Here is a 288,358-nt window from a genome sequence, read left to right as displayed (position 1 = left end):
CTCCAGAGAAACCCCAAGAACACTGTTTCAAGGCTAGAGGGATCCTGAGGTCACTGTAGCAACACGAAAGAGCTCCGTGGACCAAGAATCAACACGAGATGAGAGGTTAGTCCCTGGCTTCGACTCCTGAGGAATACCACCTTACCACAAGCACCTCAAGAGGAGGCTTCTCTCAGCTCTAGGTATGTGAGAGGGATCCTGAGTTTGCGGCCTCAAGTGGAATGGACACCGCGATGCCCTGACTCGAAATAAGGCCGGATATCCCTGCAGTGACTGGAATGCAGGCTCGTCTTGCATCTCCCAAGACGAAAGGGTGTCTGAATCCCCTGTGGAGACCACAGAGAAAGACCTAGTTCCCCATCTCATCGCGACAGGAGGCCTCAAATCCTTTGAAAACTCCAGAGGTATGCGGAGATCAGTGCCTCCAAAGGAGACGATGCCTGACTCCTCGTGAAACTTGATAGGAGACCCAGGATTCCTGTGGCACGTGGAAAGGGACACTTGGTCTCCCGCCTCAGCTGGAGAGGCGTCCCAATTGCCCTGCAAAACCTCGAGGAGAATCCCGAGTTGTCCCTCGCAACTAGGCAGGAGTCCTGACATGGCTGAACACACACGTGTGTGGAAGGGCCATCCCCGTCGTAACTCGAGAATATACCCCAGGTTCCCGCCGCAACTCGAGAAAAACCATGAGGCTTCCCCCTCGCCGCGAGATGAGGCCCGATTACCCTGCACTGCGTGCAGAGCAATTCCTTGTTGCACATCACACATGAAAGGAGCCTTGATTTCCTTGATGGCACTCCAGAGAAACCCCAAGAACACTGTTTCAAGGCTAGAGGGATCCTGAGGTCACTGTAGCAACACGAAAGAGCTCCGTGGACCAAGAATCAACACGAGATGAGAGGTTAGTCCCTGGCTTCGACTCCTGAGGAATACCACCTTACCACAAGCACCTCAAGAGGAGGCTTCTCTCAGCTCTAGGTATGTGAGAGGGATCCTGAGTTTGCAGCCTCAAGTGGAATGGACACCGCGATGCCCTGACTCGAAATAAGGCCGGATATCCCTGCAGTGACTTGAATGCAGGCTCGTCTTGCATCTCCCAAGATGAAAGGGTGTCTGAATCCCCTGTGGAGACCACAGAGAAAGACCTAGTTCCCCACCTCATCGCGACCAGAGGCCTCACATCCTTTGAAAACTCCAGAGGTACGCGGAGATCAGTGCCTCCAAAGGAGACGATGCCTGACTCCTCGTGAAACTTGATAGGAGTCCCAGGATTCTTGTGGCACGTGGAAAGGGACCCTTGGTCTCCCGCCTCAGCTGGAGAGGCGTCCCAATTGCCCTGCCAAGCCTCGAGGAGAATCCAGAGTTGTCCCTCGCAACTAGGCAGGAGTCCTGACGTGGCTGAACAAACACGTGGGTGGAAGGGCCATCCCCGTCGTAACTCGAGAATATACCCCAGGTTCCCGCCGCAACTGGAGAAAAACCATGAGACTTCCCCCTCGATGCGAGATGAGGCCCGATTCCCCTGTACTGCGTGCAGAGCAATTCCGTCTTGCACATCACACATGAAAGGAGCCTTGATTTCCTTGATGGCACTCCAGAGAAACCCCAAGAACACTGTTTCAAGGATAGAGGGATCCTGAGGTCACTGTAGCAACACGAAAGAACTCTGTGGACCAAAAATCAACTCGAAAAGAGAGGTTAGTCCCTGGATTCGTCTCCAGAGGAATACCACCTTACCACAAGCACCTCAAGAGGAGGCTTCTCTCAGCTCTAGGTATGTGAGAGGGACCCTGAGTTTGCGGCCTCAAGTGGAATGGACACCGCGATGCCCTGACTCGAAATAAGGCCGGATATCCCTGCAGTGACTTCAATGCAGGCTCGTCTTGCATGTCCCAGGACGAAAGGATGTCTGAATCCCCTGTGGAAAGCACAGAGAAAGACTTAGTTCCCCACCTCATCGCGACCGATAGCCTCACATCCTTTGAAAACTCCAGAGGTACGCGGAGATCAGTGCCTCCAAAGGAGACGATGCCTGACTCCTCGTGAAACTTGATAGGAGTCCCAGGATTCCTGTGGCACGTGGAAAGGGACCCTTGGTCTCCCGCCTCAGCTGGAGAGGCGTCCCAATTGCCCTGCCAAGCCTCGAGGAGAATCCCGAGTTGTCCCTCGCAACTAGGCAGGAGTCCTGACGTGGCTGAACAAACACGTGGGTGGAAGGGCCATCCCCGTCGTAACTCGAGAATATACCCCAGGTTCCCGCCGCAACTCGAGAAAAACCATGAGACTTCCCCCTCGCTGCGAGATGAGGCCCGATTCCCCTGCACTGTGTGCAGAGCAATTCCGTGTTGCACATCACACATGAAAGGAGCCTTGATTTCCTTCATGGCACTCCAGAGAAACCCCAAGAACACTGTTTCAAGGCTAGAGGGATCCTGAGGTCACTGCAGCAACACGAAAGAGCTCCGTGGACCAAAAATCAACTCGAGATGAGAGGTTAGTCCCTGGCTTCGACTCCAGAGGAATACCACCTTACCACAAGCACCTCAAGAGGAGGCTTCTCTCAGCTCTAGGTATGTGAGAGGGACCCTGAGTTTGCGGCCTCAAGTGGAATGGACACCGCGATGCCCTGACGCGAAATAAGGCTGGATATCCCTGCAGTGACTTGAATGCAGGCTAGTCTTGCATCTCCCAAGATGAAAGGATGTCTGAATCCCCTGTGGAGACCACAGAGAAAGACCTAGTTCCCCACCTCATCGCGACCGGAGGCCTCACATCCTTTGAAAACTCCAGAGGTACGCGGAGATCAGTGCCTCCAAAGGAGACGATGCCTGACTCCTCGTGAAACTTGATAGGAGTCCCAGGATTCCTGTGGCACGTGGAAATGGACGCTTGGTCTCCCGCCTCAGCTGGAGAGGCGTCCCAATTGCCTTGCCAAGCCTCGAGGAGAATCCCGAGTTGTCCCTCGGAACTAGGCAAGAGTCCTGACGTGGCTGAACAAACACGTGTGTGGAAGGGCCATCCCCGTCGTAACTCGAGAATATACCCCAGGTTCCCGCCGCAACTCGAGAAAAACCATGAGACTTCCCCCTCGCCGCGAGATGAGGCCCGATTCCCCTGCACTGCGTGCAGAGCAATTCCTTGTTGCACATCACACATGAAAGGAGCCTTGATTTCCTTCATGGCACTCCAGAGAAACCCCAAAAACACTGCTTCAAGGCTAGAGGGATCCTGAGGTCACTGTAGCAACACGAAAGAGCTCCGTGGACCAAAAATCAACTCGAGATGAGAGGTTAGTCCCTGGCTTCGACTCCAGAGGAATACCACCTTACCACAAGCACCACAAGAGAAGGCTTCTCTCAGCTCTAGGTATGTGAGAGGGACCCTGAGTTTGCGGCCTCAAGTGGAATGGACACCGCGATGCCCTGACTCGAAATAAGGCCGGATATCCCTGCAGTGACTGGAATGCAGGCTCGTCTTACATCTCCCAAGACGAAAGGGTGTCTGAATCCCCTGTGGAGACCACAGAGAAAGACCTAGTTCCCCACCTCATCGCGACAGGATGCCTCAAATCCTTTGAAAACTTCAGAGGTATGCGGAGATCAGTGCCTCCAAAGGAGACGATGCCTGACTCCTCGTGAAACTTGATAGGAGACCCAGGATTCCTGTGGCACGTGGAAAGGGACCCTTGGTCTCCCGCCTCAGCTGGAGAGGCGTTCCAATTGCCCTGCCAAGCCTCGAGGAGAATCCCGAGTTGTCCCTCGCAACTAGGCAGGAGTCCTGACGTGGCTGAACAAACACGTGGGTGGAAGGGCCATCCCCGTCGTAACTCGAGAATATACCCCAGGTTCCCGCCGCAACTCGAGAAAAACCATGAGACTACCCCCTCGATGCGAGATGAGGCCCGATTCCCCTGTACTGCGTGCAGAGCAATTCCGTCTTGCACATCACACATGAAAGGAGCCTTGATTTCCTTGATGGCACTCCAGAGAAACCCCAAGAACACTGTTTCAAGGATAGAGGGATCCTGAGGTCACTGTAGCAACACGAAAGAACTCTGTGGACCAAAAATCAACTCGAAAAGAGAGGTTTGTCGCTGGATTCGTCTCCAGAGGAATACCACCTTACCACAAGCACCTCAAGAGGAGGCTTCTCTCAGCTCTAGGTATGTGAGAGGGACCCTGAGTTTGCGGCCTCAAGTGGAATGGACACCGCGATGCCCTGACTCGAAATAAGGCCGGATATCCCTGCAGTGACTTCAATGCAGGCTCGTCCTGCATCTCCCAGGACGAAAGGATGTCTGAATCCCCTGTGGAAAGCACAGAGAAAGACTTAGTTCCCCACCTCATCGCGACCGATAGCCTCACATCCTTTGAAAACTCCAGAGGTACGCGGAGATCAGTGCCTCCAAAGGAGACGATGCCTGACTCCTCGTGAAACTTGATAGGAGTCCCAGGATTCCTGTGGCACGTGGAAAGGGACCCTTGGTCTCCCGCCTCAGCTGGAGAGGCGTCCCAATTGCCCTGCAAAGCCTCGAGGAGAATCCCGAGTTGTGTCTCGCTACTAGGCAGGAGTCCTGAGGTGGCTGAACAAACACGTGGGTGGAAATGCCATCCCCGTCATAACTCGAGAATATACCCCAGGTTCCCGCCGCAACTCGAGAAAAACCATGAGACTTCCCCCTCGCTGCGAGATGAGGCCCGATTCCCCTGCACTGCGTGCAGAGCAATTCCGTGTTGCCCATCACACATGAAAGGAGCCTTGATTTCCTTGATGGCACTCCAGAGAAACCCCAAGAACACTGTTTCAAGGCTAGAGGGATCCTGAGGTCACTGTAGCAACATGAAAGAGCTCCGTGGACCAAGAATCAACACGAGATGAGAGGTTAGTCCCTGGCTTCGACTCCTGAGGAATACCACCTTACCACAAGCACCTCAAGAGGAGGCTTCTCTCAGCTCTAGGTATGTGAGAGGGATCCTGAGTTTGCGGCCTCAAGTGGAATGGACACCGCGATGCCCTGACTCGAAATAAGGCCGGATATCCCTGCAGTGACTTGAATGCAGGCTCGTCTTGCATCTCCCAAGAAGAAAGGATGTCTGAATCCCCTGTGGAGACCACAGAGAAACACCTAGTTCCCCACCTCATCGCGACCGGAGGCCTCACATCCTTTGAAAACTCCAGAGGTACGCGGAGATCAGTGCCTCCAAAGGAGACGATGCCTGACTCCTCGTGAAACTTGATAGGAGTCCCAGGATTCTTGTGGCACGTGGAAAGGGACCCTTGGTCTCCCGCCTCAGCTGGAGAGGCGTCCCAATTGCCCTGCCAAGCCTCGAGGAGAATCCCGAGTTGTCCCTCGCAAGTAGGCAGGAGTCCTGACGTGGCTGAACAAACACGTGGGTGGAAGGGCCATCCCCGTCGTAACTCGAGAATATACCCCAGGTTCCCGCCGCAACTCGAGAAAAACCATGAGACTTGCCCCTCGATGCGAGATGAGGCCCGATTCCCCTGTACTGCGTGCAGAGCAATTCCGTGTTGCACATCACACATGAAAGGAGCCTTGATTTCCTTGATGGCACTCCAGAGAAACCCCAAGAACACTGTTTCAAGGCTAGAGGGATCCTGAGGTCACTGTAGCAACACGAAAGAGCTCCGTGGACCAAAAATCAACTCGAGATGAGAGGTTAGTCCCTGGCTTCGACTCCAGAGGAATACCACCTTACCACAAGCACCTCAAGAGGAGGCTTCTCTCAGCTCTAGGTATGTGAGAGGGACCCTGAGTTTGCGGCCTCAAGTGGAATGGACACCGCGATGCCCTGACGCGAAATAAGGCTGGATATCCCTGCAGTGACTTGAATGCAGGCTAGTCTTGCATCTCCCAAGATGAAAGGATGTCTGAATCCCCTGTGGAGACCACAGAGAAAGACCTAGTTCCCCACCTCATCGCGACCGGAGGCCTCACATCCTTTGAAAAATCCAGAGGTACGCGGAGATCAGTGCCTCCAAAGGAGACGATGCCTGACTCCTCGTGAAACTTGATAGGAGTCCCAGGATTCCTGTGGCACGTGGAAAGGGACCCTTGGTCTCCCGCCTCAGCTGGAGAGGCGTCCCAATTGCCTTGCCAAGCCTCGAGGAGAATCCCGAGTTGTCCCTCGGAACTAGGCAAGAGTCCTGACGTGGCTGAACAAACACGTGTGTGGAAGGGCCATCCCCGTCGTAACTCGAGAATATACCCCAGGTTCCCGCCGCAACTCGAGAAAAACCATGAGACTTCCCCCTCGCCGCAAGATGAGGCCCGATTCCCCTGCACTGAGTGCAGAGCAATTCTGTGTTGCACATCACACATGAAAGGAGCCTTGATTTCCTTCATGGCACTCCAGAGAAACCCCAAGAACACTGCTTCAAGGCTAGAGGGATCCTGAGGTCACTGTAGCAACACGAAAGAGCTCCGTGGACCAAAAATCAACTCGAGATGAGAGGTTAGTCCCTGGCTTCGACTCCAGAGGAATACCACCTTACCACAAGCACCTCAAGAGAAGGCTTCTCTCAGCTCTAGGTATGTGAGAGGGACCCTGAGTTTGCGGCCTCAAGTGGAATGGACACCGCGATGCCCTGACTCGAAATAAGGCCTGATATCCCTGCAGTGACTTCAATGCAGGCTCGTCTTGCATCTCCTAGGACGAAAGGATGTCTGAATCCCCTGTGGAAAGCACAGAGAAAGACTTAGTTCCCCACCTCATCGCGACCGGAGGCCTCACATCCTTTGAAAACTCCAGAGGTACGCGGAGATCAGTGCCTCCAAAGGAGACGACGCCTGACTCCTCGTGAAACTTGAAAGGAGTCCCAGGATTCCTGTGGCACTTGGAAAGGGACACTTGGTCTCCCGCCTCAGCTGGAGAGGCGTCCCAATTGCCCTGCCAAGCCTCGAGGAGAATCCAGAGTTGTCCCTCGCAACTAGGCAGGAGTCCTGACGTCGCTGAAGAAACACGTGGGTGGAAGGGCCATCCCCGTCGTAACTCGAGAATATACCCCAGGTTCCCGCCGCAACTCGAGAAAAACCATGAGACTTCCCCGTCGCCGCGAGATGAGGCCCGATTCCCCTGCACTGCGTGCAGAGCAATTCCGTGTTGCACATCACACATGAAAGGAGCCTTGATTTCCTTGATGGCACTCCAGAGAAACCCCAAGAACACTGTTTCAAGGCTAGAGGGATCCTGAGGTCACTGTAGCAACACGAAAGAGCTCCGTGGGCCAAAAATCAACTCGAGATGAGACGTTAGTCCCTGGCTTCGACTCCAGAGGAATACCACCTTACCACAAGCACCTCAAGAGGAGGCTTCTCTCAGCTCTAGGTATGTGAGAGGGATCCTGAGTTTGCGGCCTCAAGTGGAATGGACACCGCGATGCCCTGACTCGAAATAAGGCCGGATATCCCTGCAGTGACTTGAATGCAGGCTCGTCTTGCATCTCCCAAGAAGAAAGGATGTCTGAATCCCCTGTGGAGACCACAGAGAAAGACCTAGTTCCCCACCTCATCGCGACCGGAGGCCTCACATCCTTTGAAAACTCCAGAGGTACGCGGAGATCAGTGCCTCCAAAGGAGACGATGCCTGACTCCTCGTGAAACTTGATAGGAGTCCCAGGATTCTTGTGGCACGTGGAAAGGGACCCTTGGTCTCCCGCCTCAGCTGGAGAGGCGTTCCAATTGCCCTGCCAAGCCTCGAGGAGAATCCCGAGTTGTCCCTCGCAACTAGGCAGGAGTCCTGACGTGGCTGAACAAACACGTGGGTGGAAGGGCCATCCCCGTCGTAACTCGAGAATATACCCCAGGTTCCCGCCGCAACTCGAGAAAAACCATGAGACTTCCCCCTCGATGCGAGATGAGGCCCGATTCCCCTGTACTGCGTGCAGAGCAATTCCGTGTTGCACATCACACATGAAAGGAGCCCTGATTTCCTTGATTGCACTCCAGAGAAACCCCAATAACACTGTTTCAAGGATAGAGGGATCCTGAGGTCACTGTAGCAACACGAAAGAACTCTGTGGACCAAAAATCAACTCGAGATGAGAGGTTAGTCCCTGGATTCGTCTCCAGAGGAATACCACCTTACCACAAGCACCTCAAGAGGAGGCTTCTCTCAGCTCTAGGTATGTGAGAGGGACCCTGAGTTTGCGGCCTCAAGTGGAATGGACACCGCGATGCCCTGACTCGAAATAAGGCCGGATATCCCTGCAGTGACTTCAATGCAGGCTCGTCTTGCATCTCCCAGGACGAAAGGATGTCTGAATCCGCTGTGGAAAGCACAGAGAAAGACTTAGTTCCCCACCTCATCGCGACCGGAGGCCTCACATCCCTTGAAAACTCCAGAGGTACGCGCAGATCAGTGCCTCCAAAGGAGACGACGCCTGACTCCTCGTGAAACTTGATAGGAGTCCCAGGATTCCTGTGGCACTTGGAAAGGGACACTTGGTCTCCCGCCTCAGCTGGAGAGGCGTCCCAATTGCCCTGCCAAGCCTCGAGGAGAATCCAGAGTTGTCCCTCGCAACTAGGCAGGAGTCCTGACGTCGCTGAAGAAACACGTGGGTGGAAGGGCCATCCCCGTCGTAACTCGAGAATATACCCCAGGTTCCCGCCGCAACTCGAGAAAAACCATGAGACTTCCCCCTCGCCGCGAGATGAGGCCCGATTCCCCTGCACTGCGTGCAGAGCAATTCCGTATTGCACATCACACATGAAAGGAGCCTTGATTTCCTTGATGGCACTCCAGAGAAACCCCAAGAACACTGTTTCAAGGCTAGAGGGATCCTGAGGTCACTGTAGCAACACGAAAGAGCTCCGTGGGCCAAAAATCAACTCGAGATGAGAGGTTAGTCCCTGGCTTCGACTCCAGAGGAATACCACCTTACCACAAGCACCTCAAGAGGAGGCTTCTCTCAGCTCTAGGTATGTGAGAGGGACCCTGAGTTTGCGGCCTCAAGTGGAATGGACACCGCGATGCCCTGACGCGAAATAAGGCTGGATATCCCTGCAGTGACTTGAATGCAGGCTCGTCTTGCATCTCCCAAGATGAAAGGATGTCTGAATCCCCTGTGGAGACCACAGAGAAAGACCTAGTTCCCCACCTCATCGCGACCGGAGGCCTCACATCCTTTGAAAACTCCAGAGGTACGCAGAGATCAGTGCCTCCAAAGGAGACGATGCCTGACACCTCGTGAAACTTGATAGGAGTCCCAGGATTCCTGTGGCACGTGGAAAGGGACCCTTGGTCTCCCGCCTCAGCTGGAGAGGCGTCCCAATTGCCTTGCCAAGCCTCGAGGAGAATCCCGAGTTGTGTCTCGCAACTAGGCAAGAGTCCTGACGTCGCTGAAGAAACACGTGTGTGGAAGGGCCATCCCCGTCGTAACTCGAGAATATACCCCAGGTTCCCGCCGTAACTCGAGAAAAACCATGAGACTTCCCCCTCGCAGCGAGATGAGGCCCGATTCCCCTGCACTGCGTGCAGAGCAATTCTGTGTTGCACATCACACATGAAAGGAGCCTTGATTTCCTTCATGGCACTCCAGAGAAACCCCAAGAACACTGTTTCAAGGCTAGAGGGATCCTGAGGTCACTGTAGCAACACGAAAGAGCTCCGTGGACCAAAAATCAACTCGAGATGAGAGGTTAGTCCCTGGATTCGTCTCCAGAGGAATACCACCTTACCACAAGCACCTCAAGAGGAGGCTTCTCTCAGCTCTAGGTATGTGAGAGGGACCCTGAGTTTGCGGCCTCAAGTGGAATGGACACCGCGATGCCCTGACTCGAAATAAGGCCGGATATCCCTGCAGTGACTTCAATGCAGGCTCGTCTTGCATCTCCCAGGACGAAAGGATGTCTGAATCCCCTGTGGAAAGCACAGAGAAAGACTTAGTTCCCCACCTCATCGCGACCGATAGCCTCACATCCTTTGAAAACTCCAGAGGTACGCGGAGATCAGTGCCTCCAAAGGAGACGATGCCTGACTCCTCGTGAAACTTGATAGGAGTCCCAGGATTCCTGTGGCACTTGGAAAGGGACACTTGGTCTCCCGCCTCAGCTGGAGAGGCGTCCCAATTGCCCTGCCAAGCCTCGAGGAGAATCCAGAGTTGTCCCTCGCAACTAGGCAGGAGTCCTGACGTCGCTGAAGAAACACGTGGGTGGAAGGACCATCACCGTCGTAACTCGAGAATATACCCCAGGTTCCCGCCGCAACTCGAGAAAAACCATGAGACTTCCCCCTCGCCACAAGATGAGGCCCGATTCCCCTCCACTGCGTGCAGAGCAATTCCGTGTTGCACATCACACATGAAAGGAGCCTTGATTTCCTTGATGGCACTCCAGAGAAACCCCAAGAACACTGTTTCAAGGCTAGAGGGATCCTGAGGTCACTGTAGCAACACGAAAGAGCTCCGTGGGCCAAAAATCAACTCGAGATGAGAGGTTAGTCCCTGGCTTCGACTCCAGAGGAATACCACCTTACCACAAGCACCTCAAGAGGAGGCTTCTCTCAGCTCTAGGTATGTGAGAGGGACCCTGAGTTTGCGGCCTCAAGTGGAATGGACACCACGATGCCCTGACGCGAAATAAGGCTGGATATCCCTGCAGTGACTTGAATGCAGGCTCGTCTTGCATCTCCCAAGATGAAAGGATGTCTGAATCCCCTGTGGAGACCACAAAGAAAGACCTAGTTCCCCACCTCATCGCGACCGGAGGCCTCACATCCTTTGAAAACTCCAGAGGTACGCGGAGATCAGTGCCTCCAAAGGAGACGATGCCTGACTCCTCGTGAAACTTGATAGGAGTCCCAGGATTCCTGTGGCACGTGCAAAGGGACCCTTGGTCTCCCGCCTCAGCTGGAGAGGCGTCCCAATTGCCTTGCCAAGCCTCGAGGAGAATCCCGAGTTGTGTCTCGCAACTAGGCAAGAGTCCTGACGTGGCTGAACAAACACGTGTGTGGAAGGGCCATCCCCGTCGTAACTCGACAATATACCCCAGGTTCCCGCCGCAACTCGAGAAAAACCATGAGACTTCCCCCTCGCCGCGAGATGAGGCCCGATTCCCCTGCACTGCGTGCAGAGCAATTCTGTGTTGCACATCACACATGAAAGAAGCCTTCATTTCCTTCATGGCACTCCAGAGAAATCCCAAGAACACTGTTTCAAGGCTAGAGGGATCCTGAGGTCACTGTAGCAACACGAAAGAGCTCTGTGGACCAAAAATCAACTCGAGATGAGAGGTTAGTCCCTGGCTTCGACTCCAGAGGAATACCACCTTACCACAAGCACCTCAAGAGGAGGCTTCTCTCAGCTCTAGGTATGTGAGAGGGACCCTGAGTTTGCGGCCTCAAGTGGAATGGACACCGCGATGCCCTGACTCGAAATAAGGCCGTATACCACTGCAGTGACTGGAATGCAGGCTCGTCTTGCATCTCCCAAGACGAAAGGGTGTCTGAATCCCCTGTGGAGACCACAGAGAAAGACCTAGTTCCCCACCTTATCGCGACAGGAGGCCTCAAATCCTTTGAAAACTCCAGAGGTTTGCGGAGATTAGTGCCTCCAAAGGAAACGATGCCTGACTCCTCGTGAAACTTGATAGGAGACCCAGGATTCCTGTGGCACGTGGAAAGGGACCCTTGGTCTCCCACCTCAGCTGGAGAGGCGTCCCAATTGCCCTGCAAAGCCTCGAGGAGAATCCCGAGTTGTCCCTCGCAACTAGGCAGGAGTCCTGACGTCGCTGAAGAAACACGTGGGTGGAAGGGCCATCCCCGTCGTAACTCGAGAATATACCCCAGGTTCCCGCCGCAACTCGAGAAAAACCATGAGACTTCCCCCTCGCCGCGAGATGAGGCCCGATTACCCTGCACTGCGTGCAGAGCAATTCCGTCTTGCACATCACACATGAAAGGAGCCTTGATTTCCTTGATGGCACTCCAGAGAAACCTCAAGAAAACTGTTTCAAGGATAGAGGGATCCTGAGGTCACTGTAGCAACACGAAAGAGCTCGGTGGACCAAGAATCAACACGAGATGAGAGGTTAGTCCCTGGCTTCGACTCCTGAGGAATACCACCTTACCACAAGCACCTCAAGAGGAGGCTTCTCTCAGCTCTAGGTATGTGAGAGGGATCCTGAGTTTGCGGCCTCAAGTGGAATGGACACCGCGATGCCCTGACTCGAAATAAGGCCGGATATCCCTGCAGTGACTTGAATGCAGGCTCGTCTTGCATCTCCCAAGAAGAAAGGATGTCTGAATCCCCTCTGGAGACCACAGAGAAAGACCTAGTTCCCCACCTCATCACGACCGGAGGCCTCACATCCTTTGAAAACTCCAGAGGTACGCGGAAATCAGTGCCTTCAAAGGAGACGATGCCTGACTCCTCGTGAAACTTGATAGGAGTCCCAGGATTCTTGTGGCATGTGGAAAGGGACCCTTGGTCTCCCGCCTCAGCTGGAGAGGCGTTCCAATTGCCCTGCCAAGCCTCGAGGAGAATCCAGAGTTGTCCCTCGCAACTAGGCAGGAGTCCTGACGTGGCTGAACAAACACGTGGGTGGAAGGGCCATCCCCGTCGTAACTCGAGAATATACCCCAGGTTCCCGCCGCAACTCGAGAAAAACCATGAGACTTCCCCCTCGATGCGAGATGAGGCCCAATTCCCCTGTACTGCGTGCAGAGCAATTCCCTCTTGCACATCACACATGAAAGGAGCTTTGATTTCCTTGATGGCACTCCAGAGAAACCCCAAGAACACTGTTTCAAGGCTAGAGGGATCCTGAGGTCACTGTAGCAACACGAAAGAACTCTGTGGACCAAAAATCAACTCGAAAAGAGAGGTTAGTCCCTGGATTCGTCTCCAGAGGAATACCACCTTACCACAAGCACCTCAAGAGGAGGCTTCTCTCAGCTCTAGGTATGTGAGAGGGACCCTGAGTTTGCGGCCTCAAGTGGAATGGACACCGCGATGCCCTGACTCGAAATAAGGCCGGATATCCCTGCAGTGACTTCATGCAGGCTCGTCTTGCATCTCCCAGGACGAAAGGATGTCTGAATCCCCTGTGGAAAGCACAGAGAAAGACTTAGTTCCCCACCTCATCGCGACCGGAGGCCTCACATCCTTTGAAAACTCCAGAGGTACGCGGAGATCAGTGCCTCCAAAGGAGACGATGCCTGACTCCTCGTGAAACTTGATAGGAGTCCCATGATTCCTGTGGCACTTGGAAAGGGACACTTGGTCTCCCGCCTCAGCTGGAGAGGCGTCCCAATTGCCCTTCCAAGCCTCGAGGAGAATACCGAGTTGTCCCTCGCAACTAGGCAGGAGTCCTGAGATGGCTGAACACACACGTGTGTGGAAGGGCCATCCCCGTCGTAACTCGAGAATATACCCCAGGTTCCCGCCGCAACTCGAGAAAAACCATGAGACTTCCCCCTCGCCGCGAGATGAGGCCCGATTCCCCTGCACTGCGTGCAGAGCAATTCCGTGTTGCACATCACACATGAAAGGAGCCTTGATTTCCTTGATGGCACTCCAGAGAAACCCCAAGAACACTGTTTCAAGGCTAGAGGGATCCTGAGGTCACTGTAGCAACACGAAAGAGCTCCGTGGACCAAGAATCAACACGAGATGAGAGGTTAGTCCCTGGCTTCGACTCCTGAGGAATACCACCTTACCACAAGCACCTCAAGAGGAGGCTTCTCTCAGCTCTAGGTATGTGAGAGGGATCCTGAGTTTGCGGCCTCAAGTGGAATGGACACCGCGATGCCCTGACTCGAAATAAGGCCGGATATCCCTGCAGTGACTGGAATGCAGGCTCGTCTTGCATCTCCCAAGACGAAAGGGTGTCTGAATCCCCTGTGGAGACCACAGAGAAAGACCTAGTTCCCCATCTCATCGCGACAGGAGGCCTCAAATCCTTTGAAAACTCCAGAGGTATGCGGAGATCAGTGCCTCCAAAGGAGACGATGCCTGACTCCTCGTGAAACTTGATAGGAGACCCAGGATTCCTGTGGCACGTGGAAAGGGACACTTGGTCTCCCGCCTCAGCTGGAGAGGCGTCCCAATTGCCCTGCAAAACCTCGAGGAGAATCCCGAGTTATCCCTCGCAACTAGGCAGGAGTCCTGACATGGCTGAACACACACGTGTGTGGAAGGGCCATCCCCGTCGTAACTCGAGAATATACCCCAGGTTCCCGCCGCAACTCGAGAAAAACCATGAGGCTTCCCCCTCGCCGCGAGATGAGGCCCGATTACCCTGCACTGCGTGCAGAGCAATTCCTTGTTGCACATCACACATGAAAGGAGCCTTGATTTCCTTGATGGCACTCCAGAGAAACCCCAAGAACACTGTTTCAAGGCTAGAGGGATCCTGAGGTCACTGTAGCAACACGAAAGAGCTCCGTGGACCAAGAATCAACACGAGATGAGAGGTTAGTCCCTGGCTTCGACTCCTGAGGAATACCACCTTACCACAAGCACCTCAAGAGGAGGCTTCTCTCAGCTCTAGGTATGTGAGAGGGATCCTGAGTTTGCAGCCTCAAGTGGAATGGACACCGCGATGCCCTGACTCGAAATAAGGCCGGATATCCCTGCAGTGACTTGAATGCAGGCTCGTCTTGCATCTCCCAAGATGAAAGGATGTCTGAATCCCCTGTGGAGACCACAGAGAAAGACCTAGTTCCCCACCTCATCGCGACCAGAGGCCTCACATCCTTTGAAAACTCCAGAGGTACGCGGAGATCAGTGCCTCCAAAGGAGACGATGCCTGACTCCTCGTGAAACTTGATAGGAGTCCCAGGATTCTTGTGGCACGTGGAAAGGGACCCTTGGTCTCCCGCCTCAGCTGGAGAGGCGTCCCAATTGCCCTGCCAAGCCTCGAGGAGAATCCAGAGTTGTCCCTCGCAACTAGGCAGGAGTCCTGACGTGGCTGAACAAACACGTGGGTGGAAGGGCCATCCCCGTCGTAACTCGAGAATATACCCCAGGTTCCCGCCGCAACTGGAGAAAAACCATGAGACTTCCCCCTCGATGCGAGATGAGGCCCGATTCCCCTGTACTGCGTGCAGAGCAATTCCGTCTTGCACATCACACATGAAAGGAGCCTTGATTTCCTTGATGGCACTCCAGAGAAACCCCAAGAACACTGTTTCAAGGATAGAGGGATCCTGAGGTCACTGTAGCAACACGAAAGAACTCTGTGGACCAAAAATCAACTCGAAAAGAGAGGTTAGTCCCTGGATTCGTCTCCAGAGGAATACCACCTTACCACAAGCACCTCAAGAGGAGGCTTCTCTCAGCTCTAGGTATGTGAGAGGGACCCTGAGTTTGCGGCCTCAAGTGGAATGGACACCGCGATGCCCTGACTCGAAATAAGGCCGGATATCCCTGCAGTGACTTCAATGCAGGCTCGTCTTGCATGTCCCAGGACGAAAGGATGTCTGAATCCCCTGTGGAAAGCACAGAGAAAGACTTAGTTCCCCACCTCATCGCGACCGATAGCCTCACATCCTTTGAAAACTCCAGAGGTACGCGGAGATCAGTGCCTCCAAAGGAGACGATGCCTGACTCCTCGTGAAACTTGATAGGAGTCCCAGGATTCCTGTGGCACGTGGAAAGGGACCCTTGGTCTCCCGCCTCAGCTGGAGAGGCGTCCCAATTGCCCTGCAAAGCCTCGAGGAGAATCCCGAGTTGTCCCTCGCAACTAGGCAGGAGTCCTGACGTGGCTGAACAAACACGTGGGTGGAAGGGCCATCCCCGTCGTAACTCGAGAATATACCCCAGGTTCCCGCCGCAACTCGAGAAAAACCATGAGACTTCCCCCTCGCTGCGAGATGAGGCCCGATTCCCCTGCACTGTGTGCAGAGCAATTCCGTGTTGCACATCACACATGAAAGGAGCCTTGATTTCCTTCATGGCACTCCAGAGAAACCCCAAGAACACTGTTTCAAGGCTAGAGGGATCCTGAGGTCACTGCAGCAACACGAAAGAGCTCCGTGGACCAAAAATCAACTCGAGATGAGAGGTTAGTCCCTGGCTTCGACTCCAGAGGAATACCACCTTACCACAAGCACCTCAAGAGGAGGCTTCTCTCAGCTCTAGGTATGTGAGAGGGACCCTGAGTTTGCGGCCTCAAGTGGAATGGACACCGCGATGCCCTGACGCGAAATAAGGCTGGATATCCCTGCAGTGACTTGAATGCAGGCTAGTCTTGCATCTCCCAAGATGAAAGGATGTCTGAATCCCCTGTGGAGACCACAGAGAAAGACCTAGTTCCCCACCTCATCGCGACCGGAGGCCTCACATCCTTTGAAAACTCCAGAGGTACGCGGAGATCAGTGCCTCCAAAGGAGACGATGCCTGACTCCTCGTGAAACTTGATAGGAGTCCCAGGATTCCTGTGGCACGTGGAAATGGACGCTTGGTCTCCCGCCTCAGCTGGAGAGGCGTCCCAATTGCCTTGCCAAGCCTCGAGGAGAATCCCGAGTTGTCCCTCGGAACTAGGCAAGAGTCCTGACGTGGCTGAACAAACACGTGTGTGGAAGGGCCATCCCCGTCGTAACTCGAGAATATACCCCAGGTTCCCGCCGCAACTCGAGAAAAACCATGAGACTTCCCCCTCGCCGCGAGATGAGGCCCGATTCCCCTGCACTGCGTGCAGAGCAATTCCTTGTTGCACATCACACATGAAAGGAGCCTTGATTTCCTTCATGGCACTCCAGAGAAACCCCAAAAACACTGCTTCAAGGCTAGAGGGATCCTGAGGTCACTGTAGCAACACGAAAGAGCTCCGTGGACCAAAAATCAACTCGAGATGAGAGGTTAGTCCCTGGCTTCGACTCCAGAGGAATACCACCTTACCACAAGCACCTCAAGAGAAGGCTTCTCTCAGCTCTAGGTATGTGAGAGGGACCCTGAGTTTGCGGCCTCAAGTGGAATGGACACCGCGATGCCCTGACTCGAAATAAGGCCGGATATCCCTGCAGTGACTGGAATGCAGGCTCGTCTTACATCTCCCAAGACGAAAGGGTGTCTGAATCCCCTGTGGAGACCACAGAGAAAGACCTAGTTCCCCACCTCATCGCGACAGGATGCCTCAAATCCTTTGAAAACTTCAGAGGTATGCGGAGATCAGTGCCTCCAAAGGAGACGATGCCTGACTCCTCGTGAAACTTGATAGGAGACCCAGGATTCCTGTGGCACGTGGAAAGGGACCCTTGGTCTCCCGCCTCAGCTGGAGAGGCGTCCCAATTGCCCTGCCAAGCCTCGAGGAGAATCCCGAGTTGTCCCTCGCAACTAGGCAGGAGTCCTGACGTGGCTGAACAAACACGTGGGTGGAAGGGCCATCCCCGTCGTAACTCGAGAATATACCCCAGGTTCCCGCCGCAACTCGAGAAAAACCATGAGACTACCCCCTCGATGCGAGATGAGGCCCGATTCCCCTGTACTGCGTGCAGAGCAATTCCGTCTTGCACATCACACATGAAAGGAGCCTTGATTTCCTTGATGGCACTCCAGAGAAACCCCAAGAACACTGTTTCAAGGATAGAGGGATCCTGAGGTCACTGTAGCAACACGAAAGAACTCTGTGGACCAAAAATCAACTCGAAAAGAGAGGTTTGTCGCTGGATTCGTCTCCAGAGGAATACCACCTTACCACAAGCACCTCAAGAGGAGGCTTCTCTCAGCTCTAGGTATGTGAGAGGGACCCTGAGTTTGCGGCCTCAAGTGGAATGGACACCGCGATGCCCTGACTCGAAATAAGGCCGGATATCCCTGCAGTGACTTCAATGCAGGCTCGTCCTGCATCTCCCAGGACGAAAGGATGTCTGAATCCCCTGTGGAAAGCACAGAGAAAGACTTAGTTCCCCACCTCATCGCGACCGATAGCCTCACATCCTTTGAAAACTCCAGAGGTACGCGGAGATCAGTGCCTCCAAAGGAGACGATGCCTGACTCCTCGTGAAACTTGATAGGAGTCCCAGGATTCCTGTGGCACGTGGAAAGGGACCCTTGGTCTCCCGCCTCAGCTGGAGAGGCGTCCCAATTGCCCTGCAAAGCCTCGAGGAGAATCCCGAGTTGTGTCTCGCTACTAGGCAGGAGTCCTGAGGTGGCTGAACAAACACGTGGGTGGAAATGCCATCCCCGTCATAACTCGAGAATATACCCCAGGTTCCCGCCGCAACTCGAGAAAAACCATGAGACTTCCCCCTCGCTGCGAGATGAGGCCCGATTCCCCTGCACTGCGTGCAGAGCAATTCCGTGTTGCCCATCACACATGAAAGGAGCCTTGATTTCCTTGATGGCACTCCAGAGAAACCCCAAGAACACTGTTTCAAGGCTAGAGGGATCCTGAGGTCACTGTAGCAACATGAAAGAGCTCCGTGGACCAAGAATCAACACGAGATGAGAGGTTAGTCCCTGGCTTCGACTCCTGAGGAATACCACCTTACCACAAGCACCTCAAGAGGAGGCTTCTCTCAGCTCTAGGTATGTGAGAGGGATCCTGAGTTTGCGGCCTCAAGTGGAATGGACACCGCGATGCCCTGACTCGAAATAAGGCCGGATATCCCTGCAGTGACTTGAATGCAGGCTCGTCTTGCATCTCCCAAGAAGAAAGGATGTCTGAATCCCCTGTGGAGACCACAGAGAAACACCTAGTTCCCCACCTCATCGCGACCGGAGGCCTCACATCCTTTGAAAACTCCAGAGGTACGCGGAGATCAGTGCCTCCAAAGGAGACGATGCCTGACTCCTCGTGAAACTTGATAGGAGTCCCAGGATTCCTGTGGCACGTGGAAAGGGACCCTTGGTCTCCCGCCTCAGCTGGAGAGGCGTCCCAATTGCCCTGCCAAGCCTCGAGGAGAATCCCGAGTTGTCCCTCGCAAGTAGGCAGGAGTCCTGACGTGGCTGAACAAACACGTGGGTGGAAGGGCCATCCCCGTCGTAACTCGAGAATATACCCCAGGTTCCCGCCGCAACTCGAGAAAAACCATGAGACTTGCCCCTCGATGCGAGATGAGGCCCGATTCCCCTGTACTGCGTGCAGAGCAATTCCGTCTTGCACATCACACATGAAAGGAGCCTTGATTTCCTTGATGGCACTCCAGAGAAACCCCAAGAACACTGTTTCAAGGCTAGAGGGATCCTGAGGTCACTGTAGCAACACGAAAGAAATCTGTGGACCAAAAATCAACTCGAAAAGAGAGGTTAGTCCCTGGATTCGTCTCCAGAGGAATACCACCTTACCACAAGCACCTCAAGAGGAGGCTTCTCTCAGCTCTAGGTATGTGAGAGGGACCCTGAGTTTGCGGCCTCAAGTGGAATGGACACCGCGATGCCCTGACTCGAAATAAGGCCGGATATCCCTGCAGTGACTTCAATGCAGGCTCGTCTTGCATCTCCCAGGACGAAAGGATGTCTGAATCCCCTGTGGAAAGCACAGAGAAAGACTTAGTTCCCCACCTCATCGCGACCGATAGCCTCACATCCTTTGAAAACTCCAGAGGTACGCGGAGATCAGTGCCTCCAAAGGAGACGATGCCTGACTCCTCGTGAAACTTGATAGGAGTCCCAGGATTCCTGTGGCACTTGGAAAGGGACCCTTGGTCTCCCGTCTCAGATGGAGAGGCGTCCCAATTGCCTTGCCAAGCCTCGAGGAGAATCCAGAGTTGTGTCTCGCAACTAGGCAAGAGTCCTGACGTGGCTGAACAAACACGTGTGTGGAAGGGCCATCCCCGTCGTAACTCGAGAATATACCCCAGGTTCCCGCCGCAACTCGAGAAAAACCATGAGAATTCCCCCTCACCGCGAGATGAGGCCCGATTTCCCTGCACTGTGTGCAGAGCAATTCCGTGTTGCACATCACACATGAAAGGAGCCTTGATTTCCTTGATGGCACTCCAGAGAAACCCCAAGAACACTGTTTCAAGGCTAGAGGGATCCTGAGGTCACTGTAGCAACACGAAAGAGCTCCGTGGACCAAAAATCAACTCGAGATGAGATGTTAGTCCCTGGCTTCGACTCCAGAGGAATACCACCTTACCACAAGCACCTCAAGAGGAGGCTTCTCTCAGCTCTAGGTATGTGAGAGGGACCCTGAGTTTGCGGCCTCAAGTGGAATGGACACCGCGATGCCCTGAAGCGAAATAAGGCTGGATATCCCTGCAGTGACTTGAATGCAGGCTAGTCTTGCATCTCCCAAGATGAAAGGATGTCTGAATCCCCTGTGGAGACCACAGAGAAAGACCTAGTTCCCCACCTCATCGCGACCGGAGGCCTCACATCCTTTGAAAAATCCAGAGGTACGCGGAGATCAGTGCCTCCAAAGGAGACGATGCCTGACTCCTCGTGAAACTTGATAGGAGTCCCAGGATTCCTGTGGCACGTGGAAAGGGACCCTTGGTCTCCCGCCTCAGCTGGAGAGGCGTCCCAATTGCCTTGCCAAGCCTCGAGGAGAATCCCGAGTTGTCCCTCGGAACTAGGCAAGAGTCCTGACGTGGCTGAACAAACACGTGTGTGGAAGGGCCATCCCCGTCGTAACTCGAGAATATACCCCAGGTTCCCGCCGCAACTCGAGAAAAACCATGAGACTTCCCCCTCGCCGCGAGATGAGGCCCGATTCCCCTGCACTGCGTGCAGAGCAATTCTGTGTTGCACATCACACATGAAAGGAGCCTTGATTTCCTTCATGGCACTCCAGAGAAACCCCAAGAACACTGCTTCAAGGCTAGAGGGATCCTGAGGTCACTGTAGCAGCACGAAAGAGCTCCGTGGACCAAAAATCAACTCGAGATGAGAGGTTAGTCCCTGGCTTCGACTCCAGAGGAATACCACCTTACCACAAGCACCTCAAGAGAAGGCTTCTCTCAGCTCTAGGTATGTGAGAGGGACCCTGAGTTTGCGGCCTCAAGTGGAATGGACACCGCGATGCCCTGACTCGAAATAAGGCCTGATATCCCTGCAGTGACTTCAATGCAGGCTCGTCTTGCATCTCCCAGGACGAAAGGATGTCTGAATCCCCTGTGGAAAGCACAGAGAAAGACTTAGTTCCCCACCTCATCGCGACCGGAGGCCTCACATCCTTTGAAAACTCCAGAGGTACGCGCAGATCAGTGCCTCCAAAGGAGACGACGCCTGACTCCTCGTGAAACTTGATAGGAGTCCCAGGATTCCTGTGGCACTTGGAAAGGGACCCTTGGTCTCCCGCCTCAGCTGGAGAGGCGTCCCAATTGCCCTGCCAAGCCTCGAGGAGAATCCAGAGTTGTCCCTCGCAACTAGGCAGGAGTCCTGACGTCGCTGAAGAAACACGTGGGTGGAAGGGCCATCCCCGTCGTAACTCGAGAATATACCCCAGGTTCCCGCCGCAACTCGAGAAAAACCATGAGACTTCCCCCTCGCCGCGAGATGAGGCCCGATTCCCCTGCACTGCGTGCAGAGCAATTCCTTGTTGCACATCACACATGAAAGGAGCCTTGATTTCCTTGATGGCACTCCAGAGAAACCCCAAGAACACTGTTTCAAGGCTAGAGGGATCCTGAGGTCACTGTAGCAACACGAAAGAGCTCCGTGGGCCAAAAATCAACTCGAGATGAGAGGTTAGTCCCTGGCTTCGACTCCAGAGGAATACCACCTTACCACAAGCACCTCAAGAGGAGGCTTCTCTCAGCTCTAGGTATGTGAGAGGGATCCTGAGTTTGCGGCCTCAAGTGGAATGGACACCGCGATGCCCTGACTCGAAATAAGGCCGGATATCCCTCCAGTGACTTGAATGCAGGCTCGTCTTGCATCTCCCAAGAAGAAAGGATGTCTGAATCCCCTGTGGAGACCACAGAGAAAGACCTAGTTCCCCACCTCATCGCGACCGGAGGCCTCACATCCTTTGAAAACTCCAGAGGTACGCGGAGATCAGTGCCTCCAAAGGAGACGATGCCTGACTCCTCGTGAAACTTGATAGGAGTCCCAGGATTCTTGTGGCACGTGGAAAGGGACCCTTGGTCTCCCGCCTCAGCTGGAGAGGCGTTCCAATTGCCCTGCCAAGCCTCGAGGAGAATCCCGAGTTGTCCCTTGCAACTAGGCAGTAGTCCTGACGTGGCTGAACAAACACGTGGGTGGAAGGGCCATCCCCGTCGTAACTCGAGAATATACCCCAGGTTCCCGCCGCAACTCGAGAAAAACCATGAGACTTCCCCCTCGATGCGAGATGAGGCCCGATTCCCCTGTACTGCGTGCAGAGCAATTCCGTGTTGCACATCACACATGAAAGGAGCCCTGATTTCCTTGATTGCACTCCAGAGAAACCCCAATAACACTGTTTCAAGGATAGAGGGATCCTGAGGTCACTGTAGCAACACGAAAGAACTCTGTGGACCAAAAATCAACTCGAGATGAGAGGTTAGTCCCTGGATTCGTCTCCAGAGGAATACCACCTTACCACAAGCACCTCAAGAGGAGGCTTCTCTCAGCTCTAGGTATGTGAGAGGGACCCTGAGTTTGCGGCCTCAAGTGGAATGGACACCGCGATGCCCTGACTCGAAATAAGGCCGGATATCCCTGCAGTGACTTCAATGCAGGCTCGTCTTGCATCTCCCAGGACGAAAGGATGTCTGAATCCGCTGTGGAAAGCACAGAGAAAGACTTAGTTCCCCACCTCATCGCGACCGGAGGCCTCACATCCTTTGAAAACTCCAGAGGTACGCGCAGATCAGTGCCTCCAAAGAGACGACGCCTGACTCCTCGTGAAACTTGATAGGAGTCCCAGGATTCCTGTGGCACTTGGAAAGGGACACTTGGTCTCCCGCCTCAGCTGGAGAGGCGTCCCAATTGCCCTGCCAAGCCTCGAGGAGAATCCAGAGTTGTCCCTCGCAACTAGGCAGGAGTCCTGACGTCGCTGAAGAAACACGTGGGTGGAAGGGCCATCCCCGTCGTAACTCGAGTATATACCCCAGGTTCCCGCCGCACTCGAGAAAAACCATGAGACTTCCCCCTCGCCGCGAGATGAGGCCCGATTCCCCTGCACTGCGTGCAGAGCAATTCCTTGTTGCACATCACACATGAAAGGAGCCTTGATTTCCTTGATGGCACTCCAGAGAAACCCCAAGAACACTGTTTCAAGGCTAGAGGGATCCTGAGGTCACTGTAGCAACACGAAAGAGCTCCGTGGGCCAAAAATCAACTCGAGATGAGAGGTTAGTCCCTGGCTTCGACTCCAGAGGAATACCACCTTACCACAAGCACCTCAAGAGGAGGCTTCTCTCAGCTCTAGGTATGTGAGAGGGACCCTGAGTTTGCGGCCTCAAGTGGAATGGACACCGCGATGCCCTGACGCGAAATAAGGCCGGATATCCCTGCAGTGACTTGAATGCACGCTCGTCTTGCATCTCCCAAGATGAAAGGATGTCTGAATCCCCTGTGGAGACCACAGAGAAAGACCTAGTTCCCCACCTCATCGCGACCGGAGGCCTCACATCCTTTGAAAACTCCAGAGGTACGCAGAGATCAGTGCCTCCAAAGGAGACGATGCCTGACACCTCGTGAAACTTGATAGGAGTCCCAGGATTCCTGTGGCACGTGGAAAGGGACCCTTGGTCTCCCGCCTCAGCTGGAGAGGCGTCCCAATTGCCTTTCCAAGCCTCGAGGAGAATCCCGAGTTGTGTCTCGCAACTAGGCAAGAGTCCTGACGTCGCTGAAGAAACACGTGTGTGGAAGGGCCATCCCCGTCGTAACTCGAGAATATACCCCAGGTTCCCGCCGCAACTCGAGAAAAACCATGAGACTTCCCCCTCGCCGCGAGATGAGGCCCGATTCCCCTGCACTGCGTGCAGAGCAATTCTGTGTTGCACATCACACATGAAAGGAGCCTTGATTTCCTTCATGGCACTCCAGAGAAACCCCAAGAACACTGTTTCAAGGCTAGAGGGATCCTGAGGTCACTGTAGCAACACGAAAGAGCTCCGTGGACCAAAAATCAACTCGAGATGAGAGGTTAGTCCCTGGATTCGTCTCCAGAGGAATACCACCTTACCACAAGCACCTCAAGAGGAGGCTTCTCTCAGCTCTAGGTATGTGAGAGGGACCCTGAGTTTGCGGCCTCAAGTGGAATGGACACCGCGATGCCCTGACTCGAAATAAGGCCGGATATCCCTGCAGTGACTTCAATGCCGGCTCGTCTTGCATCTCCCAGGACGAAAGGATGTCTGAATCCCCTGTGGAAAGCACAGAGAAAGACTTAGTTCCCCACCTCATCGCGACCGATAGCCTCACATCCTTTGAAAACTCCAGAGGTACGCGGAGATCAGTGCCTCCAAAGGAGACGATGCCTGACTCCTCGTGAAACTTGATAGGAGTCCCAGGATTCCTGTGGCACTTGGAAAGGGACACTTGGTCTCCCGCCTCAGCTGGAGAGGCGTCCCAATTGCCCTGCCAAGCCTCGAGGAGAATCCAGAGTTGTCCCTCGCAACTAGGCAGGAGTCCTGACGTCGCTGAAGAAACACGTGGGTGGAAGGGCCATCCCCGTCGTAACTCGAGAATATACCCCAGGTTCTCGCCGCAACTCGAGAAAAACCATGAGACTTCCCCCTCGCCACAAGATGAGGCCCGATTCCCCTCCACTGCGTGCAGAGCAATTCCGTGTTGCACATCACACATGAAAGGAGCCTTGATTTCCTTGATGGCACTCCAGAGAAACCCCAAGAACACTGTTTCAAGGCTAGAGGGATCCTGAGGTCACTGTAGCAACACGAAAGAGCTCCGTGGGCCAAAAATCAGCTCGAGATGAGAGGTTAGTCCCTGGCTTCGACTCCAGAGGAATACCACCTTACCACAAGCACCTCAAGAGGAGGCTTCTCTCAGCTCTAGGTATGTGAGAGGGACCCTGAGTTTGCGGCCTCAAGTGGAATGGACACCGCGATGCCCTGACGCGAAATAAGGCTGGATATCCCTGCAGTGACTTGAATGCAGGCTCGTCTTGCATCTCCCAAGATGAAAGGATGTCTGAATCCCCTGTGGAGACCACAAAGAAAGACCTAGTTCCCCACCTCATCGCGACCGGAGGCCTCACATCCTTTGAAAACTCCAGAGGTACGCGGAGATCAGTGCCTCCAAAGGAGACGATGCCTGACTCCTCGTGAAACTTGATAGGAGTCCCAGGATTCCTGTGGCACGTGGAAAGGGACCCTTGGTCTCCCGCCTCAGCTGGAGAGGCGTCCCAATTGCCCTGCCAAGCCTCGAAGAGAATCCCGAGTTGTGTCTCGCAACTAGGCAAGAGTCCTGACGTGGCTGAACAAACACGTGTGTGGAAGGGCCATCCCCGTCGTAACTCGACAATATACCCCAGGTTCCCGCCGCAACTCGAGAAAAACCATGAGACTTCCCCCTCGCCGCGAGATGAGGCCCGATTCCCCTGCACTGCGTGCAGAGCAATTCTGTGTTGCACATCACACATGAAAGGAGCCTTGATTTCCTTCATGGCACTCCAGAGAAATCCCAAGAACACTGTTTCAAGGCTAGAGGGATCCTGAGGTCACTGTAGCAACACGAAAGAGCTCCGTGGACCAAAAATCAACTCGAGATGAGAGGTTAGTCCCTGGCTTCGACTCCAGAGGAATACCACCTTACCACAAGCACCTCAAGAGGAGGCTTCTCTCAGCTCTAGGTATGTGAGAGGGACCCTGAGTTTGCGGCCTCAAGTGGAATGGACACCGCGATGCCCTGACTCGAAATAAGGCCGTATACCACTGCAGTGACTGGAATGCAGGCTCGTCTTGCATCTCCCAAGACGAAAGGGTGTCTGAATCCCCTGTGGAGACCACAGAGAAAGACCTAGTTCCCCATCTCATCGCGACAGGAGGCCTCAAATCCTTTGAAAACTCCAGAGGTATGCGGAGATCAGTGCCTCCAAAGGAGACGATGCCTGACTCCTCGTGAAACTTGATAGGAGACCCAGGATTCCTGTGGCACGTGGAAAGGGACACTTGGTCTCCCGCCTCAGCTGGAGAGGCGTCCCAATTGCCCTGCAAAACCTCGAGGAGAATCCCGAGTTGTCCCTCGCAACTAGGCAGGAGTCCTGACATGGCTGAACACACACGTGTGTGGAAGGGCCATCCCCGTCGTAACTCGAGAATATACCCCAGGTTCCCGCCGCAACTCGAGAAAAACCATGAGGCTTCCCCCTCGCCGCGAGATGAGGCCCGATTACCCTGTACTGCGTGCAGAGCAATTCCGTGTTGCACATCACACATGAAAGGAGCCTTGATTTCCTTGATGGCACTCCAGAGAAACCCCAAGAACACTGTTTCAAGGCTAGAGGGATCCTGAGGTCACTGTAGCAACACGAAAGAGCTCCGTGGACCAAGAATCAACACGAGATGAGAGGTTAGTCCCTGGCTTCGACTCCTGAGGAATACCACCTTACCACAAGCACCTCAAGAGGAGGCTTCTCTCAGCTCTAGGTATGTGAGAGGGATCCTGAGTTTGCAGCCTCAAGTGGAATGGACACCGCGATGCCCTGACTCGAAATAAGGCCGGATATCCCTGCAGTGACTTAAATGCAGGCTCGTCTTGCATCTCCCAAGAAGAAAGGATGTCTGAATCCCCTGTGGAGACCACAGAGAAAGACCTAGTTCCCCACCTCATCGCGACCAGAGGCCTCACATCCTTTGAAAACTCCAGAGGTACGCGGAGATCAGTGCCTCCAAAGGAGACGATGCCTGACTCCTCGTGAAACTTGATAGGAGTCCCAGGATTCTTGTGGCACGTGGAAAGGGACCCTTGGTCTCCCGCCTCAGCTGGAGAGGCGTCCCAATTGCCCTGCAAAACCTCGAGGAGAATCCCGAGTTGTCCCTCGCAACTAGGCAGGAGTCCTGACATGGCTGAACACACACGTGTGTGGAAGGGCCATCCCCGTCGTAACTCGAGAATATACCCCAGGTTCCCGCCGCAACTGGAGAAAAACCATGAGACTTCCCCCTCGATGCGAGATGAGGCCCGATTCCCCTGTACTGCGTGCAGAGCAATTCCGTCTTGCACATCACACATGAAAGGAGCCTTGATTTCCTTGATGGCACTCCAGAGAAACCCCAAGAACACTGTTTCAAGGATAGAGGGATCCTGAGGTCACTGTAGCAACACGAAAGAACTCTGTGGACCAAAAATCAACTCGAAAAGAGAGGTTAGTCCCTGGATTCGTCTCCAGAGGAATACCACCTTACCACAAGCACCTCAAGAGGAGGCTTCTCTCAGCTCTAGGTATGTGAGAGGGACCCTGAGTTTGCGGCCTCAAGTGGAATGGACACCGCGATGCCCTGACTCGAAATAAGGCCGGATATCCCTGCAGTGACTTCAATGCAGGCTCGTCTTGCATCTCCCAGGACGAAAGGATGTCTGAATCCCCTGTGGAAAGCACAGAGAAAGACTTAGTTCCCCACCTCATCGCGACCGATAGCCTCACATCCTTTGAAAACTCCAGAGGTACGCGGAGATCAGTGCCTCCAAAGGAGACGATGCCTGACTCCTCGTGAAACTTGATAGGAGTCCCAGGATTCCTGTGGCACTTGGAAAGGGACACTTGGTCTCACGCCTCAGCTGGAGAGGTGTCCCAATTGCCCTGCCAAGCCTCGAGGAGAATCCAGAGTTGTCCCTCGCACCTAGGCAGGAGTCCTGACGTCGCTGAAGAAACACGTGGGTGGAAGGGCCATCCCCGTCGTAACTCGAGAATATACCCCAGGTTCCCGCCGCAACTCGAGAAAAACCATGAGACTTCCCCCTCGCCGCGAGATGAGGCCCGATTCCCCTGCACTGCGTGCAGAGCAATTCCGTGTTGCACATCACACATGAAAGGAGCCTTGATTTCCTTGATGGCACTCCAGAGAAACCCCAAGAACACTGTTTCAAGGCTAGAGGGATCCTGAGGTCACTGTAGCAACACGAAAGAGCTCCGTGGACCAATAATCAACACGAGATGAGAGGTTAGTCCCTGGCTTCGACTCCTGAGGAATACCACCTTACCACAAGCACCTCAAGAGGAGGCTTCTCTCAGCTCTAGGTATGTGAGAGGGATCCTGAGTTTGCGGCCTCAAGTGGAATGGACACCGCGATGCCCTGACTCGAAATAAGGCCGGATATCCCTCCAGTGACTTGAATGCAGGCTCGTCTTGCATCTCCCAAGAAGAAAGGATGTCTGAATCCCCTGTGGAGACCACAGAGAAACACCTAGTTCCCCACCTCATCGCGACCGGAGGCCTCACATCCTTTGAAAACTCCAGAGGTACGCGGAGATCAGTGCCTCCAAAGGAGACGATGCCTGACTCCTCGTGAAACTTGATAGGAGTCCCAGGATTCTTGTGGCACGTGGAAAGGGACCCTTGGTCTCCCGCCTCAGCTGGAGAGGCGTCCCAATTGCCCTGCCAAGCCTCGAGGAGAATCCAGAGTTGTCCCTCGCAACTAGGCAGGAGTCCTGACGTGGCTGAACAAACACGTGGGTGGAAGGGCCATCCCCGTCGTAACTCGAGAATATACCCCAGGTTCCCGCCGCAACTCCAGAAAAACCATGAGACTTCCCCCTCGATGCGAGATGAGGCCCGATTCCCCTGTACTCCGTGCAGAGCAATTCCGTCTTGCACATCACACATGAAAGGAGCCTTGATTTCCTTGATGGCACTCCAGAGAAACCCCAAGAACACTGTTTCAAGGATAGAGGGATCCTGAGGTCACTGTAGCAACACGAAAGAACTCTGTGGACCAAAAATCAACTCGAAAAGAGAGGTTAGTCCCTGGATTCGTCTCCAGAGGAATACCACCTTACCACAAGCACCTCAAGAGGAGGCTTCTCTCAGCTCTAGGTATGTGAGAGGGACCCTGAGTTTGCGGCCTCAAGTGGAATGGACACCGCGATGCCCTGACTCGAAATAAGGCCGGATATCCCTGCAGTGACTTCAATGCAGGCTCGTCTTGCATGTCCCAGGACGAAAGGATGTCTGAATCCCCTGTGGAAAGCACAGAGAAAGACTTAGTTCCCCACCTCATCGCGACCGATAGCCTCACATCCTTTGAAAACTCCAGAGGTACGCGGAGATCAGTGCCTCCAAAGGAGACGATGCCTGACTCCTCGTGAAACTTGATAGGAGTCCCAGGATTCCTGTGGCACTTGGAAAGGGACACTTGGTCTCCCGCCTCAGCTGGAGAGGTGTCCCAATTGCCCTGCCAAGCCTCGAGGAGAATCCAGAGTTGTCCCTCGCACCTAGGCAGGAGTCCTGACGTCGCTGAAGAAACACGTGGGTGGAAGGGCCATCCACGTCGTAACTCGAGAATATACCCCAGGTTCCCGCCGCAACTCGAGAAAAACCATGAGACTTCCCCCTCGCCGCGAGATGAGGCCCGATTCCCCTGCACTGCGTGCAGAGCAATTCCGTGTTGCACATCACACATGAAAGGAGCCTTGATTTCCTTGATGGCACTCCAGAGAAACCCCAAGAACACTGTTTCAAGGCTAGAGGGATCCTGAGGTCACTGTAGCAACACGAAAGAGCTCCGTGGACCAAGAATCAACACGAGACGAGAGGTTAGTCCCTGGCTTCGACTCCTGAGGAATACCACCTTACCACAAGCACCTCAAGAGGAGGCTTCTCTCAGCTCTAGGTATGTGAGAGGGATCCTGAGTTTGCGGCCTCAAGTGGAATGGACACCGCGATGCCCTGACTCGAAATAAGGCCGGATATCCCTGCAGTGACTTGAATGCAGGCTCGTCTTGCATCTCCCAAGAAGAAAGGATGTCTGAATCCCCTGTGGAGACCACAGAGAAACACCTAGTTCCCCACCTCATCGCGACCGGAGGCCTCACATCCTTTGAAAACTCCAGAGGTACGCAGAGATCAGTGCCTCCAAAGGAGACGATGCCTGACTCCTCGTGAAACTTGATAGGAGTCCCAGGATTCTTGTGGCACGTGGAAAGGGACCCTTGGTCTCCCGCCTCAGCTGGAGAGGCGTCCCAATTGCCCTGCCAAGCCTCGAGGAGAATCCCGAGTTGTCCCTCGCAACTAGGCAGGAGTCCTGACGTGGCTGAACAAACACGTGGGTGGAAGGGCCATCATCGTCGTAACTCGAGAATATACCCCAGGTTCCCGCCGCAACTCAAGAAAAACCATGAGACTTCCCCCTCGATGCGAGATGAGGCCCGATTCCCCTGTACTGCGTGCAGAGCAATTCCGTCTTGCACATCACACATGAAAGGAGCCTTGATTTCCTTGATGGCACTCCAGAGAAACCCCAAGAACACTGTTTCAAGGATAGAGGGATCCTGAGGTCACTGTAGCAACATGAAAGAACTCTGTGGTCCAAAAATCAACTCGAAAAGAGAGGTTAGTCCCTGGATTCGTCTCCAGAGGAATACCACCTTACCACAAGCACCTCAAGAGGAGGCTTCTCTCAGCTCTAGGTATGTGAGAGGGACCCTGAGTTTGCGGCCTCAAGTGGAATGGACACCGCGATGCCCTGACTCGAAATAAGGCCGGATATCCCTGCAGTGACTTCAATGCAGGCTCGTCTTGCATCTCCCAGGACGAAAGGATGTCTGAATCCCCTGTGGAAAGCACAGAGAAAGACTTAGTTCCCCACCTCATCGCGACCGATAGCCTCACATCCTTTGAAAACTCCAGAGGTACGCGGAGATCAGTGCCTCCAAAGGAGACGATGCCTGACTCCTCGTGAAACTTGATAGGAGTCCCAGGATTCCTGTGGCACTTGGAAAGGGACCCTTGGTCTCCCGCCTCAGCTGGAGAGGCGTCCCAATTGCCTTGCCAAGCCTCGAGGAGAATCCAGAGTTGTGTCTCGCAACTAGGCAAGAGTCCTGACGTGGCTGAACAAACACGTGTGTGGAAGGGCCATCCCCGTCGTAACTCGAGAATATACCCCAGGTTCCCGCCGCAACTCGAGAAAAACCATGAGACTTCCCCCTCACCGCGAGATGAGGCCCGATTCCCCTGCACTGTGTGCAGAGCAATTCCGTGTTGCACATCACACATGAAAGGAGCCTTGATTTCCTTCATGGCACTCCAGAGAAACCCCAAGAACACTGTTTCAAGGCTAGAGGGATCCTGAGGTAACTGTAGCAATACGAAAGAGCTCCGTGGAGCAAAAATCAACACGAGATGAGAGGTTAGTCCCTGGCTTCGACTCCAGAGGAATACCACCTTACCACAAGCACCTCAAGAGGAGGCTTCTCTCAGCTCTAGGTATGTGAGAGGGACCCTGAGTTTGCGGCCTCAAGTGGAATGGACACCGCGATGCCCTGACGCAAAATAAGGCTGGATATCCCTGCAGTGACTTGAATGCAGGCTAGTCTTGCATCTCCAAAGATGAAAGGATGTCTGAATCCCCTGTGGAGACCACAGAGAAAGACATAGTTCCCCACCTCATCGCGACCGGAGGCCTCACATCCTTTGAAAACTCCAGAGGTACGCGGAGATCAGTGCCTCCAAAGGAGACGATGCCTGACTCCTCGTGAAACTTGATAGGAGTCCCAGGATTCCTGTGGCACGTGGAAAGGGACCCTTGGTCTCCCGCCTCAGCTGGAGAGGCGTCCCAATTGCCTTGCCAAGCCTCGAGGAGAATCCCGAGTTGTCCCTCGGAACTAGGCAAGAGTCCTGACGTGGCTGAACAAACACGTGTGTGGAAGGGCCATCCCCGTCGTAACTCGACAATATACCCCAGGTTCCCGCCGCAACTCGAGAAAAACCATGAGACTTCCCCCTCGCCGCGAGATGAGGCCCGATTCCCCTGCACTGCGTGCAGAGCAATTCTGTGTTGCACATCACACATGAAAGGAGCCTTGATTTCCTTCATGGCACTCCAGAGAAACCCCAAGAACACTGCTTCAAGGCTAGAGGGATCCTGAGGTCACTGTAGCAACACGAAAGAGCTCCGTGGACCAAAAATCAACTCGAGATGAGAGGTTAGTCCCTGGCTTCGACTCCAGAGGAATACCACCTTACCACAAGCACCTCAAGAGGAGGCTTCTCTCAGCTCTAGGTATGTGAGAGGGACCCTGAGTTTGCGGCCTCAAGTGGAATGGACACCGCGATGCCCTGACTCGAAATAAGGCCGGATATCCCTGCAGTGACTGGAATGCAGGCTCGTCTTGCATCTCCCAAGACGAAAGGGTGTCTGAATCCCCTGTGGAGACCACAGAGAAAGACCTAGTTCCCCACCTCATCGCGACAGGAGGCCTCAAATCCTTTGAAAACTCCAGAGGTATGCGGAGATCAGTGCCTCCATAGGAGACGATGCCTGACTCCTCGTGAAACTTGATAGGAGACCCAGGATTCCTGTGGCACGTGGAAAGGGACACTTGGTCTCCCGCCTCAGCTGGAGAGGCGTCCCAATTGCCCTGCAAAACCTCGAGGAAAATCCCGAGTTGTCCCTCGCAACTAGGCAGGAGTCCTGACATGGCTGAACACACACGTGTGTGGAAGGGCCATCCCCGTCGTAACTCGAGAATATACCCCAGGTTCCCGCCGCAACTCGAGAAAAACCATGAGGCTTCCCCCTCGCCGCGAGATGAGGCCCGATTCCCCTGCACTGCGTGCAGAGCAATTCCGTGTTGCACATCACACATGAAAGGAGCCTTGATTTCCTTGATGGCACTCCAGAGAAACCCCAAGAACACTGTTTCAAGGATAGAGGGATCCTGAGGTCACTGTAGCAACACGAAAGAGCTCCGTGGACCAAGAATCAACACGAGATGAGAGGTTAGTCCCTGGCTTCGACTCCTGAGGAATACCACCTTACCACAAGCACCTCAAGAGGAGGCTTCTCTCAGCTTTAGGTATGTGAGAGGGATCCTGAGTTTGCGGCCTCAAGTGGAATGGACACCGCGATGCCCTGACTCGAAATAAGGCCGGATATCCCTGCAGTGACTTGAATGCAGGCTCGTCTTGCATCTCCCAAGAAGAAAGGATGTTTGAATCCCCTGTGGAGACCACAGAGAAAGACCTAGTTCCCCACCTCATCGCGACCGGAGGCCTCACCTCCTTTGAAAATTCCAGAGGTACGCGGAGATCAGTGCCTCCAAAGGAGACGATGCCTGACTCCTCGTGAAACTTGATAGGAGTCCCAGGATTCTTGTGGCACGTGGAAAGGGACCCTTGGTCTCCCGCCTCAGCTGGAGAGGCGTTCCAATTGCCCTGCCAAGCCTCGAGGAGAATCCAGAGTTGTCCCTCGCAACTAGGCAGGAGTCCTGACGTGGCTGAACAAACACGTGGGTGGAAGGGCCATCCCCGTCGTAACTCGAGAATATACCCCAGGTTCCCGCCGCAACTCGAGAAAAACCATGAGACTTCCCCCTCGCCGCGAGATGAGGCCCGATTCCCCTGTACTGCGTGCAGAGCAATTACGTCTTGCACATCACACATGAAAGGAGCCCTGATTTCCTTGATGGCACTCCAGAGAAACCCCAAGAACACTGTTTCAAGGATAGAGGGATCCTGAGGTCACTGTAGCAACACGAAAGAACTCTGTGGACCAAAAATCAACTCGAAAAGAGAGGTTAGTCCCTGGATTCGTCTCCAGAGGAATACCACCTTACCACAAGCACCTCAAGAGGAGGCTTCTCTCAGCTCTAGGTATGTGAGAGGGACCCTGAGTTTGCGGCCTCAAGTGGAATGGACACCGCGATGCCCTGACTCGAAATAAGGCCGGATATCCCTGCAGTGACTTCAATGCAGGCTCGTCTTGCATCTCCCAGGACGAAAGGATGTCTGAATCCCCTGTGGAAAGCACAGAGAAAGACTTAGTTCCCCACCTCATCGCGACCGATAACCTCACATCCTTTGAAAACTCCAGAGGTACGCGGAGATCAGTGCCTCCAAAGGAGACGATGCCTGACTCCTCGTGAAACTTGATAGGAGTCCCAGGATTCCTGTGGCACGTGGAAAGGGACCCTTGGTCTCCCGCCTCAGCTGGAGAGGCGTCCCAATTGCCTTGCCAAGCCTCGAGGAGAATCCCGAGTTGTGTCTCGCAACTAGGCAAGAGTCCTGACGTGGCTGAACAAACACGTGTGTGGAAGGGCCATCCCCGTCGTAACTCGACAATATACCCCAGGTTCCCGCCGCAACTCGAGAAAAACCATGAGACTTCCCCCTCGCCGCGAGATGAGGCCCGATTCCCCTGCACTGCGTGCAGAGCAATTCTGTGTTGCACATCACACATGAAAGGAGCCTTGATTTCCTTCATGGCACTCCAGAGAAACCCCAAGAACACTGTTTCAAGGCTAGAGGGATCCTGAGGTCACTGTAGCAACACGAAAGAGCTCCGTGGACCAAAAATCAACTCGAGATGAGAGGTTAGTCCCTGGCTTCGACTCCAGAGGAATACCACCTTACCACAAGCACCTCAAGAGGAGGCTTCTCTCAGCTCTAGGTATGTGAGAGGGACCCTGAGTTTGCGGCCTCAAGTGGAATGGACACCGCGATGCCCTGACGCGAAATAAGGCTGGATATCCCTGCAGTGACTTGAATGCAGGCTCGTCTTGCATCTCCCAAGATGAAAGGATGTCTGAATCCCCTGTGGAGACCACAATGAAAGACCTAGTTCCCCACCTCATCGCGACCGGAGGCCTCACATCCTTTGAAAACTCCAGAGGTACGCGGAGATCAGTGCCTCCAAAGGAGACGATGCCTGACTCCTCGTGAAACTTGATAGGAGTCCCAGGATTCCTGTGGCACGTGGAAAGGGACCCTTGGTCTCCCGCCTCAGCTGGAGAGGCGTCCCAATTGCCCTGCCAAGCCTCGAAGAGAATCCCGAGTTGTGTCTCGCAACTAGGCAAGAGTCCTGACGTGGCTGAACAAACACGTGTGTGGAAGGGCCATCCCCGTCGTAACTCGACAATATACCCCAGGTTCCCGCCGCAACTCGAGAAAAACCATGAGACTTCCCCCTCGCCGCGAGATGAGGCCCGATTCCCCTGCACTGCGTGCAGAGCAATTCTGTGTTGCACATCACACATGAAAGGAGCCTTGATTTCCTTCATGGCACTCCAGAGAAACCCCAAGAACACTGTTTCAAGGCTAGAGGGATCCTGAGGTCACTGTAGCAACACGAAAGAGCTCCGTGGACCAAAAATCAACTCGAGATGAGAGGTTAGTCCCTGGCTTCGACTCCAGAGGAATACCACCTTACCACAAGCACCTCAAGAGGAGGCTTCTCTCAGCTCTAGGTATGTGAGAGGGACCCTGAGTTTGCGGCCTCAAGTGGAATGGACACCGCGATGCCCTGACTCGAAATAAGGCCGTATACCACTGCAGTGACTGGAATGCAGGCTCGTCTTGCATCTCCCAAGACGAAAGGGTGTCTGAATCCCCTGTGGAGACCACAGAGAAAGACCTAGTTCCCCATCTCATCGCGACAGGAGGCCTCAAATCCTTTGAAAACTCCAGAGGTATGCGGAGATCAGTGCCTCCAAAGGAGACGATGCCTGACTCCTCGTGAAACTTGATAGGAGACCCAGGATTCCTGTGGCACGTGGAAAGGGACACTTGGTCTCCCGCCTCAGCTGGAGAGGCGTCCCAATTGCCCTGCAAAACCTCGAGGAGAATCCCGAGTTGTCCCTCGCAACTAGGCAGGAGTCCTGACATGGCTGAACACACACGTGTGTGAAAGGGCCATCCCCGTCGTAACTCGAGAATATACCCCAGGTTCCCGCCGCAACTCGAGAAAAACCATGAGGCTTCCCCCTCGCCGCGAGATGAGGCCCGATTACCCTGTACTGCGTGCAGAGCAATTCCGTGTTGCACATCACACATGAAAGGAGCCTTGATTTCCTTGATGGCACTCCAGAGAAACCCCAAGAACACTGTTTCAAGGCTAGAGGGATCCTGAGGTCACTGTAGCAACACGAAAGAGCTCCGTGGACCAAGAATCAACACGAGATGAGAGGTTAGTCCCTGGCTTCGACTCCTGAGGAATACCACCTTACCACAAGCACCTCAAGAGGAGGCTTCTCTCAGCTCTAGGTATGTGAGAGGGATCCTGAGTTTGCAGCCTCAAGTGGAATGGACACCGCGATGCCCTGACTCGAAATAAGGCCGGATATCCCTGCAGTGACTTAAATGCAGGCTCGTCTTGCATCTCCCAAGAAGAAAGGATGTCTGAATCCCCTGTGGAGACCACAGAGAAAGACCTAGTTCCCCACCTCATCGCGACCAGAGGCCTCACATCCTTTGAAAACTCCAGAGGTACGCGGAGATCAGTGCCTCCAAAGGAGACGATGCCTGACTCCTCGTGAAACTTGATAGGAGTCCCATGATTCTTGTGGCACGTGGAAAGGGACCCTTGGTCTCCCGCCTCAGCTGGAGAGGCGTCCCAATTGCCCTGCCAAGCCTCGAGGAGAATCCAGAGTTGTCCCTCGCAACTAGGCAGGAGTCCTGACGTGGCTGAACAAACACGTGGGTGGAAGGGCCATCCCCGTCGTAACTCGAGAATATACCCCAGGTTCCCGCTGCAACTGGAGAAAAACCATGAGACTTCCCCCTCGATGCGAGATGAGGCCCGATTCCCCTGTACTGCGTGCAGAGCAATTCCGTCTTGCACATCACACATGAAAGGAGCCTTGATTTCCTTGATGGCACTCCAGAGAAACCCCAAGAACACTGTTTCAAGGATAGAGGGATCCTGAGGTCACTGTAGCAACACGAAAGAACTCTGTGGACCAAAAATCAACTCGAAAAGAGAGGTTAGTCCCTGGATTCGTCTCCAGGGGAATACCACCTTACCACAAGCACCTCAAGAGGAGGCTTCTCTCAGCTCTAGGTATGTGAGAGGGACCCTGAGTTTGCGGCCTCAAGTGGAATGGACACCGCGATGCCCTGACTCGAAATAAGGCCGGATATCCCTGCAGTGACTTCAATGCAGGCTCGTCTTGCATGTCCCAGGACGAAAGGATGTCTGAATCCCCTGTGGAAAGCACAGAGAAAGACTTAGTTCCCCACCTCATCGCGACCGATAGCCTCACATCCTTTGAAAACTCCAGAGGTACGCGGAGATCAGTGCCTCCAAAGGAGACGATGCCTGACTCCTCGTGAAACTTGATAGGAGTCCCAGGATTCCTGTGGCACTTGGAAAGGGACACTTGGTCTCCCGCCTCAGCTGGAGAGGTGTCCCAATTGCCCTGCCAAGCCTCGAGGAGAATCCAGAGTTGTCCCTCGCACCTAGGCAGGAGTCCTGACGTCGCTGAAGAAACACGTGGGTGGAAGGGCCATCCCCGTCGTAACTCGAGAATATACCCCAGGTTCCCGCCGCAACTCGAGAAAAACCATGAGACTTCCCCCTCGCCACGAGATGAGGCCCGATTCCCCTGCACTGCGTGCAGAGCAATTCCGTGTTGCACATCACACATGAAAGGAGCCTTGATTTCCTTGATGGCACTCCAGAGAAACCCCAAGAACACTGTTTCAAGGCTAGAGGGATCCTGAGGTCACTGTAGCAACACGAAAGAGCTCCGTGGACCAATAATCAACACGAGACGAGAGGTTAGTCCCTGGCTTCGACTCCTGAGGAATACCACCTTACCACAAGCACCTCAAGAGGAGGCTTCTCTCAGCTCTAGGTATGTGAGAGGGATCCTGAGTTTGCGGCCTCAAGTGGAATGGACACCGCGATGCCCTGACTCGAAATAAGGCCGGATATCCCTCCAGTGACTTGAATGCAGGCTCGTCTTGCATCTCCCAAGAAGAAAGGATGTCTGAATCCCCTGTGGAGACCACAGAGAAACACCTAGTTCCCCACCTCATCGCGACCGGAGGCCTCACATCCTTTGAAAACTCCAGAGGTACGCGGAGATCAGTGCCTCCAAAGGAGACGATGCCTGACTCCTCGTGAAACTTGATAGGAGTCCCAGGATTCTTGTGGCACGTGGAAAGGGACCCTTGGTCTCCCGCCTCAGCTGGAGAGGCGTCCCAATTGCCCTGCCAAGCCTCGAGGAGAATCCAGAGTTGTCCCTCGCAACTAGGCAGGAGTCCTGACGTGGCTGAACAAACACGTGGGTGGAAGGGCCATCCCCGTCGTAACTCGAGAATATACCCCAGGTTCCCGCCGCAACTGGAGAAAAACCATGAGACTTCCCCCTCGATGCGAGATGAGGCCCGATTCCCCTGTACTGCGTGCAGAGCAATTCCGTCTTGCACATCACACATGAAAGGAGCCTTGATTTCCTTGATGGCACTCCAGAGAAACCCCAAGAACACTGTTTCAAGGATAGAGGGATCCTGAGGTCACTGTAGCAACACGAAAGAACTCTGTGGACCAAAAATCAACTCGAAAAGAGAGGTTAGTCCCTGGATTCGTCTCCAGAGGAATACCACCTTACCACAAGCACCTCAAGAGGAGGCTTCTCTCAGCTCTAGGTATGTGAGAGGGACCCTGAGTTTGCGGCCTCAAGTGGAATGGACACCGCGATGCCCTGACTCGAAATAAGGCCGGATATCCCTGCAGTGACTTCAATGCAGGCTCGTCTTGCATGTCCCAGGACGAAAGGATGTCTGAATCCCCTGTGGAAAGCACAGAGAAAGACTTAGTTCCCCACCTCATCGCGACCGATAGCCTCACATCCTTTGAAAACTCCAGAGGTACGCGGAGATCAGTGCCTCCAAAGGAGACGATGCCTGACTCCTCGTGAAACTTGATAGGAGTCCCAGGATTCCTGTGGCACTTGGAAAGGGACACTTGGTCTCCCGCCTCAGCTGGAGAGGTGTCCCAATTGCCCTGCCAAGCCTCGAGGAGAATCCAGAGTTGTCCCTCGCACCTAGGCAGGAGTCCTGACGTCGCTGAAGAAACACGTTGGTGGAAGGGCCATCCACGTCGTAACTCGAGAATATACCCCAGGTTCCCGCCGCAACTCGAGAAAAACCATGAGACTTCCCCCTCGCCGCGAGATGAGGCCCGATTCCCCTGCACTGCGTGCAGAGCAATTCTGTGTTGCACATCACACATGAAAGGAGCCTTGATTTCCTTGATGGCACTCCAGAGAAACCCCAAGAACACTGTTTCAAGGCTAGAGGGATCCTGAGGTCACTGTAGCAACACGAAAGAGCTCCGTGGACCAAGAATCAACACGAGACGAGAGGTTAGTCCCTGGCTTCGACTCCTGAGGAATACCACCTTACCACAAGCACCTCAAGAGGAGGCTTCTCTCAGCTCTAGGTATGTGAGAGGGATCCTGAGTTTGCGGCCTCAAGTGGAATGGACACCGCGATGCCCTGACTCGAAATAAGGCCGGATATCCCTGCAGTGACTTGAATGCAGGCTCGTCTTGCATCTCCCAAGAAGAAAGGATGTCTGAATCCCCTGTGGAGACCACAGAGAAACACCTAGTTCCCCACCTCATCGCGACCGGAGGCCTCACATCCTTTGAAAACTCCAGAGGTACGCAGAGATCAGTGCCTCCAAAGGAGACGATGCCTGACTCCTCGTGAAACTTGATAGGAGTCCCAGGATTCTTGTGGCACGTGGAAAGGGACCCTTGGTCTCCCGCCTCAGCTGGAGAGGCGTCCCAATTGCCCTGCCAAGCCTCGAGGAGAATCCCGAGTTGTCCCTCGCAACTAGGCAGGAGTCCTGACGTGGCTGAACAAACACGTGGGTGGAAGGGCCATCATCGTCGTAACTCGAGAATATACCCCAGGTTCCCGCCGCAACTCAAGAAAAACCATGAGACTTCCCCCTCGATGCGAGATGAGGCCCGATTCCCCTGTACTGCGTGCAGAGCAATTCCGTCTTGCACATCACACATGAAAGGAGCCTTGATTTCCTTGATGGCACTCCAGAGAAACCCCAAGAACACTGTTTCAAGGATAGAGGGATCCTGAGGTCACTGTAGCAACATGAAAGAACTCTGTGGTCCAAAAATCAACTCGAAAAGAGAGGTTAGTCCCTGGATTCGTCTCCAGAGGAATACCACCTTACCACAAGCACCTCAAGAGGAGGCTTCTCTCAGCTCTAGGTATGTGAGAGGGACCCTGAGTTTGCGGCCTCAAGTGGAATGGACACCGCGATGCCCTGACTCGAAATAAGGCCGGATATCCCTGCAGTGACTTCAATGCAGGCTCGTCTTGCATGTCCCAGGACGAAAGGATGTCTGAATCCCCTGTGGAAAGCACAGAGAAAGACATAGTTCCCCACCTCATCGCGACCGGAGGCCTCACATCCTTTGAAAACTCCAGAGGTACGCGGAGATCAGTGCCTCCAAAGGAGACGATGCCTGACTCCTCGTGAAACTTGATAGGAGTCCCAGGATTCCTGTGGCACGTGGAAAGGGACCCTTGGTCTCCCGCCTCAGCTGGAGAGGCGTCCCAATTGCCTTGCCAAGCCTCGAGGAGAATCCCGAGTTGTCCCTCGGAACTAGGCAAGAGTCCTGACGTGGCTGAACAAACACGTGTGTGGAAGGGCCATCCCCGTCGTAACTCGAGAATATACCCCAGGTTCCCGCCGCAACTCGAGAAAAACCATGAGACTTCCCCCTCGCCGCGAGATGAGGCCCGATTCCCCTGCACTGCGTGCAGAGCAATTCTGTGTTGCACATCACACATGAAAGGAGCCTTGATTTCCTTCATGGCACTCCAGAGAAACCCCAAGAACACTGCTTCAAGGCTAGAGGGATCCTGAGGTCACTGTAGCAACACGAAAGAGCTCCGTGGACCAAAAATCAACTCGAGATGAGAGGTTAGTCCCTGGCTTCGACTCCAGAGGAATACCACCTTACCACAAGCACCTCAAGAGAAGGCTTCTCTCAGCTCTAGGTATGTGAGAGGGACCCTGAGTTTGCGGCCTCAAGTGGAATGGACACCGCGATGCCCTGACTCGAAATAAGGCCGGATATCCCTGCAGTGACTGGAATGCAGGCTCGTCTTGCATCTCCCAAGACGAAAGGGTGTCTGAATCCCCTGTGGAGACCACAGAGAAAGACCTAGTTCCCCACCTCATCGCGACAGGAGGCCTCAAATCCTTTGAAAACTCCAGAGGTATGCGGAGATCAGTGCCTCCATAGGAGACGATGCCTGACTCCTCGTGAAACTTGATAGGAGACCCAGGATTCCTGTGGCACGTGGAAAGGGACACTTGGTCTCCCGCCTCAGCTGGAGAGGCGTCCCAATTGCCCTGTAAAACCTCGAGGAAAATCCCGAGTTGTCCCTCGCAACTAGGCAGGAGTCCTGACATGGCTGAACACACACGTGTGTGGAAGGGCCATCCCCGTCGTAACTCGAGAATATACCCCAGGTTCCCGCCGCAACTCGAGAAAAACCATGAGGCTTCCCCCTCGCCGCGAGATGAGGCCCGATTCCCCTGCACTGCGTGCAGAGCAATTCCGTGTTGCACATCACACATGAAAGGAGCCTTGATTTCCTTGATGGCACTCCAGAGAAACCCGAAGAACACTGTTTCAAGGATAGAGGGATCCTGAGGTCACTGTAGCAACACGAAAGAGCTCCGTGGACCAAGAATCAACACGAGATGAGAGGTTAGTCCCTGGCTTCGACTCCTGAGGAATACCACCTTACCACAAGCACCTCAAGAGGAGGCTTCTCTCAGCTTTAGGTATGTGAGAGGGATCCTGAGTTTGCGGCCTCAAGTGGAATGGACACCACGATGCCCTGACTCGAAATAAGGCCGGATATCCCTGCAGTGACTTCAATGCAGGCTCGTCTTGCATCTCCCAGGACGAAAGGATGTCTGAATCCCCTGTGGAAAGCACAGAGAAAGACTTAGTTCCCCACCTCATCGCGACCGATAACCTCACATCCTTTGAAAACTCCAGAGGTACGCGGAGATCAGTGCCTCCAAAGGAGACGATGCCTGACTCCTCGTGAAACTTGATAGGAGTCCCAGGATTCCTGTGGCACGTGGAAAGGGACCCTTGGTCTCCCGCCTCAGCTGGAGAGGCGTCCCAATTGCCTTGCCAAGCCTCGAGGAGAATCCCGAGTTGTGTCTCGCAACTAGGCAAGAGTCCTGACGTGGCTGAACAAACACGTGTGTGGAAGGGCCATCCCCGTCGTAACTCAACAATATACCCCAGGTTCCCGCCGCAACTCGAGAAAAACCATGAGACTTCCCCCTCGCCGCGAGATGAGGCCCGATTCCCCTGCACTGCGTGCAGAGCAATTCTGTGTTGCACATCACACATGAAAGGAGCCTTGATTTCCTTGATGGCACTCCAGAGAAACCCCAAGAACACTGTTTCAAGGCTAGAGGGATCCTGAGGTCACTGTAGCAACACGAAAGAGCTCCGTGGACCAAAAATCAACTCGAGATGAGAGGTTAGTCCCTGGCTTCGACTCCAGAGGAATACCACCTTACCACAAGCACCTCAAGAGGAGGCTTCTCTCAGCTCTAGGTATGTGAGAGGGACCCTGAGTTTGCGGCCTCAAGTGGAATGGACACCGCGATGCCCTGACTCGAAATAAGGCCGGATATCACTGCAGTGACTGGAATGCAGGCTCGTCTTGCATCTCCCAAGACGAAAGGGTGTCTGAATCCCCTGTGGAGACCACAGAGAAAGACCTAGTTCCCCACCTTATCGCGACAGGAGGCCTCAAATCCTTTGAAAACTCCAGAGGTTTGCGGAGATCAGTGCCTCCAAAGGAAACGATGCCTGACTCCTCATGAAACTTGATAGGAGACCCAGGATTCCTGTGGCACGTGGAAAGGGACCCTTGGTCTCCCGCCTCAGCTGGAGAGGCGTCCCAATTGCCCTGCAAAGCCTCGAGGAGAATCCCGAGTTGTCCCTCGCAACTAGGCAGGAGTCCTGACGTCGCTGAAGAAACACGTGTGTGGAAGGGCCATCCCCGTCGTAACTCGAGAATATACCCCAGGTTCCCGCCGCAACTCGAGAAAAACGATGAGACTTCCCCCTCGCCGCGAGATGAGGCCCGATTCCCCTGTACTGCGTGCAGAGCAATTCCGTGTTGCACATCACACATGAAAGGAGCCTTGATTTCCTTGATGGCACTCCAGAGAAACCCCAAGAACACTGTTTCAAGGCTAGAGGGATCCTGAGGTCACTGTAGCAACACGAAAGAGCTCCGTGGGCCAAAAATCAACTCGAGATGAGAGGTTAGTCCCTGGCTTCGACTCCAGAGGAATACCACCTTACCACAAGCACCTCAAGAGGAGGCTTCTCTCAGCTCTAGGTATGTGAGAGGGACCCTGAGTTTGCGGCCTCAAGTGGAATGGACACCGCGATGCCCTGACGCGAAATAAGGCTGGATATCCCTGCAGTGACTTGAATGCAGGCTCGTCTTGCATCTCCCAAGATGAAAGGATGTCTGAATCCCCTGTGGAGACCACAGAGAAAGACCTAGTTCCCCACCTCATCGCGACCGGAAGCCTCACATCCTTTGAAAACTCCAGAGGTACGCGGAGATCAGTGCCTCCAAAGGAGACGATGCCTGACTCCTCGTGAAACTTGATAGGAGTCCCAGGATTCCTGTGGCACGTGGAAAGGGACCCTTGGTCTCCCGCCTCAGCTGGAGAGGCGTCCCAATTGCCTTGCCAAGCCTCGAGGAGAATCCCGAGTTGTGTCTCGCAACTAGGCAAGAGTCCTGACGTGGCTGAACAAACACGTGTGTGGAAGGGCCATCCCCGTCGTAACTCGAGAATATACCCCAGGTTCCCGCCGCAACTCGAGAAAAACCATGAGACTTCCCCCTCGCCGCGAGATGAGGCCCGATTCCCCTGCACTGCGTGCAGAGCAATTCTGTATTGCACATCACACATGAAAGGAACCTTGATTTCCTTCATGGCACTCCAGAGAAACCCCAAGAACACTGTTTCAAGGCTAGAGGGATCCTGAGGTCACTGTAGCAACACGAAAGAGCTCCGTGGACCAAAAATCAACTCGAGATGAGAGGTTAGTCCCTGGCTTCGACTCCAGAGGAATACCACCTTACCACAAGCACCTCAAGAGGAGGCTTCTCTCAGCTCTAGGTATGTGAGAGGGATCCTGAGTTTGCGGCCTCAAGTGGAACGGACACCGCGATGCTCTGACTCGAAATAAGGCCGGATATCCCTGCAGTGACTTGAATGCAGGCTCGTCTTGCATCTCCCAAGAAGAAAGGATGTCTGAATCCCCTGTGGAGACCACAGAGAAACACCTAGTTCCCCACCTCATCGCGACCGGAGGCCTCACATCCTTTGAAAACTCCAGAGGTACGCGGAGATCAGTGCCTCCAAAGGAGACGATGCCTGACTTCTCGTGAAACTTGATAGGAGTCCCAGGATTCTTGTGGCACGTGGAAAGGGACCCTTGGTCTCCCGCCTCAGCTGGAGAGACGTTCCAATTGCCCTGCCAAGCCTCGAGGAGAATCCCGAGTTGTCCCTCGCAACTAGGCAGGAGTCCTGACGTGGCTGAAGAAACACGTGGGTGGAAGGGCCATCCCCGTCGTAACTCGAGAATATACCCCAGGTTCCCGCCGCAACTCGAGAAAAACCATGAGACTTCCCCCTCGATGCGAGATGAGGCCCGATTCCCCTGTACTGCGTGCAGAGCAATTCCGTCTTGCACATCACACATGAAAGGAGCCTTGATTTCCTTGATGGCACTCCAGAGAAACCCCAAGAACACTGTTTCAAGGATAGAGGGATCCTGAGGTCACTGTAGCAACACGAAAGAACTCTGTGGACCAAAAATCAACTCGAAAAGAGAGGTTAGTCCCTGGATTCGTCTCCAGAGGAATACCACCTTACCACAAGCACCTCAAGAGGAGGCTTCTCTCAGCTCTAGGTATGTGAGAGGGATCCTGAGTTTGCGGCCTCAAGTGGAATGGACACCGCGATGCCCTGACTCGAAATAAGGCCGGATATCCCTGCAGTGACTTCATGCAGGCTCGTCTTGCATCTCCCAGGACGAAAGGATGTCTGAATCCCCTGTGGAAAGCACAGAGAAAGACTTAGTTCCCCACCTCATCGCGACCGGAGGCCTCACATCCTTTGAAAACTCCAGGGGTACGCGGAGATCAGTGCCTCCAAAGGAGACGATGCCTGACTCCTCGTGAAACTTGATAGGAGTCCCAGGATTCCTGTGGCACTTGGAAAGGGACACTTGGTCTCCCGCCTCAGCTGTCGAGGCGTCCCAATTGCCCTGCCAAGCCTCGAGGAGAATCCAGAGTTGTCCCTCGCAACTAGGCAGGAATCCTGACGTGGCTGAACACACACGTGTGTGGAAGGGCCATCCCCGTCGTAACTCGAGAATATACCCCAGGTTCCCGCCGCAACTCGAGAAAAACCATGAGACTTCACCCTCGTCGCGAGATGAGGCCCGATTCCCCTGCACTGCGTGCAGAGCAATTCCGTGTTGCACATCACACATGAAAGGAGCCTTGATTTCCTTGATGGCACTCCAGAGAAACCCCAAGAACACTGTTTCAAGGCTAGAGGGATCCTGAGGTCACTGTAGCAACACGAAAGAGCTCCGTGGGCCAAAAATCAACTCGAGATGAGAGGTTAGTCCCTGGCTTCGACTGCAGAGGAATACCACCTTACCACAAGCACCTCAAGAGGAGGCTTCTCTCAGCTCTAGGTATGTGAGAGGGACCCTGAGTTTGCGGCCTCAAGTGGAATGGACACCGCGATGCCCTGACGCGAAATAAGGCTGGATATCCCTGCAGTGACTTGAATGCAGGCTCGTCTTGCATCTCCCAAGATGAAAGGATGTCTGAATCCCCTGTGGAGACCACAGAGAAAGACCTAGTTCCCCACCTCATCGCGACCGGAGGCCTCACATCCTTTGAAAACTCCAGAGGTACGCGGAGATCAGTGCCTCCAAAGGAGACGATGCCTGACTCCTCGTGAAACTTGATAGGAGTCCCAGGATTCCTGTGGCACGTGGAAAGGGACCCTTGGTCTCCCGCCTCAGCTGGAGAGGCGTCCCAATTGCCTTGCCAAGCCTCGAGGAGAATCCCGAGTTGTGTCTCGCAACTAGGCAAGAGTCCTGACGTGGCTGAACAAACACGTGGGTGGAAGGGCCATCCCCGTCGTAACTCGAGAATATACCCCAGGTTCCCGCCGCAACTCGAGAAAAACCATGAGACTTCCCCCTCGCCGCGAGATGAGGCCCGATTCCCCTGCACTGCGTGCAGAGCAATTCTATGTTGCACATCACACATGAAAGGAGCCTTGATTTCCTTCATGGCACTCCAGAGAAACCCCAAGAACACTGTTTCAAGGCTAGAGGGATCCTGAGGTCACTGTAGCAACACGAAAGAGCTCCGTGGACCAAAAATCAACTCGAGATGAGAGGTTAGTCCCTGGCTTCGACTCCAGAGGAATACCACCTTACCACAAGCACCTCAAGAGGAGGCTTCTCTCAGCTCTAGGTATGTGAGAGGGACCCTGAGTTTGCGGCCTCAAGTGGAATGGACACCGCGATGCCCTGACTCGAAATAAGGCCGGATATCCCTGCAGTGACTTGAATGCAGGCTCGTCTTGCATCTCCCAAAACGAAAGGGTGTCTGAATCCCCTGTGGAGACCACAGAGAAAGACCTAGTTCCCCACCTTATCGCGACAGGAGGCCTCAAATCCTTTGAAAACTCCAGAGGTTTGCGGAGATCAGTGCCTCCAAAGGAAACGATGCCTGACTCCTCGCGAAACTTGATAGGAGACCCAGGATTCCTGTGGCACTTGGAAAGGGACACTTGGTCTCCCGTCTCAGCTGGAGAGGCGTCCCAATTGCCCTGCAAAGCCTCGAGGAGAATCCCGAGTTGTCCCTCGCAACTATGCAGGAGTCCTGACGTCGCTGAAGAAACACGTGTGTGGAAGGGCCATCCCCGTCGTAACTCGAGAATATACCCCAGGTTCCCGCCGCAACTCGAGAAAAACCATGAGACTTCCCCCTCGCCGCGAGATGAGGCCCGATTCCCCTGCACTGCGTGCAGAGCAATTCCGTGTTGCACATCACACATGAAAGGAGCCTTGATTTCCTTGATGGCACTCCAGAGAAACCCCAAGGACACTGTTTCAAGGCTAGAGGGATCCTGAGGTCACTGTAGCAACACGAAAGAGCTCGGTGGACCAAGAATCAACACGAGATGAGAGGTTAGTCCCTGGCTTCGACTCCTGAGGAATACCACCTTACCACAAGCACCTCAAGAGGAGGCTTCTCTCAGCTCTAGGTATGTGAGAGGGATCCTGAGTTTGCGGCCTCAAGTGGAATGGACACCGGGATGCCCTGACTCGAAATAAGGCCGGATATCCCTGCAGTGACTTCAATGCAGGCTCGTCTTGCATCTCCCAAGAAGAAAGGATGTCTGAATCCCCTGTGGAGACCACAGAGAAACACCTAGTTCCCCACCTCATCGCGACCGGAGGCCTCACATCCTTTGAAAACTCCAGAGGTATGCGGAGATCAGTGCCTCCAAAGGAGACGATGCCTGACTCCTCGTGAAACTTGATAGGAGTCCCAGGATTCTTGTGGCACGTGGAAAGGGACCCTTGGTCTCCCGCCTCAGCTGGAGAGGCGTCCCAATTGCCCTGCCAAGCCTCGAGGAGAATCCCGAGTTGTCCCTCGCAACTAGGCAGGAGTCCTGACGTGGCTGAACAAACACGTGGGTGGAAGGGCCATCCCCGTCGTAACTCGAGAATATACCCCAGGTTCCCGCCGCAACTCGAGAAAAACCATGAGACTTCCCCCTCGCCGCGAGATGAGGCCCGATTCCCCTGCACTGCGTGCAGAGCAATTCCGTGTTGCACATCACACATGAAAGGAGCCTTGATTTCCTTGATGGCACTCCAGAGAAACCCCAAGAACACTGTTTCAAGGCTAGAGGGATCCTGAGGTCACTGTAGCAACACGAAAGAGCTCCGTGGGCCAAAAATCAACTCGAGATGAGAGGTTAGTCCCTGGCTTCGACTCCAGAGGAAAACCACCTTACCACAAGCACCTCAAGAGGAGGCTTCTCTCAGCTCTAGGTATGTGAGAGGGACCCTGAGTTTGCGGCCTCAAGTGGAATGGACACCGCGATGCCCTGACGCGAAATAAGGCTGGATATCCCTGCAGTGACTTGAATGCAGGCTCGTCTTGCATCTCCCAAGATGAAAGGATGTCTGAATCCCCTGTGGAGACCACAGAGAAAGACCTAGTTCCCCACCTCATCGCGACCGGAGGCCTCACATCCTTTGAAAACTCCAGAGGTACGCGGAGATCAGTGCCTCCAAAGGAGACGATGCCTGACTCCTCGTGAAACTTGATAGGAGTCCCAGGATTCCTGTGGCACGTGGAAAGGGACCCTTGGTCTCCCGCCTCAGCTGGAGAGGCGTCCCAATTGCCTTGCCAAGCCTCGAGGAGAATCCCGAGTTGTGTCTCGCAACTAGGCAAGAGTCCTGACGTGGCTGAACAAACACGTGGGTGGAAGGGCCATCCCCGTCTTAACTCGAGAATATACCCCAGGTTCCCGCCGCAACTCGAGAAAGACCATGAGACTTCCCCCTCGCCGCGAGATGAGGCCCGATTCCCCTGCACTGCGTGCAGAGCAATTCTGTGTTGCACATCACACATGAAAGGAGCCTTGATTTCCTTCATGGCACTCCAGAGAAACCCCAAGAACACTGTTTCAAGGCTAGAGGGATTCTGAGGTCACTGCAGCAACACGAAAGAGCTCCGTGGACCCAAAATCAACTCGAGATGAGAGGTTAGTCCCTGGCTTCGACTCCAGAGGAATACCACCTTACCACAAGCACCTCAAGAGGAGGCTTCTCTCAGCTCTAGGTATGTGAGAGGGACCCTGAGTTTGGGGCCTCAAGTGGAATGGACACCGCGATGCCCTGACTCGAAATAAGGCCGGATATCCCTGCAGTGACTGGAATGCAGGCTCGTCTTGCATCTCCCAAGACGAAAGGGTGTCTGAATCCCCTGTGGAGACCACAGAGAAAGACCTAGTTCCCCACCTCATCGCGACAGGAGGCCTCAAATCCTTTGAAAACTCCAGAGGTATGCGGAGATCAGTGCCTCCAAAGGAGACGATGCCTGACTCCTCGTGAAACTTGATAGGAGACCCAGGATTCCTGTGGCACGTGGAAAGGGACCCTTGGTCTCCCGCCTCAGCTGTAGAGGCGTCCCAATTGCCCTGCAAAGCCTCGAGGAGAATCCCGAGTTGTCCCTCGCAACTAGGCAGGAGCCCTGACATGGCTGAACACACACGTGTGTGGAAGGGCCATCCCCGTCGTAACTCGAGAATATACCCCAGGTTCCCGCCGCAACTCGAGAAAAACCATGAGACTTCCCCCTCGCTGCGAGATGAGGCCCGATTCCCCTGCACTGCGTGCAGAGCAATTCCGTGTTGCACATCACACATGAAAGGAGCCTTGATTTCCTTGATGGCACTCCAGAGAAACCCGAAGAACACTGTTTCAAGGCTAGAGGGATCCTGAGGTCACTGTAGCAACACGAAAGAGCTCCGTGGACCAAAAATCAACACGAGATGAGAGGTTAGTCCCTGGCTTCGACTCCTGAGGAATACCACCTTACCACAAGCACCTCAAGAGGAGGCTTCTCTCAGCTCTAGGTATGTGAGAGGGATCCTGAGTTTGCGGCCTCAAGTGGGATGGACACCGCGATGCCCTGACTCGAAATAAGGCCGGATATCCCTGCAGTGACTTGAATGCAGGCTCGTCTTGCATCTCCCAAGAAGAAAGGATGTCTGAATTCCCTGTGGAGACCACAGAGAAACACCTAGTTCCCCACCTCATCGCGACCGGAGGCCTCACATACTTTAAAACTCCAGAGGTACGCGGAGATCAGTGCCTCCAAAGGAGACGATGCCTGACTCCTCGTGAAACTTGATAGGAGTCCCAGGATTCTTGTGGCACGTGGAAAGGGACCCTTGGACCTCCGCCTCAGCTGGAGAGGCGTTCCAATTGCCCTGCCAAGCCTCGAGGAGAATCCAGAGTTGTCCCTCGCAACTAGGCAGGAGTCCTGACGTGGCTGAACAAACACGTGGGTGGAAGGGCCATCCCCGTCGTAACTCGAGAATATACCCCAGGTTCCCGCCGCAACTCGAGAAAAACCATGAGACTTCCCCCTCGATGCGAAATGAGGCCCGATTCCCCTGTACTGCGTGCAGAGCAATTCCGTCTTGCACATCACACATGAAAGGAGCCTTGATTTCCTTGATGGCACTCCAGAGAAACCCCAAGAACACTGTTTCAAGGATAGAGGGATCCTGAGGTCACTGTAGCAACACGAAAGAACTCAGTGGACCAAAAATCAACTCGAAAAGAGAGGTTAGTCCCTGGATTCGTCTCCAGAGGAATACCACCTTACCACAAGCACCTCAAGAGGAGGCTTCTCTCAGCTCTAGGTATGTGAGAGGGACCCTGAGTTTGCGGCCTCAAGTGGAATGGACACCGCGATGCCCTGACTCGAAATAAGGCCGGATATCCCTGCAGTGACTTCAATGCAGGCTCGTCTTGCATCTCCCAGGACGAAAGGATGTCTGAATCCCCTGTGGAAAGCACAGAGAAAGACTTAGTTCCCCACCTCATCGCGACCGATAGCCTCACATCCTTTGAAAACTCCAGAGGTACGCGGAGATCAGTGCCTCCAAAGGAGACGACGCCTGACTCCTCGTGAAACTTGATAGGAGTCCCAGGATTCCTGTGGCACTTAGAAAGGGACACTTGGTCTCCCACCTCAGCTGGAGAGGCGTCCCAATTGCCCTGCCAGGCCTCGAGGAGAATCCAGAGCTGTCCCTCGCAACTAGGCAGGAGTCCTGACGTCGCTGAAGAAACACGTGGGTGCAAGGGCCATCCCCGTCGTAACTCGAGAATATACCCCAGGTTCCCGCCGCAACTCGAGAAAAACCATGAGACTTCCCCCTCGCCGCGAGATGAGGCCCGATTCCCCTGCACTGCGTGCAGAGCAATTCCTTGTTGCACATCACACATGAAAGGAGCCTTGATTTCCTTGATGGCACTCCAGAGAAACCCCAAGAACACTGTTTCAAGGCTAGAGGGATCCTGAGGTCACTGTAGCAACACGAAAGAGCTCCGTGGGCCAAAAATCAACTCGAGATGAGAGGTTAGTCCCTGGCTTCGACTCCAGAGGAATACCACCTTACCACAAGCACCTCAAGAGGAGGCTTCTCTCAGCTCTAGGTATGTGAGAGGGATCCTGAGTTTGCGGCCTCAAGTGGAATGGACACCGCGATGCCCTGACTCGAAATAAGGCCGGATATCCCTGCAGTGACTTGAATGCAGGCTCGTCTTGCATCTCCCAAGAAGAAAGGATGTCTGAATCCACTGTGGAGACCACAGAGAAACACCTAGTTCCCCACCTCATCGCGACCGGAGGCCTCACATCCTTTGAAAACTCCAGAGGTACGCGGAGATCAGTGCCTCCAAAGGAGACGATGCCTGACTCCTCGTGAAACTTGATAGGAGTCCCAGGATTCCTGTGGCACGTGGAAAGGGACCCTTGGTCTCCCGCCTCAGCTGGAGAGGCGTTCCAATTGCCCTGCCAAGCCTCGAGGAGAATCCCGAGTTGTCCCTCGCAACTAGGCAGGAGTCCTGACGTGGCTGAACAAACACGTGGGTGGAAGGGCCATCCCCGTCGTAACTCGAGAATATACCCCAGGTTCCCGCCGCAACTCCAGAAAAACCATGAGACTTCCCCCTCGATGCGAGATGAGGCCCGATTCCCCTGTACTCCGTGCAGAGCAATTCCGTCTTGCACATCACACATGAAAGGAGCCTTGATTTCCTTGATGGCACTCCAGAGAAACCCCAAGAACACTGTTTCAAGGATAGAGGGATCCTGAGGTCACTGTAGCAACAAGAAAGAACTCTGTGGACCAAAAATCAACTCGAAAAGAGAGGTTAGTCCCTGGATTCGTCTCCAGAGGAATACCACCTTACCACAAGCACCTCAAGAGGAGGCTTCTCTCAGCTCTAGGTATGTTAGAGGGACCCTGAGTTTGCGGCCTCAAGTGGAATGGACACCGCGATGCCCTGACTCGAAATAAGGCCGGATATCCCTGCAGTGACTTCAATGCAGGCTCGTCTTGCATCTCCGAGGACGAAAGGATGTCTGAATCCCCTGTGGAAAGCACAGAGAAAGACTTAGTTCCCCACCTCATCGCGACCGATAGCCTCACATCCTTTGAAAACTCCAGAGGTACGCGGAGATCAGTGCCTCCAAAGGAGACGATGCCTGACTCCTCGTGAAACTTGATAGGAGTCCCAGGATTCCTGTGGCACTTGGAAAGGGACACTTGGTCTCCCGCCTCAGCTGGAGAGGCGTCCCAATTGCCCTGCCAAGCCTCGAGGAGAATCCAGAGTTGTCCCTCGCAACTAGGCAGGAGTCCTGACGTCGCTGAAGAAACACGTGGGTGGAAGGGCCATCCCCGTCGTAACTCGAGAATATACCCCAGGTTCCCGCCGCAACTCGAGAAAAACCATGAGACTTCCCCCTCGCCGCGAGATGAGGCCCGATTCCCTTGCACTGCCTGCAGAGCAATTCCGTGTTGCACATCACACATGAAAGGAGCCTTGATTTCCTTGATGGCACTCCAGAGAAACCCCAAGAACACTGTTTCAAGGCTAGAGGGATCCTGAGGTCACTGTAGCAACACGAAAGAGCTCCGTGGGCCAAAAATCAACTCGAGATGAGAGGTTAGTCCCTGGCTTCGACTCCAGAGGAATACCACCTTACCACAAGCACCTCAAGAGGAGGCTTCTCTCAGCTCTAGGTATGTGAGAGGGACCCTGAGTTTGCGGCCTCAAGTGGAATGGACACCGCGATGCCCTGACGCGAAATAAGGCTGGATATCCCTGCAGTGACTTGAATGCAGGCTCGTCTTGCATCTCCCAAGATGAAAGGATGTCTGAATCCCCTGTGGAGACCACAGAGAAAGACCTAGTTCCCCACCTCATCGCGACCGGAGGCCTCACATCCTTTGAAAACTCCAGAGGTACGCGGAGATCAGTGCCTCCAAAGGAGACGATGCCTGACTCCTCGTGAAACTTGATAGGAGTCCCAGGATTCCTGTGGCACGTGGAAAGGGACACTTGGTCTCCCGCCTCAGCTGGAGAGGCGTCCCAATTGCCTTGCCAAGCCTCGAGGAGAATCCCGAGTTGTGTCTCGCAACTAGGCAAGAGTCCTGACGTGGCTGAACAAACACGTGTGTGGAAGGGCCATCGCCGTCGTAACTCGAGAATATACCCCAGGTTCCCGCCGCAACTCGAGAAAAACCATGAGACTTCCCCCTCGCCACGAGATGAGGCCCGATTCCCCTGCACTACGTGCAGAGCAATTCTGTGTTGCACATCACACATGAAAGGAGCCTTGATTTCCTTCATGGCACTCCAGAGAAACCCCAAGAACACTGTTTCAAGGCTAGAGGGATCCTGAGGTCACTGTAGCAACACGAAAGAGCTCTGTGGACCAAAAATCAACTCGAGATGAGAGGTTAGTCCCTGGCTTCGACTCCAGAGGAATACCACCTTACCACAAGCACCTCAAGAGGAGGCTTCTCTCAGCTCTAGGTATGTGAGAGGAACCCTGAGTTTGCGGCCTCAAGTGCAATGGACACCGCGATGCCCTGACTCGAAATAAGGCCGGATATCCCTGCAGTGACTGGAATGCAGGCTCGTCTTGCATCTCCCAAGACGAAAGGGTGTCTGAATCCCCTGTGGAGACCACAGAGAAAGACCTAGTTCCCCACCTTATCGCGACAGGAGGCCTCAAATCCTTTGAAAACTCCAGAGGTTTGCGGAGATCAGTGCCTCCAAAGGAAACGATGCCTGACTCCTCGTGAAACTTGATAGGAGACCCAGGATTCCTGTGGCACGTGGAAAGGGACCCTTGGTCTCCCGTCTCAGCTGGAGAGGCATCCCAATTGCCCTGCAAAGCCTCGAGGAGAATCCCGAGTTGTCCCTCGCAACTAAGCAGGAGTCCTGACGTCGCTGAAGAAACACGTGTGTGGAAGGGCCATCCCCGTCGTAACTCGAGAATATACCCCAGGTTCCCGCCGCAACTCGAGAAAAACCATGAGACTTCCCCCTCGCCGCGAGATGAGGCCCGATTCCCCTGCACTGCGTGCAGAGCAATTCCGTGTTGCACATCACACATGAAAGGAGCCTTGATTTCCTTGATGGCACTCCAGAGAAACCCCAAGAACACTGTTTCAAGGCTAGAGGGATCCTGAGGTCACTGTAGCAACACGAAAGAGCTCGGTGGACCAAGAATCAACACAAGATGAGAGGTTAGTCCCTGGCTTCGACTCCTGAGGAATACCACCTTACCACAAGCACCTCAAGAGGAGGCTTCTCTCAGCTCTACGTATGTGAGAGGGATCCTGAGTTTGCGGCCTCAAGTGGAATGGACACCGCGATGCCCTGACTCGAAATAAGGCTGGATATCCCTGCAGTGACTTGAATGCAGGCTCGTCTTACATCTCCCAAGAAGAAAGGATGTCTGAATCCCCTGTGGAGACCACAGAGAAAGACCTAGTTCCCCACCTCATCGCGACCGGAGGCCTCACATCCTTTGAAAACTCCAGAGGTACGCGGAGATCAGTGCCTTCAAAGGAGACGATGCCTGACACCTCGTGAAACTTGATAGGAGTCCCAGGATTCTTGTGGCACGTGGAAAGGGACCCTTGGTCTCCCGCCTCAGCTGGAGAGGCGTTCCAATTGCCCTGCCAAGCCTCGAGGAGAATCCCGAGTTGTCCCTCGCAACTAGGCAGGAGTCCTGACGTGGCTGAACAAACACGTGGGTGGAAGGGCCATCCCCGTCGTAACTCGAGAATATACCCCAGGTTCCCGCCGCAACTCGAGAAAAACCATGAGACTTCCCCCTCGATGCGAGATGAGGCCCAATTCCCTGTACTGCGTGCAGAGCAATTCCGTCTTGCACATCACACATGAAAGGAGCCTTGATTTCCTTGATGGCACTCCAGAGAAACCCCAAGAACACTGTTTCAAGGATAGAGGGATCCTGAGGTCACTGTAGCAACACGAAAGAACTCTGTGGACCAAAAATCAACTTGAAAAGAGAGGTTAGTCCCTGGATTCGTCTCCAGATGAATACCACCTTACCACAAGCACCTCAAGAGGAGGCTTCTCTCAGCTCTAGGTATGTGAGAGGGACCCTGAGTTTGCGGCCTCAAGTGGAATGGACACCGCGATGCCCTGACTCGAAATAAGGCTGGATATCCCTGCAGTGACGTCAATGCAGGCTCGTCTTTTATCTCCCAGGATGAAAGGATGTCTGAATCCCCTGTGGAAAGCACAGAGAAAGACTTAGTTCCCCACCTCATCGCGACCGGAGGCCTCACATCCTTTGAAAACTCCAGAGGTACGCGGAGATCAGTGCCTCCAAAGGAGACGATGCCTGACTCCTCGTGAAACTTGATAGGAGTCCCAGGATTCCTGTGGCACTTGGAAAGGGACACTTGGTCTCCCGCCTCAGCTGGAGAGGCGTCCCAATTGCCCTGCCAGGCCTCGAGGAGAATCCAGAGTTGTCCCTCGCAACGAGGCAGGAGTCCTGACGTGGCTGAACAAACACGTGGGTGGAAGGGCCATCCCCGTCGTAACTCGAGAATATACCCCAGGTTCCCGCCGCAACTCGAGAAAAACCATGAGACTTCCCCCTCGCCGTGAGATGAGACCCGATTCCCCTGCACTGCGTGCAGAGCAATTCCGTGTTGCACATCACACATGAAAGGAGCCTTGATTTCCTTGATGGCACTCCAGAGAAACCCCAAGAACACTGTTTCAAGGCTAGAGGGATCCTGAGGTCACTGTAGCAACAAGAAAGAGCTTCGTGGGCCAAAAATCAACTCGAGATGAGAGGTTAGTCCCTGGCTTCGAATCCAGAGGAATACCACCTTACCACAAGCACCTCAAGAGGAGGCTTCTCTCAGCTCCAGGTATGTGAGAGGGACCCTGAGTTTGCGGCCTCAAGTGGAATGGACACCGCGATGCCCTGAAGCGAAATAAGGCTGGATATCCCTGCAGTGACTTGAATGCAGGCTCGTCTTGCATCTCCCAAGATGAAAGGATGTCTGAATCCCCTGTGGAGACCACAGAGAAAGACCTAGTTCCCCACCTCATCGCGACCGGAGGCCTCACATCCTTTGAAAACTCCAGAGGTACGCGGAGATCAGTGCCTCCAAAGGAGACGATGCCTGAGTCCTCGTGAAACTTGATAGGAGTCCCAGGATTCCTGTGGCACGTGGAAAGGGACTCTTGGTCTCCCGCCTCAGCTGGAGAGGCGTCCCAATTGCCTTGCCAAGCCTCGAGGAGAATCCCGAGTTGTGTCTCGCAACTAGGCAAGAGTCCTGACGTGGCTGAACAAACACGTGTGTGGAAGGGCCATCCCCGTCGTAACTCGAGAATATACCCCAGGTTCCCGCCGCAACTCGAGAAAAACCATGAGACTTCCCCCTCGCCGTGAGATGAGGCCCGATTCCCCTGCACTGCGTGCAGAGCAATTCTGTGTTGCACATCACACATGAAAGGAGCCTTGATTTCCTTGATGGCACTCCAGAGAAACCCCAAGAACACTGTTTCAAGGCTAGAGGGATCCTGAGGTCACTGTAGCAACACGAAAGAGCTCTGTGGACCAAAAATCAACTAGAGATGAGAGGTTAGTCCCTGGCTTCGACTCCAGAGGAATACCACCTTACCACAAGCACCTCAAGAGGAGGCTTCTCTCAGCTCTAGGTATGTGAGAGGGACCCTGAGTTTGCGGCCTCAAGTGGAATGGACACCACGATGCCCTGACTCGAAATAAGGCCGTATATCCCTGCAGTGACTGGAATGCAGGCTCGTCTTGCATCTCCCAAGACGAAAGGGTGTCTGAATCCCCTGTGGAGACCACAGAGAAAGACCTAGTTCCCCACCTTATCGCGACAGGAGGCCTCAAATCCTTTGAAAACTCCAGAGGTTTGCGGAGATCAGTGCCTCCAAAGGAAACGATGCCTGACTCCTCGTGAAACTTGATAGGAGACCCAGGATTCTTGTGGCACGTGGAAAGGGACCCTTGGTCTCCCGTCTCAGCTAGAGAGGCGTCCCAATTGCCCTGCAAAGCCTCGAGGAGAATCCCGAGTTGTCCCTCGCAACTAGGCAGGAGTCCTGACGTCGCTGAAGAAACACGTGTGTGGAAGGGCCATCCCCGTCGTAACTCGAGAATATACCCCAGGTTCCCGCTGCAACTCGAGAAAAACCATGAGACTTCCCCCTCGCCGCGAGATGAGGCCCGATTCCCCTGCACTGCGTGCAGAGCAATTCCGTGTTGCACATCACACATGAAAGGAGCCTTGATTTCCTTGATGGCACTCCAGAGAAACCCCAAGAACACTGTTTCAAGGCTAGAGGGATCCTGAGGTCACTGTAGCAACACGAAAGAGCTCCGTGGACCAAGAATCAACACGAGATGAGAGGTTAGTCCCTGGCTTCGACTCCTGAGGAATACCACCTTACCACAAGCACCTCAAGAGGAGGCTTCTCTCAGCACTAGGTATGTGAGAGGGATCCTGAGTTTGCGGCCTCAAGTGGAATGGACACCGCGATGCCCTGACTCGAAATAAGGCCGGATATCCCTGCAGTGACTTGAATGCAGGCTCGTCTTGCATCTCCCAAGAAGAAAGGATGTCTGAATCCCCTGTGGAGACCACAGAGAAAGACCTAGTTCCCCACCTCATCGCGACAGGAGGCCTCACATCCTTTGAAAACTCCAGAGGTACGCGGAGATCAGTGCCTTCAAAGGAGACGATGCCTGACTCCTCGTGAAACTTGATAGGAGACCCAGGATTCCTGTGGCACTTGGAAAGGGACCCTTGGTCTCCCGCCTCAGCTGGAGAGGCGTTCCAATTGCCCTGCCAAGCCTCGAGGAGAATCCCGAGTTGTCCCTCGCAACTAGGCAGGAGTCCTGACGTGGCTGAACAAACACGTGGGTGGAAGGGCCATCCCCGTCGTAACTCGAGAATATACCCCAGGTTCCCGCCGCAACGCGAGAAAAACCATGAGACTTCCCACTCGATGCGAGATGAGGCCCAATTCCCCTGTACTGCGTGCAGAGCAATTCCGTCTTGCACATCACACATGAAAGGAGCCTTGATTTCCTTGATGGCACTCCAGAGAAACCCCAAGAACACTGTTTCAAGGATAGAGGGATCCTGAGGTCACTGTAGCAACACGAAAGAACTCTGTGGACCAAAAATCAACTTGAAAAGAGAGGTTAGTCCCTGGATTCGTCTCCAGAGGAATACCACCTTACCACAAGCACCTCAAGAGGAGGCTTCTCTCAGCTCTAGGTATGTGAGAGGGACCCTGAGTTTGCGGCCTCAAGTGGAATGGACACCGCGATGCCCTGACTCGAAATAAGGCCGGATATCCCTGCAGTGACTTCAATGCAGGCTCGTCTTGCATCTCCCAGGAAGAAAGGATGTCTGAATCCCCTGGGGAAAGCACAGAGAAAGACTTAGTTCCCCACCTCATCGCGACCGATAGCCTCACATCCTTTGAAAACTCCAGAGGTACGCGGAGATCAGTGCCTCCAAAGGAGACGATGCCTGACTCCTCGTGAAACTTGATAGGAGTCCCAGGATTCCTGTGGCACTTGGAAAGGGACACTTGGTCTCCCGCCTCAGCTGGAGAGGCGTCCCAATTGCCCTGCCAAGCCTCGAGGAGAATCCAGAGTTGTCCCTCGCAACTAGGCAGGAGTCCTGACGTCGCTGAAGAAACACGTGGGTGGAAGGGCCATCCCCGTCGTAACTCGAGAATATACCCCAGGTTCCCGCCGCAACTCGAGAAAAACCATGAGACTTCCCCCTCGCCGCGAGATGAGGCCCGATTCCCCTGCACTGCGTGCAGAGCAATTCCGTGTTGCACATCACACATGAAAGGAGCCTTGATTTCCTTGATGGCACTCCAGAGAAACCCCAAGAACACTGTTTCAAGGCTAGAGGGATCCTGAGGTCACTGTAGCAACACGAAAGAGCTCCGTGGGCCAAAAATCAACTCGAGATGAGAGGTTAGTCCCTGGCTTCGACTCCAGAGGAATACCACCTTACCACAAGCACCTCAAGAGGAGGCTTCTCTCAGCTCTAGGTATGTGAGAGGGACCCTGAGTTTGCGGCCTCAAGTGGAATGGACACCGCGATGCCCTGACGCGAAATAAGGCTGGATATCCCTGCAGTGACTTGAATGCAGGCTCGTCTTGCATCTCCCAAGATGAAAGGATGTCTGAATCCCCTGTGGAGACCACAGAGAAAGACCTAGTTCCCCACCTCATCGCGACCGGAGGCCTCACATCCTTTGAAAACTCCAGAGGTACGCGGAGATCAGTGCCTCCAAAGGAGACGATGCCTGACTCCTCGTGAAACTTGATAGGAGTCCCAGGATTCCTGTGGCACGTGGAAAGGGACCCTTGGTCTCCCGCCTCAGCTGGAGAGGCGTCCCAATTGCCTTGCCAAGCCTCGAGGAGAATCCCGAGTTGTGTCTCGCAACTAGGCAAGAGTCCTGACGTGGCTGAACAAACACGTGTGTGGAAGGGCCATCGCCGTCGTAACTCGAGAATATACCCCAGGTTCCCGCCGCAACTCGAGAAAAACCATGAGACTTCCCCCTCGCCACGAGATGAGGCCCGATTCCCCTGCACTGCGTGCAGAGCAATTCTGTGTTGCACATCACACATGAAAGGAGCCTTGATTTCCTTCATGGCACTCCAGAGAAACCCCAAGAACACTGTTTCAAGGCTAGAGGGATCCTGAGGTCACTGTAGCAACACGAAAGAGCTCTGTGGACCAAAAATCAACTCGAGATGAGAGGTTAGTCCCTGGCTTCGACTCCAGAGGAATACCACCTTACCACAAGCACCTCAAGAGGAGGCTTCTCTCAGCTCTAGGTATGTGAGAGGAACCCTGAGTTTGCGGCCTCAAGTGCAATGGACACCGCGATGCCCTGACTCGAAATAAGGCCGGATATCCCTGCAGTGACTGGAATGCAGGCTCGTCTTGCATCTCCCAAGACGAAAGGGTGTCTGAATCCCCTGTGGAGACCACAGAGAAAGACCTAGTTCCCCACCTTATCGCGACAGGAGGCCTCAAATCCTTTGAAAACTCCAGAGGTTTGCGGAGATCAGTGCCTCCAAAGGAAACGATGCCTGACTCCTCGTGAAACTTGATAGGAGACCCAGGATTCCTGTGGCACGTGGAAAGGGACCCTTGGTCTCCCGTCTCAGCTGGAGAGGCATCCCAATTGCCCTGCAAAGCCTCGAGGAGAATCCCGAGTTGTCCCTCGCAACTAAGCAGGAGTCCTGACGTCGCTGAAGAAACACGTGTGTGGAAGGGCCATCCCCGTCGTAACTCGAGAATATACCCCAGGTTCCCGCCGCAACTCGAGAAAAACCATGAGACTTCCCCCTCGCCGCGAGATGAGGCCCGATTCCCCTGCACTGCGTGCAGAGCAATTCCGTGTTGCACATCACACATGAAAGGAGCCTTGATTTCCTTGATGGCACTCCAGAGAAACCCCAAGAACACTGTTTCAAGGCTAGAGGGATCCTGAGGTCACTGTAACAACACGAAAGAGCTCGGTGGACCAAGAATCAACACGAGATGAGAGGTTAGTCCCTGGCTTCGACTCCTGAGGAATACCACCTTACCACAAGCACCTCAAGAGGAGGCTTCTCTCAGCTCTAGGTATGTGAGAGGGATCCTGAGTTTGCGGCCTCAAGTGGAATGGACACCGCGATGCCCTGACTCGAAATAAGGCTGGATATCCCTGCAGTGACTTGAATGCAGGCTCGTCTTACATCTCCCAAGAAGAAAGGATGTCTGAATCCCCTGTGGAGACCACAGAGAAAGACCTAGTTCCCCACCTCATCGCGACCGGAGGCCTCACATCCTTTGAAAACTCCAGAGGTACGCGGAGATCAGTGCCTTCAAAGGAGACGATGCCTGACACCTCGTGAAACTTGATAGGAGTCCCAGGATTCTTGTGGCACGTGGAAAGGGACCCTTGGTCTCCCGCCTCAGCTGGAGAGGCGTTCCAATTGCCCTGCCAAGCCTCGAGGAGAATCCCGAGTTGTCCCTCGCAACTAGGCAGGAGTCCTGACGTGGCTGAACAAACACGTGGGTGGAAGGGCCATCCCCGTCGTAACTCGAGAATATACCCCAGGTTCCCGCCGCAACTCGAGAAAAACCATGAGACTTCCCCCTCGATGCGAGATGAGGCCCAATTCCCTGTACTGCGTGCAGAGCAATTCCGTCTTGCACATCACACATGAAAGGAGCCTTGATTTCCTTGATGGCACTCCAGAGAAACCCCAAGAACACTGTTTCAAGGATAGAGGGATCCTGAGGTCACTGTAGCAACACGAAAGAACTCTGTGGACCAAAAATCAACTTGAAAAGAGAGGTTAGTCCCTGGATTCGTCTCCAGATGAATACCACCTTACCACAAGCACCTCAAGAGGAGGCTTCTCTCAGCTCTAGGTATGTGAGAGGGACCCTGAGTTTGCGGCCTCAAGTGGAATGGACACCGCGATGCCCTGACTCGAAATAAGGCTGGATATCCCTGCAGTGACGTCAATGCAGGCTCGTCTTGCATCTCCCAGGATGAAAGGATGTCTGAATCCCCTGTGGAAAGCACAGAGAAAGACTTAGTTCCCCACCTCATCGCGACCGGAGGCCTCACATCCTTTGAAAACTCCAGAGGTACGCGGAGATCAGTGCCTCCAAAGGAGACGATGCCTGACTCCTCGTGAAACTTGATAGGAGTCCCAGGATTCCTGTGGCACTTGGAAAGGGACACTTGGTCTCCCGCCTCAGCTGGAGAGGCGTCCCAATTGCCCTGCCAGGCCTCGAGGAGAATCCAGAGTTGTCCCTCGCAACGAGGCAGGAGTCCTGACGTGGCTGAACAAACACGTGGGTGGAAGGGCCATCCCCGTCGTAACTCGAGAATATACCCCAGGTTCCCGCCGCAACTCGAGAAAAACCATGAGACTTCCCCCTCGCCGTGAGATGAGGCCCGATTCCCCTGCACTGCGTGCAGAGCAATTCCGTGTTGCACATCACACATGAAAGGAGCCTTGATTTCCTTGATGGCACTCCAGAGAAACCCCAAGAACACTGTTTCAAGGCTAGAGGGATCCTGAGGTCACTGTAGCAACAAGAAAGAGCTTCGTGGGCCAAAAATCAACTCGAGATGAGAGGTTAGTCCCTGGCTTCGACTCCAGAGGAATACCAACTTACCACAAGCACCTCAAGAGGAGGCTTCTCTCAGCTCCAGGTATGTGAGAGGGACCCTGAGTTTGCGGCCTCAAGTGGAATGGACACCGCGATGCCCTGAAGCGAAATAAGGCTGGATATCCCTGCAGTGACTTGAATGCAGGCTCGTCTTGCATCTCCCAAGATGAAAGGATGTCTGAATCCCCTGTGGAGACCACAGAGAAAGACCTAGTTCCCCACCTCATCGCGACCGGAGGCCTCACATCCTTTGAAAACTCCAGAGGTACGCGGAGATCAGTGCCTCCAAAGGAGACGATGCCTGAGTCCTCGTGAAACTTGATAGGAGTCCCAGGATTCCTGTGGCACGTGGAAAGGGACTCTTGGTCTCCCGCCTCAGCTGGAGAGGCGTCCCAATTGCCTTGCCAAGCCTCGAGGAGAATCCCGAGTTGTGTCTCGCAACTAGGCAAGAGTCCTGACGTGGCTGAACAAACACGTGTGTGGAAGGGCCATCCCCGTCGTAACTCGAGAATATACCCCAGGTTCCCGCCGCAACTCGAGAAAAACCATGAGACTTCCCCCTCGCCGTGAGATGAGGCCCGATTCCCCTGCACTGCGTGCAGAGCAATTCTGTGTTGCACATCACACATGAAAGGAGCCTTGATTTCCTTGATGGCACTCCAGAGAAACCCCAAGAACACTGTTTCAAGGCTAGAGGGATCCTGAGGTCACTGTAGCAACACGAAAGAGCTCTGTGGACCAAAAATCAACTCGAGATGAGAGGTTAGTCCCTGGCTTCGACTCCAGAGGAATACCACCTTACCACAAGCACCTCAAGAGGAGGCTTCTCTCAGCTCTAGGTATGTGAGAGGGACCCTGAGTTTGCGGCCTCAAGTGGAATGGACACCACGATGCCCTGACTCGAAATAAGGCCGTATATCCCTGCAGTGACTGGAATGCAGGCTCGTCTTGCATCTCCCAAGACGAAAGGGTGTCTGAATCCCCTGTGGAGACCACAGAGAAAGACCTAGTTCCCCACCTTATCGCGACAGGAGGCCTCAAATCCTTTGAAAACTCCAGAGGTTTGCGGAGATCAGTGCCTCCAAGGGAAACGATGCCTGACTCCTCGTGAAACTTGATAGGAGACCCAGGATTCTTGTGGCACGTGGAAAGGGACCCTTGGTCTCCCGTCTCAGCTAGAGAGGCGTCCCAATTGCCCTGCAAAGCCTCGAGGAGAATCCCGAGTTGTCCCTCGCAACTAGGCAGGAGTCCTGACGTCGCTGAAGAAACACGTGTGTGGAAGGGCCATCCCCGTCGTAACTCGAGAATATACCCCAGGTTCCCGCTGCAACTCGAGAAAAACCATGAGACTTCCCCCTCGCCGCGAGATGAGGCCCGATTCCCCTGCACTGCGTGCAGAGCAATTCCGTGTTGCACATCACACATGAAAGGAGCCTTGATTTCCTTGATGGCACTCCAGAGAAACCCCAAGAACACTGTTTCAAGGCTAGAGGGATCCTGAGGTCACTGTAGCAACACGAAAGAGCTCCGTGGACCAAGAATCAACACGAGATGAGAGGTTAGTCCCTGGCTTCGACTCCTGAGGAATACCACCTTACCACAAGCACCTCAAGAGGAGGCTTCTCTCAGCTCTAGGTATGTGAGAGGGATCCTGAGTTTGCGGCCTCAAGTGGAATGGACACCGCGATGCCCTGACTCGAAATAAGGCCGGATATCCCTGCAGTGACTTGAATGCAGGCTCGTCTTGCATCTCCCAAGAAGAAAGGATGTCTGAATCCCCTGTGGAGACCACAGAGAAAGACCTAGTTCCCCACCTCATCGCGACAGGAGGCCTCACATCCTTTGAAAACTCCAGAGGTACGCGGAGATCAGTGCCTTCAAAGGAGACGATGCCTGACTCCTCGTGAAACTTGATAGGAGACCCAGGATTCCTGTGGCACTTGGAAAGGGACACTTGGTCTCCCGCCTCAGCTGGAAAGGCGTTCCAATTGCCCTGCCAAGCCTCGAGGAGAATCCCGAGTTGTCCCTCGCAACTAGGCAGGAGTCCTGACGTGGCTGAACAAACACGTGGGTGGAAGGGCCATCCCCGTCGTAACTCGAGAATATACCCCAGGTTCCCGCCGCAACTCGAGAAAAACCATGAGACTTCCCACTCGATGCGAGATGAGGCCCAATTCCCCTGTACTGCGTGCAGAGCAATTCCGTCTTGCACATCACACATGAAAGGAGCCTTGATTTCCTTGATGGCACTCCAGAGAAACCCCAAGAACACTGTTTCAAGGATAGAGGGATCCTGAGGTCACTGTAGCAACACGAAAGATCTCTGTGGACCAAAAATCAACTTGAAAAGAGAGGTTAGTCCCTGGATTCGTCTCCAGAGGAATACCACCTTACCACAAGCACCTCAAGAGGAGGCTTCTCTCAGCTCTAGGTATGTGAGAGGGACCCTGAGTTTGCGGCCTCAAGTGGAATGGACACCGCGATGCCCTGACTCGAAATAAGGCCGGATATCCCTGCAGTGACTTCAATGCAGGCTCGTCTTGCATCTCCCAGGAAGAAAGGATGTCTGAATCCCCTGTGGAAAGCACAGAGAAAGACTTAGTTCCCCACCTCATCGCGACCGGAGGCCTCACATCCTTTGAAAACTCCAGAGGTACACGGAGATCAGTGCCTCCAAAGGAGACGATGCCTGACTCCTCGTGAAACTTGATAGGAGTCCCAGGATTCCTTTGGCACTTGGAAAGGGACACTTGGTCTCCCGCCTCAGCTGGAGAGGCGTCCCAATTGCCCTGCCAAACCTCGAGGAGAATCCAGAGTTGTCCCTCGCAACTAGGCAGGAGTCCTGACGTCGCTGAAGAAACACGTGTGTGGAAGGGCCATCCCCGTCGTAACTCGAGAATATACCCCAGGTTCCCGCCGCAACTCGAGAAAAACCATGAGACTTCCCCCTCGCCGCGAGATGAGGCCCGATTCCCCTGCACTGCGTGCAGAGCAATTCCGAGTTGCACATCACACATGAAAGGAGCCTTGATTTCCTTGATGGCACTCCAGAGAAACCCCAAGAACACTGTTTCAAGGCTAGAGGGATCCTGAGGTCACTGTAGCAACACGAAAGAGCTCGGTGGACCAAGAATCAACACGAGATGAGAGGTTAGTCCCTGGCTTCGACTCCTGAGGAATACCACCTTACCACAAGCACCTCAAGAGGAGGCTTCTCTCAGCTCTAGGTATGTGAGAGGGATCCTGAGTTTGCGGCCTCAAGTGGAATGGACACCGCGATGCCCTGACTCGAAATAAGGCCGGTTATCCCTGCAGTGACTTGAATGCAGGATCGTCTTGCATCTCCCAAGAAGAAAGGATGTCTGAATCCCCTCTGGAGACCACAGAGAAAGACCTAGTTCCCCACCTCATCGCGACCGGAGGCCTCACATCCTTTGAAAACTCCAGAGGTACGCGGAGATCAGTGCCTTCAAAGGAGACGATGCCTGACTCCTCGTGAAACTTGATAGGAGTCCCAGGATTCTTGTGGCACGTGGAAAGGGACCCTTGGTCTCCCGCCTCAGCTGGAGAGGCGTTCCAATTGCCCTGCCAAGCCTCGAGGAGAATCCCGAGTTGTCCCTCGCAACTAGGCAGGAGTCCTGACGTGGCTGAAGAAACACGTGTGTGGAAGGGCCATCCCCGTCGTAACTCGAGAATATACCCCAGGTTCCCGCCGCAACTCGAGAAAAACCATGAGACTTCCCCCTCGATGCGAGATGAGGCCCGATTCCCCTGTACTGCGTGCAGAGCATTTCCGTCTTGCACATCACACATGAAAGGAGCCTTGATTTCCTTGATGGCACTCCAGAGAAACCCCAAGAACACTGTTTCAAGGATAGAGGGATCCTGAGGTCACTGTAGCAACACGAAAGAACTCTGTGGACCAAAAATCAACTTGAAAAGAGAGGTTAGTCCCTGGATTCGTCTCCAGAGGAATGCCACCTTACCACAAGCACCTCAAGAGGAGGCTTCTCTCAGCTCTAGGTATGTGAGAGGGACCCTGGGTTTGCGGCCTCAAGTGGAATGGACACCGCGATGCCCTGACTCGAAATAAGGCCGGATATCCCTGCAGTGACTTCATGCAGGCTCGTCTTGCATCTCCCAGGACGAAAGGATGTCTGAATCCCCTGTGGAAAGCACAGAGAAAGACTTAGTTCCCAACCTCATCGCGACCGGAGGCCTCACATCCTTTGAAAACTCCAGAGGTACGCGGAGATCAGTGCCTCCAAAGGAGACGATGCCTGACTCCTCGTGAAACTTGATAGGAGTCCCAGGATTCCTGTGGCACGTGGAAAGGGACACTTTGTCTCCCGTCTCAGCTGGAGAGGCGTCCCAATTTCCCTGCCAAGCCTCGAGGAGAATCCAGAGTTGTCCCTCGCAACTAGGCAGGAGTCCTGACGTGGTTGAACAAACACGTGGGTGGAAGGGCCATCCCCGTCGTAACTCGAGAATATACCCCAGGTTCCCGCCGCAACTCGAGAAAAACCATGAGACTTCCCCCTCGCCGTGAGATGAGGCCCGATTCCCCTGCACTGCGTGCAGAGCAATTCTGTGTTGCACATCACACATGAAACGAGCCTTGATTTCCTTGATGGCACTCCAGAGAAACCCCAAGAACACTGTTTCAAGGCTAGAGGGATCCTGAGGTCACTGTAGCAACACGAAAGAGCTCTGTGGACCAAAAATCAACTCGAGATGAGAGGTTAGTCCCTGGCTTCGACTCCTGAGGAATACCACCTTACCACAAGCACCTCAAGAGGAGGCTTCTCTCAGCTCTAGGTATGTGAGAGGGACCCTGAGTTTGCGGCCTCAAGTGGAATGGACACCGCGATGCCCTGACTCGAAATAAGGCCGTATATCCCTGCAGTGACTGGAATGCAGGCTCGTCTTGCATCTCCCAAGACGAAAGGGTGTCTGAATCCCCTGTGGAGACCACAGAGAAAGACCTAGTTCCCCACCTTATCGCGACAGGAGGCCTCAAATCCTTTGAAAACTCCAGAGGTTTGCGGAGATCAGTGCCTCCAAAGGAAACGATGCCTGACTCCTCGTGAAACTTGATAGGAGACCCAGGATTCTTGTGGCACGTGGAAAGGGACCCTTGGTCTCCCGTCTCAGCTAGAGAGGCGTCCCAATTGCCCTGCAAAGCCTCGAGGAGAATCCCGAGTTGTCCCTCGCAACTAGGCAGGAGTCCTGACGTGGCTGAAGAAACACGTGTGTGGAAGGGCCATCCCCGTCGTAACTCGAGAATATACCCCAGGTTCCCGCCGCAACTCGAGAAAAACCATGAGACTTCCCCCTCGATGCGAGATGAGGCCCAATTCCCCTGTACTGCGTGCAGAGCATTTCCGTCTTGCACATCACACATGAAAGGAGCCTTGATTTCCTTGATGGCACTCCAGAGAAACCCCAAGAACACTGTTTCAAGGATAGAGGGATCCTGAGGTCACTGTAGCAACACGAAAGAACTCTGTGGACCAAAAATCAACTTGAAAAGAGAGGTTAGTCCCTGGATTCGTCTCCAGAGGAATGCCACCTTACCACAAGCACCTCAAGAGGAGGCTTCTCTCAGCTCTAGGTATGTGAGAGGGACCCTGAGTTTGCGGCCTCAAGTGGAATGGACACCGCGATGCCCTGACTCGAAATAAGGCCGGATATCCCTGCAGTGACTTCATGCAGGCTCGTCTTGCATCTCCCAGGACGAAAGGATGTCTGAATCCCCTGTGGAAAGCACAGAGAAAGACTTAGTTCCCAACCTCATCGCGACCGGAGGCCTCACATCCTTTGAAAACTCCAGAGGTACGCGGAGATCAGTGCCTCCAAAGGAGACGATGCCTGACTCCTCGTGAAACTTGATAGGAGTCCCAGGATTCCTGTGGCACGTGGAAAGGGACACTTTGTCTCCCGTCTCAGCTGGAGAGGCGTCCCAATTGCCCTGCCAAGCCTCGAGGAGAATCCAGAGTTGTCCCTCGCAACTAGGCAGGAGTCCTGACGTGGTTGAACAAACACGTGGGTGGAAGGGCCATCCCTGTCGTAACTCGAGAATATACCCCAGGTTCCCGCCGCAACTCGAGAAAAACCATGAGACTTCCCCCTCGCCGCGAGATGAGGCACGATTCCCCTGCACTGCGTGCAGAGCAATTCCATGTTGCACATCACACATGAAAGGAGCCTTGATTTCCTTGATGGCACTCCAGAGAAACCCCAAGAACACTGTTTCAAGGCTAGAGGGATCCTGAGGTCACTGTAGCAACACGAAAGAGCTCCGTGGGCCAAAAATCAACTCGAGATGAGAGGTTAGTCCCTGGCTTCGACTCCAGAGGAATACCACCTTACCACAAGCACCTCAAGAGGAGGCTTCTCTCAGCTCTAGGTATGTGAGAGGGACCCTGAGTTTGCGGCCTCAAGTGGAATGGACACCGCGATGCCCTGACTCGAAATAAGGCTGGATATCCCTGCAGTGAGTTGAATGCAGGCTCGTCTTGCATCTCCCAAGATGAAAGGATGTCTGAATCCCCTGTGGAGACCACAGAGAAAGACCTAGTTCCCCACCTCATTGCGACCGGAGGCCTCACATCCTTTGAAAACTGCAGAGGTACGCGGAGATCAGTGCCTCCAAAGGAGACGATGCCTGACTCCTCGTGAAACTTGATAGGAGTCCCAGGATTCCTGTGGCACGTGGAAAGGGACCCTTGGTCTCCCGCCTCAGCTGGAGAGGCGTCCCAATTGCCTTGCCAAGCCTCGAGGAGAATCCAGAGTTGTGTCTCGCAACTAGGCAAGAGTCCTGACGTGGCTGAACAAACACGTGTGTGGAAGGGCCATCCCCGTCGTAACTGGAGAATATACCCAAGGTTCCCACCGCAACACGAGAAAAACCATGAGACTTCCCCCTCGCCGCGAGATGAGGCCCGATTCCCCTGCACTGCGTGCAGAGCAATTCTGTGTTGCACATCACACATGAAAGGAGCCTTGATTTCCTTCATGGCACTCAAGAGAAACCCCAAGATCACTGTTTCAAGGCTAGAGGGATCCTGAGGTCACTGTAGCAACACGAAAGAACTCTGTGGACCAAAAATCAACTCGAGATGAGAGGTTAGTCCCTGGCTTCGACTCCAGAGGAATACCACCTTACCACAAGCACCTCAAGAGGAGGCTTCTCTCAGCTCTAGGTATGTGAGAGGGACCCTGAGTTTGGGGCCTCAAGTGGAATGGACACTGCGATGCCCTGACTCGAAATAAGGCCGGATATCCCTGCAGTGACTGGAATGCAGGCTCGTCTTGCATCTCCCAAGACGAAAGGGTGTCTGAATCCCCTGTGGAGACCACAGAGAAAGGCCTAGTTCCCCACCTCATCGCGACAGGAGGCCTCAAATCCTTTGAAAACTCCAGAGGTATGCGGAGATCAGTGCCTCCAAAGGAGACGATGCCTGACTCCTCGTGAAACTTGATAGGAGTCCCAGGATTCCTGTGGCACGTGGAAAGGGACCCTTGGTCTCCCGTCTCAGCTGGAGAGGCGTCCCAATTGCCCTGCAAAGCCTCGAGGAGAATCCCGAGTTGTCCCTCGCAACTAGGCAGGAGTACTGACATGGCTGAACACACACGTGTGTGGAAGGGCCATCCCCGTCGTAACTCGAGAATATACCCCAGGTTCCCGCCGCAACTCGAGAGAAACCATGAGACTTCCCACTCGATGCGAGATGAGGCCCAATTCCCCTGTACTGCGTGCGGAGCAATTCCGTCTTGCACATCACACATGAAAGGAGCCTTGATTTCCTTGATGGCACTCCAGAGAAACCCCAAGAACACTGTTTCAAGGATAGAGGGATCCTGAGGTCACTGTAGCAACACGAAAGAACTCTGTGGACCAAAAATCAACTTGAAAAGAGAGGTTAGTCCCTGGATTCGTCTCCAGAGGAATACCACCTTACCACAAGCACCTCAAGAGGAGGCTTCTCTCAGCTCTAGGTATGTGAGAGGGACCCTGAGTTTGCGGCCTCAAGTGGAATGGACACCGCGATGCCCTGACTCGAAATAAGGCAGGATATTCCTGCAGTGACTTCAATGCAGGCTCGTCTTGCATCTCCCAGGAAGAAAGGATGTCTGAATCCCCTGTGGAAAGCACAGAGAAAGACTTAGTTCCCCACCTCATCGCGACCGGAGGCCTCACATCCTTTGAAAACTCCAGAGGTACACGGAGATCAGTGCCTCCAAAGGAGACGATGCCTGACTCCTCGTGAAACTTGATAGGAGTCCCAGGATTCCTTTGGCACTTGGAAAGGGACACTTGGTCTCCCGCCTCAGCTGGAGAGGCGTCCCAATTGCCCTGCCAAACCTCGAGGAGAATCCAGAGTTGTCCCTCGCAACTAGGCAGGAGTCCTGACGTCGCTGAAGAAACACGTGTGTGGAAGGGCCATCCCCGTCGTAACTCGAGAATATACCCCAGGTTCCCGCCGCAACTCGAGAAAAACCATGAGACTTCCCCCTCGCCGCGAGATGAGGCCCGATTCCCCTGCACTGCGTGCAGAGCAATTCCGTGTTGCACATCACACATGAAAGGAGCCTTGATTTCCTTGATGGCACTCCAGAGAAACCCCAAGAACACTGTTTCAAGGCTAGAGGGATCCTGAGGTCACTGTAGCAACACGAAAGAGCTCGGTGGACCAAGAATCAACACGAGATGAGAGGTTAGTCCCTGGCTTCGACTCCTGAGGAATACCACCTTACCACAAGCACCTCAAGAGGAGGCTTCTCTCAGCTCTAGGTATGTGAGAGGGATCCTGAGTTTGCGGCCTCAAATGGAATGGACACCGCGATGCCCTGACTCGAAATAAGGCCGGTTATCCCTGCAGTGACTTGAATGCAGGATCGTCTTGCATCTCCCAAGAAGAAAGGATGTCTGAATCCCCTCTGGAGACCACAGAGAAAGACCTAGTTCCCCACCTCATCGCGACCGGAGGCCTCACATCCTTTGAAAACTCCAGAGGTACGCGGAGATCAGTGCCTTCAAAGGAGACGATGCCTGACTCCTCGTGAAACTTGATAGGAGTCCCAGGATTCTTGTGGCACGTGGAAAGGGACCCTTGGTCTCCCGCCTCAGCTGGAGAGGCGTTCCAATTGCCCTGCCAAGCCTCGAGGAGAATCCCGAGTTGTCCCTCGCAACTAGGCAGGAGTCCTGACGTGGCTGAAGAAACACGTGTGTGGAAGGGCCATCCCCGTCGTAACTCGAGAATATACCCCAGGTTCCCGCCGCAACTCGAGAAAAACCATGAGACTTCCCCCTCGATGCGAGATGAGGCCCGATTCCCCTGTACTGCGTGCAGAGCATTTCCGTCTTGCACATCACACATGAAAGGAGCCTTGATTTCCTTGATGGCACACCAGAGAAACCCCAAGAACACTGTTTCAAGGATAGAGGGATCCTGAGGTCACTGTAGCAACACGAAAGAACTCTGTGGACCAAAAATCAACTTGAAAAGAGAGGTTAGTCCCTGGATTCGTCTCCAGAGGAATGCCACCTTACCACAAGCACCTCAAGAGGAGGCTTCTCTCAGCTCTAGGTATGTGAGAGGGACCCTGAGTTTGCGGCCTCAAGTGGAATGGACACCGCGATGCCCTGACTCGAAATAAGGCCGGGTATCCCTGCAATGACTTCATGCAGGCTCGTCTTGCATCTCCCAGGACGAAAGGATGTCTGAATCCCCTGTGGAAAGCACAGAGAAAGACTTAGTTCCCAACCTCATCGCGACCGGAGGCCTCACATCCTTTGAAAACTCCAGAGGTACGCGGAGATCAGTGCCTCCAAAGGAGACGATGCCTGACTCCTCGTGAAACTTGATAGGAGTCCCAGGATTCCTGTGGCACGTGGAAAGGGACACTTTGTCTCCCGTCTCAGCTGGAGAGGCGTCCCAATTGCCCTGCCAAGCCTCGAGGAGAATCCAGAGTTGTCCCTCGCAACTAGGCAGGAGTCCTGACGTGGTTGAACAAACACGTGGGTGGAAGGGCCATCCCCGTCGTAACTCGAGAATATACCCCAGGTTCCCGCCGCAACTCGAGAAAAACCATGAGACTTCCCCCTCGCCGTGAGATGAGGCCCAATTCCCCTGCACTGCGTGCAGAGCAATTCTGTGTTGCACATCACACATGAAAGGAGCCTTGATTTCCTTGATGGCACTCCAGAGAAACCCCAAGAACACTGTTTCAAGGCTAGAGGGATCCTGAGGTCACTGTAGCAACACGAAAGAGCTCTGTGGACCAAAAATCAACTCGAGATGAGAGGTTAGTCCCTGGCTTCGACTCCAGAGGAATACCACCTTACCACAAGCACCTCAAGAGGAGGCTTCTCTCAGCTCTAGGTATGTGAGAGGGACCCTGAGTTTGCGGCCTCAAGTGGAATGGACACCGCGATGCCCTGACTCGAAATAAGGCCGTATATCCCTGCAGTGACTGGAATGCAGGCTCGTCTTGCATCTCCCAAGACGAAAGGGTGTCTGAATCCCCTGTGGAGACCACAGAGAAAGACCTAGTTCCCCACCTTATCGCGACAGGAGGCCTCAAATCCTTTGAAAACTCCAGAGGTTTGCGGAGATCAGTGCCTCCAAAGGAAACGATGCCTGACTCCTCGTGAAACTTGATAGGAGACCCAGGATTCTTGTGGCACGTGGAAAGGGAACCTTGGTCTCCCGTCTCAGCTAGAGAGGCGTCCCAATTGCCCTGCAAAGCCTCGAGGAGAATCCCGAGTTGTCCCTCGCAACTAGGCAGGAGTCCTGACGTGGCTGAAGAAACACGTGTGTGGAAGGGCCATCCCCGTCGTAACTCGAGAATATACCCCAGGTTCCCGCCGCAACTCGAGAAAAACCATGAGACTTCCCCCTCGATGCGAGATGAGGCCCAATTCCCCTGTACTGCGTTCAGAGCATTTCCGTCTTGCACATCACACATGAAAGGAGCCTTGATTTCCTTGATGGCACTCCAGAGAAACCCCAAGAACACTGTTTCAAGGATAGAGGGATCCTGAGGTCACTGTAGCAACACGAAAGAACTCTGTGGACCAAAAATCAACTTGAAAAGAGAGGTTAGTCCCTGGATTCGTCTCCAGAGGAATGCCACCTTACCACAAGCACCTCAAGAGGAGGCTTCTCTCAGCTCTAGGTATGTGAGAGGGACCCTGAGTTTGCGGCCTCAAGTGGAATGGACACCGCGATGCCCTGACTCGAAATAAGGCCGGATATCCCTGCAGTGACTTCATGCAGGCTCGTCTTGCATCTCCCAGGACGAAAGGATGTCTGAATCCCCTGTGGAAAGCACAGAGAAAGACTTAGTTCCCAACCTCATCGCGACCGGAGGCCTCACATCCTTTGAAAACTCCAGAGGTACGCGGAGATCAGTGCCTCCAAAGGAGACGATGCCTGACTCCTCGTGAAACTTGATAGGAGTCCCAGGATTCCTGTGGCACGTGGAAAGGGACACTTTGTCTCCCGTCTCAGCTGGAGAGGCGTCCCAATTGCCCTGCCAAGCCTCGAGGAGAATCCAGAGTTGTCCCTCGCAACTAGGCAGGAGTCCTGACGTGGTTGAACAAACACGTGGGTGGAAGGGCCATCCCCGTCGTAACTCGAGAATATACCCCAGGTTCCCGCCGCAACTCGAGAAAAACCATGAGACTTCCCCCTCGCCGCGAGATGAGGCACGATTCCCCTGCACTGCGTGCAGAGCAATTCCATGTTGCACATCACACATGAAAGGAGCCTTGATTTCCTTGATGGCACTCCAGAGAAACCCCAAGAACACTGTTTCAAGGCTAGAGGGATCCTGAGGTCACTGTAGCAACACGAACGAGCTCCGTGGGCCAAAAATCAACTCGAGATGAGAGGTTAGTCCCTGGCTTCGACTCCATAGGAATACCACCTTACCACAAGCACCTCAAGAGGAGGCTTCTCTCAGCTCTAGGTATGTGAGAGGGACCCTGAGTTTGCGGCCTCAAGTGGAATGGACACCGCGATGCCCTGACTCGAAATAAGGCTGGATATCCCTGCAGTGAGTTGAATGCAGGCTCGTCTTGCATCTCCCAAGATGAAAGGATGTCTGAATCCCCTGTGGAGACCACAGAGAAAGACCTAGTTCCCCACCTCATTGCGACCGGAGGCCTCACATCCTTTGAAAACTGCAGAGGTACGCGGAGATCAGTGCCTCCAAAGGAGACGATGCCTGACTCCTCGTGAAACTTGATAGGAGTCCCAGGATTCCTGTGGCACGTGGAAAGGGACCCTTGGTCTCCCGCCTCAGCTGGAGAGGCGTCCCAATTGCCTTGCCAAGCCTCGAGGAGAATCCCGAGTTGTGTCTCGCAACTAGGCAAGAGTCCTGACGTGGCTGAACAAACACGTGTGTGGAAGGGCCATCCCCGTCGTAACTGGAGAATATACCCAAGGTTCCCACCGCAACACGAGAAAAACCATGAGACTTCCCCCTCGCCGCGAGATGAGGCCCGATTCCCCTGCACTGCGTGCAGAGCAATTCTGTGTTGCACATCACACATGAAAGGAGCCTTGATTTCCTTCATGGCACTCAAGAGAAACCCCAAGATCACTGTTTCAAGGCTAGAGGGATCCTGAGGTCACTGTAGCAACACGAAAGAACTCTGTGGACCAAAAATCAACTCGAGATGAGAGGTTAGTCCCTGGCTTCGACTCCAGAGGAATACCACCTTACCACAAGCACCTCAAGAGGAGGCTTCTCTCAGCTCTAGGTATGTGAGAGGGACCCTGAGTTTGGGGCCTCAAGTGGAATGGACACTGCGATGCCCTGACTCGAAATAAGGCCGGATATCCCTGCAGTGACTGGAATGCAGGCTCGTCTTGCATCTCCCAAGAAGAAAGGATGTCTGAATCCCCTGTGGAGACCACAGAGAAAGACCTAGTTCCCCACCTCATCGCGACAGGAGGCCTCAAATCCTTTGAAAACTCCAGAGGTATGCGGAGATCAGTGCCTCCAAAGGAGACGATGCCTGACTCCTCGTGAAACTTGATAGGAGACCCAGGATTCCTGTGGCACGTGGAAAGGGACCCTTGGTCTCCCGTCTCAGCTGGAGAGGCGTCCCAATTGCCCTGCAAAGCCTCGAGGAGAATCCCGAGTTGTCCCTCGCAACTAGGCAGGAGTACTGACATGGCTGAACACACACGTGTGTGGAAGGGCCATCCCCGTCGTAACTCGAGAATATACCCCAGGTTCCCGCCGCAACTCGAGAAAAACCATGAGACTTCCCCCTCGCCGCGAGATGAGGCCCGATTCCCCTGCACTGCGTGCAGAGCAATTCCGTCTTGCACATCACACATGAAAGGGGCCTTGATTTCCTTGATGGCACTCCAGAGAAACCCCAAGAACACTGTTTCAAGGATAGAGTGATCCTGAGGTCACTGTAGCAACACGAAAGAACTCTGTGGACCAAAAATCAACTCGAAAAGAGAGGTTAGTCCCTGGATTCGTCTCCAGAGGAATACCACCTTACCACAAGCACCTCAAGAGGAGGCTTCTCTCAGCTCTAGGTATGTGAGAGGGACCCTGAGTTTGCGGCCTCAAGTGGAATGGACACCGCGATGCCCTGACTCGAAATAAGGCCGGATATCCCTGCAGTGACTTCAATGCAGGCTCGTCTTGCATCTCCCAGGACGAAAGGATGTCTGAATCCCCTGTGGAAAGCACAGAGAAAGACTTAGTTCCCCACCTCATCGCGACCGATAGCCTCACATCCTTTGAAATCTCCAGAGGTACGCGGAGATCAGTGCCTCCAAAGGAGACGATGCCTGACTCCTCGTGAAACTTGATAGGAGTCCCAGGATTCCTGTGGCACTTGGAAAGGGACACTTGGTCTCCCGCCTCAGCTGCAGAGGCGTCCCAATTGCCCTGCAAAGCCTCGAGGAGAATCCAGAGTTGTCCCTCGCAACTAGGCAGGAGTCCTGACGTGGCTTAACACACACGTGTGTGGAAGGGCCATCCCCGTCGTAACTCGAGAATATACCCCAGGTTCCCGCCGCAACTCGAGAAAAATCATGAGACTTCCCCCTCGCCGCGAGATGAGGCCCGATTCCCCTGCACTGCGTGCAGAGCAATTCCGTGTTGCACATCACACATGAAAGGAGCCTTGATTTCCTTGACGGCACTCCAGAGAAACCCCAAGAACACTGTTTCAAGGCTAGAGGGATCCTGAGGTCACTGTAGCAACACGAAAGAGCTCCGTGGACCAAGAATCAACACGAGATGAGAGGTTAGTCCCTGGCTTCGACTCCTGAGGAATACCACCTTACCACAAGCACCTCAAGAGGAGGCTTCTCTCAGCTCTAGGTATGTGAGAGGGACCCTGAGTTTGCGGCCTCAAGTGGAATGGACACCGCGATGCCCTGACTCGAAATAAGGCCGGATATCCCTGCAGTGACTTGAATGCAGGCTTGTCTTGCATCTCCCAAGAAGAAAGGATGTCTGAATCCCCTGTGGAGACCACAGAGAAAGACCTAGTTCCCCACCTCATTGCGCTCGGAGGCCTCACATCCTTTGAAAACTCCAGAGGTACGCGGAGATCAGTGCCTCCAAAGGAGACGATGCCTGACTCCTCGTGAAACTTGATAGGAGTCCCAGGATTCTTGTGGCACGTGGAAAGGGACCCTTGGTCTCCCGCCTCAGCTGGAGAGGCGTTCCAATTGCCCTGCCAAGCCTCGAGGAGAATCCCGAGTTGTCCCTCGCAACTAGGCAGGAGTCCTGATGGGGCTGAACAAACACGTGGGTGGAAGGGCCATCCCCGTCGTAACTCGAGAATATACCCCAGGTTCCCGCCGCAACTCGAGAAAAACCATGAGAATTCCCCTCGCCGCGAGATGAGGCCCGCTTCCCCTGCACTGCGTGCAGAGCAATTCCGTGTTGCACATCACACATGAAAGGAGCCTTGATTTCCTTGATGGCACTCCAGAGAAACCCCAAGAAAAATGTTTCAAGGATAGAGGGATCCTGAGGTCACTGTAGCAACACGAAAGAGCTCCGTGGGCCAAAAATCAACTCGAAAAGAGAGGTTAGTCCCTGGATTCGTCTCCAGAGGAATACCACCTTACCACAAGCACCTCAAGAGGAGGCTTCTCTCAGCTCTAGGTATGTGAGAGGGATCCTGAGTTTGCGGCCTCAAGTGGAATGGACACCGCGATGCCCTGACTCGAAATAAGGCCGGATATCCCTGCAGTGACCTGAATGCAGGCTCGTCTTGCATCTCCCAAGACGAAAGGATGTCTGAATCCCCTGTGGAGACCACAGAGAAACACCTAGTTCCCCACCTCATCGCGACCGCAGGCCTCACATCCTTTGAAAACTCCAGATGTACGCGGAGATCAGTGCCTCCAAAGGAGACGATGCCTGACACCTCGTGAAACTTGATAGGAGTCCCAGGATTCTTGTGGCACGTGGAAAGGGACCCTTGGTCTCCAGCCTCAGCTGGAGAGGCGTTCCAATTGCCCTGCCAAGCCTCGAGGAGAATCCCGAGTTGTCCCTCGCAACTAGGCAGGAGTCCTGACGTGGCTGAACAAACACGTGGGTGGAAGGGCCATCCCCGTCCTAACTCGAGAATATACCCCAGGTTCCCACCGCAACTCGAGAAAAACTATGAGACTTCCCCCTCGATGCGAGATGAGGCCCGATTCCCCTGTACTGCGTGCAGAGCAATTCCGTGTTGCACATCACACATGAAAGGAGCCTTGATTTCCTTGATGGCACTCCAGAGAAACCCCAAGAACACTGTTTCAAGGCTAGAGGGATCCTGAGGTCACTGTAGCAACACGAAAGAGCTCCGTAGACCAAGAATCAACACGAGATGAGAGGTTAGTCCCTGGCTTTGACTCCTGAGGAATACCACCTTACCACAAGCACCTCAAGAGGAGGCTTCTCTCAGCTCTAGGTATGTGAGAGGGATCCTGAGTTTGCGGCCTCAAGTGGAATGGACACCGCGATGCCCTGACTCGAAATAAGGCCGAATATCCCTGCAGTGACTTGAATGCAGGCTCGTCTTGCATCTCCCAAGAAGAAAGGATGTCTGAATCCCCTGTGGAGACCATAGAGAAACACCTAGTTCCCCACCTCATGGCGACCGGAGGCCTCACATCCTTTGAAAACTCCAGAGGTACGCGGAGATCAGTGCCTCCAAAGGAGACGATGCCTGAATCCTCGTGAAACTTGATAGGAGTCCCAGGATTCTTGTGGCACGTGGAAAGGGACCCTTGGTCTCCCGCCTCAGCTGGAGAGGCGTTCCAATTGCCCTGCAAAGCCTCGAGGAGAATCCCGAGTTGTCCCTCGCAACTAGGCAGGAGTCCTGACGTCGCTGAAGAAACACGTGGGTGGAAGGGCCATCCCAGTCGTAACTCGAGAATATACCCCAGGTTCCCGCCGCAACTCGAGAAAAACCATGAGACTTCCCCCTCGCCGCGAGATGAGGCCCGATTCCCCTGCACTGCATGCAGAGCAATTCCGTGTTGCACATCACACATGAAAGGAGCCTTGATTTCCTTGATGGCACTCCAGAGAAACCCCAAGAACACTGTTTCAAGGCTAGAGGAATACTGAGGTCACTGTAGCAAAACGAAAGAGCTCCGTGGGCCAAAAATCAACTCGAGATGAGAGGTTAGTCCCTGGCTTCGACTCCAGAGGAATACCACCTTACCACAAGCACCTCAAGAGGAGGCTTCTCTCAGCTCTAGGTATGTGAGAGGGACCCTGAGTTTGCGGCCTCAAGTGGAATGGACACCGCGATGCCCTGACTCGAAATGAGGCCGGATATCCCTGCAGTGACTGGAATGCAGGCTCGTCTTGCATCTCCCAAGACGAAAGGGTGTCTGAATCCCCTGTGGAGACCACAGAGAAACACCTAGTTCCCCACCTCATCGCGACAGGAGGCCTCACATCCTTTGAAAACTCCAGAGGTATGCGGAGATCAGTGCCTCCAAAGGAGACGATGCCTGACTCCTCGTGAAACTTGATAGGAGACCCAGGATTCCTGTGGCACGTGGAAAGGGACCCTTGGTCTCCAGTCTCAGCTGGAGAGGCGTCCCAATTGCCCTGCAAAGCCTCGAGGAGAATCCCGAGTTGTGTCTCGTAACTAGGCAGGAGTCCTGACATGGCTGAACACACACGTGTGTGGAAGGGCCATCCCCGTCGGAACTCGAGAATATACCCCAGGTTCCCGCTGCAACTCGAGAAAAACCATGAGACTTCCCCCTCGCCGCGAGATGAGGCCCGATTCCCCTGCACTGCGTGCAGAGCAATTCCGTGTTGCACATCACACATTAAAGGAGCCTTGATTTCCTTGATGGCACTCCAGAGAAACCCCAAGAACACTGTTTCAAGGCTAGAGGGATCCTGAGGTCACTGTAGCAACACGAAAGAGCTCCGTGGACCAAGAATCAACACGAGATGAGAGTTTAGTCCCTGGCTTCGACTCCTGAGGAATACCACCTTACCACATGCACCTTAAGAGGAGGCTTCTCTCAGCTCTAGGTATGTGAGAGGGATCCTGAGTTTGCGGCCTCAAGTGGAATGAACACCGCGATGCCCTGACTCGAAATAAGGCCGGATATCCCTGCAGTGACTTGAATGCAGGCTCGTCTTGCACCTCCCAAGAAGAAAGGATGTCTGAATCCCCTGTGGAGACCACAAAGAATGACCCAGTTCCCCACTTCATCGCGACCGGAGGCCTCACATCCTTTGAAAACTCCAGAGGTACGCGGAGATCAGTGCCTCCAAAGGAGACGATGCCTGACTCCTCGTGAAACTTGATAGGAGTCCCAGGATTCTTGTGGCACGTGGAAAGGGACCCTTGGTCTCCCGCCACAGCTGGAGAGGCGTTCCAATTGCCCTGCCAAGCCTCGAGGAGAATCCCGAGTTGTCCCTCGCAACTAGGCAGGAGTCCTGACGTGGCTGGAGAAACACATGGGTGGAAGGGCCATCCCCGTCGTAACTCGAGAATATACCCCAGGTTCCCGCCGCAACTCGAGAAAAACCATGAGACTTCCCCCTCGATGCGAGATGAGGCCCGATTCCCCTGTACTGCGTGCAGAGCAATTCCGTCTTGCACATCACACATGAAAGGAGCCTTGATTTCCTTGATGGCACTCCAGAGAAACCCCAAGAACACTGTTTCAAGGCTAGAGGGATCCTGAGGTCACTGTAGCAACACGAAAGAGCTCCGTGGGCCAAAAATCAACTCGAGATGAGAGGTTAGTCCCTGGCTTCGACTCCAGAGGAATACCACCTTACCACAAGCACCTCAAGAGGAGGCTTCTCTCAGCTCTAGGTATGTGAGAGGGATCCTGAGTTTGCGGCCTCAAGTGGAATGGACACCGCGATGCCCTGACTCGAAATAAGGCCGGATATCCCTGCAGTGACTTGAATGCAGGCTCGTCTTGCATCTCCCAAGAAGAAAGGATGTCTGAATCCCCTGTGGAGACCACAGAGAAAGACCTAGTTCCCCACCTCATCGCGACCGGAGGCCTCACATCCTTTGAAAACTCCAGAGGTACGCGGAGATCAGTGCCTCCAAAGGAGACGATGCCTGACTCCTCGTGAAACTTGATAGGAGTCCCAGGCTTCTTGTGGCACGTGGAAAGGGACCCTTGGTCTCCCGCCTCAGCTGGAGAGGCGTTCCAATTGCCCTGCCAAGCCTCGAGGAGGATCCCGAGTTGTCCCTCGCAACTAGGCAGGAGTCCTGACGTGGCTGAACAAACACGTGGGTGGAAGGGCCATCCCCGTCGTAACTCGAGAATATACCCCAGGTTCCCGCCGCAACTCGAGAAAAACCATGAGACTTGTACTCGATGCGAGATGAGGCCCGATTCCCCTGTACTGCGTGCAGAGCAATTCCGTCTTGCACATCACACATGAAAGGAGCCTTGATTTCCTTGATGGCACTCCAGAGAAACCCCAAGAACACTGTTTCAAGGCTAGAGGGATCCTGAAGTCACTGTAGCAACACGAAAGAACTCTGTGGACCAAAAATCAACTCGAAAAGAGAGGTTAGTCCCTGGCTTCGTCTCCAGAGGAATACCACCTTACCACAAGCACCTCAAGAGGAGGCTTCTCTCAGCTCTAGGTATGTGAGAGGGACCCTGAGTTTGCGGCCTCAAGTGGAATGGACACCGCGATGCCCTGACTCGAAATAGGGCCGTATATCCCTGCAGTGACTTCAATGCAGGCTCGTCTTGCATCTCCCAGGACGAAAGGATGTCTGAATCCCCTGTGGAAAGCACAGAGAAAGACTTAGTTCCCCACCTCATCGCGACCGATAGCCTCACATCCTTTAAAAACTCCAGAGGTACGCCGAGATCAGTGCCTCCAAAGGAGACGACGCCTGACTCCTCGTGAAACTTGATAGGAGTCCCAGGATTCCTGTGGCACTTGGAAAGGGACACTTGGCCTCCCGCCTCAGCTGGAGAGGCGTCCCAATTGCACTGCCAAGCCTCGAGGAGAATCCAGAGTTGTCCCTCGCAAGTAGGCAGGAGTCCTGACGTCGCTGAAGAAACACGTGGGTGGAAAGGCCATCCCCGTCGTAACTCGAGAATATACCCCAGGTTCCCGCCGCAACTCGAGAAAAACCATGAGACTTCCCCCTCGCCGCGAGATGAGGCCCGATTCCCCTGCACTGCGTGCACAGCAATTCCGTGTTGCACATCACACATGAAAGGAGCCTTGATTTCCTTGATGGCACTCCAGAGAAACCCCAAGAACACTGTTTCAAGGCTAGAGGGATCCTGAGGTCACTGTAGCAACACGAAAGAGCTCCGTGGGCCAAAAATCAACTCGAGATGAGAGGTTAGTCCCTGGCTTCGACTCCAGAGGAATACCACCTTACCACAAGCACCTCAAGAGGAGGCTTCTCTCAGCTCTAGGTATGTGAGAGGGACCCTGAGTTTGCGGCCTCAAGTGGAATGGACACCGTGATGCCCTGACGCGAAATAAGGCTGGATATCCCTGCAGTGACTTGAATGCAGGCTCGTCTTGCATCTCCCAAGATGAAAGGATGTCTGAATCCCCTGTGGAGACCACAGAGAAAGACCTAGTTCCCCACCTCATCGCGACCGGAGGCCTCACATCCTTTGAAAACTCCAGAGGTACGCGGAGATCAGTGCCTCCAAAGGAGACGATGCCTGACTCCTCGTGAAACTTGATAGGAGTCCCAGGATTCCTGTGGCACGTGGAAAGGGACCCTTGGTCTCCCGCCTCAGCTGGAGAGGCGTCCCAATTGCCTTGCCAAGCCTCGAGGAGAATCCCGAGTAGTGTCTCGCAACTAGGCAAGAGTCCTGACGTGGCTGAAAAAACACGTGTGTGGAAGGGCCATCCCCGTCGTAACTCGAGAATATACCCCAGGTTCCCGCCGCAACTCGAGAAAAATCATGAGACTTCCCCCTCGCCGCGAGATGAGGCCCGATTCCCCTGCACTGCGTGCAGAGCAATTCTGTGTTGCACATCACACATGAAAGGAGCCTTGATTTCCTTCACGGCACTCCAGAGAAACCCCAAGAACACTGTTTCAAGGCTAGAGGGATCCTGAGGTCACTGTAGCAACACGAAAGAGCTCCGTGGACCAAAAATCAACTCGAGATGAGAGGTTAGTCCCTGGCTTCGACTCCAGAGGAATACCACCTTACCACAAGCACCTCAAGAGGAGGCTTCTCTCAGCTCTAGGTATGTGAGAGGGACCCTGAGTTTGCGGCCTCAAGTGGAATGGACACCGCGATGCCCTGACTCGAAATAAGGCCGGATATCCCTGCAGTGACTGGAATGCAGGCTCATCTTGCATCTCCCAAGACAAAAGGGTGTCTGAATCCCCTGTGGAGACCAGAGAGAAAGACCTAGTTCCCCACCTCATCGCGACAGGAGGCCTCAAATCCTTTGAAAACTCCAGAGGTATGCGGAGATCAGTGCCTCCAAAGGAGACGATGCCTGACTCCTCGTGAAACTTGATAGGAGACCCAGGATTCCTGTGGCACGTGGAAAGGGACCCTTGGTCTCCCGTCTCAGCTGGAGAGGCGTCCCAATTGCCCTGCAAAGCCTCGAGGAGAATCCAGAGTTGTCCCTCGCAAATAGGCAGGAGTCCTGACATGGCTGAACACACACGTGTGTGGAAGGGCCATCCCCGTCGTAACTCGAGAATATACCCCAGGTTCCCGCCGCAACTCGAGAAAAACCATGAGACTTCCCCCTCGCCGCGAGATGAGGCCCGATTCCCCTGCACTGCGTGCAGAGCAATTCCGTGTTGCACATCACACATGAAAGGAGCCTTGATTTCCTTCATGGCACTCCAGAGAAACCCCAAGAACACTGTTTCAAGGCTAGAGGGATCCTGAGGTCACTGTAGCAACACGAAAGAGCTCCGTGGACCAAGAATCAACACGAGATGAGAGGTTAGTCCCTGGCTTCGACTCCAGAGGAATACCACCTTACCACAAGCACCTCAAGAGGAGGCTTCTCTCAGCTCTAGGTATGTGAGAGGGACCCTGAGTTTGCGGCCTCAAGTGGAATGGACACCGCGATGCCCTGACTCGAAATGAGGCCGGATATCCCTGCAGTGACTGGAATGCAGGCTCGTCTTGCATCTCCCAAGACGAAAGGGTGTCTGAATCCCCTGTGGAGACCACAGAGAAAGACCTAGTTCCCCACCTCATCGCGACAGGAGGCCTCAAATCCTTTGAAAACTCCAGAGGTATGCGGAGATCAGTGCCTCCAAAGGAGACGATGCCTGACTCCTCGTGAAACTTGATAGGAGACCCAGGATTCCTGTGGCACGTGGAAAGGGACCCTTGGTCTCCAGTCTCAGCTGGAGAGGCGTCCCAATTGCCCTGCAAAGCCTCGAGGAGAATCCCGAGTTGTGTCTCGTAACTAGGCAGGAATCCTGACATGGCTGAACACACACGTGTGTGGAAGGGCCATCCCCGTCGGAACTCGAGAATATACCCCAGGTTCCCGCTGCAACTCGAGAAAAACCATGAGACTTCCCCCTCGCCGCGAGATGAGGCCCGATTCCCCTGCACTGCGTGCAGAGCAATTCCGTGTTGCACATCACACATGAAAGGAGCCTTGATTTCCTTGATGGCACTCCAGAGAAACCCCAAGAACACTGTTTCAAGGCTAGAGGGATCCTGAGGTCACTGTAGCAACACGAAAGAGCTCCGTGGACCAAGAATCAACACGAGATGAGAGTTTAGTCCCTGGCTTCGACTCCTGAGGAATACCACCTTACCACAAGCACCTTAAGAGGAGGCTTCTCTCAGCTCTAGGTATGTGAGAGGGATCCTGAGTTTGCGGCCTCAAGTGGAATGAACACCGCGATGCCCTGACTCGAAATAAGGCCGGATATCCCTGCAGTGACTTGAATGCAGGCTCGTCTTGCACCTCCCAAGAAGAAAGGATGTCTGAATCCCCTGTGGAGACCACAAAGAATGACCCAGTTCCCCACTTCATCGCGACCGGAGGCCTCACATCCTTTGAAAACTCCAGAGGTACGCGGAGATCAGTGCCTCCAAAGGAGACGATGCCTGACTCCTCGTGAAACTTGATAGGAGTCCCAGGATTCTTGTGGCACGTGGAAAGGGACCCTTGGTCTCCCGCCACAGCTGGAGAGGCGTTCCAATTGCCCTGCCAAGCCTCGAGGAGAATCCCGAGTTGTCCCTCGCAACTAGGCAGGAGTCCTGACGTGGCTGGAGAAACACATGGGTGGAAGGGCCATCCCCGTCGTAACTCGAGAATATACCCCAGGTTCCCGCCGCAACTCGAGAAAAACCATGAGACTTCCCCCTCGATGCGAGATGAGGCCCGATTCCCCTGTATGCGTGCAGAGCAATTCCGTCTTGCACATCACACATGAAAGGAGCCTTGATTTCCTTGATGGCACTCCAGAGAAACCCCAAGAACACTGTTTCAAGGCTAGAGGGATCCTGAGGTCACTGTAGCAACACGAAAGAGCTCCGTGGGCCAAAAATCAACTCGAGATGAGACGTTAGTCCCTGGCTTCGACTCCAGAGGAATACCACCTTACCACAAGCACCTCAAGAGGAGGCTTCTCTCAGCTCTAGGTATGTGAGAGGGATCCTGAGTTTGCGGCCTCAAGTGGAATGGACACCGCGATGCCCTGACTCGAAATAAGGCCGGATATCCCTGCAGTGACTTGAATGCAGGCTCGTCTTGCATCTCCCAAGAAGAAAGGATGTCTGAATCCCCTGTGGAGACCACAGAGAAAGACCTAGTTCCCCACCTCATCGCGACCGGAGGCCTCACATCCTTTGAAAACTCCAGAGGTACGCGGAGATCAGTGCCTCCAAAGGAGACGATGCCTGACTCCTCGTGAAACTTGATAGGAGTCCCAGGATTCTTGTGGCACGTGGAAAGGGACCCTTGGTCTCCCGCCTCAGCTGGAGAGGCGTTCCAATAGCCCTGCCAAGCCTCGAGGAGGATCCCGAGTTGTCCCTCGCAACTAGGCAGGAGTCCTGACGTGGCTGAACAAACACGTGGGTGGAAGGGCCATCCCCGTCGTAACTCGAGAATATACCCCAGGTTCCCGCCGCAACTCGAGAAAAACCATGAGACTTGTACTCGATGCGAGATGAGGCCCGATTCCCCTGTACTGCGTGCAGAGCAATTCCGTCTTGCACATCACACATGAAAGGAGCCTTGATTTCCTTGATGGCACTCCAGAGAAACCCCAAGAACACTGTTTCAAGGCTAGAGGGATCCTGAGGTCACTGTAGCAACACGAAAGAACTCTGTGGACCAAAAATCAACTCGAAAAGAGAGGTTAGTCCCTGGCTTCGTCTCCAGAGGAATACCACCTTACCACAAGCACCTCAAGAGGAGGCTTCTCTCAGCTCTAGGTATGTGAGAGGGACCCTGAGTTTGCGGCCTCAAGTGGAATGGACACCGCGATGCCCTGACTCGAAATAGGGCCGGATATCCCTGCAGTGACTTCAATGCAGGCTCGTCTTGCATCTCCCAGGACGAAAGGATGTCTGAATCCCCTGTGGAAAGCACAGAGAAAGACTTAGTTCCCCACCTCATCGCGACCGATAGCCTCACATCCTTTGAAAACTCCAGAGGTACGCCGAGATCAGTGCCTCCAAAGGAGACGACGCCTGACTCCTCGTGAAACTTGATAGGAGTCCCAGGATTCCTGTGGCACTTGGAAAGGGACACTTGGTCTCCCGCCTCAGCTGGAGAGGCGTCCCAATTGCCCTGCCAAGCCTCGAGGAGAATCCCGAGTTGTCCCTCGCAACTAGGCAGGAGTCCTGACGTGGCTGGAGAAACACATGGGTGGAAGGGCCATCCCCGTCGTAACTCGAGAATATACCCCAGGTTCCCGCCGCAACTCGAGAAAAACCATGAGACTTCCCCCTCGATGCGAGATGAGGCCCGATTCCCCTGTACTGCGTGCAGAGCAATTCCGTCTTGCACATCACACATGAAAGGAGCCTTGATTTCCTTGATGGCACTCCAGAGAAACCCCAAGAACACTGTTTCAAGGCTAGAGGGATCCTGAGGTCACTGTAGCAACACGAAAGAGCTCCGTGGGCCAAAAATCAACTCGAGATGAGAGGTTAGTCCCTGGCTTCGACTCCAGAGGAATACCACCTTACCACAAGCACCTCAAGAGGAGGCTTCTCTCAGCTCTAGGTATGTGAGAGGGATCCTGAGTTTGCGGCCTCAAGTGGAATGGACACCGCGATGCCCTGACTCGAAATAAGGCCGGATATCCCTGCAGTGACTTGAATGCAGGCTCGTCTTGCATCTCCCAAGAAGAAAGGATGTCTGAATCCCCTGTGGAGACCACAGAGAAAGACCTAGTTCCCCACCTCATCGCGACCGGAGGCCTCACATCCTTTGAAAACTCCAGAGGTACGCGGAGATCAGTGCCTCCAAAGGAGACGATGCCTGACTCCTCGTGAAACTTGATAGGAGTCCCAGGATTCTTGTGGCACGTGGAAAGGGACCCTTGGTCTCCCGCCTCAGCTGGAGAGGCGTTCCAATAGCCCTGCCAAGCCTCGAGGAGGATCCCGAGTTGTCCCTCGCAACTAGGCAGGAGTCCTGACGTGGCTGAACAAACACGTGGGTGGAAGGGCCATCCCCGTCGTAACTCGAGAATATACCCCAGGTTCCCGCCGCAACTCGAGAAAAACCATGAGACTTGTACTCGATGCGAGATGAGGCCCGATTCCCCTGTACTGCGTGCAGAGCAATTCCGTCTTGCACATCACACATGAAAGGAGCCTTGATTTCCTTGATGGCACTCCAGAGAAACCCCAAGAACACTGTTTCAAGGCTAGAGGGATCCTGAGGTCACTGTAGCAACACGAAAGAACTCTGTGGACCAAAAATCAACTCGAAAAGAGAGGTTAGTCCCTGGCTTCGTCTCCAGAGGAATACCACCTTACCACAAGCACCTCAAGAGGAGGCTTCTCTCAGCTCTAGGTATGTGAGAGGGACCCTGAGTTTGCGGCCTCAAGTGGAATGGACACCGCGATGCCCTGACTCGAAATAGGGCCGGATATCCCTGCAGTGACTTCAATGCAGGCTCGTCTTGCATCTCCCAGGACGAAAGGATGTCTGAATCCCCTGTGGAAAGCACAGAGAAAGACTTAGTTCCCCACCTCATCGCGACCGATAGCCTCACATCCTTTGAAAACTCCAGAGGTACGCCGAGATCAGTGCCTCCAAAGGAGACGACGCCTGACTCCTCGTGAAACTTGATAGGAGTCCCAGGATTCCTGTGGCACTTGGAAAGGGACACTTGGTCTCCCGCCTCAGCTGGAGAGGCGTCCCAATTGCCCTGCCAAGCCTCGAGGAGAATCCAGAGTTGTCCCTCGCAAGTAGGCAGGAGTCCTGACGTCGCTGAAGAAACACGTGGGTGGAAGGGCCATCCCCGTCGTAACTCGAGAATATACCCCAGGTTCCCGCCGCAACTCGAGAAAAACCATGAGACTTCCCCCTCGCCGCGAGATGAGGCCCGATTCCCCTGCACTGCGTGCACAGCAATTCCGTGTTGCACATCACACATGAAAGGAGCCTTGATTTCCTTCATGGCACTCCAGAGAAACCCCAAGAACACTGTTTCAAGGCTAGAGGGATCCTGAGGTCACTGTAGCAACACGAAAGAGCTCCGTGGGCCAAAAATCAACTCGAGATGAGAGGTTAGTCCCTGGCTTCGACTCCAGAGGAATACCACCTTACCACAAGCACCTCAAGAGGAGGCTTCTCTCAGCTCTAGGTATGTGAGAGGGACCCTGAGTTTGCGGCCTCAAGTGGAATGGACACCGCGATGCCCTGACTCGAAATAAGGCCGGATATCCCTGCAGTGACTGGAATGCAGGCTCATCTTGCATCTCCCAAGACAAAAGGGTGTCTGAATCCCCTGTGGAGACCAGAGAGAAAGACCTAGTTCCCCACCTCATCGCGACAGGAGGCCTCAAATCCTTTGAAAACTCCAGAGGTATGCGGAGATCAGTGCCTCCAAAGGAGACGATGCCTGACTCCTCGTGAAACTTGATAGGAGACCCAGGATTCCTGTGGCACGTGGAAAGGGACCCTTGGTCTCCCGTCTCAGCTGGAGAGGCGTCCCAATTGCCCTGCAAAGCCTCGAGGAGAATCCAGAGTTGTCCCTCGCAAATAGGCAGGAGTCCTGACATGGCTGAACACACACGTGTGTGGAAGGGCCATCCCCGTCGTAACTCGAGAATATACCCCAGGTTCCCGCCGCAACTCGAGAAAAACCATGAGACTTCCCCCTCGCCGCGAGATGAGGCCCGATTCCCCTGCACTGCGTGCAGAGCAATTCCGTGTTGCACATCACACATGAAAGGAGCCTTGATTTCCTTCATGGCACTCCAGAGAAACCCCAAGAACACTGTTTCAAGGCTAGAGGGATCCTGAGGTCACTGTAGCAACACGAAAGAGCTCCGTGGACCAAGAATCAACACGAGATGAGAGGTTAGTCCCTGGCTTCGACTCCTGAGGAATACCACCTTACCACAAGCACCTCAAGAGGAGGCTTCTCTCAGCTCTAGGTATGTGAGAGGGATCCTGAGTTTGCGGCCTCAAGTGGAATGGACACCGCGATGCCCTGACTCGAAATAAGGCCGGATATCCCTGCAGTGACTTGAATGCAGGCTCGTCTTGCATCTCCCAAGAAGAAAGGATGTCTGAATCCCCTGTGGAGACCACAGAGAAACACCTAGTTCCCCACCTCATCGCGACCGGAGGCCTCACATCCTTTGAAAACTCCAGAGGTACGCGGAGATCAGTGCCTCCAAAGGAGACGATGCCTGACTCCTCGTGAAACTTGATAGGAGTCCCAGGATTCTTGCGGCACGTGGAAAGGGACCCTTGGTGTCCCGCCTCAGCTGGAGAGGCGTTCCAATTGCCCTGCCAAGCCTCGAGGAGAATCCCGAGTTGTCCCTCGCAACTAGGCAGGAGTCCTGACATGGCTGAACAAACACGTGGGTGGAAGGGCCATCCCCGTCGTAACTCGAGAATATACCCCAGGTTCCCGCCGCAACTCGAGAAAAACCATGAGACTTCCCCCTCGATGCGAGATGAGGCCCGATTCCCCTGTACTGCGTGCAGAGCAATTCCGTCTTGCACATCACACATGAAAGGAGCCTTGATTTCCTTGATGGCACTCCAGAGAAACCCCAAGAACACTGTTTCAAGGCTAGAGGGATCCTGAGGTCACTGTAGCAACACGAAAGAACTCTGTGGACCAAAAATCAACTCGAAAAGAGAGGTTAGTCCCTGGATTCGTCTCCAGAGGAATACCACCTTACCACAAGCACCTCAAGAGGAGGCTTCTCTCAGCTTTAGGTATGTGAGAGGGACCCTGAGTTTGCGGCCTCAAGTGGAATGGACACCGCGATGCCCTGACTCGAAATAAGGCCGGATATCCCTGCAGTGACTTCAATGCAGGCTCGTCTTGCATCTCCCAGGACGAAAGGATGTCTGAATCCCCTGTGGAAAGCACAGAGAAAGACTTAGTTCCCCACCTCATCGCGACCGATAGCCTCACATCCTTTGAAAACTCCAGAGGTACGCGGAGATCAGTGCCTCCAAAGGAGACGATGCCTGACTCCTCGTGAAACTTGATAGGAGTCCCAGGATTCCTGTGGCACTTGGAAAGGGACACTTCGTCTCCCGCCTCAGCTGGAGAGGCGTCCCAATTGCCCTGCCAAGCCTCGAGGAGAATCCAGAGTTGTCCCTCGCAACTAGGCAGGAGTCCTGACTTCGCTGAAGAAACACGTGGGTGGAAGGGCCATCCCCGTCGTAACTCGAGAATATACCCCAGGTTCCCGCCGCAACTCGAGAAAAACCATGAGACTTCCCCCTCGCCGCGAGATGAGGCCCGATTCCCCTGCACTGTGTGCAGAGCAATTCCGTGTTGAACATCAAACATGAAAGGAGCCTTGATTTCCTTCATGGCACTCCAGAGAAACCCCAAGAACACTGTTTCAAGGCTAGAGGGATCCTGAGGTCACTGTAGCAACACGAAAGAGCTCCGTGGGCCAAAAATCAACTCGAGATGAGAGGTTAGTCCCTGGCTTCGACTCCAGAGGAATACCACCTTACCACAAGCACCTCAAGAGGAGGCTTCTCTCAGCTCTAGGTATGTGAGAGGGACCCTGAGTTTGCGGCCTCAAGTGGAATGGACACCGCGATGCCCTGACTCGAAATAAGGCCGGATATCCCTGCAGTGACTGGAATGCAGGCTCGTCTTGCATCTCCCAAGACGAAAGGGTGTCTGAATCCCCTGTGGAGACCACAGAGAAAGACCTAGTTCCCCACCTCATCGCGACAGGAGGCCTCAAATCCTTTGAAAACTCCAGAGGTATGCGGAGATCAGTGCCTCCAAAGGAGACGATGCCTGACTCCTCGTGAAACTTGATAGGAGACCCAGGATTCCTGTGGCACGTGGAAAGGGACCCTTGGTCTCCCGCCTCAGCTGGAGAGGCGTTCCAATTGCCCTGCCAAGCCTCGAGGAGAATCCCGAGTTGTCCCTCGCAACTAGGCAGGAGTCCTGACGTGGCTGAAGAAACACGTGGGTGGAGGGCCATCCCCATCGTAACTCGAGAATATACCCCAGGTTCCCGCCGCAACTCGAGAAAAACCATGAGACTTCCACCTCGATGCGAGATGAGGCCCGATTCCCCTGTACTGCGTGCAGAGCAATTCCGTCTTGCACATCACACATGAAAGGAGCCTTGATTTCCTTGATGGCACTCCAGAGAAACCCCAAGAACACTGTTTCAAGGCTAGAGGGATCCTGAGGTCACTGTAGCAACACGAAAGAACTCTGTGGACCAAAAATCAACTCGAAAAGAGAGGTTAGTCCCTGGATTCGTCTCCAGAGGAATACCACCTTACCACAAGCACCTCAAGAGGAGGCTTCTCTCAGCTCTAGGTATGTGAGAGGGACCCTGAGTTTGCGGCCTCAAGTGGAATGAACACCGCGATGCCCTGACGCGAAATAAGGCTGGATATCCCTACAGTGACTTGAATGCAGGCTCGTCTTGCATCTCCCAAGATGAAAGGATGTCTGAATCCCCTGTGGAGACCACAGAGAAAGACCTAGTTCCCCACCTCATCGCGACCGGAGGCCTCACATCCTTTGAAAACTCCAGAGGTACGGGGAGATCAGTGCCTCCAAAGAGACGATGCCTGACTCCTCGTGAAACTTGATAGGAGTCCCAGGATTCCTGTGGCACGTGGAAAGGGACACTTGGTCTCCCGTCTCAGCTGGAGAGGCGTCCCAATTGCCCTGCCAAGCCTCGAGGAGAATCCAGAGTTGTGTCTCGCAACTAGGCAAGAGTCCTGACGTGGCTGAACAAACACGTGTGTGGAAGGGCCATCCCCGTCGTAACTCGAGAATATACCCCAGGTTCCCGCCGCAACTCGAGAAAAACCATGAGACTTCCCCCTCGCCGCGAGATGAGGCCCGATTCCCCTGCACTGCGTGCACAGCAATTCCGTGTTGCACATCACACATGAAAGGAGCCTTGATTTCCTTCATGGCACTCCAGAGAAACCCCAAGAACACTGTTTCAAGGCTAGAGGGATCCTGAGGTCACTGTAGCAACACGAAAGAGCTCCGTGGGCCAAAAATCAACTCGAGATGAGAGGTTAGTCCCTGGCTTCGACTCCAGAGGAATACCACCTTACCACAAGCACCTCAAGAGGAGGCTTCTCTCAGCTCTAGGTATGTGAGAGGGACCCTGAGTTTGCGGCCTCAAGTGGAATGGACACCGCGATGCCCTGACGCGAAATAAGGCTGGATATCCCTGCAGTGACGTCAATGCAGGCTCGTCTTGCATCTCCCAAGATGAAAGGATGTCTGAATCCCCTGTGGAGACCACAGAGAAAGACCTAGTTCCCCACCTCATCGCGACCGGAGGCCTCACATCCTTTGAAAACTCCAGAGGTACGCGGAGATCAGTGCCTCCAAAGGAGACGATGCCTGACTCCTCGTGAAACTTGATAGGAGTCCCAGGATTCCTGTGGCACGTGGAAAGGGACCCTTGGTCTCCCGCCTCAGCTGGAGAGGCGTCCCAATTGCCTTGCCAAGCCTCGAGGAGAATCCCGAGTAGTGTCTCGCAACTAGGCAAGAGTCCTGACGTGGCTGAAAAAACACGTGTGTGGAAGGGCCATCCCCGTCGTAACTCGAGAATATACCCCAGGTTCCCGCCGCAACTCGAGAAAAATCATGAGACTTCCCCCTCGCCGTGAGATGAGGCCCGATTCCCCTGCACTGCGTGCAGAGCAATTCTGTGTTGCACATCACACATGAAAGGAGCCTTGATTTCCTTCACGGCACTCCAGAGAAACCCCAAGAACACTGTTTCAAGGCTAGAGGGATCCTGAGGTCACTGTAGCAACACGAAAGAGCTCCGTGGACCAAAAATCAACTCAAGATGAGAGGTTAGTCCCTGGCTTCGACTCCAGAGGAATACCACCTTACCACAAGCACCTCAAGAGGAGGCTTCTCTCAGCTCTAGGTATGTGAGAGGGACCCTGAGTTTGCGGCCTCAAGTGGAATGGACACCGCGATGGCCTGACTCGAAATAAGGCCGGATATCCCTGCAGTGACTTGAATGCAGGCTCATCTTGCATCTCCCAAGACAAAAGGGTGTCTGAATCCCCTGTGGAGACCAGAGAGAAAGACCTAGTTCCCCACCTCATCGCGACAGGAGGCCTCAAATCCTTTGAAAACTCTAGAGGTATGCGGAGATCAGTGCCTCCAAAGGAGACGATGCCTGACTCCTCGTGAAACTTGATAGGAGACCCAGGATTCCTGTGGCACGTGGAAAGGGACCCTTGGTCTCCCGTCTCAGCTGGAGAGGCGTCCCAATTGCCCTGCAAAGCCTCGAGGAGAATCCAGAGTTGTCCCTCGCAAATAGGCAGGAGTCCTGACATGGCTGAACACACACGTGTGTGGAAGGGCCATCCCCGTCGTAACTCGAGAATATACCCCAGGTTCCCGCCGCAACTCGAGAAAAACCATGAGACTTCCCCCTCGCCGCGAGATGAGGCCCGATTCCCCTGCACTGCGTGCAGAGCAATTCCGTGTTGCACATCACACATGAAAGGAGCCTTGATTTCCTTCATGGCACTCCAGAGAAACCCCAAGAACACTGTTTCAAGGCTAGAGGGATCCTGAGGTCACTGTAGCAACACGAAAGAGCTCCGTGGACCAAGAATCAACACGAGATGAGAGGTTAGTCCCTGGCTTCGACTCCTGAGGAATACCACCTTACCACAAGCACCTCAAGAGGAGGCTTCTCTCAGCTCTAGGTATGTGAGAGGGATCCTGAGTTTGCGGCCTCAAGTGGAATGGACACCGCGATGCCCTGACTCGAAATAAGGCCGGATATCCCTGCAGTGACTTGAATGCAGGCTCGTCTTGCATCTCCCAAGAAGAAAGGATGTCTGAATCCCCTGTGGAGACCACAGAGAAAGACCTAGTTCCCCACCTCATCGCGACCGGAGGCCTCACATCCTTTGAAAACTCCAGAGGTACGCGGAGATCAGTGCCTCCAAAGGAGACGATGCCTGACTCCTCGTGAAACTTGATAGGAGTCCCAGGATTCTTGCGGCACGTGGAAAGGGACCCTTGGTCTCCCGCCTCAGCTGGAGAGGCGTTCCAATTGCCCTGCCAAGCCTCGAGGAGAATCCCGAGTTGTCCCTCGCAACTAGGCAGGAGTCCTGACATGGCTGAACAAACACGTGGGTGGAAGGGCCATCCCCGTCGTAACTCGAGAATATACCCCAGGTTCCCGCCGCAACTCGAGAAAAACCATGAGACTTCCACCTCGATGCGAGATGAGGCCCGATTCCCCTGTACTGCGTGCAGAGCAATTCCGTCTTGCACATCACACATGAAAGGAGCCTTGATTTCCTTGATGGCACTCCAGAGAAACCCCAAGAACACTGTTTCAAGGCTAGAGGGATCCTGAGGTCACTGTAGCAACACGAAAGAACTCTGTGGACCAAAAATCAACTCGAAAAGAGAGGTTAGTCCCTGGATTCTTCTCCAGAGGAATACCACCTTACCACAAGCACCTCAAGAGGAGGCTTCTCTCAGCTTTAGGTATGTGAGAGGGACCCTGAGTTTGCGGCCTCAAGTGGAATGGACACCGCGATGCCCTGACTCGAAATAAGGCCGGATATCCCTGCAGTGACTTCAATGCAGGCTCGTCTTGCATCTCCCAGGACGAAAGGATGTCTGAATCCCCTGTGGAAAGCACAGAGAAAGACTTAGTTCCCCACCTCATCGCGACCGATAGCCTCACATCCTTTGAAAACTCCAGAGGTACGCGGAGATCAGTGCCTCCAAAGGAGACGATGCCTGACTCCTCGTGAAACTTGATAGGAGTCCCAGGATTCCTGTGGCACTTGGAAAGGGACACTTCGTCTCCCGCCTCAGCTGGAGAGGCGTCCCAATTGCCCTGCCAAGACTCGAGGAGAATCCAGAGTTGTCCCTCGCAACTAGGCAGGAGTCCTGACTTCGCTGAAGAAACACGTGGGTGGAAGGGCCATCCCCGTCGTAACTCGAGAATATACCCCAGGTTCCCGCCGCAACTCGAGAAAAACCATGAGACTTCCCCCTCGCCGCGAGATGAGGCCCGATTCCCCTGCACTGTGTGCAGAGCAATTCCGTGTTGAACATCAAACATGAAAGGAGCCTTGATTTCCTTCATGGCACTCCAGAGAAACCCCAAGAACACTGTTTCAAGGCTAGAGGGATCCTGAGGTCACTGTAGCAACACGAAAGAGCTCCGTGGGCCAAAAATCAACTCGAGATGAGAGGTTAGTCCCTGGCTTCGACTCCAGAGGAATACCACCTTACCACAAGCACCTCAAGAGGAGGCTTCTCTCAGCTCTAGGTATGTGAGAGGGACCCTGAGTTTGCGGCCTCAAGTGGAATGGACACCGCGATGCCCTGACTCGAAATAAGGCCGGATATCCCTGCAGTGACTGGAATGCAGGCTCGTCTTGCATCTCCCAAGACGAAAGGGTGTCTGAATCCCCTGTGGAGACCACAGAGAAAGACCTAGTTCCCCACCTCATCGCGACAGGAGGCCTCAAATCCTTTGAAAACTCCAGAGGTATGCGGAGATCAGTGCCTCCAAAGGAGACGATGCCTGACTCCTCGTGAAACTTGATAGGAGACCCAGGATTCCTGTGGCACGTGGAAAGGGACCCTTGGTCTCCCGCCTCAGCTGGAGAGGCGTTCCAATTGCCCTGCCAAGCCTCGAGGAGAATCCCGAGTTGTCCCTCGCAACTAGGCAGGAGTCCTGACGTGGCTGAAGAAACACGTGGGTGGAAGGGCCATCCCCATCGTAACTCGAGAATATACCCCAGGTTCCCGCCGCAACTCGAGAAAAACCATGAGACTTCCACCTCGATGCGAGATGAGGCCCGATTCCCCTGTACTGCGTGCAGAGCAATTCCGTCTTGCACATCACACATGAAAGGAGCCTTGATTTCCTTGATGGCACTCCAGAGAAACCCCAAGAACACTGTTTCAAGGCTAGAGGGATCCTGAGGTCACTGTAGCAACACGAAAGAACTCTGTGGACCAAAAATCAACTCGAAAAGAGAGGTTAGTCCCTGGCTTCGTCTCCAGAGGAATACCACCTTACCACAAGCACCTCAAGAGGAGGCTTCTCTCAGCTCTAGGTATGTGAGAGGGACCCTGAGTTTGCGGCCTCAAGTGGAATGGACACCGCGATGCCCTGACGCGAAATAAGGCTGGATATCCCTACAGTGACTTGAATGCAGGCTCGTCTTGCATCTCCCAAGATGAAAGGATGTCTGAATCCCCTGTGGAGACCACAGAGAAAGACCTAGTTCCCCACCTCATCGCGACCGGAGGCCTCACATCCTTTGAAAACTCCAGAGGTACGGGGAGATCAGTGCCTCCAAAGTGACGATGCCTGACTCCTCGTGAAACTTGATAGGAGTCCCAGGATTCCTGTGGCACGTGGAAAGGGACACTTGGTCTCCCGTCTCAGCTGGAGAGGCGTCCCAATTGCCCTGCCAAGCCTCGAGGAGAATCCAGAGTTGTGTCTCGCAACTAGGCAAGAGTCCTGACGTGGCTGAAGAAACACGTGTGTGGAAGGGCCATCCCCGTCGTAACTCGAGAATATACCCCAGGTTCCCACCGCAACTCGAGAAAAACCATGAGACTTCCCCCTCGCCGCGAGATGAGGCCCGATTCCCCTGCACTGCGTGCAGAGCAATTCTGTGTTGCACATCACACATGAAAGGAGCCTTGATTTCCTTCATGGCACTCCAGAGAAACCCCAAGAACACTGTTTCAAGGATAGAGGGATCCTGAGGTCACTGTAGCAACACGAAAGAGCTCCGTGGACCAAAAATCAACTCGAGATGAGAGGTTAGTCCCTGGCTTCGACTCCAGAGGAATACCACCTTACCACAAGCACCTCAAGAGGAGGCTTCTCTCAGCTCTAGGTATGTGAGAGGGACCCTGAGTTTGCGGCCTCAAGTGGAATGGACACCGCGATGCCCTGACTCGAAATAAGGCCGGATATCCCTGCAGTGACTTCAATGCAGGCTCGTCTTGCATCTCCCAAGACGAAAGGATGTCTGAATCCCCTGTGGAAAGCACAGAGAAAGACCTAGTTCCCCACCTCATCGCGACCGGAGGCCTCACATCCTTTGAAAACTCCAGAGGTATGCGGAGATCAGTGCCTCCAAAGGAGACGATGCCTGACTCCTCCTGAGACTTGATAGGAGACCCAGGATTCCTGTGGCACGTGGAAAGGGACCCTTGGTCTCCCGTCTCAGTTGGAGAGGCGTCCCAATTGCCCTGCAAAGCCTCGAGGAGAATCCCGAGTTGTGTCTCGCAACTAGGCAGGAGTCCTGACATGGCTGAACACACACGTGTGTGGAAGGGCCATCCCCGTCGGAACTCGAGAATATACCCCAGGTTCCCGCCGCAACGCGAGAAAAACCATGAGACTTCCCCCTCGCCGCGAGATGAGGCCCGATTCCCCTGCACTGCGTGCACAGCAATTCCGTGTTGCACATCACACATGAAAGGAGCCTTGATTTCCTTGATGGCACTCCAGAGAAACCCCAAGAACACTGTTTCAAGGCTAGAGGGATCCTGAGGTCACTGTAGCAACACGAAAGAGCTCCGTGGACCAAGAATCAACACGAGATGAGAGGTTAGTCCCTGGCTTCGCCTCCTGAGGAATACCACCTTACCACAAGCACCTCAAGAGGAGGCTTCTCTCAGCTCTAGGTATGTGAGAGGGATCCTGAGTTTGCGGCCTCAAGTGGAATGGACACCGCGATGCCCTGACTCGAAATAAGGCCGGATATCCCTGCAGTGACTTGAATGCAGGCTCGTCTTGCATCTCCCAAGAAGAAAGGATGTCTGAATCCCCTGTGGAGACCACAGAGAAAGACCTAGTTTCCCACCTCATCGCGACCGGAGGCCTCACATCCTTTGAAAACTCCAGAGGTACGCGGAGATCAGTGCCTCCAAAGGAGACGATGCCTGACTCCTCGTGAAACTTGATAGGAGTCCCAGGATTCCTGTGGCACGTGGAAAGGGACCCTTGGTCTCCCGCCTCAGCTGGAGAGGCGTCCCAATTGCCTTGCCAAGCCTCGAGGAGAATCCAGAGTTGTCCCTCGCAACTAGGCAGGAGTCCTGACGTCGCTGAAGAAACACGTGGGTGGAAGGGCCATCCCCGTCGTAACTCGAGAATATACCCCAGGTTCCCGCCGCAACTCGAGAAAAACCATGAGACTTCCCCCTCGCCGCGAGATGAGGCCCGATTCCCCTGCACTGCGTGCAGAGCAATTCCGTGTTGCACATCACCCATGAAAGGAGCCTTGATTTCCTTGATGGCACTCCAGAGAAACCCCAAGAACACTGTTTCAAGGCTAGAGGGATCCTGAGGTCACTGTAGCAAGACGAAAGAGCTCCGTGGGCCAAAAATCAACTCGAGATGAGAGGTTAGTCCCTGGCTTCGACTCCAGAGGAATACCACCTTACCACAAGCACCTCAAGAGGAGGCTTCTCTCAGCTCTAGGTATGTGAGAGGGACCCTGAGTTTGCGGCCTCAAGTGGAATGGACACCGCGATGCCCTGACTCGAAATAAGGCTGGATATCCCTGCAGTGAGTTGAATGCAGGCTCGTCTTGCATCTCCCAAGATGAAAGGATGTCTGAATCCCCTGTGGAGACCACAGAGAAAGACCTAGTTCCCCACCTCATTGCGACCGGAGGCCTCACATCCTTTGAAAACTGCAGAGGTACGCGGAGATCAGTGCCTCCAAAGGAGACGATGCCTGACTCCTCGTGAAACTTGATAGGAGTCCCAGGATTCCTGTGGCACGTGGAAAGGGACCCTTGGTCTCCCGCCTCAGCTGGAGAGGCGTCCCAATTGCCTTGCCAAGCCTCGAGGAGAATCCCGAGTTGTGTCTCGCAACTAGGCAAGAGTCCTGACGTGGCTGAACAAACACGTGTGTGGAAGGGCCATCCCCGTCGTAACTGGAGAATATACCCAAGGTTCCCACCGCAACACGAGAAAAACCATGAGACTTCCCCCTCGCCGCGAGATGAGGCCCGATTCCCCTGCACTGCGTGCAGAGCAATTCTGTGTTGCACATCACACATGAAAGGAGCCTTGATTTCCTTCATGGCACTCAAGAGAAACCCCAAGATCACTGTTTCAAGGCTAGAGGGATCCTGAGGTCACTGTAGCAACACGAAAGAACTCTGTGGACCAAAAATCAACTCGAGATGAGAGGTTAGTCCCTGGCTTCGACTCCAGAGGAATACCACCTTACCACAAGCACCTCAAGAGGAGGCTTCTCTCAGCTCTAGGTATGTGAGAGGGACCCTGAGTTTGGGGCCTCAAGTGGAATGGACACTGCGATGCCCTGACTCGAAATAAGGCCGGATATCCCTGCAGTGACTGGAATGCAGGCTCGTCTTGCATCTCCCAAGACGAAAGGGTGTCTGAATCCCCTGTGGAGACCACAGAGAAAGGCCTAGTTCCCCACCTCATCGCGACAGGAGGCCTCAAATCCTTTGAAAACTCCAGAGGTATGCGGAGATCAGTGCCTCCAAAGGAGACGATGCCTGACTCCTCGTGAAACTTGATAGGAGTCCCAGGATTCCTGTGGCACGTGGAAAGGGACCCTTGGTCTCCCGTCTCAGCTGGAGAGGCGTCCCAATTGCCCTGCAAAGCCTCGAGGAGAATCCCGAGTTGTCCCTCGCAACTAGGCAGGAGTACTGACATGGCTGAACACACACGTGTGTGGAAGGGCCATCCCCGTCGTAACTCGAGAATATACCCCAGGTTCCCGCCGCAACTCGAGAGAAACCATGAGACTTCCCACTCGATGCGAGATGAGGCCCAATTCCCCTGTACTGCGTGCGGAGCAATTCCGTCTTGCACATCACACATGAAAGGAGCCTTGATTTCCTTGATGGCACTCCAGAGAAACCCCAAGAACACTGTTTCAAGGATAGAGGGATCCTGAGGTCACTGTAGCAACACGAAAGAACTCTGTGGACCAAAAATCAACTTGAAAAGAGAGGTTAGTCCCTGGATTCGTCTCCAGAGGAATACCACCTTACCACAAGCACCTCAAGAGGAGGCTTCTCTCAGCTCTAGGTATGTGAGAGGGACCCTGAGTTTGCGGCCTCAAGTGGAATGGACACCGCGATGCCCTGACTCGAAATAAGGCAGGATATCCCTGCAGTGACTTCAATGCAGGCTCGTCTTTCATCTCCCAGGAAGAAAGGATGTCTGAATCCCCTGTGGAAAGCACAGAGAAAGACTTAGTTCCCCACCTCATCGCGACCGGAGGCCTCACATCCTTTGAAAACTCCAGAGGTACACGGAGATCAGTGCCTCCAAAGGAGACGATGCCTGACTCCTCGTGAAACTTGATAGGAGTCCCAGGATTCCTTTGGCACTTGGAAAGGGACACTTGGTCTCCCGCCTCAGCTGGAGAGGCGTCCCAATTGCCCTGCCAAACCTCGAGGAGAATCCAGAGTTGTCCCTCGCAACTAGGCAGGAGTCCTGACGTCGCTGAAGAAACACGTGTGTGGAAGGGCCATCCCCGTCGTAACTCGAGAATATACCCCAGGTTCCCGCCGCAACTCGAGAAAAACCATGAGACTTCCCCGTCGCCGCGAGATGAGGCCCGATTCCCCTGCACTGCGTGCAGAGCAATTCCGTGTTGCACATCACACATGAAAGGAGCCTTGATTTCCTTGATGGCACTCCAGAGAAACCCCAAGAACACTGTTTCAAGGCTAGAGGGATCCTGAGGTCACTGTAGCAACACGAAAGAGCTCGGTGGACCAAGAATCAACACGAGATGAGAGGTTAGTCCCTGGCTTCGACTCCTGAGGAATACCACCTTACCACAAGCACCTCAAGAGGAGGCTTCTCTCAGCTCTAGGTATGTGAGAGGGATCCTGAGTTTGCGGCCTCAAGTGGAATGGACACCGCGATGCCCTGACTCGAAATAAGGCCGGTTATCCCTGCAGTGACTTGAATGCAGGATCGTCTTGCATCTCCCAAGAAGAAAGGATGTCTGAATCCCCTCTGGAGACCACAGAGAAAGACCTAGTTCCCCACCTCATCGCGACCGGAGGCCTCACATCCTTTGAAAACTCCAGAGGTACGCGGAGATCAGTGCCTTCAAAGGAGACGATGCCTGACTCCTCGTGAAACTTGATAGGAGTCCCAGGATTCTTGTGGCACGTGGAAAGGGACCCTTGGTCTCCCGCCTCAGCTGGAGAGGCGTTCCAATTGCCCTGCCAAGCCTCGAGGAGAATCCCGAGTTGTCCCTCGCAACTAGGCAGGAGTCCTGACGTGGCTGAAGAAACACGTGTGTGGAAGGGCCATCCCCGTCGTAACTCGAGAATATACCCCAGGTTCCCGCCGCAACTCGAGAAAAACCATGAGACTTCCCCCTCGATGCGAGATGAGGCCCGATTCCCCTGTACTGCGTGCAGAGCATTTCCGTCTTGCACATCACACATGAAAGGAGCCTTGATTTCCTTGATGGCACACCAGAGAAACCCCAAGAACACTGTTTCAAGGATAGAGGGATCCTGAGGTCACTGTAGCAACACGAAAGAACTCTGTGGACCAAAAATCAACTTGAAAAGAGAGGTTAGTCCCTGGATTCGTCTCCAGAGGAATGCCACCTTACCACAAGCACCTCAAGAGGAGGCTTCTCTCAGCTCTAGGTATGTGAGAGGGACCCTGAGTTTGCGGCCTCAAGTGGAATGGACACCGCGATGCCCTGACTCGAAATAAGGCCGGATATCCCTGCAATGACTTCATGCAGGCTCGTCTTGCATCTCCCAGGACGAAAGGATGTCTGAATCCCCTGTGGAAAGCACAGAGAAAGACTTAGTTCCCAACCTCATCGCGACCGGAGGCCTCACATCCTTTGAAAACTCCAGAGGTACGCGGAGATCAGTGCCTCCAAAGGAGACGATGCCTGACTCCTCGTGAAACTTGATAGGAGTCCCAGGATTCCTGTGGCACGTGGAAAGGGACACTTTGTCTCCCGTCTCAGCTGGAGAGGCGTCCCAATTGCCCTGCCAAGCCTCGAGGAGAATCCAGAGTTGTCCCTCGCAACTAGGCAGGAGTCCTGACGTGGTTGAACAAACACGTGGGTGGAAGGGCCATCCCCGTCGTAACTCGAGAATATACCCCAGGTTCCCGCCGCAACTCGAGAAAAACCATGAGACTTCCCCCTCGCCGTGAGATGAGGCCCAATTCCCCTGCACTGCGTGCAGGGCAATTCTGTGTTGCACATCACACATGAAAGGAGCCTTGATTTCCTTGATGGCACTCCAGAGAAACCCCAAGAACACTGTTTCAAGGCTAGAGGGATCCTGAGGTCACTGTAGCAACACGAAAGAGCTCTGTTGACCAAAAATCAACTCGAGATGAGAGGTTAGTCCCTGGCTTCGACTCCAGAGGAATACCACCTTACCACAAGCACCTCAAGAGGAGGCTTCTCTCAGCTCTAGGTATGTGAGAGGGACCCTGAGTTTGCGGCCTCAAGTGGAATGGACACCGCGATGCCCTGACTCGAAATAAGGCCGTATATCCCTGCAGTGACTGGAATGCAGGCTCGTCTTGCATCTCCCAAGACGAAAGGGTGTCTGAATCCCCTGTGGAGACCACAGAGAAAGACCTAGTTCCCCACCTTATCGCGACAGGAGGCCTCAAATCCTTTGAAAACTCCAGAGGTTTGCGGAGATCAGTGCCTCCAAAGGAAACGATGCCTGACTCCTCGTGAAACTTGATAGGAGACCCAGGATTCTTGTGGCACGTGGAAAGGGAACCTTGGTCTCCCGTCTCAGCTAGAGAGGGGTCCCAATTGCCCTGCAAAGCCTCGAGGAGAATCCCGAGTTGTCCCTCGCAACTAGGCAGGAGTCCTGACGTGGCTGAAGAAACACGTGTGTGGAAGGGCCATCCCCGTCATAACTCGAGAATATACCCCAGGTTCCCGCCGCAACTCGAGAAAAACCATGAGACTTCCCCCTCGATGCGAGATGAGGCCCAATTCCCCTGTACTGCGTGCAGAGCATTTCCGTCTTGCACATCACACATGAAAGGAGCCTTGATTTCCTTGATGGCACTCCAGAGAAACCCCAAGAACACTGTTTCAAGGATAGAGGGATCCTGAGGTCACTGTAGCAACACGAAAGAACTCTGTGGACCAAAAATCAACTTGAAAAGAGAGGTTAGTCCCTGGATTCGTCTCCAGAGGAATGCCACCTTACCACAAGCACCTCAAGAGGAGGCTTCTCTCAGCTCTAGGTATGTGAGAGGGACCCTGAGTTTGCGGCCTCAAGTGGAATGGACACCGCGATGCCCTGACTCGAAATAAGGCCGGATATCCCTGCAGTGACTTCATGCAGGCTCGTCTTGCATCTCCCAGGACGAAAGGATGTCTGAATCCCCTGTGGAGACCACAGAGAAAGACCTAGTTCCCCACCTCATTGCGACCGGAGGCCTCACATCCTTTGAAAACTGCAGAGGTACGCGGAGATCAGTGCCTCCAAAGGAGACGATGCCTGACTCCTCGTGAAACTTGATAGGAGTCCCAGGATTCCTGTGGCACGTGGAAAGGGACCCTTGGTCTCCCGCCTCAGCTGGAGAGGCGTCCCAATTGCCTTGCCAAGCCTCGAGGAGAATCCCGAGTTGTGTCTCGCAACTAGGCAAGAGTCCTGACGTGGCTGAACAAACACGTGTGTGGAAGGGCCATCCCCGTCGTAACTGGAGAATATACCCAAGGTTCCCACCGCAACACGAGAAAAACCATGAGACTTCCCCCTCGCCGCGAGATGAGGCCCGATTCCCCTGCACTGCGTGCAGAGCAATTCTGTGTTGCACATCACACATGAAAGGAGCCTTGATTTCCTTCATGGCACTCAAGAGAAACCCCAAGATCACTGTTTCAAGGCTAGAGGGATCCTGAGGTCACTGTAGCAACACGAAAGAACTCTGTGGACCAAAAATCAACTCGAGATGAGAGGTTAGTCCCTGGCTTCGACTCCAGAGGAATACCACCTTACCACAAGCACCTCAAGAGGAGGCTTCTCTCAGCTCTAGGTATGTGAGAGGGACCCTGAGTTTGGGGCCTCAAGTGGAATGGACACTGCGATGCCCTGACTCGAAATAAGGCCGGATATCCCTGCAGTGACTGGAATGCAGGCTCGTCTTGCATCTCCCAAGACGAAAGGGTGTCTGAATCCCCTGTGGAGACCACAGAGAAAGGCCTAGTTCCCCACCTCATCGCGACAGGAGGCCTCAAATCCTTTGAAAACTCCAGAGGTATGCGGAGATCAGTGCCTCCAAAGGAGACGATGCCTGACTCCTCGTGAAACTTGATAGGAGTCCCAGGATTCCTGTGGCACGTGGAAAGGGACCCTTGGTCTCCCGTCTCAGCTGGAGAGGCGTCCCAATTGCCCTGCAAAGCCTCGAGGAGAATCCCGAGTTGTCCCTCGCAACTAGGCAGGAGTACTGACATGGCTGAACACACACGTGTGTGGAAGGGCCATCCCCGTCGTAACTCGAGAATATACCCCAGGTTCCCGCCGCAACTCGAGAGAAACCATGAGACTTCCCACTCGATGCGAGATGAGGCCCAATTCCCCTGTACTGCGTGCGGAGCAATTCCGTCTTGCACATCACACATGAAAGGAGCCTTGATTTCCTTGATGGCACTCCAGAGAAACCCCAAGAACACTGTTTCAAGGATAGAGGGATCCTGAGGTCACTGTAGCAACACGAAAGAACTCTGTGGACCAAAAATCAACTTGAAAAGAGAGGTTAGTCCCTGGATTCGTCTCCAGAGGAATACCACCTTACCACAAGCACCTCAAGAGGAGGCTTCTCTCAGCTCTAGGTATGTGAGAGGGACCCTGAGTTTGCGGCCTCAAGTGGAATGGACACCGCGATGCCCTGACTCGAAATAAGGCAGGATATCCCTGCAGTGACTTCAATGCAGGCTCGTCTTTCATCTCCCAGGAAGAAAGGATGTCTGAATCCCCTGTGGAAAGCACAGAGAAAGACTTAGTTCCCCACCTCATCGCGACCGGAGGCCTCACATCCTTTGAAAACTCCAGAGGTACACGGAGATCAGTGCCTCCAAAGGAGACGATGCCTGACTCCTCGTGAAACTTGATAGGAGTCCCAGGATTCCTTTGGCACTTGGAAAGGGACACTTGGTCTCCCGCCTCAGCTGGAGAGGCGTCCCAATTGCCCTGCCAAACCTCGAGGAGAATCCAGAGTTGTCCCTCGCAACTAGGCAGGAGTCCTGACGTCGCTGAAGAAACACGTGTGTGGAAGGGCCATCCCCGTCGTAACTCGAGAATATACCCCAGGTTCCCGCCGCAACTCGAGAAAAACCATGAGACTTCCCCGTCGCCGCGAGATGAGGCCCGATTCCCCTGCACTGCGTGCAGAGCAATTCCGTGTTGCACATCACACATGAAAGGAGCCTTGATTTCCTTGATGGCACTCCAGAGAAACCCCAAGAACACTGTTTCAAGGCTAGAGGGATCCTGAGGTCACTGTAGCAACACGAAAGAGCTCGGTGGACCAAGAATCAACACGAGATGAGAGGTTAGTCCCTGGCTTCGACTCCTGAGGAATACCACCTTACCACAAGCACCTCAAGAGGAGGCTTCTCTCAGCTCTAGGTATGTGAGAGGGATCCTGAGTTTGCGGCCTCAAGTGGAATGGACACCGCGATGCCCTGACTCGAAATAAGGCCGGTTATCCCTGCAGTGACTTGAATGCAGGATCGTCTTGCATCTCCCAAGAAGAAAGGATGTCTGAATCCCCTCTGGAGACCACAGAGAAAGACCTAGTTCCCCACCTCATCGCGACCGGAGGCCTCACATCCTTTGAAAACTCCAGAGGTACGCGGAGATCAGTGCCTTCAAAGGAGACGATGCCTGACTCCTCGTGAAACTTGATAGGAGTCCCAGGATTCTTGTGGCACGTGGAAAGGGACCCTTGGTCTCCCGCCTCAGCTGGAGAGGCGTTCCAATTGCCCTGCCAAGCCTCGAGGAGAATCCCGAGTTGTCCCTCGCAACTAGGCAGGAGTCCTGACGTGGCTGAAGAAACACGTGTGTGGAAGGGCCATCCCCGTCGTAACTCGAGAATATACCCCAGGTTCCCGCCGCAACTCGAGAAAAACCATGAGACTTCCCCCTCGATGCGAGATGAGGCCCGATTCCCCTGTACTGCGTGCAGAGCATTTCCGTCTTGCACATCACACATGAAAGGAGCCTTGATTTCCTTGATGGCACACCAGAGAAACCCCAAGAACACTGTTTCAAGGATAGAGGGATCCTGAGGTCACTGTAGCAACACGAAAGAACTCTGTGGACCAAAAATCAACTTGAAAAGAGAGGTTAGTCCCTGGATTCGTCTCCAGAGGAATGCCACCTTACCACAAGCACCTCAAGAGGAGGCTTCTCTCAGCTCTAGGTATGTGAGAGGGACCCTGAGTTTGCGGCCTCAAGTGGAATGGACACCGCGATGCCCTGACTCGAAATAAGGCCGGATATCCCTGCAATGACTTCATGCAGGCTCGTCTTGCATCTCCCAGGACGAAAGGATGTCTGAATCCCCTGTGGAAAGCACAGAGAAAGACTTAGTTCCCAACCTCATCGCGACCGGAGGCCTCACATCCTTTGAAAACTCCAGAGGTACGCGGAGATCAGTGCCTCCAAAGGAGACGATGCCTGACTCCTCGTGAAACTTGATAGGAGTCCCAGGATTCCTGTGGCACGTGGAAAGGGACACTTTGTCTCCCGTCTCAGCTGGAGAGGCGTCCCAATTGCCCTGCCAAGCCTCGAGGAGAATCCAGAGTTGTCCCTCGCAACTAGGCAGGAGTCCTGACGTGGTTGAACAAACACGTGGGTGGAAGGGCCATCCCCGTCGTAACTCGAGAATATACCCCAGGTTCCCGCCGCAACTCGAGAAAAACCATGAGACTTCCCCCTCGCCGTGAGATGAGGCCCAATTCCCCTGCACTGCGTGCAGAGCAATTCTGTGTTGCACATCACACATGAAAGGAGCCTTGATTTCCTTGATGGCACTCCAGAGAAACCCCAAGAACACTGTTTCAAGGCTAGAGGGATCCTGAGGTCACTGTAGCAACACGAAAGAGCTCTGTTGACCAAAAATCAACTCGAGATGAGAGGTTAGTCCCTGGCTTCGACTCCAGAGGAATACCACCTTACCACAAGCACCTCAAGAGGAGGCTTCTCTCAGCTCTAGGTATGTGAGAGGGACCCTGAGTTTGCGGCCTCAAGTGGAATGGACACCGCGATGCCCTGACTCGAAATAAGGCCGTATATCCCTGCAGTGACTGGAATGCAGGCTCGTCTTGCATCTCCCAAGACGAAAGGGTGTCTGAATCCCCTGTGGAGACCACAGAGAAAGACCTAGTTCCCCACCTTATCGCGACAGGAGGCCTCAAATCCTTTGAAAACTCCAGAGGTTTGCGGAGATCAGTGCCTCCAAAGGAAACGATGCCTGACTCCTCGTGAAACTTGATAGGAGACCCAGGATTCTTGTGGCACGTGGAAAGGGAACCTTGGTCTCCCGTCTCAGCTAGAGAGGGGTCCCAATTGCCCTGCAAAGCCTCGAGGAGAATCCCGAGTTGTCCCTCGCAACTAGGCAGGAGTCCTGACGTGGCTGAAGAAACACGTGTGTGGAAGGGCCATCCCCGTCATAACTCGAGAATATACCCCAGGTTCCCGCCGCAACTCGAGAAAAACCATGAGACTTCCCCCTCGATGCGAGATGAGGCCCAATTCCCCTGTACTGCGTGCAGAGCATTTCCGTCTTGCACATCACACATGAAAGGAGCCTTGATTTCCTTGATGGCACTCCAGAGAAACCCCAAGAACACTGTTTCAAGGATAGAGGGATCCTGAGGTCACTGTAGCAACACGAAAGAACTCTGTGGACCAAAAATCAACTTGAAAAGAGAGGTTAGTCCCTGGATTCGTCTCCAGAGGAATGCCACCTTACCACAAGCACCTCAAGAGGAGGCTTCTCTCAGCTCTAGGTATGTGAGAGGGACCCTGAGTTTGCGGCCTCAAGTGGAATGGACACCGCGATGCCCTGACTCGAAATAAGGCCGGATATCCCTGCAGTGACTTCATGCAGGCTCGTCTTGCATCTCCCAGGACGAAAGGATGTCTGAATCCCCTGTGGAAAGCACAGAGAAAGACTTAGTTCCCAACCTCATCGCGACCGGAGGCCTCACATCCTTTGAAAACTCCAGAGGTACGCGGAGATCAGTGCCTCCAAAGGAGACGATGCCTGACTCCTCGTGAAACTTGATAGGAGTCCCAGGATTCCTGTGGCACGTGGAAAGGGACACTTTGTCTCCCGTCTCAGCTGGAGAGGCGTCCCAATTGCCCTGCCAAGCCTCGAGGAGAATCCAGAGTTGTCCCTCGCAACTAGGCAGGAGTCCTGACGTGGTTGAACAAACACGTGGGTGGAAGGGCCATCCCCGTCGTAACTCGAGAATATACCCCAGGTTCCCGCTGCAACTCGAGAAAAACCATGAGACTTCCCCCTCGCCGCGAGATGAGGCACGATTCCCCTGCACTGCGTGCAGAGCAATTCCATGTTGCACATCACACATGAAAGGAGCCTTGATTTCCTTGATGGCACTCCAGAGAAACCCCAAGAACACTGTTTCAAGGCTAGAGGGATCCTGAGGTCACTGTAGCAACACGAAAGAGCTCCGTGGGCCAAAAATCAACTCGAGATGAGAGGTTAGTCCCTGGCTTCGACTCCAGAGGAATACCACCTTACCACAAGCACCTCAAGAGGAGGCTTCTCTCAGCTCTAGGTATGTGAGAGGGACCCTGAGTTTGCGGCCTCAAGTGGAATGGACACCGCGATGCCCTGACTCGAAATAAGGCTGGATATCCCTGCAGTGAGTTGAATGCAGGCTCGTCTTGCATCTCCCAAGATGAAAGGATGTCTGAATCCCCTGTGGAGACCACAGAGAAAGACCTAGTTCCCCACCTCATTGCGACCGGAGGCCTCACATCCTTTGAAAACTGCAGAGGTACGCGGAGATCAGTGCCTCCAAAGGAGACGATGCCTGACTCCTCGTGAAACTTGATAGGAGTCCCAGGATTCCTGTGGCACGTGGAAAGGGACCCTTGGTCTCCCGCCTCAGCTGGAGAGGCGTCCCAATTGCCTTGCCAAGCCTCGAGGAGAATCCCGAGTTGTGTCTCGCAACTAGGCAAGAGTCCTGACGTGGCTGAACAAACACGTGTGTGGAAGGGCCATCCCCGTCGTAACTGGAGAATATACCCAAGGTTCCCACCGCAACACGAGAAAAACCATGAGACTTCCCCCTCGCCGCGAGATGAGGCCCGATTCCCCTGCACTGCGTGCAGAGCAATTCTGTGTTGCACATCACACATGAAAGGAGCCTTGATTTCCTTCATGGCACTCAAGAGAAACCCCAAGATCACTGTTTCAAGGCTAGAGGGATCCTGAGGTCACTGTAGCAACACGAAAGAACTCTGTGGACCAAAAATCAACTCGAGATGAGAGGTTAGTCCCTGGCTTCGACTCCAGAGGAATACAACCTTACCACAAGCACCTCAAGAGGAGGCTTCTCTCAGCTCTAGGTATGTGAGAGGGACCCTGAGTTTGGGGCCTCAAGTGGAATGGACACTGCGATGCCCTGACTCGAAATAAGGCCGGATATCCCTGCAGTGACTGGAATGCAGGCTCGTCTTGCATCTCCCAAGACGAAAGGGTGTCTGAATCCCCTGTGGAGACCACAGAGAAAGACCTAGTTCCCCACCTCATCGCGACAGGAGGCCTCAAATCCTTTGAAAACTCCAGAGGTATGCGGAGATCAGTGCCTCCAAAGGAGACGATGCCTGACTCCTCGTGAAACTTGATAGGAGACCCAGGATTCCTGTGGCACGTGGAAAGGGACCCTTGGTCTCCCGTCTCAGCTGGAGAGGCGTCCCAATTGCCCTGCAAAGCCTCGAGGAGAATCCCGAGTTGTCCCTCGCAACTAGGCAGGAATACTGACATGGCTGAACACACACGTGTGTGGAAGGGCCATCCCCGTCGTAACTCGAGAATATACCCCAGGTTCCCGCCGCAACTCGAGAAAAACCATGAGACTTCCCCCTCGCCGCGAGATGAGGCCCGATTCCCCTGCACTGCGTGCAGAGCAATTCCGTCTTGCACATCACACATGAAAGGGGCCTTGATTTCCTTGATGGCACTCCAGAGAAACCCCAAGAACACTGTTTCAAGGATAGAGTGATCCTGAGGTCACTGTAGCAACACGAAAGAACTCTGTGGACCAAAAATCAACTCGAAAAGAGAGGTTAGTCCCTGGATTCGTCTCCAGAGGAATACCACCTTACCACAAGCACCTCAAGAGGAGGCTTCTCTCAGCTCTAGGTATGTGAGAGGGACCCTGAGTTTGCGGCCTCAAGTGGAATGGACACCGCGATGCCCTGACTCGAAATAAGGCCGGATATCCCTGCAGTGACTTCAATGCAGGCTCGTCTTGCATCTCCCAGGACGAAAGGATGTCTGAATCCCCTGTGGAAAGCACAGAGAAAGACTTAGTTCCCCACCTCATCGCGACCGATAGCCTCACATCCTTTGAAATCTCCAGAGGTACGCGGAGATCAGTGCCTCCAAAGGAGACGATGCCTGACTCCTCGTGAAACTTGATAGGAGTCCCAGGATTCCTGTGGCACTTGGAAAGGGACACTTGGTCTCCCGCCTCAGCTGCAGAGGCGTCCCAATTGCCCTGCAAAGCCTCGAGGAGAATCCAGAGTTGTCCCTCGCAACTAGGCAGGAGTCCTGACGTGGCTTAACACACACGTGTGTGGAAGGGCCATCCCCGTCGTAACTCGAGAATATACCCCAGGTTCCCGCCGCAACTCGAGAAAAATCATGAGACTTCCCCCTCGCCGCGAGATGAGGCCCGATTCCCCTGCACTGCGTGCAGAGCAATTCCGTGTTGCACATCACACATGAAAGGAGCCTTGATTTCCTTGACGGCACTCCAGAGAAACCCCAAGAACACTGTTTCAAGGCTAGAGGGATCCTGAGGTCACTGTAGCAACATGAAAGAGCTCCGTGGACCAAGAATCAACACGAGATGAGAGGTTAGTCCCTGGCTTCGACTCCTGAGGAATACCACCTTACCACAAGCACCTCAAGAGGAGGCTTCTCTCAGCTCTAGGTATGTGAGAGGGACCCTGAGTTTGCGGCCTCAAGTGGAATGGACACCGCGATGCCCTGACTCGAAATAAGGCCGGATATCCCTGCAGTGACTTGAATGCAGGCTTGTCTTGCATCTCCCAAGAAGAAAGGATGTCTGAATCCCCTGTGGAGACCACAGAGAAAGACCTAGTTCCCCACCTCATCGCGCTCGGAGGCCTCACATCCTTTGAAAACTCCAGAGGTACGCGGAGATCAGTGCCTCCAAAGGAGACGATGCCTGACTCCTCGTGAAACTTGATAGGAGTCCCAGGATTCTTGTGGCACGTGGAAAGGGACCCTTGGTCTCCCGCCTCAGCTGGAGAGGCGTTCCAATTGCCCTGCCAAGCCTCGAGGAGAATCCCGAGTTGTCCCTCGCAACTAGGCAGGAGTCCTGACGTGGCTGAACAAACACGTGGGTGGAAGGGCCATCCCCGTCGTAACTCGAGAATATACCCCAGGTTCCCACCGCAACTCGAGAAAAACTATGAGACTTCCCCCTCGATGCGAGATGAGGCCCGATTCCCCTGTACTGCGTGCAGAGCAATTCCGTGTTGCACATCACACATGAAAGGAGCCTTGATTTCCTTGATGGCACTCCAGAGAAACCCCAAGAACACTGTTTCAAGGCTAGAGGGATCCTGAGGTCACTGTAGCAACACGAAAGAGCTCCGTAGACCAAGAATCAACACGAGATGAGAGGTTAGTCCCTGGCTTTGACTCCTGAGGAATACCACCTTACCACAAGCACCTCAAGAGGAGGCTTCTCTCAGCTCTAGGTATGTGAGAGGGATCCTGAGTTTGCGGCCTCAAGTGGAATGGACACCGCGATGCCCTGACTCGAAATAAGGCCGAATATCCCTGCAGTGACTTGAATGCAGGCTCGTCTTGCATCTCCCAAGAAGAAAGGATGTCTGAATCCCCTGTGGAGACCATAGAGAAACACCTAGTTCCCCACCTCATGGCGACCGGAGGCCTCACATCCTTTGAAAACTCCAGAGGTACGCGGAGATCAGTGCCTCCAAAGGAGACGATGCCTGAATCCTCGTGAAACTTGATAGGAGTCCCAGGATTCTTGTGGCACGTGGAAAGGGACCCTTGGTCTCCCGCCTCAGCTGGAGAGGCGTTCCAATTGCCCTGCAAAGCCTCGAGGAGAATCCCGAGTTGTCCCTCGCAACTAGGCAGGAGTCCTGACGTCGCTGAAGAAACACGTGGGTGGAAGGGCCATCCCAGTCGTAACTCGAGAATATACCCCAGGTTCCCGCCGCAACTCGAGAAAAACCATGAGACTTCCCCCTCGCCGCGAGATGAGGCCCGATTCCCCTGCACTGCATGCAGAGCAATTCCGTGTTGCACATCACACATGAAAGGAGCCTTGATTTCCTTGATGGCACTCCAGAGAAACCCCAAGAACACTGTTTCAAGGCTAGAGGAATACTGAGGTCACTGTAGCAAAACGAAAGAGCTCCGTGGGCCAAAAATCAACTCGAGATGAGAGGTTAGTCCCTGGCTTCGACTCCAGAGGAATACCACCTTACCACAAGCACCTCAAGAGGAGGCTTCTCTCAGCTCTAGGTATGTGAGAGGGACCCTGAGTTTGCGGCCTCAAGTGGAATGGACACCGCGATGCCCTGACTCGAAATGAGGCCGGATATCCCTGCAGTGACTGGAATGCAGGCTCGTCTTGCATCTCCCAAGACGAAAGGGTGTCTGAATCCCCTGTGGAGACCACAGAGAAACACCTAGTTCCCCACCTCATCGCGACAGGAGGCCTCAAATCCTTTGAAAACTCCAGAGGTATGCGGAGATCAGTGCCTCCAAAGGAGACGATGCCTGACTCCTCGTGAAACTTGATAGGAGACCCAGGATTCCTGTGGCACGTGGAAAGGGACCCTTGGTCTCCAGTCTCAGCTGGAGAGGCGTCCCAATTGCCCTGCAAAGCCTCGAGGAGAATCCCGAGTTGTGTCTCGTAACTAGGCAGGAGTCCTGACATGGCTGAACACACACGTGTGTGGAAGGGCCATCCCCGTCGGAACTCGAGAATATACCCCAGGTTCCCGCTGCAACTCGAGAAAAACCATGAGACTTCCCCCTCGCCGCGAGATGAGGCCCGATTCCCCTGCACTGCGTGCAGAGCAATTCCGTGTTGCACATCACACATGAAAGGAGCCTTGATTTCCTTGATGGCACTCCAGAGAAACCCCAAGAACACTGTTTCAAGGCTAGAGGGATCCTGAGGTCACTGTAGCAACACGAAAGAGCTCCGTGGACCAAGAATCAACACGAGATGAGAGTTTAGTCCCTGGCTTCGACTCCTGAGGAATACCACCTTACCACATGCACCTTAAGAGGAGGCTTCTCTCAGCTCTAGGTATGTGAGAGGGATCCTGAGTTTGCGGCCTCAAGTGGAATGAACACCGCGATGCCCTGACTCGAAATAAGGCCGGATATCCCTGCAGTGACTTGAATGCAGGCTCGTCTTGCACCTCCCAAGAAGAAAGGATGTCTGAATCCCCTTTGGAGACCACAAAGAATGACCCAGTTCCCCACTTCATCGCGACCGGAGGTCTCACATCCTTTGAAAACTCCAGAGGTACGCGGAGATCAGTGCCTCCAAAGGAGACGATGCCTGACTCCTCGTGAACCTTGATAGGAGTCCCAGGATTCTTGTGGCACGTAGAAAGGGACCCTTGGTCTCCCGCCACAGCTGGAGAGGCGTTCCAATTGCCCTGCCAAGCCTCGAGGAGAATCCCGAGTTGTCCCTCGCAACTAGGCAGGAGTCCTGACGTGGCTGGAGAAACACATGGGTGGAAGGGCCATCCCCGTCGTAACTCGAGAATATACCCCAGGTTCCCGCCGCAACTCGAGAAAAACCATGAGACTTCCCCCTCGATGCGAGATGAGGCCCGATTCCCCTGTACTGCGTGCAGAGCAATTCCGTCTTGCACATCACACATGAAAGGAGCCTTGATTTCCTTGATGGCACTCCAGAGAAACCCCAAGAACACTGTTTCAAGGCTAGAGGGATCCTGAGGTCACTGTAGCAACACGAAAGAGCTCCGTGGGCCAAAAATCAACTCGAGATGAGACGTTAGTCCCTGGCTTCGACTCCAGAGGAATACCACCTTACCACAAGCACCTCAAGAGGAGGCTTCTCTCAGCTCTAGGTATGTGAGAGGGATCCTGAGTTTGCGGCCTCAAGTGGAATGGACACCGCGATGCCCTGACTCGAAATAAGGCCGGATATCCCTGCAGTGACTTGAATGCAGGCTCGTCTTGCATCTCCCAAGAAGAAAGGATGTCTGAATCCCCTGTGGAGACCACAGAGAAAGACCTAGTTCCCCACCTCATCGCGACCGGAGGCCTCACATCCTTTGAAAACTCCAGAGGTACGCGGAGATCAGTGCCTCCAAAGGAGACGATGCCTGACTCCTCGTGAAACTTGATAGGAGTCCCAGGATTCTTGTGGCACGTGGAAAGGGACCCTTGGTCTCCCGCCTCAGCTGGAGAGGCGTTCCAATTGCCCTGCCAAGCCTCGAGGAGAATCCCGAGTTGTCCCTCGCAACTAGGCAGGAGTCCTGACGTGGCTGAACAAACACGTGGGTGGAAGGGCCATCCCCGTCGTAACTCGAGAATATACCCCAGGTTCCCGCCGCAACTCGAGAAAAACCATGAGACTTGTACTCGATGCGAGATGAGGCCCGATTCCCCTGTACTGCGTGCAGAGCAATTCCGTCTTGCACATCACACATGAAAGGAGCCTTGATTTCCTTGATGGCACTCCAGAGAAACCCCAAGAACACTGTTTCAAGGCTAGAGGGATCCTGAGGTCACTGTAGCAACACGAAAGAACTCTGTGGACCAAAAATCAACTCGAAAAGAGAGGTTAGTCCCTGGCTTCGTCTCCAGAGGAATACCACCTTACCACAAGCACCTCAAGAGGAGGCTTCTCTCAGCTCTAGGTATGTGAGAGGGACCCTGAGTTTGCGGCCTCAAGTGGAATGGACACCGCGATGCCCTGACTCGAAATAGGGGCGGATATCCCTGCAGTGACTTCAATGCAGGCTCGTCTTGCATCTCCCAGGACGAAAGGATGTCTGAATCCCCTGTGGAAAGCACAGAGAAAGACTTAGTTCCCCACCTCATCGCGACCGATAGCCTCACATCCTTTGAAAACTCCAGAGGTACGCCGAGATCAGTGCCTCCAAAGGAGACGACGCCTGACTCCTCGTGAAACTTGATAGGAGTCCCAGGATTCCTGTGGCACTTGGAAAGGGACACTTGGCCTCCCGCCTCAGCTGGAGAGGCGTCCCAATTGCACTGCCAAGCCTCGAGGAGAATCCAGAGTTGTCCCTCGCAAGTAGGCAGGAGTCCTGACGTCGCTGAAGAAACACGTGGGTGGAAAGGCCATCCCCGTCGTAACTCGAGAATATACCCCAGGTTCCCGCCGCAACTCGAGAAAAACCATGAGACTTCCCCCTCGCCGCGAGATGAGGCCCGATTCCCCTGCACTGCGTGCACAGCAATTCCGTGTTGCACATCACACATGAAAGGAGCCTTGATTTCCTTGATGGCACTCCAGAGAAACCCCAAGAACACTGTTTCAAGGCTAGAGGGATCCTGAGGTCACTGTAGCAACACGAAAGAGCTCCGTGGGCCAAAAATCAACTCGAGATGAGAGGTTAGTCCCTGGCTTCGACTCCAGAGGAATACCACCTTACCACAAGCACCTCAAGAGGAGGCTTCTCTCAGCTCTAGGTATGTGAGAGGGACCCTGAGTTTGCGGCCTCAAGTGGAATGGACACCGCGATGCCCTGACGCGAAATAAGGCTGGATATCCCTGCAGTGACTTGAATGCAGGCTCGTCTTGCATCTCCCAAGATGAAAGGATGTCTGAATCCCCTGTGGAGACCACAGAGAAAGACCTAGTTCCCCACCTCATCGCTACCGGAGGCCTCACATCCTTTGAAAACTCCAGAGGTACGCGGAGATCAGTGCCTCCAAAGGAGACGATGCCTGACTCCTCGTGAAACTTGATAGGAGTCCCAGGATTCCTGTGGCACGTGGAAAGGGACCCTTGGTCTCCCGCCTCAGCTGGAGAGGCGTCCCAATTGCCTTGCCAAGCCTCGAGGAGAATCCCGAGTAGTGTCTCGCAACTAGGCAAGAGTCCTGACGTGGCTGAAAAAACACGTGTGTGGAAGGGCCATCCCCGTCGTAACTCGAGAATATACCCCAGGTTCCCGCCGCAACTCGAGAAAAATCATGAGACTTCCCCCTCGCCGCGAGATGAGGCCCGATTCCCCTGCACTGCGTGCAGAGCAATTCTGTGTTGCACATCACACATGAAAGGAGCCTTGATTTCCTTCACGGCACTCCAGAGAAACCCCAAGAACACTGTTTCAAGGCTAGAGGGATCCTGAGGTCACTGTAGCAACACGAAAGAGCTCCGTGGGCCAAAAATCAACTCGAGATGAGAGGTTAGTCCCTGGCTTCGACTCCAGAGGAATACCACCTTACCACAAGCACCTCAAGAGGAGGCTTCTCTCAGCTCTAGGTATGTGAGAGGGACCCTGAGTTTGCGGCCTCAAGTGGAATGGACACCGCGATGCCCTGACTCGAAATAAGGCCGGATATCCCTGCAGTGACTGGAATGCAGGCTCATCTTGCATCTCCCAAGACAAAAGGGTGTCTGAATCCCCTGTGGAGACCAGAGAGAAAGACCTAGTTCCCCACCTCATCGCGACAGGAGGCCTCAAATCCTTTGAAAACTCCAGAGGTATGCGGAGATCAGTGCCTCCAAAGGAGACGATGCCTGACTCCTCGTGAAACTTGATAGGAGACCCAGGATTCCTGTGGCACGTGGAAAGGGACCCTTGGTCTCCCGTCTCAGCTGGAGAGGCGTCCCAATTGCCCTGCAAAGCCTTGAGGAGAATCCAGAGTTGTCCCTCGCAAATAGGCAGGAGTCCTGACATGGCTGAACACACACGTGTGTGGAAGGGCCATCCCCGTCGTAACTCGAGAATATACCCCAGGTTCCCGCCGCAACTCGAGAAAAACCATGAGACTTCCCCCTCGCCGCGAGATGAGGCCCGATTCCCCTGCACTGCGTGCAGAGCAATTCCGTGTTGCACATCACACATGAAAGGAGCCTTGATTTCCTTCATGGCACTCCAGAGAAACCCCAAGAACACTGTTTCAAGGCTAGAGGGATCCTGAGGTCACTGTAGCAACACGAAAGAGCTCCGTGGACCAAGAATCAACACGAGATGAGAGGTTAGTCCCTGGCTTCGACTCCAGAGGAATACCACCTTACCACAAGCACCTCAAGAGGAGGCTTCTCTCAGCTCTAGGTATGTGAGAGGGACCCTGAGTTTGCGGCCTCAAGTGGAATGGACACCGCGATGCCCTGACTCGAAATGAGGCCGGATATCCCTGCAGTGACTGGAATGCAGGCTCGTCTTGCATCTCCCAAGACGAAAGGGTGTCTGAATCCCCTGTGGAGACCACAGAGAAAGACCTAGTTCCCCACCTCATCGCGACAGGAGGCCTCAAATCCTTTGAAAACTCCAGAGGTATGCGGAGATCAGTGCCTCCAAAGGAGACGATGCCTGACTCCTCGTGAAACTTGATAGGAGACCCAGGATTCCTGTGGCACGTGGAAAGGGACCCTTGGTCTCCAGTCTCAGCTGGAGCGGCGTCCCAATTGCCCTGCAAAGCCTCGAGGAGAATCCCGAGTTGTGTCTCGTAACTAGGCAGGAATCCTGACATGGCTGAACACACACGTGTGTGGAAGGGCCATCCCCGTCGGAACTCGAGAATATACCCCAGGTTCCCGCTGCAACTCGAGAAAAACCATGAGACTTCCCCCTCGCCGCGAGATGAGGCCCGATTCCCCTGCACTGCGTGCAGAGCAATTCCGTGTTGCACATCACACATGAAAGGAGCCTTGATTTCCTTGATGGCACTCCAGAGAAACCCCAAGAACACTGTTTCAAGGCTAGAGGGATCCTGAGGTCACTGTAGCAACACGAAAGAGCTCCGTGGACCAAGAATCAACACGAGATGAGAGTTTAGTCCCTGGCTTCGACTCCTGAGGAATACCACCTTACCACAAGCACCTTAAGAGGAGGCTTCTCTCAGCTCTAGGTATGTGAGAGGGATCCTGAGTTTGCGGCCTCAAGTGGAATGAACACCGCGATGCCCTGACTCGAAATAAGGCCGGATATCCCTGCAGTGACTTGAATGCAGGCTCGTCTTGCACCTCCCAAGAAGAAAGGATGTCTGAATCCCCTGTGGAGACCACAAAGAATGACCCAGTTCCCCACTTCATCGCGACCGGAGGCCTCACATCCTTTGAAAACTCCAGAGGTACGCGGAGATCAGTGCCTCCAAAGGAGACGATGCCTGACTCCTCGTGAAACTTGATAGGAGTCCCAGGATTCTTGTGGCACGTGGAAAGGGACCCTTGGTCTCCCGCCACAGCTGGAGAGGCGTTCCAATTGCCCTGCCAAGCCTCGAGGAGAATCCCGAGTTGTCCCTCGCAACTAGGCAGGAGTCCTGACGTGGCTGGAGAAACACATGGGTGGAAGGGCCATCCCCGTCGTAACTCGAGAATATACCCCAGGTTCCCGCCGCAACTCGAGAAAAACCATGAGACTTCCCCCTCGATGCGAGATGAGGCCCGATTCCCCTGTACTGCATGCAGAGCAATTCCGTCTTGCACATCACACATGAAAGGAGCCTTGATTTCCTTGATGGCACTCCAGAGAAACCCCAAGAACACTGTTTCAAGGCTAGAGGGATCCTGAGGTCACTGTAGCAACACGAAAGAGCTCCGTGGGCCAAAAATCAACTCGAGATGAGACGTTAGTCCCTGGCTTCGACTCCAGAGGAATACCACCTTACCACAAGCACCTCAAGAGGAGGCTTCTCTCAGCTCTAGGTATGTGAGAGGGATCCTGAGTTTGCGGCCTCAAGTGGAATGGACACCGCGATGCCCTGACTCGAAATAAGGCCGGATATCCCTGCAGTGACTTGAATGCAGGCTCGTCTTGCATCTCCCAAGAAGAAAGGATGTCTGAATCCCCTGTGGAGACCACAGAGAAAGACCTAGTTCCCCACCTCATCGCGACCGGAGGCCTCACATCCTTTGAAAACTCCAGAGGTACGCGGAGATCAGTGCCTCCAAAGGAGACGATGCCTGACTCCTCGTGAAACTTGATAGGAGTCCCAGGATTCTTGTGGCACGTGGAAAGGGACCCTTGGTCTCCCGCCTCAGCTGGAGAGGCGTTCCAATTGCCCTGCCAAGCCACGAGGAGGATCCCGAGTTGTCCCTCGCAACTAGGCAGGGGTCCTGACGTGGCTGAACAAACACGTGGGTGGAAGGGCCATCCCCGTCGTAACTCGAGAATATACCCCAGGTTCCCGCCGCAACTCGAGAAAAACCATGAGACTTGTACTCGATGCGAGATGAGGCCCGATTCCCCTGTACTGCGTGCAGAGCAATTCCGTCTTGCACATCACACATGAAAGGAGCCTTGATTTCCTTGATGGCACTCCAGAGAAACCCCAAGAACACTGTTTCAAGGCTAGAGGGATCCTGAGGTCACTGTAGCAACACGAAAGAACTCTGTGGACCAAAAATCAACTCGAAAAGAGAGGTTAGTCCCTGGCTTCGTCTCCAGAGGAATACCACCTTACCACAAGCACCTCAAGAGGAGGCTTCTCTCAGCTCTAGGTATGTGAGAGGGACCCTGAGTTTGCGGCCTCAAGTGGAATGGACACCGCGATGCCCTGACTCGAAATAGGGCCGGATATCCCTGCAGTGACTTCAATGCAGGCTCGTCTTGCATCTCCCAGGACGAAAGGATGTCTGAATCCCCTGTGGAAAGCACAGAGAAAGACTTAGTTCCCCACCTCATCGCGACCGATAGCCTCACATCCTTTAAAAACTCCAGAGGTACGCCGAGATCAGTGCCTCCAAAGGAGACGACGCCTGACTCCTCGTGAAACTTGATAGGAGTCCCAGGATTCCTGTGGCACTTGGAAAGGGACACTTGGCCTCCCGCCTCAGCTGGAGAGGCGTCCCAATTGCACTGCCAAGCCTCGAGGAGAATCCAGAGTTGTCCCTCGCAAGTAGGCAGGAGTCCTGACGTCGCTGAAGAAACACGTGGGTGGAAGGGCCATCCCCGTCGTAACTCGAGAATATACCCCAGGTTCCCGCCGCAACTCGAGAAAAACCATGAGACTTCCCCCTCGCCGCGAGATGAGGCCCGATTCCCCTGCACTGCGTGCACAGCAATTCCGTGTTGCACATCACACATGAAAGGAGCCTTGATTTCCTTGATGGCACTCCAGAGAAACCCCAAGAACACTGTTTCAAGGCTAGAGGGATCCTGAGGTCACTGTAGCAACACGAAAGAGCTCCGTGGGCCAAAAATCAACTCGAGATGAGAGGTTAGTCCCTGGCTTCGACTCCAGAGGAATACCACCTTACCACAAGCACCTCAAGAGGAGGCTTCTCTCAGCTCTAGGTATGTGAGAGGGACCCTGAGTTTGCGGCCTCAAGTGGAATGGACACCGTGATGCCCTGACGCGAAATAAGGCTGGATATCCCTGCAGTGACTTGAATGCAGGCTCGTCTTGCATCTCCCAAGATGAAAGGATGTCTGAATCCCCTGTGGAGACCACAGAGAAAGACCTAGTTCCCCACCTCATCGCGACCGGAGGCCTCACATCCTTTGAAAACTCCAGAGGTACGCGGAGATCAGTGCCTCCAAAGGAGACGATGCCTGACTCCTCGTGAAACTTGATAGGAGTCCCAGGATTCCTGTGGCACGTGGAAAGGGACCCTTGGTCTCCCGCCTCAGCTGGAGAGGCGTCCCAATTGCCTTGCCAAGCCTCGAGGAGAATCCCGAGTAGTGTCTCGCAACTAGGCAAGAGTCCTGACGTGGCTGAAAAAACACGTGTGTGGAAGGGCCATCCCCGTCGTAACTCGATAATATACCCCAGGTTCCCGCCGCAACTCGAGAAAAATCATGAGACTTCCCCCTCGCCGCGAGATGAGGCCCGATTCCCCTGCACTGCGTGCAGAGCAATTCTGTGTTGCACATCACACATGAAAGGAGCCTTGATTTCCTTCACGGCACTCCAGAGAAACCCCAAGAACACTGTTTCAAGGCTAGAGGGATCCTGAGGTCACTGTAGCAACACGAAAGAGCTCCGTGGACCAAAAATCAACTCGAGATGAGAGGTTAGTCCCTGGCTTCGACTCCAGAGGAATACCACCTTACCACAAGCACCTCAAGAGGAGGCTTCTCTCAGCTCTAGGTATGTGAGAGGGACCCTGAGTTTGCGGCCTCAAGTGGAATGGACACCGCGATGCCCTGACTCGAAATAAGGCCGGATATCCCTGCAGTGACTGGAATGCAGGCTCATCTTGCATCTCCCAAGACAAAAGGGTGTCTGAATCCCCTGTGGAGACCAGAGAGAAAGACCTAGTTCCCCACCTCATCGCGACAGGAGGCCTCAAATCCTTTGAAAACTCCAGAGGTATGCGGAGATCAGTGCCTCCAAAGGAGACGATGCCTGACTCCTCGTGAAACTTGATAGGAGACCCAGGATTCCTGTGGCACGTGGAAAGGGACCCTTGGTCTCCCGTCTCAGCTGGAGAGGCGTCCCAATTGCCCTGCAAAGCCTCGAGGAGAATCCAGAGTTGTCCCTCGCAAATAGGCAGGAGTCCTGACATGGCTGAACACACACGTGTGTGGAAGGGCCATCCCCGTCGTAACTCGAGAATATACCCCAGGTTCCCGCCGCAACTCGAGAAAAACCATGAGACTTCCCCCTCGCCGCGAGATGAGGCCCGATTCCCCTGCACTGCGTGCAGAGCAATTCCGTGTTGCACATCACACATGAAAGGAGCCTTGATTTCCTTCATGGCACTCCAGAGAAACCCCAAGAACACTGTTTCAAGGCTAGAGGGATCCTGAGGTCACTGTAGCAACACGAAAGAGCTCCGTGGACCAAGAATCAACACGAGATGAGAGGTTAGTCCCTGGCTTCGACTCCAGAGGAATACCACCTTACCACAAGCACCTCAAGAGGAGGCTTCTCTCAGCTCTAGGTATGTGAGAGGGACCCTGAGTTTGCGGCCTCAAGTGGAATGGACACCGCGATGCCCTGACTCGAAATGAGGCCGGATATCCCTGCAGTGACTGGAATGCAGGCTCGTCTTGCATCTCCCAAGACGAAAGGGTGTCTGAATCCCCTGTGGAGACCACAGAGAAAGACCTAGTTCCCCACCTCATCGCGACAGGAGGCCTCAAATCCTTTGAAAACTCCAGAGGTATGCGGAGATCAGTGCCTCCAAAGGAGACGATGCCTGACTCCTCGTGAAACTTGATAGGAGACCCAGGATTCCTGTGGCACGTGGAAAGGGACCCTTGGTCTCCAGTCTCAGCTGGAGAGGCGTCCCAATTGCCCTGCAAAGCCTCGAGGAGAATCCCGAGTTGTGTCTCGTAACTAGGCAGGAATCCTGACATGGCTGAACACACACGTGTGTGGAAGGGCCATCCCCGTCGGAACTCGAGAATATACCCCAGGTTCCCGCTGCAACTCGAGAAAAACCATGAGACTTCCCCCTCGCCGCGAGATGAGGCCCGATTCCCCTGCACTGCGTGCAGAGCAATTCCGTGTTGCACATCACACATGAAAGGAGCCTTGATTTCCTTGATGGCACTCCAGAGAAACCCCAAGAACACTGTTTCAAGGCTAGAGGGATCCTGAGGTCACTGTAGCAACACGAAAGAGCTCCGTGGACCAAGAATCAACACGAGATGAGAGTTTAATCCCTGGCTTCGACTCCTGAGGAATACCACCTTACCACAAGCACCTTAAGAGGAGGCTTCTCTCAGCTCTAGGTATGTGAGAGGGATCCTGAGTTTGCGGCCTCAAGTGGAATGAACACCGCGATGCCCTGACTCGAAATAAGGCCGGATATCCCTGCAGTGACTTGAATGCAGGCTCGTCTTGCACCTCCCAAGAAGAAAGGATGTCTGAATCCCCTGTGGAGACCACAAAGAATGACCCAGTTCCCCACTTCATCGCGACCGGAGGCCTCACATCCTTTGAAAACTCCAGAGGTACGCGGAGATCAGTGCCTCCAAAGGAGACGATGCCTGACTCCTCGTGAAACTTGATAGGAGTCCCAGGATTCTTGTGGCACGTGGAAAGGGACCCTTGGTCTCCCGCCACAGCTGGAGAGGCGTTCCAATTGCCCTGCCAAGCCTCGAGGAGAATCCCGAGTTGTCCCTCGCAACTAGGCAGGAGTCCTGACGTGGCTGGAGAAACACATGGGTGGAAGGGCCATCCCCGTCGTAACTCGAGAATATACCCCAGGTTCCCGCCGCAACTCGAGAAAAACCATGAGACTTCCCCCTCGATGCGAGATGAGGCCCGATTCCCCTGTACTGCGTGCAGAGCAATTCCGTCTTGCACATCACACATGAAAGGAGCCTTGATTTCCTTGATGGCACTCCAGAGAAACCCCAAGAACACTGTTTCAAGGCTAGAGGGATCCTGAGGTCACTGTAGCAACACGAAAGAGCTCCGTGGGCCAAAAATCAACTCGAGATGAGACGTTAGTCCCTGGCTTCGACTCCAGAGGAATACCACCTTACCACAAGCACCTCAAGAGGAGGCTTCTCTCAGCTCTAGGTATGTGAGAGGGATCCTGAGTTTGCGGCCTCAAGTGGAATGGACACCGCGATGCCCTGACTCGAAATAAGGCCGGATATCCCTGCAGTGACTTGAATGCAGGCTCGTCTTGCATCTCCCAAGAAGAAAGGATGTCTGAATCCCCTGTGGAGACCACAGAGAAAGACCTAGTTCCCCACCTCATCGCGACCGGAGGCCTCACATCCTTTGAAAACTCCAGAGGTACGCGGAGATCAGTGCCTCCAAAGGAGACGATGCCTGACTCCTCGTGAAACTTGATAGGAGTCCCAGGATTCTTGTGGCACGTGGAAAGGGACCCTTGGTCTCCCGCCTCAGCTGGAGAGGCGTTCCAATAGCCCTGCCAAGCCTCGAGGAGGATCCCGAGTTGTCCCTCGCAACTAGGCAGGAGTCCTGACGTGGCTGAACAAACACGTGGGTGGAAGGGCCATCCCCGTCGTAACTCGAGAATATACCCCAGGTTCCCGCCGCAACTCGAGAAAAACCATGAGACTTGTACTCGATGCGAGATGAGGCCCGATTCCCCTGTACTGCGTGCAGAGCAATTCCGTCTTGCACATCACACATGAAAGGAGCCTTGATTTCCTTGATGGCACTCCAGAGAAACCCCAAGAACACTGTTTCAAGGCTAGAGGGATCCTGAGGTCACTGTAGCAACACGAAAGAACTCTGTTGACCAAAAATCAACTCGAAAAGAGAGGTTAGTCCCTGGCTTCGTCTCCAGAGGAATACCACCTTACCACAAGCACCTCAAGAGGAGGCTTCTCTCAGCTCTAGGTATGTGAGAGGGACCCTGAGTTTGCGGCCTCAAGTGGAATGGACACCGCGATGCCCTGACTCGAAATAGGGCCGGATATCCCTGCAGTGACTTCAATGCAGGCTCGTCTTGCATCTCCCAGGACGAAAGGATGTCTGAATCCCCTGTGGAAAGCACAGAGAAAGACTTAGTTCCCCACCTCATCGCGACCGATAGCCTCACATCCTTTGAAAACTCCAGAGGTACGCCGAGATCAGTGCCTCCAAAGGAGACGACGCCTGACTCCTCGTGAAACTTGATAGGAGTCCCAGGATTCCTGTGGCACTTGGAAAGGGACACTTGGTCTCCCGCCTCAGCTGGAGAGGCGTCCCAATTGCCCTGCCAAGCCTCGAGGAGAATCCAGAGTTGTCCCTCGCAAGTAGGCAGGAGTCCTGACGTCGCTGAAGAAACACGTGGGTGGAAGGGCCATCCCCGTCGTAACTCGAGAATATACCCCAGGTTCCCGCCGCAACTCGAGAAAAACCATGAGACTTCCCCCTCGCCGCGAGATGAGGCCCGATTCCCCTGCACTGCGTGCACAGCAATTCCGTGTTGCACATCACACATGAAAGGAGCCTTGATTTCCTTCATGGCACTCCAGAGAAACCCCAAGAACACTGTTTCAAGGCTAGAGGGATCCTGAGGTCACTGTAGCAACACGAAAGAGCTCCGTGGGCCAAAAATCAACTCGAGATGAGAGGTTAGTCCCTGGCTTCGACTCCAGAGGAATACCACCTTACCACAAGCACCTCAAGAGGAGGCTTCTCTCAGCTCTAGGTATGTGAGAGGGACCCTGAGTTTGCGGCCTCAAGTGGAATGGACACCGCGATGCCCTGACTCGAAATAAGGCCGGATATCCCTGCAGTGACTGGAATGCAGGCTCATCTTGCATCTCCCAAGACAAAAGGGTGTCTGAATCCCCTGTGGACACCAGAGAGAAAGACCTAGTTCCCCACCTCATCGCGACAGGAGGCCTCAAATCCTTTGAAAACTCCAGAGGTATGCGGAGATCAGTGCCTCCAAAGGAGACGATGCCTGACTCCTCGTGAAACTTGATAGGAGACCCAGGATTCCTGTGGCACGTGGAAAGGGACCCTTGGTCTCCCGTCTCAGCTGGAGAGGCGTCCCAATTGCCCTGCAAAGCCTCGAGGAGAATCCAGAGTTGTCCCTCGCAAATAGGCAGGAGTCCTGACATGGCTGAACACACACGTGTGTGGAAGGGCCATCCCCGTCGTAACTCGAGAATATACCCCAGGTTCCCGCCGCAACTCGAGAAAAACCATGAGACTTCCCCCTCGCCGCGAGATGAGGCCCGATTCCCCTGCACTGCGTGCAGAGCAATTCCGTGTTGCACATCACACATGAAAGGAGCCTTGATTTCCTTCATGGCACTCCAGAGAAACCCCAAGAACACTGTTTCAAGGCTAGAGGGATCCTGAGGTCACTGTAGCAACACGAAAGAGCTCCGTGGACCAAGAATCAACACGAGATGAGAGGTTAGTCCCTGGCTTCGACTCCTGAGGAATACCACCTTACCACAAGCACCTCAAGAGGAGGCTTCTCTCAGCTCTAGGTATGTGAGAGGGATCCTGAGTTTGCGGCCTCAAGTGGAATGGACACCGCGATGCCCTGACTCGAAATAAGGCCGGATATCCCTGCAGTGACTTGAATGCAGGCTCGTCTTGCATCTCCCAAGAAGAAAGGATGTCTGAATCCCCTGTGGAGACCACAGAGAAACACCTAGTTCCCCACCTCATCGCGACCGGAGGCCTCACATCCTTTGAAAACTCCAGAGGTACGCGGAGATCAGTGCCTCCAAAGGAGACGATGCCTGACTCCTCGTGAAACTTGATAGGAGTCCCAGGATTCTTGCGGCACGTGGAAAGGGACCCTTGGTGTCCCGCCTCAGCTGGAGAGGCGTTCCAATTGCCCTGCCAAGCCTCGAGGAGAATCCCGAGTTGTCCCTCGCAACTAGGCAGGAGTCCTGACATGGCTGAACAAACACGTGGGTGGAAGGGCCATCCCCGTCGTAACTCGAGAATATACCCCAGGTTCCCGCCGCAACTCGAGAAAAACCATGAGACTTCCCCCTCGATGCGAGATGAGGCCCGATTCCCCTGTACTGCGTGCAGAGCAATTCCGTCTTGCACATCACACATGAAAGGAGCCTTGATTTCCTTGATGGCACTCCAGAGAAACCCCAAGAACACTGTTTCAAGGCTAGAGGGATCCTGAGGTCACTGTAGCAACACGAAAGAACTCTGTGGACCAAAAATCAACTCGAAAAGAGAGGTTAGTCCCTGGATTCGTCTCCAGAGGAATACCACCTTACCACAAGCACCTCAAGAGGAGGCTTCTCTCAGCTTTAGGTATGTGAGAGGGACCCTGAGTTTGCGGCCTCAAGTGGAATGGACACCGCGATGCCCTGACTCGAAATAAGGCCGGATATCCCTGCAGTGACTTCAATGCAGGCTCGTCTTGCATCTCCCAGGACGAAAGGATGTCTGAATCCCCTGTGGAAAGCACAGAGAAAGACTTAGTTCCCCACCTCATCGCGACCGATAGCCTCACATCCTTTGAAAACTCCAGAGGTACGCGGAGATCAGTGCCTCCAAAGGAGACGATGCCTGACTCCTCGTGAAACTTGATAGGAGTCCCAGGATTCCTGTGGCACGTGGAAAGGGACACTTGGTCTCCCGTCTCAGCTGGAGAGGCGTCCCAATTGCCCTGCCAAGCCTCGAGGAGAATCCAGAGTTGTGTCTCGCAACTAGGCAAGAGTCCTGACGTGGCTGAACAAACACGTGTGTGGAAGGGCCATCCCCGTCGTAACTCGAGAATATACCCCAGGTTCCCGCCGCAACTCGAGAAAAACCATGAGACTTCCCCCTCGCCGCGAGATGAGGCCCGATTCCCCTGCACTGCGTGCACAGCAATTCCGTGTTGCACATCACACATGAAAGGAGCCTTGATTTCCTTCATGGCACTCCAGAGAAACCCCAAGAACACTGTTTCAAGGCTAGAGGGATCCTGAGGTCACTGTAGCAACACGAAAGAGCTCCGTGGGCCAAAAATCAACTCGAGATGAGAGGTTAGTCCCTGGCTTCGACTCCAGAGGAATACCACCTTACCACAAGCACCTCAAGAGGAGGCTTCTCTCAGCTCTAGGTATGTGAGAGGGACCCTGAGTTTGCGGCCTCAAGTGGAATGGACACCGCGATGCCCTGACGCGAAATAAGGCTGGATATCCCTGCAGTGACGTCAATGCAGGCTCGTCTTGCATCTCCCAAGATGAAAGGATGTCTGAATCCCCTGTGGAGACCACAGAGAAAGACCTAGTTCCCCACCTCATCGCGACCGGAGGCCTCACATCCTTTGAAAACTCCAGAGGTACGCGGAGATCAGTGCCTCCAAAGGAGACGATGCCTGACTCCTCGTGAAACTTGATAGGAGTCCCAGGATTCCTGTGGCACGTGGAAAGGGACCCTTGGTCTCCCGCCTCAGCTGGAGAGGCGTCCCAATTGCCTTGCCAAGCCTCGAGGAGAATCCCGAGTAGTGTCTCGCAACTAGGCAAGAGTCCTGACGTGGCTGAAAAAACACGTGTGTGGAAGGGCCATCCCCGTCGTAACTCGAGAATATACCCCAGGTTCCCGCCGCAACTCGAGAAAAATCATGAGACTTCCCCCTCGCCGTGAGATGAGGCCCGATTCCCCTGCACTGCGTGCAGAGCAATTCTGTGTTGCACATCACACATGAAAGGAGCCTTGATTTCCTTCACGGCACTCCAGAGAAACCCCAAGAACACTGTTTCAAGGCTAGAGGGATCCTGAGGTCACTGTAGCAACACGAAAGAGCTCCGTGGACCAAAAATCAACTCAAGATGAGAGGTTAGTCCCTGGCTTCGACTCCAGAGGAATACCACCTTACCACAAGCACCTCAAGAGGAGGCTTCTCTCAGCTCTAGGTATGTGAGAGGGACCCTGAGTTTGCGGCCTCAAGTGGAATGGACACCGCGATGCCCTGACTCGAAATAAGGCCGGATATCCCTGCAGTGACTTGAATGCAGGCTCATCTTGCATCTCCCAAGACAAAAGGGTGTCTGAATCCCCTGTGGAGACCAGAGAGAAAGACCTAGTTCCCCACCTCATCGCGACAGGAGGCCTCAAATCCTTTGAAAACTCTAGAGGTATGCGGAGATCAGTGCCTCCAAAGGAGACGATGCCTGACTCCTCGTGAAACTTGATAGGAGACCCAGGATTCCTGTGGCACGTGGAAAGGGACCCTTGGTCTCCCGTCTCAGCTGGAGAGGCGTCCCAATTGCCCTGCAAAGCCTCGAGGAGAATCCAGAGTTGTCCCTCGCAAATAGGCAGGAGTCCTGACATGGCTGAACACACACGTGTGTGGAAGGGCCATCCCCGTCGTAACTCGAGAATATACCCCAGGTTCCCGCCGCAACTCGAGAAAAACCATGAGACTTCCCCCTCGCCGCGAGATGAGGCCCGATTCCCCTGCACTGCGTGCAGAGCAATTCCGTGTTGCACATCACACATGAAAGGAGCCTTGATTTCCTTCATGGCACTCCAGAGAAACCCCAAGAACACTGTTTCAAGGCTAGAGGGATCCTGAGGTCACTGTAGCAACACGAAAGAGCTCCGTGGACCAAGAATCAACACGAGATGAGAGGTTAGTCCCTGGCTTCGACTCCTGAGGAATACCACCTTACCACAAGCACCTCAAGAGGAGGCTTCTCTCAGCTCTAGGTATGTGAGAGGGATCCTAAGTTTGCGGCCTCAAGTGGAATGGACACCGCGATGCCCTGACTCGAAATAAGGCCGGATATCCCTGCAGTGACTTGAATGCAGGCTCGTCTTGCATCTCCCAAGAAGAAAGGATGTCTGAATCCCCTGTGGAGACCACAGAGAAACACCTAGTTCCCCACCTCATCGCGACCGGAGGCCTCACATCCTTTGAAAACTCCAGAGGTACGCGGAGATCAGTGCCTCCAAAGGAGACGATGCCTGACTCCTCGTGAAACTTGATAGGAGTCCCAGGATTCTTGCGGCACGTGGAAAGGGACCCTTGGTCTCCCGCCTCAGCTGGAGAGGCGTTCCAATTGCCCTGCCAAGCCTCGAGGAGAATCCCGAGTTGTCCCTCGCAACTAGGCAGGAGTCCTGACATGGCTGAACAAACACGTGGGTGGAAGGGCCATCCCCGTCGTAACTCGAGAATATACCCCAGGTTCCCGCCGCAACTCGAGAAAAACCATGAGACTTCCACCTCGATGCGAGATGAGGCCCGATTCCCCTGTACTGCGTGCAGAGCAATTCCGTCTTGCACATCACACATGAAAGGAGCCTTGATTTCCTTGATGGCACTCCAGAGAAACCCCAAGAACACTGTTTCAAGGCTAGAGGGATCCTGAGGTCACTGTAGCAACACGAAAGAACTCTGTGGACCAAAAATCAACTCGAAAAGAGAGGTTAGTCCCTGGATTCTTCTCCAGAGGAATACCACCTTACCACAAGCACCTCAAGAGGAGGCTTCTCTCAGCTTTAGGTATGTGAGAGGGACCCTGAGTTTGCGGCCTCAAGTGGAATGGACACCGCGATGCCCTGACTCGAAATAAGGCCGGATATCCCTGCAGTGACTTCAATGCAGGCTCGTCTTGCATCTCCCAGGACGAAAGGATGTCTGAATCCCCTGTGGAAAGCACAGAGAAAGACTTAGTTCCCCACCTCATCGCGACCGATAGCCTCACATCCTTTGAAAACTCCAGAGGTACGCGGAGATCAGTGCCTCCAAAGGAGACGATGCCTGACTCCTCGTGAAACTTGATAGGAGTCCCAGGATTCCTGTGGCACTTGGAAAGGGACACTTCGTCTCCCGCCTCAGCTGGAGAGGCGTCCCAATTGCCCTGCCAAGACTCGAGGAGAATCCAGAGTTGTCCCTCGCAACTAGGCAGGAGTCCTGACTTCGCTGAAGAAACACGTGGGTGGAAGGGCCATCCCCGTCGTAACTCGAGAATATACCCCAGGTTCCCGCCGCAACTCGAGAAAAACCATGAGACTTCCCCCTCGCCGTGAGATGAGGCCCGATTCCCCTGCACTGTGTGCAGAGCAATTCCGTGTTGAACATCAAACATGAAAGGAGCCTTGATTTCCTTCATGGCACTCCAGAGAAACCCCAAGAACACTGTTTCAAGGCTAGAGGGATCCTGAGGTCACTGTAGCAACACGAAAGAGCTCCGTGGGCCAAAAATCAACTCGAGATGAGAGGTTAGTCCCTGGCTTCGACTCCAGAGGAATACCACCTTACCACAAGCACCTCAAGAGGAGGCTTCTCTCAGCTCTAGGTATGTGAGAGGGACCCTGAGTTTGCGGCCTCAAGTGGAATGGACACCGCGATGCCCTGACTCGAAATAAGGCCGGATATCCCTGCAGTGACTGGAATGCAGGCTCGTCTTGCATCTCCCAAGACGAAAGGGTGTCTGAATCCCCTGTGGAGACCACAGAGAAAGACCTAGTTCCCCACCTCATCGCGACAGGAGGCCTCAAATCCTTTGAAAACTCCAGAGGTATGCGGAGATCAGTGCCTCCAAAGGAGACGATGCCTGACTCCTCGTGAAACTTGATAGGAGACCCAGGATTCCTGTGGCACGTGGAAAGGGACCCTTGGTCTCCCGCCTCAGCTGGAGAGGCGTTCCAATTGCCCTGCCAAGCCTCGAGGAGAATCCCGAGTTGTCCCTCGCAACTAGGCAGGAGTCCTGACGTGGCTGAAGAAACACGTGGGTGGAAGGGCCATCCCCATCGTAACTCGAGAATATACCCCAGGTTCCCGCCGCAACTCGAGAAAAACCATGAGACTTCCACCTCGATGCGAGATGAGGCCCGATTCCCCTGTACTGCGTGCAGAGCAATTCCGTCTTGCACATCACACATGAAAGGAGCCTTGATTTCCTTGATGGCACTCCAGAGAAACCCCAAGAACACTGTTTCAAGGCTAGAGGGATCCTGAGGTCACTGTAGCAACACGAAAGAACTCTGTGGACCAAAAATCAACTCGAAAAGAGAGGTTAGTCCCTGGCTTCGTCTCCAGAGGAATACCACCTTACCACAAGCACCTCAAGAGGAGGCTTCTCTCAGCTCTAGGTATGTGAGAGGGACCCTGAGTTTGCGGCCTCAAGTGGAATGGACACCGCGATGCCCTGACGCGAAATAAGGCTGGATATCCCTACAGTGACTTGAATGCAGGCTCGTCTTGCATCTCCCAAGATGAAAGGATGTCTGAATCCCCTGTGGAGACCACAGAGAAAGACCTAGTTCCCCACCTCATCGCGACCGGAGGCCTCACATCCTTTGAAAACTCCAGAGGTACGGGGAGATCAGTGCCTCCAAAGTGACGATGCCTGACTCCTCGTGAAACTTGATAGGAGTCCCAGGATTCCTGTGGCACGTGGAAAGGGACACTTGGTCTCCCGTCTCAGCTGGAGAGGCGTCCCAATTGCCCTGCCAAGCCTCGAGGAGAATCCAGAGTTGTGTCTCGCAACTAGGCAAGAGTCCTGACGTGGCTGAAGAAACACGTGTGTGGAAGGGCCATCCCCGTCGTAACTCGAGAATATACCCCAGGTTCCCACCGCAACTCGAGAAAAACCATGAGACTTCCCCCTCGCCGCGAGATGAGGCCCGATTCCCCTGCACTGCGTGCAGAGCAATTCTGTGTTGCACATCACACATGAAAGGAGCCTTGATTTCCTTCATGGCACTCCAGAGAAACCCCAAGAACACTGTTTCAAGGATAGAGGGATCCTGAGGTCACTGTAGCAACACGAAAGAGCTCCGTGGACCAAAAATCAACTCGAGATGAGAGGTTAGTCCCTGGCTTCGACTCCAGAGGAATACCACCTTACCACAAGCACCTCAAGAGGAGGCTTCTCTCAGCTCTAGGTATGTGAGAGGGACCCTGAGTTTGCGGCCTCAAGTGGAATGGACACCGCGATGCCCTGACTCGAAATAAGGCCGGATATCCCTGCAGTGACTTCAATGCAGGCTCGTCTTGCATCTCCCAAGACGAAAGGATGTCTGAATCCCCTGTGGAAAGCACAGAGAAAGACCTAGTTCCCCACCTCATCGCGACCGGAGGCCTCACATCCTTTGAAAACTCCAGAGGTATGCGGAGATCAGTGCCTCCAAAGGAGACGATGCCTGACTCCTCCTGAGACTTGATAGGAGACCCAGGATTCCTGTGGCACGTGGAAAGGGACCCTTGGTCTCCCGTCTCAGTTGGAGAGGCGTCCCAATTGCCCTGCAAAGCCTCGAGGAGAATCCCGAGTTGTGTCTCGCAACTAGGCAGGAGTCCTGACATGGCTGAACACACACGTGTGTGGAAGGGCCATCCCCGTCGGAACTCGAGAATATACCCCAGGTTCCCGCCGCAACGCGAGAAAAACCATGAGACTTCCCCCTCGCCGCGAGATGAGGCCCGATTCCCCTGCACTGCGTGCACAGCAATTCCGTGTTGCACATCACACATGAAAGGAGCCTTGATTTCCTTGATGGCACTCCAGAGAAACCCCAAGAACACTGTTTCAAGGCTAGAGGGATCCTGAGGTCACTGTAGCAACACGAAAGAGCTCCGTGGACCAAGAATCAACACGAGATGAGAGGTTAGTCCCTGGCTTCGCCTCCTGAGGAATACCACCTTACCACAAGCACCTCAAGAGGAGGCTTCTCTCAGCTCTAGGTATGTGAGAGGGATCCTGAGTTTGCGGCCTCAAGTGGAATGGACACCGCGATGCCCTGACTCGAAATAAGGCCGGATATCCCTGCAGTGACTTGAATGCAGGCTCGTCTTGCATCTCCCAAGAAGAAAGGATGTCTGAATCCCCTGTGGAGACCACAGAGAAAGACCTAGTTTCCCACCTCATCGCGACCGGAGGCCTCACATCCTTTGAAAACTCCAGAGGTACGCGGAGATCAGTGCCTCCAAAGGAGACGATGCCTGACTCCTCGTGAAACTTGATAGGAGTCCCAGGATTCCTGTGGCACGTGGAAAGGGACCCTTGGTCTCCCGCCTCAGCTGGAGAGGCGTCCCAATTGCCTTGCCAAGCCTCGAGGAGAATCCAGAGTTGTCCCTCGCAACTAGGCAGGAGTCCTGACGTCGCTGAAGAAACACGTGGGTGGAAGGGCCATCCCCGTCGTAACTCGAGAATATACCCCAGGTTCCCGCCGCAACTCGAGAAAAACCATGAGACTTCCCCCTCGCCGCGAGATGAGGCCCGATTCCACTGCACTGCGTGCAGAGCAATTCCGTGTTGCACATCACCCATGAAAGGAGCCTTGATTTCCTTGATGGCACTCCAGAGAAACCCCAAGAACACTGTTTCAAGGCTAGAGGGATCCTGAGGTCACTGTAGCAAGACGAAAGAGCTCCGTGGGCCAAAAATCAACTCGAGATGAGAGGTTAGTCCCTGGCTTCGACTCCAGAGGAATACCACCTTACCACAAGCACCTCAAGAGGAGGCTTCTCTCAGCTCTAGGTATGTGAGAGGGACCCTGAGTTTGCGGCCTCAAGTGGAATGGACACCGCGATGCCCTGACTCGAAATAAGGCTGGATATCCCTGCAGTGAGTTGAATGCAGGCTCGTCTTGCATCTCCCAAGATGAAAGGATGTCTGAATCCCCTGTGGAGACCACAGAGAAAGACCTAGTTCCCCACCTCATTGCGACCGGAGGCCTCACATCCTTTGAAAACTGCAGAGGTACGCGGAGATCAGTGCCTCCAAAGGAGACGATGCCTGACTCCTCGTGAAACTTGATAGGAGTCCCAGGATTCCTGTGGCACGTGGAAAGGGACCCTTGGTCTCCCGCCTCAGCTGGAGAGGCGTCCCAATTGCCTTGCCAAGCCTCGAGGAGAATCCCGAGTTGTGTCTCGCAACTAGGCAAGAGTCCTGACGTGGCTGAACAAACACGTGTGTGGAAGGGCCATCCCCGTCGTAACTGGAGAATATACCCAAGGTTCCCACCGCAACACGAGAAAAACCATGAGACTTCCCCCTCGCCGCGAGATGAGGCCCGATTCCCCTGCACTGCGTGCAGAGCAATTCTGTGTTGCACATCACACATGAAAGGAGCCTTGATTTCCTTCATGGCACTCAAGAGAAACCCCAAGATCACTGTTTCAAGGCTAGAGGGATCCTGAGGTCACTGTAGCAACACGAAAGAACTCTGTGGACCAAAAATCAACTCGAGATGAGAGGTTAGTCCCTGGCTTCGACTCCAGAGGAATACCACCTTACCACAAGCACCTCAAGAGGAGGCTTCTCTCAGCTCTAGGTATGTGAGAGGGACCCTGAGTTTGGGGCCTCAAGTGGAATGGACACTGCGATGCCCTGACTCGAAATAAGGCCGGATATCCCTGCAGTGACTGGAATGCAGGCTCGTCTTGCATCTCCCAAGACGAAAGGGTGTCTGAATCCCCTGTGGAGACCACAGAGAAAGGCCTAGTTCCCCACCTCATCGCGACAGGAGGCCTCAAATCCTTTGAAAACTCCAGAGGTATGCGGAGATCAGTGCCTCCAAAGGAGACGATGCCTGACTCCTCGTGAAACTTGATAGGAGTCCCAGGATTCCTGTGGCACGTGGAAAGGGACCCTTGGTCTCCCGTCTCAGCTGGAGAGGCGTCCCAATTGCCCTGCAAAGCCTCGAGGAGAATCCCGAGTTGTCCCTCGCAACTAGGCAGGAGTACTGACATGGCTGAACACACACGTGTGTGGAAGGGCCATCCCCGTCGTAACTCGAGAATATACCCCAGGTTCCCGCCGCAACTCGAGAGAAACCATGAGACTTCCCACTCGATGCGAGATGAGGCCCAATTCCCCTGTACTGCGTGCGGAGCAATTCCGTCTTGCACATCACACATGAAAGGAGCCTTGATTTCCTTGATGGCACTCCAGAGAAACCCCAAGAACACTGTTTCAAGGATAGAGGGATCCTGAGGTCACTGTAGCAACACGAAAGAACTCTGTGGACCAAAAATCAACTTGAAAAGAGAGGTTAGTCCCTGGATTCGTCTCCAGAGGAATACCACCTTACCACAAGCACCTCAAGAGGAGGCTTCTCTCAGCTCTAGGTATGTGAGAGGGACCCTGAGTTTGCGGCCTCAAGTGGAATGGACACCGCGATGCCCTGACTCGAAATAAGGCAGGATATCCCTGCAGTGACTTCAATGCAGGCTCGTCTTTCATCTCCCAGGAAGAAAGGATGTCTGAATCCCCTGTGGAAAGCACAGAGAAAGACTTAGTTCCCCACCTCATCGCGACCGGAGGCCTCACATCCTTTGAAAACTCCAGAGGTACACGGAGATCAGTGCCTCCAAAGGAGACGATGCCTGACTCCTCGTGAAACTTGATAGGAGTCCCAGGATTCCTTTGGCACTTGGAAAGGGACACTTGGTCTCCCGCCTCAGCTGGAGAGGCGTCCCAATTGCCCTGCCAAACCTCGAGGAGAATCCAGAGTTGTCCCTCGCAACTAGGCAGGAGTCCTGACGTCGCTGAAGAAACACGTGTGTGGAAGGGCCATCCCCGTCGTAACTCGAGAATATACCCCAGGTTCCCGCCGCAACTCGAGAAAAACCATGAGACTTCCCCGTCGCCGCGAGATGAGGCCCGATTCCCCTGCACTGCGTGCAGAGCAATTCCGTGTTGCACATCACACATGAGAGGAGCCTTGATTTCCTTGATGGCACTCCAGAGAAACCCCAAGAACACTGTTTCAAGGCTAGAGGGATCCTGAGGTCACTGTAGCAACACGAAAGAGCTCGGTGGACCAAGAATCAACACGAGATGAGAGGTTAGTCCCTGGCTTCGACTCCTGAGGAATACCACCTTACCACAAGCACCTCAAGAGGAGGCTTCTCTCAGCTCTAGGTATGTGAGAGGGATCCTGAGTTTGCGGCCTCAAGTGGAATGGACACCGCGATGCCCTGACTCGAAATAAGGCCGGTTATCCCTGCAGTGACTTGAATGCAGGATCGTCTTGCATCTCCCAAGAAGAAAGGATGTCTGAATCCCCTCTGGAGACGACAGAGAAAGACCTAGTTCCCCACCTCATCGCGACCGGAGGCCTCACATCCTTTGAAAACTCCAGAGGTACGCGGAGATCAGTGCCTTCAAAGGAGACGATGCCTGACTCCTCGTGAAACTTGATAGGAGTCCCAGGATTCTTGTGGCACGTGGAAAGGGACCCTTGGTCTCCCGCCTCAGCTGGAGAGGCGTTCCAATTGCCCTGCCAAGCCTCGAGGAGAATCCCGAGTTGTCCCTCGCAACTAGGCAGGAGTCCTGACGTGGCTGAAGAAACACGTGTGTGGAAGGGCCATCCCCGTCGTAACTCGAGAATATACCCCAGGTTCCCGCCGCAACTCGAGAAAAACCATGAGACTTCCCCCTCGATGCGAGATGAGGCCCGATTCCCCTGTACTGCGTGCAGAGCATTTCCGTCTTGCACATCACACATGAAAGGAGCCTTGATTTCCTTGATGGCACACCAGAGAAACCCCAAGAACACTGTTTCAAGGATAGAGGGATCCTGAGGTCACTGTAGCAACACGAAAGAACTCTGTGGACCAAAAATCAACTTGAAAAGAGAGGTTAGTCCCTGGATTCGTCTCCAGAGGAATGCCACCTTACCACAAGCACCTCAAGAGGAGGCTTCTCTCAGCTCTAGGTATGTGAGAGGGACCCTGAGTTTGCGGCCTCAAGTGGAATGGACACCGCGATGCCCTGACTCGAAATAAGGCCGGATATCCCTGCAATGACTTCATGCAGGCTCGTCTTGCATCTCCCAGGACGAAAGGATGTCTGAATCCCCTGTGGAAAGCACAGAGAAAGACTTAGTTCCCAACCTCATCGCGACCGGAGGCCTCACATCCTTTGAAAACTCCAGAGGTACGCGGAGATCAGTGCCTCCAAAGGAGACGATGCCTGACTCCTCGTGAAACTTGATAGGAGTCCCAGGATTCCTGTGGCACGTGGAAAGGGACACTTTGTCTCCCGTCTCAGCTGGAGAGGCGTCCCAATTGCCCTGCCAAGCCTCGAGGAGAATCCAGAGTTGTCCCTCGCAACTAGGCAGGAGTCCTGACGTGGTTGAACAAACACGTGGGTGGAAGGGCCATCCCCGTCGTAACTCGAGAATATACCCCAGGTTCCCGCCGCAACTCGAGAAAAACCATGAGACTTCCCCCTCGCCGTGAGATGAGGCCCAATTCCCCTGCACTGCGTGCAGAGCAATTCTGTGTTGCACATCACACATGAAAGGAGCCTTGATTTCCTTGATGGCACTCCAGAGAAACCCCAAGAACACTGTTTCAAGGCTAGAGGGATCCTGAGGTCACTGTAGCAACACGAAAGAGCTCTGTTGACCAAAAATCAACTCGAGATGAGAGGTTAGTCCCTGGCTTCGACTCCAGAGGAATACCACCTTACCACAAGCACCTCAAGAGGAGGCTTCTCTCAGCTCTAGGTATGTGAGAGGGACCCTGAGTTTGCGGCCTCAAGTGGAATGGACACCGCGATGCCCTGACTCGAAATAAGGCCGTATATCCCTGCAGTGACTGGAATGCAGGCTCGTCTTGCATCTCCCAAGACGAAAGGGTGTCTGAATCCCCTGTGGAGACCACAGAGAAAGACCTAGTTCCCCACCTTATCGCGACAGGAGGCCTCAAATCCTTTGAAAACTCCAGAGGTTTGCGGAGATCAGTGCCTCCAAAGGAAACGATGCCTGACTCCTCGTGAAACTTGATAGGAGACCCAGGATTCTTGTGGCACGTGGAAAGGGAACCTTGGTCTCCCGTCTCAGCTAGAGAGGGGTCCCAATTGCCCTGCAAAGCCTCGAGGAGAATCCCGAGTTGTCCCTCGCAACTAGGCAGGAGTCCTGACGTGGCTGAAGAAACACGTGTGTGGAAGGGCCATCCCCGTCATAACTCGAGAATATACCCCAGGTTCCCGCCGCAACTCGAGAAAAACCATGAGACTTCCCCCTCGATGCGAGATGAGGCCCAATTCCCCTGTACTGCGTGCAGAGCATTTCCGTCTTGCACATCACACATGAAAGGAGCCTTGATTTCCTTGATGGCACTCCAGAGAAACCCCAAGAACACTGTTTCAAGGATAGAGGGATCCTGAGGTCACTGTAGCAACACGAAAGAACTCTGTGGACCAAAAATCAACTTGAAAAGAGAGGTTAGTCCCTGGATTCGTCTCCAGAGGAATGCCACCTTACCACAAGCACCTCAAGAGGAGGCTTCTCTCAGCTCTAGGTATGTGAGAGGGACCCTGAGTTTGCGGCCTCAAGTGGAATGGACACCGCGATGCCCTGACTCGAAATAAGGCCGGATATCCCTGCAGTGACTTCATGCAGGCTCGTCTTGCATCTCCCAGGACGAAAGGATGTCTGAATCCCCTGTGGAAAGCACAGAGAAAGACTTAGTTCCCAACCTCATCGCGACCGGAGGCCTCACATCCTTTGAAAACTCCAGAGGTACGCGGAGATCAGTGCCTCCAAAGGAGACGATGCCTGACTCCTCGTGAAACTTGATAGGAGTCCCAGGATTCCTGTGGCACGTGGAAAGGGACACTTTGTCTCCCGTCTCAGCTGGAGAGGCGTCCCAATTGCCCTGCCAAGCCTCGAGGAGAATCCAGAGTTGTCCCTCGCAACTAGGCAGGAGTCCTGACGTGGTTGAACAAACACGTGGGTGGAAGGGCCATCCCCGTCGTAACTCGAGAATATACCCCAGGTTCCCGCTGCAACTCGAGAAAAACCATGAGACTTCCCCCTCGCCGCGAGATGAGGCACGATTCCCCTGCACTGCGTGCAGAGCAATTCCATGTTGCACATCACACATGAAAGGAGCCTTGATTTCCTTGATGGCACTCCAGAGAAACCCCAAGAACACTGTTTCAAGGCTAGAGGGATCCTGAGGTCACTGTAGCAAGACGAAAGAGCTCCGTGGGCCAAAAATCAACTCGAGATGAGAGGTTAGTCCCTGGCTTCGACTCCAGAGGAATACCACCTTACCACAAGCACCTCAAGAGGAGGCTTCTCTCAGCTCTAGGTATGTGAGAGGGACCCTGAGTTTGCGGCCTCAAGTGGAATGGACACCGCGATGCCCTGACTCGAAATAAGGCTGGATATCCCTGCAGTGAGTTGAATGCAGGCTCGTCTTGCATCTCCCAAGATGAAAGGATGTCTGAATCCCCTGTGGAGACCACAGAGAAAGACCTAGTTCCCCACCTCATTGCGACCGGAGGCCTCACATCCTTTGAAAACTGCAGAGGTACGCGGAGATCAGTGCCTCCAAAGGAGACGATGCCTGACTCCTCGTGAAACTTGATAGGAGTCCCAGGATTCCTGTGGCACGTGGAAAGGGACCCTTGGTCTCCCGCCTCAGCTGGAGAGGCGTCCCAATTGCCTTGCCAAGCCTCGAGGAGAATCCCGAGTTGTGTCTCGCAACTAGGCAAGAGTCCTGACGTGGCTGAACAAACACGTGTGTGGAAGGGCCATCCCCGTCGTAACTGGAGAATATACCCAAGGTTCCCACCGCAACACGAGAAAAACCATGAGACTTCCCCCTCGCCGCGAGATGAGGCCCGATTCCCCTGCACTGCGTGCAGAGCAATTCTGTGTTGCACATCACACATGAAAGGAGCCTTGATTTCCTTCATGGCACTCAAGAGAAACCCCAAGATCACTGTTTCAAGGCTAGAGGGATCCTGAGGTCACTGTAGCAACACGAAAGAACTCTGTGGACCAAAAATCAACTCGAGATGAGAGGTTAGTCCCTGGCTTCGACTCCAGAGGAATACCACCTTACCACAAGCACCTCAAGAGGAGGCTTCTCTCAGCTCTAGGTATGTGAGAGGGACCCTGAGTTTGGGGCCTCAAGTGGAATGGACACTGCGATGCCCTGACTCGAAATAAGGCCGGATATCCCTGCAGTGACTGGAATGCAGGCTCGTCTTGCATCTCCCAAGACGAAAGGGTGTCTGAATCCCCTGTGGAGACCACAGAGAAAGACCTAGTTCCCCACCTCATCGCGACAGGAGGCCTCAAATCCTTTGAAAACTCCAGAGGTATGCGGAGATCAGTGCCTCCAAAGGAGACGATGCCTGACTCCTCGTGAAACTTGATAGGAGACCCAGGATTCCTGTGGCACGTGGAAAGGGACCCTTGGTCTCCCGTCTCAGCTGGAGAGGCGTCCCAATTGCCCTGCAAAGCCTCGAGGAGAATCCCGAGTTGTCCCTCGCAACTAGGCAGGAATACTGACATGGCTGAACACACACGTGTGTGGAAGGGCCATCCCCGTCGTAACTCGAGAATATACCCCAGGTTCCCGCCGCAACTCGAGAAAAACCATGAGACTTCCCCCTCGCCGCGAGATGAGGCCCGATTCCCCTGCACTGCGTGCAGAGCAATTCCGTCTTGCACATCACACATGAAAGGGGCCTTGATTTCCTTGATGGCACTCCAGAGAAACCCCAAGAACACTGTTTCAAGGATAGAGGGATCCTGAGGTCACTGTAGCAACACGAAAGAACTCTGTGGACCAAAAATCAACTCGAAAAGAGAGGTTAGTCCCTGGATTCGTCTCCAGAGGAATACCACCTTACCACAAGCACCTCAAGAGGAGGCTTCTCTCAGCTCTAGGTATGTGAGAGGGACCCTGAGTTTGCGGCCTCAAGTGGAATGGACACCGCGATGCCCTGACTCGAAATAAGGCCGGATATCCCTGCAGTGACTTCAATGCAGGCTCGTCTTGCATCTCCCAGGACGAAAGGATGTCTGAATCCCCTGTGGAAAGCACAGAGAAAGACTTAGTTCCCCACCTCATCGCGACCGATAGCCTCACATCCTTTGAAATCTCCAGAGGTACGCGGAGATCAGTGCCTCCAAAGGAGACGATGCCTGACTCCTCGTGAAACTTGATAGGAGTCCCAGGATTCCTGTGGCACTTGGAAAGGGACACTTGGTCTCCCGCCTCAGCTGCAGAGGCGTCCCAATTGCCCTGCAAAGCCTCGAGGAGAATCCAGAGTTGTCCCTCGCAACTAGGCAGGAGTCCTGACGTGGCTTAACACACACGTGTGTGGAAGGGCCATCCCCGTCGTAACTCGAGAATATACCCCAGGTTCCCGCCGCAACTCGAGAAAAATCATGAGACTTCCCCCTCGCCGCGAGATGAGGCCCGATTCCCCTGCACTGCGTGCAGAGCAATTCCGTGTTGCACATCACACATGAAAGGAGCCTTGATTTCCTTGACGGCACTCCAGAGAAACCCCAAGAACACTGTTTCAAGGCTAGAGGGATCCTGAGGTCACTGTAGCAACATGAAAGAGCTCCGTGGACCAAGAATCAACACGAGATGAGAGGTTAGTCCCTGGCTTCGACTCCTGAGGAATACCACCTTACCACAAGCACCTCAAGAGGAGGCTTCTCTCAGCTCTAGGTATGTGAGAGGGACCCTGAGTTTGCGGCCTCAAGTGGAATGGACACCGCGATGCCCTGACTCGAAATAAGGCCGGATATCCCTGCAGTGACTTGAATGCAGGCTTGTCTTGCATCTCCCAAGAAGAAAGGATGTCTGAATCCCCTGTGGAGACCACAGAGAAAGACCTAGTTCCCCACCTCATCGCGCTCGGAGGCCTCACATCCTTTGAAAACTCCAGAGGTACGCGGAGATCAGTGCCTCCAAAGGAGACGATGCCTGACTCCTCGTGAAACTTGATAGGAGTCCCAGGATTCTTGTGGCACGTGGAAAGGGACCCTTGGTCTCCCGCCTCAGCTGGAGAGGCGTTCCAATTGCCCTGCCAAGCCTCGAGGAGAATCCCGAGTTGTCCCTCGCAACTAGGCAGGAGTCCTGACGTGGCTGAACAAACACGTGGGTGGAAGGGCCATCCCCGTCGTAACTCGAGAATATACCCCAGGTTCCCACCGCAACTCGAGAAAAACTATGAGACTTCCCCCTCGATGCGAGATGAGGCCCGATTCCCCTGTACTGCGTGCAGAGCAATTCCGTGTTGCACATCACACATGAAAGGAGCCTTGATTTCCTTGATGGCACTCCAGAGAAACCCCAAGAACACTGTTTCAAGGCTAGAGGGATCCTGAGGTCACTGTAGCAACACGAAAGAGCTCCGTGGACCAAGAATCAACACGAGATGAGAGGTTAGTCCCTGGCTTTGACTCCTGAGGAATACCACCTTACCACAAGCACCTCAAGAGGAGGCTTCTCTCAGCTCTAGGTATGTGAGAGGGATCCTGAGTTTGCGGCCTCAAGTGGAATGGACACCGCGATGCCCTGACTCGAAATAAGGCCGAATATCCCTGCAGTGACTTGAATGCAGGCTCGTCTTGCATCTCCCAAGAAGAAAGGATGTCTGAATCCCCTGTGGAGACCATAGAGAAACACCTAGTTCCCCACCTCATGGCGACCGGAGGCCTCACATCCTTTGAAAACTCCAGAGGTACGCGGAGATCAGTGCCTCCAAAGGAGACGATGCCTGAATCCTCGTGAAACTTGATAGGAGTCCCAGGATTCTTGTGGCACGTGGAAAGGGACCCTTGGTCTCCCGCCTCAGCTGGAGAGGCGTTCCAATTGCCCTGCAAAGCCTCGAGGAGAATCCCGAGTTGTCCCTCGCAACTAGGCAGGAGTCCTGACGTCGCTGAAGAAACACGTGGGTGGAAGGGCCATCCCAGTCGTAACTCGAGAATATACCCCAGGTTCCCGCCGCAACTCGAGAAAAACCATGAGACTTCCCCCTCGCCGCGAGATGAGGCCCGATTCCCCTGCACTGCATGCAGAGCAATTCCGTGTTGCACATCACACATGAAAGGAGCCTTGATTTCCTTGATGGCACTCCAGAGAAACCCCAAGAACACTGTTTCAAGGCTAGAGGAATACTGAGGTCACTGTAGCAAAACGAAAGAGCTCCGTGGGCCAAAAATCAACTCGAGATGAGAGGTTAGTCCCTGGCTTCGACTCCAGAGGAATACCACCTTACCACAAGCACCTCAAGAGGAGGCTTCTCTCAGCTCTAGGTATGTGAGAGGGACCCTGAGATTGCGGCCTCAAGTGGAATGGACACCGCGATGCCCTGACTCGAAATGAGGCCGGATATCCCTGCAGTGACTGGAATGCAGGCTCGTCTTGCATCTCCCAAGACGAAAGGGTGTCTGAATCCCCTGTGGAGACCACAGAGAAACACCTAGTTCCCCACCTCATCGCGACAGGAGGCCTCAAATCCTTTGAAAACTCCAGAGGTATGCGGAGATCAGTGCCTCCAAAGGAGACGATGCCTGACTCCTCGTGAAACTTGATAGGAGACCCAGGATTCCTGTGGCACGTGGAAAGGGACCCTTGGTCTCCAGTCTCAGCTGGAGAGGCGTCCCAATTGCCCTGCAAAGCCTCGAGGAGAATCCCGAGTTGTGTCTCGTAACTAGGCAGGAGTCCTGACATGGCTGAACACACACGTGTGTGGAAGGGCCATCCCCGTCGGAACTCGAGAATATACCCCAGGTTCCCGCTGCAACTCGAGAAAAACCATGAGACTTCCCCCTCGCCGCGAGATGAGGCCCGATTCCCCTGCACTGCGTGCAGAGCAATTCCGTGTTGCACATCACACATGAAAGGAGCCTTGATTTCCTTGATGGCACTCCAGAGAAACCCCAAGAACACTGTTTCAAGGCTAGAGGGATCCTGAGGTCACTGTAGCAACACGAAAGAGCTCCGTGGACCAAGAATCAACACGAGATGAGAGTTTAGTCCCTGGCTTCGACTCCTGAGGAATACCACCTTACCACATGCACCTTAAGAGGAGGCTTCTCTCAGCTCTAGGTATGTGAGAGGGATCCTGAGTTTGCGGCCTCAAGTGGAATGAACACCGCGATGCCCTGACTCGAAATAAGGCCGGATATCCCTGCAGTGACTTGAATGCAGGCTCGTCTTGCACCTCCCAAGAAGAAAGGATGTCTGAATCCCCTTTGGAGACCACAAAGAATGACCCAGTTCCCCACTTCATCGCGACCGGAGGTCTCACATCCTTTGAAAACTCCAGAGGTACGCGGAGATCAGTGCCTCCAAAGGAGACGATGCCTGACTCCTCGTGAACCTTGATAGGAGTCCCAGGATTCTTGTGGCACGTAGAAAGGGACCCTTGGTCTCCCGCCACAGCTGGAGAGGCGTTCCAATTGCCCTGCCAAGCCTCGAGGAGAATCCCGAGTTGTCCCTCGCAACTAGGCAGGAGTCCTGACGTGGCTGGAGAAACACATGGGTGGAAGGGCCATCCCCGTCGTAACTCGAGAATATACCCCAGGTTCCCGCCGCAACTCGAGAAAAACCATGAGACTTCCCCCTCGATGCGAGATGAGGCCCGATTCCCCTGTACTGCGTGCAGAGCAATTCCGTCTTGCACATCACACATGAAAGGAGCCTTGATTTCCTTGATGGCACTCCAGAGAAACCCCAAGAACACTGTTTCAAGGCTAGAGGGATCCTGAGGTCACTGTAGCAACACGAAAGAGCTCCGTGGGCCAAAAATCAACTCGAGATGAGACGTTAGTCCCTGGCTTCGACTCCAGAGGAATACCACCTTACCACAAGCACCTCAAGAGGAGGCTTCTCTCAGCTCTAGGTATGTGAGAGGGATCCTGAGTTTGCGGCCTCAAGTGGAATGGACACCGCGATGCCCTGACTCGAAATAAGGCCGGATATCCCTGCAGTGACTTGAATGCAGGCTCGTCTTGCATCTCCCAAGAAGAAAGGATGTCTGAATCCCCTGTGGAGACCACAGAGAAAGACCTAGTTCCCCACCTCATCGCGACCGGAGGCCTCACATCCTTTGAAAACTCCAGAGGTACGCGGAGATCAGTGCCTCCAAAGGAGACGATGCCTGACTCCTCGTGAAACTTGATAGGAGTCCCAGGATTCTTGTGGCACGTGGAAAGGGACCCTTGGTCTCCCGCCTCAGCTGGAGAGGCGTTCCAATTGCCCTGCCAAGCCTCGAGGAGGATCCCGAGTTGTCCCTCGCAACTAGGCAGGAGTCCTGACGTGGCTGAACAAACACGTGGGTGGAAGGGCCATCCCCGTCGTAACTCGAGAATATACCCCAGGTTCCCGCCGCAACTCGAGAAAAACCATGAGACTTGTACTCGATGCGAGATGAGGCCCGATTCCCCTGTACTGCGTGCAGAGCAATTCCGTCTTGCACATCACACATGAAAGGAGCCTTGATTTCCTTGATGGCACTCCAGAGAAACCCCAAGAACACTGTTTCAAGGCTAGAGGGATCCTGAGGTCACTGTAGCAACACGAAAGAACTCTGTGGACCAAAAATCAACTCGAAAAGAGAGGTTAGTCCCTGGCTTCGTCTCCAGAGGAATACCACCTTACCACAAGCACCTCAAGAGGAGGCTTCTCTCAGCTCTAGGTATGTGAGAGGGACCCTGAGTTTGCGGCCTCAAGTGGAATGGACACCGCGATGCCCTGACTCGAAATAGGGGCGGATATCCCTGCAGTGACTTCAATGCAGGCTCGTCTTGCATCTCCCAGGACGAAAGGATGTCTGAATCCCCTGTGGAAAGCACAGAGAAAGACTTAGTTCCCCACCTCATCGCGACTGATAGCCTCACATCCTTTGAAAACTCCAGAGGTACGCCGAGATCAGTGCCTCCAAAGGAGACGACGCCTGACTCCTCGTGAAACTTGATAGGAGTCCCAGGATTCCTGTGGCACTTGGAAAGGGACACTTGGCCTCCCGCCTCAGCTGGAGAGGCGTCCCAATTGCACTGCCAAGCCTCGAGGAGAATCCAGAGTTGTCCCTCGCAAGTAGGCAGGAGTCCTGACGTCGCTGAAGAAACACGTGGGTGGAAAGGCCATCCCCGTCGTAACTCGAGAATATACCCCAGGTTCCCGCCGCAACTCGAGAAAAACCATGAGACTTCCCCCTCGCCGCGAGATGAGGCCCGATTCCCCTGCACTGCGTGCACAGCAATTCCGTGTTGCACATCACACATGAAAGGAGCCTTGATTTCCTTGATGGCACTCCAGAGAAACCCCAAGAACACTGTTTCAAGGCTAGAGGGATCCTGAGGTCACTGTAGCAACACGAAAGAGCTCCGTGGGCCAAAAATCAACTCGAGATGAGAGGTTAGTCCCTGGCTTCGACTCCAGAGGAATACCACCTTACCACAAGCACCTCAAGAGGAGGCTTCTCTCAGCTCTAGGTATGTGAGAGGGACCCTGAGTTTGCGGCCTCAAGTGGAATGGACACCGCGATGCCCTGACGCGAAATAAGGCTGGATATCCCTGCAGTGACTTGAATGCAGGCTCGTCTTGCATCTCCCAAGATGAAAGGATGTCTGAATCCCCTGTGGAGACCACAGAGAAAGACCTAGTTCCCCACCTCATCGCTACCGGAGGCCTCACATCCTTTGAAAACTCCAGAGGTACGCGGAGATCAGTGCCTCCAAAGGAGACGATGCCTGACTCCTCGTGAAACTTGATAGGAGTCCCAGGATTCCTGTGGCACGTGGAAAGGGACCCTTGGTCTCCCGCCTCAGCTGGAGAGGCGTCCCAATTGCCTTGCCAAGCCTCGAGGAGAATCCCGAGTAGTGTCTCGCAACTAGGCAAGAGTCCTGACGTGGCTGAAAAAACACGTGTGTGGAAGGGCCATCCCCGTCGTAACTCGAGAATATACCCCAGGTTCCCGCCGCAACTCGAGAAAAATCATGAGACTTCCCCCTCGCCGCGAGATGAGGCCCGATTCCCCTGCACTGCGTGCAGAGCAATTCTGTGTTGCACATCACACATGAAAGGAGCCTTGATTTCCTTCACGGCACTCCAGAGAAACCCCAAGAACACTGTTTCAAGGCTAGAGGGATCCTGAGGTCACTGTAGCAACACGAAAGAGCTCCGTGGGCCAAAAATCAACTCGAGATGAGAGGTTAGTCCCTGGCTTCGACTCCAGAGGAATACCACCTTACCACAAGCACCTCAAGAGGAGGCTTCTCTCAGCTCTAGGTATGTGAGAGGGACCCTGAGTTTGCGGCCTCAAGTGGAATGGACACCGCGATGCCCTGACTCGAAATAAGGCCGGATATCCCTGCAGTGACTGGAATGCAGGCTCATCTTGCATCTCCCAAGACAAAAGGGTGTCTGAATCCCCTGTGGAGACCAGAGAGAAAGACCTAGTTCCCCACCTCATCGCGACAGGAGGCCTCAAATCCTTTGAAAACTCCAGAGGTATGCGGAGATCAGTGCCTCCAAAGGAGACGATGCCTGACTCCTCGTGAAACTTGATAGGAGACCCAGGATTCCTGTGGCACGTGGAAAGGGACCCTTGGTCTCCCGTCTCAGCTGGAGAGGCGTCCCAATTGCCCTGCAAAGCCTTGAGGAGAATCCAGAGTTGTCCCTCGCAAATAGGCAGGAGTCCTGACATGGCTGAACACACACGTGTGTGGAAGGGCCATCCCCGTCGTAACTCGAGAATATACCCCAGGTTCCCGCCGCAACTCGAGAAAAACCATGAGACTTCCCCCTCGCCGCGAGATGAGGCCCGATTCCCCTGCACTGCGTGCAGAGCAATTCCGTGTTGCACATCACACCTGAAAGGAGCCTTGATTTCCTTCATGGCACTCCAGAGAAACCCCAAGAACACTGTTTCAAGGCTAGAGGGATCCTGAGGTCACTGTAGCAACACGAAAGAGCTCCGTGGACCAAGAATCAACACGAGATGAGAGGTTAGTCCCTGGCTTCGACTCCAGAGGAATACCACCTTACCACAAGCACCTCAAGAGGAGGCTTCTCTCAGCTCTAGGTATGTGAGAGGGACCCTGAGTTTGCGGCCTCAAGTGGAATGGACACCGCGATGCCCTGACTCGAAATGAGGCCGGATATCCCTGCAGTGACTGGAATGCAGGCTCGTCTTGCATCTCCCAAGACGAAAGGGTGTCTGAATCCCCTGTGGAGACCACAGAGAAAGACCTAGTTCCCCACCTCATCGCGACAGGAGGCCTCAAATCCTTTGAAAACTCCAGAGGTATGCGGAGATCAGTGCCTCCAAAGGAGACGATGCCTGACTCCTCGTGAAACTTGATAGGAGACCCAGGATTCCTGTGGCACGTGGAAAGGGACCCTTGGTCTCCAGTCTCAGCTGGAGAGGCGTCCCAATTGCCCTGCAAAGCCTCGAGGAGAATCCCGAGTTGTGTCTCGTAACTAGGCAGGAATCCTGACATGGCTGAACACACACGTGTGTGGAAGGGCCATCCCCGTCGGAACTCGAGAATATACCCCAGGTTCCCGCTGCAACTCGAGAAAAACCATGAGACTTCCCCCTCGCCGCGAGATGAGGCCCGATTCCCCTGCACTGCGTGCAGAGCAATTCCGTGTTGCACATCACACATGAAAGGAGCCTTGATTTCCTTGATGGCACTCCAGAGAAACCCCAAGAACACTGTTTCAAGGCTAGAGGGATCCTGAGGTCACTGTAGCAACACGAAAGAGCTCCGTGGACCAAGAATCAACACGAGATGAGAGTTTAGTCCCTGGCTTCGACTCCTGAGGAATACCACCTTACCACAAGCACCTTAAGAGGAGGCTTCTCTCAGCTCTAGGTATGTGAGAGGGATCCTGAGTTTGCGGCCTCAAGTGGAATGAACACCGCGATGCCCTGACTCGAAATAAGGCCGGATATCCCTGCAGTGACTTGAATGCAGGCTCGTCTTGCACCTCCCAAGAAGAAAGGATGTCTGAATCCCCTGTGGAGACCACAAAGAATGACCCAGTTCCCCACTTCATCGCGACCGGAGGCCTCACATCCTTTGAAAACTCCAGAGGTACGCGGAGATCAGTGCCTCCAAAGGAGACGATGCCTGACTCCTCGTGAAACTTGATAGGAGTCCCAGGATTCTTGTGGCACGTGGAAAGGGACCCTTGGTCTCCCGCCACAGCTGGAGAGGCGTTCCAATTGCCCTGCCAAGCCTCGAGGAGAATCCCGAGTTGTCCCTCGCTACTAGGCAGGAGTCCTGACGTGGCTGGAGAAACACATGGGTGGAAGGGCCATCCCCGTCGTAACTCGAGAATATACCCCAGGTTCCCGCCGCAACTCGAGAAAAACCATGAGACTTCCCCCTCGATGCGAGATGAGGCCCGATTCCCCTGTACTGCATGCAGAGCAATTCCGTCTTGCACATCACACATGAAAGGAGCCTTGATTTCCTTGATGGCACTCCAGAGAAACCCCAAGAACACTGTTTCAAGGCTAGAGGGATCCTGAGGTCACTGTAGCAACACGAAAGAGCTCCGTGGGCCAAAAATCAACTCGAGATGAGACGTTAGTCCCTGGCTTCGACTCCAGAGGAATACCACCTTACCACAAGCACCTCAAGAGGAGGCTTCTCTCAGCTCTAGGTATGTGAGAGGGATCCTGAGTTTGCGGCCTCAAGTGGAATGGACACCGCGATGCCCTGACTCGAAATAAGGCCGGATATCCCTGCAGTGACTTGAATGCAGGCTCGTCTTGCATCTCCCAAGAAGAAAGGATGTCTGAATCCCCTGTGGAGACCACAGAGAAAGACCTAGTTCCCCACCTCATCGCGACCGGAGGCCTCACATCCTTTGAAAACTCCAGAGGTACGCGGAGATCAGTGCCTCCAAAGGAGACGATGCCTGACTCCTCGTGAAACTTGATAGGAGTCCCAGGATTCTTGTGGCACGTGGAAAGGGACCCTTGGTCTCCCGCCTCAGCTGGAGAGGCGTTCCAATTGCCCTGCCAAGCCTCGAGGAGGATCCCGAGTTGTCCCTCGCAACTAGGCAGGAGTCCTGACGTGGCTGAACAAACACGTGGGTGGAAGGGCCATCCCCGTCGTAACTCGAGAATATACCCCAGGTTCCCGCCGCAACTCGAGAAAAACCATGAGACTTGTACTCGATGCGAGATGAGGCCCGATTCCCCTGTACTGCGTGCAGAGCAATTCCGTCTTGCACATCACACATGAAAGGAGCCTTGATTTCCTTGATGGCACTCCAGAGAAACCCCAAGAACACTGTTTCAAGGCTAGAGGGATCCTGAGGTCACTGTAGCAACACGAAAGAACTCTGTGGACCAAAAATCAACTCGAAAAGAGAGGTTAGTCCCTGGCTTCGTCTCCAGAGGAATACCACCTTACCACAAGCACCTCAAGAGGAGGCTTCTCTCAGCTCTAGGTATGTGAGAGGGACCCTGAGTTTGCGGCCTCAAGTGGAATGGACACCGCGATGCCCTGACTCGAAATAGGGCCGGATATCCCTGCAGTGACTTCAATGCAGGCTCGTCTTGCATCTCCCAGGACGAAAGGATGTCTGAATCCCCTGTGGAAAGCACAGAGAAAGACTTAGTTCCCCACCTCATCGCGACCGATAGCCTCACATCCTTTGAAAACTCCAGAGGTACGCCGAGATCAGTGCCTCCAAAGGAGACGACGCCTGACTCCTCGTGAAACTTGATAGGAGTCCCAGGATTCCTGTGGCACTTGGAAAGGGACACTTGGTCTCCCGCCTCAGCTGGAGAGGCGTCCCAATTGCCCTGCCAAGCCTCGAGGAGAATCCAGAGTTGTCCCTCGCAAGTAGGCAGGAGTCCTGACGTCGCTGAAGAAACACGTGGGTGGAAGGGCCATCCCCGTCGTAACTCGAGAATATACCCCAGGTTCCCGCCGCAACTCGAGAAAAACCATGAGACTTCCCCCTCGCCGCGAGATGAGGCCCGATTCCCCTGCACTGCGTGCACAGCAATTCCGTGTTGCACATCACACATGAAAGGAGCCTTGATTTCCTTCATGGCACTCCAGAGAAACCCCAAGAACACTGTTTCAAGGCTAGAGGGATCCTGAGGTCACTGTAGCAACACGAAAGAGCTCCGTGGGCCAAAAATCAACTCGAGATGAGAGGTTAGTCCCTGGCTTCGACTCCAGAGGAATACCACCTTACCACAAGCACCTCAAGAGGAGGCTTCTCTCAGCTCTAGGTATGTGAGAGGGACCCTGAGTTTGCGGCCTCAAGTGGAATGGACACCGCGATGCCCTGACGCGAAATAAGGCTGGATATCCCTGCAGTGACTTGAATGCAGGCTCGTCTTGCATCTCCCAAGATGAAAGGATGTCTGAATCCCCTGTGGAGACCACAGAGAAAGACCTAGTTCCCCACCTCATCGCGACCGGAGGCCTCACATCCTTTGAAAACTCCAGAGGTACGCGGAGATCAGTGAATCCAAAGGAGACGATGCCTGACTCCTCGTGAAACTTGATAGGAGTCCCAGGATTCCTGTGGCACGTGGAAAGGGACCCTTGGTCTCCCGCCTCAGCTGGAGAGGCGTCCCAATTGCCTTGCCAAGCCTCGAGGAGAATCCCGAGTAGTGTCTCGCAACTAGGCAAGAGTCCTGACTTGGCTGAAAAAACACGTGTGTGGAAGGGCCATCCCCGTCGTAACTCGAGAATATACCCCAGGTTCCCGCCGCAACTCGAGAAAAATCATGAGACTTCCCCCTCGCCGTGAGATGAGGCCCGATTCCCCTGCACTGCGTGCAGAGCAATTCTGTGTTGCACATCACACATGAAAGGAGCCTTGATTTCCTTCACGGCACTCCAGAGAAACCCCAAGAACACTGTTTCAAGGCTAGAGGGATCCTGAGGTCACTGTAGCAACACGAAAGAGCTCCGTGGACCAAAAATCAACTCGAGATGAGAGGTTAGTCCCTGGCTTCGACTCCAGAGGAATACCACCTTACCACAAGCACCTCAAGAGGAGGCTTCTCTCAGCTCTAGGTATGTGAGAGGGACTCTGAGTTTGCGGCCTCAAGTGGAATGGACACCGCGATGCCCTGACTCGAAATAAGGCCGGATATCCCTGCAGTGACTGGAATGCAGGCTCATCTTGCATCTCCCAAGACAAAAGGGTGTCTGAATCCCCTGTGGAGACCAGAGAGAAAGACCTAGTTCCCCACCTCATCGCGACAGGAGGCCTCAAATCCTTTGAAAACTCCAGAGGTATGCGGAGATCAGTGCCTCCAAAGGAGACGATGCCTGACTCCTCGTGAAACTTGATAGGAGACCCAGGATTCCTGTGGAACGTGGAAAGGGACCCTTGGTCTCCCGTCTCACCTGGAGAGGCGTCCCAATTGCCCTGCAAAGCCTCGAGGATAATCCAGAGTTGTCCCTCGCAAATAGGCAGGAGTCCTGACATGGCTGAACACACACGTGTGTGGAAGGGCCATCCCCGTCGTAACTCGAGAATATACCCCAGGTTCCCGCCGCCACTCGAGAAAAACCATGAGACTTCCCCCTCGCCGCGAGATGAGGCCCGATTCCCCTGCACTGCGTGCAGAGCAATTCCGTGTTGCACATCACACATGAAAGGAGCCTTGATTTCCTTCATGGCACTCCAGAGAAACCCCAAGAACACTGTTTCAAGGCTAGAGGGATCCTGAGGTCACTGTAGCAACACGAAAGAGCTCCGTGGACCAAGAATCAACACGAGATGAGAGGTTAGTCCCTGGCTTCGACTCCTGAGGAATACCACCTTACCACAAGCACCTCAAGAGGAGGCTTCTCTCAGCTCTAGGTATGTGAGAGGGATCCTGAGTTTGCGGCCTCAAGTGGAATGGACACCGCGATGCCCTGACTCGAAATAAGGCCGGATATCCCTGCAGTGACTTGAATGCAGGCTCGTCTTGCATCTCCCAAGAAGAAAGGATGTCTGAATCCCCTGTGGAGACCACAGAGAAACACCTAGTTCCCCACCTCATCGCGACCGGAGGCCTCACATCCTTTGAAAACTCCAGAGGTACGCGGAGATCAGTGCCTCCAAAGGAGACGATGCCTGACTCCTCGTGAAACTTGATAGGAGTCCCAGGATTCTTGCGGCACGTGGAAAGGGACCCTTGGTCTCCCGCCTCAGCTGGAGAGGCGTTCCAATTGCCCTGCCAAGCCTCGAGGAGAATCCCGAGTTGTCCCTCGCAACTAGGCAGGAGTCCTGACATGGCTGAACAAACACGTGGGTGGAAGGGCCATCCCCGTCGTAACTCGAGAATATACCCCAGGTTCCCGCCGCAACTCGAGAAAAACCATGAGACTTCCCCCTCGATGCGAGATGAGGCCCGATTCCCCTGTACTGCGTGCAGAGCAATTCCGTCTTGCACATCACACATGAAAGGAGCCTTGATTTCCTTGATGGCACTCCAGAGAAACCCCAAGAACACTGTTTCAAGGCTAGAGGGATCCTGAGGTCACTGTAGCAACACGAAAGAACTCTGTGGACCAAAAATCAACTCGAAAAGAGAGGTTAGTCCCTGGATTCGTCTCCAGAGGAATACCACCTTACCACAAGCACCTCAAGAGGAGGCTTCTCTCAGCTTTAGGTATGTGAGAGGGACCCTGAGTTTGCGGCCTCAAGTGGAATGGACACCGCGATGCCCTGACTCGAAATAAGGCCGGATATCCCTGCAGTGACTTCAATGCAGGCTCGTCTTGCATCTCCCAGGACGAAAGGATGTCTGAATCCCCTGTGGAAAGCACAGAGAAAGACTTAGTTCCCCACCTCATCGCGACCGATAGCCTCACATCCTTTGAAAACTCCAGAGGTACGTGGAGATCAGTGCCTCCAAAGGAGACGATGCCTGACTCCTCGTGAAACTTGATAGGAGTCCCAGGATTCCTGTGGCACTTGGAAAGGGACACTTCGTCTCCCGCCTCAGCTGGAGAGGCGTCCCAATTGCCCTGCCAAGCCTCGAGGAGAATCCAGAGTTGTCCCTCGCAACTAGGCAGGAGTCCTGACTTCGCTGAAGAAACACGTGGGTGGAAGGGCCATCCCCGTCGTAACTCGAGAATATACCCAAGGTTCCCGCCGCAACTCGAGAAAAACCATGAGACTTCCCCCTCGCCGCGAGATGAGGCCCGATTCCCCTGCACTGTGTGCAGAGCAATTCCGTGTTGAACATCAAACATGAAAGGAGCCTTGATTTCCTTCATGGCACTCCAGAGAAACCCCAAGAACACTGTTTCAAGGCTAGAGGGATCCTGAGGTCACTGTAGCAACACGAAAGAGCTCCGTGGGCCAAAAATCAACTCGAGATGAGAGGTTAGTCCCTGGCTTCGACTCCAGAGGAATACCACCTTACCACAAGCACCTCAAGAGGAGGCTTCTCTCAGCTCTAGGTATGTGAGAGGGACCCTGAGTTTGCGGCCTCAAGTGGAATGGACACCGCGATGCCCTGACTCGAAATAAGGCCGGATATCCCTGCAGTGACTGGAATGCAGGCTCGTCTTGCATCTCCCAAGACGAAAGGGTGTCTGAATCCCCTGTGGAGACCACAGAGAAAGACCTAGTTCCCCACCTCATCGCGACAGGAGGCCTCAAATCCTTTGAAAACTCCAGAGGTATGCGGAGATCAGTGCCTCCAAAGGAGACGATGCCTGACTCCTCGTGAAACTTGATAGGAGACCCAGGATTCCTGTGGCACGTGGAAAGGGACCCTTGGTCTCCCGCCTCAGGTGGAGAGGCGTTCCAATTGCCCTGCCAAGCCTCGAGGAGAATCCCGAGTTGTCCCTCGCAACTAGGCAGGAGTCCTGACGTGGCTGAAGAAACACGTGGGTGGAAGGGCCATCCCCATCGTAACTCGAGAATATACCCCAGGTTCCCGCCGCAACTCGAGAAAAACCATGAGACTTCCACCTCGATGCGAGATGAGGCCCGATTCCCCTGCACTGCGTGCAGAGCAATTCCGTCTTGCACATCACACATGAAAGGAGCCTTGATTTCCTTGATGGCACTCCAGAGAAACCCCAAGAACACTGTTTCAAGGCTAGAGGGATCCTGAGGTCACTGTAGCAACACGAAAGAACTCTGTGGACCAAAAATCAACTCGAAAAGAGAGGTTAGTCCCTGGATTCGTCTCCAGAGGAATACCACCTTACCACAAGCACCTCAAGAGGAGGCTTCTCTCAGCTCTAGGTATGTGAGAGGGACCCTGAGTTTGCGGCCTCAAGTGGAATGGACACCGCGATGCCCTGACGCGAAATAAGGCTGGATATCCCTACAGTGACTTGAATGCAGGCTCGTCTTGCATCTCCCAAGATGAAAGGATGTCTGAATCCCCTGTGGAGACCACAGAGAAAGACCTAGTTCCCCACCTCATCGCGAGCGGAGGCCTCACATCCTTTGAAAACTCCAGAGGTACGGGGAGATCAGTGCCTCCAAAGGAGACGATGCCTGACTCCTCGTGAAACTTGATAGGAGTCCCAGGATTCCTGTGGCACGTGGAAAGGGACACTTGGTCTCCCGTCTCAGCTGGAGAGGCGTCCCAATTGCCCTGCCAAGCCTCGAGGAGAATCCAGAGTTGTGTCTCGCAACTAGGCAAGAGTCCTGACGTGGCTGAACAAACACGTGTGTGGAAGGGCCATCCCCGTCGTAACTCGAGAATATACCCCAGGTTCCCGCCGCAACTCGAGAAAAACCATGAGACTTCCCCCTCGCCGCGAGATGAGGCCCGATTCCCCTGCACTGCGTGCACAGTAATTCCGTGTTGCACATCACACATGAAAGGAGCCTTGATTTCCTTCATGGCACTCCAGAGAAACCCCAAGAACACTGTTTCAAGGCTAGAGGGATCCTGAGGTCACTGTAGCAACACGAAAGAGCTCCGTGGGCCAAAAATCAACTCGAGATGAGAGGTTACTCCCTGGCTTCGACTCCAGAGGAATACCACCTTACCACAAGCACCTCAAGAGGAGGCTTCTCTCAGCTCTAGGTATGTGAGAGGGACCCTGAGTTTGCGGCCTCAAGTGGAATGGACACCGCGATGCCCTGACGCGAAATAAGGCTGGATATCCCTGCAGTGACTTGAATGCAGGCTCGTCTTGCATCTCCCAAGATGAAAGGATGTCTGAATCCCCTGTGGAGACCACAGAGAAAGACCTAGTTCCCCACCTCATCGCGACCGGAGGCCTCACATCCTTTGAAAACTCCAGAGGTACGCGGAGATCAGTGCCTCCAAAGGAGACGATGCCTGACTCCTCGTGAAACTTGATAGGAGTCCCAGGATTCCTGTGGCACGTGGAAAGGGACCCTTGGTCTCCCGCCTCAGCTGGAGAGGCGTCCCAATTGCCTTGCCAAGCCTCGAGGAGAATCCCGAGTAGTGTCTCGCAACTAGGCAAGAGTCCTGACGTGGCTGAAAAAACACGTGTGTGGAAGGGCCATCCCCGTCGTAACTCGAGAATATACCCCAGGTTCCCGCCGCAACTCGAGAAAAATCATGAGACTTCCCCCTCGCCGTGAGATGAGGCCCGATTCCCCTGCACTGCGTGCAGAGCAATTCTGTGTTGCACATCACACATGAAAGGAGCCTTGATTTCCTTCATGGCACTCCAGAGAAACCCCAAGAACACTGTTTCAAGGCTAGAGGGATCCTGAGGTCACTGTAGCAACACGAAAGAGCTCCATGGACCAAAAATCAACTCGAGATGAGAGGTTAGTCCCTGGCTTCGACTCCAGAGGAATACCACCTTACCACAAGCACCTCAAGAGGAGGCTTCTCTCAGCTCTAGGTATGTGAGAGGGACCCTGAGTTTGCGGCCTCAAGTGGAATGGACACCGCGATGCCCTGACTCGAAATAAGGCCGGATATCCCTGCAGTGACTGGAATGCAGGCTCATCTTGCATCTCCCAAGACAAAAGGGTGTCTGAATCCCCTGTGGAGACCAGAGAGAAAGACCTAGTTCCCCACCTCATCGCGACAGGAGGCCTCAAATCCTTTGAAAACTCTAGAGGTATGCGGAGATCAGTGCCTCCAAAGGAGACGATGCCTGACTCCTCGTGAAACTTGATAGGAGACCCAGGATTCCTGTGGCACGTGGAAAGGGACCCTTGGTCTCCCGTCTCAGCTGGAGAGGCGTCCCAATTGCCCTGCAAAGCCTCGAGGAGAATCCAGAGTTGTCCCTCGCAAATAGGCAGGAGTCCTGACATGGCTGAACACACACGTGTGTGGAAGGGCCATCCCCGTCGTAACTCGAGAATATACCCCAGGTTCCCGCCGCAACTCGAGAAAAACCATGAGACTTCCCCCTCGCCGCGAGATGAGGCCCGATTCCCCTGCACTGCGTGCAGAGCAATTCCGTGTTGCACATCACACATGAAAGGAGCCTTGATTTCCTTCATGGCACTCCAGAGAAACCCCAAGAACACTGTTTCAAGGCTAGAGGGATCCTGAGGTCACTGTAGCAACACGAAAGAGCTCCGTGGACCAAGAATCAACACGAGATGAGAGGTTAGTCCCTGGCTTCGACTCCTGAGGAATACCACCTTACCAAAAGCACCTCAAGAGGAGGCTTCTCTCAGCTTTAGGTATGTGAGAGGGACCCTGAGTTTGCGGCCTCAAGTGGAATGGACACCGCGATGCCCTGACTCGAAATAAGGCCGGATATCCCTGCAGTGACTTCAATGCAGGCTCGTCTTGCATCTCCCAGGACGAAAGGATGTCTGAATCCCCTGTGGAAAGCACAGAGAAAGACTTAGTTCCCCACCTCATCGCGACCGATAGCCTCACATCCTTTGAAAACTCCAGAGGTACGCGGAGATCAGTGCCTCCAAAGGAGACGATGCCTGACTCCTCGTGAAACTTGATAGGAGTCCCAGGATTCCTGTGGCACTTGGAAAGGGACACTTCGTCTCCCGCCTCAGCTGGAGAGGCGTCCCAATTGCCCTGCCAAGCCTCGAGGAGAATCCAGAGTTGTCCCTCGCAACTAGGCAGGAGTCCTGACTTCGCTGAAGAAACACGTGGGTGGAAGGGCCATCCCCGTCGTAACTCGAGAATATACCCCAGGTTCCCGCCGCAACTCGAGAAAAACCATGAGACTTCCCCCTCGCCGCGAGATGAGGCCCGATTCCCCTGCACTGTGTGCAGAGCAATTCCGTGTTGAACATCAAACATGAAAGGAGCCTTGATTTCCTTGATGGCACTCCAGAGAAACCCCAAGAACACTGTTTCAAGGCTAGAGGGATCCTGAGGTCACTGTAGCAACACGAAAGAGCTCCGTGGGCCAAAAATCAACTCGAGATGAGAGGTTAGTCCCTGGCTTCGACTCCAGAGGAATACCACCTTACCACAAGCACCTCAAGAGGAGGCTTCTCTCAGCTCTAGGTATGTGAGAGGGACCCTGAGTTTGCGGCCTCAAGTGGAATGGACACCGCGATGCCCTGACTCGAAATAAGGCCGGATATCCCTGCAGTGACTGGAATGCAGGCTCGTCTTGCATCTCCCAAGACGAAAGGGTGTCTGAATCCCCTGTGGAGACCACAGAGAAAGACCTAGTTCCCCACCTCATCGCGACAGGAGGCCTCAAATCCTTTGAAAACTCCAGAGGTATGCGGAGATCAGTGCCTCCAAAGGAGACGATGCCTGACTCCTCGTGAAACTTGATAGGAGACCCAGGATTCCTGTGGCACGTGGAAAGGGACCCTTGGTCTCCCGCCTCAGCTGGAGAGGCGTTCCAATTGCCCTGCCAAGCCTCGAGGAGAATCCCGAGTTGTCCCTCGCAACTAGGCAGGAGTCCTGACGTGGCTGAAGAAACACGTGGGTGGAAGGGCCATCCCCATCGTAACTCGAGAATATACCCCAGGTTCCCGCCGCAACTCGAGAAAAACCATTAGACTTCCACCTCGATGCGAGATGAGGCCCGATTCGCCTGTACTGCGTGCAGAGCAATTCCGTCTTGCACATCACACATGAAAGGAGCCTTGATTTCCTTGATGGCACTCCAGAGAAACCCCAAGAACACTGTTTCAAGGCTAGAGGGATCCTGAGGTCACTGTAGCAACACGAAAGAACTCTGTGGACCAAAAATCAACTCGAAAAGAGAGGTTAGTCCCTGGATTCGTCTCCAGAGGAATACCACCTTACCACAAGCACCTCAAGAGGAGGCTTCTCTCAGCTCTAGGTATGTGAGAGGGACCCTGAGTTTGCGGCCTCAAGTGGAATGGACACCGCGATGCCCTGACGCGAAATAAGGCTGGATATCCCTACAGTGACTTGAATGCAGGCTCGTCTTGCATCTCCCAAGATGAAAGGATGTCTGAATCCCCTGTGGAGACCACAGAGAAAGACCTAGTTCCCCACCTCATCGCGACCGGAGGCCTCACATCCTTTGAAAACTCCAGAGGTACGGGGAGATCAGTGCCTCCAAAGAGACGATGCCTGACTCCTCGTGAAACTTGATAGGAGTCCCAGGATTCCTGTGGCACGTGGAAAGGGACACTTGGTCTCCCGTCTCAGCTGGAGAGGCGTCCCAATTGCCCTGCCAAGCCTCGAGGAGAATCCAGAGTTGTGTCTCGCAACTAGGCAAGAGTCCTGACGTGGCTGAACAAACACGTGTGTGGAAGGGCCATCCCCGTCGTAACTCGAGAATATACCCCAGGTTCCCGCCGCAACTCGAGAAAAACCATGAGACTTCCCCCTCGCCGCGAGATGAGGCCCGATTCCCCTGCACTGCGTGCAGAGCAATTCTGTGTTGCACATCACACATGAAAGGAGCCTTGATTTCCTTCATGGCACTCCAGAGAAACCCCAAGAACACTGTTTCAAGGATAGAGGGATCCTGAGGTCACTGTAGCAACACGAAAGAGCTCCGTGGACCAAAAATCAACTCGAGATGAGAGGTTAGTCCCTGGCTTCGACTCCAGAGGAATACCACCTTACCACAAGCACCTCAAGAGGAGGCTTCTCTCAGCTCTAGGTATGTGAGAGGGACCCTGAGTTTGCGGCCTCAAGTGGAATGGACACCGCGATGCCCTGACTCGAAATAAGGCCGGATATCCCTGCAGTGACTTCAATGCAGGCTCGTCTTGCATCTCCCAAGACGAAAGGATGTCTGAATCCCCTGTGGAAAGCACAGAGAAAGACCTAGTTCCCCACCTCATCGCGACCGGAGGCCTCACATCCTTTGAAAACTCCAGAGGTATGCGGAGATCAGTGCCTCCAAAGGAGACGATGCCTGACTCCTCCTGAGACTTGATAGGAGACCCAGGATTCCTGTGGCACGTGGAAAGGGACCCTTGGTCTCCCGTCTCAGCTGGAGAGGCGTCCCAATTGCCCTGCAAAGCCTCGAGGAGAATCCCGAGTTGTGTCTCGCAACTAGGCAGGAGTCCTGACATGGCTGAACACACACGTGTGTGGAAGGGCCATCCCCGTCGGAACTCGAGAATATACCCCAGGTTCCCGCCGCAACGCGAGAAAAACCATGAGACTTCCCCCTCGCCGCGAGATGAGGCCCGATTCCCCTGCACTGCGTGCAGAGCAATTCTGTGTTGCACATCACACATGAAAGGAGCCTTGATTTCCTTCACGGCACTCCAGAGAAACCCCAAGAACACTGTTTCAAGGCTAGAGGGATCCTGAGGTCACTGTAGCAACACGAAAGAGCTCCGTGGACCAAAAATCAACTCAAGATGAGAGGTTAGTCCCTGGCTTCGACTCCAGAGGAATACCACCTTACCACAAGCACCTCAAGAGGAGGCTTCTCTCAGCTCTAGGTATGTGAGAGGGACCCTGAGTTTGCGGCCTCAAGTGGAATGGACACCGCGATGCCCTGACTCGAAATAAGGCCGGATATCCCTGCAGTGACTTGAATGCAGGCTCATCTTGCATCTCCCAAGACAAAAGGGTGTCTGAATCCCCTGTGGAGACCAGAGAGAAAGACCTAGTTCCCCACCTCATCGCGACAGGAGGCCTCAAATCCTTTGAAAACTCTAGAGGTATGCGGAGATCAGTGCCTCCAAAGGAGACGATGCCTGACTCCTCGTGAAACTTGATAGGAGACCCAGGATTCCTGTGGCACGTGGAAAGGGACCCTTGGTCTCCCGTCTCAGCTGGAGAGGCGTCCCAATTGCCCTGCAAAGCCTCGAGGAGAATCCAGAGTTGTCCCTCGCAAATAGGCAGGAGTCCTGACATGGCTGAACACACACGTGTGTGGAAGGGCCATCCCCGTCGTAACTCGAGAATATACCCCAGGTTCCCGCCGCAACTCGAGAAAAACCATGAGACTTCCCCCTCGCCGCGAGATGAGGCCCGATTCCCCTGCACTGCGTGCAGAGCAATTCCGTGTTGCACATCACACATGAAAGGAGCCTTGATTTCCTTCATGGCACTCCAGAGAAACCCCAAGAACACTGTTTCAAGGCTAGAGGGATCCTGAGGTCACTGTAGCAACACGAAAGAGCTCCGTGGACCAAGAATCAACACGAGATGAGAGGTTAGTCCCTGGCTTCGACTCCTGAGGAATACCACCTTACCACAAGCACCTCAAGAGGAGGCTTCTCTCAGCTCTAGGTATGTGAGAGGGATCCTGAGTTTGCGGCCTCAAGTGGAATGGACACCGCGATGCCCTGACTCGAAATAAGGCCGGATATCCCTGCAGTGACTTGAATGCAGGCTCGTCTTGCATCTCCCAAGAAGAAAGGATGTCTGAATCCCCTGTGGAGACCACAGAGAAACACCTAGTTCCCCACCTCATCGCGACCGGAGGCCTCACATCCTTTGAAAACTCCAGAGGTACGCGGAGATCAGTGCCTCCAAAGGAGACGATGCCTGACTCCTCGTGAAACTTGATAGGAGTCCCAGGATTCTTGCGGCACGTGGAAAGGGACCCTTGGTCTCCCGCCACAGCTGGAGAGGCGTTCCAATTGCCCTGCCAAGCCTCGAGGAGAATCCCGAGTTGTCCCTCGCAACTAGGCAGGAGTCCTGACATGGCTGAACAAACACGTGGGTGGAAGGGCCATCCCCGTCGTAACTCGAGAATATACCCCAGGTTCCCGCCGCAACTCGAGAAAAACCATGAGACTTCCCCCTCGATGCGAGATGAGGCCCGATTCCCCTGTACTGCGTGCAGAGCAATTCCGTCTTGCACATCACACATGAAAGGAGCCTTGATTTCCTTGATGGCACTCCAGAGAAACCCCAAGAACACTGTTTCAAGGCTAGAGGGATCCTGAGGTCACTGTAGCAACACGAAAGAACTCTGTGGACCAAAAATCAACTCGAAAAGAGAGGTTAGTCCCTGGATTCGTCTCCAGAGGAATACCACCTTACCACAAGCACCTCAAGAGGAGGCTTCTCTCAGCTTTAGGTATGTGAGAGGGACCCTGAGTTTGCGGCCTCAAGTGGAATGGACACCGCGATGCCCTGACTCGAAATAAGGCCGGATATCCCTGCAGTGACTTCAATGCAGGCTCGTCTTGCATCTCCCAGGACGAAAGGATGTCTGAATCCCCTGTGGAAAGCACAGAGAAAGACTTAGTTCCCCACCTCATCGCGACCGATAGCCTCACATCCTTTGAAAACTCCAGAGGTACGCGGAGATCAGTGCCTCCAAAGGAGACGATGCCTGACTCCTCGTGAAACTTGATAGGAGTCCCAGGATTCCTGTGGCACTTGGAAAGGGACACTTCGTCTCCCGCCTCAGCTGGAGAGGCGTCCCAATTGCCCTGCCAAGCCTCGAGGAGAATCCAGAGTTGTCCCTCGCAACTAGGCAGGAGTCCTGACTTCGCTGAAGAAACACGTGGGTGGAAGGGCCATCCCCGTCGTAACTCGAGAATATACCCCAGGTTCCCGCCGCAACTCGAGAAAAACCATGAGACTTCCCCCTCGCCGCGAGATGAGGCCCGATTCCCCTGCACTGTGTGCAGAGCAATTCCGTGTTGAACATCAAACATGAAAGGAGCCTTGATTTCCTTGATGGCACTCCAGAGAAACCCCAAGAACACTGTTTCAAGGCTAGAGGGATCCTGAGGTCACTGTAGCAACACGAAAGAGCTCCGTGGGCCAAAAATCAACTCGAGATGAGAGGTTAGTCCCTGGCTTCGACTCCAGAGGAATACCACCTTACCACAAGCACCTCAAGAGGAGGCTTCTCTCAGCTCTAGGTATGTGAGAGGGACCCTGAGTTTGCGGCCTCAAGTGGAATGGACACCGCGATGCCCTGACTCGAAATAAGGCCGGATATCCCTGCAGTGACTGGAATGCAGGCTCGTCTTGCATCTCCCAAGACGAAAGGGTGTCTGAATCCCCTGTGGAGACCACAGAGAAAGACCTAGTTCCCCACCTCATCGCGACAGGAGGCCTCAAATCCTTTGAAAACTCCAGAGGTATGCGGAGATCAGTGCCTCCAAAGGAGACGATGCCTGACTCCTCGTGAAACTTGATAGGAGACCCAGGATTCCTGTGGCACGTGGAAAGGGACCCTTGGTCTCCCGCCTCAGCTGGAGAGGCGTTCCAATTGCCCTGCCAAGCCTCGAGGAGAATCCCGAGTTGTCCCTCGCAACTAGGCAGGAGTCCTGACGTGGCTGAAGAAACACGTGGGTGGAAGGGCCATCCCCATCGTAACTCGAGAATATACCCCAGGTTCCCGCCGCAACTCGAGAAAAACCATGAGACTTCCACCTCGATGCGAGATGAGGCCCGATTCCCCTGTACTGCATGCAGAGCAATTCCGTCTTGCACATCACACATGAAAGGAGCCTTGATTTCCTTGATGGCACTCCAGAGAAACCCCAAGAACACTGTTTCAAGGCTAGAGGGATCCTGAGGTCACTGTAGCAACACGAAAGAACTCTGTGGACCAAAAATCAACTCGAAAAGAGAGGTTAGTCCCTGGATTCGTCTCCAGAGGAATACCACCTTACCACAAGCACCTCAACAGGAGGCTTCTCTCAGCTCTAGGTATGTGAGAGGGACCCTGAGTTTGCGGCCTCAAGTGGAATGGACACCGCGATGCCCTGACGCGAAATAAGGCTGGATATCCCTACAGTGACTTGAATGCAGGCTCGTCTTGCATCTCCCAAGATGAAAGGATGTCTGAATCCCCTGTGGAGACCACAGAGAAAGACCTAGTTCCCCACCTCATCGCGACCGGAGGCCTCACATCCTTTGAAAACTCCAGAGGTACGGGGAGATCAGTGCCTCCAAAGAGACGATGCCTGACTCCTCGTGAAACTTGATAGGAGTCCCAGGATTCCTGTGGCACGTGGAAAGGGACACTTGGTCTCCCGTCTCAGCTGGAGAGGCGTCCCAATTGCCCTGCCAAGCCTCGAGGAGAATCCAGAGTTGTGTCTCGCAACTAGGCAAGAGTCCTGACGTGGCTGAACAAACACGTGTGTGGAAGGGCCATCCCCGTCGTAACTCGAGAATATACCCCAGGTTCCCGCCGCAACTCGAGAAAAACCATGAGACTTCCCCCTCGCCGCGAGATGAGGCCCGATTCCCCTGCACTGCGTGCAGAGCAATTCTGTGTTGCACATCACACATGAAAGGAGCCTTGATTTCCTTCATGGCACTCCAGAGAAACCCCAAGAACACTGTTTCAAGGATAGAGGGATCCTGAGGTCACTGTAGCAACACGAAAGAGCTCCGTGGACCAAAAATCAACTCGAGATGAGAGGTTAGTCCCTGGCTTCGACTCCAGAGGAATACCACCTTACCACAAGCACCTCAAGAGGAGGCTTCTCTCAGCTCTAGGTATGTGAGAGGGACCCTGAGTTTGCGGCCTCAAGTGGAATGGACACCGCGATGCCCTGACTCGAAATAAGGCCGGATATCCCTGCAGTGACTTCAATGCAGGCTCGTCTTGCATCTCCCAAGACGAAAGGATGTCTGAATCCCCTGTGGAAAGCACAGAGAAAGACCTAGTTCCCCACCTCATCGCGACCGGAGGCCTCACATCCTTTGAAAACTCCAGAGGTATGCGGAGATCAGTGCCTCCAAAGGAGACGATGCCTGACTCCTCCTGAGACTTGATAGGAGACCCAGGATTCCTGTGGCACGTGGAAAGGGACCCTTGGTCTCCCGTCTCAGCTGGAGAGGCGTCCCAATTGCCCTGCAAAGCCTCGAGGAGAATCCCGGGTTGTGTCTCGCAACTAGGCAGGAGTCCTGACATGGCTGAACACACACGTGTGTGGAAGGGCCATCCCCGTCGGAACTCGAGAATATACCCCAGGTTCCCGCCGCAACGCGAGAAAAACCATGAGACTTCCCCCTCGCCGCGAGATGAGGCCCGATTCCCCTGCACTGCGTGCAGAGCAATTCCGTGTTGCACATCACACATGAAAGGAGCCTTGATTTCCTTGATGGCACTCCAGAGAAACCCCAAGAACACTGTTTCAAGGCTAGAGGGATCCTGAGGTCACTGTAGCAACACGAAAGAGCTCCGTGGACCAAGAATCAACACGAGATGAGAGGTTAGTCCCTGGCTTCGCCTCCTGAGGAATACCACCTTACCACAAGCACCTCAAGAGGAGGCTTCTCTCAGCTCTAGGTATGTGAGAGGGATCCTGAGTTTGCGGCCTCAAGTGGAATGGACACCGCGATGCCCTGACTCGAAATAAGGCCGGATATCCCTGCAGTGACTTGAATGCAGGCTCGTCTTGCATCTCCCAAGAAGAAAGGATGTCTGAATCCCCTGTGGAGACCACAGAGAAAGACCTAGTTTCCCACCTCATCGCGACCGGAGGCCTCACATCCTTTGAAAACTCCAGAGGTACGCGGAGATCAGTGCCTCCAAAGGAGACGATGCCTGACTCCTCGTGAAACTTGATAGGAGTCCCAGGATTCCTGTGGCACGTGGAAAGGGACCCTTGGTCTCCCGCCTCAGCTGGAGAGGCGTCCCAATTGCCTTGCCAAGCCTCGAGGAGAATCCAGAGTTGTCCCTCGCAACTAGGCAGGAGTCCTGACGTCGCTGAAGAAACACGTGGGTGGAAGGGCCATCCCCGTCGTAACTCGAGAATATACCCCAGGTTCCCGCCGCAACTCGAGAAAAACCATGAGACTTCCCCCTCGCCGCGAGATGAGGCCCGATTCCCCTGCACTGCGTGCAGAGCAATTCCGTGTTGCACATCACCCATGAAAGGAGCCTTGATTTCCTTGATGGCACTCCAGAGAAACCCCAAGAACACTGTTTCAAGGCTAGAGGGATCCTGAGGTCACTGTAGCAAGACGAAAGAGCTCCGTGGGCCAAAAATCAACTCGAGATGAGAGGTTAGTCCCTGGCTTCGACTCCAGAGGAATACCACCTTACCACAAGCACCTCAAGAGGAGGCTTCTCTCAGCTCTAGGTATGTGAGAGGGACCCTGAGTTTGCGGCCTCAAGTGGAATGGACACCGCGATGCCCTGACTCGAAATAAGGCCGGATATCCCTGCAGTGACTGGAATGCAGGCTCGTCTTGCATCTCCCAAGACGAAAGGGTGTCTGAATCCCCTGTGGAGACCACAGAGAAAGACCTAGTTCCCCACCTCATCGCGACAGGAGGCCTCAAATCCTTTGAAAACTCCAGAGGTATGCGGAGATCAGTGCCTCCAAAGGAGACGATGCCTGACTCCTCGTGAAACTTGATAGGAGTCCCAGGATTCTTGTGGCACGTGGAAAGGGATCCTTGGTCTCCCGCCTCAGCTGGAGAGGCGTTCCAATTGCCCTGCCAAGCCTCGAGGAGAATCCCGAGTTGTCCCTCGCAACTAGGCAGGAGTCCTGACGTGGCTGAACAAACACGTGGGTGGAAGGGCCATCCCCGTCGTAACTCGAGAATATACCCCAGGTTCCCGCCGCAACTCGAGAAAAACCATGAGACTTCCCCCTCGCCGCGAGATGAGGCCCGATTCCCCTGCACTGCGTGCAGAGCAATTCCGTGTTGCACATCACACATGAAAGGAGCCTTGATTTCCTTGATGGCACTCCAGAGAAACCCCAAGAACACTGTTTCAAGGCTAGAGGGATCCTGAGGTCACTGTAGCAACACGAAGGAACTCTGTGGACCAAAAATCAACTCGAAAAGAGAGGTTAGTCCCTGGATTCGTCTCCAGAGGAATACCACCTTACCACAAGCACCTCAAGAGGAGGCTTCTCTCAGCTCTAGGTATGTGAGAGGGACCCTGAGTTTGCGGCCTCAAGTGGAATGGACACCGCGATGCCCTGACTCGAAATAAGGCCGGATATCCCTGCAGTGACTTCAATGCAGGCTCGTCTTGCATCTCCGAGGACGAAAGGATGTCTGAATCCCCTGTGGAAAGCACAGAGAAAGACTTAGTTCCCCACCTCATCGCGACCGATAGCCTCACATCCTTTGAAAACTCCAGAGGTACGCGGAGATCAGTGCCTCCAAAGGAGACGATGCCTGACTCCTCGTGAAACTTGATAGGAGTCCCAGGATTCCTGTGGCACTTGGAAAGGGACACTTGGTCTCCCGCCTCAGCTGGAGAGGCGTCCCAATTGCCCTGCCAAGCCTCGAGGAGAATCCAGAGTTGTCCCTCGCAACTAGGCAGGAGTCCTGACGTCGCTGAAGAAACACGTGGGTGGAAGGGCCATCCCCGTCGTAACTCGAGAATATACCCCAGGTTCCCGCCGCAACTCGAGAAAAACCATGAGACTTCCCCCTCGCCGCGAGATGAGGCCCGATTCCCCTGCACTGCGTGCAGAGCAATTCCGTGTTGCACATCACACATGAAAGGAGCCTTGATTTCCTTGATGGCACTCCAGAGAAACCCCAAGAACACTGTTTCAAGGCTAGAGGGATCCTGAGGTCACTGTAGCAACACGAAAGAGGTCCGTGGGCCAAAAATCAACTCGAGATGAGAGGTTAGTCCCTGGCTTCGACTCCAGAGGAATACCACCTTACCACAAGCACCTCAAGAGGAGGCTTCTCTCAGCTCTAGGTATGTGAGAGGGACCCTGAGTTTGCGGCCTCAAATGGAATGGACACCGCGATGCCCTGACGTGAAATAAGGCTGGATATCCCTGCAGTGACTTGAATGCAGGCTCGTCTTGCATCTCCCAAGATGAAAGGATGTCTGAATCCCCTGTGGAGACCACAGAGAAAGACCTAGTTCCCCACCTCATCGCGACCGGAGGCCTCACATCCTTTGAAAACTCCAGAGGTACGCGGAGATCAGTGCCTCCAAAGGAGACGATGCCTGACTCCTCGTGAAACTTGATAGGAGTCCCAGGATTCTTGTGGCACGTGGAAAGGGACCCTTGGTCACCCGCCTCAGCTGGAGAGGCGTCCCAATTGCCCTGCCAAGCCTCGAGGAGAATCCGGAGTTGTCCCTCACAACTAGGCAGGAGTCCTGATCTGGCTGAACAAACACGTGGGTGGAAGGGCCATCCCCGTCGTAACTCGAGAATATACCCCAGGTTCCCGCCGCAACTCGAGAAAAACCATGAGACTTCCCCCTCGATGCGAGATGAGGCCCGATTCCCCTGTACTGCGTGCAGAGCAATTCCGTGTTGCACATCACACATGAAAGGAGCCTTGATTTCCTTGATGGCACTCCAGAGAAACCCCAAGAACATTGTTTCAAGGCTAGAGGGATCCTGAGGTCACTGTAGCAACACGAAAGAACTCTGTGGACCAAAAATCAACTCGAAAAGAGAGGTTAGTCCCTGGATTCGTCTCCAGAGGATTACCACCTTACCAAAAGCACCTCAAGAGGAGGCTTCTCTCAGCTCTAGGTATGTGAGAGGGACCCTGAGTTTGCGGCCTCAAGTGGAATGGACACCGCGATGCCCTGACTCGAAATAAGGCCGGATATCCCTGCAGTGACTTCAATGCAGGCTCGTCTTGCATCTCCGAGGACGAAAGGATGTCTGAATCCCCTGTGGAAAGCACAGAGAAAGACTTAGTTCCCCACCTCATCGCGACCGATAGCCTCACATCCTTTGAAAACTCCAGAGGTACGCGGAGATCAGTGCCTCCAAAGGAGACGATGCCTGACTCCTCGTGAAACTTGATAGGAGTCCCAGGATTCCTGTGGCACTTGGAAAGGGACACTTGGTCTCCCGCCTCAGCTGGAGAGGCGTCCCAATTGCCCTGCCAAGCCTCGAGGAGAATCCAGAGTTGTCCCTCGCAACTAGGCAGGAGTCCTGACGTCGCTGAAGAAACACGTGGGTGGAAGGGCCATCCCCGTCGTAACTCGAGAATATACCCCAGGTTCCCGCCGCAACTCGAGAAAAACCATGAGACTTCCCCCTCGCCGCGAGATGAGGCCCGATTCCCCTGCACTGCGTGCAGAGCAATTCCGTGTTGCACATCACACATGAAAGGAGCCTTGATTTCCTTGATGGCACTCCAGAGAAACCCCAAGAACACTGTTTCAAGGCTAGAGGGATCCTGAGGTCACTGTAGCAACACGAAAGAGGTCCGTGGGCCAAAAATCAACTCGAGATGAGAGGTTAGTCCCTGGCTTCGACTCCAGAGGAATACCACCTTACCACAAGCACCTCAAGAGGAGGCTTCTCTCAGCTCTAGGTATGTGAGAGGGACCCTGAGTTTGCGGCCTCAAATGGAATGGACACCGCGATGCCCTGACGTGAAATAAGGCTGGATATCCCTGCAGTGACTTGAATGCAGGCTCGTCTTGCATCTCCCAAGATGAAAGGATGTCTGAATCCCCTGTGGAGACCACAGAGAAAGACCTAGTTCCCCACCTCATCGCGACCGGAGGCCTCACATCCTTTGAAAACTCCAGAGGTACGCGGAGATCAGTGCCTCCAAAGGAGACGATGCCTGACTCCTCGTGAAACTTGATAGGAGTCCCAGGATTCTTGTGGCACGTGGAAAGGGACCCTTGGTCACCCGCCTCAGCTGGAGAGGCGTCCCAATTGCCCTGCCAAGCCTCGAGGAGAATCCGGAGTTGTCCCTCACAACTAGGCAGGAGTCCTGATCTGGCTGAACAAACACGTGGGTGGAAGGGCCATCCCCGTCGTAACTCGAGAATATACCCCAGGTTCCCGCCGCAACTCGAGAAAAACCATGAGACTTCCCCCTCGATGCGAGATGAGGCCCGATTCCCCTGTACTGCGTGCAGAGCAATTCCGTCTTGCACATCACACATGAAAGGAGCCTTGATTTCCTTGATGGCACTCCAGAGAAACCCCAAGAACATTGTTTCAAGGCTAGAGGGATCCTGAGGTCACTGTAGCAACACGAAAGAACTCTGTGGACCAAAAATCAACTCGAAAAGAGAGGTTAGTCCCTGGATTCGTCTCCAGAGGATTACCACCTTACCACAAGCACCTCAAGAGGAGGCTTCTCTCAGCTCTAGGTATGTGAGAGGGACCCTGAGTTTGCGGCCTCAAGTGGAATGGACACCGCGATGCCCTGACTCGAAATAAGGCCGGATATCCCTGCAGTGACTTCAATGCAGGCTCGTCTTGCATCTCCCAGGACGAAAGGATGTTTGAATCCCCTGTGGAAAGCACAGAGAAAGACTTAGTTCCCCACCTCATCGCGACCGATAGCCTCACATCCTTTGAAAACTCCAGAGGTACGCGGAGATCAGTGCCTCCAAAGGAGATGATGCCTGACTCCTCGTGAAACTTGATATGAGTCCCAGGATTCCTGTGGCACTTGGAAAGGGACACTTGGTCTCCCGCCTCAGCTGGAGAGGCATTCCAATTGCCTTGCCAAGCCTCGAGGAGAATCCAGAGTTGTCCCTCGCAACTAGGCAGGAGTCCTGACGTCGCTGAAGAAACACGTGGGTGGAAGGGCCATCCCCGTCGTAACTCGAGAATATACCCCAGGTTCCCGCCGCAACTCGAGAAAAACCATGAGACTTTCCCCTCGCCGCGAGATGAGGCCCGATTCCCCTGCACTGCCTGCAGAGCAATTCCGTGTTGCACATCACCCATGAAAGGAGCCTTGATTTCCTTGATGGCACTCCAGAGAAACCCCAAGAACACTGTTTCAAGGCTAGAGGGATCCTGAGGTCACTGTAGCAAGACGAAAGAGCTCCGTGGGCCAAAAATCAACTCGAGATGAGAGGTTAGTCCCTGGCTTCGACTCCAGAGGAATACCACCTTACCACAAGCACCTCAAGAGGAGGCTTCTCTCAGCTCTAGGTATGTGAGAGGGACCCTGAGTTTGCGGCCTCAAGTGGAATGGACACCGCGATGCCCTGATGCCTAATAAGGCTGGATATCCCTGCAGTGACTTGAATGCAGGCTCGTCTTGCATCTCCCAAGAAGAAAGGATGTCTGAATCCCCTGTGGAGACCACAGAGAAAGACCTAGTTCCCCACCTCATCGCGACCGGAGGCCTCACATCCTTTGAAAACTCCAGAGGTACGCGGAGATCAGTGCCTCCAAAGGAGACGATGCCTGACTCCTCGTGAAACTTGATAGGAGTCCCAGGATTCCTGTGGCACGTGGAAAGGGACCCTTGGTCTCCCGCCTCAGCTGGAGAGGCGTCCCAATTGCCTTGCCAAGCCTCGAGGAGAATCCCGAGTTGAGTCTCGCAACTAGGCAAGAGTCCTGACGTGGTTGAACAAACACGTGTGTGGAAGGGCCATCCCCGTCGTAACTCGAGAATATACCCCAGGTTCCCGCCGCAACTCGAGAAAAACCATGAGACTTCCCCCTCGCCGCGAGATGAGGCCCGATTCCCCTGCACTGCGTGCAGAGCAATTCTGTGTTGCACATCACACATGAAAGGAGCCTTGATTTCCTTGATGGCACTCCAGAGAAACCCCAAGAACACTGTTTCAAGGCTAGAGGGATCCTGAGGTCACTGTAGCAACACGAAAGAGCTCCGTGGACCAAAAATCAACTCGAGATGAGAGGTTAGTCCCTGGCTTCGACTCCAGAGGAATACCACCTTACCACAAGCACCTCAAGAGGAGGCTTCTCTCAGCTCTAGGTATGTGAGAGGGACCCTGAGTTTGCGGCCTCAAGTGGAATGGACACCGCGATGCCCTGACTCGAAATAAGGCCGAATATCCCTGCAGTGACTGGAATGCAGGCTCGTCTTGCATCTCCCAAGACGAAAGGGTGTCTGAATCCCCTGTGGAGACCACAGAGAAAGACCTAGTTCCCCACCTCATCGCGACAGGAGGCCTCAAATCCTTTGAAAACTCCAGAGGTATGCGGAGATCAGTGCCTCCAAAGGAGACGATGCCTGACTTCTCGTGAAACTTCATAGGAGACCCAGGATTCCTGTGGCACGTGGAAAGGGACCCTTCGTCTCCCGTCTCAGCTGGAGAGGCGTCCCAATTGCCCTGCAAAGCCTCGAGGAGAATCCCGAGTTGTCCCTCGCAACTAGGCAGGAGTCCTGACGTCGCTGAAGAAACACGTGGGTGGAAGGGCCATCCCCGTCGTAACTCGAGAATATACCCCAGGTTCCCGCCGCAACTCGAGAAAAACCATGAGACTTCCCACTCGCCGCGAGATGAGGCCCGATTCCCCTGCACTGCGTGCAGAGCAATTCTGTGTTGCACATCACACATGAAAGGAGCCTTGATTTCCTTGATGGCACTCCAGAGAAACCCTAAGAACACTGTTTCAAGGCTAGAGGGATCCTGAGGTCACTGTAGCAACACGAAAGAGCTCCGTGGACCAAGAATCAACACGAGATGAGAGGTTAGTCCCTGGCTTCGACTCCTGAGGAATACCACCTTACCACAAGCACCTCAAGAGGAGGCTTCTCTCAGCTCTAGGTATGTGAGAGGGATCCTGAGTTTGCGGCCTCAAGTGGAATGGACACCGCGATGCCCTGACTCGAAATAAGGCCGGATATCCCTGCAGTGACTGGAATGCAGGCTCGTCTTGCATCTCCCAAGAAGAAAGGATGTCTGAATCCCCTGTGGAGACCACAGAGAAACACCTAGTTCCCCACCTCATCGCGACCGGAGGCCTCACATCCTTTGAAAACTCCAGAGGTACGCGGAGATCAGTGCCTCCAAAGGAGACGATGCCTGACTCCTCGTGAAACTTGATAGGAGTCCCAGGATTCCTGTGGCACGTGGAAAGGGACCCTTGGTCTCCCGCCTCAGCTGGAGAGGCGTCCCAATTGCCTTGCCAAGCCTCGAGGAGAATCCCGAGTTGAGTCTCGCAACTAGGCAAGAGTCCTGACGTGGTTGAACAAACACGTGTGTGGAAGGGCCATCCCCGTCGTAACTCGAGAATATACCCCAGGTTCCCGCCGCAACTCGAGAAAAACCATGAGACTTCCCCCTCGCCGCGAGATGAGGCCCGATTCCCCTGCAGTGCGTGCAGAGCAATTCTGTGTTGCACATCACACATGAAAGGAGCCTTGATTTCCTTGATGGCACTCCAGAGAAACCCCAAGAACACTGTTTCAAGGCTAGAGGGATCCTGAGGTCACTGTAGCAACACGAAAGAGCTCCGTGGACCAAAAATCAACTCGAGATGAGAGGTTAGTCCCTGGCTTCGACTCCAGAGGAATACCACCTTACCACAAGCACCTCAAGAGGAGGCTTCTCTCAGCTCTAGGTATGTGAGAGGGACCCTGAGTTTGCGGCCTCAAGTGGAATGGACACCGCGATGCCCTGACTCGAAATAAGGCCGGATATCCCTGCAGTGACTGGAATGCAGGCTCGTCTTGCATCTCCCAAGACGAAAGGGTGTCTGAATCCCCTGTGGAGACCACAGAGAAAGACCTAGTTCCCCACCTCATCGCGACAGGAGGCCTCAAATCCTTTGAAAACTCCAGAGGTATGCGGAGATCAGTGCCTCCAAAGGAGACGATGCCTGACTCCTCGTGAAACTTGATAGGAGTCCCAGGATTCTTGTGGCACGTGGAAAGGGATCCTTGGTCTCACGCCTCAGCTGGAGAGGCGTTCCAATTGCCCTGCCAAGCCTCGAGGAGAATCCCGAGTTGTCCCGCGCAACTAGGCATGAGTCCTGACGTGGCTGAACAAACACGTGGGTGGAAGGGCCATCCCCGTCGTAACTCGAGAATATACCCCAGGTTCCCGCCGCAACTCGAGAAAAACCATGAGACTTCCCCCTCGATGCGAGATGAGGCCCGATTCCCCTGTACTGCGTGCAGAGCAATTCCGTCTTGCACATCACACATGAAAGGAGCCTTGATTTCCTTGATGGCACTCCAGAGAAACCCCAAGAACACTGTTTCAAGGCTAGAGGGATCCTGAGGTCACTGTAGCAACACGAAGGAACTCTGTGGACCAAAAATCAACTCGAAAAGAGAGGTTAGTCCCTGGATTCGTCTCCAGAGGAATACCACCTTACCACAAGCACCTCAAGAGGAGGCTTCTCTCAGCTCTAGGTATGTGAGAGGGACCCTGAGTTTGCGGCCTCAAGTGGAATGGACACCGCGATGCCCTGACTCGAAATAAGGCCGGATATCCCTGCAGTGACTTCAATGCAGGCTCGTCTTGCATCTCCCAGGACGAAAGGATGTCTGAATCCCCTGTGGAAAGCACAGAGAAAGACTTAGTTCCCCACCTCATCGCGACCGATAGCCTCACATCCTTTGAAAACTCCAGAGGTACGCGGAGATCAGTGCCTCCAAAGGAGACGATGCCTGACTCCTCGTGAAACTTGATAGGAGTCCCAGGATTCCTGTGGCACTTGGAAAGGGACACTTGGTCTCCCGCCTCAGCTGGAGAGGCGTCCCAATTGCCCTGCCAAGCCTCGAGGAGAATCCAGAGTTGTCCCTCGCAACTAGGCAGGAGTCCTGACGTCGCTGAAGAAACACGTGGGTGGAAGGGCCATCCCCGTCGTAACTCGAGAATATACCCCAGGTTCCCGCCGCAACTCGAGAAAAACCATGAGACTTCCCCCTCGCCGCGAGATGAGGCCCGATTCCCCTGCACTGCATGCAGAGCAATTCCGTGTTGCACATCACACATGAAAGGAGCCTTGATTTCCTTGATGGCACTCCAGAGAAACCCCAAGAACACTGTTTCAAGGCTAGAGGGATCCTGAGGTCACTGTAGCAACACGAAAGAGCTCCGTGGGCCAAAAATCAACTCGAGATGAGAGGTTAGTCCCTGGCTTCGACTCCAGAGGAATACCACCTTACCACAAGCACCTCAAGAGGAGGCTTCTCTCAGCTCTAGGTATGTGAGAGGGACCCTGAGTTTGCGGCCTCAAATGGAATGGACACCGCGATGCCCTGACGTGAAATAAGGCCGGATATCCCTGCAGTGACTTGAATGCAGGCTCGTCTTGCATCTCCCAAGAAGAAAGGATGTCTGAATCCCCTGTGGAGACCACAGAGAAAGACCTAGTTCCCCACCTCATCGCGACCGGAGGCCTCACATCCTTTGAAAACTCCAGAGGTACGCGGAGATCAGTGCCTCCAAAGGAGACGATGCCTGACTCCTCGTGAAACTTGATAGGAGTCCCAGGATTCTTGTGGCACGTGGAAAGGGACCCTTGGTCACCCGCCTCAGCTGGAGAGGCGTCCCAATTGCCCTGCCAAGCCTCGAGGAGAATCCGGAGTTGTCCCTCACAACTAGACAGGAGTCCTGACCTGGCTGAACAAACACGTGGGTGGAAGGGCCATCCCCGTCGTAACTCGAGAATATACCCCAGGTTCCCGCCGCAACTCGAGAAAAACCATGAGACTTCCCCCTCGATGCGAGATGAGGCCCGATTCCCCTGTACTGCGTGCAGAGCAATTCCGTGTTGCACATCACACATGAAAGGAGCCTTGATTTCCTTGATGGCACTCCAGAGAAACCCCAAGAACACTGTTTCAAGGCTAGAGGGATCCTGAGGTCACTGTAGCAACACGAAAGAACTATGTGGACCAAAAATCAACTCGAAAAGAGAGGTTAGTCCCTGGATTCGTCTCCAGAGGATTACCACCTTACCACAAGCACCTCAAGAGGAGGCTTCTCTCAGCTCTAGGTATGTGAGAGGGACCCTGAGTTTGCGGCCTCAAGTGGAATGGACACCGCGATGCCCTGACTCGAAATAAGGCCGGATATCCCTGCAGTGACTTCAATGCAGGCTCGTCTTGCATCTCCCAGGACGAAAGGATGTCTGAATCCCCTGTGGAAAGCACAGAGAAAGACTTAGTTCCCCACCTCATCGCGACCGATAGCCTCACATCCTTTGAAAACACCAGAGGTACGCGGAGATCAGTGCCTCCAAAGGAGACGATGCCTGACTCCTCGTGAAACTTGATAGGAGTCCCAGGATTCCTGTGGCACTTGGAAAGGGACACTTGGTCTCCCGCCTCAGCTGGAGAGGCGTCCCAATTGCCCTGCCAAGCCTCGAGGAGAATCCAGAGTTGTCCCTCGCAACTAGGCAGGAGTCCTGACGTCGCTGAAGAAACACGTGGGTTGAAGGGCCATCCCCGTCGTAACTCGAGAATATACCCCAGGTTCCCGCCGCAACTCGAGAAAAACCATGAGACTTCCCCCTCGCCGCGAGATGAGGCCCGATTCCCCTGCACTGCGTGCAGAGCAATTCCGTGTTGCACATCACACATGAAAGGAGCCTTGATTTCCTTGATGGCACTCCAGAGAAACCCCAAGAACACTGTTTCAAGGCTAGAGGGATCCTGAGGTCACTGTAGCAACACGAAAGAGCTCCGTGGGCCAAAAATCAACTCGAGATGAGAGGTTAGTCCCTGGCTTCGACTCCAGAGGAATACCACCTTACCACAAGCACCTCAAGAGGAGGCTTCTCTCAGCTCTAGGTATGTGAGAGGGACCCTGAGTTTGCGGCCTCAAGTGGAATGGACACCGCGATGCCCTGACGCGAAATAAGGCTGGATATCCCTGCAGTGACTTGAATGCAGGCTCGTCTTGCATCTCCCAAGATGAAAGGATGTCTGAATCCCCTGTGGAGACCACAGAGAAAGACCTAGTTCCCCACCTCATCGCGACCGGAGGCCTCACATCCTTTGAAAACTCCAGAGGTACGCGGAGATCAGTGCCTCCAAAGGAGACGATGCCTGACTCCTCGTGAAACTTGATAGGAGTCCCAGGATTCCTGTGGCACGTGGAAAGGGACCCTTGGTCTCCCGTCTCAGCTGGAGAGGCGTCCCAATTGCCCTGCCAAGCCTCGAGGAGAATCCCGAGTTGTGTCTCGCAACTAGGCAAGAGTCCTGACGTGGCTGAACAAACACGTGGGTGGAAGGGCCGTCCCCGTCGTAACTCGAGAATATACCCCAGGTTCCCGCCGCAACTCGAGAAAAACCATGAGACTTCCCCCTCGATGCGAGATGAGGCCCGATTCCCCTGTACTGCGTGCAGAGCAATTCCGTCTTGCACATCACACATGAAAGGAGCCTTGATTTCCTTGATGGCACTCCAGAGAAACCCCAAGAACACTGTTTCAAGGATAGAGGGATCCTGAGGTCACTGTAGCAACACGAAAGAACTCTGTGGACCAAAAATCAACTTGAAAAGAGAGGTTAGTCCCTGGATTCGTCTCCAGAGGAATACCACCTTACCACAAGCACCTCAAGAGGAGGCTTCTCTCAGCTCTAGGTATGTGAGAGGGACCCTGAGTTTGCGGCCTCAAGTGGAATGGACACCGCGATGCCCTGACTCGAAATAAGGCCGGATATCCCTTCAGTGACTTCAATGCAGGCTCGTCTTGCATCTCCCAGGACGAAAGGATGTCTGAATCCCCTGTGGAAAGCACAGAGAAAGACTTAGTTCCCCACCTCATCGCGACCGATAGCCTCACATCCTTTGAAAACTCCAGAGGTACACGGAGATCAGTGCCTCCAAAGGAGACGATGCCTGACTCCTCGTGAAACTTGCTAGGAGTCCCAGGATTCCTGTGGCACTTGGAAAGGGACACTTGGTCTCCCGCCTCAGCTGGAGAGGCGTCCCAATTGCCCTGCCAAGCCTCGAGGAGAATCCAGAGTTGTCCCTCGCAACTAGGCAGGAGTCCTGACGTTGCTGAAGAAACACGTGGGTGGAAGGGCCATCCCCGTCGTAACTCGAGAATATACCCCAGGTTCCCGCCGCAACTCGAGAAAAACCATGAGACTTCCCCTTCGCCGCGAGACGAGGCCCGATTCCCCTGCACTGCGTGCAGAGCAATTCCGTGTTGCACATCACACATGAAAGGAGCCTTGATTTCCTTGATGGCACTCCAGAGAAACCCCAAGAACACTGTTTCAAGGCTAGAGGGATCCTGAGGTCACTGTAGCAACACGAAAGAGCTCCGTGGGCCAAAAATCAACTCGAGATGAGAGGTTAGTCCCTGGCTTCGACTCCAGAGGAATACCACCTTACCACAAGCACCTCAAGAGGAGGCTTCTCTCAGCTCTAGGTATGTGAGAGGGACCCTGAGTTTGCGGCCTCAAGTGGAATGGACACCGCGATGCCCTGACGCGAAATAAGGCTGGATATCCCTGCAGTGACTTGAATGCAGGCTCGTCTTGCATCTCCCAAGATGAAAGGATGTCTGAATCCCCTGTGGAGACCACAGAGAAAGACCTAGTTCCCCACCTCATCGCGACCGGAGGCCTCACATCCTTTGAAAACTCCAGAGGTACGCGGAGATCAGTGCCTCCAAAGGAGACGATGCCTGACTCCTCGTGAAACTTGATAGGAGTCCCAGGATTCCTGTGGCACGTGGAAAGGGACCCTTGGTCTCCCGCCTCAGCTGGAGAGGCGTCCCAATTGCCCTGCCAAGCCTCGAGGAGAATCCCGAGTTGTGTCTCGCAACTAGGCAAGAGTCCTGACGTGGCTGAAGAAACACGTGTGTGGAAGGGCCATCCCCGTCGTAACTCGAGAATATACCCCAGGTTCCCGCCGCAACTCGAGAAAAACCATGAGACTTCCCCCTCGCCGCGAGATGAGGCCCGATTCCCCTGCACTGCGTGCAGAGCAATTCTGTGTTGCACATCACACATGAAAGGAGCCTTGATTTCCTTCATGGCACTCCAGAGAAACCCCAAGAATACTGTTTCAAGGCAAGAGGGATCCTGAGGTCACTGTAGCAACACGAAAGAGCTCCGTGGACCAAAAATCAACTCGAGATGAGAGGTTAGTCCCTGGCTTCGACTCCAGAGGAATACCACCTTACCACAAGCACCTCAAGAGGAGGTTTTTCTCAGCTCTAGGTATGTGAGAGGGACCCTGAGTTTGCGGCCTCAAGTGGAATGGACACCGCGATGCCCTGACTCGAAATAAGGCCGGATATCCCTGCAGTGACTGGAATGCAGGCTCGTCTGGCATCTCCCAAGACGAAAGGGTGTCTGAATCCCCTGTGGAGACCACAGAGAAAGACCTAGTTCCCCAACTCATCGCGACAGGAGGCCTCAAATCCTTTGAAACCTCCAGAGGTATGCGGAGATCAGTGCCTCCAAAGGAGACGATGCCTGAATCCTCGTGAAACTTGATAGTAGACCCAGGATTCCTGTGGCACGTGGAAAGGGACCCTTGGTCTTCCGTCTCAGCTGGAGAGGCGTCCCAATTGCCCTGCAAAGCCTCGAGGAGAATCCCGAGTTGTCCCTCGCAACTAGGCAGGAGTCCTGACATGGCTGAACACACACGTGTGTGGAAGGGCCATCCCCGTCGTAACTCGAGAATATACCCCAGGTTCCCGCCGCAACTCGAGAAAAACCATGAGACTTCCCCCTCGCCGCGAGATGAGGCCCGATTCCCCTGCACTGCGTGCAGAGCAATTCCGTGTTGCACATCACACATGAAAGGAGCCTTGATTTCCTTGATGGCACTCCAGAGAAACCCCAAGAACACTGTTTCAAGGCTAGAGGGATCCTGAGGTCACTGTAGCAACACGAAAGAGCTCCGTGGACCAAGAATCAACATGAGATGAGAGGTTAGTCCCTGGCTTCGACTCCTGAGGAATACCACCTTACCACAAGCACCTCAAGAGGAGGCTTCTCTCAGCTCTAGGTATGTGAGAGGGATCCTGAGTTTGCGGCCTCAAGTGGAATGGACACCGCGATGCCCTGACTCGAAATAAGGCCGGATATCCCTGCAGTGACTTGAATGCAGGCTCGTCTTGCATCTCCCAAGAAGAAAGGATGTCTGAATCCCCTGTGGAGACCACAGAGAAACACCTAGTTCCCCACCTCATCGCGACCGGAGGCCTCACATCCTTTGAAAACTCCAGGGTACGCGGAGATCAGTGCCTCCAAAGGAGACGATGCCTGACTCCTCGTGAAACTTGATAGGAGTCCCAGGATTCTTGTGGTACGTGGAAAGGGACACTTGGTCTCCCGCCTCAGCTGGAGAGGCGTTCCAATTGCCCTGCCAAGCCACGAGGAGAATCCCGAGTTGTCCCTCGCAACTAGGCAGAAGTCCTGACGTGGCTGAACAAACACGTGGGTGGAAGGGCCATCCCCGTCGTAACTCGAGAATATACCCCAGGTTCCCGCCGCAACTCGAGAAAAACCATGAGACTTCCCCCTCGATGCGAGATGAGGCCCGATTCCCCTGTCCTGCGTGCAGAGCAATTCCGTCTTGCACATCACACATGAAAGGAGCCTTGATTTCCTTGATGGCACTCCAGAGAAACCCCAAGAACACTGTTTCAAGGCTAGAGGGATCCTGAGGTCACTGTAGCAACACGAAAGAACTCTGTGGACCAAAAATCAACTCGAAAAGAGAGGTTAGTCCCTGGATTCGTCTCCAGAGGAATGCCACCTTACCACAAGCACCTCAAGAGGAGGCTTCTCTCAGCTCTAGGTATGTGAGAGGGACCCTGAGTTTGCGGCCTCAAGTGGAATGGACACCGCGATGCCCTGACTCGAAATAAGGCCGGATATCCCTGCAGTGACTTCAATGCAGGCTCGTCTTGCATCTCCCAGGACGAAAGGATGTCTGAATCCCCTGTGGAAAGCACAGAGAAAGACTGAGTTCCCCACCTCATCGCGACCGATAGCCTCACATCCTTTGAAAACTCCAGAGGTACGCGGAGATCAGTGCCTCCAAAGGAGACGATGCCTGACTCCTCGTGAAACTTGATAGGAGTCCCAGGATTCCTGTGGCACTTGGAAAGTGACACTTGGTCTCCCGCTTCAGCTGGAGAGGCGTCCCAATTGCCCTGCCAAGCCTCGAGGAGAATCCAGAGTTGTCCCTCGCAACTAGGCAGGAGTCTTGACGTCGCTGAAGAAATAAGTGGGTGGAAGGGCCATCCCCATCGTAACTCGAGAATATACCCCAGGTTCCCGCCGCAACTCGAGAAAAACCATGAGACTTCCCCCTCGCCGCGAGATGAGGCCCGATTCCCCTGCACTGCGTGCAGAGCAATTCCGTGTTGCACATCACACATGAAAGGAGCCTTGATTTCCTTGATGGCACTCCAGAGAAACCCCAAGAACACTGTTTCAAGGCTAGAGGGATCCTGAGGTCACTGTAGCAACACGAAAGAGCTCCGTGGGCCAAAAATCAACTCGAGATGAGAGGTTAGTCCCTGGCTTCGACTCCAGAGGAATACCACCTTACCACAAGCACCTCAAGAGGAGGCTTCTCTCAGCTCTAGGTATGTGAGAGGGACCCTGAGTTTGCGGCCTCAAGTGGAATGGACACCGCGATGCCCTGACGCGAAATAAGGCTGGATATCCCTGCAGTGACTTGAATGCAGGCTCGTCTTGCATCTCCCAAGATGAAAGGATGTCTGAATCCCCTGTGGAGACCACAGAGAAAGACCTAGTTCCCCAACTCATCACGACCAGAGGCCTCACATCCTTTGAAAACTCCAGAGGTACGCGGAGATCAGTGCCTCCAAAGGAGACGATGCCTGACTCCTCGTGAAACTTGATAGGAGTCCCAGGATTCCTGTGGCACGTGGAAAGGGACCCTTGGTCTCCCGCCTCAGCTGGAGAGGCGTCCCAATTGCCTTGCCAAGCCTCGAGGAGAATCCCGAGTTGTGTCTCGCAACTAGGCAAGAGTCCTGACGTGGCTGAACAAACACGTGTGTGGAAGGGCCATCCCCGTCGTAACTCGAGAATATACCCCAGGTTCCCGCCGCAACTCGAGAAAAACCATGAGACTTCCCCCTCGCCGCGAGATGAGGCCCGATTCCCCTGCACTGCGTGCAGAGCAATTCTGTGTTGCACATCACACATGAAAGGAGCCTTGATTTCCTTCATGGCACTCCAGAGAAACCCCAAGAACACTGTTTCAAGGCTAGAGGGATCCTGAGGTCACTGTAGCAACACGAAAGAGCTCCGTGGACCAAAATCAACTCGAGATGAGAGGTTAGTCCCTGGCTTCAACTCCAGAGGAATACCACCTTACCACAAGCACCTCAAGAGGAGGCTTCTCTCAGCTCTAGGTATGTGAGAGGGACCCTGAGTTTGCTGCCTCAAGTGGAATGGACATCGCGATGCCCTGACTCGAAATAAGGCCGGATATCCCTGCAGTGACTGGAATGCAGGCTCGTCTTGCATCTCCCAAGACGAAAGGGTTTCTGAATCCCCTGTGGAGACCACAGAGAAAGACGTAGTTCCCCACCTCATCGCGACCGGAGGCCTCACATCCTTTGAAAACTCCAGAGGTATGCGGAGATCAGTGCCTCCAAAGGAGACGATGCCTGACTCCTCGTGAAACTTGATAGGAGACCCAGGATTCCTGTGGCACGAGGAAAGGGACCCTTGGTCTCCCGTCTCAGCTGGAGAGGCGTCCCAATTGCCCTGCAAAGCCTCGAGGAGAATCCCGAGTTGTCCCTCGCAACTAGGCAGGAGTCCTGACATGGCTGAACAAACACGTGGGTGGAAGGGCCATCCCCGTCGTAACTCGAGAATATACCCCAGGTTCCCGCCGCAACTCGAGAAAAACCATGAGACTTCCCCCTCGCCGCGAGATGAGGCCCGATTCCCCTGCACTGCGTGCAGAGCAATTCCGTGTTGCACATCACACATGAAAGGAGCCTTGATTTCCTTGATGGCACTCCAGAGAAACCCCAAGAACACTGTTTCAAGGCTAGAGGGATCCTGAGGTCACTGTAGCAACACGAAAGAGCTCCGTGGACCAAGAATCAACACGAGATGAGAGGTTAGTCCCTGGCTTCGACTCCAGAGGAATACCACCTTACCACAAGCACCTCAAGAGGAGGCTTCTCTCAGCTCTAGGTATGTGAGAGGGATCCTGAGTTTGCAGCCTCAAGTGGAATGGACACCGCGATGCCCTGACTCGAAATAAGGCCGGATATCCCTGCAGTGACTTGAATGCAGGCTCGTCTTGCATCTCCCAAGAAGAAAGGGTGTCTGAATCCCCTGTGGAGACCACAGAGAAACACCTAGTTCCCCACCTCATCGCGACCGGAGGCCTCACATCCTTTGAAAACTCCAGAGGTACGCGGAGATCAGTGCCTCCAAAGAGACGATGCCTGACTCCTCGTGAAACTTGATAGGAGTCCCAGAATTCTTGTGTCACGTGGAAAGGAACCCTTGGTCTCCCGCCTCAGCTGGAGAGGTGTTCCAATTGCCCTGCCAAGCCTCGAGGAGAATCCCGAGTTGTCCCTCGCAACTAGGCAGGAGTCCTGATGTGGCTGAACAAACACGTGGGTGGAAGGGCCATCCCCGTCGTAACTCGAGAATATACCCCAGGTTCCCGCCGCAACTCGAGAAAAACCATGAGACTTCCCCCTCGATGCGAGATGAGGCCCGATTCCCCTGTCCTGCGTGCAGAGCAATTCCGTCTTGCACATCACACATGAAAGGAGCCTTGATTTCCTTGATGGCACTCCAGAGAAACCCCAAGAACACTGTTTCAACGCTAGAGGGATCCTGAGGTCACTGTAGCAACACGAAAGAACTCTGTGGACCAAAAATCAACTCGAAAAGAGAGGTTAGTCCCTGGATTCGTCTCCAGAGGAATGCCACCTTACCACAAGCACCTCAAGAGGAGGCTTCTCTCAGCTCTAGGTATGTGAGAGGGACCCTGAGTTTGCGGCCTCAAGTGGAATGGACACCGCGATGCCCTGACTCGAAATAAGGCCGGATATCCCTGCAGTGACTTCAATGCAGGCTCGTCTTGCATCTCCCAGGACGAAAGGATGTCTGAATCCCCTGTGGAAAGCACAGAGAAAGACTTAGTTCCCCACCTCATCGCGACCGATAGCCTCACATCCTTTGAAAACTCCAGAGGTACGCGGAGATCAGTGCCTCCAAAGGAGACGATGCCTGACTCCTCGTGAAACTTGATAGGAGTCCCAGGATTCCTGTGGCACTTGGAAAGGGACACATGGTCTCCCGCTTCAGCTGGAGAGGCGTCCCAATTGCCCTGCCAAGCCTCGAGGAGAATCCAGAGTTGTCCCTCGCAACTAGGCAGGAGTCTTGACGTCGCTGAAGAAATAAGTGGGTGGAAGGGCCATCCCCATCGTAACTCGAGAATATACCCCAGGTTCCCGCCGCAACTCGAGAAAAACCATGAGACTTCCCCCTCGCCGCGAGATGAGGCCCGATTCCCCTGCACTGCGTGCAGAGCAATTCCGTGTTGCACATCACACATGAAAGGAGCCTTGATTTCCTTGATGGCACTCCAGAGAAACCCCAAGAACACTGTTTCAAGGCTAGAGGGATCCTGAGGTCACTGTAGCAACACGAAAGAGCTCCGTGGGCCAAAAATCAACTCGAGATGAGAGGTTAGTCCCTGGCTTCGACTCCAGAGGAATACCACCTTACCACAAGCACCTCAAGAGGAGGCTTCTCTCAGCTCTAGGTATGTGAGAGGGACCCTGAGTTTGCGGCCTCAAGTGGAATGGACACCGCGATGCCCTGACGCGAAATAAGGCTGGATATCCCTGCAGTGACTTGAATGCAGGCTCGTCTTGCATCTCCCTAGATGAAAGGATGTCTGAATCCCCTGTGGAGACCACAGAGAAAGACCTAGTTCCCCAACTCATCACGACCAGAGGCCTCACATCCTTTGAAAACTCCAGAGGTACGCGGAGATCAGTGCCTCCAAAGGAGACGATGCCTGACTCCTCGTGAAACTTGATAGGAGTCCCAGGATTCCTGTGGCACGTGGAAAGGGACCCTTGGTCTCCCGCCTCAGCTGGAGAGGCGTCCCAATTGCCTTGCCAAGCCTCGAGGAGAATCCCGAGTTGTGTCTCGCAACTAGGCAAGAGTCCTGACGTGGCTGAACAAACACGTGTGTGGAAGGGCCATCCCCGTCGTAACTCGAGAATATACCCCAGGTTCCCGCCGCAACTCGAGAAAAACCATGAGACTTCCCCCTCGCCGCGAGATGAGGCCCGATTCCCCTGCACTGCGTGCAGAGCAATTCTGTGTTGCACATCACACATGAAAGGAGCCTTGATTTCCTTCATGGCACTCCAGAGAAACCCCAAGAACACTGTTTCAAGGCTAGAGGGATCCTGAGGTCACTGTAGCAACACGAAAGAGCTCCGTGGACCAAAATCAACTCGAGATGAGAGGTTAGTCCCTGGCTTCAACTCCAGAGGAATACCACCTTACCACAAGCACCTCAAGAGGAGGCTTCTCTCAGCTCTAGGTATGTGAGAGGGACCCTGAGTTTGCTGCCTCAAGTGGAATGGACATCGCGATGCCCTGACTCGAAATAAGGCCGGATATCCCTGCAGTGACTTGAATGCAGGCTCGTCTTGCATCTCCCAAGAAGAAAGGGTGTCTGAATCCCCTGTGGAGACCACAGAGAAACACCTAGTTCCCCACCTCATCGCGACCGGAGGCCTCACATCCTTTGAAAACTCCAGAGGTACGCGGAGATCAGTGCCTCCAAAGAGACGATGCCTGACTCCTCGTGAAACTTGATAGGAGTCCCAGAATTCTTGTGGCACGTGGAAAGGAACCCTTGGTCTCCCGCCTCAGCTGGAGAGGTGTTCCAATTGCCCTGCCAAGCCTCGAGGAGAATCCCGAATTGTCCCTCACAACTAGGCAGGAGTCCTGACGTGGCTGAACAAACAAGTGGGTGGAAGGGCCATCCCCTTCGTAACTCGAGAATATACCCCAGGTTCCCGCCGCAACTCGAGAAAAACCATGAGACTTCCCCCTCGATGCGAGATGAGGCCCGATTCCCCTGTCCTGCGTGCAGAGCAATTCCGTCTTGCACATCACACATGAAAGGAGCCTTGATTTCCTTGATGGCACTTCAGAGAAACCCCACGAACACTGTTTCAAGGCTAGAGGGATCCTGAGGTCACTGTAGCAACACGAAAGAAATCTGTGGACCAAAAATCAACTCGAAAAGAGAGGTTAGTCCCTGGATTCGTCTCCAGAGGAATACCACCTTACCACAAGCACCTCAAGAGGAGGCTTCTCTCAGCTCTAGGTATGTGAGAGGGACCCTGAGTTTGCGGCCTCAAGTGGAATGGACACCGCGATGTCCTGACTCGAAATAAGGCCGGATATCCCTGCAGTGACTTCAATGCAGGCTCGTCTTGCATCTCCCAGGACGAAAGAATGTCTGAATCCCCTGTGGAAAGCACAGAGAAAGACTTAGTTCCCCATCTCATCGCGACCGATAGCCTCACATCCTCTGAAAACTCCAGAGGTACGCGGAGATCAGTGCCTCCAAAGGAGACGATGCCTGACTCCTCGTGAAACTTGATAGGAGTCCCAGGATTCCTGTGGCACTTGGAAAGGGACACTTGGTCTCCCGCCTCAGCTGGAGAGGCGTCCCAATTGCCCTGCCAAGCCTCGAGGAGAATCCAGAGTTGTCCCTCGCAACTAGGCAGGAGTCCTGACGTCGCTGAAGAAACACGTGGGTGGAAGGGCCATCCCCGTCGTAACTCGAGAATATACCCCAGGTTCCCGCCGCAACTCGAGAAAAACCATGAGACTTCCCCCTCGCCGCGAGATGAGGCCCGATTCCCCTGCACTGCGTGCAGAGCAATTCCGTGTTGCACATCACACATGAAAGGAGCCTTGATTTCCTTGATGGCACTCCAGAGAAACCCCAAGAACACTGTTTCAAGGCTAGAGGGATCCTGAGGTCACTGTAGCAACACGAAAGAGTTCCGTGGACCAAGAATCAACACGAGATGAGAGGTTAGTCCCTGGCTTCGACTCCAGAGGAATACCACCTTACCACAAGCACCTCAAGAGGAGGCTTCTCTCAGCTCTAGGTATGTGAGAGGGATCCTGAGTTTGCGGCCTCAAGTGGAATGAACACCGCGATGCCCTGACTCGAAATAAGGCCGGATATCCATGCAGTGACTTGAATGCAGGCTCGTCTTGCATCTCCCAAGAAGAAAGGATGTCTGAATCCCCTGTGGAGACCACAGAGAAACACCTAGTTCCCCACCTCATCGCGACCGGAGGCCTCACATCCTTTGAAAACTCCAGAGGTACGCGGAGATCAGTGCCTCCAAAGGAGACGATGCCTGACTCCTCGTGAAACTTGATAGGAGTCCCAGGATTCTTGTGGTACGTGGAAAGGGACCCTTGGTCTCCCGCCTCAGCTGGAGAGGCGTTCCAATTGCCCTGCCAAGCCACGAGGAGAATCCCGAGTTCTCCCTCGCAACTAGGCAGGAGTCCTGACGTGGCTGAACAAACACGTGGGTGGAAGGGCCATCCCCGTCGTAACTCGAGAATATACCCCAGGTTCCCGCCGCAACTCGAGAAAAACCATGAGACTTCCCCTTCGATGCGAGATGAGGCCCGATTCCCCTGTCCTGCGTGCAGAGCAATTCCGTCTTGCACATCACACATGAAAGGAGCCTTGATTTCCTTGATGGCACTCCAGAGAAACCCCAAGAACACTGTTTCAACGCTAGAGGGATCCTGAGGTCACTGTAGCAACACGAAAGAACTCTGTGGACCAAAAATCAACTCGAAAAGAGAGGTTAGTCCCTGGATTCGTCTCCAGAGGAATGCCACCTTACCACAAGCACCTCAAGAGGAGGCTTCTCTCAGCTCTAGGTATGTGAGAGGGACCCTGAGTTTGCGGCCTCAATTGGAATGGACACCGCGATGCCCTGACTCGAAATAAGGCCGGATATCCCTGCAGTGACTTCAATGCAGGCTCGTCTTGCATCTCCCAGGACGAAAGGATGTCTGAATCCCCTGTGGAAAGCACAGAGAAAGACTTAGTTCCCCACCTCATCGCGACCGATAGCCTCACATCCTTTGAAAACTCCAGAGGTACGCGGAGATCAGTGCCTCCAAAGGAGACGATGCCTGACTCCTCGTGAAACTTGATAGGAGTCCCAGGATTCCTGTGGCACTTGGAAAGGGACACTTGGTCTCCCGCTTCAGCTGGAGAGGCGTCCCAATTGCCCTGCCAAGCCTCGAGGAGAATCCAGAGTTGTCCCTCGCAACTAGGCAGGAGTCTTGACGTCGCTGAAGAAACACGTGTGTGGAAGTGCCATCCCCATCGTAACTCGAGAATATACCCCCGGTTCCCGCCGCAACTCGAGAAAAACCATGAGACTTCCCCCTCGCCGCGAGATGAGGCCCGATTCCCCTGCACTGCGTGCAGAGCAATTCCGTGTTGCACATCACACATGAAAGGAGCCTTGATTTCCTTGATGGCACTCCAGAGAAACCCCAAGAACACTGTTTCAAGGCTAGAGGGATCCTGAGGTCACTGTAGCAACACGAAAGAGCTCCGTGGGCCAAAAATCAACTCGAGATGAGAGGTTAGTCCCTGGCTTCGACTCCAGAGGAATACCACCTTACCACAAGCACCTCAAGAGGAGGCTTCTCTCAGCTCTAGGTATGTGAGAGGGACCCTGAGTTTGCGGCCTCAAGTGGAATGGACACCGCGATGCCCTGACGCGAAATAAGGCTGGATATCCCTGCAGTGACTTGAATGCAGGCTCGTCTTGCATCTCCCAAGATGAAAGGATGTCTGAATCCCCTGTGGAGACCACAGAGAAAGACCTAGTTCCCCAACTCATCACGACCAGAGGCCTCACATCCTTTGAAAACTCCAGAGGTACGCGGAGATCAGTGCCTCCAAAGGAGACGATGCCTGACTCCTCGTGAAACTTGATAGGAGTCCCAGGATTCCTGTGGCACGTGGAAAGGGACCCTTGGTCTCCCGCCTCAGCTGGAGAGGCGTCCCAATTGCCTTGCCAAGCCTCGAGGAGAATCCCGAGTTGTGTCTCGCAACTAGGCAAGAGTCCTGACGTGGCTGAACAAACACGTGTGTGGAAGGGCCATCCCCGTCGTAACTCAAGAATATACCCCAGGTTCCCGCCGCAACTCGAGAAAAACCATGAGACTTCCCCCTCGCCGCTAGATGAGGCCCGATTCCCCTGCACTGCGTGCAGAGCAATTCTGTGTTGCACATCACACATGAAAGGAGCCTTGATTTCCTTCATGGCACTCCAGAGAAACCCCAAGAACACTGTTTCAAGGCTAGAGGGATCCTGAGGTCACTGTAGCAACACGAAAGAGCTCCGTGGACCAAAATCAACTCGAGATGAGAGGTTAGTCCCTGGCTTCGACTCCAGAGGAATACCACCTTACCACAAGCACCTCAAGAGGAGGCTTCTCTCAGCTCTAGGTATGTGAGAGGGACCCTGAGTTTGCTGCCTCAAGAGGAATGGACACCGCGATGCCCTGACTCGAAATAAGGCCGGATATCCCTGCAGTGACTGGAATGCAGGCTCGTCTTGCATCTCCCAAGACGAAAGAATGTCTGAATCCCCTGTGGAGACCACAGAGAAAGACCTAGTTCCCCACCTCATCGCGACCGGAGGCCTCACATCCTTTGAAAACTCCAGAGGTACGCGGAGATCAGTGCCTCCAAAGGAGACGATGCCTGACTCCTCGTGAAACTTGAATGGAGTCCCAGGATTCTTGTGGCACGTGGAAAGGGACCCTTGGTCTCCCGCCTCAGCTGGAGAGGCGTTCCAATTGCCCTGCCAAGCCTCGAGGAGAATCCCGAGTTGTCCCTCGCAACTAGGCAGGAGTCCTGACGTGGCTGAAGAAACACGTGGGTGGAAGGGCCATCCCCGTCGTAACTCGAGAATATACACCAGGTTCCCGCCGCAACTCGAGAAAAACCATGAGACTTCCCCCTCGCCGCGAGATGAGGCCCGATTCCCCTGCACTACGTGCAGAGCAATTCCGTGTTGCACATCACACATGAAAGGAGCCTTGATTTCCTTGATGGCACTCCAGAGAAACCCCAAGAACACTGTTTCAAGGCTAGAGGGATCCTGAGGTCACTGTAGCAACACGAAAGAGCTCCGTGGGCCAAAAATCAACTCGAGATGAGAGGTTAGTCCCTGGCTTCGACTCCAGAGGAATACCACCTTACCACAAGCACCTCAAGAGGAGGCTTCTCTCAGCTCTAGGTATGTGAGAGGGACCCTGAGTTTGCGGCCTCAAGTGGAATGGACACCGCGATGCCCTGTCGCGAAATAAGGCTGGATATCCCTGCAGTGACTTGAATGCAGGCTCGTCTTGCATCTCCCAAGATGAAAGGATGTCTGAATCCCCTGTGGAGACCACAGAGAAAAACCTAGTTCCCCAACACATCACGACCGGAGGCCTCACATCCTTTGAAAACTCCAGAGGTACGCGGAGATCAGTGCCTCCAAAGGAGACGATGCCTGACTCCTCGTGAAACTTGATAGGAGTCCCAGGATTCCTGTGGCACGTGGAAAGGGACACTTGGTCTCCCGCCTCAGCTGGAGAGGCGTCCCAATTGCCTTGCCAAGCCTCGAGGAGAATCCCGAGTTGTGTCTCGCAACTAGGCAAGAGTCCTGACGTGGCTGAACAAACACGTGTGTGGAAGGGCCATCCCCGTCGTAACTCGAGAATATACCCCAGGTTCCCGCCGCAACTCGAGAAAAACCATGAGACTTCCCCCTCGCCGCGAGATGAGGCCCGATTCCCCTGCACTGCGTGCAGAGCAATTCCGTGTTGCACATCACACATGAAAGGAGCCTTGATTTCCTTCATGGCACTCCAGAGAAACCCCAAGAACACTGTTTCAAGGCTAGAGGGATCCTGAGGTCACTGTAGCAACACGAAAGAGTTCCGTGGACCAAGAATCAACACGAGATGAGAGGTTAGTCCCTGGCTTCGACTCCAGAGGAATACCACCTTACCACAAGCACCTCAAGAGGAGGCTTCTCTCAGCTCTAGGTATGTGAGAGGGACCCTGAGTTTGCAGCCTCAAGTGGAATGGACACCGCGATGCCCTGACTCGAAATAAGGCCGGATATCCCTGCAGTGACTTGAATGCAGGCTCGTCTTGCATCTCCCAAGAAGAAAGTGTGTCTGAATCCCCTGTGGAGACCACAGAGAAACACCTAGTTCCCCACCTCATCGCGACCGGAGGCCTCACATCCTTTGAAAACTCCAGAGGTACGCGGAGATCAGTGCCTCCAAAGAGACGATGCCTGACTCCTCGTGAAACTTGATAGGAGTCCCAGAATTCTTGTGGCACGTGGAAAGGGACCCTTGGTCTCCCGCCTCAGCTGGAGAGGTGTTCCAATTGCCCTGCCAAGCCTCGAGGAGAATCCCGAGTTGTCCCTCGCAACTAGGCAGGAGTCCTGACGTGGCTGAACAAACACGTGGGTGGAAGGGCCATCCCCGTCGTAACTCGAGAATATACCTCAGGTTCCCGCCGCAACTCGAGAAAAACCATGAGACTTCCCACTCGATGCGAGATGAGGCCCGATTCCCCTGCACTGCGTGCAGAGCAATTCCGTGTTGCACATCACACATGAAAGGAGCCTTGATTTCCTTGATGGCACTTCAGAGAAACCCCAAGAACACTGTTTCAAGGCTAGAGGGATCCTGAGGTCACTGTAGCAACACGAAAGAACTCTGTGGACCAAAAATCAACTCGAAAAGAGAGGTTAGTCCTTGGATTCGTCTCCAGAGGAATACCACCTTACCACAAGCACCTCAAGAGGAGGCTTCTCTCAGCTCTATGTATGTGAGAGGGACCCTGAGTTTGTGGCCTCAAGTGGAATGGACACCGCGATGCCCTGACTCGAAATAAGGCCGGATATCCCTGCAGTGACTTCAATGCAGGCTCGTCTTGCATCTCCCAGTACGAAAGGATGTCTGAATCCCCTGTGGAAAGCACAGAGAAAGACTTAGTTCCCCACCTCATCGCGACCGATAGCCTCACATCCTCTGAAAACTCCAGAGGTACGCGGAGATCAGTGCCTCCAAAGGAGACGATGCCTGACTCCTCGTGAAACTTGATAGGAGTCCCAGGATTCCTGTGGCACTTGGAAAGGGACACTTGGTCTCCCGCCTCAGCTGGAGAGGCGTCCCAATTGCCCTGCCAAGCCTCGAGGAGAATCCCGAGTTGTCCCTCGCAACTAGGCAGGAGTCCTGACGTCGCTGAAGAAACACGTGGGTGGAAGGGCCATCCCCGTCGTAACTCGAGAATATACCCCAGGTTCCCGCCGCAACTCGAGAAAAACCATGAGACTTCCCCCTCGCCGCGAGATGAGGCCCGATTCCCCTGCACTGCGTGCAGAGCAATTCCGTCTTGCACATCACACATGAAAGGAGCCTTGATTTCCTTCATGGCACTCCAGAGAAACCCCAAGAACACTGTTTCAAGGCTAGAGGGATCCTGAGGTCACTGTAGCAACACGAAAGAGCTCCGTGGGCCAAAAATCAACTCGAGATGAGAGGTTAGTCCCTGGCTTCGACTCCAGAGGAATACCACCTTACCACAAGCACCTCAAGAGGAGGCTTCTCTCAGCTCTAGGTATGTGAGAGGGACCCTGAGTTTGCGGCCTCAAGTGGAATGGACACCGCGATGCCCTGACGCGATATAAGGCTGGATATCCCTGCAGTGACTTGAATGCAGGCTCGTCTTGCATCTCCCAAGATGAAAGGATGTCTGAATCCCCTGTGGAGACCACAGAGAAAGACCTAGTTCCCCACCTCATCGCGACCGGAGGCCTCACATCCTTTGAAAACTCCAGAGGTATGCGGAGATCAGTGCCTCCAAAGGAGACGATGCCTGACTCCTCGTGAAACTTGATAGGAGTCCCAGGATTCTTGTGGAACGTGGAAAGGGACCCTTGGTCTCCCGCCTCAGCTGGAGAGGCGTTCCAATTGCCCTGCCAAGCCTCGAGGAGAATCCCGAGTTGTGTCTCGCAACTAGGCAAGAGTCCTGACGTGGCTGAACAAACACGTGTGTGGAAGGGCCATCCCCGTCGTAACTCGAGAATATACCCCAGGTTCCCGCCGCAACTCGAGAAAAACCATGAGACTTCCCCCTCGCCGCGAGATGAGGCCCGATTCCCCTGCACTGCGTGCAGAGCAATTCTGTGTTGCACATCACACATGAAAGGAGCCTTGATTTCCTTCATGGCACTCCAGAGAAACCCCAAGAACACTGTTTCAAGGCTAGAGGGATCCTGAGGTCACTGTAGCAACACGAAAGAGCTCCGTGGACCAAAATCAACTCGAGATGAGAGGTTAGTCCCTGGTTTCGACTCCAGAGGAATACCACCTTACCACAAGCACTTCAAGAGGAGGCTTCTCTCAGCTCTAGGTATGTGAGAGGGATCCTGAGTTTGCGGCCTCAAGTGGAATGGACATCGCGATGCCCTGACTCGAAATAAGGCCGGATATCCCTGCAGTGACTGGAATGCAGGCTCGTCTTGCATCTCCCAAGAAGAAAGGGTGTCTGAATCCCCTGTGGAGACCACAGAGAAAGACGTAGTTCCCCACCTCATCGCGACAGCAGGCCTCAAATCCTTTGAAAACTCCAGAGGTATGGGGAGATCAGTGCCTCCAAAGGAGACGATGCCTGACTCCTCGTGAAACTTGATAGGAGACCCAGGATTCCTGTGGCACGTGGAAAGGGACGCTTGGTCTCCCGTCTCAGCTGGAGAGGCGTCCCAATTGCCCTGCAAAGCCTCGAGGAGAATCGCGAGTTGTCCCTCGCAACTAGGCAGGAGTCCTGACATGGCTGAACAAACACGTGTGTGGAAGGGCCATCCCCGTCGTAACTCGAGAATATACCCCAGGTTCCCGCCGCAACTCGAGAAAAACCAAGAGACTTCCCCCTCGCCGCGAGATGAGGCCCGATTCCCCTGCACTGCGTGCAGAGCAATTCCGTGTTGCACATCACACATGAAAGGAGCCTTGATTTCCTTCATGGCACTCCAGAGAAACCCCAAGAACACTGTTTCAAGGCTAGAGGGATCCTGAGGTCACTGTAGCAACACGAAAGAGCTCCGTGGACCAAGAATCAACACGAGATGAGAGGTTAGTCCCTGGCTTCAACTCCTGAGGAATACCACCTTACCACAAGCACCTCAAGAGGAGGCTTCTCTCAGCTCTAGGTATGTGAGAGGGATCCTGAGTTTGCGGCCTCAAGTGGAATGGACACCGCGATGCCCTGACTCGAAATAAGGCCGGATATCCCTGCATTGACTTGAATGCAGGCTCGTCTTGCATCTGCCAAGAAGAAAGGGTGTCTGAATCCCCTGTGGAGACCACAGAGAAACACCTAGTTCCCCACCTCATCGCGACCGGAGGCCTCACATCCTTTGAAAACTCCAGAGGTACACGGAGATCAGTGCCTCCAAAGGAGACGATGCCAGACTCCTCGTGAAACTTGATAGGAGTCCCAGGATTCTTGTGGCACGTGGAAAGGGACCCTTGGTCTCCAGCCTCAGCTGGAGAGGCGTTCCAATTGCCCTGCAAAGCCTCGAGGAGAATCCCGAGTTGTGTCTCGCAACTAGGCAGGAGTCCTGACGTGGCTGAACAAACACGTGTGTGGAAGGGCCATCCCCGTCGTAACTCGAGAATATACCCCAGGTTCCCGCCGCAACTCGAGAAAAACCATTAGACTTCCCCCTCGATGCGAGATGAGGCCCGATTCCCCTTTCTTGCGTGCAGAGCAATTCCGTCTTGCACATCACACATGAAAGGAGCCTTGATTTCCTTGATGGCACTCCAGAGAAACCCCAAGAACACTGTTTCAAGGCTAGAGGGATCCTGAGGTCACTGTAGCAACACGAAAGAACTCTGTGGACCAAAAATCAACTCGAAAAGAGAGGTTAGTCCCTGGATTCGTCTCCAGAGGAATACCACCTTACCACAAGCACCTCAAGAGGAGGCTTCTCTCAGCTCTAGGTATGTGAGAGGGACCCTGAGTTTGCGGCCTCAAGTGGAATGGACACCGCGATGCCCTGACTCGAAATAAGGCCGGATATCCCTGCAGTGACTTCAATGCAGGCTCGTCTTGCATCTCCCAGGACGAAAGGATGTCTGAATCCCCTGTGGAAAGCACAGAGAAAGACTTAGTTCCCCACCTCATCGCGACCGATAGCCTCACATCCTTTGAAAACTCCAGAGGTACGCGGAGATCAGTGCCTCCAAAGGAGACGATGCCTGACTCCTCGTGAAACTTGATAGGAGTCCCAGGATTCCTGTGGCACTTGGAAAGGGACACTTGGTCTCCCGCCTCAGCTGGAGAGGCGTCCCAATTGCCCTGCCAAGCCTCGAGGAGAATCCAGAGTTGTCCCTCGCAACTAGGCAGGAGTCCTGACGTCGCTGAAGAAACACGTGTGTGGAAGGGCCATCCCTGTCGTAACTCGAGAATATACCCCAGGTTCCCGCCGCAACTCGAGAAAAACCATGAGACTTCCCCCTCGCCGCGAGATGAGGCCCGATTCCCCTGCACTGCGTGCAGAGCAATTCCGTGTTGCACATCACACATGAAAGGAGCCTTGATTTCCTTCATGGCACTCCAGAGAAACCCCAAGAACACTGTTTCAAGGCTAGAGGGATCCTGAGGTCACTGTAGCAACACGAAAGAGCTCCGTGGGCCAAAAATCAACTCGAGATGAGAGGTTAGTCCCTGGCTTCGACTCCAGAGGAATACCACCTTACCACAAGCACCTCAAGAGGAGGCTTCTCTCAGCTCTAGGTATGTGAGAGGGACCCTGAGTTTGCGGCCTCAAGTGGAATGGACACCGCGATGCCCTGACGTGAAATAAGGCTGGATATCCCTGCAGTGAATTGAATGCAGGCTCGTCTTGCATCTCCCAAGATGAAAGGATGTCTGAATCCCCTGTGGAGACCACAGAGAAAGAACTAGTTCCCCACCTCATCGCGACCGGAGGCCTCACATCCTTTGAAAACTCCAGAGGTACGCGGAGATCAGTGCCTCCAAAGGAGACGATGCCTGACTCCTCGTGAAACTTGATAGGAGTCCCAGGATTCCTGCGGCACGTGGAAAGGGACACTTGGTCTCCCGCCTCAGCTGGAGAGGCGTCCCAATTGCCTTGCCAAGCCTCGAGGAGAATCCCGAGTTGTGTCTCGCACCTAGGCAAGAGTCCTGACGTGGCTGAACACACACGTGGGTGGAAGGGCCATCCCCGTCGTAACTCGAGAATATACCCCAGGTTCCCGCCGCAACTCGAGAAAAACCATGAGACTTCCCCCTCGATGCGAGATGAGGCCCGATTCCCCTGTACTGCGTGCAGAGCAATTCCGTCTTGCACATCACACATGAAAGGAGCCTTGATTTCCTTGATGGCACTCCAGAGAAACCCCAAGAACACTGTTTCAAGGATAGAGGGATCCTGAGGTCACAGTAGCAACACGAAAGAACTCTGTGGACCGAAAATCAACTCGAAAAGAGAGGTTAGTCCCTGGATTCGTCTCCAGAGGAATACCACCTTACCACAAGCACCTCAAGAGGAGGCTTCTCTCAGCTCTAGGTATGTGAGAGGGACCCTGAGTTTGCGGCCTCAAGTGGAATGGACACCGCGATGCCCTGACTCGAAATAAGGCCGGATATCCCTGCAGTGACTTCAATGCAGGCTCGTCTTGCATCTCCCAGGACGAAAGGATGTCTGAATCCCCTGTGGAAAGCACAGAGAAAGACTTAGTTCCCCACCTCATCGCGACCGATAGCCTCACATCCTTTGAAAACTCCAGAGGTACACGGAGATCAGTGCCTCCAAAGGAGACGATGCCTGACTCCTCGTGAAACTTGATAGGAGACCCAGGATTCCTGTGGCACTTGGAAAGGGACACTTGGTCTCCCGCCTCAGCTGGAGAGGCGTCCCAATTGCCCTGCCAAGCCTCGAGGAGAATCCAGAGTTGTCCCTCGCAACTAGGCAGGAGTCCTGAAGTCGCTGAAGAAACACGTGGGTGGAAGGGCCATCCCCGTCGTAACTCGAGAATATACCCCAGGTTCCCGCCGCAACTCGAGAAAAACCATGAGACTTCCCCCTCGATGCGAGATGAGGCCCGATTCCCCTGTACTGAGTGCAGAGCAATTCCGTCCTGCACATCACACATGAAAGAGCCTTGATTTCCTTGATGGCACTCCAGAGAAACCCCAAGAACACTGTTTCAAGGCTAGAAGGATCCTGAGGTCACTGTAGCAACACGAAAGAACTCTGTGGACCAAAAATCAACTCGAAAAGAGAGGTTAGTCCCTGGATTCGTCTCCAGAGGAATACCACCTTACCACAAGCACCTCAAGAGGAGGCTTCTCTCAGCTCTAGGTATGTGAGAGGGACCCTGAGTTTGCGGCCTCAAGTGGAATGGACACCGCGATGCCCTGACTCGAAATAAGGCCGGATATCCCTGCAGTGACTTCAATGCCGGCTCGTCATGCATCTCCCAGGACGAAAGGATGTCTGAATCCCCTGTGGAAAGCACAGAGAAAGACTTAGTTCCCCACCTCATCGCGACCGATAGCCTCACATCCTTTGAAAACTCCAGAGGTACGCGGAGATCAGTGCCTCCAAAGGAGACGATGCCTGACTCCTCGTGAAACTTGATAGGAGTCCCAGGATTCCTGTGGCACTTGGAAAGGGACACTTGGTCTCCCGCCTCAGCTGGAGAGGCGTTCCAATTGCCCTGCCAAGCCTCGAGGAGAATCCAGAGTTGTCCCTCGCAACTAGGCAGGAGTCCTGACGTCGCTGAAGAAACACGTGGGTGGAAGGGCCACCCCGTCGTAACTCGAGAATATACCCCAGGTTCCCGCCGCAACTCGAGAAAAACCATGAGACTTCCCCCTCGCCGCGAGATGAGGCCCGATTCCCCTGCACTGCGTGCAGAGCAATTCTGTGTTGCACATCACACATGAAAGGAGCCTTGATTTCCTTCATGGCACTCCAGAGAAACCCCAAGAACACTGTTTCAAGGCTAGAGGGATCCTGAGGTCACTGTAGCAACACGAAAGACCTCCGTGGACCAAAAGTCAACTCGAGATGAGAGGTTAGTCCCTGGCTTCGACTCCAGAGGTATACCACCTTACCACAAGCACCTCAAGAGGAGGTTTCTTTCAGCTCTAGGTATGTGAGAGGGACCCTGAGTTTGCGGCCTCAAGTGGAATGGACACCGCGATGCCCTGACTCGAAATAAGGCCGGACATTCCTGCAGTGACTGGAATGCAGGCTCGTCTTTCATCTCCCAATACGAAAGGATGTCTGAATCCCCTGTGGAGACCACAGAGAAAGACCTAGTTCCCCACCTCATCGCGACCGGAGGCCTCACATCCTTTGAAAACTCCAGAGGTATGCGGAGATCAGTGCCTCCAAAGGAGACGATGCCTGACTCCTCGTGAAACTTGATAGGAGTCCCAGGATTCTTGTGGAACGTGGAAAGGGACCCTTGGTCTCCCGCCTCAGCTGGAGAGGCGTTCCAATTGCCCTGCCAAGCCTCGAGGAGAATCCCGAGTTGTTTCTCGCAACTAGGCAAGAGTCCTGACGTGGCTGAACAAACACGTGTGTGGAAGGGCCATCCCCGTCGTAACTCGAGAATATACCCCAGGTTCCCGCCGCAACTCGAGAAAAACCATGAGACTTCCCCCTCGCCGCGAGATGAGGCCCGATTCCCCTGCACTGCGTGCAGAGCAATTCTGTGTTGCACATCACACATGAAAGGAGCCTTGATTTCCTTCATGGCACTCCAGAGAAACCCCAAGAACACTGTTTCAAGGCTAGAGGGATCCTGAGGTCACTGTAGCAACACGAAAGAGCTCCGTGGACCAAAATCAACTCGAGATGAGAGGTTAGTCCCTGGTTTCGACTCCAGAGGAATACCACCTTACCACAAGCACTTCAAGAGGAGGCTTCTCTCAGCTCTAGGTATGTGAGAGGGATCCTGAGTTTGCGGCCTCAAGTGGAATGGACATCGCGATGCCCTGACTCGAAATAAGGCCGGATATCCCTGCAGTGACTGGAATGCAGGCTCGTCTTGCATCTCCCAAGAAGAAAGGGTGTCTGAATCCCCTGTGGAGACCACAGAGAAAGACGTAGTTCCCCACCTCATCGCGACAGCAGGCCTCAAATCCTTTGAAAACTCCAGAGGTATGGGGAGATCAGTGCCTCCAAAGGAGACGATGCCTGACTCCTCGTGAAACTTGATAGGAGACCCAGGATTCCTGTGGCACGTGGAAAGGGACCCTTGGTCTCCCGTCTCAGCTGGAGAGGCGTCCCAATTGCCCTGCAAAGCCTCGAGGAGAATCGCGAGTTGTCCCTCGCAACTAGGCAGGAGTCCTGACATGGCTGAACAAACACGTGTGTGGAAGGGCCATCCCCGTCGTAACTCGAGAATATACCCCAGGTTCCCGCCGCAACTCGAGAAAAACCAAGAGACTTCCCCCTCGCCGCGAGATGAGGCCCGATTCCCCTGCACTGCGTGCAGAGCAATTCCGTGTTGCACATCACACATGAAAGGAGCCTTGATTTCCTTCATGGCACTCCAGAGAAACCCCAAGAACACTGTTTCAAGGCTAGAGGGATCCTGAGGTCACTGTTGCAACACGAAAGAGCTCCGTGGACCAAGAATCAACACGAGATGAGAGGTTAGTCCCTGGCTTCAACTCCTGAGGAATACCACCTTACCACAAGCACCTCAAGAGGAGGCTTCTCTCAGCTCTAGGTATGTGAGAGGGATCCTGAGTTTGCGGCCTCAAGTGGAATGGACACCGCGATGCCCTGACTCGAAATAAGGCCGGATATCCCTGCATTGACTTGAATGCAGGCTCGTCTTGCATCTGCCAAGAAGAAAGGGTGTCTGAATCCCCTGTGGAGACCACAGAGAAACACCTAGTTCCCCACCTCATCGCGACCGGAGGCCTCACATCCTTTGAAAACTCCAGAGGTACGCGGAGATCAGTGCCTCCAAAGGAGACGATGCCAGACTCCTCGTGAAACTTGATAGGAGTCCCAGGATTCTTGTGGCACGTGGAAAGGGACCCTTGGTCTCCAGCCTCAGCTGGAGAGGCGTTCCAATTGCCCTGCAAAGCCTCGAGGAGAATCCCGAGTTGTGTCTCGCAACTAGGCAGGAGTCCTGACGTGGCTGAACAAACACGTGTGTGGAAGGGCCATCCCCGTCGTAACTCGAGAATATACCCCAGGTTCCCGCCGCAACTCGAGAAAAACCATGAGACTTCCCCCTCGATGCGAGATGAGGCCCGATTCCCCTTTCTTGCGTGCAGAGCAATTCCGTCTTGCACATCACACATGAAAGGAGCCTTGATTTCCTTGATGGCACTCCAGAGAAACCCCAAGAACACTGTTTCAAGGATAGAGGCATCCTGAGGTCACTGTAGCAACACGAAAGAACTCTGTGGACCAAAAATCAACTCGAAAAGAGAGGTTAGTCCCTGGATTCGTCTCCAGAGGAATACCACCTTACCACAAGCACCTCAAGAGGAGGCTTCTCTCAGCTCTAGGTATGTGAGAGGGACCCTGAGTTTGCGGCCTCAAGTGGAATGGACACCGCGATGCCCTGACTCGAAATAAGGCCGGATATCCCTGCAGTGACTTCAATGCAGGCTCGTCTTGCATCTCCCAGGACGAAAGGATGTCTGAATCCCCTGTGGAAAGCACAGAGAAAGACTTAGTTCCCCACCTCATCGCGACCGATAGCCTCACATCCTTTGAAAACTCCAGAGGTACGCGGAGATCAGTGCCTCCAAAGGAGACGATGCCTGACTCCTCGTGAAACTTGATAGGAGTCCCAGGATTCCTGTGGCACTTGGAAAGGGACACTTGGTCTCCCGCCTCAGCTGGAGAGGCGTCCCAAATGCCCTGCCAAGCCTCGAGGAGAATCCAGAGTTGTCCCTCGCAACTAGGCAGGAGTCCTGACGTCGCTGAAGAAACACGTGTGTGGAAGGGCCATCCCTGTCGTAACTCGAGAATATACCCCAGGTTCCCGCCGCAACTCGAGAAAAACCATGAGACTTCCCCCTCGATGCGAGATGAGGCCCGATTCCCCTGCACTGCGTGCAGAGCAATTCCGTGTTGCACATCACACATGAAAGGAGCCTTGATTTCCTTGATGGCACTCCAGAGAAACCCCAAGAACACTGTTTCAAGGCTAGAGGGATCCTGAGGTCACTGTAGCAACACGAAAGAGCTCCGTGGGCCAAAAATCAACTCGAGATGAGAGGTTAGTCCCTGGCTTCGACTCCAGAGGAATACCACCTTACCACAAGCACCTCAAGAGGAGGCTTCTCTCAGCTCTAGGTATGTGAGAGGGACCCTGAGTTTGCGGCCTCAAGTGGAATGGACACCGCGATGCCCTGACGTGAAATAAGGCTGGATATCCCTGCAGTGAATTGAATGCAGGCTCGTCTTTCATCTCCCAAGATGAAAGGATGTCTGAATCCCCTGTGGAGACCACAGAGAAAGAACTAGTTCCCCACCTCATCGCGATCGGAGTCCTCACATCCTTTGAAAACTCCAGAGGTACGCGGAGATCAGTGCCTCCAAAGGAGACGATGCCTGACTCCTCGTGAAACTTGATAGGAGTCCCAGGATTCCTGCGGCACGTGGAAAGGGACCCTTGGTCTCCCGCCTCAGCTGGAGAGGCGTCCCAATTGCCTTGCCAAGCCTCGAGGAGAATCCCGAGTTGTGTCTCGCACCTAGGCAAGAGTCCTGACGTGGCTGAACACACACGTGGGTGGAAGGGCCATCCCCGTCGTAACTCGAGAATATACCCCAGGTTCCCGCCGCAACTCGAGAAAAACCATGAGACTTCCCCCTCGATGCGAGATGAGGCCCGATTCCCCTGTACTGCGTGCAGAGCAATTCCGTCTTGCACATCACACATGAAAGGAGCCTTGATTTCCTTGATGGCACTCCAGAGAAACCCCAAGAACACTGTTTCAAGGATAGAGGGATCCTGAGGTCACAGTAGCAACACGAAAGAACTCTGTGGACCGAAAATCAACTCGAAAAGAGAGGTTAGTCCCTGGATTCGTCTCCAGAGGAATACCACCTTACCACAAGCACCTCAAGAGGAGGCTTCTCTCAGCTCTAGGTATGTGAGAGGGACCCTGAGTTTGCGGCCTCAAGTGGAATGGACACCGCGATGCCCTGACTCGAAATAAGGCCGGATATCCCTGCAGTGACTTCAATGCAGGCTCGTCTTGCATCTCCCAGGACGAAAGGATGTCTGAATCCCCTGTGGAGACCACAGAGAAAGACCTAGTTCCCCACCTCATCGCGACCGGAGGCCTCACATCCTTTGAAAACTCCAGAGGTACACGGAGATCAGTGCCTCCAAAGGAGACGATGCCTGACTCCTCGTGAAACTTGATAGGAGACCCAGGATTCCTGTGGCACTTGGAAAGGGACACTTGGTCTCCCGCCTCAGCTGGAGAGGCGTCCCAATTGCCCTGCCAAGCCTCGAGGAGAATCCAGAGTTGTCCCTCGCAACTAGGCAGGAGTCCTGAAGTCGCTGAAGAAACACGTGGGTGGAAGGGCCATCCCCGTCGTAACTCGAGAATATACCCCAGGTTCCCGCCGCAACTCGAGAAAAACCATGAGACTTCCCCCTCGATGCGAGATGAGGCCCGATTCCCCTGTACTGAGTGCAGAGCAATTCCGTCCTGCACATCACACATGAAAGAGCCTTGATTTCCTTGATGGCACTCCAGAGAAACGCCAAGAACACTGTTTCAAGGCTAGAAGGATCCTGAGGTCACTGTAGCAACACGAAAGAACTCTGTGGACCAAAAATCAACTCGAAAAGAGAGGTTAGTCCCTGGATTCGTCTCCAGAGGAATACCACCTTACCACAAGCACCTCAAGAGGAGGCTTCTCTCAGCTCTAGGTATGTGAGAGGGACCCTGAGTTTGCGGCCTCAAGTGGAATGGACACCGCGATGCCCTGACTCGAAATAAGGCCGGATATCCCTGCAGTGACTTCAATGCAGGCTCGTCATGCATCTCCCAGGACGAAAGGATGTCTGAATCCCCTGTGGAGACCAGAGAGAAAGACCTAGTTCCCCACCTCATCGCGACCGGAGGCCTCACATCCTTTGAAAACTCCAGAGGTACGCGGAGATCAGTGCCTCCAAAGGAGACGATGCCTGACTCCTCGTGAAACTTGATAGGAGACCCAGGATTCTGTGGCACGTGGAAAGGGACACTTGGTCTCGCGTCTCAGCTGGAGAGGCGTCCCAATTGCCCTGCCAAGCCTCGAGGAGAATCCCGAGTTGTCCCTCGCAACTAGGCAGGAGTCCTGACGTCGCTGAAGAAACACGTGGGTGGAAGGGCCATCCCCGTCGTAACTCGAGAATATACCCCAGGTTCCCGCCGCAACTCGAGAAAAACCATGAGACTTCCCCCTCGCCGCGAGATGAGGCCCGATTCCCCTGCACTGTGTGCAGAGCAATTCCGTCTTGCACATCACACATGAAAGGAGCCTTGATTTCCTTCATGGCACTCCAGAGAAACCCCAAGAACACTGTTTCAAGGATAGAGGGATCCTGAGGTCACTGTAGGAACACGAAAGAGCTCCGTGGGCCAAAAATCAACTCGAGATGAGAGGTTAGTCCCTGGCTTCGACTCCAGAGGAATACCACCTTACCACAAGCACCTCAAGAGGAGGCTTCTCTCAGCTCTAGGTATGTGAGAGGGACCCTGAGTTTGCGGCCTCAAGTGGAATGGACACCGCGATGCCCTGACTCGAAATAAGGCCGGATATCCCTGCAGTGACTTCAATGCAGGCTCGTCTTGCATCTCCCAGGACGAAAGGATGTCTGAATCCCCTGTGGAAAGCACAGAGAAAGACTTAGTTCCCCACCTCATCGCGACCGATAGCCTCACATCCTTTGAAAACTCCAGAGGTACGCGGAGATCAGTGCCTCCAAAGGAGACGATGCCTGACTCCTCGTGAAACTTGATAGGAGTCCCAGGATTCCTGTGGCACTTGGAAAGGGACACTTGGTCTCCCGCCTCAGCTGGAGAGGCGTACCAAATGCCCTGCCAAGCCTCGAGGAGAATCCCGAGTTGTCCCTCGCAACTAGGCAGGAGTCCTGACGTCGCTGAAGAAACACGTGGGTGGAAGGGCCATCCCCGTCGTAACTCGAGAATATACCCCAGGTTCCCGCCGCAACTCGAGAAAAACCATGAGACTTCCCCCTCGCCGCGAGATGAGGCCCGATTCCCCTGCACTGCGTGCAGAGCAATTCCGTGTTGCACATCACACAAGAAAGGAGCCTTGATTTCCTTGATGGCACTCCAGAGAAACCCCAAGAACACTGTTTCAAGGCTAGAGGGATCCTGAGGTCACTGTAGCAACACGAAAGAGCTCCGTGGGCCAAAAATCAACTCGAGATGAGAGGTTAGTCCCTGGCTTCGACTCCAGAGGAATACCACCTTACCACAAGCACCTCAAGAGGAGGCTTCTCTCAGCTCTAGGTATGTGAGAGGGACCCTGAGTTTGCGGCCTCAAGTGGAATGTACACCGCGATGCCCTGACGCGAAATAAGGCTGGATATCCCTGCATTGACTTGAATGCAGGCTCGTCTTTCATCTGCCAAGAAGAAAGGGTGTCTGAATCCCCTGTGGAGACCACAGAGAAAGACCTAGTTCCCCACCTCATCGCGACCGGAGGCCTCACATCCTTTGAAAACTCCAGAGGTACGCGGAGATCAGTGCCTCCAAAGGAGACGATGCCTGACTCCTCGTGAAACTTGATAGGAGTCCCAGGATTCCTGTGGCACGTGGAAAGGGACCCTTGGTCTCCCGCCTCAGCTGGAGAGACGTCTCAATTGCCTTGCCAAGCCTCGAGGAGAATCCCGAGTTGTGTCTCGCAACTAGGCAAGAGTCCCGACGTGGCTGAACACACACGTGTGTGGAAGGGCCATCCCCGTCGTAACTCGAGAATATACCCCAGGTTCCCGCCGCAACTCGAGAAAAACCATGAGACTTCCCCCTCGATGCGAGATGAGGCCCGATTCCCTTGTACTGCGTGCAGAGCAATTCCGTCTTGCACATCACACATGAAAGGAGCCTTGATTTCCTTGATGGCACTCCAGAGAAACCCCAAGAACACTGTTTCAAGGATAGAGGGATCCTGAGGTCACTGTAGCAACACGAAAGAACTCTGTGGACCAAAAATCAACTCGAAAAGAGAGGTTAGTCCCTGGATTCGTCTCCAGAGGAATACCACCTTACCACAAGCACCTCAAGAGGAGGCTTCTCTCAGCTCTAGGTATGTGAGAGGGACCCTGAGTTTGCGGCCTCAAGTGGAATGGACACCGCGATGCCCTGACTCGAAATAAGGCCGGATATCCCTGCAGTGCCTGGAATGCAGGCTCGTCTTGCATCTCCCAAGACGAAAGGATGTCTGAATCCCCTGTGGAGACGACAGAGAAAGACCTAGTTCCCCACCTCATCGCGACCGGATGCCTCACATCCTTTGAAAACTCCAGAGGTATGCGGAGATCAGTGCCTCCAAAGGAGATGATGCCTGACTCCTCGTGAAACTTGATAGGAGACCCAGGATTCCTGTGGCACGTGGAAAGGGACCCTTGGTCTCCCGTCTCAGCTGGAGAGGCGTCCCAATTGCCCTGCCAAGCCTCGAGGAGAATCCCGAGTTGTCCCTCGCAACTAGGCAGGAGTCCTGACGTCGCTGAAGAAACACGTGGGTGGAAGGGCCATCCCCGTCGTAACTCGAGAATATACCCCAGGTTCCCGCCGCAACTCGAGAAAAACCATGAGACTTCCCCCTCGCCGCGAGATGAGGCCCGATTCCCCTGCACTGCGTGCAGAGCAATTCCGTGTTGCACATCACCCATGAAAGGAGCCTTGATTTCCTTGATGGCACTCCAGAGAAACCCCAAGAACACTGTTTCAAGGCTAGAGGGATCCTGAGGTCACTGTAGCAACACGAAAGAGCTCTGTGGGCCAAAAATCAACTCGAGATGAGAGGTTAGTCCCTGGCTTCGACTCCAGAGGAATACCACCTTACCACAAGCATCTCAAGAGGAAGCTTCTCTCAGCTCTAGGTATGTGAGAGGGACCCTGAGTTTGCGGCCTCAAGTGGAATGGACACCGCGATGCCCGGACGCGAAATAAGGCTGGATATCCCTGCAGTGACTTGAATGCAGGCTCGTCTTGCATCTCCCAAGATGAAAGGATGTCTGAATCCCCTGTGGAGACCACAGAGAAAGACCTAGTTCCCCACCTCATCGCGACCGGAGGCCTCACATCCTTTGAAAACTCCAGAGGTACGCGGAGATCAGTGCCTCCAAAGGAGACGATGCCTGACTCCTCGTGAAACTTGATAGGAGTCCCAGGATTCTTGTGGCACGTGGAAAGGGACCCTTGGTCTCCCGCCTCAGCTGGAGAGGCGTTCCAATTGCCCTGCCAAGCCTCGAGGAGAATCCCGAGTTGTCCCTCGCAACTAGGCAGGAGTCCTGACGTGGCTGAACAAACACGTGGGTGGAAGGGCCATCCCCGTCGTAACTCGAGAATATACCCCAGGTTCCCGCCGCAACTCGAGAAAAACCATGAGACTTCCCCCTCGCCGCGAGATGAGGCCCGATTCCCCTGTACTGCGTGCAGAGCAATTCCGTCTTGCACATCACACATGAAAGGAGCCTTGATTTCCTTGATGGCACTCCAGAGAAACCCCAAGAACACTGTTTCAAGGCTAGAGGGATCCTGAGGTCACTGTAGCAACACGAAAGAACTCTGTGGACCACAAATCAACTCGAAAAGAGAGGTTAGTCCCTGGATTCGTCTCCAGAGGAATACCACCTTACCACAAGCACCTCAAGAGGAGGCTTCTCTCAGCTCTAGGTATGTGAGAGGGACCCTGAGTTTGCGGCCTCAAGTGGAATGGACACCGCGATGCCCTGATTCGAAATAAGGCCGGATATCCCTGCAGTGACTTCAATGCAGGCTCGTCATGCATCTCCCAGGACGAAAGGATGTCTGAATCCCCTGTGGAAAGCACAGAGAAAGACTTAGTTCCCCACCTCATCGCGACCGATAGCCTCACATCCTTTGAAAACTCCAGAGGTACGCGGAGATCAGTGCCTCCAAAGGAGACGATGCCTGACTCCTCGTGAAACTTGATAGGAGTCCCAGGATTCCTGTGGCACTTGGAAAGGGACACTTGGTCTCCCGCCTCAGCTGGAGAGGCGTCCCAATTGCCTTGCCAAGCCTCGAGGAGAATCCCGAGTTGTGTCTCGCAACTAGGCAAGAGTCCTGACGTGGCTGAACCAACACGTGTGTGGAAGGGCCATCCCCGTCGTAACTCGAGAATATACCCCAGGTTCCCGCCGCAACTCGAGAAAAACCATGAGACTTCCCCCTCGATGCGAGATGAGGCCCGATTCCCCTTTCTTTCATGCAGAGCAATTCCGTCTTGCACATCACACATGAAAGGAGCCTTGATTTCCTTGATGGCACTCCAGAGAAACCCCAAGAACACTGTTTCAAGGCTAGAGGGATCCTGAGGTCACTGTAGCAACACGAAAGAGCTCCGTGGACCAAGAATCAACTCGAGATGAGAGGTTAGTCCCTGGTTTCGACTCCTGAGGAATACCACCTTACCACAAGCAACTGAAGAGGAGGCTTCTCTCAGCTCTAGGTATGTGAGAGGGATCCTGAGTTTGCGGCCTCAAGGGGAAAGGACACCGCGATGCCCTGACTCGAAATAAGGCCGGATATCCCTGCAGTGACTTGAATGGAGGCTCGTCTTGCATCTCCCAAGAAGAAAGGATGTCTGAATCCCCTGTGGAGACCACAGAGAAACACCTAATTCCCCACCTCATCTCGACCGGAGGCCTCACATCCTTTGAAAACTCCAGAGGTACGCGGAGATCAGTGCCTCCAAAGGAGACGATGCCTGACTCCTCGTGAAACTTGATAGGAGTCCCAGGATTCCTGTGGCACGTGGAAAGGGACACTTGGTCTCCCGCCTCAGCTGGAGAGGCGTCCCAATTGCCTTGCCAAGCCTCGAGGAGAATCCCGAGTTGTGTCTCGCAACTAGGCAAGAGTCCTGACGTGGTTGAACAAACACGTGTGTGGAAGGGCCATCCCCCGTCGTAACTCGAGAATATACCCCAGGTTCCCGCCGCAACTCGAGAAAAATCATGAGACTTCCCCCTCGCCACGAGATGAGGCCCGATTCCCCTGCACTGCGTGCAGAGCAATTCTGTGTTGCACATCACACATGAAAGGAGCCTTGATTTCCTTGATGGCACTCCAGAGAATCCCCAAGAACACTGTTTCAAGGCTAGAGGGATCCTGAGGTCACTGTAACAACACGAAAGAGCTCCATGGACCAAAAATCAACTCGAGATGAGAGGTTTGTCCCTGAATTCGACTCCAGAGGAATACCACCTTACCACAAGCACCTCAAGAGGAGGCTTCTCTCATCTCTAGGTATGTGAGAGGGACCCTGAGTTTGCGGCCTCAAGTGGAATGGACACCGCGATGCCCTGACTCGAAATAAGGCCGGATATCCCTGCAGTGACTGGAATGCAGGCTCGTCTTGCATCTCCCAAGACGAAAGGGTGTCTGAATCCCCTGTGGAGACCACAGAGAAAGACCGAGTTCCCCACCTCATAGCGACAGGAGGCCTCAAATCCTTTGAAAACTCCAGAGGTATGCGGAGATCAGTGCCTCCAAAGGAGACAATGCCTGACTCCTCGTGAAACTTGATAGGAGTCCCAGGATTCCTGTGGCACGTGGAAAGGGACCCTTGGTCTCCCGTCTCAGCTGGAGAGGCGTCCCAATTGCCCTGCAAAGCCTCGAGTAGAATCCCGAGTTGTCCCTCGCAACTAGGCAGGAGTCCAGACGTCGCTGGAGAAACACGTGTGTGGAAGGGTCATCCCCGTCGTAACTCGAGAATATACCCCAGGTTCCCACCGCAACTCGAGAGAAACCATGAGACTTCCCCCTCGCCGCGAGATGAGGCCCGATACCCCTGCACTGCGTGCAGAGCAATTCCGTGTTGCACATCACACATGAAAGGAGCCTTGATTTCCTTGATGGCACTCCAGAGAAACCCTAAGAACACTGTTTCAAGGCTAGAGGGATCCTGAGGTCACTGTAGCAACACGAAAGAGCTCCGTGGACCAAGAATCAACACGAGATGAGAGGTTAGTACCAGGCTTCGACTCCGGAGGAATACCACCTTACCACAAGCACCTCAAGAGGAGGCTTCTCTCAGCTCTAGGTATGTGAGAGGGATCCTGAGTTTGCGGCCTCAAGTGGAATGGACACCGCGATGCCCTGACTCGAAATAAGGCCGGATATCCCTGCAGTGACTTGAATGCAGGCTCGTCTTGCATCTCCCAAGAAGAAAGGATGTCTGAATCCCCTGTGGAGACCACAGAGAAAGACCTAGTTACCCACCTCATCGCGACCGGAGGCCTCACATCCTTTGAAAACTCCAGAGGTACGCGGAGATCAGTGCCTCCAAAGGAGACGATGCCTGACTCCTCGTGAAACTTGATAGGAGTCCCAGGATTCTTGTGGCACGTGGAAAGGTACCCTTGGTCTACCGCCTCAGCTGGAGAGGCGTTCCAATTACCCTGCCAAGCCTCGAGGAGAATCCCGAGTTGTCCCTCGCAACTAGGCAGGAGTCCTGACGTGGCTGAACAAACACGTGGGTGGAAGGGCCATCCCCGTCGTAACTCGAGAATATACCCCAGGTTCCCGCCGCAACTCGAGAAAAACCATGAGACTTCCCCCTCGCCGCGAGATGAGGCCCGATTCCCCTGTACTGCGTGCAGAGCAATTCCGTCTTGCACATCACACATGAAAGGAGCCTTGATTTCCTTGATGGCACTCCAGAGAAACCCCAAGAACACTGTTTCAAGGATAGAGGGATCCTGAGGTCACTGTAGCAACACGAAAGAACTCTGTGGACCAAAAATCAACTCGAAAAGAGAGGTTAGTCCCTGGATTCGTCTCCAGAGGAATACCACCTTACCACAAGCACCTCAAGAGGAGGCTTCTCTCAGCTCTAGGTATGTGAGAGGGACCCTGAGTTTGCGGCCTCAAGTGGAATGGACACCGCGATGCCCTGACTCGAAATAAGGCCGGATATCCCTGCAGTGACTTCAATGCAGGCTCGTCTTGCATCTCCCAGGACGAAAGGATGTCTGAATCCCCTGTCGAAAGCACAGAGAAAGACTTAGTTCCCCACCTCATCGCGACCGATAGCCTCACATCCTTTGAAAACTCCAGAGGTACGCGGAGATCAGTGCCTCCAAAGGAGATGATGCCTGACTCCTCGTGAAACTTGATAGGAGTCCCAGGATTCCTGTGGCACTTGGAAACGGACACTTGGTCTCCCGCCTCAGCTGGAGAGGCGTCCCAATTGCCCTGCCAAGACTCGAGGAGAATCCAGAGTTGTCCCTCGTAACTAGGCAGGAGTCCTGACGTCGCTGAAGAAACACGTGGGTGGAAGGGCCATCCCCGTCGTAACTCGAGAATATACCCCAGGTTCCCGCCGCAACTCGAGAAAAACCATGAGACTTCCCCCTCGCCGCGAGATGAGGCCCGATTCCCCTGCACTGCGTGCAGAGCAATTCCGTGGTGCACATCACACATGAAAGGAGGCTTGATTTCCTTGATGGCACTCCAGAGAAACCCCAAGAACACTGTTTCAAGGCTAGAGGGATCCTGAGGTCACTGTAGCAACACGAAAGAGCTCCGTGGGCCAAAAATCAACTCGAGATGAGAGGTTAGTCCCTGGCTTCGACTCCAGAGGAACACCACCTTACCACAAGCACCTCAAGAGGAGGCTACACTCAGCTCTAGGTATGTGAGAGGGACCCTGAGTTTGCGGCCTCAAGTGGAATGGACACCGCGATGCCCTGACGCGAAATAAGGCTGGATATCGCTGCAGTGACTTGAATGCAGGCTCGTCTTGCATCTCCCAAGATGAAAGGATGTCTGAATCCCCTGTGGAGACCACAGAGAAAGACCTAGTTCCCCACCTCATCGCGACCGGAGGCCTCACATCCTTTGAAAACTCCAGAGGTACGCGGAGATCAGTGCCTCCAAAGGAGACGATGCCTGACTCCTCGTGAAACTTGATAGGAGTCCCAGGATTCCTGTGGCACGTGGAAAGGGACCCTTGGTCTCCCGCCTCAGCTGGAGAGGCGTTCCAATTGCCCTGCCAAGCCTCGAGGAGAATCCCGAGTTGTGTCTCGCAACTAGGCAAGAGTCCTGACGTGGCTGAACAAACACGTGTGTGGAAGGGCCATCCCCGTCGTAACTCGAGAATATACCCCAGGTTCCCGCCGCAACTCGAGAAAAACCATGAGACTTCCCCCTCGCCGCGAGATGGGGCCCGATTCCCCTGCACTGCGTGCAGAGCAATTCCGTGTTGCACATCACACATGAAAGGAGCCTTGATTTCCTTGATGGCACTCCAGAGAAACCCCAAGAACACTGTTTCAAGGCTAGAGGGATCCTGAGGTCACTGTAGCAACACGAAAGAGCTCCGTGGGCCAAAAATTAACTCGAGATGAGAGGTTAGTCCCTGGCTTCGACTCCTGAGGAATACCACCTTACCACAAGCACCTCAAGAGGAGGCTTCTCTCAGCTCTATGTATGTGAGAGGGACCCTGAGTTTGCGGCCTCAAGTGGAATGGACACCGCGATGCCCTGACGCGAAATAAGGCTGGATATCCCTGCAGTGACTTGAATGCAGGCTCTTCTTGCATCTCCCAAGATGAAAGGATGTCTGAATCCCCTGTGGAGACCACAGAGAAAGACTTAGTTCCCCACCTCATCGCGACCGGAGGCCTCACATCCTTTGAAAACTCCAGAGGTACGCGGAGATCAGTGCCTCCAAAGGAGACGATGCCTGACTCCTCGTGAAACTTGATAGGAGTCCCAGGATTCCTGTGGCACGTGGAAAGGGACCCTTGGTCTCCCGCCTCTGCTGGAGAGGCGTCTCAATTGCCTTGCCAAGCCTCGAGGAGAATCCCGAGTTGTGTCTCGCAACTAGGCAAGAGTCCTGACGTGGCTGAACACACACGTGTGTGGAAGGGCCATCCCCGTCGTAACTCGAGAATATACCCCAGGTTCCCGCCGCAACTCGAGAAAAAGCATGAGACTTCCCCCTCGCCGCGAGATGAGGCCCGATTCCCCTGTACTGCGTGCAGAGCAATTCCGTCTTGCACATCACACATGAAAGGAGCCTTGATTTCCTTGATGGCACTCCAGAGAAACCCCAAGAACACTGTTTCAAGGATAGAGGGATCCTGAGGTCACTGTAGCAACACGAAAGAACTCTGTGGACCAAAAATCAACTCGAAAAGAGAGGTTAGTCCCTGGATTCGTCTCCAGAGGAATACCACCTTACCACAAGCACCTCAAGAGGAGGCTTCTCTCAGCTCTAGGTATGTGAGAGGGACCCTGAGTTTGCGGCCTCAAGTGGAATGGACACCGCGATGCCCTGACTCGAAATAAGGCCGGATATCCCTGCAGTGCCTGGAATGAAGGCTCGTCTTGCATCTCCCAAGACGAAAGGATGTCTGAATCCCCTGTGGAGACCACAGAGAAAGACCTAGTTCCCCACCTCATCGCGACCGGAGGCCTCACATCCTTTGAAAACTCCAGAGCTACGCGGAGATCAGTGCCTCCAAAGGAGACGATGCCTGACTCCTCGTGAAACTTGATAGGAGTCCCTGGATTCCTGTGGCACGTGGAAAGGGACACTTGGTCTCCCGCCTCAGCTGGAGAGGCGTCCCAAATGCCCTGCCAAGCCTCGAGGAGAATCCCGAGTTGTCCCTCGCAACTAGGCAGGAGTCCTGACGTCGCTGAAGAAACACGTGGGTGGAAGGGCCATCCCCGTCGTAACTCGAGAATATACCCCAGGTTCCCGCCGCAACTCGAGAAAAACCATGAGACTTCCCCCTCGCCGCGAGATGAGGCCCGATTCCCCTGCACTGCGTGCAGAGCAATTCCGTGTTGCACATCACACATGAAAGGAGCCTTGATTTCCTTGATGGCACTCCAGAGAAACCCCAAGAACACTGTTTCAAGGCTAGAGGGATCCTGAGGTCACTGTAGCAACACGAAAGAGCTCCGTGGGCCAAAAATCAACTCGAGATGAGAGGTTAGTCCCTGGCTTCGACTCCAGAGGAATACCACCTTACCACAAGCACCTCAAGAGGAGGCTTCTCTCAGCTCTAGGTATGTGAGAGGGACCCTGAGTTTGCGGCCTCAAGTGGAATGGACACCGCGATACCCTGACGCGAAATAAGGCTGGATATCCCTGCAGTGACTTGAATGCAGGCTCGTCTTGCATCTCCCAAGATGAAAGGATGTCTGAATCCCCTGTGGAGACCACAGAGAAAGACCTAGTTCCCCACCTCATCGCGACCGGAGGCCTCACATCTTTTGAAAACTCCAGAGGTACGCGGAGATCAGTGCCTCCAAAGGAGACGATGCCTGACTCCTCGTGAAACTTGATAGGAGTCCCAGGATTCCTGCGGCACGTGGAAAGGGACCCTTGGTCTCCCGCCTCAGCTGGAGAGGCGTCCCAATTGCCTTGCCAAGCCTCGAGGAGAATCCCGAGTTGTCCCTCGCACCTAGGCAGGAGTCCTGACGTGGCTGAACACACACGTGGGTGGAAGGGCCATACCCGTCGTAACTCGAGAATATACCCCAGGTTCCCGCCGCAACTCGAGAAAAACCATGAGACTTCCCCCTCGCCGCGAGATGAGGCCCGATTCCCCTGCACTGCGTGCAGAGCAATTCCGTGTTGCACATCACACAAGAAAGGAGCCTTGATTTCCTTGATGGCACTCCAGAGAAACCCCAAGAACACTGTTTCAAGGCTAGAGGGATCCTGAGGTCCCTGTAGCAACACGAAAGAGCTCCGTGGGCCAAAAATCAATTCGAGATGAGAGGTTAGTCCCTGGCTTCGACTCCAGAGGAATACCACCTTACCACAAGCACCTCAAGAGGAGGCTTCTCTCAGCTCTAGGTATGTGAGAGGGACCCTGAGTTTGCGGCCTCAAGTGGAATGGACACCGCGATGCCCGGGCGCGAAATAAGGCTGGATATCCCTGCAGTGACTTGAATGCAGGCTCGTCTTGCATCTCCCAAGATGAAAGGATGTCTGAATCCCCTGTGGAGACCACAGAGAAAGACCAAGTTCCCCACCTCATCGCGACCGGAGGCCTCACATCCTTTGAAAACTCCAGAGGTACGCGGAGATCAGTGCCTCCAAAGGAGACGATGCCTGACTCCTCGTGAAACTTGATAGGAGTCCCAGGATTCTTGTGGCACGTGGAAAGGGACCCTTGGTCTCCCGCCTCAGCTGGAGAGGCGTCCCAATTGCCTTGCCAAGCCTCGAGGAGTATCCCGAGTTGTGTCTCGCAACTAGGCAAGAGTCCTGACGTGGCTGAACAAACACGTGTGTGGAAGGGCCATCCCCGTCGTAACTCGAGAATATACCCCAGGTTCCCGCCGCAACTCGAGAAAAACCATGAGACTTCCCCCTCGCCGCGAGATGAGGCCCGATTCCCCTGCACTGCGTGCAGAGCTATTCTGTGTTGCACATCACACATGAAAGGAGCCTTGATTTCCTTGATGGCACTCCAGAGAAACCCCAAGAACACTGTTTCAAGGATAGAGGGATCCTGAGGTCACTGTATCAACACGAAAGAACTCTGTGGACCAAAAATCAACTCGAGATGAGAGGTTAGACCCTGGCTTCGACTCCAGAGGAATACCACCTTACCACAAGCACCTCAAGAGGAGGCTTCTCTCAGCTCTAGGTATGTGAGAGGGACCCTGAGTTTGCGGCCTCAAGTGGAATGGACACCGTGATGCTCTGACTCGAAATAAGGCCGGATATCCCTGCAGTGACTGGAATGCAGGCTCGTCTTGCATCTCCCAAGACGAAAGGGTGTCTGAATCCCCTGTGGAGACCACAGAGAAAGACGTAGTTCCCCACCTCATCGCGACAGGAGGCCTCAAATCCTTTGAAAACTCCAGAGGTATGCGGAGATCAGTGCCTCCAAAGGAGACGATGCCTGACTCCTCGTGAAACTTCATAGGAGACCCAGGATTCCTGTGGCACGTGGAAAGGGACCCTTGGTCTCCCGTCTCAGCTGGAGAGGCGTCCCAATTGCCCTGCAAAGCCTCGAGGAGAATCCCGAGTTGTCCCTCGCAACTAGGCAGGAGTCCTGACGTCGCTGAAGAAACACGTGGGTGGAAGGGCCATCCCCGTCGTAACTCGAGAATATACCCCAGGTTCCCGCCGCAACTCGAGAAAAACCATGAGACTTCCCCCTCGCCGCGAGATGAGGCCCGATTCCCCTGCACTGCGTGCAGAGCAATTCCGTGTTGCACATCACACATGAAAGGAGCCTTGATTTCCTTGATGGCACTCCAGAGAAAACCCAAGAACACTGTTTCAAGGCTAGAGGGATCCTGAGGTCACTGTAGCAACACGAAAGAGCTCCGTGGACCAAGAATCAACTCGAGATGAGAGGTTAGTCCCTGGTTTCGACTCCTGAGGAATACCACCTTACCACAAGCAACTGAAGAGGAGGCTTCTCTCAGCTCTAGGTATGTGAGAGGGATCCTGAGTTTGCGGCCTCAAGGGGAAAGGACACCGCGATGCCCTGACTCGAAATAAGGCCGGATATCCCTGCAGTGACTTGAATGCAGGCTCGTCTTGCATCTCCCAGGAAGAAAGGATGTCTGAATCCCCTGTGGAGACCACAGAGAAACACCTAATTCCCCACCTCATCTCGACCGGAGGCCTCACATCCTTTGAAAACTCCAGAGGTACGCGGAGATCAGTGCCTCCAAAGGAGACGATGCCTGACTCCTCGTGAAACTTGATAGGAGTCCCAGGATTCCTGTGGCACGTGGAAAGGGACACTTGGTCTCCCGCCTCAGCTGGAGAGGCGTCCCAATTGCCTTGCCAAGCCTCGAGGAGAATCCCGAGTTGTGTCTCGCAACTAGGCAAGAGTCCTGACGTGGTTGAACAAACACGTGTGTGGAAGGGCCATCCCCGTCGTAACTCGAGAATATACCCCAGGTTCCCGCCGCAACTCGAGAAAAATCATGAGACTTCCCCCTCGCCACGAGATGAGGCCCGATTCCCCTGCACTGCGTGCAGAGCAATTCTGTGTTGCACATCACACATGAAAGGAGCCTTGATTTCCTTGATGGCACTCCAGAGAATCCCCAAGAACACTGTTTCAAGGCTAGAGGGATCCTGAGGTCACTGTAACAACACGAAAGAGCTCCATGGACCAAAAATCAACTCGAGATGAGAGGTTTGTCCCTGGCTTCGACTCCAGAGGAATACCACCTTACCACAAGCACCTCAAGAGGAGGCTTCTCTCATCTCTAGGTATGTGAGAGGGACCCTGAGTTTGCGGCCTCAAGTGGAATGGACACCGCGATGCCCTGACTCGAAATAAGGCCGGATATCCCTGCAGTGACTGGAATGCAGGCTCGTCTTGCATCTCCCAAGACGAAAGGGTGTCTGAATCCCCTGTGGAGACCACAGAGAAAGACCGAGTTCCCCACCTCATAGCGACAGGAGGCCTCAAATCCTTTGAAAACTCCAGAGGTATGCGGAGATCAGTGCCTCCAAAGGAGACAATGCCTGACTCCTCGTGAAACTTGATAGGAGTCCCAGGATTCCTGTGGCACGTGGAAAGGGACCCTTGGTCTCCCGTCTCAGCTGGAGAGGCGTCCCAATTGCCCTGCAAAGCCTCGAGGAGAATCCCGAGTTGTCCCTCGCAACTAGGCAGGAGTCCAGACGTCGCTGAAGAAACACGTGTGTGGAAGGGTCATCCCCGTCGTAACTCGAGAATATACCCCAGGTTCCCACCGCAACTCGAGAGAAACCATGAGACTTCCCCCTCGCCGCGAGATGAGGCCCGATACCCCTGCACTGCGTGCAGAGCAATTCCGTGTTGCACATCACACATGAAAGGAGCCTTGATTTCCTTGATGGCACTCCAGAGAAACCCTAAGAACACTGTTTCAAGGCTAGAGGGATCCTGAGGTCACTGTAGCAACACGAAAGAGCTCCGTGGACCAAGAATCAACACGAGATGAGAGGTTAGTACCAGGCTTCGACTCCGGAGGAATACCACCTTACCACAAGCACCTCAAGAGGAGGCTTCTCTCAGCTCTAGGTATGTGAGAGGGATCCTGAGTTTGCGGCCTCAAGTGGAATGGACACCGCGATGCCCTGACTCGAAATAAGGCCGGATATCCCTGCAGTGACTTGAATGCAGGCTCGTCTTGCATCTCCCAAGAAGAAAGGATGTCTGAATCCCCTGTGGAGACCACAGAGAAAGACCTAGTTACCCACCTCATCGCGACCGGAGGCCTCACATCCTTTGAAAACTCCAGAGGTACGCGGAGATCAGTGCCTCCAAAGGAGACGATGCCTGACTCTTCGTGAAACTTGATAGGAGTCCCAGGATTCTTGTGGCACGTGGAAAGGTACCCTTGGTCTACCGCCTCAGCTGGAGAGGCGTTCCAATTACCCTGCCAAGCCTCGAGGAGAATCCCGAGTTGTCCCTCGCAACTAGGCAGGAGTCCTGACGTGGCTGAACAAACACGTGGGTGGAAGGGCCATCCCCGTCGTAACTCGAGAATATACCCCAGGTTCCCGCCGCAACTCGAGAAAAACCATGAGACTTCCCCCTCGATGCGAGATGAGGCCCGATTCCCCTGTACTGCGTGCAGAGCAATTCCGTCTTGCACATCACACATGAAAGGAGCCTTGATTTCCTTGATGGCACTCCAGAGAAACCCCAAGAACACTGTTTCAAGGATAGAGGGGTCCTGAGGTCACTGTAGCAACACGAAAGAACTCTGTGGACCAAAAATCAACTCGAAAAGAGAGGTTAGTCCCTGGATTCGTCTCCAGAGGAATACCACCTTACCACAAGCACCTCAAGAGGAGGCTTCTCTCAGCTCTAGGTATGTGAGAGGGACCCTGAGTTTGCGGCCTCAAGTGGAATGGACACCGCGATGCCCTGACTCGAAATAAGGCCGGATATCCCTGCAGTGACTTCAATGCAGGCTCGTCTTGCATCTCCCAGGACGAAAGGATGTCTGAATCCCCTGTGGAAAGCACAGAGAAAGACTTAGTTCCCCACCTCATCGCGACCGATAGCCTCAAATCCTTTGAAAACTCCAGAGGTACGCGGAGATCAGTGCCTCCAAAGGAGATGATGCCTGACTCCTCGTGAAACTTGATAGGAGTCCCAGGATTCCTGTGGCACTTGGAAACGGACACTTGGTCTCCCGCCTCAGCTGGAGAGGCGTCCCAATTGCCCTGCCAAGACTCGAGGAGAATCCAGAGTTGTCCCTCGCAACTAGGCAGGAGTCCTGACGTCGCTGAAGAAACACGTGGGTGGAAGGGCCATCCCCGTCGTAACTCGAGAATATACCCCAGGTTCCCGCCGCAACTCGAGAAAAACCATGAGACTTCCCCCTCGCCGCGAGATGAGGCCCGATTCCCCTGCACTGCGTGCAGAGCAATTCCGTGGTGCACATCACACATGAAAGGAGGCTTGATTTCCTTGATGGCACTCCAGAGAAACCCCAAGAACACTGTTTCAAGGCTAGAGGGATCCTGAGGTCACTGTAGCAACACGAAAGAGCTCCGTGGGCCAAAAATCAACTCGAGATGAGAGGTTAGTCCCTGGCTTCGACTCCAGAGGAACACCACTTTACCACAAGCACCTCAAGAGGAGGCTACACTCAGCTCTAGGTATGTGAGAGGGACCCTGAGTTTGCGGCCTCGAGTGGAATGGACACCGCGATGCCCTGACGCGAAATAAGGCTGGATATCGCTGCAGTGACTTGAATGCAGGCTCGTCTTGCATCTCCCAAGATGAAAGGATGTCTGAATCCCCTGTGGAGACCACAGAGAAAGACCTAGTTCCCCACCTCATCGCGACCGGAGGCCTCACATCCTTTGAAAACTCCAGAGGTACGCGGAGATCAGTGCCTCCAAAGGAGACGATGCCTGACTCCTCGTGAAACTTGATAGGAGTCCCAGGATTCCTGTGGCACGTGGAAAGGGACCCTTGGTCTCCCGCCTCAGCTGGAGAGGCGTCCCAATTGCCTTGCCAAGCCTCGAGGAGAATCCCGAGTTGTGTCTCGCAACTAGGCAAGAGTCCTGACGTGGCTGAACAAACACGTGTGTGGAAGGGCCATCCCCGTCGTAACTCGAGAATATACCCCAGGTTCCCGCCGCAACTCGAGAAAAACCATGAGACTTCCCCCTCGCCGCGAGATGAGGCCCGATTCCCCTGCACTGCGTGCAGAGCAATTCTGTGTTGCACATCACACATGAAAGGAGCCTTGATTTCCTTGATGGCACTCCAGAGAAACCCCAAGAACACTGTTTCAAGGATAGAGGGATCCTGAGGTCACTGTAGCAACACGAAAGAACTCTGTGGACCAAAAATCAACTCGAAAAGAGAGGTTAGTCCCTGGATTCGTCTCCAGAGGAATACCACCTTACCACAAGCACCTCAAGAGGAGGCTTCTCTCAGCTCTAGGTATGTGAGAGGGACCCTGAGTTTGCGGCCTCAAGTGGAATGGACACCGCGATGCCCTGACTCGAAATAAGGCCGGATATCCCTGCAGTGCCTGGAATGAAGGCTCGTCTTGCATCTCCCAAGACGAAAGGATGTCTGAATCCCCTGTGGAGACCACAGAGAAAGACCTAGTTCCCCACCTCATCGCGACCGGAGGCCTCACATCCTTTGAAAACTCCAGAGCTACGCGGAGATCAGTGCCTCCAAAGGAGACGATGCCTGACTCCTCGTGAAACTTGATAGGAGTCCCTGGATTCCTGTGGCACGTGGAAAGGGACACTTGGTCTCCCGCCTCAGCTGGAGAGGCGTCCCAAATGCCCTGCCAAGCCTCGAGGAGAATCCCGAGTTGTCCCTCGCAACTAGGCAGGAGTCCTGACGTCGCTGAAGAAACACGTGGGTGGAAGGGCCATCCCCGTCGTAACTCGAGAATATACCCCAGGTTCCCGCCGCAACTCGAGAAAAACCATGAGACTTCCCCCTCGCCGCGAGATGAGGCCCGATTCCCCTGCACTGCGTGCAGAGCAATTCCGTGTTGCACATCACACATGAAAGGAGCCTTGATTTCCTTGATGGCACTCCAGAGAAACCCCAAGAACACTGTTTCAAGGCTAGAGGGATCCTGAGGTCACTGTAGCAACACGAAAGAGCTCCGTGGGCCAAAAATCAACTCGAGATGAGAGGTTAGTCCCTGGCTTCGACTCCAGAGGAATACCACCTTACCACAAGCACCTCAAGAGGAGGCTTCTCTCAGCTCTAGGTATGTGAGAGGGACCCTGAGTTTGCGGCCTCAAGTGGAATGGACACCGCGATACGCTGACGCGAAATAAGGCTGGATATCCCTGCAGTGACTTGAATGCAGGCTCGTCTTGCATCTCCCAAGATGAAAGGATGTCTGAATCCCCTGTGGAGACCACAGAGAAAGACCTAGTTCCCCACCTCATCGCGACCGGAGGCCTCACATCTTTTGAAAACTCCAGAGGTACGCGGAGATCAGTGCCTCCAAAGGAGACGATGCCTGACTCCTCGTGAAACTTGATAGGAGTCCCAGGATTCCTGCGGCACGTGGAAAGGGACCCTTGGTCTCCCGCCTCAGCTGGAGAGGCGTCCCAATTGCCTTGCCAAGCCTCGAGGAGAATCCCGAGTTGTCCCTCGCACCTAGGCAGGAGTCCTGACGTGGCTGAACACACACGTGGGTGGAAGGGCCATACCCGTCGTAACTCGAGAATATACCCCAGGTTCCCGCCGCAACTCGAGAAAAACCATGAGACTTCCCCCTCGCCGCGAGATGAGGCCCGATTCCCCTGCACTGCGTGCAGAGCAATTCCGTGTTGCACATCACACAAGAAAGGAGCCTTGATTTCCTTGATGGCACTCCAGAGAAACCCCAAGAACACTGTTTCAAGGCTAGAGGGATCCTGAGGTCCCTGTAGCAACACGAAAGAGCTCCGTGGGCCAAAAATCAATTCGAGATGAGAGGTTAGTCCCTGGCTTCGACTCCAGAGGAATACCACCTTACCACAAGCACCTCAAGAGGAGGCTTCTCTCAGCTCTAGGTATGTGAGAGGGACCCTGAGTTTGCGGCCTCAAGTGGAATGGACACCGCGATGCCCGGACGCGAAATAAGGCTGGATATCCCTGCAGTGACTTGAATGCAGGCTCGTCTTGCATCTCCCAAGATGAAAGGATGTCTGAATCCCCTGTGGAGACCACAGAGAAAGACCAAGTTCCCCACCTCATCGCGACCGGAGGCCTCACATCCTTTGAAAACTCCAGAGGTACGCGGAGATCAGTGCCTCCAAAGGAGACGATGCCTGACTCCTCGTGAAACTTGATAGGAGTCCCAGGATTCTTGTGGCACGTGGAAAGGGACCCTTGGTCTCCCGCCTCAGCTGGAGAGGCGTCCCAATTGCCTTGCCAAGCCTCGAGGAGTATCCCGAGTTGTGTCTCGCAACTAGGCAAGAGTCCTGACGTTGCTGAACAAACACGTGTGTGGAAGGGCCATCCCCGTCGTAACTCGAGAATATACCCCAGGTTCCCGCCGCAACTCGAGAAAAACCATGAGACTTCCCCCTCGCCGCGAGATGAGGCCCGATTCCCCTGCACTGCGTGCAGAGCTATTCTGTGTTGCACATCACACATGAAAGGAGCCTTGATTTCCTTGATGGCACTCCAGAGAAACCCCAAGAACACTGTTTCAAGGATAGAGGGATCCTGAGGTCACTGTATCAACACGAAAGAACTCTGTGGACCAAAAATCAACTCGAGATGAGAGGTTAGACCCTGGCTTCGACTCCAGAGGAATACCACCTTACCACAAGCACCTCAAGAGGAGGCTTCTCTCAGCTCTAGGTATGTGAGAGGGACCCTGAGTTTGCGGCCTCAAGTGGAATGGACACCGTGATGCTCTGACTCGAAATAAGGCCGGATATCCCTGCAGTGACTGGAATGCAGGCTCGTCTTGCATCTCCCAAGACGAAAGGGTGTCTGAATCCCCTGTGGAGACCACAGAGAAAGACGTAGTTCCCCACCTCATCGCGACAGGAGGCCTCAAATCCTTTGAAAACTCCAGAGGTATGCGGAGATCAGTGCCTCCAAAGGAGACGATGCCTGACTCCTCGTGAAACTTCATAGGAGACCCAGGATTCCTGTGGCACGTGGAAAGGGACCCTTGGTCTCCCGTCTCAGCTGGAGAGGCGTCCCAATTGCCCTGCAAAGCCTCGAGGAGAATCCCGAGTTGTCCCTCGCAACTAGGCAGGAGTCCTGACGTCGCTGAAGAAACACGTGGGTGGAAGGGCCATCCCCGTCGTAACTCGAGAATATACCCCAGGTTCCCGCCGCAACTCGAGAAAAACCATGAGACTTCCCCCTCGCCGCGAGATGAGGCCCGATTCCCCTGCACTGCGTGCAGAGCAATTCCGTGTTGCACATCACACATGAAAGGAGCCTTGATTTCCTTGATGGCACTCCAGAGAAACCCCAAGAACACTGTTTCAAGGCTAGAGGGATCCTGAGGTCACTGTAGCAACACGAAAGAGCTCCGTGGACCAAGAATCAACTCGAGATGAGAGGTTAGTCCCTGGTTTCGACTCCTGAGGAATACCACCTTACCACAAGCAACTGAAGAGGAGGCTTCTCTCAGCTCTAGGTATGTGAGAGGGATCCTGAGTTTGCGGCCTCAAGGGGAAAGGACACCGCGATGCCCTGACTCGAAATAAGGCCGGATATCCCTGCAGTGACTTGAATGCAGGCTCGTCTTGCATCTCCCAGGAAGAAAGGATGTCTGAATCCCCTGTGGAGACCACAGAGAAACACATAATTCCCCACCTCATCTCGACCGGAGGCCTCACATCCTTTGAAAACTCCAGAGGTACGCGGAGATCAGTGCCTCCAAAGGAGACGATGCCTGACTCCTCGTGAAACTTGATAGGAGTCCCAGGATTCCTGTGGCACGTGGAAAGGGACACTTGGTCTCCCGCCTCAGCTGGAGAGGCGTCCCAATTGCCTTGCCAAGCCTCGAGGAGAATCCCGAGTTGTGTCTCGCAACTAGGCAAGAGTCCTGACGTGGTTGAACAAACACGTGTGTGGAAGGGCCATCCCCGTCGTAACTCGAGAATATACCCCAGGTTCCCGCCGCAACTCGAGAAAAATCATGAGACTTCCCCCTCGCCACGAGATGAGGCCCGATTCCCCTGCACTGCGTGCAGAGCAATTCTGTGTTGCACATCACACATGAAAGGAGCCTTGATTTCCTTGATGGCACTCCAGAGAATCCCCAAGAACACTGTTTCAAGGCTAGAGGGATCCTGAGGTCACTGTAACAACACGAAAGAGCTCCATGGACCAAAAATCAACTCGAGATGAGAGGTTTGTCCCTGGCTTCGACTCCAGAGGAATACCACCTTACCACAAGCACCTCAAGAGGAGGCTTCTCTCATCTCTAGGTATGTGAGAGGGACCCTGAGTTTGCGGCCTCAAGTGGAATGGACACCGCGATGCCCTGACTCGAAATAAGGCCGGATATCCCTGCAGTGACTTGAATGCAGGCTCGTCTTGCATCTCCCAAGAAGAAAGGATGTCTGAATCCCCTGTGGAGACCACAGAGAAAGACCTAGTTACCCACCTCATCGCGACCGGAGGCCTCACATCCTTTGAAAACTCCAGAGGTACGCGGAGATCAGTGCCTCCAAAGGAGACGATGCCTGACTCTTCGTGAAACTTGATAGGAGTCCCAGGATTCCTGTGGCACGTGGAAAGGTACCCTTGGTCTACCGCCTCAGCTGGAGAGGCGTTCCAATTACCCTGCCAAGCCTCGAGGAGAATCCCGAGTTGTCCCTCGCAACTAGGCAGGAGTCCTGACGTGGCTGAACAAACACGTGGGTGGAAGGGCCATCCCCGTCGTAACTCGAGAATATACCCCAGGTTCCCGCCGCAACTCGAGAAAAACCATGAGACTTCCCCCTCGATGCGAGATGAGGCCCGATTCCCCTGTACTGCGTGCAGAGCAATTCCGTCTTGCACATCACACATGAAAGGAGCCTTGATTTCCTTGATGGCACTCCAGAGAAACCCCAAGAACACTGTTTCAAGGATAGAGGGGTCCTGAGGTCACTGTAGCAACACGAAAGAACTCTGTGGACCAAAAATCAACTCGAAAAGAGAGGTTAGTCCCTGGATTCGTCTCCAGAGGAATACCACCTTACCACAAGCACCTCAAGAGGAGGCTTCTCTCAGCTCTAGGTATGTGAGAGGGACCCTGAGTTTGCGGCCTCAAGTGGAATGGACACCGCGATGCCCTGACTCGAAATAAGGCCGGATATCCCTGCAGTGACTTCAATGCAGGCTCGTCTTGCATCTCCCAGGACGAAAGGATGTCTGAATCCCCTGTGGAAAGCACAGAGAAAGACTTAGTTCCCCACCTCATCGCGACCGATAGCCTCAAATCCTTTGAAAACTCCAGAGGTACGCGGAGATCAGTGCCTCCAAAGGAGATGATGCCTGACTCCTCGTGAAACTTGATAGGAGTCCCAGGATTCCTGTGGCACTTGGAAACGGACACTTGGTCTCCCGCCTCAGCTGGAGAGGCGTCCCAATTGCCCTGCCAAGACTCGAGGAGAATCCAGAGTTGTCCCTCGCAACTAGGCAGGAGTCCTGACGTCGCTGAAGAAACACGTGGGTGGAAGGGCCATCCCCGTCGTAACTCGAGAATATACCCCAGGTTCCCGCCGCAACTCGAGAAAAACCATGAGACTTCCCCCTCGCCGCGAGATGAGGCCCGATTCCCCTGCACTGCGTGCAGAGCAATTCCGTGGTGCACATCACACATGAAAGGAGGCTTGATTTCCTTGATGGCACTCCAGAGAAACCCCAAGAACACTGTTTCAAGGCTAGAGGGATCCTGAGGTCACTGTAGCAACACGAAAGAGCTCCGTGGGCCAAAAATCAACTCGAGATGAGAGGTTAGTCCCTGGCTTCGACTCCAGAGGAACACCACTTTACCACAAGCACCTCAAGAGGAGGCTACACTCAGCTCTAGGTATGTGAGAGGGACCCTGAGTTTGCGGCCTCAAGTGGAATGGACACCGCGATGCCCTGACGCGAAATAAGGCTGGATATCGCTGCAGTGACTTGAATGCAGGCTCGTCTTGCATCTCCCAAGATGAAAGGATGTCTGAATCCCCTGTGGAGACCACAGAGAAAGACCTAGTTCCCCACCTCATCGCGACCGGAGGCCTCACATCCTTTGAAAACTCCAGAGGTACGCGGAGATCAGTGCCTCCAAAGGAGACGATGCCTGACTCCTCGTGAAACTTGATAGGAGTCCCAGGATTCCTGTGGCACGTGGAAAGGGACCCTTGGTCTCCCGCCTCAGCTGGAGAGGCGTCCCAATTGCCTTGCCAAGCCTCGAGGAGAATCCCGAGTTGTGTCTCGCAACTAGGCAAGAGTCCTGACGTGGCTGAACAAACACGTGTGTGGAAGGGCCATCCCCGTCGTAACTCGAGAATATACCCCAGGTTCCCGCCGCAACTCGAGAAAAACCATGAGACTTCCCCCTCGCCGCGAGATGAGGCCCGATTCCCCTGCACTGCGTGCAGAGCAATTCTGTGTTGCACATCACACATGAAAGGAGCCTTGATTTCCTTGATGGCACTCCAGAGAAACCCCAAGAACACTGTTTCAAGGCTAGAGGGATCCTGAGGTCACTGTAGCAACACGAAAGAGCTCCGTGGGCCAAAAATTAACTCGAGATGAGAGGTTAGTCCCTGGCTTCGACTCCTGAGGAATACCACCTTACCACAAGCACCTCAAGAGGAGGCTTCTCTCAGCTCTATGTATGTGAGAGGGACCCTGAGTTTGCGGCCTCAAGTGGAATGGACACCGCGATGCCCTGACGCGAAATAAGGCTGCATATCCCTGCAGTGACTTGAATGCAGGCTCTTCTTGCATCTCCCAAGATGAAAGGATGTCTGAATCCCCTGTGGAGACCACAGAGAAAGACTTAGTTCCCCACCTCATCGCGACCGGAGGCCTCACATCCTTTGAAAACTCCAGAGGTACGCGGAGATCAGTGCCTCCAAAGGAGACGATGCCTGACTCCTCGTGAAACTTGATAGGAGTCCCAGGATTCCTGTGGCACGTGGAAAGGGACCCTTGGTCTCCCGCCTCAGCTGGAGAGGCGTCTCAATTGCCTTGCCAAGCCTCGAGGAGAATCCCGAGTTGTGTCTCGCAACTAGGCAAGAGTCCTGACGTGGCTGAACACACACGTGTGTGGAAGGGCCATCCCCGTCGTAACTCGAGAATATACCCCAGGTTCCCGCCGCAACTCGAGAAAAACCATGAGACTTCCCCCTCGCCGCGAAATGAGGCCCGATTCCCCTGTACTGCGTGCAGAGTAATTCCGTCTTGCACATCACACATGAAAGGAGCCTTGATTTCCTTGATGGCACTCCAGAGAAACCCCAAGAACACTGTTTCAAGGATAGAGGGATCCTGAGGTCACTGTAGCAACACGAAAGAACTCTGTGGACCAAAAATCAACTCGAAAAGAGAGGTTAGTCCCTGGATTCGTCTCCAGAGGAATACCACCTTACCACAAGCACCTCAAGAGGAGGCTTCTCTCAGCTCTAGGTATGTGAGAGGGACCCTGAGTTTGCGGCCTCAAGTGGAATGGACACCGCGATGCCCTGACTCGAAATAAGGCCGGATATCCCTGCAGTGCCTGGAATGAAGGCTCGTCTTGCATCTCCCAAGACGAAAGGATGTCTGAATCCCCTGTGGAGACCACAGAGAAAGACCTAGTTCCCCACCTCATCGCGACCGGAGGCCTCACATCCTTTGAAAACTCCAGAGGTACGCGGAGATCAGTGCCTCCAAAGGAGACGATGCCTGACTCCTCGTGAAACTTGATAGGAGTCCCAGGATTCCTGTGGCACGTGGAAAGGGACCCTTGGTCTCCCGCCTCAGCTGGAGAGGCGTTCCAATTGCCGTGCCAAGCCTCGAGGAGAATCCCGAGTTGTCCCTCGCAACTAGGCAGGAGTCCTGACGTGGCTGAACAAACACGTGGGTGGAAGGGCCATCCCCGTCGTAACTCGAGAATATACCCCAGGTTCCCGCCGCAACTCGAGAAAAACCATGAGACTTCCCCCTCGATGCGAGATGAGGCCCGATTCCACTGTACTGCGTGCAGAGCAATTCCGTCTTGCACATCACACATGAAAGGAGCCTTGATTTCCTTGATGGCACTCCAGAGAAACCCCAAGAACACTGTTTCAAGGATAGAGGGATCCTGAGGTCACTGTAGCAACACGAAAGAACTCTGTGGACCAAAAATCAACTCGAAAAGAGAGGTTAGTCCCTGGATTCGTCTCCAGAGGAATACCACCTTACCACAAGCACCTCAAGAGGAGGCTTCTCTCAGCTCTAGGTATGTGAGAGGGACCCTGAGTTTGCGGCCTCAAGTGGAATGGACACCGCGATGCCCTGACTCGAAATAAGGCCGGATATCCCTGCAGTGACTTGAATGCAGGCTCGTCTTGCATCTCCCAGGACGAAAGGATGTCTGAATCCCCTGTGGAGACCACAGAGAAACACCTAATTCCCCACCTCATCTCGACCGGAGGCCTCACATCCTTTGAAAACTCCAGAGGTACGCGGAGATCAGTGCCTCCAAAGGAGACGATGCCTGACTCCTCGTGAAACTTGATAGGAGTCCCAGGATTCCTGTGGCACGTGGAAAGGGACACTTGGTCTCCCGCCTCAGCTGGAGAGGCGTCCCAATTGCCTTGCCAAGCCTCGAGGAGAATCCCGAGTTGTGTCTCGCAACTAGGCAAGAGTCCTGACGTGGTTGAACAAAAACGTGTGTGGAAGGGCCATCCCCGTCGTAACTCGAGAATATACCCCAGGTTCCCGCCGCAACTCGAGAAAAATCATGAGACTTCCCCCTCGCCACGAGATGAGGCCCGATTCCCTTGCACTGCGTGCAGAGCAATTCTGTGTTGCACATCACACATGAAAGGAGCCTTGATTTCCTTGATGGCACTCCAGAGAATCCCCAAGAACACTGTTTCAAGGCTAGAGGGATCCTGAGGTCACTGTAACAACACGAAAGAGCTCCATGGACCAAAAATCAACTCGAGATGAGAGGTTTGTCCCTGGCTTCGACTCCAGAGGAATACCACCTTACCACAAGCACCTCAAGAGGAGGCTTCTCTCAGCTCTAGGTATGTGAGAGGGACCCTGAGTTTGCGGCCTCAAGTGGAATGGACACCGCGATGCCCGGACGCGAAATAAGGCTGGATATCCCTGCAGTGACTTGAATGCAGGCTCGTCTTGCATCTCCCAAGATGAAAGGATGTCTGAATCCCCTGTGGAGACCACAGAGAAAGACCAAGTTCCCCACCTCATCGCGACCGGAGGCCTCACATCCTTTGAAAACTCCAGAGGTACGCGGAGATCAGTGCCTCCAAAGGAGACGATGCCTGACTCCTCGTGAAACTTGATAGGAGTCCCAGGATTCTTGTGGCACGTGGAAAGGGACCCTTGGTCTCCCGCCTCAGCTGGAGAGGCGTCCCAATTGCCTTGCCAAGCCTCGAGGAGTATCCCGAGTTGTGTCTCGCAACTAGGCAAGAGTCCTGACGTGGCTGAACAAACACGTGTGTGGAAGGGCCATCCCCGTCGTAACTCGAGAATATACCCCAGGTTCCCGCCGCAACTCGAGAAAAACCATGAGACTTCCCCCTCGCCGCGAGATGAGGCCCGATTCCCCTGCACTGCGTGCAGAGCTATTCTGTGTTGCACATCACACATGAAAGGAGCCTTGATTTCCTTGATGGCACTCCAGAGAAACCCCAAGAACACTGTTTCAAGGATAGAGGGATCCTGAGGTCACTGTATCAACACGAAAGAACTCTGTGGACCAAAAATCAACTCGAGATGAGAGGTTAGACCCTGGCTTCGACTCCAGAGGAATACCACCTTACCACAAGCACCTCAAGAGGAGGCTTCTCTCAGCTCTAGGTATGTGAGAGGGACCCTGAGTTTGCGGCCTCAAGTGGAATGGACACCGTGATGCTCTGACTCGAAATAAGGCCGGATATCCCTGCAGTGACTGGAATGCAGGCTCGTCTTGCATCTCCCAAGACGAAAGGGTGTCTGAATCCCCTGTGGAGACCACAGAGAAAGACGTAGTTCCCCACCTCATCGCGACAGGAGGCCTCAAATCCTTTGAAAACTCCAGAGGTATGCGGAGATCAGTGCCTCCAAAGGAGACGATGCCTGACTCCTCGTGAAACTTCATAGGAGACCCAGGATTCCTGTGGCACGTGGAAAGGGACCCTTGGTCTCCCGTCTCAGCTGGAGAGGCGTCCCAATTGCCCTGCAAAGCCTCGAGGAGAATCCCGAGTTGTCCCTCGCAACTAGGCAGGAGTCCTGACGTCGCTGAAGAAACACGTGGGTGGAAGGGCCATCCCCGTCGTAACTCGAGAATATACCCCAGGTTCCCGCCGCAACTCGAGAAAAACCATGAGACTTCCCCCTCGCCGCGAGATGAGGCCCGATTCCCCTGCACTGCGTGCAGAGCAATTCCGTGTTGCACATCACACATGAAAGGAGCCTTGATTTCCTTGATGGCACTCCAGAGAAACCCCAAGAACACTGTTTCAAGGCTAGAGGGATCCTGAGGTCACTGTAGCAACACGAAAGAGCTCCGTGGACCAAGAATCAACTCGAGATGAGAGGTTAGTCCCTGGTTTCGACTCCTGAGGAATACCAACTTACCACAAGCAACTGAAGAGGAGGCTTCTCTCAGCTCTAGGTATGTGAGAGGGATCCTGAGTTTGCGGCCTCAAGGGGAAAGGACACCGCGATGCCCTGACTCGAAATAAGGCCGGATATCCCTGCAGTGACTTGAATGCAGGCTCGTCTTGCATCTCCCAGGAAGAAAGGATGTCTGAATCCCCTGTGGAGACCACAGAGAAACACCTAATTCCCCACCTCATCTCGACCGGAGGCCTCACATCCTTTGAAAACTCCAGAGGTACGCGGAGATCAGTGCCTCCAAAGGAGACGATGCCTGACTCCTCGTGAAACTTGATAGGAGTCCCAGGATTCCTGTGGCACGTGGAAAGGGACACTTGGTCTCCCGCCTCAGCTGGAGAGGCGTCCCAATTGCCTTGCCAAGCCTCGAGGAGAATCCCGAGTTGTGTCTCGCAACTAGGCAAGAGTCCTGACGTGGTTGAACAAACACGTGTGTGGAAGGGCCATCCCCGTCGTAACTCGAGAATATACCCCAGGTTCCCGCCGCAACTCGAGAAAAATCATGAGACTTCCCCCTCGCCACGAGATGAGGCCCGATTCCCCTGCACTGCGTGCAGAGCAATTCTGTGTTGCACATCACACATGAAAGGAGCCTTGATTTCCTTGATGGCACTCCAGAGAATCCCCAAGAACACTGTTTCAAGGCTAGAGGGATCCTGAGGTCACTGTAACAACACGAAAGAGCTCCATGGACCAAAAATCAACTCGAGATGAGAGGTTTGTCCCTGGCTTCGACTCCAGAGGAATACCACCTTACCACAAGCACCTCAAGAGGAGGCTTCTCTCATCTCTAGGTATGTGAGAGGGACCCTGAGTTTGCGGCCTCAAGTGGAATGGACACCGCGATGCCCTGACTCGAAATAAGGCCGGATATCCCTGCAGTGACTGGAATGCAGGCTCGTCTTGCATCTCCCAAGACGAAAGGGTGTCTGAATCCCCTGTGGAGACCACAGAGAAAGACCGAGTTCCCCACCTCATAGCGACAGGAGGCCTCAAATCCTTTGAAAACTCCAGAGGTATGCGGAGATCAGTGCCTCCAAAGGAGACAATGCCTGACTCCTCGTGAAACTTGATAGGAGTCCCAGGATTCCTGTGGCACGTGGAAAGGGACCCTTGGTCTCCCGTCTCAGCTGGAGAGGCGTCCCAATTGCCCTGCAAAGCCTCGAGGAGAATCCCGAGTTGTCCCTCGCAACTAGGCAGGAGTCCAGACGTCGCTGAAGAAACACGTGTGTGGAAGGGTCATCCCCGTCGTAACTCGAGAATATACCCCAGGTTCCCACCGCAACTCGAGAGAAACCATGAGACTTCCCCCTCGCCGCGAGATGAGGCCCGATACCCCTGCACTGCGTGCAGAGCAATTCCGTGTTGCACATCACACATGAAAGGAGCCTTGATTTCCTTGATGGCACTCCAGAGAAACCCTAAGAACACTGTTTCAAGGCTAGAGGGATCCTGAGGTCACTGTAGCAACACGAAAGAGCTCCGTGGACCAAGAATCAACACGAGATGAGAGGTTAGTACCAGGCTTCGACTCCGGAGGAATACCACCTTACCACAAGCACCTCAAGAGGAGGCTTCTCTCAGCTCTAGGTATGTGAGAGGGATCCTGAGTTTGCGGCCTCAAGTGGAATGGACACCGCGATGCCCTGACTCGAAATAAGGCCGGATATCCCTGCAGTGACTTGAATGCAGGCTCGTCTTGCATCTCCCAAGAAGAAAGGATGTCTGAATCCCCTGTGGTGACCACAGAGAAAGACCTAGTTACCCACCTCATCGCGACCGGAGGCCTCACATCCTTTGAAAACTCCAGAGGTACGCGGAGATCAGTGCCTCGAAAGGAGACGATGCCTGACTCTTCGTGAAACTTGATAGGAGTCCCAGGATTCTTGTGGCACGTGGAAAGGTACCCTTGGTCTACCGCCTCAGCTGGAGAGGCGTTCCAATTACCCTGCCAAGCCTCGAGGAGAATCCCGAGTTGTCCCTCGCAACTAGGCAGGAGTCCTGACGTGGCTGAACAAACACGTGGGTGGAAGGGCCATCCCCGTCGTAACTCGAGAATATACCCCAGGTTCCCGCCGCAACTCGAGAAAAACCATGAGACTTCCCCCTCGATGCGAGATGAGGCCCGATTCCCCTGTACTGCGTGCAGAGCAATTCCGTCTTGCACATCACACATGAAAGGAGCCTTGATTTCCTTGATGGCACTCCAGAGAAACCCCAAGAACACTGTTTCAAGGATAGAGGGGTCCTGAGGTCACTGTAGCAACACGAAAGAACTCTGTGGACCAAAAATCAACTCGAAAAGAGAGGTTAGTCCCTGGATTCGTCTCCAGAGGAATACCACCTTACCACAAGCACCTCAAGAGGAGGCTTCTCTCAGCTCTAGGTATGTGAGAGGGACCCTGAGTTTGCGGCCTCAAGTGGAATGGACACCGCGATGCCCTGACTCGAAATAAGGCCGGATATCCCTGCAGTGACTTCAATGCAGGCTCGTCTTGCATCTCCCAGGACGAAAGGATGTCTGAATCCCCTGTGGAAAGCACAGAGAAAGACTTAGTTCCCCACCTCATCGCGACCGATAGCCTCAAATCCTTTGAAAACTCCAGAGGTACGCGGAGATCAGTGCCTCCAAAGGAGATGATGCCTGACTCCTCGTGAAACTTGATAGGAGTCCCAGGATTCCTGTGGCACTTGGAAACGGACACTTGGTCTCCCGCCTCAGCTGGAGAGGCGTCCCAATTGCCCTGCCAAGACTCGAGGAGAATCCAGAGTTGTCCCTCGCAACTAGGCAGGAGTCCTGACGTCGCTGAAGAAACACGTGGGTGGAAGGGCCATCCCCGTCGTAACTCGAGAATATACCCCAGGTTCCCGCCGCAACTCGAGAAAAACCATGAGACTTCCCCCTCGCCGCGAGATGAGGCCCGATTCCCCTGCACTGCGTGCAGAGCAATTCCGTGGTGCACATCACACATGAAAGGAGGCTTGATTTCCTTGATGGCACTCCAGAGAAACCCCAAGAACACTGTTTCAAGGATAGAGGGATCCTGAGGTCACTGTAGCAACACGAAAGAGCTCCGTGGGCCAAAAATCAACTCGAGATGAGAGGTTAGTCCCTGGCTTCGACTCCAGAGGAACACCACTTTACCACAAGCACCTCAAGAGGAGGCTACACTCAGCTCTAGGTATGTGAGAGGGACCCTGAGTTTGCGGCCTCAAGTGGAATGGACACCGCGATGCCCTGACGCGAAATAAGGCTGGATATCGCTGCAGTGACTTGAATGCAGGCTCGTCTTGCATCTCCCAAGATGAAAGGATGTCTGAATCCCCTGTGGAGACCACAGAGAAAGACCTAGTTCCCCACCTCATCGCGACCGGAGGCCTCACATCCTTTGAAAACTCCAGAGGTACGCGGAGATCAGTGCCTCCAAAGGAGACGATGCCTGACTCCTCGTGAAACTTGATAGGAGTCCCAGGATTCCTGTGGCACGTGGAAAGGGACCCTTGGTCTCCCGCCTCAGCTGGAGAGGCGTCCCAATTGCCTTGCCAAGCCTCGAGGAGAATCCCGAGTTGTGTCTCGCAACTAGGCAAGAGTCCTGACGTGGCTGAACAAACACGTGTGTGGAAGGGCCATCCCCGTCGTAACTCGAGAATATACCCCAGGTTCCCGCCGCAACTCGAGAAAAACCATGAGACTTCCCCCTCGCCGCGAGATGAGGCCCGATTCCCCTGCACTGCGTGCAGAGCAATTCTGTGTTGCACATCACACATGAAAGGAGCCTTGATTTCCTTGATGGCACTCCAGAGAAACCCCAAGAACACTGTTTCAAGGCTAGAGGGATCCTGAGGTCACTGTAGCAACACGAAAGAGCTCCGTGGGCCAAAAATTAACTCGAGATGAGAGGTTAGTCCCTGGCTTCGACTCCTGAGGAATACCACCTTACCACAAGCACCTCAAGAGGAGGCTTCTCTCAGCTCTATGTATGTGAGAGGGACCCTGAGTTTGCGGCCTCAAGTGGAATGGACACCGCGATGCCCTGACGCGAAATAAGGCTGCATATCCCTGCAGTGACTTGAATGCAGGCTCTTCTTGCATCTCCCAAGATGAAAGGATGTCTGAATCCCCTGTGGAGACCACAGAGAAAGACTTAGTTCCCCACCTCATCGCGACCGGAGGCCTCACATCCTTTGAAAACTCCAGAGGTACGCGGAGATCAGTGCCTCCAAAGGAGACGATGCCTGACTCCTCGTGAAACTTGATAGGAGTCCCAGGATTCCTGTGGCACGTGGAAAGGGACCCTTGGTCTCCCGCCTCAGCTGGAGAGGCGTCTCAATTGCCTTGCCAAGCCTCGAGGAGAATCCCGAGTTGTGTCTCGCAACTAGGCAAGAGTCCTGACGTGGCTGAACACACACGTGTGTGGAAGGGCCATCCCCGTCGTAACTCGAGAATATACCCCAGGTTCCCGCCGCAACTCGAGAAAAACCATGAGACTTCCCCCTCGCCGCGAAATGAGGCCCGATTCCCCTGTACTGCGTGCAGAGTAATTCCGTCTTGCACATCACACATGAAAGGAGCCTTGATTTCCTTGATGGCACTCCAGAGAAACCCCAAGAACACTGTTTCAAGGATAGAGGGATCCTGAGGTCACTGTAGCAACACGAAAGAACTCTGTGGACCAAAAATCAACTCGAAAAGAGAGGTTAGTCCCTGGATTCGTCTCCAGAGGAATACCACCTTACCACAAGCACCTCAAGAGGAGGCTTCTCTCAGCTCTAGGTATGTGAGAGGGACCCTGAGTTTGCGGCCTCAAGTGGAATGGACACCGCGATGCCCTGACTCGAAATAAGGCCGGATATCCCTGCAGTGCCTGGAATGAAGGCTCGTCTTGCATCTCCCAAGACGAAAGGATGTCTGAATCCCCTGTGGAGACCACAGAGAAAGACCTAGTTCCCCACCTCATCGCGACCGGAGGCCTCACATCCTTTGAAAACTCCAGAGGTACGCGGAGATCAGTGCCTCCAAAGGAGACGATGCCTGACTCCTCGTGAAACTTGATAGGAGTCCCAGGATTCCTGTGGCACGTGGAAAGGGACCCTTGGTCTCCCGCCTCAGCTGGAGAGGCGTTCCAATTGCCGTGCCAAGCCTCGAGGAGAATCCCGAGTTGTCCCTCGCAACTAGGCAGGAGTCCTGACGTGGCTGAACAAACACGTGGGTGGAAGGGCCATCCCCGTCGTAACTCGAGAATATACCCCAGGTTCCCGCCGCAACTCGAGAAAAACCATGAGACTTCCCCCTCGATGCGAGATGAGGCCCGATTCCCCTGTACTGCGTGCAGAGCAATTCCGTCTTGCACATCACACATGAAAGGAGCCTTGATTTCCTTGATGGCACTCCAGAGAAACCCCAAGAACACTGTTTCAAGGATAGAGGGATCCTGAGGTCACTGTAGCAACACGAAAGAACTCTGTGGACCAAAAATCAACTCGAAAAGAGAGGTTAGTCCCTGGATTCGTCTCCAGAGGAATACCACCTTACCACAAGCACCTCAAGAGGAGGCTTCTCTCAGCTCTAGGTATGTGAGAGGGACCCTGAGTTTGCGGCCTCAAGTGGAATGGACACCGCGATGCCCTGACTCGAAATAAGGCCGGATATCCCTGCAGTGACTTGAATGCAGGCTCGTCTTGCATCTCCCAGGACGAAAGGATGTCTGAATCCCCTGTGGAGACCACAGAGAAACACCTAATTCCCCACCTCATCTCGACCGGAGGCCTCACATCCTTTGAAAACTCCAGAGGTACGCGGAGATCAGTGCCTCCAAAGGAGACGATGCCTGACTCCTCGTGAAACTTGATAGGAGTCCCAGGATTCCTGTGGCACGTGGAAAGGGACACTTGGTCTCCCGCCTCAGCTGGAGAGGCGTCCCAATTGCCTTGCCAAGCCTCGAGGAGAATCCCGAGTTGTGTCTCGCAACTAGGCAAGAGTCCTGACGTGGTTGAACAAACACGTGTGTGGAAGGGCCATCCCCGTCGTAACTCGAGAATATACCCCAGGTTCCCGCCGCAACTCGAGAAAAATCATGAGACTTCCCCCTCGCCACGAGATGAGGCCCGATTCCCTTGCACTGCGTGCAGAGCAATTCTGTGTTGCACATCACACATGAAAGGAGCCTTGATTTCCTTGATGGCACTCCAGAGAATCCCCAAGAACACTGTTTCAAGGCTAGAGGGATCCTGAGGTCACTGTAACAACACGAAAGAGCTCCATGGACCAAAAATCAACTCGAGATGAGAGGTTTGTCCCTGGCTTCGACTCCAGAGGAATACCACCTTACCACAAGCACCTCAAGAGGAGGCTTCTCTCATCTCTAGGTATGTGAGAGGGACCCTGAGTTTGCGGCCTCAAGTGGAATGGACACCGCGATGCCCTGACTCGAAATAAGGCCGGATATCCCTGCAGTGACTGGAATGCAGGCTCGTCTTGCATCTCCCAAGACGAAAGGGTGTCTGAATCCCCTGTGGAGACCACAGAGAAAGACCTAGTTCCCCACCTCATAGCGACAGGAGGCCTCAAATCCTTTGAAAACTCCAGAGGTATGCGGAGATCAGTGCCTCCAAAGGAGACAATGCCTGACTCCTTGTGAAACTTGATAGGAGTCCCAGGATTCCTGTGGCACGTGGAAAGGGACCCTTGGTCTCCCGTCTCAGCTGGAGAGGCGTCCCAATTGCCCTGCAAAGCCTCGAGGAGAATCCCGAGTTGTCCCTCGCAACTAGGCAGGAGTCCTGACGTCGCTGAAGAAACACGTGTGTGGAAGGGTCATCCCCGTCGTAACTCGAGAATATACCCCAGGTTCCCACCGCAACTCGAGAGAAACCATGAGACTTCCCCCTCGCCGCGAGATGAGGCCCGATACCCCTGCACTGCGTGCAGAGCAATTCCGTGTTGCACATCACACATGAAAGGAGCCTTGATTTCCTTGATGGCACTCCAGAGAAACCCTAAGAACACTGTTTCAAGGCTAGAGGGATCCTGAGGTCACTGTAGCAACACGAAAGAGCTCCGTGGACCAAGAATCAACACGAGATGAGAGGTTAGTACCAGGCTTCGACTCCGGAGGAATACCACCTTACCACAAGCACCTCAAGAGGAGGCTTCTCTCAGCTCTAGGTATGTGAGAGGGATCCTGAGTTTGCGGCCTCAAGTGGAATGGACACCGCGATGCCCTGACTCGAAATAAGGCCGGATATCCCTGCAGTGACTTGAATGCAGGCTCGTCTTGCATCTCCCAAGAAGAAAGGATGTCTGAATCCCCTGTGGAGACCACAGAGAAAGACCTAGTTACCCACCTCATCGCGACCGGAGGCCTCACATCCTTTGAAAACTCCAGAGGTACGCGGAGATCAGTGCCTCCAAAGGAGACGATGCCTGACTCTTCGTGAAACTTGATAGGAGTCCCAGGATTCTTGTGGCACGTGGAAAGGTACCCTTGGTCTACCGCCTCAGCTGGAGAGGCGTTCCAATTACCCTGCCAAGCCTCGAGGAGAATCCCGAGTTGTCCCTCGCAACTAGGCAGGAGTCCTGACGTGGCTGAACAAACACGTGGGTGGAAGGGCCATCCCCGTCGTAACTCGAGAATATACCCCAGGTTCCCGCCGCAACTCGAGAAAAACCATGAGACTTCCCCCTCGATGCGAGATGAGGCCCGATTCCCCTGTACTGCGTGCAGAGCAATTCCGTCTTGCACATCACACATGAAAGGAGCCTTGATTTCCTTGATGGCACTCCAGAGAAACCCCAAGAACACTGTTTCAAGGATAGAGGGATCCTGAGGTCACTGTAGCAACACGAAAGAACTCTGTGGACCAAAAATCAACTCGAAAAGAGAGGTTAGTCCCTGGATTCGTCTCCAGAGGAATACCACCTTACCACAAGCACCTCAAGAGGAGGCTTCTCTCAGCTCTAGGTATGTGAGAGGGACCCTGAGTTTGCGGCCTCAAGTGGAATGGACACCGCGATGCCCTGACTCGAAATAAGGCCGGATATCCCGGCAGTGACTTCAATGCAGGCTCGTCTTGCATCTCCCAGGACGAAAGGATGTCTGAATCCCCTGTGGAAAGCACAGAGAAAGACTTAGTTCCCCACCTCATCGCGACCGATAGCCTCACATCCTTTGAAAACTCCAGAGGTACGCGGAGATCAGTGCCTCCAAAGGAGATGATGCCTGACTCCTCGTGAAACTTGATAGGAGTCCCAGGATTCCTGTGGCACTTGGAAACGGACACTTGGTCTCCCGCCTCAGCTGGAGAGGCGTCCCAATTGCCCTGCCAAGACTCGAGGAGAATCCAGAGTTGTCCCTCGCAACTAGGCAGGAGTCCTGACGTCGCTGAAGAAACACGTGGGTGGAAGGGCCATCCCCGTCGTAACTCGAGAATATACCCCAGGTTCCCGCCGCAACTCGAGAAAAACCATGAGACTTCCCCCTCGCCGCGAGATGAGGCCCGATTCCCCTGCACTGCGTGCAGAGCAATTCCGTGGTGCACATCACACATGAAAGGAGGCTTGATTTCCTTGATGGCACTCCAGAGAAACCCCAAGAACACTGTTTCAAGGCTAGAGGGATCCTGAGGTCACTGTAGCAACACGAAAGAGCTCCGTGGGCCAAAAATCAACTCGAGATGAGAGGTTAGTCCCTGGCTTCGACTCCAGAGGAACACCACCTTACCACAAGCACCTCAAGAGGAGGCTACACTCAGCTCTAGGTATGTGAGAGGGACCCTGAGTTTGCGGCCTCAAGTGGAATGGACACCGCGATGCCCTGACGCGAAATAAGGCTGGATATCGCTGCAGTGACTTGAATGCAGGCTCGTCTTGCATCTCCCAAGGTGAAAGGATGTCTGAATCCCCTGTGGAGACCACAGAGAAAGACCTAGTTCCCCACCTCATCGCGACCGGAGGCCTCACATCCTTTGAAAACTCCAGAGGTACGCGGAGATCAGTGCCTCCAAAGGAGACGATGCCTGACTCCTCGTGAAACTTGATAGGAGACCCAGGATTCCTGTGGCACGTGGAAAGGGACCCTTGGTCTCCCGCCTCAGCTGGAGAGGCGTCCCAATTGCCTTGCCAAGCCTCGAGGAGAATCCCGAGTTGTGTCTCGCAACTAGGCAAGAGTCCTGACGTGGCTGAACAAACACGTGTGTGGAAGGGCCATCCCCGTCGTAACTCGAGAATATACCCCAGGTTCCCGCCGCAACTCGAGAAAAACCATGAGACTTCCCCCTCGCCGCGAGATGAGGCCCGATTCCCCTGCACTGCGTGCAGAGCAATTCTGTGTTGCACATCACACATGAAAGGAGCCTTGATTTCCTTCATGGCACTCCAGAGAAACCCCAAGAACACTGTTTCAAGGCTAGAGGGATCCTGAGGTCACTGTAGCAACACGAAAGAGCTCCGTGGGCCAAAAATCAACTCGAGATGAGAGGTTAGTCCCTGGCTTCGACTCCTGAGGAATACCACCTTACCACAAGCACCTCAAGAGGAGGCTTCTCTCAGCTCTATGTATGTGAGAGGGACCCTGAGTTTGCGGCCTCAAGTGGAATGGACACCGCGATGCCCTGACGCGAAATAAGGCTGGATATCCCTGCAGTGACTTGAATGCAGGCTCTTCTTGCATCTCCCAAGATGAAAGGATGTCTGAATCCCCTGTGGAGACCACAGAGAAAGACTTAGTTCCCCACCTCATCGCGACCGGAGGCCTCACATCCTTTGAAAATTCCAGAGGTACGCGGAGATCAGTGCCTCCAAAGGAGACGATGCCTGACTCCTCGTGAAACTTGATAGGAGTCCCAGGATTCCTGTGGCACGTGGAAAGGGACCCTTGGTCTCCCGCCTCAGCTGGAGAGGCGTCTCAATTGCCTTGCCAAGCCTCGAGGAGAATCCCGAGTTGTGTCTCGCAACTAGGCAAGAGTCCTGACGTGGCTGAACACACACGTGTGTGGAAGGGCCATCCCCGTCGTAACTCGAGAATATACCCCAGGTTCCCGCCGCAACTCGAGAAAAACCATGAGACTTCCCCCTCGCCGCGAGATGAGGCCCGATTCCCCTGTACTGCGTGCAGAGCAATTCCGTCTTGCACATCACACATGAAAGGAGCCTTGATTTCCTTGATGGCACTCCAGAGAAACCCCAAGAACACTGTTTCAAGGATAGAGGGATCCTGAGGTCACTGTAGCAACACGAAAGAACTCTGTGGACCAAAAATCAACTCGAAAAGAGAGGTTAGTCCCTGGATTCGTCTCCAGAGGAATACCACCTTACCACAAGCACCTCAAGAGGAGGCTTCTCTCAGCTCTAGGTATGTGAGAGGGACCCTGAGTTTGCGGCCTCAAGTGGAATGGACACCGCGATGCCCTGACTCGAAATAAGGCCGGATATCCCTGCAGTGCCTGGAATGCAGGCTCGTCTTGCATCTCCCAAGACGAAAGGATGTCTGAATCCCCTGTGGAGACCACAGAGAAAGACCTAGTTCCCCACCTCATCGCGACCGGAGGCCTCACATCCTTTGAAAACTCCAGAGGTACGCGGAGATCAGTGCCTCCAAAGGAGACGATGCCTGACTCCTCGTGAAACTTGATAGGAGTCCCTGGATTCCTGTGGCACGTGGAAAGGGACCCTTGGTCTCCCGCCTCAGCTGGAGAGGCGTTCCAATTGCCGTGCCAAGCCTCGAGGAGAATCCCGAGTTTTCCCTCGCAACTAGGCAGGAGTCCTGACGTGGCTGAACAAACACGTGGGTGGAAGGGCCATCCCCGTCGTAACTCGAGAATATACCCCAGGTTCCCGCCGCAACTCGAGAAAAACCATGAGACTTCCCCCTCGATGCGAGATGAGGCCCGATTCCACTGTACTGCGTGCAGAGCAATTCCGTCTTGCACATTACACATGAAAGGAGCCTTGATTTCCTTGATGGCACTCCAGAGAAACCCCAAGAACACTGTTTCAAGGATAGAGGGATCCTGAGGTCACTGTAGCAACACGAAAGAGCTCCGTGGACCAAAAATCAACTCGAAAAGAGAGGTTAGTCCCTGGATTCGTCTCCAGAGGAATACCACCTTACCACAAGCACCTCAAGAGGAGGCTTCTCTCAGCTCTAGGTATGTGAGAGGGACCCTGAGTTTGCGGCCTCAAGTGGAATGGACACCGCGATGCCCTGACTCGAAATAAGGCCGGATATCCCTGCAGTGACTTCAATGCAGGCTCGTCTTGCATCTCCCAGGACGAAAGGATGTCTGAATTCCCTGTGGAAAGCACAGAGAAAGACCTAGTTCCCCACCTAATCGCGACCGGAGGCCTCACATCCTTTGAAAACTCCAGAGGTACGCGGAGATCAGTGCCTGCAAAGGAGACGATGCCTGACTCCTCGTGAAACTTGATAGGAGTCCCAGGATTCCTGTGGCACGTGGAAAGGGACCCTTGGTCTCCCGCCTCAGCTGGAGAGGCGTCCCAATTGCCTTGCCAAGCCTCGAGGAGAATCCCGAGTTGTGTCTCGCAACTAGGCAAGAGTCCTGACGTGGCTGAACAAACACGTGTGTGGAAGGGCCATCCCCGTCGTAACTCGAGAATATACCCCAGGTTCCCGCCGCAACTCGAGAAAAACCATGAGACTTCCCCCTCGCCGCGAGATGAGGCCCGATTCCCCTGCACTGCGTGCAGAGCAATTCTGTGTTGCACATCACACATGAAAGGAGCCTTGATTTCCTTGATGGCACTCCAGAGAAACCCCAAGAACACTGTTTCAAGGCTAGAGGGATCCTGAGGTCACTGTAGCAACACGAAAGAGCTCCGTGGACCAAAAATCAACTCGAGATGAGAGGTTAGTCCCTGGCTTCGACTCCAGAGGAATACCAACTTACCACAAGCACCTCAAGAGGAGGCTTCTCTCAGCTCTAGGTATGTGAGAGGGACCCTGAGTTTGCGGCCTCAAGTGGAATGGACACCGCGATGCCCTGACGCGAAATAAGGCTGGATATCCCTGCAGTGACTGGAATGCAGGCTCGTCTTGCATCTCCCAAGAAGAAAGGATGTCTGAATCCCCTGTGGAGACCACAGAGAAAGACCTAGTTCCCCACCTCATCGCGACCGGAGGCCTCACATTCTTTGAAAACTCCAGAGGTACGCGGAGATCAGTGCCTCCAAAGGAGACGATGCCTGACTCCTCGTGAAACTTGATAGGAGTCCCAGGATTCTTGTGGCACGTGGAAAGGGACCCTTGGTCTCCCGCCTCAGCTGGAGAGGCGTTCCAATTGCCCTGCCAAGCCTCGAGGAGAATCCCGAGTTGTCCCTCGCAACTAGGCAGGAGTCCTGACGTGGCTGAACAAACACGTGTGTGGAAGGGCCATCCCCGTCGTAACTCGAGAATATACCCCAGGTTCCCGCCGCAACTCGAGAAAAACCATGAGACTTCCCCCTCGATGCGAGATGAGGGCCGATTCCCCTGTACTGCGTGCAGAGCAATTCCGTCTTGCACATCACACATGAAAGGAGCCTTGATTTCCTTGATGGCACTCCAGAGAAACCCCAAGAACACTGTTTCAAGGCTAGAGGGATCCTGAGGTCACTGTAGCAACACGAAAGAACTCTGTGGACCACAAAACAACTCGAAAAGAGAGGTTAGTCCCTGGATTCGTCTCCAGAGGAATACCACCTTACCACAAGCACCTCAAGAGGAGGCTTCTCTCAGCTCTAGGTATGTGAGAGGGACCCTGAGTTTGCGGCCTCAAGTGGAATGGACACCGTGATGCCCTGACTCGAAATAAGGCCGGATATCCCTGCAGTGACTTCAATGCAGGCTCGTCTTGCATCTCCCAAGACGAAAGGATGTCTGAATCCCCTGTGGAAAGCACAGAGAAAGACTTAGTTCCCCAGCTCATCGCGACCGATAGCCTCACATCCTTTGAAAACTCCAGAGGTACGCGGAGATCAGTGCCTCCAAAGGAGACGATGCCTGACTTCTCGTGAAACTTGTTAGGAGTCCCAGGATTCCTGTGGCACTTGGAAAGGGACACTTGGTCTCCCGCCTCAGCTGGAGAGGCGTCCCAATTGCCCTGCCAAGCCTCGAGGAGAATCCAGAGTTGTCCCTCGCAACTAGGCAGGAGTCCTGACGTCGCTGAAGAAACACGTGGGTGGAAGGGCCATCCCCGTCGTAACTCGGGAATATACCCCAGGTTCCCGCCGCAACTCGAGAAAAACCATGAGACTTCCCCCTCGCTGCGAGATGAGGCCCGATTCCCCTGCACTGCGTGCAGAGCAATTCCGTGTTGCACATCACACATGAAAGGAGCCTTGATTTCCTTGATGGCACTCCAGAGAAACCCCAAGAACACTGTTTCAAGGCTAGAGGGATCCTGAGGTCACTGTAGCAACACGAAAGAGCTCCGTGGGCCAAAAATCAACTCGAGATGAGAGGTTCGTCCCTGGCTTCGACTCCTGAGGAATACCACCTTACCACAAGCACCTCAAGAGGAGGCTTCTCTCAGCTCTATGTATGTGAGAGGGACCCTGAGTTTGCGGACTCAAGTGGAATGGACACCGCGATGCCCTGACGCGAAATAAGGCTGGATATCCCTGCAGTGACTTGAATGCAGGCTCGTCTTGCATCTCCCAAGATGAAAGGATGTCTGAATCCCCTGTGGAGACCACAGAGAAAGACCTAGTTCCCCACCTCATCGCGACCGGAGGCCTACATCCTTTGAAAACTCCAGAGGTACACGGAGATCAGTGCCTCCAAAGGAGACGATGCCTGACTCCTCGTGAAACTTGATAGGAGTCCCAGGATTCCTGTGGCACGTGGAAAGGGACCCTTGGTCTCCCGCCTCAGCTGGAGAGGCGTCCCAATTGCCTTGCCAAGCCTCGAGGAGAATCCCGAGTTGTGTCTCGCAACTAGGCAAGAGTCCTGACGTGGCTGAACAAACACGTGTGTGGAAGGGCCATCCCCGTCGTAACTCGAGAGTATACCCCAGGTTCCCGCCGCAACTCGAGAAAAACCATGAGACTTCCCCCTCGCCGCGAGATGAGGCCCGATTCCCCTGCACTGCGTGCAGAGCAATTCCGTGTTGCACATCACACATGAAAGGAGCCTTGATTTCCTTCATGGCACTCCAGAGAAACCCCAAGAACACTGTTTCAAGGATAGAGGGATCCTGAGGTCACTGTAGCAACACGAAAGAACTCTGTGGACCAAAAATCAACTCGAAAAGAGAGGTTAGTCCCTGGATTCGTCTCCAGAGGAATACCACCTTACCACAAGCACCTCAAGAGGAGGCTTCTCTCAGCTCTAGGTATGTGAGAGGGACCCTGAGTTTGCGGCCTCAAGTGGAATGGACACCGCGATGCCCTGACTCGAAATAAGGCTGGATATCCCTGCAGTGACTTCAATGCAGGCTCGTCTTGCTTCTCCCTGGACGAAAGAATGTCTGAATCCCCTGTGGAAAGCACAGAGAAAGACTTAGTTTCCCACCTCATCGCGACCGATAGCCTCACATCCTTTGAAAATTCCAGAGGTACGCGGATATCAGTGCCTCCAAAGGAGACGATGCCTGACTTCTCGTGAAACTTGATAGGAGTCCCAGGATTCCTGTGGCACTTGGAAAGGGACACTTGGTCTCCCGCCTCAGCTGGAGAGGCGTCCCAATTGCCCTGCCAAGCCTCGAGGAGAATCCAGAGTTGTCCCTCGCAACTAGGCAGGAGTCCTGACGTCGCTGAAGAAACACGTGGGTGGAAGGGCCATCCCCGTCGTAACTCGAGAATATACCCCAGGTTCCCGCCGCAACTCGAGAAAAACCATGAGACTTCCCCCTCGCCGCGAGATGAGGCCCGATTCCCCTGCACTGCGTGCAGAGCAATTCCGTGTTGCACATCACACATGAAAGGAGCCTTGATTTCCTTCATGGCACTCCAGAGAAACCCCAAGAACACTGTTTCAAGGCTAGAGGGATCCTGAGGTCACTGTAGCAACACGAAAGAGCTCCGTGGACCCAAAATCAACTCGAGATGAGAGGTTAGTCCCTGGCTTCAACTCCTGAGGAATACCACCTTACCACAAGCACCTCAAGAGGAGGCTTCTCTCAGCTTTATGTATGTGAGAGGGACCCTGAGTTTGCGGCCTCAAGTGGAATGGACACCGCGATGCCCTGACTCGAAATAAGGCTGGATATCCCTGCAGTGACTTGAATGCAGGCTCGTCTTGCATCTCCCAAGATGAAAGGATGTCTGAATCCCCTGTGGAGACCACAGAGAAAGACCTAGTTCCCCACCTCATCGCGACCGGAGGCCTCACATCCTTTGAAAACTCCAGAGGTACGCGGAGATCAGTGCCTCCAAAGGAGACGATGCCTCACTCCTCGTGAATCTTGATAGGAGTCCCAGGATTCCTGTGGCACGTGGAAAGGGACGCTTGGTCTCCCGCCTCAGCTGGAGAGGCGTCCCAATTGCCTTGCCAAGCCTCGAGGAGAATCCCGAGTTGTGTCTCGCAACTAGGCAAGAGTCCTGACGTGGCTGAACAAACACGTGGGTGGAAGGGCCATCCCCGTCGTAACTCGAGAATATACCCCAGGTTCCCGCCGCAACTCGAGAAAAACCATGAGACTTCCCCCTCGCCGCGAGATGAGGCCCGATTTCCCTGCACTGCGTGCAGAGCAATTTTGTGTTGCACATCACACATGAAAGGAGCCTTGATTACCTTCATGGCACTCCAGAGAAACCCCAAGAACACTGTTTCAAGGCTAGAGGGATCCTGAGGTCACTGTAGCAACACGAAAGAGCTCCGTGGACCAAAAATCAACTCGAGATGAGAGGTTAGTCCCTGGCTTCGATTCCAGAGGAATACCACCTTACCACAAGCACCTCAAGAGGAGGCTTCTCTCAGCTCTAGGTATGTGAGAGGGACCCTGAGTTTGCGGCCTCAAGTGGAATGGACACCGCGATGCCCTGACTCGAAATAAGGCCGGATATTCCTGCAGTGACTGGAATGCAGGCTCGTCTTGCATCTCCCAAGACGAAAGGGTGTCTGAATCCCCTGTGGAGACCACAGAGAAAGACCTAGTTTCCCACCTCATCGCGACAGGAGGCCTCAAAATCTTTGAAAACTCCAGAGGTATGAGGAGATCAGTGCCTCCAAAGGAGACGATGCCTGACTCCTCGTGAAACTTGATAGGAGACCCAGGATTCCTTTGGCACGTGGAAAGGGACACTTGTTCTCCCGCCTCAGCTGGAGAGGCGTCCCAATTGCCCTGCCAAGCCTCGAGGAGAATCCCGAGTTGTCCCTCGCAACTAGGCAGGAGTCCTGACGTGGCTGAACAAACACGTGGGTGGAAGGGCCATCCCCGTCGTAACTCGAGAATATACCCCAGGTTCCCGCCGCAACTCGAGAAAAACCATGAGACTTCCCCCTCGATGCGAGATGAGGCCCAATTCCCCTGTACTGCGTGCAGAGCAATTCCGTCTTGCACATCACACATGAAAGGAGCCTTGATTTCCTTGATGGCACTCCAGAGAAACCCCAAGAACACTGTTTCAAGGCTAGAGGCATCCTGAGGTCACTGTAGCAACACGAAAGAGCTCCGTGGGCCAAAAATCAACTCGAGATGAGAGGTTAGTCCCTGGCTTCGTCTCCAGAGGAATACCACCTTACCACAAGCACCTCAAGAGGAGGCTTCTCTCAGCTCTAGGTATGTGAGAGGGACCCTGAGTTTGCGGCCTCAAGTGGAATGGACACCGCGATGCCCTGACGCGAAATAAGGCCGGATATCCCTGCAGTGACTTCAATGCAGGCTCGTCTTGCATCTCCCAAGACGAAAGGATGTCTGAATCCCCTGTGGAAAGCACAGAGAAAGACTTAGTTCCCCACCTCATCGCGACCGATAGCCTCACATCCTTTGAAAACTCCAGAGGTACGCGGAGATCAGTGCCTCCAAAGGAGACGATGCCTGACTCCTCGTGAAACTTCATAGGAGACCCAGGATTCCTGTGGCACGTGGAAAGGGACCCTTGGTCTCCCGTCTCAGCTGGAGAGGCGTCCCAATTGCCCTGCCAAGCCTCGAGGAGAATCCCGAGTTGTCCCTCGCAACTAGGCAGGAGTCCTGACGTCGCTGAAGAAACACGTGGGTGGAAGGGCCATCCCCGTCGTAACTCGAGAATATACCCCAGGTTCCCGCCGCAACTCGAGAAAAACCATGAGACTTCCACCTCGCCGCGAGATGAGGCCCGATTCCCCTGCACTGCGTGCAGAGCAATTCTGTGTTGCACATCACACATGAAAGGAGCCTTGATTTCCTTCATGGCACTCCAGAGAAACCCCAAGAACACTGTTTCAAGGATAGAGGGATCCTGAGGTCACTGTAGCAACACGAAAGAACTCTGTGGACCAAAAATCAACTCGAAAAGAGAGGTTAGTCCCTGGATTCGTCTCCAGAGGAATACCACCTTACCACAAGCACCTCAAGAGGAGGCTTCTCTCAGCTCTAGGTATGTGAGAGGGACCCTGAGTTTGCGGCCTCAAGTGGAATGGACACCGCGATGCCCTGACTCGAAATAAGGCCGGATATCCCTGCAGTGACTTCAATGCAGGCTCGTCTTGCATCTCCCAGGACGAAAGGATGTCTGAATTCCCTGTGGAAAGCACAGAGAAAGACTTAGTTCCCCACCTCATCGCGACCGATAGCCTCACATCCTTTGAAAACTCCAGAGGTACGCGGAGATCAGTGCCTCCAAAGGAGACGATGCCTGACTCCTCGTGAAACTTGATAGGAGTCCCAGGATTCCTGTGGCACTTGGAAAGGGACACTTGGTCTCCCGCCTGAGCTGGAGAGGCGTCCCAATTGCCCTGCCAAGCCTCGAGGAGAATCCAGAGTTGTCCCTCGCAACTAGGCAGGAGTCCTGACGTCGCTGAAGAAACACGTGGGTGGAAGGGCCATCCCCGTCGTAACTCGAGAATATACCCCAGGTTCCCGCCGCAACTCGAGAAAAACCATGAGACTTCCCCCTCGCCGCGAGATGAGGCCCGATTCCCCTGCACTGCGTGCAGAGCAATTCCGTGTTGCACATCACACATGAAAGGAGCCTTGATTTCCTTCATGGCACTCCAGAGAAACCCCAAGAACACTGTTTCAAGGATAGAGGGATCCTGAGGTCACTGTATCAACACGAAAGAGCTCCATGGACCAAAAATCAACTCGAGATGAGAGGTTTGTCCCTGGCTTCGACTCCAGAGGAATACCACCTTACCACAAGCACCTCAAGAGGAGGCTTCTCTCATCTCTAGGTATGTGAGAGGGACCCTGAGTTTGCGGCCTCAAGTGGAATGGACACCGCGATGCCCTGACTCGAAATAAGGCCGGATATCCCTGCAGTGACTGGAATGCAGGCTCGTCTTGCTTCTCCCAAGACGAAAGGGTGTCTGAATCCCCTGTGGAGACCACAGAGAAAGACCGAGTTCCCCACCTCATAGCGACAGGAGGCCTCAAATCCTTTGAAAACTCCAGAGGTATGCGGAGATCAGTGCCTCCAAAGGAGACAATGCCTGACTCCTCGTGAAACTTGATAGGAGTCCCAGGATTCCTGTGGCACGTGGAAAGGGACCCTTGGTCTCCCGTCTCAGCTGGAGAGGCGTCCCAATTGCCCTGCAAAGCCTCGAGGAGAATCCCGAGTTGTCCCTCGCAACTAGGCAGGAGTCCTGACGTGGCTGAAGAAACACGTGTGTGGAAGGGTCATCCCCGTCGTAACTCGAGAATATACCCCAGGTTCCCACCGCAACTCGAGAGAAACCATGAGACTTCCCCCTCGCCGCGAGATGAGGCCCGATACCCCTGCACTGCGTGCAGAGCAATTCCGTGTTGCACATCACACATGAAAGGAGCCTTGATTTCCTTGATGGCACTCCAGAGAAACCCTAAGAACACTGTTTCAAGGCTAGAGGGATCCTGAGGTCACTGTAGCAACACGAAAGAGCTCCGTGGACCAAGAATCAACACGAGATGAGAGGTTAGTACCAGGCTTCGACTCCGGAGGAATACCACCTTACCACAAGCACCTCAAGAGGAGGCTTCTCTCAGCTCTAGGTATGTGAGAGGGACCCTGAGTTTGCGGCCTCAAGTGGAATGGACACCGCGATGCCCTGACTCGAAATAAGGCCGGATATCCCTGCAGTGACTTGAATGCAGGCTCGTCTTGCATCTCCCAAGAAGAAAGGATGTCTGAATCCCCTGTGGAGACCACAGAGAAAGACCTAGTTACCCACCTCATCGCGACCGGAGGCCTCACATCCTTTGAAAACTCCAGAGGTACGCGGAGATCAGTGCCTCCAAAGGAGACGATGCCTGACTCTTCGTGAAACTTGATAGGAGTCCCAGGATTCTTGTGGCACGTGGAAAGGTACCCTTGGTCTACCGCCTCAGCTGGAGAGGCGTTCCAATTACCCTGCCAAGCCTCGAGGAGAATCCCGAGTTGTCCCTCGCAACTAGGCAGGAGTCCTGACGTGGCTGAACAAACACGTGGGTGGAAGGGCCATCCCCGTCGTAACTCGAGAATATACCCCAGGTTCCCGCCGCAACTCGAGAAAAACCATGAGACTTCCCCCTCGATGCGAGATGAGGCCCGATTCCCCTGTACTGCGTGCAGAGCAATTCCGTCCTGCACATCACACATGAAAGGAGCCTTGATTTCCTTGATGGCACTCCAGAGAAACCCCAAGAACACTGTTTCAAGGATAGAGGGGTCCTGAGGTCACTGTAGCAACACGAAAGAACTCTGTGGACCAAAAATCAACTCGAAAAGAGAAGTTAGTCCCTGGATTCGTCTCCAGAGGAATACCACCTTACCACAAGCACCTCAAGATGAGGCTTCTCTCAGCTCTAGGTATGTGAGAGGGACCCTGAGTTTGCGGCCTCAAGTGGAATGGACACCGCGATGCCCTGACTCGAAATAAGGCCGGATATCCCTGCAGTGACTTCAATGCAGGCTCGTCTTGCATCTCCCAGGACGAAAGGATGTCTGAATCCCCTGTGGAAAGCACAGAGAAAGACTTAGTTCCCCACCTCATCGCGACCGATAGCCTCACATCCTTTGAAAACTCCAGAGGTACGCGGAGATCAGTGCCTCCAAAGGAGATGATGCCTGACTCCTCGTGAAACTTGATAGGAGTCCCAGGATTCCTGTGGCACTTGGAAACGGACACTTGGTCTCCCGCCTCAGCTGGAGAGGCGTCCCAATTGCCCTGCCAAGTCTCGAGGAGAATCCAGAGTTGTCCCTCGCAACTAGGCAGGAGTCCTGACGTCGCTGAAGAAACACGTGGGTGGAAGGGCCATCCCCGTCGTAACTCGAGAATATACCCCAGGTTCCCGCCGCAACTCGAGAAAAACCATGAGACTTCCCCCTCGCCGCGAGATGAGGCCCGATTCCCCTGCACTGCGTGCAGAGCAATTCCGTGGTGCACATCACACATGAAAGGAGGCTTGATTTCCTTGATGGCACTCCAGAGAAACCCCAAGAACACTGTTTCAAGGATAGAGGGATCCTGAGGTCACTGTAGCAACACGAAAGAGCTCCGTGGGCCAAAAATCAACTCGAGATGAGAGGTTAGTCCCTGGCTTCGACTCCAGAGGAACACCACCTTACCACAAGCACCTCAAGAGGAGGCTACACTCAGCGCTAGGTATGTGAGAGGGACCCTGAGTTTGCGGCCTCAAGTGGAATGGACACCGCGATGCCCTGACGCGAAATAAGGCTGGATATCGCTGCAGTGACTTGAATGCAGGCTCCTCTTGCATCTCCCAAGATGAAAGGATGTCTGAATCCCCTGTGGAGACCACAGAGAAAGACCTAGTTCCCCACCTCATCGCGACCAGAGGCCTCACATCCTTTGAAAACTCCAGAGGTACGCGGAGATCAGTGCCTCCAAAGGAGACGATGCCTGACTCCTCGTGAAACTTGATAGGAGTCCCAGGATTCCTGTGGCACGTGGAAAGGGACCCTTGGTCTCCCGCCTCAGCTGGAGAGGCGTCCCAATTGCCTTGCCAAGCCTCGAGGAGAATCCCGAGTTGTGTCTCGCAACTAGGCAAGAGTCCTGACGTGGCTGAACAAACACGTGTGTCGAAGGGCCATCCCCGTCGTAACTCGAGAATATACCCCAGGTTCCCGCCGCAACTCGAGAAAAACCATGAGACTTCCCCCTCGCTGCGAGATGAGGCCCGATTCCCCTGCACTGCGTGCAGAGCAATTCTGTGTTGCACATCACACATGAAAGGAGCCTTGATTTCCTTGATGGCACTCCAGAGAAACCCCAAGAACACTGTTTCAAGGCTAGAGGGATCCTGAGGTCACTGTAGCAACACGAAAGAGCTCCGTGGGCCAAAAATCAACTCGAGATGAGAGGTTAGTCCCTGGCTTCGACTCCTGAGGAATACCACCTTACCACAAGCACCTCAAGAGGAGGCTTCTCTCAGCTCTATGTATGTGAGAGGGACCCTGAGTTTGCGGCCTCAAGTGGAATGGACACCGCGATGCCCTGACGCGAAATAAGGCTGGATATCCCTGCAGTGACTTGAATGCAGGCTCTTCTTGCATCTCCCAAGATGAAAGGATGTCTGAATCCCCTGTGGAGACCACAGAGAAAGACTTAGTTCCCCACCTCATCGCGACCGGAGGCCTCACATCCTTTGAAAACTCCAGAGGTACGCGGAGATCAGTGCCTCCAAAGGAGACGATGCCTGACTCCTCGTGAAACTTGATAGGAGTCCCAGGATTCCTGTGGCACGTGGAAAGGGACCCTTGGTCTCCCGCCTCAGCTGGAGAGGCGTCTCAATTGCCTTGCCAAGCCTCGAGGAGAATCCCGAGTTGTGTCTCGCAACTAGGCAAGAGTCCTGACGTGGCTGAACACACACGTGTGTGGAAGGGCCATCCCCGTCGTAACTCGAGAATATACCCCAGGTTCCCGCCGCAACTCGAGAAAAACCATGAGACTTCCCCCTCGCCGCGAGATGAGGCCCGATTCCCCTGTACTGCGTGCAGAGCAATTCCGTCTTGCACATCACACATGAAAGGAGCCTTGATTTCCTTGATGGCACTCCAGAGAAACCCCAAGAACACTGTTTCAAGGATAGAGGGATCCTGAGGTCACTGTAGCAACACGAAAGAACTCTGTGGACCAAAAATCAACTCGAAAAGAGAGGTTAGTCCCTGGATTCGTCTCCAGAGGAATACCACCTTACCACAAGCACCTCAAGAGGAGGCTTCTCTCAGCTCTAGGTATGTGAGAGGGACCCTGAGTTTGCGGCCTCAAGTGGAATGGACACCGCGATGCCCTGACTCGAAAAAAGGCCGGATATCCCTGCAGTGCCTGGAATGCAGGCTCGTCTTGCATCTCCCAAGACGAAAGGATGTCTGAATCCCCTGTGGAGACCACAGAGAAAGACCTAGTTCCCCACCTCATCGCGACCGGAGGCCTCACATCCTTTGAAAACTCCAGAGGTACGCGGAGATCAGTGCCTCCAAAGGAGACGATGCCTGACTCCTCGTGAAACTTGATAGGAGTCCCTGGATTCCTGTCGCACGTGGAAAGGGACCCTTGGTCTCCCGCCTCAGCTGGAGAGGCGTTCCAATTGCCGTGCCAAGCCTCGAGGAGAATCCCGAGTTTTCCCTCGCAACTAGGCAGGAGTCCTGACGTGGCTGAACAAACACGTGGGTGGAAGGGCCATCCCCGTCGTAACTCGAGAATATACCCCAGGTTCCCGCCGCAACTCGAGAAAAACCATGAGACTTCCCCCTCGATGCGAGATGAGGCCCGATTCCACTGTACTGCGTGCAGAGCAATTCCGTCTTGCACATCACACATGAAAGGAGCCTTGATTTCCTTGATGGCACTCCAGAGAAACCCCAAGAACACTGTTTCAAGGATAGAGGGATCCTGAGGTCACTGTAGCAACACGAAAGAGCTCCGTGGACCAAAAATCAACTCGAAAAGAGAGGTTAGTCCCTGGATTCGTCTCCAGAGGAATACCACCTTACCACAAGCACCTCAAGAGGAGGCTTCTCTCAGCTCTAGGTATGTGAGAGGGACCCTGAGTTTGCGGCCTCAAGTGGAATGGACACCGCGATGCCCTGACTCGAAATAAGGCCGGATATCCCTGCAGTGACTTCAATGCAGGCTCGTCTTGCATCTCCCAGGACGAAAGGATGTCTGAATTCCCTGTGGAAAGCACAGAGAAAGACTTAGTTCCCCACCTCATCGCGACCGATAGCCTCACATCCTTTGAAAACTCCAGAGGTACGCGGAGATCAGTGCCTCCAAAGGAGACGATGCCTGACTCCTCGTGAAACTTGATAGGAGTCCCAGGATTCCTGTGGCACTTGGAAAGGGACACTTGGTCTCCCGCCTGAGCTGGAGAGGCGTCCCAATTGCCCTGCCAAGCCTCGAGGAGAATCCAGAGTTGTCCCTCGCAACTAGGCAGGAGTCCTGACGTCGCTGAAGAAACACGTGGGTGGAAGGGCCATCCCCGTCGTAACTCGAGAATATACCCCAGGTTCCCGCCGCAACTCGAGAAAAACCATGAGACTTCCCCCTCGCCGCGAGATGAGGCCCGATTCCCCTGCACTGCGTGCAGAGCAATTCCGTGTTGCACATCACACATGAAAGGAGCCTTGATTTCCTTGATGGCACTCCAGAGAAACCCCAAGAACACTGTTTCAAGGCTAGAGGGATCCTGAGGTCACTGTAGCAACACGAAAGAGCTCCGTGGGCCAAAAATCAACTCGAGATGAGAGGTTAGTCCCTGGTTTCGACTCCAGAGGAATACCATCTTACCACAAGCACCTCAAGAGGAGGCTTCTCTCAGCTCTAGGTATGTGAGTGGGACCCTGAGTTTGCGGCCTCAAGTGGAATGGACACCGCGATGCCCTGACTCGAAATAAGGCCGGATATCCCTGCAGTGACTGGAATGCAGGCTCGTCTTGCATCTCCCAAGACGAAAGGGTGTCTGAATCCCCTGTGGAGACCACAGAGAAAGACCTAGTTCCCCACCTCATCGCGACAGGAGGCCTCAAATCCTTTGAAAACTCCAGAGGTATGCGGAGATCAGTGCCTCCAAAGGAGACGATGCCTGACTCCTCGTGAAACTTGATAGGAGACCCAGGATTCCTGTGGTACGTGGAAAGGGACCCTTGGTCTCCCGTCTCAGCTGGAGAGGCGTCCCAATTGCCCTGCAAAGCCTCGAGGAGAATCCCGAGTTGTCCCTCGCAACTAGGCAGGAGTCCTGACGTCGCTGAAGAAACACGTGGGTGGAAGGGCCATCCCCGTCGTAACTCGAGAATATACCCCAGGTTCCGCCGCAACTCGAGAAAAACCATGAGACTTCCCCCTCGCCGCGAGATGAGGCCCGATTCCCCTGCACTGCGTGCAGAGCAATTCCGTGTTGCACATCACACATGAAAGGAGCCTTGATTTCCTTGACGGCACTCCAGAGAAACCCCAAGAACACTGTTTCAAGGCTAGAGGGATCCTGAGGTCACTGTAGCAACATGAAAGAGCTACGTGGACCAAGAATCAACACGAGATGAGAGGTTAGTCCCTGGCTTCGACTCCTGAGGAATACCACCTTACCACAAGCACCTCAAGAGGAGGCTTCTCTCAGCTCTAGGTATGTGAGAGGGATCCTGAGTTTGCGGCCTCAAGTGGAATGGACACCGCGATGCCCTGACTCGAAATAAGGCCGTATATCCCTGCAGTGACTTGAATGCAGGCTCGTCTTGCATCTCCCAAGAAGAAAGGATGTCTGAATCCCCTGTGGAGACCACAGAGAAACACCTAATTCCCCACCTCATCGCGACCGGAGGCCTCACATCCTTTGAAAACTCCAGAGGTACACGGAGATCAGTGCCTCCAAAGGAGACGATGCCTGACTCCTCGTGAAACTTGATAGGAGTCCCAGGATTCTTGTGGCACGTGGAAAGGGACCCTTGGTCTCCCGCCTCAGCTGGAGAGGCGTTCCAATTGCCCTGCCAAGCCTCGAGGAGAATCCAGAGTTGTCCTTCGCAACTCGGCAGGAGTCCTGACGTGGCTGAACCAACACGTGGGTGGAAGGGCCATCCCAGTCGTAACTCGAGAATATACCCCAGGTTCCCGCCGCAACTCGAGAAAAACCATGAGACTTCCCCCTCGATGCGAGATGAGGCCCGATTCCCCTGTACTGCGTGCAGAGCAATTCCGTCTTGCACATCACACATGAAAGGAGCCTTGATTTCCTTGATGGCACTCCAGAGAAACCCCAAGAACACTGTTTCAAGGCTAGAGGGATCCTGAGGTCACTGTAGCAACACGAAAGAACTCTGTGGACCAAAAATCAACTCGAAAAGAGAGGTTAGTCCCTGGATTCGTCTCCAGAGGAATACCACCTTACCACAAGCACCTCAAGAGGAGGCTTCTCTCAGCTCTAGGTATGTGAGAGGGACCCTGAGTTTGCGGCCTCAAGTGGAATGGACACCGCGATGCCCTGACTCGAAATAAGGCCGGATATCCCTGCAGTGACTTCAATGCAGGCTCGTCTTGCATCTCCCAGGACGAAAGGATGTCTGAATCCCCTGTGGAAAGCACAGAGAAAGACTTAGTTCCCCACCTCATCGCGACCGATAGCCTCACATCCTTTGAAAACTCCAGAGGTACGCGGAGATCAGTGCCTCCAAAGGAGACGATGCCTGACTCCTCGTGAAACTTGATAGGAGTCCCAGGATTCCTGTGGCACTTGGAAAGGGACACTTGGTCTCCCGCCTGAGCGGGAGAGGCGTCCCAATTGCCCTGCCAAGCCTCGAGGAGAATCCAGAGTTGTCCCTCGCAACTAGGCAGGAGTCCTGACGTCGCTGAAGAAACACGTGGGTGGAAGGTCCATCCCCGTCGTAACTCGAGAATATACCCCAGGTTCCCGCCGCAACTCGAGAAAAACCATGAGACGTCCCCCTCGCCGCGAGATGAGGCCCGATTCCCCTGCACTGCGTGCAGAGCAATTCTGTGTTGCACATCACACATGAAAGGAGCCTTGATTTCCTTGATGTCACTCCAGAGAAACCCGAAGAACACTGTTTCAAGGCTAGAGGGATCCTGAGGTCACTGTAGCAACACGAAAGAGCTCCGTGGACCAAAAATCAACTCGAGATGAGAGGTTAGTCCCTGGCTTCGAATCCAGAGGAATACCACCTTACCACAAGCACTTCAAGAGGAGGCTTCTCTCAGCTCTAGGTATGTGAGAGGGATCCTGAGTTTGCGGCCTCAAGTGGAATGGACACCGCGATGCCCTGACGCGAAATAAGGCTGGATATCCCTGCAGTGACTTGAATGCAGGCTCGTCTTGCATCTCCCAAGAAGAAAGGATGTCTGAATCCCCTGTGGAGACCACAGAGAAAGACCTAGTTCCCCACCTCATCGCGACCGGAGGCCTCACATCCTTTGAAAACTCCAGAGGTACGCGGAGATCAGTGCCTGCAAAGGAGACGATGCCTGACTCCTCGTGAAACTTGATAGGAGTCCCAGGATTCCTGTGGCACGTGGAAAGGGACCCTTGGTCTCCCGCCTCAGCTGGAGAGGCGTCCCAATTGCCTTGCCAAGCCTCGAGGAGAATCCCGAGTTGTGTCTCGCAACTAGGCAAGAGTCCTGACGTCGCTGAACAAACACGTGTGTGGAAGGGCCATCCCCGTCGTAACTCGAGAATATACCCCAGGTTCCCGCCGCAACTCGAGAAAAACCATGAGACTTCCCCCTCGCCGCGAGATGAGGCCCGATTCCCCTGCACTGCGTGCAGAGCAATTCTGTGTTGCACATCACACATGAAAGGAGCCTTGATTTCCTTGATGGCACTCCAGAGAAACCCCAAGAACACTGTTTCAAGGCTAGAGGGATCCTGAGGTCACTGTAGCAACACGAAAGAGCTCCGTGGACCAAAAATCAACTCGAGATGAGAGGTTAGTCCCTGGCTTCGACTCCAGAGGAATACCACCTTACCACAAGCACCTCAAGAGGAGGCTTCTCTCAGCTCTAGGTATGTGAGAGGGACCCTGAGTTTGCGGCCTCAAGTGGAATGGACACCGCGATGCCCTGACGCGAAATAAGGCTGGATATCCCTGCAGTGACTGGAATGCAGGCTCGTCTTGCATCTCCCAAGACGAAAGGGTGTCTGAATCCCCTGTGGAGACCACAGAGAAAGACCTAGTTCCCCACCTCATCGCGACAGGAGGCCTCAAATCCTTTGAAAACTCCAGAGGTATGCGGAGATCAGTGCCTCCAAAGGAGACGATGCCTGACTCCTCGTGAAACTTGATAGGAGACCCAGGATTCCTGTGGCACGTGGAAAGGGACACTTGGTCTCCCGTCTCAGCTGGAGAGGCGTCCCAATTGCCCTGCAAAGCCTCGAGGAGAATCCCGAGTTGTCCCTCGCAACTAGGCAGGAGTCCTGACGTCGCTGAAGAAACACGTGGGTGGAAGGGCCATCCCCGTCGTAACTCGAGAATATACCCCAGGTTCCCGCCGCAACTCGAGAAAAACCATGAGACTTCCCCCTCGCCGCGAGATGAGGCCCGATTCCCCTGCCCTGCGTGCAGAGCAATTCCGTGTTGCACATCACACATGAAAGGAGCCTTGATTTCCTTGATGGCACTCCAGAGAAACCCCAAGAACACTGTTATAAGGCTAGAGGGATCCTGAGGTCACTGTAGCAACACGAAAGAGCTCTGTGGACCAAGAATCAACACGAGATGAGAGGTTAGTCCCTGGCTTCGACTCCTGAGGAATACCACCTTACCACAAGCACCTCAAGAGGAGGCTTCTCTCAGCTGTAGGTATGTGAGAGGGACCCTGAGTTTGCGGCCTCAAGTGGAATGGACACCGCGATGCCCTGACTCGAAATAAGGCCGGATATCCCTGCAGTGACTTGAATGCAGGCTCGTCTTGCATTTCCCAAGACGAAAGGATGTCTGAATCCCCTGTGGAGACCACAGAGAAAGACCTAGTTCCCCACCTCATCGCGACCGGAGGCCTCACATCCTTTGAAAACTCCAGAGGTACGCGGAGATCAGTGCCTCCAAAGGAGACGATGCCTGACTCCTCGTGAAACTTGATAGCAGTCCCAGGATTCTTGTGGCACGTGGAAAGGGACCCTTGGTCTCCCGCCTCAGCTGGAGAGGCGTTCCAATTGCCCTGCCAAGCCTCGAGGAGAATCCCGAGTTGTCCCTCGCAACTAGGCAGGAGTCCTGACGTGGCTGAACAAACACGTGGGTGGAAGGGCCATCCCCGTCATAACTCGAGAATATACCCCAGGTTCCCGCCGCAACTCGAGAAAAACCATGAGACTTCCCCCTCGATGCGAGATGAGGCCCGATTCCCCTGTACTGCGTGCAGAGCAATTCCGTCTTGCACATCACACATGAAAGGAGCCTTGATTTCCTTGATGGCACTCCAGAGAAACCCCAAGAACACTGTTTCAAGGCTAGAGGGATCCTGAGGTCACTGTAGCAACACGAAAGAACTCTGTGGACCAAAAATCAACTCGAAAAGAGAGGTTAGTCCCTGGATTCGTCTCCAGAGGAATACCACCTTACCACAAGCACCTCAAGAGGAGGCTTCTCTCAGCTCTAGGTATGTGAGAGGGACCCTGAGTTTGCGGCCTCAAGTGGAATGGACACCGCGATGCCCGACTCGAAATAAGGCCGGATATCCCTGCAGTGACTTCAATGCAGGCTCGTCTTGCATCTCCCAGGACGAAAGGTTGTCTGAATCCCCTGTGGAAAGCACAGAGAAAGACTTAGTTCCCCACCTCATCGCGACCGATAGCCTCACATCCTTTGAAAACTCCAGAGGTACGCGGAGATCAGTGCCTCCAAAGGAGACGATGCCTGACTCCTCGTGAAACTTGATAGGAGTCCCAGGATTCCTGTGGCACTTGGAAAGGGACACTTGGTCTCCCGCCTCAGCTGGAGAGGCGTCCCAATTGCCATGCCAAGCCTCGAGGAGAATCCAGAGTTGTCCCTCGCAACTAGGCAGGAGTCCTGACGTCGCTGAAGAAACACGTGGGTGGAAGGGCCATCCCTGTCGTAACTCGAGAATATACCTCAGGTTCCCGCCGCAACTCGAGAAAAACCATGAGACTTCCCCCTCGCCGCGAGATGAGGCCCGATTCCCCTGCACTGCGTGCAGAGCAATTCTGTGTTGCACATCACACATGAAAGGAGCCTTGATTTCCTTGATGGCACTCCAGAGAAACCCCAAGAACACTGTTTCAAGGCTAGAGGGATCCTGAGGTCACTGTAGCAACACGAAAGAGCTCCGTGGGCCAAAAATCAACTCGAGATGAGAGGTTAGTCCCTGGCTTCGACTCCAGAGGAATACCACCTTACCACAAGCACCTCAAGAGGAGGCTTCTCTCAGCTCTAGGTATGTGAGAGGGACCCTGAGTTTGCGGCCTCAAGTGGAATGGACACCGCGATGCCCTGACGCGAAATAAGGCTGGATATCCCTGCAGTGACTGAAATGCAGGCTCGTCTTGCATCTCCCAAGAAGAAAGGGTGTCTGAATCCCCTGTGGAGACCACAGAGAAAGACCTAGTTCCCCACCTCATCGCGACAGGAGGCCTCAAATCCTTTGAAAACTCCAGAGGTATGCGGAGATCAGTGCCTCCAAAGGAGACGATGCCTGACTCCTCGTGAAACTTGATAGGAGACCCAGGATTCCTGTGGCACGTGGAAAGGGACACTTGGTCTCCCGTCTCAGCTGGAGAGGCGTCCCAATTGCCCTGCAAAGCCTCGAGGAGAATCCCGAGGTGTCCCTCGCAACTAGGCAGGAGTCCTGACGTCGCTGAAGAAACACGTGGGTGGAAGGGCCATCCCCGTCGTAACTCGAGAATATACCCCAGGTTCCCGCCGCAACTCGAGAAAAACCATGAGACTTCCCCCTCGCCGCGAGATGAGGCCCGATTCCCCTGCCCTGCGTGCAGAGCAATTCCGTGTTGCACATCACACATGAAAGGAGCCTTGATTTCCTTGATGGCACTCCAGAGAAACCCCAAGAACACTGTTTCAAGGCTAGAGGGATCCTGAGGTCACTGTAGCAACACGAAAGAGCTCCGTGGACCAAGAATCAACACGAGATGAGAGGTTAGTCCCTGGCTTCGACTCCTGAGGAATACCACCTTACCACAAGCACCTCAAGAGGAGGCTTCTCTCAGCTCTAGGTATGTGAGAGGGACCCTGAGTTTGCGGCCTCAAGTGGAATGGACACCGCGATTCCCTGACTCGAAATAAGGCCGGATATCCCTGCAGTGACTTGAATGCAGGCTCGTCTTGCATTTCCCAAGACGAAAGGATGTCTGAATCCCCTGTGGAGACCACAGAGAAAGACCTAGTTCCCCACCTCATCGCGACCGGAGGCCTCACATCCTTTGAAAACTCCAGAGGTACGCGGAGATCAGTGCCTCCAAAGGAGACGATGCCTGACTCCTCGTGAAACTTGATAGGAGTCCCAGGATTCTTGTGGCACGTGGAAAGGGACCCTTGGTCTCCCGCCTCAGCTGGAGAGGCGTTCCAATTGCCCTGCCAAGCCTCGAGGAGAATCCCGAGTTGTCCCTCGCAACTAGGCAGGAGTCCTGACGTGGCTGAACAAACACGTGGGTGGAAGGGCCATCCCCGTCATAACTCGAGAATATACCCCAGGTTCCCGCCGCAACTCGAGAAAAACCATGAGACTTCCCCCTCGATGCGAGATGAGGCCCGATTCCCCTGTACTGCGTGCAGAGCAATTCCGTCTTGCACATCACACATGAAAGGAGCCTTGATTTCCTTGATGGCACTCCAGAGAAACCCCAAGAACACTGTTTCAAGGATAGAGGGATCCTGAGGTCACTGTAGCAACACGAAAGAACTCTGTGGACCAAAAATCAACTCGAAAAGAGAGGTTAGTCCCTGGATTCGTCTCCAGAGGAATACCACCTTACCGCAAGCACCTCAAGAGGAGGCTTCTCTCAGCTCTAGGTATGTGAGAGGGACCCTGAGTTTGCGGCCTCAAGTGGAATGGACACCGCGATGCCCTGACTCGAAATAAGGCCGGATATCCCTGCAGTGACTTCAATGCAGGCTCGTCTTGCATCTCCCAGGACGAAAGGTTGTCTGAATCCCCTGTGGAAAGCACAGAGAAAGACTTAGTTCCCCACCTCATCGCGACCGATAGCCTCACATCCTTTGAAAACTCCAGAGGTACGCGGAGATCAGTGCCTCCAAAGGAGACGATGCCTGACTCCTCGTGAAACTTGATAGGAGTCCCAGGATTCCTGTGGCACTTGGAAAGGGACACTTGGTCTCCCGCCTCAGCTGGAGAGGCGTCCCAATTGCCATGCCAAGCCTCGAGGAGAATCCAGAGTTGTCCCTCGCAACTAGGAAGGAGTCCTGACGTGGCTGAAGAAACACGTGGGTGGAAGGGCCATCCCTGTCGTAACTCGAGAATATACCTCAGGTTCCCACCGCAACTCGAGAAAAACCATGAGACTTCCCCCTCGCCGCGAGATGAGGCCCGATTCCCCTGCACTGCGTGCAGAGCAATTCCGTGTTGCACATCACACATGAAAGGAGCCTTGATTTCCTTGATGGCACTCCAGAGAAACCCCAAGAACACTGTTTCAAGGCTAGAGGGATCCTGAGGTCACTGTAGCAACACGAAAGAACTCCGTGGGCCAAAAATCAACTCGAGATGAGAGGTTAGTCCCTGGCTTCGACTCCAGAGGAATACCACCTTACCACAAGCACCTCAAGAGGAGGCTTCTCTCAGCTCGAGGTATATGAGAGGGACCCTGAGTTTGCGGCCTCAAGTGGAATGGACACCGCGATGCTCTGACGCGAAATAAAGCTGGATATCCCTGCAGTGACTTGAATGGAGGCTCGTCTTGCATCTCCCAAGATGAAAGGATGTCTGAATCCCCTGTGGAGACCACATAGAAAGACCTAGTTCCCCACCTCATCGCGACCGGAGGCCTCACATCCTTTGAAAACTCCAGAGGTACGCGGAGATCAATGCCTGCAAAGGAGACGATGCCTGACTCCTCGTGAAACTTGATAGGAGTCCCAGGATTCCTGTGGCACGTGGAAAGGGACCCTTGGTCTCCCGCCTCAGCTGGAGAGGCGTCCCAATTGCCTTGCCAAGCCTCGAGGAGAATCCCGAGTTGTGTCTCGCAACTAGGCAAGAGTCCTGACGTGGCTGAACAAACACGTGTGTGGAAGGGCCATCCCCGTCGTAACTCGAGAATATACCCCAGGTTCCCGCCGCAACTCGAGAAAAACCATGAGACTTCCCCCTCGCCGCGAGATGAGGCCCGATTTCCCTGCACTGCGTGCAGAGCAATTTTGTGTTGCACATCACACATGAAAGGAGCCTTGATTACCTTCATGGCACTCCAGAGAAACCCCAAGAACACTGTTTCAAGGATACAGGGATCCTGAGGTCACTGTAGCAACACGAAAGAGCTCCGTGGGCCAAAAATCAACTCGAGATGAGAGGTTAGTCCCTGGCTTCGATTCCAGAGGAATACCACCTTACCACAAGCACCTCAAGAGGAGGCTTCTCTCAGCTCTAGGTATGTGAGAGGGACCCTGAGTTTGCGGCCTCAAGTGGAATGGACACCGCGATGCCCTGACTCGAAATAAGGCCGGATATTCCTGCAGTGACTGGAATGCAGGCTCGTCTTGCATCTCCCAAGACGAAAGGGTGTCTGAATCCCCTGTGGAGACCACAGAGAAAGACCTAGTTCCCCACCTCATCGCGACAGGAGGCCTCAAAATCTTTGAAAACTCCAGAGGTATGAGGAGATCAGTGCCTCCAAAGGAGACGATGCCTGACTCCTCGTGAAACTTGATAGGAGACCCAGGATTCCTTTGGCACGTGGAAAGGGACCCTTGGTCTCCCGCCTCAGCTGGAGAGGCGTCCCAATTGCCCTGCCAAGCCTCGAGGAGAATCCCGAGTTGTCCCTCGCAACTAGGCAGGAGTCCTGACGTGGCTGAACAAACACGTGGGTGGAAGGGCCATCCCCGTCGTAACTCGAGAATATACCCCAGGTTCCCGCCGCAACTCGAGAAAAACCATGAGACTTCCCCCTCGATGCGAGATGAGGCCCAATTCACCTGTACTGCGTGCAGAGCAATTCCGTCTTGCACATCACACATGAAAGGAGCCTTGATTTCCTTGATGGCACTCCAGAGAAACCCCAAGAACACTGTTTCAAGGCTAGAGGGATCCTGAGGTCACTGTAGCAACACGAAAGAGCTCCGTGGGCCAAAAATCAACTCGAGATGAGAGGTTAGTCCCTGGCTTCGACTCCTGAGGAATACCACCTTACCACAAGCACCTCAAGAGGAGGCTTCTCTCAGCTCTAGGTATGTGAAAGGGACCCTGAGTTTGCGGCCTCAAGTGGAATGGACACCGCGATGCCCTGACGCGAAATAAGGCCGGATATTCCTGCAGTGACTTCAATGCAGGCTCGTCTTGCATCTCCCAAGACGAAAGGATGTCTGAATCCCCTGTTTAAAGCACAGAGAAAGACTTAGTTCCCCACCTCATCGCGACCGATAGCCTCACATTCTTTGAAAACTCCAGAGGTACGCGGAGATCAGTGCCTCCAGAGGAGACGATGCCTGACTCCTCGTGAAACTTGATAGGAGTCCCAGGATTCTTGTGGCACGTGGAAAGGGACCCTTGGTCTCCCGCCTCAGCTGGAGAGGCGTTCCAATTGCCCTGCCAAGCCTCGAGGAGAATCCCGAGTTGTCCCTCGCAACTAGGCAGGAGTCCTGACGTGGCTGAACAAACACGTGGGTGGAAGGGCCATCCCCGTCGTAACTCGAGAATATACCCCAGGTTCCCGCCGCAACTCGAGAAAAACCATGAGACTTCCCCCTCGATGCGAGATGAGGCCCGATTCCCCTGTACTGCGTGCAGAGCAATTCCGTCTTGCACATCACACATGAAAGGAGCCTTGATTTCCTTGATGGCACTCCAGAGAAACCCCAAGAACACTGTTTCAAGGCTAGAGGGATCCTGAGGTCACTGTAGCAACACGAAAGAACTCTGTGGACCACAAAACAACTCGAAAAGAGAGGTTAGTCCCTGGATTCGTCTCCAGAGGAATACCACCTTACCACAAGCACCTCAAGAGGAGGCTTCTCTCAGCTCTAGGTATGTGAGAGGGACCCTGAGTTTGCGGCCTCAAGTGGAATGGACACCGTGATGCCCTGACTCGAAATAAGGCCGGATATCCCTGCAGTGACTTCAATGCAGGCTCGTCTTGCATCTCCCAAGACGAAAGGATGTCTGAATCCCCTGTGGAAAGCACAGAGAAAGACTTAGTTCCCCACCTCATCGCGACCGATAGCCTCACATCCTTTGAAAACTCCAGAGGTACGCGGAGATCAGTGCCTCCAAAGGAGACGATGCCTGACTTCTCGTGAAACTTGTTAGGAGTCCCAGGATTCCTGTGGCACTTGGAAAGGGACACTTGGTCTCCCGCCTCAGCTGGAGAGGCGTCCCAATTGCCCTGCCAAGCCTCGAGGAGAATCCAGAGTTGTCCCTCGCAACTAGGCAGGAGTCCTGACGTCGCTGAAGAAACACGTGGGTGGAAGGGCCATCCCCGTCGTAACTCGGGAATATACCCCAGGTTCCCGCCGCAACTCGAGAAAAACCATGAGACTTCCCCCTCGCTGCGAGATGAGGCCCGATTCCCCTGCACTGCGTGCAGAGCAATTCCGTGTTGCACATCACACATGAAAGGAGCCTTGATTTCCTTGATGGCACTCCAGAGAAACCCCAAGAACACTGTTTCAAGGCTAGAGGGATCCTGAGGTCACTGTAGCAACACGAAAGAGCTCCGTGGGCCAAAAATCAACTCGAGATGAGAGGTTCGTCCCTGGCTTCGACTCCTGAGGAATACCACCTTACCACAAGCACCTCAAGAGGAGGCTTCTCTCAGCTCTATGTATGTGAGAGGGACCCTGAGTTTGCGGCCTCAAGTGGAATGGACACCGCGATGCCCTGACGCGAAATAAGGCTGGATATCCCTGCAGTGACTTGAATGCAGGCTCGTCTTGCATCTCCCAAGATGAAAGGATGTCTGAATCCCCTGTGGAGACCACAGAGAAAGACCTAGTTCCCCACCTCATCGCGACCGGAGGCCTACATCCTTTGAAAACTCCAGAGGTACACGGAGATCAGTGCCTCCAAAGGAGACGATGCCTGACTCCTCGTGAAACTTGATAGGAGTCCCAGGATTCCTGTGGCACGTGGAAAGGGACCCTTGGTCTCCCGCCTCAGCTGGAGAGGCGTCCCAATTGCCTTGCCAAGCCTCGAGGAGAATCCCGAGTTGTGTCTCGCAACTAGGCAAGAGTCCTGACGTGGCTGAACAAACACGTGTGTGGAAGGGCCATCCCCGTCGTAACTCGAGAGTATACCCCAGGTTCCCGCCGCAACTCGAGAAAAACCATGAGACTTCCCCCTCGCCGCGAGATGAGGCCCGATTCCCCTGCACTGCGTGCAGAGCAATTCCGTGTTGCACATCACACATGAAAGGAGCCTTGATTTCCTTCATGGCACTCCAGAGAAACCCCAAGAACACTGTTTCAAGGATAGAGGGATCCTGAGGTCACTGTAGCAACACGAAAGAACTCTGTGGACCAAAAATCAACTCGAAAAGAGAGGTTAGTCCCTGGATTCGTCTCCAGAGGAATACCACCTTACCACAAGCACCTCAAGAGGAGGCTTCTCTCAGCTCTAGGTATGTGAGAGGGACCCTGAGTTTGCGGCCTCAAGTGGAATGGACACCGCGATGCCCTGACTCGAAATAAGGCTGGATATCCCTGCAGTGACTTCAATGCAGGCTCGTCTTGCTTCTCCCTGGACGAAAGAATGTCTGAATCCCCTGTGGAAAGCACAGAGAAAGACTTAGTTTCCCACCTCATCGCGACCGATAGCCTCACATCCTTTGAAAATTCCAGAGGTACGCGGATATCAGTGCCTCCAAAGGAGACGATGCCTGACTTCTCGTGAAACTTGATAGGAGTCCCAGGATTCCTGTGGCACTTGGAAAGGGACACTTGGTCTCCCGCCTCAGCTGGAGAGGCGTCCCAATTGCCCTGCCAAGCCTCGAGGAGAATCCAGAGTTGTCCCTCGCAACTAGGCAGGAGTCCTGACGTCGCTGAAGAAACACGTGGGTGGAAGGGCCATCCCCGTCGTAACTCGAGAATATACCCCAGGTTCCCGCCGCAACTCGAGAAAAACCATGAGACTTCCCCCTCGCCGCGAGATGAGGCCCGATTCCCCTGCACTGCGTGCAGAGCAATTCCGTGTTGCACATCACACATGAAAGGAGCCTTGATTTCCTTCATGGCACTCCAGAGAAACCCCAAGAACACTGTTTCAAGGCTAGAGGGATCCTGAGGTCACTGTAGCAACACGAAAGAGCTCCGTGGACCCAAAATCAACTCGAGATGAGAGGTTAGTCCCTGGCTTCGACTCCTGAGGAATACCACCTTACCACAAGCACCTCAAGAGGAGGCTTCTCTCAGCTTTATGTATGTGAGAGGGACCCTGAGTTTGCGGCCTCAAGTGGAATGGACACCGCGATGCCCTGATGCGAAATAAGGCTGGATATCCCTGCAGTGACTTGAATGCAGGCTCGTCTTGCATCTCCCAAGATGAAAGGATGTCTGAATCCCCTGTGGAGACCACAGAGAAAGACCTAGTTCCCCACCTCATCGCGACCGGAGGCCTCACATCCTTTGAAAACTCCAGAGGTACGCGGAGATCAGTGCCTCCAAAGGAGACGATGCCTCACTCCTCGTGAATCTTGATAGGAGTCCCAGGATTCCTGTGGCACGTGGAAAGGGACGCTTGGTCTCCCGCCTCAGCTCGAGAGGCGTCCCAATTGCCCTGCCAAGCCTCGAGGAGAATCCCGAGTTGTCCCTCGCAACTAGGCAGGAGTCCTGACGTCGCTGAAGAAACACGTGGGTGGAAGGGCCATCCCCGTCGTAACTCGAGAATATACCCCAGGTTCCCGCCGCAACTCGAGAAAAACCATGAGACTTCCCCCTCGCCGCGAGATGAGGCCCAATTCCCCTGCAGTGCGTGCAGAGCAATTCCGTGTTGCACATCACACATGAAAGGAGCCTTGATTTCCTTGATAGCACTCCAGAGAAACCCCAAGAACACTGTTTCAAGGCTAGAGGGATCCTGAGGTCACTGTAGCAACACGAAAGAGCTCCGTGGACCAAGAATCAACACGAGATGAGAGGTTAGTCCCTGGCTTCGAATCCTGAGGAATACCACCTTACCACATGCACCTCAAGAGGAGCCTTCTCGCAGCTCTAGGTATGTGAGAGGGATCCTGAGTTTGCGGCCTCAAGTGGAATGGACACCGCGATGCCCTGACTCGAAATAAGGCCGGATATCCCTGCAGTGACTTGAATGCAGGCTCGTCTTGCATCTCCCAAGAAGAAAGGATGTCTGAATCCCCTGTGGAGACCACAGAGAAAGACCTAGTTCCCCACCTCATCGCGACCGGAGGCCTCACATCCTTTGAAAACTCCAGAGGTACGCGGAGATCAGTGCCTCCAAAGGAGACGATGCCTGACTCCTCGTGAAACTTGATAGGCGTCCCAGGATTCCTGTGGCACGTGGAAAGGGACCCTTGGTCTCCCGCCTCAGCTGGAGAGGCGTCCCAATTGCCTTGCCAAGCCTCGAGGAGAATCCCGAGTTGTGTCTCGCAACTAGGCAAGAGTCCTGACGTGGCTGAACAAACACGTGTGTGGAAGGGCCATCCCCGTCGTAACTCGAGAGTATACCCCAGGTTCCCGCCGCAACTCGAGAAAAACCATGAGACTTCCCCCTCGCCGCGAGATGAGGCCCGATTCCCCTTCACTGCGTGCAGAGCAATTCTGTGTTGCACATCACACATGAAAGGAGCCTTGATTTCCTTCATGGCACTCCAGAGAAACCCCAAGAACACTGTTTCAAGGATAGAGGGATCCTGAGGTCACTGTAGCAACACGAAAGAACTCTGTGGACCAAAAATCAACTCGAAAAGAGAGGTTAGTCCCTGGATTCGTCTCCAGAGGAATACCACCTTACCACAAGCACCTCAAGAGGAGGCTTCTCTCAGCTCTAGGTATGTGAGAGGGACCCTGAGTTTGCGGCCTCAAGTGGAATGGACACCGCGATGCCCTGACTCGAAATAAGGCTGGATATCCCTGCAGTGACTTCAATGCAGGCTCGTCTTGCTTCTCCCAGGACGAAAGGATGTCTGAATCCCCTGTGGAAAGCACAGAGAAAGACTTAGTTTCCCACCTCATCGCGACCGATAGCCTCACATCCTTTGAAAATTCCAGAGGTACGCGGATATCAGTGCCTCCAAAGGAGACGATGCCTGACTTCTTGTGAAACTTGATAGGAGTCCCAGGATTCCTGTGGCACTTGGAAAGGGACACTTTGTCTCCCGCCTCAGCTGGAGAGGCGTCCCAATTGCCCTGCAAAGCCTCGAGGAGAATCCCGAGGTGTCCCTCGCAACTAGGCAGGAGTCCTGACGTCGCTGAAGAAACACGTGGGTGGAAGGGCCATCCCCGTCGTAACTCGAGAATATACCCCAGGTTCCCGCCGCAACTCGAGAAAAACCATGAGACTTCCCCCTCGCTGCGAGATGAGGCCCGATTCCCCTGCACTGCGTGCAGAGCAATTCCGTGTTGCACATCACACATGAAAGGAGCCTTGATTTCCTTCATGGCACTCCAGAGAAACCCCAAGAACACTGTTTCAAGGCGAGAGGGATCCTGAGGTCACTGTAGCAACAAGAAAGAGCTCCGTGGACCCAAAATCAACTCGAGATGAGAGGTTAGTCCCTGGCTTCGACTCCTGAGGAATACCACCTTACCACAAGCACCTCAAGAGGAGGCTACACTCAGCTCTAGGTATGTGAGAGGGACCCTGAGTTTGCGGCCTCAAGTGGAATGGACACCGCGATGCCCTGACGCGAAATAAGGCTGGATATCGCTGCAGTGACTTGAATGCAGGCTCGTCTTGCATCTCCCAAGATGAAAGGATGTCTGAATCCCCTGTGGAGACCACAGAGAAAGACCTAGTTCCCCACCTCATCGCGACCAGAGGCCTCACATCCTTTGAAAACTCCAGAGGTACGCGGAGATCAGTGCCTCCAAAGGAGACGATGCCTGACTCCTCGTGAAACTTGATAGGAGTCCCAGGATTCCTGTGGCACGTGGAAAGGGACCCTTGGTCTCCCGCCTCAGCTGGAGAGGCGTCCCAATTGCCTTGCCAAGCCTCGAGGAGAATCCCGAGTTGTGTCTCGCAACTAGGCAAGAGTCCTGACGTGGCTGAACAAACACGTGTGTGGAAGGGCCATCCCCGTCGTAACTCGAGAATATACCCCAGGTTCCCGCCGCAACTCGAGAAAAACCATGAGACTTCCCCCTCGCTGCGAGATGAGGCCCGATTCCCCTGCACTGCGTGCAGAGCAATTCTGTGTTGCACATCACACATGAAAGGAGCCTTGATTTCCTTGATGGCACTCCAGAGAAACCCCAAGAACACTGTTTCAAGGCTAGAGGGATCCTGAGGTCACTGTAGCAACACGAAAGAGCTCCGTGGGCCAAAAATCAACTCGAGATGAGAGGTTAGTCCCTGGCTTCGACTCCTGAGGAATACCACCTTACCACAAGCACCTCAAGAGGAGGCTTCTCTCAGCTCTATGTATGTGAGAGGGACCCTGAGTTTGCGGCCTCAAGTGGAATGGACACCGCGATGCCCTGACGCGAAATAAGGCTGGATATCCCTGCAGTGACTTGAATGCAGGCTCTTCTTGCATCTCCCAAGATGAAAGGATGTCTGAATCCCCTGTGGAGACCACAGAGAAAGACTTAGTTCCCCACCTCATCGCGACCGGAGGCCTCACATCCTTTGAAAACTCCAGAGGTACGCGGAGATCAGTGCCTCCAAAGGAGACGATGCCTGACTCCTCGTGAAACTTGATAGGAGTCCCAGGATTCTTGTGGCACGTGGAAAGGGACCCTTGGTCTCCCGCCTCAGCTGGAGAGGCGTTCCAATTGCCGTGCCAAGCCTCGAGGAGAATCCCGAGTTTTCCCTCGCAACTAGGCAGGAGTCCTGACGTGGCTGAACAAACACGTGGGTGGAAGGGCCATCCCCGTCGTAACTCGAGAATATACCCCAGGTTCCCGCCGCAACTCGAGAAAAACCATGAGACTTCCCCCTCGATGCGAGATGAGGCCCGATTCCACTGTACTGCGTGCAGAGCAATTCCGTCTTGCACATCACACATGAAAGGAGCCTTGATTTCCTTGATGGCACTCCAGAGAAACCCCAAGAACACTGTTTCAAGGATAGAGGGATCCTGAGGTCACTGTAGCAACACGAAAGAGCTCCGTGGACCAAAAATCAACTCGAAAAGAGAGGTTAGTCCCTGGATTCGTCTCCAGAGGAATACCACCTTACCACAAGCACCTCAAGAGGAGGCTTCTCTCAGCTCTAGGTATGTGAGAGGGACCCTGAGTTTGCGGCCTCAAGTGGAATGGACACCGCGATGCCCTGACTCGAAATAAGGCCGGATATCCCTGCAGTGACTTCAATGCAGGCTCGTCTTGCATCTCCCAGGACGAAAGGATGTCTGAATTCCCTGTGGAAAGCACAGAGAAAGACTTAGTTCCCCACCTCATCGCGACCGATAGCCTCACATCCTTTGAAAACTCCAGAGGTACGCGGAGATCAGTGCCTCCAAAGGAGACGATGCCTGACTCCTCGTGAAACTTGATAGGAGTCCCAGGATTCCTGTGGCACTTGGAAAGGGACACTTGGTCTCCCGCCTGAGCTGGAGAGGCGTCCCAATTGCCCTGCCAAGCCTCGAGGAGAATCCAGAGTTGTCCCTCGCAACTAGGCAGGAGTCCTGACGTCGCTGAAGAAACACGTGGGTGGAAGGGCCATCCCCGTCGTAACTCGAGAATATACCCCAGGTTCCCGCCGCAACTCGAGAAAAACCATGAGACTTCCCCCTCGCCGCGAGATGAGGCCCGATTCCCCTGCACTGCGTGCAGAGCAATTCCGTGTTGCACATCACACATGAAAGGAGCCTTGATTTCCTTGATGGCACTCCAGAGAAACCCCAAGAACACTGTTTCAAGGCTAGAGGGATCCTGAGGTCACTGTAGCAACACGAAAGAGCTCCGTGGGCCAAAAATCAACTCGAGATGAGAGGTTAGTCCCTGGTTTCGACTCCAGAGGAATACCATCTTACCACAAGCACCTCAAGAGGAGGCTTCTCTCAGCTCTAGGTATGTGAGTGGGACCCTGAGTTTGCGGCCTCAAGTGGAATGGACACCGCGATGCCCTGACTCGAAATAAGGCCGGATATCCCTGCAGTGACTGGAATGCAGGCTCGTCTTGCATCTCCCAAGACGAAAGGGTGTCTGAATCCCCTGTGGAGACCACAGAGAAAGACCTAGTTCCCCACCTCATCGCGACAGGAGGCCTCAAATCCTTTGAAAACTCCAGAGGTATGCGGAGATCAGTGCCTCCAAAGGAGACGATGCCTGACTCCTCGTGAAACTTGATAGGAGACCCAGGATTCCTGTGGTACGTGGAAAGGGACCCTTGGTCTCCCGTCTCAGCTGGAGAGGCGTCCCAATTGCCCTGCAAAGCCTCGAGGAGAATCCCGAGTTGTCCCTCGCAACTAGGCAGGAGTCCTGACGTCGCTGAAGAAACACGTGGGTGGAAGGGCCATCCCCGTCGTAACTCGAGAATATACCCCAGGTTCCGCCGCAACTCGAGAAAAACCATGAGACTTCCCCCTCGCCGCGAGATGAGGCCCGATTCCCCTGCACTGCGTGCAGAGCAATTCCGTGTTGCACATCACACATGAAAGGAGCCTTGATTTCCTTGACGGCACTCCAGAGAAACCCCAAGAACACTGTTTCAAGGCTAGAGGGATCCTGAGGTCACTGTAGCAACATGAAAGAGCTACGTGGACCAAGAATCAACACGAGATGAGAGGTTAGTCCCTGGCTTCGACTCCTGAGGAATACCACCTTACCACAAGCACCTCAAGAGGAGGCTTCTCTCAGCTCTAGGTATGTGAGAGGGATCCTGAGTTTGCGGCCTCAAGTGGAATGGACACCGCGATGCCCTGACTCGAAATAAGGCCGTATATCCCTGCAGTGACTTGAATGCAGGCTCGTCTTGCATCTCCCAAGAAGAAAGGATGTCTGAATCCCCTGTGGAGACCACAGAGAAACACCTAATTCCCCACCTCATCGCGACCGGAGGCCTCACATCCTTTGAAAACTCCAGAGGTACACGGAGATCAGTGCCTCCAAAGGAGACGATGCCTGACTCCTCGTGAAACTTGATAGGAGTCCCAGGATTCTTGTGGCACGTGGAAAGGGACCCTTGGTCTCCCGCCTCAGCTGGAGAGGCGTTCCAATTGCCCTGCCAAGCCTCGAGGAGAATCCAGAGTTGTCCTTCGCAACTCGGCAGGAGTCCTGACGTGGCTGAACCAACACGTGGGTGGAAGGGCCATCCCAGTCGTAACTCGAGAATATACCCCAGGTTCCCGCCGCAACTCGAGAAAAACCATGAGACTTCCCCCTCGATGCGAGATGAGGCCCGATTCCCCTGTACTGCGTGCAGAGCAATTCCGTCTTGCACATCACACATGAAAGGAGCCTTGATTTCCTTGATGGCACTCCAGAGAAACCCCAAGAACACTGTTTCAAGGCTAGAGGGATCCTGAGGTCACTGTAGCAACACGAAAGAACTCTGTGGACCACAAATCAACTCGAAAAGAGAGGTTAGTCCCTGGATTCGTCTCCAGAGGAATACCACCTTACCACAAGCACCTCAAGAGGAGGCTTCTCTCAGCTCTAGGTATGTGAGAGGGACCCTGAGTTTGCGGCCTCAAGTGGAATGGACACCGCGATGCCCTGACTCGAAATAAGGCCGGATATCCCTGCAGTGACTTCAATGCAGGCTCGTCTTGCATCTCCCAGGACGAAAGGATGTCTGAATCCCCTGTGGAAAGCACAGAGAAAGACTTAGTTCCCCACCTCATCGCGACCGATAGCCTCACATCCTTTGAAAACTCCAGAGGTACGCGGAGATCAGTGCCTCCAAAGGAGACGATGCCTGACTCCTCGTGAAACTTGATAGGAGTCCCAGGATTCCTGTGGCACTTGGAAAGGGACACTTGGTCTCCCGCCTGAGCGGGAGAGGCGTCCCAATTGCCCTGCCAAGCCTCGAGGAGAATCCAGAGTTGTCCCTCGCAACTAGGCAGGAGTCCTGACGTCGCTGAAGAAACACGTGGGTGGAAGGTCCATCCCCGTCGTAACTCGAGAATATACCCCAGGTTCCCGCCGCAACTCGAGAAAAACCATGAGACGTCCCCCTCGCCGCGAGATGAGGCCCGATTCCCCTGCACTGCGTGCAGAGCAATTCTGTGTTGCACATCACACATGAAAGGAGCCTTGATTTCCTTGATGTCACTCCAGAGAAACCCGAAGAACACTGTTTCAAGGCTAGAGGGATCCTGAGGTCACTGTAGCAACACGAAAGAGCTCCGTGGACCAAAAATCAACTCGAGATGAGAGGTTAGTCCCTGGCTTCGAATCCAGAGGAATACCACCTTACCACAAGCACTTCCAGAGGAGGCTTCTCTCAGCTCTAGGTATGTGAGAGGGATCCTGAGTTTGCGGCCTCAAGTGGAATGGACACCGCGATGCCCTGACGCGAAATAAGGCTGGATATCCCTGCAGTGACTTGAATGCAGGCTCGTCTTGCATCTCCCAAGAAGAAAGGATGTCTGAATCCCCTGTGGAGACCACAGAGAAAGACCTAGTTCCCCACCTCATCGCGACCGGAGGCCTCACATCCTTTGAAAACTCCAGAGGTACGCGGAGATCAGTGACTGCAAAGGAGACGATGCCTGACTCCTCGTGAAACTTGATAGGAGTCCCAGGATTCCTGTGGCACGTGGAAAGGGACCCTTGGTCTCCCGCCTCAGCTGGAGAGGCGTCCCAATTGCCTTGCCAAGCCTCGAGGAGAATCCCGAGTTGTGTCTCGCAACTAGGCAAGAGTCCTGACGTCGCTGAACAAACACGTGTGTGGAAGGGCCATCCCCGTCGTAACTCGAGAATATACCCCAGGTTCCCGCCGCAACTCGAGAAAAACCATGAGACTTCCCCCTCGCCGCGAGATGAGGCCCGATTCCCCTGCACTGCGTGCAGAGCAATTCTGTGTTGCACATCACACATGAAAGGAGCCTTGATTTCCTTGATGGCACTCCAGAGAAACCCCAAGAACACTGTTTCAAGGCTAGAGGGATCCTGAGGTCACTGTAGCAACACGAAAGAGCTCCGTGGACCAAAAATCAACTCGAGATGAGAGGTTAGTCCCTGGCTTCGACTCCAGAGGAATACCACCTTACCACAAGCACCTCAAGAGGAGGCTTCTCTCAGCTCTAGGTATGTGAGAGGGACCCTGAGTTTGCGGCCTCAAGTGGAATGGACACCGCGATGCCCTGACGCGAAATAAGGCTGGATATCCCTGCAGTGACTGGAATGCAGGCTCGTCTTGCATCTCCCAAGACGAAAGGGTGTCTGAATCCCCTGTGGAGACCACAGAGAAAGACCTAGTTCCCCACCTCATCGCGACAGGAGGCCTCAAATCCTTTGAAAACTCCAGAGGTATGCGGAGATCAGTGCCTCCAAAGGAGACGATGCCTGACTCCTCGTGAAACTTGATAGGAGACCCAGGATTCCTGTGGCACGTGGAAAGGGACACTTGGTCTCCCGTCTCAGCTGGAGAGACGTCCCAATTGCCCTGCAAAGCCTCGAGGAGAATCCCGAGTTGTCCCTCGCAACTAGGCAGGAGTCCTGACGTCGCTGAAGAAACACGTGGGTGGAAGGGCCATCCCCGTCGTAACTCGAGAATATACCCCAGGTTCCCGCCGCAACTCGAGAAAAACCATGAGACTTCCCCCTCGCCGCGAGATGAGGCCCGATTCCCCTGCCCTGCGTGCAGAGCAATTCCGTGTTGCACATCACACATGAAAGGAGCCTTGATTTCCTTGATGGCACTCCAGAGAAACCCCAAGAACACTGTTATAAGGCTAGAGGGATCCTGAGGTCACTGTAGCAACACGAAAGAGCTCTGTGGACCAAGAATCAACACGAGATGAGAGGTTAGTCCCTGGCTTCGACTCCTGAGGAATACCACCTTACCACAAGCACCTCAAGAGGAGGCTTCTCTCAGCTGTAGGTATGTGAGAGGGACCCTGAGTTTGCGGCCTCAAGTGGAATGGACACCGCGATGCCCTGACTCGAAATAAGGCCGGATATCCCTGCAGTGACTTGAATGCAGGCTCGTCTTGCATTTCCCAAGACGAAAGGATGTCTGAATCCCCTGTGGAGACCACAGAGAAAGACCTAGTTCCCCACCTCATCGCGACCGATAGCCTCACATCCTTTGAAAACTCCAGAGGTACGCGGAGATCAGTGCCTCCAAAGGAGACGATGCCTGACTCCTCGTGAAACTTGATAGCAGTCCCAGGATTCTTGTGGCACGTGGAAAGGGACCCTTGGTCTCCCGCCTCAGCTGGAGAGGCGTTCCAATTGCCCTGCCAAGCCTCGAGGAGAATCCCGAGTTGTCCCTCGCAACTAGGCAGGAGTCCTGACGTGGCTGAACAAACACGTGGGTGGAAGGGCCATCCCCGTCATAACTCGAGAATATACCCCAGGTTCCCGCCGCAACTCGAGAAAAACCATGAGACTTCCCCCTCGATGCGAGATGAGGCCCGATTCCCCTGTACTGCGTGCAGAGCAATTCCGTCTTGCACATCACACATGAAAGGAGCCTTGATTTCCTTGATGGCACTCCAGAGAAACCCCAAGAACACTGTTTCAAGGATAGAGGGATCCTGAGGTCACTGTAGCAACACGAAAGAACTCTGTGGACCAAAAATCAACTCGAAAAGAGAGGTTAGTCCCTGGATTCGTCTCCAGAGGAATACCACCTTACCACAAGCACCTCAAGAGGAGGCTTCTCTCAGCTCTAGGTATGTGAGAGGGACCCTGAGTTTGCGGCCTCAAGTGGAATGGACACCGCGATGCCCGACTCGAAATAAGGCCGGATATCCCTGCAGTGACTTCAATGCAGGCTCGTCTTGCATCTCCCAGGACGAAAGGTTGTCTGAATCCCCTGTGGAAAGCACAGAGAAAGACTTAGTTCCCCACCTCATCGCGACCGATAGCCTCACATCCTTTGAAAACTCCAGAGGTACGCGGAGATCAGTGCCTCCAAAGGAGACGATGCCTGACTCCTCGTGAAACTTGATAGGAGTCCCAGGATTCCTGTGGCACTTGGAAAGGGACACTTGGTCTCCCGCCTCAGCTGGAGAGGCGTCCCAATTGCCATGCCAAGCCTCGAGGAGAATCCAGAGTTGTCCCTCGCAACTAGGCAGGAGTCCTGACGTCGCTGAAGAAACACGTGGGTGGAAGGGCCATCCCTGTCGTAACTCGAGAATATACCTCAGGTTCCCGCCGCAACTCGAGAAAAACCATGAGACTTCCCCCTCGCCGCGAGATGAGGCCCGATTCCCCTGCACTGCGTGCAGAGCAATTCTGTGTTGCACATCACACATGAAAGGAGCCTTGATTTCCTTGATGGCACTCCAGAGAAACCCCAAGAACACTGTTTCAAGGCTAGAGGGATCCTGAGGTCACTGTAGCAACACGAAAGAGCTCCGTGGACCAAAAATCAACTCGAGATGAGAGGTTAGTCCCTGGCTTCGACTCCAGAGGAATACCACCTTACCACAAGCACCTCAAGAGGAGGCTTCTCTCAGCTCTAGGTATGTGAGAGGGACCCTGAGTTTGCGGCCTCAAGTGGAATGGACACCGCGATGCCCTGACGCGAAATAAGGCTGGATATCCCTGCAGTGACTGAAATGCAGGCTCGTCTTGCATCTCCCAAGACGAAAGGGTGTCTGAATCCCCTGTGGAGACCACAGAGAAAGACCTAGTTCCCCACCTCATCGCGACAGGAGGCCTCAAATCCTTTGAAAACTCCAGAGGTATGCGGAGATCAGTGCCTCCAAAGGAGACGATGCCTGACTCCTCGTGAAACTTGATAGGAGACCCAGGATTCCTGTGGCACGTGGAAAGGGACACTTGGTCTCCCGTCTCAGCTGGAGAGGCGTCCCAATTGCCCTGCAAAGCCTCGAGGAGAATCCCGAGGTGTCCCTCGCAACTAGGCAGGAGTCCTGACGTCGCTGAAGAAACACGTGGGTGGAAGGGCCATCCCCGTCGTAACTCGAGAATATACCCCAGGTTCCCGCCGCAACTCGAGAAAAACCATGAGACTTCCCCCTCGCCGCGAGATGAGGCCCGATTCCCCTGCACTGCGTGCAGAGCAATTCCGTGTTGCACATCACACATGAAAGGAGCCTTGATTTCCTTGATGGCACTCCAGAGAAACCCCAAGAACACTGTTTCAAGGCTAGAGGGATCCTGAGGTCACTGTAGCAACACGAAAGAGCTCCGTGGACCAAGAATCAACACGAGATGAGAGGTTAGTCCCTGGCTTCGACTCCTGAGGAATACCACCTTACCACAAGCACCTCAAGAGGAGGCTTCTCTCAGCTCTAGGTATGTGAGAGGGACCCTGAGTTTGCGGCCTCAAGTGGAATGGACACCGCGATGCCCTGACTCGAAATAAGGCCGGATATCCCTGCAGTGACTTGAATGCAGGCTCGTCTTGCATTTCCCAAGACGAAAGGATGTCTGAATCCCCTGTGGAGACCACAGAGAAAGACCTAGTTCCCCACCTCATCGCGACCGGAGGCCTCACATCCTTTGAAAACTCCAGAGGTACGCGGAGATCAGTGCCTCCAAAGGAGACGATGCCTGACTCCTCGTGAAACTTGATAGCAGTCCCAGGATTCTTGTGGCACGTGGAAAGGGACCCTTGGTCTCCCGCCTCAGCTGGAGAGGCGTTCCAATTGCCCTGCCAAGCCTCGAGGAGAATCCCGAGTTGTCCCTCGCAACTAGGCAGGAGTCCTGACGTGGCTGAACAAACACGTGGGTGGAAGGGCCATCCCCGTCATAACTCGAGAATATACCCCAGGTTCCCGCCGCAACTCGAGAAAAACCATGAGACTTCCCCCTCGATGCGAGATGAGGCCCGATTCCCCTGTACTGCGTGCAGAGCAATTCCGTCTTGCACATCACACATGAAAGGAGCCTTGATTTCCTTGATGGCACTCCAGAGAAACCCCAAGAACACTGTTTCAAGGATAGAGGGATCCTGAGGTCACTGTAGCAACACGAAAGAACTCTGTGGACCAAAAATCAACTCGAAAAGAGAGGTTAGTCCCTGGATTCGTCTCCAGAGGAATACCACCTTACCGCAAGCACCTCAAGAGGAGGCTTCTCTCAGCTCTAGGTATGTGAGAGGGACCCTGAGTTTGCGGCCTCAAGTGGAATGGACACCGCGATGCCCTGACTCGAAATAAGGCCGGATATCCCTGCAGTGACTTCAATGCAGGCTCGTCTTGCATCTCCCAGGACGAAAGGTTGTCTGAATCCCCTGTGGAAAGCACAGAGAAAGACTTAGTTCCCCACCTCATCGCGACCGATAGCCTCACATCCTTTGAAAACTCCAGAGGTACGCGGAGATCAGTGCCTCCAAAGGAGACGATGCCTGACTCCTCGTGAAACTTGATAGGAGTCCCAGGATTCCTGTGGCACTTGGAAAGGGACACTTGGTCTCCCGCCTCAGCTGGAGAGGCGTCCCAATTGCCATGCCAAGCCTCGAGGAGAATCCAGAGTTGTCCCTCGCAACTAGGCAGGAGTCCTGACGTGGCTGAACAAACACGTGGGTGGAAGGGCCATCCCTGTCGTAACTCGAGAATATACCTCAGGTTCCCACCGCAACTCGAGAAAAACCATGAGACTTCCCCCTCGCCGCGAGATGAGGCCCGATTCCCCTGCACTGCGTGCAGAGCAATTCCGTGTTGCACATCACACATGAAAGGAGCCTTGATTTCCTTGATGGCACTCCAGAGAAACCCCAAGAACACTGTTTCAAGGCTAGAGGGATCCTGAGGTCACTGTAGCAACACGAAAGAACTCCGTGGGCCAAAAATCAACTCGAGATGAGAGGTTAGTCCCTGGCTTCGACTCCAGAGGAATACCACCTTACCACAAGCACCTCAAGAGGAGGCTTCTCTCAGCTCGAGGTATGTGAGAGGGACCCTGAGTTTGCGGCCTCAAGTGGAATGGACACCGCGATGCTCTGACGCGAAATAAAGCTGGATATCCCTGCAGTGACTTGAATGGAGGCTCGTCTTGCATCTCCCAAGATGAAAGGATGTCTGAATCCCCTGTGGAGACCACATAGAAAGACCTAGTTCCCCACCTCATCGCGACCGGAGGCCTCACATCCTTTGAAAACTCCAGAGGTACGCGGAGATCAATGCCTGCAAAGGAGACGATGCCTGACTCCTCGTGAAACTTGATAGGAGTCCCAGGATTCCTGTGGCACGTGGAAAGGGACCCTTGGTCTCCCGCCTCAGCTGGAGAGGCGTCCCAATTGCCTTGCCAAGCCTCGAGGAGAATCCCGAGTTGTGTCTCGCAACTAGGCAAGAGTCCTGACGTGGCTGAACAAACACGTGTGTGGAAGGGCCATCCCCGTCGTAACTCGAGAATATACCCCAGGTTCCCGCCGCAACTCGAGAAAAACCATGAGACTTCCCCCTCGCCGCGAGATGAGGCCCGATTTCCCTGCACTGCGTGCAGAGCAATTTTGTGTTGCACATCACACATGAAAGGAGCCTTGATTACCTTCATGGCACTCCAGAGAAACCCCAAGAACACTGTTTCAAGGATACAGGGATCCTGAGGTCACTGTAGCAACACGAAAGAGCTCCGTGGGCCAAAAATCAACTCGAGATGAGAGGTTAGTCCCTGGCTTCGATTCCAGAGGAATACCACCTTACCACAAGCACCTCAAGAGGAGGCTTCTCTCAGCTCTAGGTATGTGAGAGGGACCCTGAGTTTGCGGCCTCAAGTGGAATGGACACCGCGATGCCCTGACTCGAAATAAGGCCGGATATTCCTGCAGTGACTGGAATGCAGGCTCGTCTTGCATCTCCCAAGACGAAAGGGTGTCTGAATCCCCTGTGGAGACCACAGAGAAAGACCTAGTTCCCCACCTCATCGCGACAGGAGGCCTCAAAATCTTTGAAAACTCCAGAGGTATGAGGAGATCAGTGCCTCCAAAGGAGACGATGCCTGACTCCTCGTGAAACTTGATAGGAGACCCAGGATTCCTTTGGCACGTGGAAAGGGACCCTTGGTCTCCCGCCTCAGCTGGAGAGGCGTCCCAATTGCCCTGCCAAGCCTCGAGGAGAATCCCGAGTTGTCCCTCGCAACTAGGCAGGAGTCCTGACGTGGCTGAACAAACACGTGGGTGGAAGGGCCATCCCCGTCGTAACTCGAGAATATACCCCAGGTTCCCGCCGCAACTCGAGAAAAACCATGAGACTTCCCCCTCGATGCGAGATGAGGCCCAATTCCCCTGTACTGCGTGCAGAGCAATTCCGTCTTGCACATCACACATGAAAGGAGCCTTGATTTCCTTGATGGCACTCCAGAGAAACCCCAAGAACACTGTTTCAAGGCTAGAGGGATCCTGAGGTCACTGTAGCAACACGAAAGAGCTCCGTGGGCCAAAAATCAACTCGAGATGAGAGGTTAGTCCCTGGCTTCGACTCCTGAGGAATACCACCTTACCACAAGCACCTCAAGAGGAGGCTTCTCTCAGCTCTAGGTATGTGAAAGGGACCCTGAGTTTGCGGCCTCAAGTGGAATGGACACCGCGATGCCCTGACGCGAAATAAGGCCGGATATTCCTGCAGTGACTTCAATGCAGGCTCGTCTTGCATCTCCCAAGACGAAAGGATGTCTGAATCCCCTGTTTAAAGCACAGAGAAAGACTTAGTTCCCCACCTCATCGCGACCGATAGCCTCACATTCTTTGAAAACTCCAGAGGTACGCGGAGATCAGTGCCTCCAAAGGAGACGATGCCTGACTTCTCGTGAAACTTGATAGGAGTCCCAGGATTCCTGTGGCACTTGGAAAGGGACACTTGGTCTCCCGCCTCAGCTGGAGAGGCGTCCCAATTGCCCTGCCAAGCCTCGAGGAGAATCCAGAGTTGTCCCTCGCAACTAGGCAGGAGTCCTGACGTCGCTGAAGAAACACGTGGGTGGAAGGGCCATCCCCGTCGTAACTCGAGAATATACCCCAGGTTCCCGCCGCAACTCGAGAAAAACCATGAGACTTCCCCCTCGCCGCGAGATGAGGCCCAATTCCCCTGCACTGCGTGCAGAGCAATTCCGTGTTGCACATCACACATGAAAGGAGCCTTGATTTCCTTGATAGCACTCCAGAGAAACCCCAAGAACACTGTTTCAAGGCTAGAGGGATCCTGAGGTCACTGTAGCAACACGAAAGAGCTCCGTGGACCAAGAATCAACACGAGATGAGAGGTTAGTCCCTGGCTTCGAATCCTGAGGAATACCACCTTACCACAAGCACCTCAAGAGGAGCCTTCTCGCAGCTCTAGGTATGTGAGAGGGATCCTGAGTTTGCGGCCTCAAGTGGAATGGACACCGCGATGCCCTGACTCGAAATAAGGCCGGATATCCCTGCAGTGACTTGAATGCAGGCTCGTCTTGCATCTCCCAAGAAGAAAGGATGTCTGAATCCCCTGTGGAGACCACAGAGAAAGAACTAGTTCCCCACCTCATCGCGACCGGAGGCCTCACATTCTTTGAAAACTCCAGAGGTACGCGGAGATCAGTGCCTCCAAAGGAGACGATGCCTGACTCCTCGTGAAACTTGATAGGAGTCCCAGGATTCTTGTGGCACGTGGAAAGGGACCCTTGGTCTCCCGCCTCAGCTGGAGAGGCGTTCCAATTGCCCTGCCAAGCCTCGAGGAGAATCCCGAGTTGTCCCTCGCAACTAGGCAGGAGTCCTGACGTGGCTGAACAAACACGTGTGTGGAAGGGCCATCCCCGTCGTAACTCGAGAATATACCCCAGGTTCCCGCCGCAACTCGAGAAAAACCATGAGACTTCCCCCTCGATGCGAGATGAGGCCCGATTCCCCTGTACTGCGTGCAGAGCAATTCCGTCTTGCACATCACACATGAAAGGAGCCTTGATTTCCTTGATGGCACTCCAGAGAAACCCCAAGAACACTGTTTCAAGGCTAGAGGGATCCTGAGGTCACTGTAGCAACACGAAAGAACTCTGTGGACCACAAAACAACTCGAAAAGAGAGGTTAGTCCCTGGATTCGTCTCCAGAGGAATACCACCTTACCACAAGCACCTCAAGAGGAGGCTTCTCTCAGCTCTAGGTATGTGAGAGGGACCCTGAGTTTGCGGCCTCAAGTGGAATGGACACCGTGATGCCCTGACTCGAAATAAGGCCGGATATCCCTGCAGTGACTTCAATGCAGGCTCGTCTTGCATCTCCCAAGACGAAAGGATGTCTGAATCCCCTGTGGAAAGCACAGAGAAAGACTTAGTTCCCCACCTCATCGCGACCGATAGCCTCACATCCTTTGAAAACTCCAGAGGTACGCGGAGATCAGTGCCTCCAAAGGAGACGATGCCTGACTTCTCGTGAAACTTGTTAGGAGTCCCAGGATTCCTGTGGCACTTGGAAAGGGACACTTGGTCTCCCGCCTCAGCTGGAGAGGCGTCCCAATTGCCCTGCCAAGCCTCGAGGAGAATCCAGAGTTGTCCCTCGCAACTAGGCAGGAGTCCTGACGTCGCTGAAGAAACACGTGGGTGGAAGGGCCATCCCCGTCGTAACTCGGGAATATACCCCAGGTTCCCGCCGCAACTCGAGAAAAACCATGAGACTTCCCCCTCGCTGCGAGATGAGGCCCGATTCCCCTGCACTGCGTGCAGAGCAATTCCGTGTTGCACATCACACATGAAAGGAGCCTTGATTTCCTTGATGGCACTCCAGAGAAACCCCAAGAACACTGTTTCAAGGCTAGAGGGATCCTGAGGTCACTGTAGCAACACGAAAGAGCTCCGTGGGCCAAAAATCAACTCGAGATGAGAGGTTCGTCCCTGGCTTCGACTCCTGAGGAATACCACCTTACCACAAGCACCTCAAGAGGAGGCTTCTCTCAGCTCTATGTATGTGAGAGGGACCCTGAGTTTGCGGCCTCAAGTGGAATGGACACCGCGATGCCCTGACGCGAAATAAGGCTGGATATCCCTGCAGTGACTTGAATGCAGGCTCGTCTTGCATCTCCCAAGATGAAAGGATGTCTGAATCCCCTGTGGAGACCACAGAGAAAGACCTAGTTCCCCACCTCATCGCGACCGGAGGCCTACATCCTTTGAAAACTCCAGAGGTACACGGAGATCAGTGCCTCCAAAGGAGACGATGCCTGACTCCTCGTGAAACTTGATAGGAGTCCCAGGATTCCTGTGGCACGTGGAAAGGGACCCTTGGTCTCCCGCCTCAGCTGGAGAGGCGTCCCAATTGCCTTGCCAAGCCTCGAGGAGAATCCCGAGTTGTGTCTCGCAACTAGGCAAGAGTCCTGACGTGGCTGAACAAACACGTGTGTGGAAGGGCCATCCCCGTCGTAACTCGAGAGTATACCCCAGGTTCCCGCCGCAACTCGAGAAAAACCATGAGACTTCCCCCTCGCCGCGAGATGAGGCCCGATTCCCCTGCACTGCGTGCAGAGCAATTCCGTGTTGCACATCACACATGAAAGGAGCCTTGATTTCCTTCATGGCACTCCAGAGAAACCCCAAGAACACTGTTTCAAGGATAGAGGGATCCTGAGGTCACTGTAGCAACACGAAAGAACTCTGTGGACCAAAAATCAACTCGAAAAGAGAGGTTAGTCCCTGGATTCGTCTCCAGAGGAATACCACCTTACCACAAGCACCTCAAGAGGAGGCTTCTCTCAGCTCTAGGTATGTGAGAGGGACCCTGAGTTTGCGGCCTCAAGTGGAATGGACACCGCGATGCCCTGACTCGAAATAAGGCTGGATATCCCTGCAGTGACTTCAATGCAGGCTCGTCTTGCTTCTCCCTGGACGAAAGAATGTCTGAATCCCCTGTGGAAAGCACAGAGAAAGACTTAGTTTCCCACCTCATCGCGACCGATAGCCTCACATCCTTTGAAAATTCCAGAGGTACGCGGATATCAGTGCCTCCAAAGGAGACGATGCCTGACTTCTCGTGAAACTTGATAGGAGTCCCAGGATTCCTGTGGCACTTGGAAAGGGACACTTGGTCTCCCGCCTCAGCTGGAGAGGCGTCCCAATTGCCCTGCCAAGCCTCGAGGAGAATCCAGAGTTGTCCCTCGCAACTAGGCAGGAGTCCTGACGTCGCTGAAGAAACACGTGGGTGGAAGGGCCATCCCCGTCGTAACTCGAGAATATACCCCAGGTTCCCGCCGCAACTCGAGAAAAACCATGAGACTTCCCCCTCGCCGCGAGATGAGGCCCGATTCCCCTGCACTGCGTGCAGAGCAATTCCGTGTTGCACATCACACATGAAAGGAGCCTTGATTTCCTTCATGGCACTCCAGAGAAACCCCAAGAACACTGTTTCAAGGCTAGAGGGATCCTGAGGTCACTGTAGCAACACGAAAGAGCTCCGTGGACCCAAAATCAACTCGAGATGAGAGGTTAGTCCCTGGCTTCGACTCCTGAGGAATACCACCTTACCACAAGCACCTCAAGAGGAGGCTTCTCTCAGCTTTATGTATGTGAGAGGGACCCTGAGTTTGCGGCCTCAAGTGGAATGGACACCGCGATGCCCTGACGCGAAATAAGGCTGGATATCCCTGCAGTGACTTGAATGCAGGCTCGTCTTGCATCTCCCAAGATGAAAGGATGTCTGAATCCCCTGTGGAGACCACAGAGAAAGACCTAGTTCCCCACCTCATCGCGACCGGAGGCCTCACATCCTTTGAAAACTCCAGAGGTACGCGGAGATCAGTGCCTCCAAAGGAGACGATGCCTCACTCCTCGTGAATCTTGATAGGAGTCCCAGGATTCCTGTGGCACGTGGAAAGGGACGCTTGGTCTCCCGCCTCAGCTCGAGAGGCGTCCCAATTGCCCTGCCAAGCCTCGAGGAGAATCCCGAGTTGTCCCTCGCAACTAGGCAGGAGTCCTGACGTCGCTGAAGAAACACGTGGGTGGAAGGGCCATCCCCGTCGTAACTCGAGAATATACCCCAGGTTCCCGCCGCAACTCGAGAAAAACCATGAGACTTCCCCCTCGCCGCGAGATGAGGCCCAATTCCCCTGCAGTGCGTGCAGAGCAATTCCGTGTTGCACATCACACATGAAAGGAGCCTTGATTTCCTTGATAGCACTCCAGAGAAACCCCAAGAACACTGTTTCAAGGCTAGAGGGATCCTGAGGTCACTGTAGCAACACGAAAGAGCTCCGTGGACCAAGAATCAACACGAGATGAGAGGTTAGTCCCTGGCTTCGAATCCTGAGGAATACCACCTTACCACATGCACCTCAAGAGGAGCCTTCTCGCAGCTCTAGGTATGTGAGAGGGATCCTGAGTTTGCGGCCTCAAGTGGAATGGACACCGCGATGCCCTGACTCGAAATAAGGCCGGATATCCCTGCAGTGACTTGAATGCAGGCTCGTCTTGCATCTCCCAAGAAGAAAGGATGTCTGAATCCCCTGTGGAGACCACAGAGAAAGACCTAGTTCCCCACCTCATCGCGACCGGAGGCCTCACATCCTTTGAAAACTCCAGAGGTACGCGGAGATCAGTGCCTCCAAAGGAGACGATGCCTGACTCCTCGTGAAACTTGATAGGCGTCCCAGGATTCCTGTGGCACGTGGAAAGGGACCCTTGGTCTCCCGCCTCAGCTGGAGAGGCGTCCCAATTGCCTTGCCAAGCCTCGAGGAGAATCCCGAGTTGTGTCTCGCAACTAGGCAAGAGTCCTGACGTGGCTGAACAAACACGTGTGTGGAAGGGCCATCCCCGTCGTAACTCGAGAGTATACCCCAGGTTCCCGCCGCAACTCGAGAAAAACCATGAGACTTCCCCCTCGCCGCGAGATGAGGCCCGATTCCCCTTCACTGCGTGCAGAGCAATTCTGTGTTGCACATCACACATGAAAGGAGCCTTGATTTCCTTCATGGCACTCCAGAGAAACCCCAAGAACACTGTTTCAAGGATAGAGGGATCCTGAGGTCACTGTAGCAACACGAAAGAACTCTGTGGACCAAAAATCAACTCGAAAAGAGAGGTTAGTCCCTGGATTCGTCTCCAGAGGAATACCACCTTACCACAAGCACCTCAAGAGGAGGCTTCTCTCAGCTCTAGGTATGTGAGAGGGACCCTGAGTTTGCGGCCTCAAGTGGAATGGACACCGCGATGCCCTGACTCGAAATAAGGCTGGATATCCCTGCAGTGACTTCAATGCAGGCTCGTCTTGCTTCTCCCAGGACGAAAGGATGTCTGAATCCCCTGTGGAAAGCACAGAGAAAGACTTAGTTTCCCACCTCATCGCGACCGATAGCCTCACATCCTTTGAAAATTCCAGAGGTACGCGGATATCAGTGCCTCCAAAGGAGACGATGCCTGACTTCTTGTGAAACTTGATAGGAGTCCCAGGATTCCTGTGGCACTTGGAAAGGGACACTTTGTCTCCCGCCTCAGCTGGAGAGGCGTCCCAATTGCCCTGCAAAGCCTCGAGGAGAATCCCGAGGTGTCCCTCGCAACTAGGCAGGAGTCCTGACGTCGCTGAAGAAACACGTGGGTGGAAGGGCCATCCCCGTCGTAACTCGAGAATATACCCCAGGTTCCCGCCGCAACTCGAGAAAAACCATGAGACTTCCCCCTCGCTGCGAGATGAGGCCCGATTCCCCTGCACTGCGTGCAGAGCAATTCCGTGTTGCACATCACACATGAAAGGAGCCTTGATTTCCTTCATGGCACTCCAGAGAAACCCCAAGAACACTGTTTCAAGGCTAGAGGGATCCTGAGGTCACTGTAGCAACAAGAAAGAGCTCCGTGGACCCAAAATCAACTCGAGATGAGAGGTTAGTCCCTGGCTTCGACTCCTGAGGAATACCACCTTACCACAAGCACCTCAAGAGGAGGCTTCTCTCAGCTTTATGTATGTGAGAGGGACCCTGAGTTTGCGGCCTCAAGTGGAATGGACACCGCGATGCCCTGACGCGAAATAAGGCTGG

The sequence above is a fragment of the Cervus elaphus genome, unplaced genomic scaffold, assembly GCF_910594005.1.
Source record: "Cervus elaphus unplaced genomic scaffold, mCerEla1.1, whole genome shotgun sequence".
Classification (NCBI taxonomy): domain Eukaryota; kingdom Metazoa; phylum Chordata; class Mammalia; order Artiodactyla; family Cervidae; genus Cervus; species Cervus elaphus.
The sequence above is the reverse complement of the archived record's forward strand: the minus strand, read 5'-3'. Positions refer to the sequence as shown.